The following is a 264,557-nucleotide window of genomic DNA, read 5'->3' on the forward strand; positions in this document are numbered from 1 at the left end:
CCCCAGAGGTCTGGGTCCCCCCCACCCACACATTCACTTGAAACAGTAAGGAGCCCCTCCCCCACCCCTTCTGCTAGGCTGACCCTAAAAGGGGAGTCAGGAATTGGGGACCTCTCCTGCCCAGGACTTGCTCTCTCACAGACACACACCCTCGTTTCACTGCTGCTGGACCCTGCAGGACGCTCTCACCATCCCCACCGAGGATGGGAACCTGAGTCCCCAGGTCAGGCCACATGCCCGGGTCACGCCACCCCTGCCACAGAGCTGGGGGCCCGTGGGGTCGGATCCTGCCCCCCACAGCCGCCTTGGCCCAAAAGATCAGGTAGTCATGGAAAACCATAGGCTTGGGAGCTCCTGAGGGTAAAGACGCAGCCCTCTCGGCCCACAGACCAGGCCAGAGTGGGCTCAGCTCCTCAGGCAAACTCACCGCAAACACCAGCAGCTCTCCCACCCCACTCCTAAGCCCCGGGCTCCAGAATCCAGACGGAAGTAACTCCTGACACCCTCACAACCACTGCTGAAGAATCCCCCACAAATCACCGGGAGAGAGGAAGGGGTCCCGGACGAGATTTACCTGCCTGAAAGCAAGCCAAGGCCTTGGAAAGACTGAAATGGGTGGCCACTGGAGAACGGGGTCCTGGCTTCTCCCTGCCCCTCCCAGTCCTGGGAGTGAGTCTTCTGAAAGGATGATGTGCAGGCGCCGTGAAGCCTTCTTTCTGGTTGGAGAAGTTTCTATACGAGGTTGTTTATGTTTTTCCCTTCCTGACTCCACATTAATCAGAGGCCTTCTCCACCTGAGGGTCCCCAGGGTTCTCAGTGGTGCTTTGGGCAGTGGAAGGTGTAAAGCAAAATGTTCCTGAGTCTTTTCTCCCAAATCTCTCTTTGAACAGCTGAAAGCCAGTGCACAAGCCTGTGGTTTAAAAGGGGCAGGGGGCAGCTGCTCCATGGGGCAGTGTCAGGGCAGGCAGGAGTGAAGCTGAGCGAATGTCCTTCTTTCCTGGCCTCGCAGTCAGGGGACCTCCTAGGGGTTCACTGTGTGATCCCAGAGTCCCGGGTTCTAGAGCCTGGCAGCTCAGGACTTGGCCCCGAATCCCTCTCTCTGGGGTAGCAAATTTCATCTCCACTCTCAGGGTCTCGGCTATGTTTGACTCGAGCCAGTCTTTTCCAGCCAAGGCCACCTCACCACCTTCCCCCAGTCACCAGGATCCCAAGTTTGCCCCCAAGGTACTGTCTTGCTCCAGGCACCCCAAGTAGGGTAAAGGTAAAGGGTTGGCCTGCTAAAGCCACTAACCTCCGAGGAGGCAGGAGCACCTGGGACCCAGGTGACCTCAGATGAGCCCTCAGCCCCCCTAACCTTCCTGTCTCCTTGATGGAGAGACACCCAGCTCGTGGCCTCCCTCCCAGATGCTGGGAGGTTCAAATGAGCTGAGTGCTAGAGCAAAGTGATACACTGATAGCAAAACAAGAATGGGCCCACATTCCCACAAATCTTCCCTCCCAGCGTTCCTTTGGGGACGGCACTTGGTGATTATTTTTCTCATTTAAAGATGAAGCAACAGGGGCCCGGCGAGATTGCAGAAGCTGGTTGCACAGTCTATGACAATGAGAACTAGGCTCAGAGCGACGGCAGCCCTGGCTCAGTCCCTGGGAGTGGGGAGGAAGCAAGGAAAGTTGAAACCTGCATTTATTAAGCACCTCCAGTGTGCCTGGCACTGTGCTGGGCCCCGTTGCCTCCAGGGCTTTCTAAATGCCACAATGACCTCAAGATTCGAATACTGCAGCCCCTCTGCTTTCCTCCCGCTGCAGGGAGGGGTCCACCCCCACCGGCTCGGCCTCGCCTGGACCCAGATGGGGATGGGAATCTGGTTCACTCCCATACGGACATCCACAACATTATTTAAAAGTCACTACTGTGCATTAATTAAAGGCACTTACCCCCTCAAATCCCTCCTTCTCTTCAGATCAGTTTTATAGCCAGTAATAACTCTCGTAAATTCCTCAACAGATGGAAATTTTATTTGACTAATCATGGCCGTTTGACTTGCTGGGGTGCAGCGGCTCGGGGCTCAGACTGGCGGGGTGCCAGTCGAGAGGACCGTTGGGGGCTGGGCAAAGAGCCCAGAACCCAAGGCCACCTTGAAAGTCCACTCCTCAGAGGGAAGCCCCAGAAAGTGTCAGAAAGCACCTGGCCTTGGTGGCACTGGGCAGCTGCACCCCTCTTCTGGGTCGGGGGTTGCCTCTGGGGAGGGCCCCAAAATCCTTTTCCACCCCTATGGCCTCTCGGTCTCTGGACACATAATGGCTGTGCCAGGGAGAAACCGGGATACTCTGGCTTCAACACCCGCTGTGCCCCACACCGTGCCAGGCCCGTGCCAGCCCCCCACGCTCACCATCCCATTCAGTCCTGGCAACAATCCTATGGATGCACGTGAACATGCCCATTTCACAGACTAGGAAACAGGTGATGGAGAAGTCACAAGGCTGAGAGGCTGTCCACATCCGAGCAACTCAAAGTTGATGTCTCCCCTTTCTACTCACCCAAGGGCCTGTGAACCTTCTAAGACCCCATCTAATTCCATCACAACTATAAAATGTAGACCCACAAAACTTCCAGAAACTCTTCAGCATTCTCAAGAAAAAGTTAAAGTCCTTTAGCCTGGCCTTCACAGAGTGGCCACATCCGAGACATTTATCCAAGAGATGTTAAACACACTACACAAAAGGCTTGTCCATTCAAGAACGTTCATAGTAGATTATTCACAATAGCCCAAAACTGAAAACATCAATATGAAAATGGAGTAAAAAAAACTTTGGTACACAAACACACAATGTGTATCAGCTTGCATCTAAACAGGAGAGAGAAACTACACAGCAATTTTAATAGGGAAAGTTTCATATATTTCTATAATATGAGATTTAATTAACAAGGGATTGATAGGAAAGAAGAGAACACTAAAGAATATAAGTATAGCAGATAAAGAAGTCACTACACCCAGGGCAGAGACAGAACTTCAAGAAGAGCTCCCTACCTCTGGTGCTAAGAGAGGAGCCCCCCAGAAAGACCCCCAGACTGAAACAGAGACCCCAAGGAGGAGCCCCCCAAAGCTCCTAAGGAACAGCCCTTCATAGAACCCTAAGAAAGAGGCCCCGAGGACGAGCCCACACACATGACCCACACCCTGTTGAAGGTCTGCCTGTGGCTCAGGGCATGGCAGGAACAGCCAGTCTGGTGCCACACCGGTGGAACTTGCTAGAAATCCACCCTGTGGAACTTACCAGAAATCTTCCCTGGTGGATGCCAGAAAAGCTGCTCACAGGAGGTGTCTCAGTAGAGATGCTCCACTCCAGAGCTGCCTGAAAAGGGGTGCCAGGGGAGCTGCTGGCCGCGGGGTGCCACCGAGCCCCGTGCACTGCAGGAGCTGGGCATGGAGAAGCTGCCCGTGCAGCAGGAGCCTGCTTGGAGAGCAGGAACCAGGAAGCTGAGCCCTTTCCTGCTGCCAGGTCTCTCCAGCGCCCCTACTGGCAAAGCCTAGCATTGCTGGCTGGCCAAGGGAAAAAATTTAAAGGGCCCAGATCCATTTTCACTCAGCAGGCAAAAAGGGTATATTTGGAGCCAAGAAGCAATAAATTGATAATCAGCAAAGCCCACCCCTTTGACTACTCAGCTTCCATGTGAACTTTCTGCACATATGTAAACTGCTGAACTTCAACACAACTATAACTTTCTACCTAAGAAGATACTGCTATCCTTCCTACAAATGAAGATGTTCCATGCTTCCCCAAAATGAGAAGACACCCAGTCCCAAGAGTCATTCTTCCATCATTGACTATATTTATTTACTCCTTCAGTTCAGTCATGGTCCCAAGGAATATTCTGTTATCTAAAGTCTAAATCATAAAGTTAATTTCCAAAATCTTGCACATAAAATTAAAATGGGAAGAAGAAAATGGTTAGTTGCTAAGTATGTCTATTCCAGTCATTCATTCAGTAACTGGGAAAATAACCTCAGGACAGGTGCATGGACCAGTTGGATCCACTGTGAGTCAAACTAGAACTAAGCCTCCATCTATCTTGACCATCATTAGCCTCTACTTTGACTGATGGCCAGAGTGGCATTTTAGGTCCCCAGGAATTAGTGCCAATTCAGAGCCAGTGTCTAGTGACCGTTGAACTGCCTGGGTATTTCCTTTTCCCTAATGTAGTCACTCTAATAAATGTCTGCAGGTCCCTTTGGTGGAAGATTGACAGTACATACTTGCAGCAATGATGTAGGGTCCTTCCCCTAGGGTACCCAGCCTCCCCTACAATCAGGGACCACTGGCTGTGAATTGACCTAGGTCTGAAAACTGGATGAGATGCCAAGACTTTCTATCTTGGCAACTCAAGTCAGGTCTAGCGACCAGATTAGAGCTTTTTATATTGTATATATTGAGCAATACTCTAGTAGGCTGCCCATTTTTTTTATTCTCAGGGACACTGGGACCAGTTGGCCATTGCTAAAGATCTCTACAGGCCAAGGTATTCTGCTTGCCTGTATATCCCTGGCTTCCTTGACATGGATGTGAACACCCTGTCTTTGGCAGCAACGTGCTGCCCCTTGGCCTCTGCTGCTCTGGGATCCCATTATCCCTGCTGAAATCAGAGAGCCCTTCTCAAGGGAGGCAGCTCCTACAGTCATACCCAGCCTCCAACAGAGAGCAGCCAGAGAGCATTTCAAGGATGAAGGTGATCCCCTCACTACTGTGTTTCCCAGTGCCTTATACAGGGATTGTCTTCTGATCCTTCTCATGGAACATAGCAGGGGGTTGGGGAAGTTGCACACGATACATCCATGTAGCCAACATCGCTGTCTCCCTAACCTTTCAATTCCCTCCTACACATCACGGCTTCTCAACCTTGTTAACTCCAGTGTTGAATCCAAGTTTCATCCAACCAAGCAAGTAAGCTGTTAGAGTCACCTCTACCTGCACAAGCTAGTGATGAAATCCAGAATCTCTAGCAAGTGCACCCATATCAGTGAATTCAGCCCTATTTAGTGTTGTTACATTCTGCCCTCCTATCTAAAGCCCTGAAATCAACTTCTCCAGTTTCTGCTGATATACCTTAGCAAAGCTTGCAATTCTTTGGGGGTTTGCTCCTAGGTCTTGGCGTGTACCAATCATGCTGACATTTGACCCTAGTTAGGGGCTAGTGACAGCATGGGGTGGTTGTTGTGGATCTCAAGAGGATGGGTCATCCCCTTTCAAGGCATCTGCCCCAGCTGAGGTTATCACAGAGTTTGCAAGCAGAGGAAGACTAGTCTCCTCCGACACTGGAGGACAAGCTACTTCCACTGATAAGGGAGGCTCAGAGAGACTTGGGTTTAAGATGGTTGGTTTCCTCTGGACCCAACATACGTCCTCATTCCACATTTCAGGACCCCATTCATTCTCGATTAATACACTAATTTCCACATGAGAAACTTGTTACGATGTTAATTCAATTCTCATTGTAATTCAGCAACCCGCCCAATTAATTTTGTTTGATTTTCAGCAGTATCAGCACTACGGCTGCTAGACATAAGAGCTTCTTTAAGGCTGTCGTGGAGGCTCCCTGATTCTCAGACTGTGACTTGAGGTGAGAGTTAATGGACCTGAGCTTGTCATTTTCTTTCTGTAAGTGCTCAGGAGCCCTCAAAAGAATCCATCCCACACCACAGTCCTTATAATCATCCTTATTGCCATAAAGGTCAGGTACGGCATCACTCTGGCTCCCGGATGAGCCTCGGTTGGCACATCAGGAATCAACCACAGGTGGTAGCTTGCTTAATCGTAATGCCATGGTAGGTGACAGGTTACCAGCATCCCAGAGGATGCTCCCATCGGAAAGGAGCTCAGCACCAATCTCAGGCCCAAAGGCAGGGGGAAACCAATCCCCAAGTCCCACCTCTGTGAGTCTACTTCCTGCTATCACCCCTGGCACCCATTCTGTATCAGTTTGGGTCCAATCAAGAAGTAGAAACCGCACAGTGATTTTAACAAAGTTTCCTATGAAGAATTCTTAACTATAATGGGGGTGTTGAATTAACAAGGTGTTGGCTAACTAGAAGTGAAGAGAACTCTAAAAAATATAGGAATAGCAATCCAAGGAGCAGCCACTGCCACTGGGGCTGAGACAGAGACCCAAGGATCTCCTACTTCAAGGCTGATAGTGCCCCCAAGGATGAGACCACCCAGGCTGAGCGAGACCCCTCCACAAAACTGAGGTATGGCCCCCAAGAAAGAGACACCTCCAGAGCTGACACAGAGCCCCCAAGGAACAGAACCCCATGGCTGAGACAGAACCCCACTTAGTGCTGAGATGGAGCCCCTAAAGAAGAGTCCCCAACCCAAGGCTGATGTGGAGCCCCCAAGTAGGAGCCCACCTCCTCTCCAGGACTGAGACAGTCCCCTCCAAAAGAAACCCTTGCCTTAGGCTGAGATGTATGGCCCCCAAGAAAGAGACACCTCCAGAGCTGACACAGAGCCCCCAAGGAAGAGAACCCCATCACAGGCAGAGGTAGAGCCTGTGAGAGCACTTCCAGGGATGACCACCACCCTCCCCCACCCCAGAGCTAAGGCAGAGCCACCGAAGAAAAGCCCCCACCCCTAGCCAAGATACAGCCCCCAAGGAAAAGCCCCTTTGAAGGCTGAGGTAGAGACCACAAGGAAGAGCCCTACCCCCAAGGCTGAGGTAGAAACCCCAAGAAAAAAACCCCAACCGCAGGGCTGAGTTTGAACCCCCAACCCCAGGGCTCAGGTAGAACCCCTGAGAAAGAACCCCCCACCCCAGCGCTCAGACAGAACCCCCAAGAAAGGGCCTCCCTGCCCAAAACTGCGGAAGAGCCCCACCCCCACCGTGAGCTGAAACAGAGCCCCCGAGGACGAGCCCACACACACCCCTCAGGCCTGAGACGCACACCCTGTTGAAGGTCTGCCTGTGGCTCAGGGCATGGCAGGAACAGCCAGTCTGGTGCCACACCGGTGGAACTTGCTAGAAATACACCGTGTGGAACTTACCAGAAATCTTCCCTGGTGGATGCCAGAAAAGCGGCTCACAGGAGGTGTCTCAGCAGAGACGCGCCACTCCAGAGCTGCCTGAAAAGGGGTGCCAGGGGAGCTGCTGGCTGCTGGGTGCCACTGAGCCCCGTGCACTGCAGGAGCTGGGCGCCGAGAAGCTGCCCGTGCAGAAGGAGCCTGCCTGGAGAGCAGGAACCAGGAAGCTGAGCCCTTTCCTGCTGCCAGATCTCTCCAGCGCCCCTACTGGCAAAGCCTAGCATTGCCGGCTGGCCAAGGGAAAAAATTTAAAGGGCCCAGATCCATTTTTGCCCAGCAGGCAAAAAGGATAAATTTGAAGCCGAAACGCAATAAATTGACAACCAGCTCTATGGAATACTACTCAGCAATGAAAAAGGTGTTACTGATATATGCAACGACGTGGAATAATCTTACAGCTATCATGTTGAGAGAAAGAAGCCAGACATAAAACAACACATACTGTAGGTTTCCATTTACACAAAGTTCAAGAACAGACAAACTAATCTACAGTGACAGAATAAAAAAACAGGCTTCCTGGGGTGAAGGGCGGGTTTTACCTGGAAGGGAGTGCAAGGAAACTTCCTGGAGTAATGGAAATATTCTCTCTCACCATTAAGGTAGTGGTAATATGAAAGCTAAAGTTGATGAAAATTCTTTAAACTGAATACTTAAAATCTGTGCATTTTATTGCAGGTAAATTGTACCTCAATTTTTTTAATTAGCCCCCAAATTTTGGTTTCAAATCCAGTCACCGCATACTGCCAGTACACAACAAGTAAGCAACAAATATGTTTTACTAAATATTTGCACGCCTGAGTCACAGACGCTTTTCACTCCCCTCACATCAACCTCTGACAGCTCACCAAATGAACTGACCCATTCTTCTAGGTTCCTAGAGCCTCCATGATTAGTTCTGTCAAGATTTTAATACAGTGATGTAAACTTCAGAAAGCCAAAAATAGAAGGAATCAATGAGAACTGCAGTAACCAACGTGATATTGAGAGCTGTGTCCCTGGCACTGTTTGCAGTACTCAAATATTCACAACAACCTACTGCAATCCTCTCCATTTTACAGACAAGGAAACTGAGGTATAGTTTGTTTCAGCATCCATGCTCTTAATCAGTTTTTCTCTGGAGTCAGACTGTCCTAGGTTCAAATCCCAGCCTTCCCACTTACCAACGGGGGGTTTTGGGCAAGGCAATCGATAACTCTGAGACTTGCTCAACTCATCTTTGAAATGGGGATATTAAACATTTCCTCTTGGATTCTTGAGGGACAAAGAAGTTTATCCACATAGAAAGTTGAGCTCAGTGTCCAGCCCAGAGCGGACACTCATCAAGGGTGAACAACAGATGTCATCGATTCTAAGGCATAGTTGTTTCCACATTTGGCATTTCTGAAATCTGAATGTGCCTTATAATCGATGGCATCTCACAGTCTCCTCGGACATGGCACTCCTGATGCAGATGTCACTGCCTGCACGAGAGCAGCTGCTCAAGACTGCTCGTATCATTGTACTCCATGGCTGAGTATAAAGTAGCTCTTTCAAGAAGAATAAAATAAACATGGGATGGGATAGAAAGCATCATGTCATTTAGTTGGCAGCTGCTTTTCTTTCTTAGTGGGATGTAAATTAACAGCATGGCTTACAGTTAATGGTTTCTTAGATTTGATGAAATGCAGTATAATAGTATTATCACGAGTTGGTCTCTCTTAATACGGAAGATTGGATTCTTGTCCTCTATTTTTCTGCCTCTATGTTAGAGAGTTAGACCTTCATGCCTTTGCCATGTGACTGTGCAGTGCCTCCTACCAGAGTAGGCAAAATAATTCCCTATGTGGGGCTTGGCTGTGTAACTGGACTTGCATTGTGGCAGCAGGGACAGTGTGCCAGTTCAGAGATGAGGCCTTAAGAGACAGCATGTGTTTCTGCACAGCTGAGTAGCCACTGGCATGAGGAGAATGAGAGACATGTGAAGCTGACTTGAACCTAACCTGCCACCTGCAGCAGAGCAACCCCGGCCAACCCAACCACCTGTGAGCAAAAGGAGTCTGTGCTTGAGGCTGTAAGCCACTGAGATTTATGGGCTATTTGTTATGCAGCATTAACATTGTCCTGATAGCTAACACACTCACTAAATTAGGTGTGCTTTGAGAGCAAGAACCATAGCTTATTTCCCTCTATATTCTCAGTGTCTACACTGATACCAGGACATAACGGATATAGGGAGCACTCAGGGAGGAACAATGGAAAATCATAGGCTTTGGAGCAACACAAACCTGAGTTTAAATCTCAGCTCTGTCACTTAAAAAGCTGGTGACCCTGGGCAAGTTGTCTAGATTTCCTAAGCCTCAGTTTCCTCATCTGTAAAATGGGACTCTCATACCATAAGAGAGTTGAGAAGAGAAGCAAAGGGTGTTCGGGGTCCAGGCTCAGGGCCTTGCAGCAGCAGGCACCCCAGACACACACTTCGTCCCCTTTCCTCGGTAGGGGTTTGTGATCAAATACATGTCTGAGTCCCCTGCAACTCATTTTTGCACCACAGAACCTGCCAGAAAACTCTCTTCCAGATGTTCCTGGCACTTAGCAGGCAGGATTTAGTGGGGAGGGGGCATCCCTGGGTTAGAAGGCCTGGCAGGAGCCAGCAGAGGCTGTCGCCAAGCTGTTTCCAGCAGCCCACCTCCCCGGGGGCTACCTTTGCCAGGCCCTGCCATTGGTTCTATTTCCTACTCTCCTGGCATCCAGGAAGGAGCCCAGGTTTGAACCAGTCTCAAATTTGGTAGCTGTGCCTTATAGTTGAGACCTTGTATTCCCCCAGAATTTTTCACCCCAGTTATCCCTGTGAAAAGGCAGTGGTGGAGAAGACAGGGGAATGAGTGGACGCCCATCTGGACCAGGCAGGGGCAGCAGTGGGCCAGCTGTCCTGGCAGGGGATCTACCAGTCAGGGGCCTATATGCACAGGACATGCCAGTATGTCCCGGCACACCCGCCCTGGGCCCCACCCTGGGACAGAGTGTCCCACAAGGAGGCCTGGAGTCCAGCGCTGACTCTGCCTGCTGTGCAAGCTGGGGCAGGTCCCTTAACCTCTCTGAACCTCCCCTTCCTTGTCCCTCCAATGAGTACGATCTAGGAAGACCCTGTGGTTTGGAGTCACAGATCCACTTGAGAATCTGGTGGAAGCCACGGGCAGCCTCCGGAGAGAAACACATCTACGGGACCCTGGAGCAGATGCCCCCAGAGGGGCCGTCTGGTGACCCTGAGAACCCGGTGTTTTCTGGAATATGGCTTATCTCTCACTCAGTCCTTCTCCAATATCTCTCAAACAAGGAAGCCCCAGATGGCCAGAGAGACAACCCCAGCAGACAGCCTTCATGAGCTTCTCTCTCTGTGGCCTCATAGTCACCTGGTCCTGGCTTCCTCCATCCCTGCTCATTAATTAGCCCTTTGTTGCCATGGTTTTTCAAGCTCTCCACAAAGAGCAGGCCCAGAAACCAGCAGTGAATCAGATAATTAGCCAACCCTGGGCTGGCAGGGTCCTCAGAGGTAACCTACACACACACACACACACACACACACACACACACACACACACACAGCACACACTGTGGCTGCACCCTCCACCCTCCACCCTCCACCCTCTGCCCTTACTGTTCCCTTTCTGGCAAGGCCTTCAGTGCCCACCAAGACCAGTAAGTCTTCAGGGAAACAAGTGGTTAAATCTGGGCAGCTGGAGAGCACAGGGGCAATGACCCTGTCACACCCTCACTGTGTCCCCGGGGGCTACTGCTGGGGGTATTACTGACGACACCGGGATTGCTGCTGGGGTATTACTGATGACCCGTCTCCGCTTTGTTACACTTCACGCAGCCACCCACATGTGCCATTCACCACGCAGCGGCCTCGCGTGAATTTAGTCCTCCAGCAAACCCACAAGGGAGATGTTATTATCCCTGTCTGTTATTTATCCACGACTGTGTAAGAAATTACCCCCAAAATTTAGTAGCTTAAGCCAACAAGCCTTTCTTATCTTCTGCAGTTTCTGAGGGTCGGGAATCCGGGAATGGTTTAGCCTGGCAGAGTCTCCTGGGGGTTGTAGCCAAGCCGGCAGCCGGCACTGTGGTCATCTTGGGGCTCACTGGGGCTGCAGGATCACCTCCAAGCTCACTCGCGGGGTGCTGGAGGCCTCGGCTCCTCACTGGCTGTTGGCAGACACTGCAGTTCCTTGGCACCTGGTTTGCCTCAGAGGCTCCCTGAGTGGTCTCGGGACGTGACAGCCGGCTTCCCCCAGAGCAGGCAATCAGGGAGAGAAAGAGAAAGAGCTAGAGAGTCCAAGCTGGAAGGCACAGTGTCTCTTAAAACCTAGCTCAGAAGGGAAGCCCATCACTTCTGCCATATTCTATTGGTCACACAGCCCACCCTGGTATAGTGAGGGAGGGGATTGGCCAAGGGTGTAAATACCAGGCGGTGGGGGTCATTCGGGGCCATCCTGGAGGCTGGCTCCCACCCCACCCCCCTTCTACAGAAGAAGAAACCGACTCAGACAGCTGGAGTGACTTGTCCAAGGTCATACGACCAGCACGTGATGGAGCAGAGGTTTGAATTCAGGACTGTCCAACTCCAATGTCTGTACCCTTAACCAAACATCCTCTTCCCTCTCTGGCCTCAGTTTCACCAAATGTTAGAAGAGGGAGTTAGACTGGATAATCTTTAGGGGCTCTTCCATTTGGAAAGTTCAATCGCTTAAAAAGTCAGGTCCAGCCCTGGGACCTGAATCTAGGTCTCCTGACATCCAGCCGCCAGGCTCGTACCCACTGCACCGGAGAAGTGCTCAACCTCTGGTAGCTTTTCTTCTAGCTAAAGTTGGCTGGTGCAAGTCTCAAAGATCTATGGGTCTCAGTTACCTCTTCCGGAGAATGGGAAGAAGGCAGGGCATGAACAAGACCTGATGATGCCAAACACAATGAAGATGGTGATGAAGATGACGATAATGAGGCCAATGATGATGAAGATGATGATGATGGTAAATGAAGATGATGATGGTTGTAGAGTTGATGGTGGTGGTGATGGTGGTGATGATGATGATAAGTAACACACTTTAAGCACTTCCTGTGTGCCAGGCACCCCCATGCATCATTATATTTCATCTTCACAACATTTACCACTCAAAATGTGGTCCATGGAGGGCATCACCTGGGCACCTGTCATACAGACAGAGTCTCACCTGCCCACCAAGGTGACTAGTGGGCCCAGCTGGGTTTGAGAGGCGCCATCCACAGCTGGAAGGGGAAGTACTAGCATTGTCCCAACTTTGCAGAAGAGGAACTTGAGACTTAGAGAAGTTTCCCTGCTAAGAAGTGGTGGAGTCAGAATCAAGGTCTTGATCCTCACCCCAGATTCCTCCCTCCGCTGCCCCCCTGAGGCTGGAGCATCTGACTGGGGCCTTGGGGAGGTTGCAGCCAGCCGAGGCCCGGCCCTGGGAAAGCCTCCGGCCAGCCGGGGATGCCCACGCCACCACGCAGCCTCCTGCGGCCACAGCAGCTCAGCCTCATAGGGCCGAGGAGAAGAGAAGCAGCCCTCCTGGTGAACGGTGACCTTGTTCCAAATTACTCCAGGGGAAGGACACTCCGAATCAAGAGATAGCTCTTGGAGCAACAGCACACGAATGTTTCTGAAAGAGGGGGAAAAAATTAAGTCTTTGAAACAACATTAATCATGATAATGTTTTTCCACCATTTCCTCCCTTGGTGCTTGCTGGATGTTCTTTCTCAAGGTAGTTTAACCCTCAGTTGCCCAGGCTCTTGCAGAGTCCCCAGTGCCACGTGCTCTCCCTCCCTTGGCCATGTCACTAGGCAACACATCTTTTCTCATCTCCCACCAGCCCTTCTGGGTCCAAAGCAGAGTCGGAACTCGGGAGCCAAGCAGGTGAAATAAATGAAGGGATGAGCCAGGCTTAGGACCAAGTGACCAACTCACTCCTGATGTTTCACCCAATTTTAAAATTGGAAGTCTCACACTCTAGGGACCCTCTCAGCCCCAGGCAAACCAGGAAGGTTGGTCACCCCAGTGGGGACTGTGTGAACAGAAGAAAACACACTCCATCCTGAGGGAGCAGCTGCTACTCGGGCTCAGGCTGGTTGCTGGCACATGGGAAGAAAATAATGTCCCAGAAGCTTCAAACACACACACACACACACACACACAACCCTCACTATAGTCCAAGTGCTATCCCAGATGCTCTACAAGGGTGAAGTTATCTAATCCTTACAATGACAGGTTCTATTATCATCTCCATTTTACAGGTGGGAACATTGAGGCACGCAGCACTTCCTCAGACTCTCAGAAAGTGGCAGAGCTGGGATGTGAACCCCTTTAGGCTGGCTGCTTGGAGTAGGATGCAATGTTGACCCACCTTCCAGTTTTTCAAGAGAAGTTGAAAAATCAGCGGTTTTTCAATGTTGGCTGCTGATTAAGAAAAAATAATATTTATGAGCATAAACAAAAGATACCTGTTTGTTAACTCTCAACTGCCAGCTTGTAATTACTGCTCTTAGAGAATTTCAGCAGGTCAGAAATCCGGCCGTGTCCTCTGCCACCCATGCCACCACTCTGCTTTCTGGGAGGAATACAGATCTTGCATTTGTGGTGTTTAGAGACTTAGAAAATCAGACAGCATCAGAGCCCAGAGGGAAGTTAGGGACAGTGGCACCCAGGCCCTCATTTCATAGATGCACCACGGATGTTCAGAGAGGTTAGGCAGCTCACCTGAGGTCACACAGCAAGCTAGTATCAGGGCCAGGATGGGAACACAGAGCTGCTCACTGGTCACCCTTCAAAATGAGGACAAAGGGGTCAACTTTGTCTCTCTCCATTGACTGTTTTTCTCTATGCCTCCAAATATGTCTATCTTTCTGTCCAGCCAGCCAGCCAGCTTGACTCAAGGTTTACCTGAAGAAGTATATCAGCTCTGAATATGAACTCTGTGAGGTCAGGAGCCTTCTCTTACCTGCGTTTGTATTCCTGGTATACACAGCATGGCTATCTAGCCTATCTCATCCAACTTAGCCCCTTCCTAGCAATTAGCCTTCACCTCTCCGAGACTTAGTCTCTTCATCTAAAAATGGGGGCACAGTGGTACCTGCTTCACAGGGTCATGAGGAAAGTCAGATCATGTGGGTAAAGGAAGGGCTCAGCCTGGGCCTCGCCCACGGTAGGTGCCCAGGAGCAATTAGCAGTCGTGAGGGGCTGCAGCCCACACACTTTAAGATTCCTTCTGAGTCAGCTCTCTTAGCGCTGTGCTCTCCGAGGGATGAGACAGGGCAGGTGTGAAGCTTCTCTGCCAGAGAGGGGTTGGGGGTAAGGGGCTGCCATGGGTCCCAGAGAGAGAAGCACAGGGCAAGGCTGCAGAAAGGTGACCAGAGATTCGACATTGCAGCAGAAGACGGCCTGAGCAGAGGGACAAAGAGGTCAGCCTGGCTGCAAAGAAAGCCCAGGGAGGGGGCTGCAGGCGGGACACACCCATGCCCAGCCTCAGTTTCCCTCCTGAGACTGCAAAAGCTCTGGGAGGCAAGACCCACCCCGCCTGCTCCCTGCCTGGCGCAGCTTCCGGAATCACGCGGGGCTGCACTAGTTTCCCCATCAGCAGCTTCCGTGAAAAATCAGCAGTGATAGCTAACCTTCTGTTCCATTGCTGCTATTGTTTTTTAATTACACTTCCTTTTTTTTTTTTTAAATCTGGGAACCAGACTGGATCAGGCCGACCTGGAATTAATTTGCAGCATAACATGGCAGTGTGAAACTGGGCCATTCGGGCTCCGGCTGCCTAGAAAGGAGAGAAAGAGTCTGGGCTCAGCCCAGAGGCCAGAGGGGAGGCAGAGGGGGGAGGGTGATGGGGGCTCACTGCATAGCTTTTCTGCCCCTCACACTTCCCACAGGAGAAAGCCCTCCTCTGGGGACCCTCTGACATAGTCGTTCTTCCCACAACTGCTTAGAGCACCTACAGGGCTCCAGACTCTGCTGGGGGTTGGGTCCATGCGCCAGGCCTCACATCCAAAGAGCTTGTGGCCCACTGACTCATTGAGAATCTTTAGTTCCGGGGGGAAAAGAAATCTGGGACCATTTACAGCTCAGAGTTTGCTCCAGAGGCTCCCATCAGCCTGAGACTTGGTACAAGATTATGCCACTATCCCTAATTACATTTTCTCAAAGTACTGCAGGAAGGAGTCGAAAATGACTCCCACAGCTTTCAGTGGGGCAGACGGTTTTCACAAATCATCTCATTTATTCCTTAGGGTGCTAAGATTATGCCCATTTTACAGGGGAGAAAACCAAGGCTCAAAGGAGCAAAGGAACTTGCCTAAGGTGAGGAAGTAACAAAGCTGAGACTCGAATCAGGCTGTCCCGCCCCTCCCAGAAGGCCACCGAGCACTGAGCTCCCCATGGGCCTGGTGGCTGAGGGTCAGACCTGCGCTGTGGCCTGGAAAGCCACAGGGTGGAGACAGTGAGGGGAAGGCAAAGGCGTGTGCGGACGGACGGCAGGAGGGAAGGGGACCATGAGCTTGGCCCGGGCAGGGGGCCATGCTCCCTGCTCCTCCCCTCCGCCTGCTGCTCCTCAAGCAGCCACTGGCCTCTTTGTCCTCCTTTCTTCTTGATCCTGTCGCTGCCGGGAAAGGAAATTTTCTCCTCCGTGGAACTGAGCCTGAAGAAGCCAGCACTTTTGGATTTCGGCTTCTGCTGCAGGGTCCGGATGGGGTTGGGACCCGGCAGGAAAGCCAGGCTCCCTGCTTCACCCCAGAGAGCATGGGAGCCTTAGGGAGCCTTGGAAGTCCCTTCTCAGAAAAGTACAATTCTTTTTTCTCATCATTTAATAAGTCTTTTTGTACAAGGTGAAGCAGGGCAAGAAATGCCTCCCCACCACACACCCAGAACTGTGCAGGGTGCTCTCTGAGGGTTGTTCTGGGAAGGCCTTCCCTCTCCTCCAGAAGTGGTCAGCTCAGCCGATGTCCCAGTACCTCAAGCCAGGAGAGCCCCTCGGAGCAGCCAAAGATCCTGGCTCAGGATTCCTCTTCCCTCTGCCAAGAAGGACACATCCAGGGTGGCTGTAGGGTCCCTTTCCCACTGCCAGGGTCAGCAAGTTCTCCCCAGCGACTGCTGACCTGCCACTGGCCAGTAGGAGCAGCCGGGACCACCGTGTCTCCTTCTCCCCCAGCTCGGCACACGGCTCTGCCCTGGTGCGATGTCGATGTCGGCACAGCTCCAGGGACCTCCCATGGAGAGGAACATTCCCAGGAAAGAAAAGTCCACCGAGTCTATTTCCTATCAGCCTGGGCTTGATTTTCCCGTGGGCAGCTCCAGTTTTCCTTTAAACCCAAGTCAACTTGAGGCTCGAAATATAAGAGCCTCAGTAAATGCAGTCTGTCCAAGACAACCTTTAAAAAGAACACAGTATTGGGACAAAAGTATATACAGACATTAAACTGACAGTGGTTGTCGATAAGAAGAGGGTGGGTGGCCAACAACTCTCACCATCCAGCCCTCTGTAATGTTTTAACTTTTCACTATAAGCAAACATTACTTTTGTAATCAGGAAAACAAAAAATAGAGCTGTTCAAAAACAGAAAACAGCCAAAAGAACTGATTCCTCTAAGGAAACCCCAAAGAGTTTTCAGTCTTGGTTTGACAACCACAGGTCTAGAATAGTCCGCAAACTATGGCCCATGGGCCAAATTTGTAAATAAAGTTTTATTGGAACACAGCCACACCCACTTGTTTATGTCTTGTCTACGGCAGCTTCTGCACCACAAGGGTAGAGCTGAGTAGTTGTTACAGAGATCTTATGGCCTGCCAAACTGAAAAGTTTACTAATTGGCCCTTCACAGAAAAAGTTTGCCAAGCCTTTTCTAGACAAACATAACTTTTCAAAGAAAAATTGGGCAGTGCCCAGTACCAAGACAGGAGCCTCTTCCTTTATATGCTGGTAGTCTGGGCATCAGAGAATCCCGGGTCATTCAAGATTCAGAGGCCATCAGTCTGTCCCCTGCTTCCATTCCCCGTAGATGACAGTCTCCTCTGCTCTGACCGATCACCTAGGTAGAGCAATACACAACCACCCTCTGACAAGGGAAGTCCTTCCTTAAGTCTAATTTTAATCCAGCATGCCTAACCCTCCTGCCATGGCTCAGATCCTTGGCTCACTTTGTTGGGCCCCCATTGATATTGGCTGAGGTTTGGATTTCATTCATTGCCCCTTCAAGTCAGCAAGACTCAACCATCAGGATGATGGTGCTATGGACAGCGAACCCCACTCCTCCCCTTTCTGGGCCCCCTGCCCCAGGGAGCACCCAGGCAGGGCTGACCAACGGGGGCCCATCTTGCCAGCATTAAGAGGGAGCTAATGGCTTCAGAAGCAATTGCTACTACTTCTGGAAGAAGGATTACTTTAGCGCAGCATAAACACCCATCCAGACCCATTCCGCAGGGGTAAATGAAAGTACAGGAACATCTAGGCTGATTTATCTTGGCCAGAGGAAGCCAGAGAAATTCATTTCCCCCCCTAAATGATCTGCTCCAGGTCCTAAAGATTCAATAATTTTCTAGCTAGTAAATGGATTTCCTCCCCTTCCCTGTGGCAGATGGTTTGCATTCTTATGCATGCCATCTTCAAGGTATTAAGGGGTACACTTTATAGCAGGCTCTGGGCTGCACCCCCAACCCTTTCCCAGCTCAGAGAGGCAGAGCTGAGCTTTTCACGTGCCAGGACCACAGACCCCTTCCAGGCTGGGTCTGGTTAGTCCTGGCCCATCCCAGAGCCAGGACTGGGACCAGGACTGGAGTGACCGGCTGGTGGGCTCCAGAAAAGGTTTGGTTGTCCAGACCCAGAATCTGTTGAGAGCACTGAACTCAGAGCCACCTAATTGTCCATTTGCTAGTCTGTCTTTCCCACTAGGGGGTGACTTTGAGGGCAGGTTCTGTTCCAGATTTATCCTCATATCCCCAAGGCTTGGCTCTTTTTCGGTGACATGGTAGGTTCTCACTCTTTATTGAATGAATGAATGGATAGATGGATGAATTAATGAATAAATTAATGATGAATGGATAGAAGAATGGATGGATGGCAACTTAGCCATTATTTACTTGACTATGAGCTCCTTTAGGGTAAGGACTACAATTTATTTATCTCTGCAACCAGTATCTGAGATGCCATAGGCAGCCAATACATGTTTGTTGAATTAATATCTCATGGAAAGAACCAAAGTCACTGCCCCAGCCAGTCTTGAGGTTGGGGCTTCCTGACTGAATCAAGACCAGACAGGACTAACAGGGGCTCTGACCCCCAAGCCCCATCCACACCAGGCCCAGGAAAGGAGGCAGGATGCCACGGTCTACTTTGCAGACCCTTCCCAAGGGGACCTGGAGAATTCTGCATCCACTGGCAGAAGAAGATATACAAATGGCCAGAATGCACATGAAAAGATGTTCAACATCATTGGCCATTAGGGAAATGCAAATCAAAACCACAAGGAGACACCATTTTACACAGAGAGGAGAGAACCAATCTGAGAGATGCTTTCCCAGGAGGCAGAGCCAGAAGAAATGCAATGTCCTAAGTTAGCCAGGGTTCTGGTTGTGTACACAGAGGGATGGAGATGAGAAAAAGGAGAAATGGAGAGACAGAGAAGCAGAAAGAAGGGGTCAAAGGCAGGAGCCCAAGCCAGACAATTAATAAAAAAGAGAGAAACAAAACCAAAGAAGGAACAGAATAGGATGGAGTCACAAGAGAGAAGGGGCTACAAGACAGGCTACCATGGACGTGCCCCCTGTTGTCACCGGCTGGAGACAGGAGGTGGCTGGGAGACTTTGGGTGCTTGTTGCCTGGAAGCTGAACCACATTCTGCCAACAGGAGATCAAACCCAGAAAACGCTGGACTGCCTTCTTGGCCACGTTTTGGAGAATACACCCAGTGAGGGTGATGGGGGTCTCCCCACTGTCCCAACAAGAGCCCCATGCCCAGCTTGAGCTCACTGCTTGCCCCAGTCCCCAGGTTTCCATCCCACTGACGGTCTTGAGGCTGAATAGGGAAACCCTCTGGCCCAACGGCAGAACTTTCTCTTTGGACCACAATCTTCAACGTGCTAGGATCTAGAACATGAACTTCAAGAAGGGAAGGACCTGTGTTTTACTCACTGCTGCGTCCCCCAGTGTACACAGTTGGTGCCAAACTCATGTCTATTGAGCGGATGGGTGGATGGCTGGACCCCCAGCACAACCAGGCTCCAGGAGAAGCCACCTCAGTAGCTCTAAGCAGAGGGTCCTTTGCTGCCTGGGCCCTGAGTCTGTGGGTGGCCCTTGCTGGGAGCCAAGCCCACGGGTCTTGCCAAAGACCCTTGGGTGTGTCTTTGCCCCTGCCATTGGAGAACCTGTAGAAGGATACAGCTGCTGCTTCCTTACCCCGACAGCCTTTGTATGTCTGAGTCCGGTGGTTCTCAGCTCTTTACCACACACTACAATCACCTGAGAATTTTTTAAATTACCTGATGCCTGCCCCATCTTAGACCATTAAATCACCTCCTGGGGGTGGGGCCCTGGGTATCAGTGGAGGTTTAAAGGCTCCACAGGTGATCCCAATGTGCAGCAGGAGCTGAGAACCTGCCGTCTAGATTCTAGAACAGTGGTTTCTGCAGTGGCATTCCTGGTCCAGCAGCGTCAGCATCCATGTCACCTGTGGACATGCTAGAAAGGCACATTCCTGCCCCCAACCGAGACACGATGAATCAGAAACTCTGGGAGTGGGGCCAAGCAGTCTACGTTTTAAGAAGCCCTCTAGGCTGTGGGGCAGCACAAGTGTGAGAGCCTCTGCTCTAGGACTGTGTCTCCCAAATCCCTCCAGGGAGGTCAGTATTCACAGGGGTCCGTCAGCCAGAAAGGGCCTTGTGGGAAAGCCGGGTTGCTGTGGGCCTGGGGACCCCAGAGTAAGGCTCCTGGGGTGTCAATAACACAGGGGAGTCAACACTCTGCAACCCCCAGATGGGGTCTCTATATACTTCCTGAATAACAGTATTCCTGAGTGATTAATCTTCCTGCAATCACAATTTCCAGAGACTGAGGTGCTGATAATCCTTAAATATCAGTATTCCTGGGGCATTCCCTTTCTGGGATGTCAATAATCCAATATCAACATTTGGGGGCCAGCAGGCTCGGGACACTAGTCTCCTGAGATGGGCCCACACCTCCTTCACCTCCTTCAACGCCAGACCTGGCAGGTACCGTTTATTTCCAGGACCATTCTCTCTGGTTCCTGTGGGATCCCTTCCCATCTTCCCCATTCCATTGGCTTTGGGGCTAGTTTCCAAGGGTTTTTCCTCGAGCCCCTGAGACTTAGGGGAGAGGGCAATGGGGGCTCTGCAGACCCACAAAGATGCTCCTTCCTTTGCCCCCCAAATTGTGGACAGGCTCCTAATGGGGCAGAAGAAGAGCGGGTTATGGCTTGGCGAGACCGCAAGTCCCTTCCCAGTCAATCCAACATTTTAAGATGATCCAATCAGAATGCTGGCTTTCTCGGGGTGTGTCCATCTCAGTGCTGGGTGGGGACAGAGAGGGTAAAGACACAAGGCTCTGGAGCCCCAGTCCCCTGTCCTGACAGAGGACACACCCTAGAAACTGGTTAGACCCATCAGATGAGACAGAAGAGGGAGAGAAACAAGGAGCAGGAGAGCCTACAGCAGGGAGATGGGTTACACCCACCAGCCAGGGAAAGATCCTGGGATCTCAGAGCAGGAGGGAGGGCCATCAGAGGGCCACCAGATCTCCCCTCTCCTCTGGGCTTCAGTGGCCTCATTTTTAAAAGGAGAGTGGAACTGGATGGTTCCTGAGGCCCTTTCCAGTCTAACCTATTCCATTTAACCCGACCCTCCCCCTTCATTCAGGAAAGGTATTGTGTCCATCCTAAAGATGGAACAACTAAGGCCCAAAGAGGTGAAATGACTTTCCTGATGTCAGGGACAGAGGGGAGAGCCAGAGCCCTGGGCACCTGCCCTCTAAATAGAGACAGCATGGGATAGGGTGATAGGACTTGGAGGGTTCAAATCCCAGCTCTCTCCTTACAGCTGTGTGACCCTGGACAAGTTACCTTCCCTCTCTGGTCCTCAGTCTCCTTCTCTGTAAGATGGCCACTCAGGGAATTCTCACACAGACAGGGACCGTGTCGGGCACTCTTCTGGGTCCTTCACGTGCTGACTTGTTTGGTTCCTCGCAATCTGCTCACCCCCAGTTCCCAGTGGAAACCAGGTCTTAGCAAAATAAGATGCCCCGTCCAAAGGCACACAGCTTTCAAGTGGCAGAACCCAGGCCCCACAGAGCAGGGTCCATCTGATTCTGGAATCTGCCACATTGAGCCACCAAAAAAGGCAGATGGGCTTTGGGCCTGCGTTACAGGGTTTGGCTTTCCCTGTTCCTCCAGCATCACGATCAAATTTGGTTCCCTTTGCAATGAACGGGTTTCCTCCGCAGCAAGTGCATCAGCCAAAGTCGGCCGAGGAGGCAGCAACTTTACATGGGTGTTCCAGTTTGCTAATGCTGCCTTCATGCAAAACATCAGAAATGGATTGGCTTTTATAGAGGGGGTTTATTTGGTTACAAAGTTACAATCTTAGGACCATAAAGTGTCAAAGGTAAGGCATCAACAACAGGGTACCTTCACTGGAAAAAGGCCATTGGGATCCGGAAAACTTCTGTTAGCTGGGAAGGCACGTGGCTGGTGTCTGCTTGCTCCCAGGTTGCATTTCAAAATGGCGTCAGCCTTCAATGGCCATCTTCAAAATGTCTCTCAGCTGCAGCTCCTCTCCAAAATGTCACTCTCAGTTGCTCTGAGGTCCCTTTGTTTGTGAGCTCTTCTTATAGGACTCCAGCAAACCAACCAAGACCCACCCTGAACGGGCGGGGTAACACCTCCACGGAAATTATCCAGTCAAAGGTCCTGCCCACAGTTCATTGAGTCACATCTCCATGGAAACTACCCAATCCAAAGGTTCCAACCTAATCAAGACTAAATACATCTGCCCCCACAAGACTGCATTAAAGAGTACGGCTTTTTCTGAGGGGCATAATATATACAATCCAACACAATGGGCAAAATCGACATCCCTCCCCTATAACCTAGGACACAAGAGCCCTCAGGCTCCCCTTAGTGAAAGAGAACCTCCTTCTCCCACATGAGTAGCAGGAAAATGAACCAACCCCCAAAGAGGATACAAGGTGGCTCCGCGCTGAGTCCCTTCTCTGTGCAGGTGCCGCGCCAGCCCCACACCGTCCCCAGAGCCCCCACCCCACCCCGAAGTCCAAGTACAGTCACATCCAGGGAACATGGTCCCTGGTCCCCTCCTTGCATGGACAGATGGACCTGATGGACCCCAGAGCCAGTCCAGCCCTGAGATTTCAGGCAAGCAACTCAGGGTACATTTCAGACGAGAAGCCAGGGCTTTGGGGAAATTGCAGGCGGTGGCTGGGCCCTAGTGCGGCAGTAGCAGCAGTAGCTGGGGGCGGAAAGGGAAGAAGCCAGCAGGCGAGATAATTGTTTCATCTTGTCCAAGAAGGAAAATCGGAGTGCTGCCTGCAGCATGATAAAAAAGGCCTTCCCTGCCCAGGCCGGAGGCGTGCAGCAGCCCGGAGTTGGCTGGGGTGAGATAAGGTTATTAATTCACCAGTCAAGCCCTACTCAGTGGTTCAGAGCTGTAATTGCCATCAAAGGGGCAGGGAGCTGAGCTGGGGGGTGGGAGGAGAGGGGCCCACTCAAGGACTGGGCTCTGGGGCTGAGGCAGCCAAATGCAGCAGGTACCTGGGGACTGGGGCCTTCGGGGATGTCCTTTAGTGGAGGAGCGGAGGGGCTGGGGAGTCCGGGTTACACCCAAGATGGGCAACCCCTGGCACTGGCCCCATAGCCCCCGTGCTTCTCTCTGCCCCTCCCATGCAGTCAGGATTATGCATATGGACCCCAGCATCAAATAAACAGAGTTCGAATCCTAGCCCTGCCCCTTGGTGGCTGTGCAGCCTTGGGCAAGTTAACACACCAACCTGAGCTTGGTGTCTTCATCTGAAAAGGGATCATGGAAACTCCATCACCAATGGTTATTCAGAGATGAAATGAAATCACCAAGCCCAGTGCCTGCCCATGCCCAACCTTGAATGGGCACTCTCAGTATTTGTGAAATAAGACCAAACCAAAAGGTGTTTAAAAAAAACAAAAAGCCACCACCACAAAATACCTATTTGATGACTCTGAAGAGAGGCCTGTGTCTTTAAGATAGGAATCGATCCAACCCTCGGCCTGGCCAAGGAAGAATATGAATCCTTGGGAGCTGGGATTGATCGGGAATGCAGAAAGTATGATGGACAGAGGCACTGCCCCTGGCTTGGCCCCCAAGGGCTGCTCCCTGCAAGGGCCTCATACAAGTCTGGGACCCCCAAATCTGCCTGGACCTTTTCCCAAAGATGTAGCTGAGACCTAAGGGCCTTCCCCAAACACACCCTCACACACTCACTTTCGCCATGCCATGCCCAGGTCGGCCCCAGCCCCAAATTAGAGGCAGGCAGCTCACAAACTCAACCCACTTAAACCAATGTTTGCAAAGCACCTGCTATGTACCATGTGCCTGTCCCCAGAGCCACTGAGATGAATGGGACCCAGTTGCTGCCCCCAAGGGACTCACGGTCCAGTCAGGGAACCATACTTGAAATAGGGAATTACTGCCTGGGGGGTGGGGAGTGAGGCAAACCCAAGGCTGTGGGTATCCAGGGGAGGGACACAAGCTGAGGCTGAAGGCCAGGGAAGGCTTCCTGGAGGAGGCAGCCACTCTACTGAGCCCTAAAGGGGAGGCTGGAGTTAATGAGCAGGGGAGGGAGAGGGAAAAGCATTCCACTGGGGGTGGGGGGGGAGGCGATAGCATGAGAAAGGGCCACAGGCACAAAAGAGCACGGGGGCATGGTGGGGGTCAGCAGCCAGATGGTGGAGAGTTGAGGGCCATCCAGGGATGCCAGTTTTATCCTGTGAGCAATGAGGAATCATTAAAGTGTTTAGAGAGTCAGTTCTAGACAGTGTCTCTGGAAAGAGGAAGGGTGGTGGGGAGGTGAGAAGGAGGCAGGGGGGTGGAGGAAAAGGGCTCCAGGGAGGCCCCCATTCAACCCCAGATTCTCTCCCAGTTCTCCCCCTAGATTCTCCCCAGGGCTCATCCATCTGGAAGCTGCACTCCTTCTTCTGGACCTACCCACAGAACTGCCGCCCCCAGCTGACCCTCCAACAAGGGCCTTGCCGTGAGAGCAAGGGGATGGCGTGCATGGAGGAGAGACTCATCCCAACCCCATTCCCACCCAGACCCGCTGTGTGGCCCAGGGCCACTCACTCGACCTCGCTGGGTGTCAGCTGCCATCACCATAATTCCGTCTTTCCTTTGGCCTTGGCTGAAAAAAGGAGGAAGAGGGAGGGAGGGAGGGAGACTTACTTAAACCTACTAAGTGCCAACTCTGAGTTGCTGTGCACTTTGTTTCTCTGACGATCATTAGAAAATTCCTCTCTGAGGAATCTGCTGTGTGACCTTGGGCCAGCCACATCTCCCCTCTGAGCCTCAGTTTCCCTACCCTAAAATGCCCTGGTTGGCACTGGTTGTTTTTAAGGGTCCTTCCAGGGCTCACATTCTGGGTAGTGCAGAAGAATGGTGCTTCAGAGTCAAATTCCTGGCTCCCCACGCATTAAACCCGGATCTCAGCTAGTCTCCCCAACCCTCCCGGCTGCACACTCTTCTGCAGCTCGTGGACACAAGGCCCCCCTGGCTGCACCTGGTGAGAATGCAGAGAGGCAGCCTGCACCCAGCACCTGGCATGGCCCTGGGCACGCGGGGGCCCCTCAGCGCCCCCGGGCTCTGCTTCCAGGCCCCGCCGGGAGCCCAGGGCCTGATCCGGCCCACCCAGTCCTGCGGGGCCCGGGGAAGCGGCTAAGGACCCGGGCTGCAGAAAGGCGCCCCGCGGCAGGCTGCTGGCTCAGGCATTTTACCCCAGCGAGTGCAGCCCCCGCGCTGGGCCGCCCCATTTATCACGCGGCGTTTGCTGGAATATTCCTCCTCGAGGACTTGCGCTCCCGGACGTGCCTCGGCGCTGCGCGGGTCTTTGAAACTCCACGGCGGGCTCGGTCGAGGGGCAGCGGAGGCGCGCTGCATCCCCATGCGCGGCTTTTGAACACGCCGACGTCAATAGAGGTCTTCGGTCCGGGGACGCGGGGCCTTCCCAGAAATAAATCAACAGCTGGCGCCACGGGCCCACCGATCCGTTTGCTGCAGTTTCCTCCTCGATCACCTCCTGGGGCTGGGGGAGGTGGAGGAGGGGTGGGGGAGGAGGCTCTCTCTGCACGCGCGTTCCTGGCTCTGGGAGGTGGGGGAGGAGCCTGTCTGGAAGAGACCTGGAGCCGTCGTTTGTCCTCCTGTCCCCGTAAACCATTGCCACTAAAACTTGGCAGGATGCCGGTGAGGATTCACACGGCTTCACTGGGTGCCAGGCACCGTGTAAGGGAGCTAAATGTGCATCCTCTCATGTCATCCTCACAGTTATCTGGGGACACTGAGGCCCACACAGTCAGTAAGGGACTTAGCTGGGCCTTAAACTCCAATCCACCCCAGTCCAAAGTCAGACCCCACCCCACAGACTGCTTGGGATTTCTTGACCGTAGACTTACTAGGTACAATCCTTTCCAGCCCTCTCCCCTTCCTCCAGAGAGGGGGGCATCAGAGGGGAGGCAGGGACTGGAGCCCATCCCCACGGCCTATCTGGGGGGAAGAGAGAAGGCAGTGGTGGGGATGGGGGAGGGAAGACAGGACCCTCTGCCCTGACCCAGCCTCCTGGATGCTTTCTAAAGACTGAAGGTTTGTGGCCTGAAAAATACACCCTGGCATTGGCAACCAGACAGGCCTGCTTGGAATTCCTGCTCTGCCTGGTCCTAGCTGTGTGGCCTTGGGCAAGTGACTTGACTACTCTGAGCCTCAGTTTGAAAATATACCCTCACCCTTAGTTTGAAAACACAGCCCCTCCAGCAGGGCCTCCACCCTGTCATGCGAAAGAGGGCAGGGCCTATGGGGCAGTCCCTCTCCCACTGCCCCAGAAAAACCTAGAACAGAAAAACGTTCCCATCGACACATGGAATCAAGAGAAATCCCATAAACAGTTGTGTGAAGCCTCTGAGTTTTGGGGAGTTTTGTTACATGGCAACAGCTAACTAGAACAAGTCCCTAATATGTGCCAACCACTGGACTAGGCCCTTGAAATCAGAATTTTTCATCTGCACAGCAGTCCTGTGAGATGGTTTTATTAGCCAACAAGTGAAGAAAATGAGGCTGAGACAGGTCAAGTGACAGTTTAAGTCCAAGCAACAAGGAAGTGGCGGAGCTAGGCTTCAAACCTCACTCTAACTCACCACAAAAGCCACAGATGTTATTGGTAACATTTGACAAATAGGAATCCACCACTCAGTAAGGCCATATAGCGAGTTAGTACACAGGGCTACCTCTGTTGTTCCCAGTTGAATACTAAAACAGCTGTATCCGTTATCTAGTGCCATAATAATGCTGCATAACAAATCATCCCAAAACTCATCAGCCTAAAACAACAAGCATTTATTGTGCTCATGAGTTGATGGCTCAATTGGGCAGCTCTGTTTTTGGCTGGGCTTGCTCACGCGTCTGGAGGGCAGCTGGCTGAGCTAGGCTGGCTGGGACAGCTCAGCTCTTCTCCATGTGTCTCCTACCCTCCATCAGGCTAGCTTGGGCATATTTCCCTGGCAAAGGCAGAAACACGGGAGCAAGCAAGTGGAAATGTACGAGACCAGACCAGATGTAAGGCATGGGGAGAAGGACTGCCTATTGAGGGCAAGGAAATGCAAGATCTAGGTACAGGAAAGGCTAGAAAACTGGGGTTCATAAGCTATTGTTTGTGGGGTCTTCACCAGGTGCAAGGAGGTATGCGGATATTTTACTCTTATTATCACATTTACTTTCTGAACCGTTCCTATACCGTAATTACATACTATGATTAGCCTCTATTTCCCGGTTAAGGAAACTGAGGCTCATGGTGATTTAGCAACTTACCCAAGGCCACACAGTGAGTAAGTGGCAGAGCCAGAATCCAAGGCCAGGTCAGCTTTACTCCAAAGCACATGCTCTTAACCACTGAGCTAGTCTCCGCCCAGCTTGCTGGGGGAGGAGAGAGTGAGTAAGACAGGCCCTGCGGCCAGTTCCAACCGCGACGTTCCAGAGGCCAGGCTCTCTGAGACTCCCGCTGGAGTCGGGGGCTGGTTTCTTCGCCAGCCGGTTTCTGCTGATGAGACAGGCAGCCCAGCTCACGGAGATGAAAGCCCCTTTGCCGAGCGTGGCAGCTCTGCTGACAAAGGACAGGCTTCCTTTAGAGTCAGTCCTTCAGGAGGGGAGGCGGTAGGAGCCGGGCAGTGGAGTGAAGGCTGCAGGGCAGAGCTGGTCCCTGAGCATGCAGAGCAGGGGTGGGGTGGGGAAACCATGAGCTTCATTTGCCAGGCCCGAGGCAGCCGTGGGGGGGGTGCTCCCTGATCTGGGGTTTAGGGGGCAAAGACCGCCTGAGCTACTAAAGCACTAGAGATTATCCAGGCCAATGGCTTACGGTATAGATGGGGAAACTGAGGTCCAGAGAGGGGCAGAGACTTAACCACAGTCACACAGCCAGATGAGGGCCAACTAGACCCCGGATACACCTGCCCAGTGGTGATCCAAGCTCATCTTGGGCCCCTGTTGGATCTCCCCAAAGGGCTCCCACTGAGAAAGGGGCCCAGTAAAGGCAGGGGTCTGCCACGGTCTCACATTGCCTGGTTCTGGCATCTCCAGGAATGTCTCCTGGGGCATTTGGGACCACTAAGCTATTTCTGTGTCTTTACTTCAAGGAGATTCAGCTGAACATGGTGCTGATCAACAAACACCATTTATTATGTCTGCCGCTCCTGGAGCTCCGCTCCCTGAGACAGATAATGCCCCTTATCTCAACCTGGAGCGCAGGATGGGGGAAGGCCTGGAATTGTGAGCCCCCCCTTTCGTGATGAGGGCTTGAAAGCACCAGCCTCCGCAGCTGTCAGCAAACAGCGCCAGGGGCAGGCGTGGCATTTGCATAAGAAATTTTTCAAAGTGCTGCTCTGGGAGGCTCTGTGGAGGCCCTCATCAGTGTAGAGGTCTCTGGGGACACAGGCCAGGGTCTCCATGCGGTCCCAGCCTTGTTTCTGCCCCTGACTCATAGGTGACCTTGAGCAAGTCAGGTGACCGCCCTGGGCCTCCATCTCCCCATCTGTTCATGGATGGTATGGACAAGATCAGGAATTTTCAGTGTGTTTCTTGGGGCCCCAAGAAGGGAAGGAAGAGAAAGTGGAGCTCTGTCCCCAACTTGCAGCCGCCACCAAACCAGACCCACTTTTATCTGTTTGATGAGATGACAGTCTATGTAAGATGTCGTTTCAACAAAGGGCTTCACTACTGTGAAAGAATCGGTTGAAAGCCCAGACCAGATGAGCCATGAAGGACCTTCTGGGAGTCAAAGGGAGGAGGATGAGGTGGTGCAGAGATGAGACTGGGGGCCACGTGATGAAGGGTGTGGTCAGGGGTGGAAGATGATGCAGCCCCCACCTGGGCAGTTTCCCACAGCCACCTATGTCTCTACTTCCTTCCAACTCAGTGCCTCCTTCATGGTTCCCTCCCTTGAAAAACCCTGGGTCCTCTGGGCCCCAGTGACAGGGAGGAGGGGGCCAGAGGGCAGAGAGTGAGGACTGGAAGTGGGGAGGGGGAAGGGGAGGGTCGGTGATCAGGTCCGGCTGCCAATCCTGACTCCACCCTTCCTGGCTGTGTGGCCTTGTTTCCCCTCTCTGTGTCTCCATTTCTCCTCTACAAAATGGGGAAGGTAATAGTACCTCCCTCATAGAATTCTGAGGATCAAGTAAGATAAAGTATGTTAAAGAGCTGACTTAGCACAGGGCCAGGAACAGAATAGATGCTCATTTAAAAAGACACAAAATAATAGAAGCCCAGCTATGGCCCTTCCACTCCAGAGGATAAGAGGGACCGCTCCCACTGCATTGCTTTATTTGTTCCTTTAATCATGCATTCAACAATGAATTTTTAAAGCGCCTAGCGTGGATGTAGTTGGCAGACCCTCGGTGGCGCAGGGGACCAACTGGACTCCTGGGCTTGGGGAGGGGAGAGGAACCAGGCTGGGCAGAGATGCTGGTATTGGACACCATTTCGTGCCTCTGCAAACCCTCTCACCCCCCTTCTTCTCCAGCCTCTGCCGCATCCGGGCACCGCCTGACAGCTCTCAGCACACGGACCTCTTGCTTCCTCCTCCCAGCCTTCTCTGTAGCTGCAGTGGGGCTCACACATGCACAGCCTAGAATGCTGGGGAGTCAACACCTCGGCCAGGGGCGCCCAGGAGCCAATGGGTAAATGCTTCTCCCTCTTCCCCAGGTGGACGGTCAGAGATGCATTTCCTAAGGCTTTTCAGAAGGTTCCAGGGAGCTGGAGAGCTAATTAACTGGGTCAAAGGCTGACTCAATAATGCTCCCTTCCTTCCCTGTTCTATTTCGCTGGTCCTTGTCTCCTGCCTCTTGGGATCTCTACCAAGCCTTGTCTCAGGGTCGGCTTTGGAGGTGGGGAGGGGTCCCAAGCTGAGACAGATATGCTCCAGAGAACGGGTCTGGGCAGTGGTGAGCCTGTTGATGCTGCCTGCTGGGCGGGCTTTCAGGGAGGCTTCTGGGGTTCCCCCCGGGACCCTCACCGTGAGCCCCAAGGTGGTCCATGGGGTGGCTGCATTTGGATCAGGCTGCAGGAGGCGGAGCCAGGCTGGGAGCACCTGCTGAACATCTCCCCGCCCTCAGGTCCTGGGCGAGCTCTGCAGAGTGTCATTGTCCCCGAAGGGAAGATTCTACAAGCTTGGGGCGGAGGCAGGTATGGAAGACAAGAAAGGTTTGAAGCAAGAGGTTATTTATATTATTCTCGGGGAGAACCAAGAGGCCCCTCACCTCACCCCCATTGCCCTACTCACCAGGGAAAAATGGAGGCTGGTGGAGAATCCCTACAACGCGCGGAGCTGGCTTCCCCCCAAGGGATCTCACAGGGTCAGAAGTTCCAGGGCAGCAGCACAAGCATGAAAAGGACAGAGCAAGGAAGGGCTTGCAGCAGCAGGGAGCCGGGAAGGAGGTAGATTCTGAACTTCTTAACCTGCTCTTGACCAGCCCTGAGGACTCAAACCTCCTCAAGCCCCCTCTCACCACCATCTACCCCTCCTGGGGTAGCTTGTGGGAGGAGGATTCTGGAAGTGGACTTCCTGGGTGCAAAGCCCTGTCCTGCCATTCCTGGCTGTGGAACCTTAGGTGGCTTACTTCCCCTCTCTGTGCCCCAATTTCCTCAACTATCAAAGAGGGATTTAAGACAACCAAAGAGGCACTAATACATGGAAATCAGTTAGATGAGGGCCTGGCACATAGTAAGTGCCCAAGAAATATTAGCTGTTCTTATCTGGGGTTCTAACCAAGGTTCCCCCCTGAATCCCCTTTCCCCTCTCCCCTCCCTCCCCAAGAAATCCAGGAAGCCAGGCATTCTGTGCTAACTGCCTTGGCTTCTGGCAGAAGGTGGAAGATACAGAAAAAAAAGGAAGAGGGTGAAAAAAAAGCAAGGATTCCCATCCCAGACCACCCAAGGAAGCCTCTGGGCTGAACATAAGGGCCTCAGAGAGGGCAAGAAGACACATATACTGGTGGGACGTCCACCTAAGCGGGGCCCTAAGACAGAGGGACCTGTGCTGCCCCTCTCAGGGAGGCAACAGACCCCAAGTTCCCTGCCATGACAGCGTGGGAGCAGAAGAAATGTCTGCCTGCAGGTTCCTTGCCCAGAGGGAGAACATTCTCCATGTAAGAGATCCCAGACGACCAGGAATGCGGGGACAGGAGAGGACTAAAAGGACCAAGGACTGACAACCACACAAGACTAGAACATCATAGAAGTCAGCACAAGACACAATCCTGGGGAGGGGGCGTGAGCCGACAGATCAGGTTTCTGCCTCTGGACAGAATGTGAACTTGAAATAAAAATCAAGCTCAGTTATAGAAAAACAAAGGTTGCCTTTTTTGCACATTGCAGTTAGCGGACTGAGATGAATATTTACAATCTTATATATAAAAATTGAGATCATGATATTTATAGAAGTTTTAGTTTCCCAACCACTTAAACAAATACCAAGTAATGGGTTGGTTGAACAACAGGAATTTACTGGCTCACGGTTTTGAGGCTAGAAGGCTGGCTTCCTCCCGGAGTCGGTACCCTCTGGATGGCCGGCAAACTTTGGGGTTCCTGGGCTTTTCCCCCACATGACAATGCACATGGCAGCATCTTCTCCTTTCTCCTCCAGGTTCCGTTGACTTCCAGCTTCTAGCTGCTCCCCATGGTTTCTCTTTCTGTGTCCAATTTTCTTTGCTTATAAGAGCTTCAGCCCTTTTGGTTTAAGGCCCACCCTCATTTGGTTTGGGCACAGCTTAACTAATAACGTCATCACAGCCCTATTTATAAATGGGTTCACCCCACAGGACCAGGGATTGGGACCTGAGTATGCCTTTTATGGGGGACATGGTTCAAACCCCAACAACAGGTTTTCCCTACTACAAGTAACAGCTGCAAACAACCTCATGTATCATTCAATATCTGCATCTCCCATCATTTGGGGATGGATTCCTGGAAGTAAAAATGCTGGTAGTCAAGAATACAAAATGTTCAAGGCTCTTAATACAATGTAGAAGCACTCTCTCCCAAGTCTGGTCAATCGCAGGACTGAGGTATTGGGTGAAGTAGACGCTCCTCTATTCACAGATGTGGAAGAGGAAGTGTTAGGTGCCATCTTGGTGGCAGGAGGGGTGGAACCCTGAGGAGGTGGCCCCAAGAAATGATCCTAGTCACAACAATCAGGGCGGAGGCTGGATCAACCCTTGCCTGAAGCAAGAAAGACCTATCTGTTTCTTCAGTTATGTAAGCCAGTGAATTCTCTTTATTGTTTAAGCCTATTTGAGTTGAGCTCTCCATCACTTGCAACCCAAATTGCAATTCTGAGGATGTTGGTGTTACTGCTGGGACTCTAGAGGGCTCTGGGGGACCAAGGGCCTCCATGTCAGACAGATCCGGGTTTGAATCTCAGCTCCATGTCCTCTGCACTCTGCTGGGTGACTCTGAGCAACTGGCTTCACCTCTCTGTGCCTCAGTTTGCTTTATCTGTGCCATGAGGATGATCATTTCTATCTTCTTGGGGTTTTGTGTTTATTAAAATATAATACACACACACACCCTTTACAGTTCCTAACCCAGAATAAATGCTCAGTAAATTTACACTATTATTTATGAACGGTTATTGTTGCTACAGCAAGTATCATTATTATTTCCTGTCACCCAGGCTTGACAGTGAGTTCCTTGGGAGTAGGGTGGAATTTGTGGCACCTTGTGTGTCTCTGACAATGATCTGAATTATCACTTAGTTGTCACGTGTGTGCTGTGTTCCGCCTCCTGGAACCTGGAGAAGAGCTCCTGAGAGAGGGGCTGGGACCCCCCCAGTGTGTCCTTCAGAGGGTGGAGAAGCCGCACCCCCCACCCCTCACTGATGCACAAATGAACCTAAGCCCTGCGCAGTCTAAGAACCACAGCGAGCCTATTGGGAACGTCACTCTTCCCTTTTGACAGATGAGAAAACTGAAGCCTGGCATGGTGACGGGAAGGCCCTGGGACCGCAGGGTTGGAACCAGTGTTCGGACCCAGATCTGCCTGACTCCAGGGCCCATCAGAGTTGGTGTACATGGCAGAAGGAGGCGTCAGAGAGCCTGTGATGCACCCGATCGTGAAGCGAAGGCTGCCAGAGCAGAGGGGCTGCGGGTTAGGGGCAAACGTCAACTTCCTTATTACTAGACCTCACTTCTGATTGCTGCAACTTGGAAAAAAAAGGATCATGGAGGCAGAGAAGAGCAAATGGCCAAGGGGATTCATGAGGAGCTCAGACAGATGGGAGAGAAGAGATTGAGGAGCCGAGGCCTCTTGGTCTGGGGCTCTGGGGCTTTCTCTGTCCCCCAGGAAGCTGGATAGGTGGGTGAGGAGCTTATGACACTGACCCGGTTGCCCTTTTAGAACCAGTAAGTGTCCTCCCTACTCCCCCATGCAGGCTGTGGGTGTGCAAAGGGGACAAAGGCTAAGGGTCTAAAAAACACATTCCAGAAGGGCCTGGAAAGTTCCAGAAGGACCTGGAAAGTTCCAGAAACAAATCATAAATAGGAGACTGGGGAGGTTCCCTAAACTCAGACACGAAAACACAGCACAACAGCTCCTGGTGATGGACGCTGGAGAGGGGTCGAGCAGCTTCCCCGAGGTCCCACGGTGAGGCCATGAAGTCTGTGCTCTTTGCCAGTACCAGGAGCCTCCCTGTCAGGGGCCCCAGTCAGGGTCAGAAGACACGGGTGCCCCCTCCTCCTTCCCTCTCCCTCACAGGCCCTGCCTTGAGGGCATTTTAGGGCTCCCACATGGGTCTCCGAGGCCTGAGGTGGGAAGACCTGCTCCTCCATCCCCCTGGCCAGACCTGAGAGGCTTGGGATACCCATTTCACAGATGAAGAAACTGAGGCTCAGAGAGGAGCAAGACTTGCCAGAGATCACGCAGCCGGCAAGAGGCGGCCTCGATGTTAGAACCTAGGTCTGATCCCACTCCGTGGACGACCCCCTGGCCTCGGCCCACAAAGACCTTCCACTGCAAAGCAGGAGGCGGCGGCACCTCCGCCTCAGGGCTGCGTCACTGGCAAGGTGGGGAGGGCGCAGAGTTCCGGCCGGCAGCTGCATTTCTCCGTGTGCGGGAACACCGAGGGGCGAGACCACACGCTCTCGCTCCTTCTCGGAGCCCATCGGAGGCAGAGGCAGCAATTTATAAGCACCAAGGGACCACGAGGAAACTATCTGTGCAGACACCCAGCACCTATAAAAGCAATTTAGCACCGTTTTCCTTCCTCTCCTCAGCCTTCCTCTTTCCCGCCACAGCGCATCGATCTGCCCGGGTCTCCTCTCTCCCCCCAGCAGCACACACAGCGGCGGGCTCGGCTACCAGCCAGCCGTGCCGCCCAGGCCAGCATCGTCACCTGTCCAAACAGCAGTCCCCTCACCCGAAACTGCGGATGGGAATAGAGACACCCAGAGGACCATCTGTAGGAAGCTCCTGGTGCTTCATAAGCACCCAGTAATGTCGGTTCTTTCCCAAGGAAGAGTGGACAAAGGCGTCCCCCGACAGACAGGCCTGTGGGCCCCTCCTTCCTGGTGGCACGGTTCCCGGGAGACCCTCACGGAGCCTTTGCCTCCAAGTCTTCCCCTCCCTGTTGTCCCAGAACCCAGGGTCAGCAATGTAGGTCCCAAATTTCCTCGGGGATCATTTTCTCCAAGCCTTATTCCCACTGTCCTCCCAGGGCCTCAAGCAGAGCCTGGCCTGTTCTCAGACCTCAGTGAAGAATTGTTCAGCAACTGACTAACCAACAGGTCTGCCAAGACCTCCTCCTCCGGGAAGACTTCCCTGACCCTCCAGCTAGGCTGGAGCTAGGGGTCCTCCTCTGAGCTCCCAGATGCCCAGAACTTTATAGTCGTTGTACAGTGCGGGTTCTGCAGTTCAAGGCTCAGCTCTGCACTCTGGCTGCCCAGGTGCCTTTGGACAAGTGACATCATCTCTCCATGCCGCCACGTCCTCATGTGTAAAATGAGGATAATTGTAATCATGGTTGCTTGTTTTGTGGCGAGGTGTCAGGAAACATGACCAGCCCATATCACAGGGCCAGGTGCACGCTGAGCATCTACAGACTCAGGGGGGTGCTGTTGTGGTCCTAGGTGACACGCGGTGCTGTCTCGTTCACTTGTCTGTCTTTGCTGACCTACCTGGAGCAAAGGTCAGGGGTTCGCCCAGGACCCCGCAGATCCCCTCTTTGTTTTAACTTCCTTCCTTTTATTATTCATGTACTTATTTATTTTTAATTGTGTAAAATATACATGATACTTTAACCATTTTAACATTAAGCACACTGACAATACTGTGTAACTTTCACCAATATCTATTTCTATACTATTTTCATCCTCCCAAATCAAAACTCCTACACATTTCACAGTAACTCCCCACCTCTCCCTCCCCCCAGCCCTGGTCATCTCTATTCTGCTTTCTTTCTCTGAATTTGCTCATTCTAAGTATTTCATGGGAGAGAAATCACACGCAAAATTTGCCCTTTTGTGCCTGGCTTATTTCACTCAACATGATGTCTTCAGAGTCCATCCACGCTGTAGCCTGTAGCAGCACCTCACTTCTTTTGTGAATAATAGTCCATTGTATGGATAGAACACATTCTGTTCATCCATTCATCCGTTGATGGATGCTTGGTTGGCTTCCATCTTTTGGCTGTTGTGATTAACGCTGCGATGAACGTTGGCGTGCGAATGTCTACCCAAGTCCCTGCTTTCAATTCTTTTGGGTATACACCTAGGAGTGGAGCTGCTGGGTCATGTGATAATTCTATGTTTAACCTTCTGGGGAATCGCCAAACTATTCTCAGTAGCTGCACCATTTTACATTTCCACCAACAATGAATGAGGGTTCTTATTCACCAATACTCACCAATCCTCACCAATACTTGATACTTTCATTTTTTTTTTAATAATTAGCCATCCTAGTGGGTGTGAAGTGGTATCTCATTAGTTTTAATTTGAATTTCTTTAGTGACTAATGATGTTGAGCAAGTTTTCATGTACTTACTGACCATTTGAATATCTTCTTTGAAGAAATATCTACACAAATCATTGGCCCATTTTTTTTTTATTAAATTCGGTTTTATTGAAATACATTCACACACCATACAATCATCCATGGTATACAATCCACTGACAACAGTATGATAACATAGTTATGCGTTCATCACCACAATCTATCTCTGAACATCTTCCTTACATCAGAAAGAACCAGAACAAGAATAAAAAATAAAAGTGAAAAAAGAACACCCAAATCATCCCCCCATCCCACCTCATTTGTCCTTTAGTTTTTATCCCCATTTTTCTACTCATCCATATGCTAGATAAAGGGGGTGTGATCCACAAGGTCTTCACAATCACACTGTCACCCCTTGTAATCTACATTATTATATAATTGTCTTCAGGAGTCCAGACTGCTGGGTTGGAGTTTGGTAGTTTCAGGTATTTACTTCTAGCTATTCCAATACATTAAAACCTAAGAGGTGTTATCTATATAGTGCATAAGAATGTCCACCAGAGTGACCTCTCGACTCCATTTGAAATCTCTCAGCCACTGAAACTATTTCGTCTCATATTGCATCCTCCTTTTGGTCAAGAAGATACTCTCAGTCCCACGATGCCGGGTCCAGATTCATCCCCGGGAGTCATACTCTGCATTGCCAGGGAGATTTACAACCCTGGGAGTCGGGTCCCACGTAGTGGGGAGGGCAGCGAGTTCACCTGTCGAGATGGCTCAGTTAGAGAGAGAGAGGGGGCCACATCTGAGCAACAAAGAGGTACTCAGGGGGAGACTCTTAGGCACCATTACATGCAAGTTTAGACTCTCCTTTGTGGTAATGAGCTTCATAAGGGCAAGTCCCATGCTCAAGGGCTCAGCACATCAAACCGCCTTGGCCCATTTTTTTAATTTGGTTGTCTTTTGTTGTTAAATTGTTGGAGTTGTTTATATATTCTGGATATTAAACCCTCATCACATATATGGTCTTAAACTCATAATGACCTCGTTCAACTAGTACCAACATATTTTCAATAGTGTACAAACCCTCTACTCTAAATATCTCTGTCCCTCCCCCCTTTATGTTATTATTGGCTCAGATTACATCTTTATACATTGTATACCCATTAACATAGATATAAAGTGTTGTCTTACACATTTGCTTTGATAAGTTTTATGGGGGGCAGCAGTTGCCAACCAAAAGTACAATGATATAGGATTTTGTATTTACCTATGTAGTTACCTTTACTAATGATCTTTACCTTTCTTATGGCTTCAAGTAACTATCTAGTGTCCTTTTACTTCAGCCTGAAGGACTCCTTTTAGCATTTCTTGCAGAGTAATGAACTCTTTCAGCTTTTGTTTATCTAAATGTCTTAATTTCTCCTTCACTTTTGAAAGATAATTTTGTCTGATATAGAAATCTTGGTTGACAGTTTTTAATCCTATTGGGTTTCCTTCATATGTGACAAGTCATTTTTTTCTTGTTGCTGTCAAAATTCTCTGTGTCTTGGGATTTTGACAACTTCTATATAATGGGTCTTGGTGTAGATCTCTTGGAGTCTAACCCACTTGGAGTCTACTGAGCTCTACGGGTGTATCTTTCATCAGATTTGGGACATTTGGGACCATTATTTCTTCAAATACTTTTTCTGCCCTTTCCTCTCTCTCTTGTCCTTCTGTGACTCCAGTGAGGCAAGTGTGGGTCCACTTGATGATGTCCCACAGATCCTTCAGGCTCTGTTCATTTTTTTCATTTGTTTTCTCTCTGTTCCTCACACTGGATAATTTTAATTATCTTTCCTTCAAGTTCACTGATCCTTTCTTCTGCCTGTTCAAATCTGCTGTTGAACCTGTCTAATGAGTTTTTCATTTCAATTACTTTGTAGCTCCAAAATTTCTGTTTGGTTCTTTTTTTAATTTCCATCTTTTTATTTTGTTCAGACAGTGTTTTTCTAATTTCCTTTAGTCCTTTGCACATGGATTCCTTTAGCTCATTGAACATATTTAAGACAGTTGATTTAAAGTCTTTGAGTAATAGTTCCAACATGTTTTTTAGCTTCCTTAGGGAAATTCTTTTTTTTTTTTTTTCTCTGCGAATGGGCCAAACTTTCCTGTCTCTTTGTGTGATTTGTAATTTTTTGTTGAGAACTGGGCATTCTGAGTGTTGCGTTGTTATAACTCTGGAAATCTAGGTCTCCCCTTCCTCTGAGATTGCAAGATGTTTGTTGTTGTTGAGGGCTGGAGACATCAGTCTATGATTTTCCAAAATTTTTTTGCTCCTAAATGAGGAATTGAAAGATAAGAGAAAAAAAGAAAAAAGGCACTGCCTCTTTAAGACTCCTCTGCCACTTTTGCCTGAAGGGGGTTAGAACAATGGCCCTGAGAGCTGGCCCCGAGCAATCTGAAGTAGCTGATCAAAAGCAGTGATTAGTGATCAGACCACACACTCCCAGATTTTGGAGGCCTAGGTCCTTATAGCCCACTGTAGCCCCAGCAAGCTGTGCCAGGAGCCCGGGCTGCAATCTCCACAGCTGCCTGCTGCGCGGCTGGGGGATGGGGGGTGGTAGCCACTGCAGGGAGGGTGAAATTCACTGATACTTACCGCAAGTTACCAACCTCTTCCTCCAGCTCTTCCTTAGATGCTGCACACTGTTCCACTAGACTACAGAGTTCCAAAAAAGTTGATTCAGACAGTTCCTGCCAGTTCAATAGCTGTTTTGGAGGAGGGACTGATTCCTGCAACTGCCTACTGTGCCATCTTCCCACAATCCTCCCTTCAGATCCCTTTCACGGTTACTGGGAGCCTTTCCCTTGACTTTGGCTCCCTCCTCCCAAAGCTGCACCAGCCACTCATCCTCAGAGCCTGCCCTCAGGCTGCAAGGCCATTTTGTCCACATCTGCAGAGAGCTGAAAGTGCATCAGAGTCTACCACCTCCAGCTGCCCTTGGCTGGTGACTGACATGTCCATGAGTCGGGACCAAATCTGAGGCTCGGCTTACATTCCAGGGTCCCCTGCAGGATCAGGCTGAGGCTGCTCTTCATCTGGCTTTGCCAAAACCACACCTGGCTTGGCTTCCCTTGCTCCTTCGCTGGGGTTTCTCTTGGGAGCATAAATTACAACCAAATCCTTGTCTCATGGTCTGCTGCTTGGTGACCACATCTAAGACAATGGCTGAGACCATGTTTTGTTCACTCTGTCCCCATGCTCAACCCAGAGCCCAGACATGGGACTGCTTGGTCAATGTGGGTCAAGCGTCAGATTAAGTGATGTCATCAAGAAGAGGATTTGGTGAGCCAGAGAAGGGAAGAATTCTGCAAGGGAGAAGCTGAATCTGGAGGCTGAGGGTCTCCCTGGACACATCCAACCCGGCCCCATCTGTGCACAGCCCCGTCCTGCACCCACACTGAGGAACCATTTGCAGCCATAGATGTTCACTGGGGCCTGCAGTCTCTCGTGCAGGGAGCTTGAGTTGCATAAACAAGGCTGTAAAATTCCAAGACAAACCAGACAGGGGTCCCAAAGGCAAACCTGTGACATCACAGCTGGGGCAGGGGGAGGCTTGTGACAGCACTGCAAAGTCTGCGATGGAAAAAAGGGGCGGCTTAGCCCCAACTGATGGTGCTTCTGTTTGTTTGTTTTGTGATCATTTGTTCTGAAATGAGTGGATGGGAGCAGGCCCTCCTCCGGACTGCAGCACAGTGCAAGGGGGTTGGATGGTTTGTCTCTTCCCAAGACAATCAATCCCCTTCTCCGCCACTGTGGCCAAAACTCTGTACTAGGTGTTGGGGCTTCAGAACATGCTAGGAGAAAAAAAACAAGAAAACAAGTAAATCTCGATAACTTCAGATAATGATCAGTGCTATAAAAACAGGATTGGGAAGCAGGCATACTTTAGAGTGGGGTCACCATGAGATGGCACGCCAGTAATGCCAGTATGAGCCGTCAGGAGGTGGTCACAGAGCCCTCGGTGCTGGCCACACGGCTGGCTCCTCCATCACAGGCCTCTCCACCCTCTTCCCGGCCTCTCCTCACTCGCCCTGGCCGGCAGCTGCTTGCAGTTCAGACCCGGTGGGATTTCTCTCCATGCGGCGGGCCCAGCTTCCCCACCTCCAGGCACTTTGGTTGAGAGCGTGAACTCTGGGGCAAGCTGCAGTCCAGGGTTCAAATCCCAGCTCCACTGTTTCCTGGCTGTGTTTCCCTCTGCAAGATTCAATTCCCTGAGCCTGGTTTCCTAATCTGTGAAGGGGAGATAATGACAAAACCCAGCCGGTGGAGCTCTTGGGAGGATTTGCTGAGGCAGGGTGCGGCACGTGGGAAGCCCAGGATGAGGACAGAGGATTATCGTTCTTATATTATTTCTCCTTACCATGGCTCAAGACTGCTCCATGGCCGGCAACAGGAGGGATCAGCTGGTTGGGGCACAGCTGAAGGGAAAAGTGAGGGGGCGGGGGGGTCCCAGGGCCCCTTCCTCCAAAGATCCAGCTGAGGCAGGAAGGGAGGGTGGGAGATGGACAAAAGAGACTTGGGCAGGAGAGGTGAGGCCTGGGGGCTCGAGGGGCAGGACCTTTGAAGTTGCCACGATCTGTAAGATGAGGGGGTCACCAAAGGAGTGGGGGGGTGTCTGATAGGCCTGGGTCAAATCCTGCCTTCAGCCACCTAGCAACCACGTGAACTTGGCCACAGTAACCTCCCCCTCTAAGCCTCAGTGGCATCATCTGTAAAATAGGGAGAGCCTTAGAATCCACCTGCCAGGGTAGTTGCAAGTATTAAATGAGATGCTACATTAAGTCGGCTCTCACTAAGTGGACATTAATAAACATACAGTGAAAATCCCTGATGTCAAGAGTCAGTGAACCTCAGACTCAAGATTTTAATATTCTAAATGTTTATGAGCTGAACCCTAAATTCTTACTAGAATGTCAGCTCTGTGAGGATAGGTTTTATCCCCAGTACCTGGTACCCAGGGCCTGGCATGTAGAAGGTGAGCAATATATGTGTACTGGATGAATGAGTGAATGAATGAATGAGCAAATGAATGAACTGGCAGGACTGACCACTCTCTGTCCAGTTGCCCAAATCAGAAACGAGGATGCCATCTGACTCTCCCTCACCCCACATCCACTCACTCCTCCTGAGAGCAGCTCTCCCACCCCACCCCCACCTCCTGCCTCCCTCTGCCCACTCCCCTCTCCTGCGACGACCCCCCGACCCCCCGAGCTCACCCGGATGACGCCCTGGCCTCCCAAAGGCTCCCCCAACTTCCAGTCTTGCCTGTCCTCTCCTCCCATCTTAAAAATTTCATTTGCAAAAAAAAGAGAAGTTCATTAACCAAATCAGGGAAGTTCTGCCACGGGGCTGAGCCTTTACCAAGCACAAAAGAAAGTTTTATCTCGGTCACTCACAAAATTAGCAACGAACAACATGGAGCTGAGGGATTGCTGTTAGACTGAACTTCCAGGCTCTACAGGCCACAGCACACGCTGCTCCCCAAGCGGTCCCAGAGTGCCAAACGGACAGCCACTGAAGCGGGGCCCCTGGCAGGGGGTGGGCGAAACGGCCGTGGTGGTCACTCGCAGCCCGGCCCATGGTGGAGTGGGCGGCCCCCAGCAGGCACGGCCACGCGCCGTCACCTCTGCTCCCCTCCTCACCCCGGGACACTCTGAACCTGAGCCCAGCCACTCCCGCCTCACTAAGCAGCTGGCACAGGGCCCTGGGAAATGTCTTAATAAGGTGGTCACTCTGGGTCACATAAATTAATTTGATAAAGATAATGGAGTTCGGCAGAGCAGAGCTGACCAGGTTTCCGAGGGCAGTGGCCTTGAGGACAGAGCTCCGGGAATCAGGAGGGGAGAGGGGTGAAGGGGGCGGGTGGGGTCTCCGGGATCGTGCTGTCCATCCCCCTGCCTCTGTGTATTTCATCCTCTGACCACCACAAGGCAGGGAGTGGCTGGAGGACAGGGGCTTCGTCTTGTTCTACTGTTTTCTGGAAACAAGCCAGGGGTCAATCCCAGCTCGGCATGTTCCATGGGAGTTAAGCCACCTGAACTAGGGGAACCTCAGTTTCCTCTGCTGTAAAATGGGTATGCCAATCCTGCCTCCCAGAGCCGTTTAAATGAGATAATAAATGCAGAGCATTTGGCACAGGTCCAGAGTAAATAGTGAGTCCTAAATGAATAGTGGCAGTTGTCTTTGTTATTAAAATAAAATAATGGAAGCCCCTGCACTGAACCTTGGGTGTCTATTTGGAAAGTGGATCTTTTATATAAACTACTAACTCCTGATCTTCAGATGAGCTTGCTCTCATTCGAGGCCTTCTGCTCTCCTTGGGGTTCAGAGGACTGAACAATTAGCCAAGGTCATGCATCTGGTAAGTGGCAGATGTAGGCTTTGAACCCATTCTTCTGACTGCAAAGCAAAGCTCTTTCCGCAGCACCATGTGCTAAAGAAGGGCAGCAGGGCAGACGTGTGAAACTGCAGATGAATGGATTGTATTGGCATCTGGAGACATTTGAGAATTCCATTTTCCTTCAAATCCAGATTTATTTGACAATCCAGTCGGTTACAGAGAAGACTTAAACGACTTGAGTTCACGCTGGCCACACACAGTGCAGGGAAAGGCCCACCAATTGGGGGTCAGGAGACCTGGGGTTCAGGCTCTGCTCTGCCACAACAGTCTGTGGCAACTTAGCCAAGTCATGCCCCTTCTCTGAGCCTCAGTTTCCCCATCTGTAAAGGAGAAGGAAGGGTTGTGAACTCTGAACACCCTTCCAGCCAAGTTCATTCCACAGATCTTGCTCTGAGCCACCCAGACCCTGGTTTGGAGTTACTGGAAATTTTTTCCCAAGCATCCTGCAGCCTAGCCTGGTATCTCCCACAGGGGCTGAGTGTGCAGTGTCAGTGGGGATGAAGGACAAGTGGTCTCCATCCTGAACACTGAAGCTCTCCTTGGGATGGAAATCCCTGGAGCCTGAGCCAAGGTATGTGACAACTGCTGATGAGCAAAGAATAATAATGGTGGTGCTGAGCATGTCCCCCCTTTCTGTAAACAAGAGAGATGCACAGGGTGTCTAATTAACAAAGTATTGGATAATTGGTGTAATCTAGTACTTGTCCCTTTTTGACAGCCTCCACCGCCTGTCCCATTTCAAGCTTGAGCTGCGGTAATATCAGGCTGATAATTGTAATAACGAAAATGAAAAATCAAATCAGAGTCACTGGGGAAATTAATGGGATTCCCTGGCCTCCCCCTTTCCCCCTCCTCCTTGACCCAGTCTCTGCCTTGCTCTGCCCCAGAGCTGAGTTGCCCCACGGAGCCCCCTGAGCCCACCGACCCCCCCTTCCCCTTCCTCTGTCCTGCTCCCACCCAGCCGAGCGGTCATGAGAGTTCGGCAAGAGAGCACCCCGAAGGCACCCGGCACGCAGGGCTCGGACCCAGCAGGGGCTCTGTTGGCATGTACTCTCTCTTCTTTCCATGAGACAGCACAGCCTGTGCAATTTCTAAGTTTGATAAGATGAATGGAGGCAGTATGAAGTGGATCCTATCAGTTCAAGTGACAGAAATCAAGTCAAAGTAACTTAAGGGGAAAAAACATTTACTGGTTCGTGAAACTGGGAAGTCCAGAGGAAGAGAACTCAATTGTGTCACGGCAGACTCTTCTCTCTCTCCTCGGCCTCCTTCCCTCCCTCGGCACCTGGGGTGGCTCCCCGCTGACATGGGGTGGGGCGGTTCTGGGCTTACGTCATCCTAGATCACCAATCCTGGGAGGAAACAGAGAGCTCAATGCTAAAGCCTCAGGGCAGTGCCCTGATTGGCTCATCTCAGGTCACATGCCCATCTCTGAACCAATCGTGGTTGCCAGGGGTGAGGTGTCTGCACAAGTCCAGGTCCCACCCCCACTCCCTGGCTGTGGGCTTCAGGTGTTACTGTCACTGGCAGCCCCACCAGGTAAGCAGGTGAGGGAGGACCCCAAAAGGAGGCATCCACCAGAAAAAGGGGAAGCATGTTGCTAAAGAAACAACCCCCACCTCGCCCTGAAACATAGTACCTTAGAACCACCCTTAAGATCACTCGTGAATCAGGGTCGACTGGGCTCAGGTAGGCGGTTCTTCTGCTCGACACGATGCCATCTGATCGCATCTCCCCAGGCTTGGCCACCAGCGCCCAAGATCCTCACTCAGTGGGTGGTGCCTGGGTGGGGGCACTGGGAGGGCCAGGCCTCACTCTCTGTCTCAGAGCCTCTCCCTTTCCACATCGTCTCTCCATCATGGTGGCCAGACTCCTTACATAGACAAGCAGGGCTCCCCAAAGCAGGACAGCAGGAGTTTCCAGGCCTTCTTTTGGTTGTAAAAGCAGTCACAGGGCCAGCTCGGACTCAACACAGCAGAAATAAACCCCACTTCTCAATGGGAGAAGAGACAAGAATCCATGGCCTCTTTAACCCCACAGCCCTCCGCCCTAAACAGGGCTGGGCAGACGAGACAGCAGGTGCACCAGCCGATGCCCATCATCAGTGAATCAAGGTGGGAAGCACTTAGGGGGCCTGCTCGGGGCGGGCCTTGTGCCTGGGGCTGGGGCAGAAATGCCTTTCTCAGTGGAGGGCAGACTCTGCCCTCACAGGGAGCACCACCCCCTCCCTGGGCGCTGCCTACTGCCTGGGCGTACATCTGTTGCCATGGGAACCAGGCCATTCTGGAGGCTCGGGGGATGGCTCCTTCCCCATACCTGGGGGAATTCAGTGCATCATAGGAAAAGGAACAGGCCCTCATTGGGGGAGAGGAGATGCGGGGGGCGCTCCCAGGGGGTGCAAAGGCCACTGCTCCAGTGGTTCCTTGGGCTGCCGAAGGCTGAGTTTCTCATTGCCCCTCATCAGGGAGGCGAGGTTCTGGAACCAAACTGACCTGTGTCTGAGTCCAGGGCCTCCCAAGACCAGTCGTGTGGCATTGTGCAGGTTGCTTCAGCTCTTTGTGCCTCAGTTTCCTCATCCCTAAAATGAGCTCTGTGCTGGTTTGTGTATATATTATGTCCTCCAGAAAAAGCCATATTCTTTAATCCAATCTTATGGGATATTTGGATTAGGTTGTTTCTGTGGAGATGTGATTCACCCAACTGTAGGTGATAATTTTGATTAGATTATTTCCATGGAGGTGTGGCCCCACCCATTCAGCGTGGATCTTGATTAGTTTACTGGAGTCCTTTAAAAAGAGCCACACTGGCCCAGATGTTTGCTGAAGTGGACACTTAGAACAGCTTGGAGATGCAGACAGAAGGACATTTAGCTAGGAGATGAAGCCCAGAATTTGCCCCAGGATATGCTAAGACAGGACCCCCAGGTGCTTAAAGAGAAATGCCCTGGGAGAAAGACATTTTGAAACCAGAAACCTGGAGCAGCCTTCCCAGCTGACAGAGGTTTTCCAGACTCATTGGTGTTCTTCAGTGAAGATACCCTACTGTTGATGCCTTGGTTTGGACACTTTTATGGCCTTGGAACTGTGACTTTGTGACCAGATAGACCCCCTTTGTAAAAGCCAATCCATTTCTGGTGTTTTGCAAAACGGCAGCTTTAGCAAACTGGAACAGGCTCCAAGGAGAAAATGGACTAGCACATGTGGAGAGTCTGATGCAGTACCAGGAGCATAGCAGGTGCTGAGTAGTCAGGACTCTTAGAGCAGGTCCACCCTCCGCATGGCCTGTGCCTCTTCCAAGGCCTGTGCTGGGCCATCAAGGACACCGTCTCGTGGCTCCATCCCAACTTCTTGAACATCTTTGCACTAGGTGCCCCACGCCCTCCTTCCCCTTTCAGTCCCTGGCTGCACTGGGAGGGCTGGTCCCCGAGTCCTTCCCTGGGCTAACCTTGGAGCCCGCCAGCCCCTCCGAGCATCTTCATTCCCACCTATGGGGCTCAGGCTGGCTCAGAGGGGGTGGACTTGACACACTTATTTCATTTTACACACATTGAGTTTGAGCCTCTTGAACCTCACACCCAGAGAAACATGCAAATGAATGTAAATGAGGCCCTGATTTATGCAAAATAGCATGCAAATATGTGTCCCTGGATTTGCCAAGGAAAAAGGCCTGGTCACCTAATTTAACAGAAATAGCCCTGGGGAGACATTGTGTCTGTCCCTCAGTTAGGTTCAGGTCAGAGAGAACTCACAGAACCTTCTGGAATAGAGCCTGGAGAAGGCCCACCTTGGACTCCCTCCCCCTATCCCCTGGACCCAAGAGCCGCCCACCCTGGACTTGCCCACAGATCGCAGCCTTGGGAGGTGCCCAGTGCACCTGCAGCTGAGCGGGACCCCTCCCTCCAGACAGGGCCCTGGAACAGGCCGCCCCCAGCCCCAAGGCCCTGCCCCACCACACTGGCCCCACCCCCATCGAACCCCATGTCTGTTATTATTGTTATCACTACTCAAAATATGGCCCGGGGAATCGCGGTGTGATCTGGCAACCCCACTTCTAAGCATATGCCGGGAGCGTTGACAACGGGGACTTGAGCAGAGGCTTGTGCGCTGGTATCACAGCCAGGGCATGCATGTTGCTGGAGGACAGGAGGCCCAGGGGTCCACCCATGAGTGGAAAGCAGTGTGCGGGAGGCATAGATGGTGGGGTACTACTCAACCATCAAAAGGAGTGACGTGCTGGTACAGCTACAACATAGGTAAACCTTGAAGACTTCACATTGGGTGGTTGGGTGATAGCATATGCCATCTGTTCTAGTTTGCTAATGCTGCCAGAATGCAAAACACCAGAGACGGATCAGCTTTTATAAAAGGGGGTTTATTTGGTTACACAGTTACAGTCTTAAGGCCATAAAGTGTCCAAGGTAACACATCAGCAATCGGGTACCTTCACTGGAGGATGGCCAATGGTGTCCGGAAAACCTCCATTGGCTGGGAAGGCACATGGCTATGGTCTGCTCGAAAGTTCTGGTTTCAAAATGGCTTTCTCCCAGGACGTTTGTCTCTAGGCTGCAGTTCCTCAAAAATGTCCCTCTTAGTTGCACTTGGGGTATTTGTCCTCTCAGCTTCTCTGGGGCAAGAGTCTGCTTTCAACGGCTGTCTTCAAAATGTCTCTCATCTGAAGCTCCTGTGCTTTCTTCAAAGTGTCCCTCTTGGCTGTAGCTCTTCAAAATGTCACTCTCAGCTGCACTGAGTTCCCTCTGCCCGTCAGCTCATTTATATGGCTCCACTGATCAAGGCCCACCCTGAATGGGTGGGGCCACGCCTCCACGGAAATATCTCGTCAGAGTCATCACCCACAGTTGGGTGGGGCGCATTTCCATGCAAACAACCTAATCCAAACGTTCCAACTTAATCCCCACTAATATGTCTGCCCCACAAGACTGCATCAAAGAATATGGCTTTTTCTGGGGGACATAATACATTCAAACCAGCACACTCTCACTAATGTGAAATCACCAGAACAGGCAGATTCCTGGGGTCAGGAACTAGAGGGCAGGTTGCTGGGCACGGGTTGGGGCAGGGGGCAGGGAGCACAGAGTTAGGGCTTGGGTGGTGTGGGGTTTCCGTTTGGGGTGATGGAAGGGCTCAAGTGGCGTGTGGTGGTGGGTGTGAGTGGGGTTGACACTGCTGAACTGTATATTTGAGTGTTCTGGGGTGAGGAGGGTGTGATTGGGAGATGTATAAATGTTACTAGAATAAAAATTTTCCATGGCCTATACAGCACTGACTGGACCCTGATGTAAACTACGGACTGCGGTTGATAGCTTAAGGGTGATAACAGTGTTTCATCGATTGTCACAAACGTGGCCCACAAATGCAGTGTTAGTAGTGAGGAGGGCTGAGTGTGAGGGGGTGTGTGGGAGCTCTGTATTTTCTGCGTGATTTCTCTGTGGCCCTTCATCTTCTCTAATTAAAAAAAAAAAAAAAATAGCTCACACTGATGGAGCAGCCTCCCTGCTCCGGGCCCAGCGCCGAGGACACACATTGTCTCCTTCCATTCTTGCAGCACCCCGGATACGGGACTAGCATCACCATCTTAGAGGAGGATGCGAAGGCTGGCAAGGGGGGCACCAGGAATGGAGCCAAGTCAGAGGTGGCACATCCCATGACCCCTGAGCGTTCCCTTCCTTATGCCAATGGCCCCTGAGAACCAAACCCCTGTCTCCCAGAAGGCTGCCAGGCTCAGCTCCAGGAGGACAGGGACCATCTCTTCTCATTCGCCACCCTGGCCCCAGAGCCTTGCCCTGTGCCTGGCAGGCAGCAGCATTTGGTGGACACTTGCAGATGAATGAATGAATGAGCCCGGTACTCTGGGACTTTGCTTCCTCAAACACAACTACGTTTTCTGCCAACTTATGTCGACTATTCTCTGGATCCATTAAATGGCCTGCAGGTGGGATGTCTGTCTGACAGCACAGAGTTGACTGCACTTTGCACTGATTTTCCAAATGTGCTTGGTGAGGAGCTCTGGGGTTTGTACAATAAGCCGGCAGAACAGAGAGCAGTTTCTGCACAAGCGGCTGGGTGCTCCTGCTGAAGGGAGAGAAGGTGCCAAGCAAAGGCTTGGGGGTGGGTCGCTCTGAAGAGGAGCATGAGGGAACACAAACCCCTGGGTGAGAGTACTCGAGGACGTGAGTGGGGGCTCCCCCGGGCCGGAGCGGCTCTGAGCCCTTCCCATGACTTCACTCGCTTCACCCTCGAAACAGCCCTTACCCTGAACATCCCTGCTCTCTAGAAGGGTGAGTGATGCTAGGTGCTGACACAGCCCCCGCAGCTCGTCCGGGCCAGGCGCCTCATTTTTTGATTGAGGATGGGGAGGCTATGGGCACTGAGTTCCCTGCTGTGGTACAGGACCCCAGGTAGGTGACTTACCTCCCAGAGCCTCAGTTTCCGTGTTGGTAAAGCAGGGATAATAATGGCATCTCCCTCGGGGTGTGATGCACCTAACACAGTGCCTGGAGCCTGATGCAAATTGGGCACATCTGCACTGGAGTTGGGGGACCAGGGCTCAGGGAGGTGCGGGGCCTGCCTCGTGGGGGCACACAGCTCAGGGCCGGGAGTGCGCTCTGCTCAGGGCCCCAGCCACGCTGTCGGGGACTCTGGAACCCACCCACGGGGGATGCCTAAGAGCCTGGGGAGAAGGGGGCTTAATGACCAGGCTCCTCACCAGGGGAGGCTTTATGGCTTCTGTTGATAGGAAAAGATGACAAGAAATAGCCGGGGTAATTCTATTAATTTTCCTCCATTTACACTTTCTCGCCACTTGCCACTTCCCCGGGAAGGTGTAAATGAGGAGCTCGGAGTAGCTGTAATTAGGTCTGCATTGTTAGAAAGTGTCTGTTGTGTGTCTTAAGATTAGGTCTCTTTCATGGTGGAGGAGCCTGGCTCCCCTTGGACTGGAGCTCGCCAGGGTGAGGGGTTTATCTCCTACTTCAGTCCAGAGGATCTATCTCCTCCATCAGACTAGGGTCTCCTCCAGGCAGAAACCATATCTTCCTCCATCAAACTGGTGGGTTCCTGGGAGCTGAGATGGGACTCCCCCATCAGATATGGGGTGCTTAGGGGCCGAGCCATGGCTCCCCCATCAGACTACAGCCGTCCCCCATCAACCCAAGGGATAAGGGCTGTGACTCTTCCATCAGCCTGGGAGCACCCTGAGAGCAGGGAACTCCTCAGGTGAGTGGCCCTATCTCCCCCGTTAGGCTGCCAGTCTGCGTGCTCTGAGGACCCCAGTCTGTTGGCAGAAGCTCAGATCCTTTCCACCCCCCCGCCCTCCACCCCCCTCGAGAGCCCACGTGCCCACGCTTTGGAGTCTAAGAGAAAGCAGGCATCAGGCCCACCAGAAGGCAAACTTCAGGGGCTCCACTACACCCACGGAATGACAGGGCAGTTCCTTGGTTTGTGCGTGTCTCGGATAGTGCCTGGGGCCAGCTGGGGGTCCCACAAAACATGGCTGTGGCAGGGGGCTGGTTCCCTCTTACAGATAAGAGACCTGTGTCCAGGGGCCTGGCAGGTCCAAGGGACAGCTGGGTCTCATTCTGAGCCCTGGGTCATGGGATCAGGGGCATCTGGGGCCAGAGCACAGCCCCCACCCCACCCCTGGCCACAGTCCCTTCCAGGACCCAGACTTCCTCAGGTCCCCCCTCCCCTTCACAGGCTGTGTGCTCTGACCCTCCGTCTCCTCATCTGCCTTCCTGTTTGATTCATTTTGAGGATTGACTGAAATAATGCTTGTAGGAGTAGCAGCTACCCTAGAAGATGTAGCAGTAACAAAAATAGCTTCCACATACCTGTTGAGTGCTCACAGCCCCCCTGTGGGGAAGGCATTTTGAGAGGGCACAGACACACAGAAGGTTGTCACTTGTCTAGGGCCACACAGCAAGTATGCAGTGGAGCCAGGATTCAACCCAAAATCTGTGTGACTCCGAAGCCCACGTCTGCTCTGCACCACCTCGCTGCCTCCATGAAGCCTTCCTTGGTTGAATCTCCTTGGCTCCAGCATCCCCCCTGCTGTTCCATGTGATCAGGGATGCTCTTATATCCCCAACCAACATCAGGCACAGCGGAGCACAGTTGTGTATAGGGATGATTAGTTTGCAATGTAAACCCGAGGTTTATTTTCATCCCCTGTACATCTTGATGAGCTGATAACCCCAACCCCAGCCCCACTGAAACAATGCATTTGGTGTGGAGCATGTGTGTGTTGCAGATAGGGTGATACAATCTAGAACGAAGGTGTCCCTGCTCAACTTCAAGTTCCAAATTGGACATCTTTGCATCTGTAGCAAGACTATCCTCTTGAAAGTCTGGTTTTGTTGGGGGAAGAAAAGGTATTTTAGAATTAAAACAGCCACCCCAGTTCACCTGTACACCCAGTAGGGTGGTGCATGGCAAATACGTCTTCTGCCAGCACTGGGGATTGTCCACCTAAGGCCCACCCTGCAGACAAGGACGGGGATGGCTGGTGGGGTTGCCCAGGGGTGGGGGGTGAGCCACCAGCTGGAGACTCAGTCACAGCTACACAGGCCAGTGCCAGGTGCCACAGGCACACAGATTAGGAACTCTGGGCTGTGTGAGTCGTGGCCTGCATGCCCCTAGTGCATGTTCTGTCCTCGTGCTCTATCCACGCCCACCATGGAGGCCCCTCCAGCCTCCAGGCCTCTCTCTCTCAACTCCTGCTGCTTGATGTTCTTCACTTGACAGCCCAATTCTCCTCTCATCCTTCCTGGGCCTACTGCCATCAGGCTTTCCTCCCACGGCCCCACCAGAATTCCACTCGCCTAGGTCACCAATGGCCTCCACGTGGCTCAGTCCAAGGTCGGCTCTCAGGCCTCATTTCCTCTCTCCACGGCGCTCACCCAGCTGTTGGCATTCTCTCCACGTGGCATCCAGGGTGCCAGGCCCATCTGCTTCTCTGCTTCTTCACTGGCCACTCTGCAGGCTCCTTTGTGTTTCCACGTCACCTCCCAGACCCCAAACACCGGCCTTCCTCCATGCTCGGTTCTCTACGTCTTCTCCCTCCACTCCTACCACTGGTGGTTTCTTCCAGGCTCATGGCTTTAGCTCCCCCAGGCATATGTTTCCAGCCAGGACCCCTCCCTTAAGTCCCTTCTACTTCTCTGCTTGGCTATTCAGTGGCAACTCAAACGACACATGCCCCAAACCCAATTCCCAATCTTCCCCTAGAAAACCTGCCCCTCCCACAGTCAACCCACAGTAAATGGGTTGCCAACCCCCTGGGGTCACCCTGGACCCTCCTCTCTCTCTGCTGATCCACCGGCTTTCCGGTGGCCTCCGCCATCAGGACATGTCCAGGATCCAACCGTCTCCTCACCTCCACCACGTCCACGTCCACCCTGCCCGAGCCACCAGCATCTCCCACCAGGCTCTCTGCTCCCCACCCCATCCCTGTCTCCTCTATTATTCTCACTAACAGTCAAAAGCGATTGCTTTATAACATAACACAGATGGGGTTGCTCTTCTGCTCAAAACTCTCCAGCGGCTTCCACCGTCACTGGGAAGAAGGCAGAGCCCCTGGGACTCGGGACCTCACCTCCTCCTCCAACTCCTCATGACCTCTGCTCCAGCCACGTTGCACTTGCTGTCTCCCGGGCCTGGAATGTTCTCCCACCAACTGTCTGCTCCTCCTGCAGGTCTCTGCTCAGGGAGGCCTCCCGGACCCTCACATTTAACACTGCAAGCCCCCTCCTCTGGCACACCTCATTGATACGTTTCTGCCCATGTTGTGGACGGTGCGGGTGTGTGTGTTTTTCTCCTTCACCACTGCCCACCTGGTGCCTACGGGGCACACAAGTGGCTTTCAACAAATATTGAATGAATGATGGTCAGTTTCTTCTCCCAACAGCCTCCATGGCAGGAATTGTCATTATCCTAAGACACAGAGAGGTTGAGGCGTTTGCCTGAGGTCACACAGCTAGTAAGCAGGGAGAGCACAGTTGGAACTCAGGTCTGTCTGTCTCTGAAGTTTGGCTCCTGGAGGCAGCTTAGTCTTTAGACCATTGCACTTTCCAACAAGTTATTTAGTATCTGGGAGCCTCGGATCCCCGCTCACAACATGAGATCAACAAAAGCAGCTACTTAGAGAGAACTAAATGGGTGAACTGACGCCAAGTGCCTTTGGTTATTATTACCGTATCAGTATCTCAGCTGAGGGCCCCTCGGTATTCAAGGCACATCCTCTGCAGCCTCAGCGGCCATTTCCCACCCCTCCTCCCCAGCCCTCCCCTTGCTCTGCTGTCTGCGATGCGGGAGATGAGCTGTTGATTGATATGATAATTTTACTTTCATAGCAAAGTCAGTCATGTTCAATGATGGGATTTCACCGGCCCGTTAGATCTCCCGGGTCCCCTTCAGCTGAGCGATCCTCAAATACCAACTGCTGCACAAAAGGGGAGTCTTCTAATAAGAATTGTCTGCCTCAAATCATCTGGAACAAGGCAGAGGCTACGATGATACAAGGGACAACACAGAGCTACCGAGTGCCGGGGACTCTTCCAGGAGCTTCCCAAGACTTGACACAGCTCCTCCTGGGCAGCCCCGCAAAGCGCAGCTCCCACACACTGGGGATGGGGAAACCGAGGCACGGGGGGACAGGAGGGGCTGGGAATCACCCAGGCTCACTCCTTGTCCGGGCAGCTGCTGCTCACTGGTCACTGTCCCTGGACACGTCCTGAGCATTTGATTAATGAGATAAACACACCCCCTGGGCGTCCCATCCATCTGAACAGTGAAAACGAAAACACCACACTTCATCCCATTTGTACTTAGAAAGGATTCTCCCGTTCTAGGAGGGGTGGGCAGGGCAGTGACAATTCTTCCTCTGATAGCAAATGGGAAACTGAGGCCTGGAGAAGATGGGACACATCTGGGACAGCGCACAGTGGGTCAGCATGGGAGCCAGTCCTGCTGGCTCCCTTCCTCCCCACCCACCCCCCACCCTGGGGACCCACACTGGGCCACTCGCCCAGGGGAAAAGCCAACCTTGGCTCACCGTCCTTCTCTGCACAGGCTGCCTCCGTGAACCCCCTCTTTGCAGCCCTCACCCCTGCCCCCCTCCGCGGGTATTTATGCCTGCCTCCCCCCTAGACCGTGCACTTCCTAGGGGCAGGGATGGCCTCTGACTTGTTCACCGCTGTGGCCCCAGCACCTAACAGGGTGCCTGGCAGGTAGCAGGAGCTCAAGGGGTTTGTGAAATGAGCAAATAAATGGATTATGTCTCCAGTGGACAAAATCCTACCAGGCTGGCTGGACCCAGCTGAAATACCCTTCCTTTGGACATTTGTCTCCCTGGACATCCCACTTGGTTCCCGGAGCTCCCTATCGAAGCTCTCATCAAGCTGTGCAGTCGGGTCGGATTAAACCTACAGATCTGCCTCCCCCTCACTGCTGATCTCTGCCTGGCTCATCCCTGCATCCCTGGCAAAGACAGTTCTTAAATGTGGAAGGAAGGACAGATGGGAGGGAAAGTGGGTAGACAGACAAACAGATGACAGAAAGGTGGGTGGGTGGGAAGATGGAGGAAACTCTACCCTTTTGGGTGATGTTTTTTGGTATCATTTCTCTTTCCCTGCAGGCAGCTCCAGAAATCTAGGGACAGAATGCGCTGGAAGAGGGAAGCCAGGACCAAAGGCAGCCCCACCCACCAATCCCACCCTGCAGCCTGGGATCTGCTCCCAGTGCCCCAGGGTCCCACCTGGAATCCATCCAGTCCTCCTGCAGGCCCAGGGGCAGCAGCCCCCTCCCCACCACCTTCTCTTGCCTCCAACAGTGGCTCCAGCCCCCACCCCCATCCTCTACCCCCATCCAGCCTCCCGAGAAGCCTTCAGCCTCCCTGCCCTCTGGTTTGCACCGTTGGACGCCGAGGCCTCCTGCCTCCGTACTGTTGCAGAGCTGGGGTGACCCAGTCTCTGCTCTTAAAAATTATTCAGTTAAGAAGCTCCCGCGGGCCCCTTCTCGAGCAGAAGAGAATTTTCTACGACAAGGAAAACAATCATATCTGCGTTGTCTAATTGGTGTCCACTAGCCCCAGGGGGCTATTCAAGGCACCCCTGAAATGTAGCAGATGCTACTGAGGAATGGAATTGTAAATGTTATTTCATCTTAATTAGCTTGAAATTAAATAGCCACGTGTGGCTAATCGTGACGGTACGGGGCAGCACAGGTCTAGAGCCCTTCGGTGCAGCACGGTTCCTCCTTGCGTCTAGCCTGAACCCTCCCTGCTGGGAGCGGGCGTCGCTCCTGGTTCCCGGCCCCCGTCTCGCGACAGCTGCTCTCTGCCTTGTTCCCTGAGCTCCATCACATTCCAAAAAGCTTTGATCCAAGTACAGACGTTACTCTTGCCTTTTATTCCAGCATCTCCCAGGACTCCAATATGTACAGACTTTATTTATACACACATAATATACACCATATATATACGTATTTATATATATCCACACGCCAGCCCACAGGCTCTCACACACGCACACGCACGCACCCTCCTCGGAGCCCCCGCAGGCCCGGAAGGGGGTGCCGGGCTTGGCAGGCAGTCGTGAGGTTTTGTGTTTTTTGCTTTTAAAAAGAAGGTCATTTCCTCCAGAGGGGTCCTCCCTCTCCCCAAACCCAAAACCCCTCCCCTGAAACACTTGGAAAAAAAAATTTTTTTTAAAGATGAGGTTTCTCTCCGCTCTGCCAAGGTGGTTGCTCAGGAACCCAGGCTCTCTGCACAGCTCTGCACGGGTCTCTGGAGAGTAACTCCACCCCGTCCTCCCAGGGGACCCCGCCAGGAGAGGCCCCAACAGCAGCTGAGAGCCTGGCCATTCCAGCCCACCCGGTCTGGGGGACCCCGGCCGCAGGGGCCCCCAAAGCAGCCGAGAGGCAGCGTCATGGCCGTGGCTGTGCCCCAGGTGGGGTGGGGGCTACAGAGTCAAGGGCACCTGCCAGATGAGGAGGGTGCTGTCCGTCTCCCCGCACGGGGCCGGCCTCCCGCTGCCGCTCGGGGCGCTGCTGAAGTTGCGGTAGCCCTGCCCGCCCGACACGATGGCCATGGAACAGATCTCCTTGCGGTTGGCGTCGCGGGCGCAGGGCCGGCTGCGCACCCAGACGTCGGGGTCGTCGGCCATCTCGTAGATGGAGCCGTCCTCCTCGCTGTGCTCCAGCGCCGAGCCCTCAGCAGGCGCCGGCTCCCGCACGGAGAGCAGCGGGCCGGGCAGGTGGGCGGTGGAGCGCAGGCGGTACTGCAGCAGGGTGCCCTTCTTGCGGGGCAGCTCGCGGCCCACGTGGCTCTTGGGCACGGGCACCGGCTCCGCAGTCTGCCCATCCTGCTTGTCCTCCTCGGCCTCTTCCTGCTCGCTCTGCAGGATGTCGGGGGCCAGGACGCTGGTGGCCACAGTCAGGAAGGCCACAGGCCCGCAGTGACCGTTGAGGGAGACCATGCCTTTCCCTGCAGGAGAGGGGGCGCGGGAGAGGGGGCTGGAGGAAGGCAGCCACGCATCTCTCTCAGAGAACTTCCTACGAGTTTTGTTCTGGGCGTGTGCCCACTGCCATCTACGCTGGATCCTTCCCAGGAGGCCTGGGGTGAGGTCTGGGGTGAGGGTGACCCCTGCTTGGGGCTACTTTCCTTGGGGGAGTGAGACAGGAGTGACCCAATAAACCACTTGGGGGACCCCGGTGTGAACGTCCCTGTGATTCTCACGTCTCCACAGCTGTGCCCAGGTGTGGCCTCCACCCAGTTCCCATCTGTCTACACTGCATTCTTCAAAAGCTCAGGCTCCTGCACAACGAATCCTTCTTGAACTCCCCCCTGAGGAGCTGGCCCTCCCGCCCTGCAGCCCTGTGTCCCTGGAACACCCCCCGCCTGGTGGCACATGCCGCCCTGGTTGTCACTGCCCCCACGAGACTGGCAGCCCCTGGAGGACAGGCTTTTGCCCAATGCATTCCCACATCATGGGGATAAGCCCCCAATAAACATCCCTTGGCTGAACAAAATGCCCATCTGATTACATCATGATAACCAGAAATCTCTGGATTTAGGAGGGGAGCCTCCCTTGGTAGAGGCCTGGTCCCTCCTCCGGGCTTCTCGACCTCGGGCCCACTGCCCACTGCCCGTGGGCCGGCTCGCTCTTTGTTGGGGTGGGGGTGGGGTAGGGTGGTCCTGGGCACTGTGGGAGGTCCAGCAGCCTCCCGGCTCCACCCATTGGATGCCAGTGGCACCCCCCACCCCTCAGTTGTGACAACCAGCACCATCTCCAGATATCGCCAAATGTCCCTTGGGGGGCAAAACCACCCTCACTGAGAACCACTGCTCTATCCTCAGAGGTTCTGACCCTTAGGTGCTTCCTGGGTGGGAGATGCAAACCCTTTCAAATTATAAGGAAAATTTTGCAGGCACATGATTTTCCTCAGGTCCTCAAAGGGGGCATCATCTCCCCACACCCAAGAAAGTCAGTCCTGTTTGTTTTTCTAGAGCCCTGGCCCAGGCAGTCTCTGAGATTCGCAGGGAGCAGAGTCGCCACAGGATCCCTTTCCAGGGGCAGTGGGCACACCTGGCCTCCAGGAGGGGCCCTCGACTACCTGAGTTAGCCAGGAGAGGCCCAGAGGCTCCCCCCCATTTCTACTCCCACCCGGAGTGACCGTTGTGTCATTATTCTCGGGGCAAAGGCCTCGAGGAGCTCAGGCCTCCGGGTAGCCATGTGCCACGGGTCCTCCCTGACCCTGCCTTGCTCTCCAGGGCCCCAGTGGCCCAGGTCGGGGCAGACCTTCCTCCCATCCACGCAAACACATTTGCACGTGGACCCTGTGAAGAGCCCAGGCCCCCATCCCCAGGAGCCCTGCAATTTCTATCCCTGGATCCCCGACATTTTGAAACTGCTGTGGGGAGGAGCAGAAGGGACCCAGCGGAGCCATGACCATCTGTCAGGTTCTTTCCCAATCCTCAAACAACCTGCCCAGGGTGCACTGTTGCACCCATTTGCCAGATTAGAGCTGAGACTCCAGGAGAAGGTGGGGGGCTGTGGGAATCACAGGATCATTTCATTCCATGTTGTTGTTGTGCCACCCACAATGCCAGAGGACACTGCAGCCTGGACCCCTGCCCCAAATCAGACCAGAATGTGAACACCGGCCCCTCCCCCACAGCCGCCTGGCCCCGACCCCGTGCCCCCTAAACAGGCCTCGGTGAGCCTCACCTGTGATCTTGGGGATGCCTTCCAGCCGGGGCACAGGCAGCAGGACGATGATGCCCTGGTCGGTGCCCACCCAGAGCAGTCCCTGGCAGATCAGGAGGCTGGTGACACACAAGTGTTTCTGGCCTGCAGAAAGAGAGGCCAGCATGAACAGCGATGCCCTCAGGGAGAAGCAGCGGGCTCTAGGGGCCCCTGCCAGGTGAGGAGATGGCACAGCATTGGCTCTCCCAAGAGGCAAGTGAGAAGTTGAGCAAGTGAGAAGGTGGGCACTTTGGGCCTGGGAGGCTGGCCTGGCTGGATTCTGGACCCCTAGGGCTGAGCCTTGGGCTCCTCCCTCCACCCAGCCTCAGTTTCCTTGTTGCCCTGAGGATGCAACAAGGTAATGACATAGAGCCCAGGACCTGATCCACACACAGCCCCTGCCAGGGACACAACCAGCCAGCTGGGGAGTGGAGCCAGGGAGGACTGGGAAGGTGCAGCCTTCAGACAGCGAGGGCAAAGTGGATGCCAATGCAGATGGGGTACACGCGGAGGGGGCCAGGGTGGAGGCAGGGACATGGCATGAGTTGGCAGCGTGTCAGCAGCCCCTTTGTGAAACACTACTTCCAGCTTGGGCCTGACATTCTGTACACCCGCCGTTCCTGGGCCCAACAACAAAACGGACCACTCACTGCTAGAAACCAGCATGTTTTCAATGTCAGGCCACATTAGTTCTTTTTCCACTATCCCCTCAGCTCTGTCTCTTCGTTTTAGCAAGACTGTCAATGGCAGGGAGGGCAGTGGGCTGCGCTCCAGAAGTGAGTCCCTCTACACCTTACCATGCGGGCTGCAGGTGTGGCTGAGACAGAGGCTGGGTTCCAACCTGGCTCTGCGACTTACTAGCTACGTGACCTGGGGCAAACCTCTCTGTGCCCTGGCTTCCTCACTTGTAAAAAGGGACGATGACAATAATATCTCCTTGTAGTCGACAGCTGTGAAACACCTCACCCCGTGCCTGGTGCACAAAGCAGCCCAATGTGCTGAGACCTCACCGCTGCCCCCGTCACTAACAACACCAATGCTGGCACTGGAGGTTGGAGGGGGCCGGGTGCAGCCGCAGGCCGGGGACAGCCGGCTGTGCCCCCACAGGCTGCGCGGAGCTCCTGCCTCTGCAAAGGGCCATCTTGCTTCTCGCCCGAATCCTTCTGCTCCTCTGAGTGGGGTTTATTCTCCCCTCAGGTGGAATCCGAATTCACGCCATGCACCATGGCAGTGATGATGCCAAGTTGTATTTGAAATGACGCTTAGAGCAGTGGTTGCCAAGCCTGGGTGACCGTCAGCACCACCAGGAGGGCCTACAGCTCAGATCACCAGTTCACTCCCAGAGAGAGGCCCCAGCCCTCGCACTTCCAGCAAGTTCCCAGGCGAGGCTGGTGCCGCTGTTTTGGGGACCACACTTGGAGAAAGGCTGTTCAGCTGTTTCTGATGCCCTCACGCCCTTGCTCTGATCTGACATGAGCCTTTGGGTCCTCGATGCCTTATCGCTCTTGAGAAAACAACATACATTCCATTTGTGTAGGTCTATGTGGGGAGCATCCTCAGAGGAAAACGGCTACATATTCACCCCAAAGAAGGGTCACCATCTTGGGATACACACAGCGGGGGCAGCGCAATGTGCCAGATCATCCCTGTCCATTCGCTTGGCCTCAGGACTGTCCCCAAGCACCTACTGTGAGGCAGACTCGTGCTCAGTGTGAAGGCACAGCGGGAACCACGCACAAATGCCCCTGCTCATGAGGAGTAACCATTCCAGAATTTTCTATGATAACGGAAATATTCTCCACCAAGCTGTCTAATTTAGCAGCCATTAGCCACGTGTGGCCACTGAGCACCTGAAATGTGGCTAGTGAAACCTAGGGACTGATTTTTAATTTTACTTGAATTTAATTAACTTAAATTTAAATAGCAGCTACTGTATTGGACAGTGCCGTCCTAAAGAGGGAGGCAGAAAATAAAAACGGGATGAAAATGGGGCGACGCAGCAGAGTGCGCATGGGCTGGAGGATTCCTGGCAGTTCATGTCTGTTCTGCTTCCTAAGGGTGGGGGGCAGGAGTGGGGTGGGGACCACGATCCAGGCGACAGCGAGGAGCAGCCAGGCCAAGGCCTGAGGGAGGGCCCCGCGACAAGCACGCGTGTCCACACTGAAGCCAGGGTGGCTCAGGCCGTGGACAGTCGCAGGATGTCCGGGGGGAGGTGAGAAGGCGTGGGCTTTGTGAGTCAGGGTCGGGGGGACTTTTCATTCCAAGTGCAATGAGAAGCTACTGGAAGCTCCTAGCAGGACAGCAACGGGGCCGACGTTACAATCTAGCCGCAGTGTGGGGAGGAACTGGGAGACACGGCGAGGCAGCAGGATGATGGGAAGCCAACACGTCCGAGAGATGTTCTGAAGCAGAACCAACAGGCCGGTTGACAGATAGAGAGAGAGGGGAGAGGAGGAGGGGAACCCAGGACAGCTCCTCGGTTTGTCTTGAGCAGCTGGGCAGATGGCAGTGCCACCAATGGAGATGGAGAAGGGGCGGGTTTGGGGGCTGAGGTCAAGAGCTCTCTTTTAGATGTGTTGTTTGAGATGCGTATTAGACATCCGAGTGGGCTGGGTGGGATACACCAGCCTGGAGACATGATGCAAGCTCAGAAAGTCACACTCGTTCCGTTGATTCGATGTGGAAATGCAACCACACTGAAAAATGCTAGTGACTTGATGACAGGGGCTATTTCACAGGCAGCATCTGTGTGTTCTGTGGAGCTGGTACTGTTTTCCACACCTGCACCAACTCAGGAAGCGTAGGCTCAGAATGACAGTGACAGCCCACAGTCGAGGGATGGGCCTGCCAGCAGCTGGGGCTTCAGGTGTGACCGGCGGGCATGAGAGGCCTCGGCTGCGGGCTGGCTCTCATCACCACCTCCCCTGTCTCCTCAGCACAGGCCATGGTCTGGAGTTACCTTATTTTTCTCTGCGCTTATTTATTGTTTGCCTCCACAAACTAAAATGCAAGCTTTATGTGGACAGGACCTTATTTCTTTACTCAGGATTGATTCCCCAGCTCCTCACACACAGTAGACACTCAAAAAATATCTGTGAGTGAATGAACGAGTGAGTGAATGAATGAAGAGATGTGAGAATGGACACAGGAGTTGATGTCACTTACTAGCTGAGTATATTTGAACAAGTCACTTTCTTTTTCTCACTGATCAATGAGTATTACAAATCTACCTTGCTCAGTTTTATGATTAGAAACATTATATATAGGATACACATGCATGCACACACACAGCTGAGCACAGCTCTTAGCCTACAGTAAACAATCAATAAATGGAGGCTATTAGGATAATGTTCGGGGTTATTAGAAGGATCTAGACTCTAATGTTTTCAGATCAGCTCCATCAGAGCCATAAACTCACAAAAACAATAAAGCCAAGATGGGGAAGAGTGGTGAATTTTCCGTCCCACGTGCCTCCCCTCCTTTTCCGAGTCCCCTGGGGCCTGGAGACCAGCAGGAGACGGTTCCGGACGCCCCTGCATCCTCTCAGTCCCCCCAGGACGGCCAAACCTTGACAAATGGAAGGAAGGCAAGTAAGAAACCGAAAGAGATGCCGGAATGGAGAAATGACTTCATCTGCAGACCTCGTTCTGGGGCCCTCCCTCCTCCCTGCTCTGCCCTGAGGAAAAGAGTGAGACGCTTTTCACAAACAGTCCAGAAGAAAAAAAAATTCTAATGGTGGATAAATATTTTATCACAGAGACTTAATGCAGCAGTGCTCAACTCACCCAAGCCATCTATCTGGAGATATACAACTTTAAAAAGCTCGGGCTCTCAGAGAACATTTTATTAATGACCCGTCTAGTTAAAAGGAGGAGGGAGTTCAGGTTAAAAAATGCATTAATGCCAGTCGGGTCCTCGAGCGGAAGAAAGGGGTCCAGGGAAGGAAGCGTGATAAATTTTTAACACACCCTAAAAAAGAATCCACACTAAGAGGAGGAACAAATTCATTACTAATTATGCAATTATTTCATTTGGTGGTACGGGGAAGAAAAATACTTAAAAGCCTTTTAAAAATATCTCTAATAAAGAATTTAAGCATCCCGCTCTATTGTTTCTCCACGAGGGCGCGACACGGGTGAGCTTGGGGCCGTCCTCCATGCTCTGTCCCCGCCACGCTGGCTGGGGCTGGTCAGCCCCTCAAGGTTTGGGGCACCCAGGGTGGACCTGGCCTGGCTGGGCCGCAGGCTCCCCAGTGTTGCTGACTGGCAAAGGCCAAGGCCTGGGGGTAGGAGGCCCAAGGCAGTAACTCCTGGGGATCTTCTGGAAAGCCTGCACCCAGGAGCTTCTGGGCCCCAGATGTGTCCAGAGTCCAGGGCCAAGGGGTCTGACAAGCAGAGGGAGGGGTGGCTGTGTCTGATGCAGCGGGGCGAGCTAGGACCTCGTAGGAGAGGCAGGGTGACAGGATGGGCAAGGAGGGCCGGCGACGCTGTGAACCTGACGATGAAGGAGACAACAACAGCCGACGGCACCATCACAGACCGTGGCTTAGGCTGCCCCGGTGCTGCCTCGCGGGACACCCACAGTCCTGAGAGGCCAGGACTGAGGGGGGACACGGCTCTCCCCTTGCTCCCAGCCAGCGGGCGGGAAGGTGGCCATGCTGGGATTCTGGCAGGGCCCGTCGAACTCCTGGTCTACCCTACACAGCAGGGCCAGGTTCCACTCAGATCTCGGTCCCGCGGTGTATGGATGGAGAAACTGAGGCCCAGGAAAGGGGAGTGACTGCCCCAGGCTGGGTCACGAGCCTGTGAGGGGGCTACGATTACAAGCTTGGATTCAAAGCCTGGCTCGTGCCTTACCAGCAGTGTGACCTAGGGCCAGTCACTTAACCTCCTGAGCCTGGTTTACCTGGTTTTTAAATAACTACAATATGTTTAAAAAAAAAACCATTATAAGGAATGCTCTTCCTTTTTCAGAGGCTAACTGCAAAGAATAAATAAGTTAATGATGTGAAAATGAATTTTACTGAGGTGCTGGCTCCTCCGTACAGTCGATGCCCTATGGTGTGAGCTGTTGTTTTTCTCCCTACAGCTGGGGGTCTGCCCACAAAGCCCACCTTGACCACTCAAAAAACTTGATTCTTTCTCTCACTCTCCTCGATCCCCATAAGAAGAGATTCAGAAGATTAAAAAGGCCCATAAGATTATCCATTTATTGTTGGTGATCTACTAATTTGAAATAATTTGATTATCAGCATAAATGTGGAAATATTTCCGTGATAGAGAGGTTTTTATTGTAGGTGGGATTTAGCTTGGATAATGGCTAAACACAACGAAATACAATGAAACTGAGGCTGAAAAGCCAGGGAGGGGAAGGGGAAAGGAAGGGAGGCCCCCAGGACCGTTCCCGCCAGGCCTGCCCCACACCCCTGGAGAACATCAGAAGTGCCAACCCCACTGTGCGCCTCCTGCCCCCCAGGACTGGGCCCCATGGGGAGGGGCCACGCTGCACCTCAGAGGGACACGGGGCCGTGCAGGGGACCACACGGCTGACATGCAGCCGAGCCAGGACTCCAGCCCTCGCCTGACCCACCCTGAGGCTGATATTGTCCCCGTTACCCAGAGCGGGACTCCAAAACGAGTCTGGCCTGGTGTCACCCACGGGCCTGCCCTTGGCCTGGGCCCAGCCGCTTCACCCTGCTGAACAAACCTCAGCTTTTGCATCTGTAAGCTGGGGACAATCCCCACCTCACAGGGTCAAAGTGAGCAGGAAGCAAGACCCTGGGCATCCCCATGGGACCCTACCGGGGGCAGGTGTCCCAGGCTGCCCTGGCGAGCAGCCACCCTCTATGGGCACCAGTGCAGATGCAGGGACATTTGTGCCCAGCCAGGAGAGTGCAGGGGCCGGGGTGACACCTGGGTCCCACAGCCGGGCTTAGGGAACAAACCTCCCAGGGAGAAGGAGGCCCCGAGGCCCCAAAGATGCCAGACCCTCAGGCAGGAGGACCCGTCCCTGGCTTGGCAAATGGCTGCTTCCGGCCTCGGCCACAGCCTGTCTGCCGGGTCCTCGTAACAAGTAGCTCCAGCCCCCAGCCTGCCACACGGGCTGCTTCCCGGGGCCCGGGGCCCTCTGCCTCCCCAGATGCTGAACTCAGCCCTGCCTGCAGGGTCTGGCCAGGACGGCAGCCACACGGTCCTCCAGACGCCCTGGCCCTGGTCAGCTGTCTGGGCCCAGTGGGCAGGCGAGGTAAGTGGAGGCTGCTGAGCCCAGGGGCTGTGACAAAGCCACAAAGCCGGCAGGTGTCTGCCCCGGCCCCTCCCCGCACCGTCCACGGGACCCAGGAAGGGTCTTGGTAGGGACAGGATGAGGGGGCTCCAGGTTGATCCCTCGCCATCTCCCCTTCCCACCTCGTCTCACCAGCGGCCCTGTAGGGGCGTGCGGGCCCACAGGGGTGCAGGCCCTGCCCACAAACCAAGGGGGCATTCGCCATTCTTAAAAAACTTCTAAGGGCGGAGCCCCCTGGCTGGCCTTACCTCTTTTGCTTCAGCCCATTCTGAAGGGAATTTGAAGCAGAATGAGAGTTTTCATCAATCTGAGGAGTGGGACCGTGTAGACTAGCAGCCTGGCCTCCGAGCAGCTGCTCAGCTGGGGAGAGGGATTGGGCCTGGAGCCTCACTCCCTGGAAGCCCACAGCCTGAGGGTGTGCTAAGGGCCCTGAGACCATCGGAAAAGGGACTTCGGGGGTACACACTGGCTGGCTTCCCACCCACCACAAGAGAAAGTCCAGTTCCTTCACTCGGTGGTCCTGGCCCCCGTCCACCCCAATCCCATCTCTTGTTGCAGGTTCCCGCCCTGGCCCTGCTGCCCCTGAGTGGTCTCCATCTCGGAGCGCCTGTTTCGAGGCTGATGGAGGCTGCCATGGGGGTCCCTGAGCCAGCCCACCCATGTCGCACCCCCACCTGCCCATGGACACACACCAGGCACGTCCGGCCTCACCTGGCAGGAGGAAGGTGGTCCTGGTGGCGATGTTGATCTCCTGCAGGTGCTCCAGGGTCTCGGTGTGGAAGAGGCGGATGGAGGAGCCGGAGGAGAAGGCCATCCAGACGCCGCTGCCCGCTTTCACCATGTGCGTCACACTCACTGCCTCGTCCTGGTGCGCCTCGAAGCTTTGCTGCGGCACAGAGGGGGGTATCAGTGCTGGGCTGGGGTCTGTGGGCTGAGCCTCTAGAGGCCAAGCCTGGGCCCCTGAAGCCCTGGCAGGCCCCTGCTTCCCCGCAATGGGGCAGCTGCTTTTGTGTTTCTCACAAGTGCACGCTAACCCGGCCTTGGCCTGAGTCAGAAGCAGGGCCACAAGGAAACCTTAGACGACAGGCTCTGGAGTGCTATAAATGCTTAACAGGCTCTCGGAGTGAAGCGGAGGGGCCGGGGGTCCCTGCTTCAGGGGATTGACCAGTTCTCAGTGTGTAATTACTCCCACCCTGGCCAATTTCAAGCTACTAACAAGACATAACTGAATGAGGAGTGGGAAAGAGGAGTGCACAACTGGCCCTGAGAGATGGAGGACCAGGCTCTAGCACACACCTGCGACCCCTTCCACAGCCTCATCCCATATCGTGTTACCCAGGGAAAGACAAAGCCAAGGTCAGCTGAAGGGGAAGCCGCGGGTGCTGCATAGCTGAAGGGGAAGCCGCGGGTGCTGCATATCGTGTAAAGTTACAGAGGCAACCAGCAGACCCCCTGGGGAAGGGGGTGGGGACAGGGCCCGACCTTCATCTGTCACAGCAGGGAGCTAACAGACAGTGTCCAAAGTTGTCCAATCAGGAAACAGCAGAGTGGATGAATTAGGGTCAGGGGGAAAGTACGGTGAGTTACAAAGAAAAGTGGCAAAAGTATTTCCTTCCAGAAAGCAGGACTGGGGATGTGGAGGGGTAAGGGCCTTTGGGGGCTTCCCATCCACTGCAAGAGAAAAAGCCCAGTGTCCCTCCCTTGGTGGTCCTGGCCCCAGCCCACCCTCACCCCACCTTTCCCTGAGGGCTCCCCATGATCCAGGCCAGCCCAAGCGTGGGCCTGAGTTGATGTTCAAGCCACCCCATGTGGCCGCATCTCTGCCCTCCCACGACCTCTGTCTGCAGGTGCATCACCCAGTGTGCACCTGGGAACAACTTTTCAATCTCTGAAGACTCCACTTCAGGGTGAGGTCCCTCTTCCGTGAGGCCTGGGCTGGCCGCCCCTCCTGCAGGCCACCCCGGCCCACAGCAGCACAGGCTCACTTTACTGCGTGGCTCTGCCCAGCTGCCTCCTGCACTCGATTGAGAACTCCCAGGACAAAGACTCCGGAACCCTCTGCCCGGCACAGGCCAGCACACAGTAAATTCCATCAAGAATGAATGGACGGTCACTGGAATCCCTTCTACAAAATGTGATTGTTACTCAGATACAGATAAGTCAAGCACTCAAAACTCAGAACAATCCCAACACCCAGCCACTGGGGGCAGTCAGCAACTCGGGTGTGTCCACCTGTTTACAAAGACTGTGTGGTGAACATGGAAAAATGTGGATGCTGTAGCGATAATTGCAAGAAGGAAAAAAAAAAGATGCACCCAAACTTGGAGGCGGGGAAGGGTGGGAGGAGGGCCCCGCAGGCTGCAGGTGGCATCAGGTGGCGTCAGGTGGCAGACGTGGTGATTCTCCTTCCTGTGAGTGCTCTGGTTTTCCTCCTTTTTCTACAAACAGGATGTGCCACGACACCCAAGACAGCAGACAGATGCTGGACAGAACATGTACTTGGACTCAGACTTGCTGTTAAGTCTCATTTCCTCAATAATGTCAGAGGCCTGGGCCTCAGTTACCCCATTTGCAAAAGGAGGCTGTCGTGAGGATCCTAGGGCCCACGGTGAGGGAGAGCCCACCAGACCCGGGGCCAATGTGGTCTCATTGAACAGGTGCCCTTGAGTCCCTACTATGTGCCTGGTGTGGTTCTGGGTGCTGGGGATACACTGATGAGCCAGACAACAAAGGGCTCACTCTTGGGCAGCATCCGTTCCTGGAGCAGGAGATGACGGAAACAAATAAACACTTAGGCTGCTCCACATGTGATAACCACTGCACAGAAAAGAACGCTGGGAGCCACTGAGACTCGGTGGTCAGAGAAGTCCCTCTAGGAGGTGGCATTTGTCAGAGCCTGAACAATGTGAAGGAATCACCCCCAGGATGATTGGGGGAGTGGGGGGTGGTATTTCAGGCAGAGGATACAGCAATGCAAAGGCCTGAAAACCAGAAAGGCCAGTGTCGGGGAGCAGGACGGTAAGGGCAGAGGTGGGAGGGGTGGGCAGGGGCCTGACTGCCTTGACGTTCGAGGTAAAGACTTCGGATTTTATTGATGTGCCGGAGGGGGTCGAGCTCTTCAGTGACAGGATTGGAGTCTGGCTGCCGTGTGGCGGGAGATGGGTCTCCTGGTCTGGCCCAGGAGGCCTAGTGTGGGTTTAGCAGGTGAGACCCTCTCGCCCTGGACAGCCGCTAAGGCCCTGGCCTCGGCTCCCCTCCTTCCTGGTTCAAATCACCAAAGGCTTTCCACTGAGGAAGGAGCCAGCAGAGGAAGCTTGGGGGTGGGGAGGCCTCCCTGGGGAGCCAAGCCAAAGAACTTGGTGTTCATCCCCAATCAGAATCAGGCCCAAGAGGACAAGATTGGGACATGTCCAGGGAAGCTGCTTTTGCTGAGCAGCCCCTGATGGCTGAGCTATGAACCTGCAAGGGAGGGATGGCCGACGGGCTTGAGGGGAACTGGAAAGGAAGGGAGGGGAGGGAGGACAGGCTCCTCAGGGCTGATGAGGGGTCTCCTCCTTCAGACTGGGAGCTCCAACAAGAAGCTCCTGAGTTGGGGAGGGATCATGCTTTGCTTGGCAGCCCCCATCCCACACAGGTGACGGCTCAGCCGCCAAGTCTCTGGGATCCACGGGGAAGCTGAGCCCCCTCAAGGCCTCCACAAAGCTGAGTGTGGCCGGCCGGTGCACGCAGAGGGCCAGCAGCTCCACCTCTCCGGCCTTTTCCCCATCTCCGCTGCCCACAGCCCTTGTGGCACTGGCCTGCCATCCTCCAAGGAAACCTGTGAGCGGTCTGAGTTACTTTCCTAAACCAGCCTGCACTTCAGACAAGTTCACTGAGGCCCAGACCTGAGCCGTCCTCCCTGGTTCCACCAGGAAAACTGCCCGAGAGGCCTTGCTGGGGTTGCCAGCGAGGAGTTACGGACCCAATTACAGATGGCAACGCTGAGACCCAAACAGACTTCCCACATCAACAAACATCCAACCGACCAACAGAAGGATGAATGGACGGCACAGCAGGACAGCCAGGGAGATGCCAAGAAGCTGTGTCTGCAGGCTTTTCCTTAAAGCAGCACACACTCAAATAAACACTTGCACACGATGGCACAAACACACACCAACAGAGCCTCCTGCCCGACTCCCGTGGAAATCAAAGGTATTTCCTGCCTCTGAAAAAGCCAAACCACTCACAGGCCTGAGACCATGGGAAGCTGTGCCCGAATGTGCAGCCAGCCGGCCTTGCATGCTGCTGTCAGAACCTAATTAAAAGAGAAGTCGGCAGCGGAAACCCAGGCTCATTTCTCCAGAGAAATAACAAGTTTGTCTCCAGGCCCAGAGGGGTTTGCAAAACGCCTGTGCAAACCTGCTAAGCCCAAAGGGGTAAGGCGGGTGGGAGAAACGGCTGCAGTAAATCTGAAGAATGGCGGAGCATTTGCAGCTCAGCCCCAGCTCCTCACGTCCCATGCCTCAGGTAGCTCTGGGCTGCCAGTCAGCTGGGCCTGCCCTCAGGGACCCCCCCGAAGCCAGGAGCCCAAATCGGGGGAGCCAGGTCTTGGAGTCCTGGCTGGGCCTCTTGCCACTGGACCCAGGTCAAGGCCAGCAACGAAAGACAGGCTGGCCTCAGTGGGCCCAGAGGGAGCTGAGCACAGCATCTGCAGGTGAGGGCAGGTGGTGGGAGCACAACACATCCAGGTGGGGGAAGGTGGTGTGAGCACAACTCCCCCAGGTGGGGGCAGGTGATGGGAGCACAGCTCCTCTAGGAGGGGCACGTGATGGGAGCACAACACCCCCAGGTGGGGGCAGGCAGCAGGAGCACAGCTCCTCTAGGAGGGGCAGGTGGTGGGAGAACAACATCCCCAGGTGGGGGCAGGTGATGGGAGCCTAGCTCCTCTAGGAGGGGCACGTGATGGGAGCACAGCACCCCCAGGTGGGGGCAGGCAGCAGGAGCACAGCTCCTCTAGGAGGGGCAGGTGGTGGGAGCACAACCTCCCCAGGTGGGGGCAGGTGGAGGGAGCACAGCACCCCCGTGTGGAGGCAGCCCTCACTGCCCACTGTGCTTGGACAACCCATGTTGTTTGTTTTGGTTCTCCAAACACAGTGTCTGCTTATCCAGAGAGGAGCTCAGGTTTGTTTGATCCGAATCAATTGCTAGAGAAGGCTGTCAGCTCAAGCTCCTCTCTCCTCCCAGCCAGGGTGAGCAAAACATTGCCCATCTGGCACCCCAGCCCCAGATCATGGCTTCCTGTCTCACCTCAGGTGTGGCTGGTCTGGGGGGCCCGGGAGGTGGGGCTGCCTTACTCTCTAAGAGGACTCTATACCTCTCTGCCCTAAAGAAGGCCCCCTACCCACCTGCCAGCAGCACAATAGTGCCCTCCTCTGGGCTTCCGGAAGGCCTGGTGCTTCTGCTCACTCGGCCCCATGCTCCAGGCTTGGCTCCTTACTGGGTGCCACCCTGTGCCAGGGGGACTGCTCTGTTTGGATTCTATACGAGACCAGCAGTCTGCAAACAGCAGTCCTTGGGCCAAATCCAGCCTGCTGCCCATTTCAGTACACCAAGTTTTATTGGAACACAGTGGTGCCCCCACAGAAAAGAATCCCTTCAAGTGGCTTGGGAGCCCAGCACTCTGACTGTGCGCTCTTGTCTTGTTTAAAGACAAAAAGTCTGCAAAGGACTTTACAGAACTATATGGAACTTTCCTTAGTAGGCTTGGTGGGGCGTTGGACTGCATTCTGAAACTATTTTCTGTGACCGAAGGACACTGGTGTTATTGGGTGCCAGGGTTCCAGTGGAGAGAAGACAGAATCAAATGAGGGGTGAGAGAAGGGTAGGGTAGGGCTCTACAGCCTCGGATTTGAACTTGGGGTATCAGGGTGAACGTCACATTTTTTTTTCCAGGCTGTGTCCGCTGATAAGGCCTAGAAACAATGAAACCCAGCAGCCTTGAGCGTCTCCAGATCTTGATTTCTAAATACCACTCCCCACTGAAAGAACCCAACCCCTGGGGAAATGGCCGGCTGGGGCAGTGAACATGGGGTGAGCCTGGGCCACGCGATGCCAAAAGCAAGCAGGTGCTCGAGGAACGGGGGCAGCACCCAAAGGGCCCCGCGGCCGGCACAGAGGGGCACCCGTTGACCCTGCCTTGATGGTCCTGGATTATAGCACCCCAAATTTAAAAAGAAGATATGAATTTAAAGTGATAGTAAAACAAAACTCAGGGGTGGGGAGAGGGAAAACTCCTCTCTAAAGAAGAATCAAATAGAGAATAACAACCAATAGATGTAGAAGGAACGACAGAATGAGACAGTCCTGATTTTGCCACCACCGACGGGTCACCAAAGGGTGCTGAAACCACGGTGGAAGTTTGCCGAGGAGCAGGACGCCCACAGTCCCCTTACTAATTACAAAGGGAGAGCAGTACCTTCCCACGGGGAGACCCCCCCCCCCCCCCCCCCCCCCGCAATCGACGATGGGCTGCACCTGCGCTCCCGCCTCCCGTGGGGTGTGACAGGAGGTCGTGGCGCCACCGAGGCAGAATCTGGCCAAACACTTGAATCCAATCAGATTGAAACAACTGGCAACTCCAAATTGTGGGGTCTTAAATAACACACAGGCTTGGGCCTTTCAAAAAGTCAGTATCGTGGAGACAAAAAAGAAAAAAAGCACAGGGATAATTCTAGGTTAAAAGGAGCCTAAGGAGACATGATGACCAAATGTAGCACGTGGTCCTAGGCTGGATGGGGTTGGGGGGAGCAGTTATAAAGATTCTGGGGGGCAACTGGGAAAATGTGCACAGGCCAGTACCTAGATAATATCAGGGTATTGATGTTTAACTCCTGGGTGTGTTCATGGTGGTGTTGTTAAGGAGAAAGATGTGCTGAAGAATTTAGGAGTGTGGTGGACTGAACCGTGCACCCCAGTTTGGACATGTTCTTGGTCTTGGTCTGCATTCTGGGGGGTGGGGGCCCACCGTGCATAGGATCTCTTCAAGGTGTCACCCCACTGCATCAGGCTGGGCTGTGATCCAGATTATTCTTGTCCCTTATAAGCAGAGTAAAGAAGAGAGAAGCCACAAGAGCAGCCAGTAGCTGGAAGTCAACGGAACCCAGAAGAGAAAGGAGAAGATGCCATGCATATTGCCATATGATGGAAAAGCCAAGGACCACGGATCGCCAGCAGCCAGCCCCAGAACGCCACAGGCTTCTGGGAGAGAGCACTCACTGCCTCGCTGATGCTTCAGTCGTGGCCTTCTCCTGGCCTCAACACAGTAAGCCAATAAATTCCCATTGTTTAAGCTAACCCAATGTATGGTATTTGTTTTAGGAGTAAAGGGTAATGGATGATGTTTGCAACTGACTTTTAAATGTTCTAGGAAAATCAAAAGTGTGTCTGTGTTTGTATGTGTGCAATATTAATGTTTAGTTAACTAGGTGGAGAATATATGTGTTTATTATAGTATTTACGGTTTGTTATAGTATTATTTCAACTTTCTTGTTGTTTGAAAATTTTCAAACTAAAAAGTTGGCAGCAGGGTAGTGGGTGGGTAGGCAAAGTTAAAAAACAAAAACAAAAACAAAAAAAAACAAAAATAAAACCCAGAAAGGCTGGCAGGCCGGAGCCAAGGGTTAGTTCCGACTCCGGCTCCACCCCTTCCCCACCGTGTGACTCGGGCCAGTGGCTGGGTCTCCTCCCTGGCCTGTAAATGGGGACAGAAGAGGGCCTCCCCTATGGAGTGCCGTGAGGACTCGGCAGACACTGCGGCACACAGCGGGTACAGTTTGCAGGCGTGGTTGGGAGCTGACCCGGTGGGGCTGGGGTGGAACCCAGGTGTCCTGGCCCTGCCCGAGGCTCCCTGTCCCCTTTGTCCTTGGCCTGCAGTCCCACAACAGTCCCTGCAGGCGCCTGCCACAGAGTTCCTGATGGGTGAGACTGCCCCAAAGAGTGCTGACACAGCCCAACCTCCAATCGTGCAATATTTATGTGCCTCCAGGTGATGCTGCCGTGCACAGTTTCCATAAATTCCCACGGTGAACAGCTCAGTACTCAAAGTCGTTAGAGCTGAGATGATGCCAAGGAGCCGGGAAGGAACGCTGGGCTCCGGGGCTCTCGGGGGCTGGAGCTGCTGGGAAGGTGGCAACGAGGCTGGCAGAGCTGTGCTCCCTGGGTGTCTCCCATGCGCCGGGCCTCTCCGAAGCCAGGCCAGGCACCTCACAGACACCCCTTATGAAAAAAGAGGAAAGGAGCCCAGGAAGGGGGAGCACCAGCCTGGGTGATCCTGCTGGGTGGGGGCAGAGCTGGACGTGAGCCTTGCCTGCTGGCTCTGGGCTTGTATCTCCACTCGAGAGGCTCACGGGACATGCTCAGGCCGTCCCCATACACAGGACATGACCACGAAGGGGCTCTTGCCCCCACTCTCTGCTCAGTCACCCCCGCAGACCACCCGCTGAGGCTTGCCAGTCCCCCACCAACACCACCTCCATTGAATCCCCCTCCAACCTGGGAGGGGGCACCATCACGCTGAGGGCTTTGAGAAATCACCAGCATGGGGTTACTCTGCCAGCAGGGGACGGAGGCCTGAGGTCACGGGGACTGCTGCCCAGCACGTGGGGAGGCCCTGTGTTCACAGCCGTGAGCCCAACTCCCTCTGTCCCCTGAGGAACAGACTGAAGCCAAGTGACGCTTGCAAAGTCGCAGTGCTTAGGAAACGGGAAAGCCAGGGTTCGAACCTCAGGGACCACCTTATCCCAGTCGTGCAGGGCTGTCCCTGTTTTAGCACTGAAAGGCCCACATCCTGGGAACCCCCGAGTCCTGGGCAAACCAGGACAGCTGGTCACCATAAAAGGACTCAGAGCCCACACTCTATCTCCAAGCCACAGATGGACACCTTTCTGTGGGCTCCGTCCAACACCTGAACACTCCAGCTTTAGGAGGTTGACAAGCAGAGGCCAAGGACCATTTGCCGGAAGCAGACCTGCCCTTCCTGACTCATTTCCAAGGAGGCTTAAGATCCGGCGTCCACCTCCACCCCTTACCAGGAAGTCAGTTGGCATCTCTGGGACTCAGTTTTCTTACCTGTAAAGTGGGAATCAGGTCTCTCCTCTCTAGCAAGAGACTTCAGCAGATGCCCTAGCTCTGGAGAGTCCAGGAGAGACGGTGGGACAGCTGTCCCTGCCAGCTCCAAGACTGATGGCCAGGCCCAAATTTTTCTTTAACAATCCACTTTGTAATTCACTGTGCAAAACCTGGTGTCTTTGGTGCATTCTTCAATGGTTTTTGCCAATGTCTCAAAATGGCCTGTAAACCACCCTCACCACCCCCCACAAGTTAAGGATTCCTGTACAAAAGCTTCCTCATCACGAAGCACCTAAGGAACATGAAGGTGGGAACAGATATGAGGTTCAGCCCTCACCACCCAACCACAGCCCAGACCAAGACACACGGGACGTGCCACGGCGGAGAGGCACCCTGACATGGCCACGCAACGTTTCCCTTTGAAACCAAAACTAAACCAAAATCCATCAGTGCATTGGGCCATTCTGGAGAATGGACAATAGAAAGCATCTCACAATGTGAGGCACTGATATTCTCCTCATTAACTGCACTTAATTTCCTTCTGTTTCTTCAATTATGAGGCCAGTGCAGTGTTTCTTCCCCGGCATTGACCCTTGAGACCACCTGGAGCCCCAAACACCTTTCCCAGGGGTCTTCCTTCACCAGCTGCTCCAGCCTTGCCCTGGACAAGCAAGTGTCAGGGCGGAGCTGGGGGGCAGCTGCCTGGTGCCCCCTGCCCTGGGCACCATGGGACTTTGCACTGAGCGGGCACAGACGGAGGAGTGGGGCGGCACCTCTGGCTCCTGGGCATGCCCAGGCTGCACTCCCCTCGTCTCCCCTCACGGCACCCCTGCAACCCCTACGAGGAAGGGACAACACTGTGTCTCCATCCCGACAGGGAAACTGAGGGTCAGATGGGGTGGGAGGCCGGGGGAAACAACAGCCAGGGCAGAGCGGAGCTGAGGTCTGCATGCTCACCTTCTTCGCAGCCCTTCCGTTGCCACAAGTTACCCCGTTGTCTGTTTATGCTTGAGAGAGGCAGTGAGGCTACAGGGTCGGGCCAGGCTGCCAGGGCTCAGGCCCCAACTTCACCAGTACTGCCTCAGTTTCCTCGACTTTAAAATGGGGGTCATAATAGTGGCTCCAGCATAGGATCATTGGGAAGACCACACGAGTCTCCACTTGGCAAAGAGCTGGGAGCAACCTCTGGGACAAGCGGGTCTCAGCATTCACTCAGTGGTGGCAGAGGTCTCCGCCCCCCAGGACCCTCCACCCCCCACCCCCACCCCCACCCTGGAGAGGCAGGTCCATGAGGGCGGGGACAGCTGTGGGAGCCCAGCACAGGGAAGGAAGCCCTGGCCAGTGCTCTCTTCTGGGCAGGGGGCTGGAGGAGCTGGGGAGAGACCGGGGGTGGGGGGAGAAATGGACAGAGATAAGAGCAAGAGAAGAGCTGAGTCCTTGTGAGTGAGACAACATAAGAGAGTGATTGAGATTGTTTCTCTGACCACATTTCCCATGTGGTCAGAGGCTCTTGGCTGGACCCCTGGCACACAGTAGGGGTTGAATGAAGTTTAGCTCGTTGCCGGGCAGAGTCTCATTTCCCATTCCCCGTGGACCAACCTCATGGCCCACCTTTACCCCTTTCTTGTTCTCAGTTGCTCGTTCAGCAGACCTTCGCAGGGGCCTGTGCCCAGGCCTGAGCCATGGTAGGGGGACCTCAGCCTCCTGTGTACGCCCCGCCGGGGTGAGGGTGATCGCGCTGGAAGCTGAGGAAAGAGGGAGCACAGAGGAGGAAGCAAACAAAGAACTGGCAGGGGCAGGGGGCAGTCAGGCTTCAGGGAGAAAGGGACTGAGCCTGAGTGAGCGAGCAATAAGATTCTGCAGACCCAGGAGACTGGCAAGGGCATCCTCGGCAAGGGGGATGGCAGGGGCAAAGGTACAGGGGCATGAACGGGCCTGGACAGAGCCTGCAGGGAATGGGGGCCTGTCGGGGGAGTGGCAGCTAGAGAAGGGGGGCCTTGCAGGAAGAGAGAGCGACTCAGCCCAGGAGGGCCTTGACTTGGTTCTGAAGCAGGTGTGATGGGGGATCTGTTCTGGAAAGATCCTCTGGCGGCCAAGCCTCCACGTGAGCCCAGAAAATGTCCCACGTGCTGCTCGAAGGGTGGAAACGTGGCCCGGCCCTCCACCGACCCCCACACCTCCTAGCCTGGGCTTGACCAGAGGGGGAGTGACGGGCTGTGCTGTGGCAGCCGAGACCCTGGGTTCCCAAGCTTCTGTAGCAGGGGCGAGCTGGCTTGGCCAAGGCCACCATCCTGCCCTCCGGTGTGGGGCGTTAGGTGAGGGGTACAGGAGGGTCCATCCCCAGTGTCCAGGCACAAGCCCACTCCTGAGACTTTGGAGGAGACAGCAGCAGCCGCTTGAAAGGCCAGAGTCTCCGAGAGCAATGGAGGGAGAAGAGAAGCCCAGTCCAGTCCAGAGGGGCCCGGAGACGCACAGGGGCTTGGGGCCCCCGGCTTGATTCAGACTCCCAGGCCCCAAATGGACAGTCTCAAAAAGACTCAAACCGGCAGTCAAGGGCCTATATGATATCAACACAATCAACCAATCTCCCCCTCTCTCACATGAATACACATGTGCACACACACACACACACGCCATTCTTGCACCCCCTTGTCTGCTCACACCGCTCGGCAACTGCTGAGGCGCTGCTCCAGTCCACCCACCTCCCTGAGCCTGCTCCCGGAGGCTGGGCCCAGCACCCAGGCCATGCTGCCCACTGCTCCCCTGGGCTCAGTGGTAGGCTGGGTCTGCACCCCACAACCAGGCTCGTGCACAGGGGCCGACCGGCCTTACTTCCACGGGGCAAGGCCCCCTTGTCCAGGGCACCTCCCCTGAGCCAGGCTGGACTTGTCTGGCCATGGGTGTCATCTTGCCACCCATCCTACAAAGCTCCCTTCTCTCCCCAGGTATTTGGGTCTCTTGACTCTGGTTGTCACCCCACCCCCCACCCCCAATAGAGCCCAGAGAGCCCTGGCAGAGACCACGTGCCATGTTCCAGGATGGGGCAGCTGCTCCCCTGGGGTCTGTCCTGCCCACCCCTGCTCAGGGCTCAGAGGAGAAGCGAGTGCCAGAAGAGGTGGGGCTGCGGAGAGGGGTGTGGGAGAGCTCTGTGAAGGGGGGACAGAGCTCTGAGAAGAGGGGGGGCAGAAGGACACGGACTGGCCCCTCCTGCTGTCGTCCACCCCTTCACCACCTGTGCCCCGTCTGGTCTCTCCACCGTGGTCCCTTGTCCAACTTCCCTTTCCAGCCCCCTTTTACTCCTCCAGTTTCAGTCACAGCTCCAGGAAGCCTGTTCCCTGAGCCAATGGCTTCAATCTTTTTTTTAAGCCATGAACCTTTCATCAACCTAAGCCATTGGGGGAGATCAAATATTCAACAGAGGTAAGATCTGAGCTCATCCAGGTGAGGAGAGAGGGGCCTAGGGACCCGCCCCTAAGCCAGCCCCTGACCCACAAGACGGACCCTGAGATGTTCCTTCCAAGCCCCCAGACCCCTCGGAGCAGAGTCTGCATCCCCGGCCCCAGCCCCTCCATTTCCTGACCCTAAAACGCTCCCAGGGAAGGGGACTTCCCCACCTTCTGCCTTCCCCAAGCTTCCTAAAGGGGAGTTCTTCTGGATGTCTAACCTCGCCCCTTCCCGATGCTTGGAGAATGCTCACCCTCCTTTTGAACTTGTTACTGTTGCGCCTTCTTGTGGAAAGTCTCCACAACTTTAGTAAACCAGTTTCTCAACTTTCACTGGCCTTTTAATTTAAAGAAAATAACAGAATGACAACAATAACAATGATACACACATTTAAAAAAATTTAAAACGAAAGTGCTGAGCAGAGACGCCCAGTGGAGGGAGTGACCCCTGACCCCGTGCACACTAGCGGTTCAAGCGTGGGCACTTCTGCCGGGCAGCTCCAGGGGACCGTGGGAACCCGGCGAGTTTTCTGGCCTCCACACTAATCTGCATCCCCTTACCCAGGGAGCTCTGCGCGTCTGGATTTTGCTTTTGCAAATTCCCACCCGTTTCGTGTCATAAATAAGACAGAAGACAGAAAACTAATACAGCCCAGTGATGCATTATTCATGGCGCGTCACACTGTTATGATAGATTTACAACATCTAATACATGCAAACGAAGTTTGGGCACTAAACGTGAAAATTAGGGGTGGGGAAGAGGGGGTGCATGGGGAGGCAATCTGGGGACCGCTGGTGTCCAGGAACCCAGAGTTGTTTCCTCTCTGTTGGGCTGGGACAGAAAATGTTAGTGTGGGTCCCTGAGGCCCACGCGGCTAGGGCGGGAGGTGAGGGCACCAGGCTCCTCACACAGTGCACTTGGTAAGTGCCTGTCACCTGCTCAACTCAAGCCCCCGGCCAACGGCTCTGTACGCCCCCCTGCCCCATCGCCCTCCACCATTAAGCAGAAACAACCCAGATAGAGCCATTTCCCTCACGGTGCCCTCAGGGTGTCCTTCGGTGCCTCACCCCTTTACTGAGCACCTACTACGTGACAGGCCTGGTGTCGGCCCCAGAGCTCCAGCCGGGCCACAGCGGCCAACAGGATGTCGTTCGCCCCGCCCTAAGAGGTCCAGTCTGGGGAATCCAACAATCTTCCCCAAAGCGTCAGCATGCAGCCATGAAGGATGGCAAGGGGCCACATCAGTGGGTCGCAGGGGGTGTGACCCAGTGTGTGTGGGAAGCCTGGGGGGTCCAGACAGGCCTCTCCCAGGAAGGGTGGAGGAGGCAGATCTATGGGAGAGGGGTTCCCCAACTAACTTTCCCAAATGCCCTGTGCAGCAAGAGCCAGGACAGGTGTCCAAACACAGCCCCGACTCCCCTGTGCTCCGGCACTTTCCAGGCAGCGCTGGGAGCATCCCCCAGACTTGTGCTTCTGCAACTCCACCAAGGAGGTCCAGAATCTGCTTAGCGGGGCTCTGTGGGGGAGGGGGCGTTGCCATGGAAACACCCAAGGCTGGCACAAGGGGCACGGTCAGAGGCGGGGGTCCCCGGTCCTGAGGTGACAGCTGTCCCAACCACCTCCCATGGCTTTGGAAGAACAGTCCTTCCCTGGAGTCAAGTGGAAACCCCCACTGTACCCTGCAGCACTGGCCGCCGTCTAGGCAGGGCCCACCCACTGGCCTCAGACCCTCTGACGGTCCCTTCACCCAATTTCCTCCCCACCTCCTCTGGGCACGGCCTCTCCCCTCAATTTCCTCAAAGGCATGACGAGTCCTTCCCCCTGGGAGACTTCCCCACCTGGCCCCAGAGGCCCCAGCCTTGGTCAGCCCAGATTTCCAACTTTCCACCCAGAACTCACAGCACAGCCTCGCACGCTCCTTGCAACCAGCTTGTGTTTCCAGAGGTTGCACCACCACATGGGAAAAAAGGCATCCACACGGCCACTCCACGTGCACTTGCTGGGGCTGCTCTGTGCCTGGCCCCGTTTTCACAGAGCTCACATCCTAGTGGGTGCAGATGACAACCAACGAGGTAATTTCTGAAAGCGACATGCACTGTGACGATGACAAAGCCGGGGTGAGACAAGAGTGTGACAGTGGGGACTCAGAGGGAGCGGTCGGGGAAGGCCCCGTGGAGGCAGCAGTTGAGCCAGGACCTGAATGGCAAGAAGGAGCTGCCCAAGGGAAACAGGTGGAGACGCTGTTCCAGGCAGAGGGAACAGCAGAGGCAAAAGGCCGGGGGATGGGAAGGAGCGTGGCTTGTCCCTAGACCGGCCCGCCCGGCTGGTGGGTGGTGGGTGCCAGCCTACAAGTCAAAGGGCCTGGCGCCAGCACCTCACTCCAACAGTAAAACGGGTGCAGCTGTGCTCTCCCGGGGCGCTGCAAGGATCCAACAGCATCTTGCACATTCACAGCCCGGCCGGGCCCGCAGCCCCCCCACCCCTCTGCACCCTCACATGGGCTGGGGGATAGAGACGTCAGCCCATGCACTCTCAGGGAGCAGCGCTGCCCAGCAGCACACACCCAGCAACCTGCAGGCCGTCAGCCTGTCCCCAGTAAGGTTTTTTTTTTTTAAATTAAGATGCAACAATCATCCCACAGCCGGCTTCCCCCTCCAGCAATCGGTGAAAATGAACTCCAGACAACTGGATTAGACTTTGAAGGTGGCGATCTAGATAATGAACACGGAGGATGCGGTGTTGACACAGGCCCTGGTGAGCTACATTACTATTTAACAGGCCTTGCTGCTGCCTCCGCTGGGATCAAGGAGCTGAACAAGCAGCCGGTGGGTGAGCGTAAAATCCAGTCAGGCCACGGGCATGTGCTCCACAGGGGAGACGATGAGCGAGGTTAGGGACCTGCGGGGCAAGAGGCATGAGCCAGGCCAAGTGCATCCTGATGGAGACAGCCCAGGGGTGGGTCCAACTCAGAGCTCCCTGCCTTTCACTCAGAAGCGTCCAGGCCACTCAGCACCCTGCACACCACCGGCTGCTTCCAGCCTGATTTCCGGCTCACTTGCCTTCTCTGCTTGGAGCACCCTCCCCTGCTTCCCCTCTTCCTTCAACCATCACATCCCACTCACCTGCCCAGCCTCAGCTCAGGGGTCCTGTCCTCCAGGACACCTTCCCAGATGGGTCCTGCCCCTGTCCCATCCTTCAGCTGGGTCTGGCACCTGTTCTCCCTCCCCTGGGCCTTCAGACCTAGGCTTGCCCCATCCCACAGGTCTCATCCCGCTGGGCCAATTGACAGTCCTGGGTCTGTCTCCCTGCACGAGACCCTGAGCTCCTGGAGAGCCAAGACCAGTCTTATTCATTTCCCTCCCTCTGCACCTTACACGAGGCCCTAGAAAATCAGAGACACTGAAAACATCCATCGTTCATCCACCATGACCACTTACTAACAAGCCCTTGCTGTGTGCCAACCACACGAAACAAAGATGCACAGTCCCGGTCCAGGCCTGGGGGAGGTGCTGGCGGGACGCACAAGCACATAAACAAATGTGAGCTCCCCGAGTTACACGCAACAGGACAGAAAACTGGGTGGCACAATGCAGCCACAGGAGACTGCACTAAAGGCACAGACCCTGCAGCTAGATGCCCGCGTTCAAATCCCGACTCTGCCACTTTCTAGCTGTGTGACCTTGGGAAAGTTAATTACCCTCTCTGTACCTCTGTTTCCTCATGTAACATGGAAATAGTAACATTCATCTCTTAGGATTATTTGAGGATGAAATGGATTAAAATGTATAAAGTACATAAACCCATGCCTGGTCCACACTAGGCACTCAATAAATGTTATTATTACTTCCTAGGTGGGAGAAATCAAAAAAAGGAGCTAATGCAATCCCTAGATTAACCCCTTCTTTCCTTACCTTTGAGCCACAGCCACCCTAGCCAGGCCCTCAGACAACAATATCCTTGAGTATCTCAACTCCCTACAGGGGGCTCTCTCCAGCCTGGGAGTGGGGGGACCCATCCCTGCTGGTAGGGGAGTAGGGGACACCCTCTCCTTAGCCCTTGCTCAGGGTGAGCCATCCTGCCGCAGACCACTGCACCTTTCCCGGCCAGGCAATGTCTGCAGGTGCCCAAGCCCCGGGTGCACCCAGCCTCAGGCCGTTGCTTTCCCACCTGCCTGGTAGAGTGGCAGAGGCGGGCACGGGCACCGAGGTGAGCTGGAGCGGGAGCAGGCAGCACTCATTAGCTGCAGCCCGGCTGAGCCTTCCCAGCCCGGTGGGCGCCGCGCAGGGCGGTTTCCTCCTGGTTCTGAGCAGCGTGAGCCACAGCGTCGTTAACTCTGCACCGCGAGCACCTTGCTACCCCGCCGGGCGATTGTGTGTACCGGAGGCGAGCTGTGCGCTGCAACTTTTCCGCTTCCCGGGCTGTGGCAGGGGCACCCCCTCCCACCCCACCGGCGCCCTCCACGGATGCAGGGCAGGGGGAAGGCCATATCGACCTCTTCAGAGCGGCCGGTCCAGACTAACCTGGAGGCATCGCAGCCTCCGGCCGGAGCCTAGTGGCAGCCCGGCCTCAGGACAGCCCGGCAGGAACTAAGCTAAGCGCCAGGGGCTGGGCAGGACCACAGGGCGGCGGGTGAGGGGCAAGGACGAGTGTGAGCTGCGCAGGGCCCCGCCCGGCAGCCCCGTCCTTCCCTTCGTCCCTCTGTCTCTCCTGCTCCAAGAGCAGCCATCAGCAAGAGGAGGCCTTCCTTCCAGGGAGCGGGAGGCTGGGCCGGCCCACCCCATTGGCTGAGCCCCCTCGACACGAGGAGCTCCATTTTCCAAATAAGCCGCGTGTAGAGGAACAAGGATTTCCATCAGCCCATAACCACGATCCCGAGTGCTCACGGCCCTGCCTGCCGCCTGCGGGGCCCTGGGTGCAGCCGCCCTTTCCCACAAACGCCCTCGTGCAGCCGCACAGTCACGCTGCAAGGCGCACACATCATCCCATTGTACAGATGAACTGGCTGAGGCCCAGGGGGCAAGGGGGTTTGTCCGCAGTTACACAGCCGGGCAGGGGCAGGGCGGGGTCCCATCTGTGGCAGCCCAGGGGGACTGCAGCCCTTGATGACTTCTCCCCTCCAGAAGGTCTGCCAGGAGAGCCTGGGGCACATGGGGCCCTGCCCTCACCAACTCCGGGCCCTGCTGCCCAAGCCTCCTCCCTCCCGCAACCCCCACAATCCCCAGGCAGACGCTGCTTCTGGGCTCCCAAGGCCCCTGCCTGTGGTTCTGGAGTCCTGTGGCCTCCTGACCGTGGCAGACCATCCCTCCTCGGCAGCACCTCTCAGTTCCCAGCCTGCCTCCTCTCTCTCCCTCCTGTTTCCCCTGCTGGCCGCACTGAGTCCCTCTGGTCAACAGGGAACCTGAGGGCCCCACCTTCCTTTCCCATCCTCTCTCTGCCTCCTGGCTTCTTCGTGTCTCTGTACTGACTTTCCCTGTACCGAGGGGGGGCTGTGTCTCACCCATCAGACTGGAGACCCCCCAAGGGCAGCGGCTGAGTCTCCATTCCCCCCTGCCTAACTCGGGCGCCCAGTGCATGGGGCCCCTGGCTGGGTGCATCTGTTCACCCCATTCTCCTCTAGGGGCGGGGTCAGACCTGTGTCTGGGTGTTAGCAGTGGAGAAGCTTAGAGGGGACAATGCTAGGCTGCTCAGGGACGGGGACCCCAGGGACAGCAGGCCAAGGGGTCAGAGATGAAGCACCGTCCCTCCTTTTGCTAAACAGCCCGAGACCCAGGTCTGTCAGGGGCCCAGGCAAAGCCTGCTTGCTTGGCTTCCTCTCAGAGGGCAAGGAGGTGAAAAGCCCTCGGAGGGGAGTTCCAAGGTGAGGGGGTAGCAGGGCAGCTTCCAAAGGGATCAGAAGCTGGAGAAGGAGTCTGTATAATTGCTCAGGGGCCCCTGCACATGCAGCTCCACCCAGGAGAGAGAGGGCCAAGAAATCAGCCACCCTGGGGAAGCAGTTTCCGTCCCTTGTGACACTTTGCCGACCCCACCCCAGAGCTAATCCCCCGTGGCCCAGCAAGGACAAAGCTCCAAGAAGCCTCGGTGCCATCTCCCAGGCATGGGGTGGGTACTGCTCAAGCAGGCCCTGCAGGGAGGCATCCCAGGGACAGCCCAGGAGACACAATGAGCCCCCAGCCCTATTCTCCACAAAGGACAATGAGGGCTCAAAACCCAAACCCAGTTTTACACCCGGCACTGCCTCTTGACCCACTGGCTGAGGTCACCAGTGCCAGGTTCTAGTGACCCCCACCTCCCCTTCCCCACAGCCACCGTGGCCCTCAGATATCCCCAGCAATGGCCCAGGTCAGGCGCTGTGACTTTATCTTACTCAGTGAACGAGAGGACACTGGGGAGGGTCAAGGGCAAACCAACGCTCACGAAAGGGAGCCAGCACCCAGCTGGCGAGTGGCAGATCGAACACCAGAGCCAGGTTTGCTCAGCCCCAAAGACAGCAGCACCGGCCTCCACAAACCAGAAAGCAGGCAGGGCAGAGTAGGGGCCATGACCCTCGGTTCTGGATCTCACCCACCCAGCTCAGACCCAGCTCAGGCCCCCTGAGATTTCCCGGCTCCCAAACACCAGTGGGGGGCCTGCCTCGCTGGTAAGTGTCCACTTGTAGCTGAGCAGCAGCTAACCAAGGAGGCAGACCAAGAGCTCCCCCTTGAGTGGGCACACTGGGGCCTGCCTGCTCCAACCAAGATCTAGACCCAAAGCCCCGCTCTGGACCTGGCGGCGGCTCGTTCTAAATTATGAATCCAAACAAATCAGCTGGCCATAAACATCACGAAAATTCCACCCGGGGAGTTGCTCCCAACTCACATACCAGCCCCCAGAACGGACCCTGGGGCATGAGAGGCCAGAGGTGGTGGTCCGTGGCAGATGTGGGCCCAGGCTGGGCCAGAAATGAGCCCCCAGGGCCAGTCCCCATCAGAGGCAGGGGCAGCACTCCCCATGGAGCAGGGCAGGACACAGTGCCTGACGCGCCAGCCTCCAGGACGGCTATGTCCACACTGGCCGCACCCTCAGCACAGCCGGGCTCCGTGGGTAAAGTCCAAGAACAGGGAGCCCCGTCCCCAGTCCCACTCCCACAGGCAGCAATGGACACACGTCAGGACCCGGATCGCAGCCCATTGCAGGCCCAGGGAGGTGGGGCAGTGGGCAGGGCCCAGCAGACTCCGTCTGGCTCAATCCCTGAGACCCAGCTGGGTGCTGAGAAGGGTCCACAAGGGTGTGCAGGGCAGATGGCCCCATGGGCCGGGGCCACGAGCCACAAAGCCCACCAGTACCTGAGTCTGCAGAGTGGTGGCATCCAGGACGGTGACCCAGGACCCACAGCTGGCCCACACAGCATCCTCCAGGCTCAGCAGTGTGCGGACTGGCCCTGGCCCCACGGTCAGGCACACAGGAGGGCACTCTAGGTCCCACGGGACTCCTCCTGGAGGGAGAAGGGGGAAGCGGGTCAAGATGGCAGGGGGCACACGGGGCAGGGGCCAGGGCTCCTCTTGCCCTTGGAACTGGCAGGGTCCAGCCTGGCTCAGCAGCACCCTCCTGCCCCTTCCCAAGGCCCTTCCCCCTCCTTCCAGCTAGATTAGGGGCTGTTTCATCTGCCTCTAACTCCCACCATTTATGTTCCACCCCCTTGGAGACCAGGCCCCCAGTTCATTCATTCTTCCTTCCTTCCCCTTCCTCTCCCCTCCCTCCCTCCCTCCATCTCCCCCTCTCTTTCTCCCTCTCCCTCATTCATTACACACACACTTAGCAAGCACCTCCTCTATCCCAGGCCATGCCCTGGACGCTGTGAAGACAGAGGAATCTAACATGGCTCTAGCCCCCAAGGAAATCCCCAAAGGTAGGAGAAACCAACGGGTAACAAGAGTCACCCTACAAGGCAACACGTGCAAATGGCCAGGTGTACAAATGGGGCCTTGAGCACTGCTGTGGCAGAAGGGACTAAGTGCTGCACAGCGGAAATCCAGGGAGGCTTCTCAGAAGAGGCAACTTCCACGCAAGGCCAGGCCACGAAGGCAGCACGGTACATGCGAAGTGTCCTGGACTAAGAGTCAGGAGACTTGGGTCTGGCCCTGGTTCTGCTACCAACTCACTAAGGACTTTGAGTACCTTTCTCTCCTTCCCAAGGCCTCAGTTTCCCCATCTGTAAAATGGGTGCAGGGTGGTGGTAACGAGACTGTCTCTGAGGACTTTTCTGACACCATGGCTTACGTATCTAGACTGAATCTTGCCTTCCCATCCACTCCAAGGTCTCTGAGAACCTTCCTCCTCCAGCGGTGCCACCGCCCCTAGGACAGGAGGGATCAGGTTGTAGGAGCCATTCAGTCCCTGTGGGTGGGCAGGCCAAGGGACCTGGATGGGCACTGAGTAAGGTCTCCCCTCCCCACACCCCAGGGATGCTCAGCTCCTCCAAGAACCACTTCCCCTGCCTTCCGAATGGTAGTTATCGAAGTTGATTTTTCTCTGAAGTCACACCCGATGCCACACAAAACCCCAGTGGTTGCCCTGCCTTGCTAGTGTGCCAGGTGGGAAACAGGGTTGAAGAGGAAGCCGGGGCCTATCCCAGGACAGCCTAGGACATGCAACACCCTGGAGGTGTAGGAGAAGTGGCTGGGACCTGGGAGGCAAAATGGGGGGGGGGGGCAGCTGCCAGTTTGTCATCACCCTGCCACCCCCACCCCACCCTCCACTGGTTCTGCAGTTTCATCACAGACCCTCCCTCCCTGAGCCAGCTGCTGGGGCTCGGTGCATGGGGCGGTGTGACGACACATGAGGAGCCACCAGGATACACGACCAAAGTTGCTGCCTGGGCTGGGGGTGGGGGAGCCCACAGGGACAGACCACATCGGCCCCCATCCCCAGGCCAGGCCTGGCCCCAGCCTTCCCTCTCTTTACCCTCCTCCACCCATAACCCTCTCACCCTTCTACCTTGCTCAAAATCAGCAGGTTCCCAGCTCAGCTAAGAGCTGGAGAATAAGGAACCCCCTTCCCCAAACCCCCAGCCAGCTCTTCCCAGCCCATGAGCACGTGGGAAGCAGGCTGGGCCAGGGTAGTGGCTGGGGCTCCTGAACTTGTGCCTGAACTTGGGCAGGTGACTGCACCTCTCTGAGCCTCGGTTTCCTCATCCGTAAAATGGGCGTGCTGACCGTGCCTGCGCCTCACTGGATGTTGCAGGATGAAAGCTGATACTGCAGAACACTCAGAACAGCGCTGGCGCAGGTGGTGAGAACCGACAGCTGCTGCTACATGGTGTGAGACCGGTGCCGAGCACCCTTTCCTGGATTATTTCCTTGACTCCCAACCAGCCCGTGTGGTCACTACTATCATCCTCACTTACAGCTGAGAAAACCGAGACAGAGAAGTTGGATAATTCACCCACAACACACGGCTGGACGTATCTGGTGCTCGCTAGTTCTTGTTTGGATCATCTGCCATGACCTGTGGAAGCAGGCAGGCGTGAACTCCACTTGACGGCTGTGACAATGGAGACCCAGGGAGCCGAAAACTTGCACAAAGCCACCCAAGGTGGGACCAACCAAGGGGGACTCAAACCCAGCTCCGCCTCAGGTCCAAGCCTCTGTCCCCATCCCCTGCCTGCTGCCCTCTCAGCTTCCAAGAGGAAGGGGCTCTGGGGCCGGGAGGGATGAGGCCTCCACAGGGGACGCCAGCGCCCACCAGTCACGGGAATGCCAGGCTTTGAGCGCCCTCCAGTGGCCACGGCTGAGTAGTGCTTTGTGGCCAGAAGCTGGAGCTCCTGCAGCCAGAGCTAAGGTGGGGCCGGGACCCTCCCAGGGTAGAAGCAGCTAAGGGATGATGGGACCACGCCCTAAAAACTGGGAAATGGGGGCTCTGCATGGGGGCACAGGAGTGATGGCCGCTGGAGCCCTTGCACCAAGTACTCTGCCCCTTTCTGGCACTGAGTGTCACTTTGGCTGCCCGGGGCGGGGGCTTGGTCAGCTGCCTCTAAGGATCCCACATACACTAACCACCCTCCTCCATTGCCGGGAGTCGCGCAAAATCCTTGGAGAAGCCCTGACTCCAGAAGGGAAGGATAAACTGGGATAAACTTTATTTATAAGAATGCGGTTGTATCAAGAGGTGCACTGGATTGAGTCGGGAATCCCCGAGTGGGGGGCCCGCTGTGCCCTGGGGACCCTGAACAAGAGGCCTCCCCTTCCTCATCTGCACCAGGAGGGACAGAACCTTGTCCTTTTGGGTTCTTCCCAGCCCTCCCATGCCCCGATCCTTCAATTTTCAGATGCAGTCATGGCGTGCTCCGGGCAGGGCCCCGCCCCTTCCACCCCCGCCTGCCCTCCAGTGGCTTGGGTAGGCGCACACGTGTTCCGGAGCACACACCTGCGCTCACATGCCCGCACCCCTTGTGACAGCCCGTTTGGGGCACCGGCAGCTGCACTCATCCCAGACAAGGGAGATGAAGGCCCTGTCTTGGCAAAGGCACCTGCAGAAGGCGAGGGTCCCTCTCCCCCGCCTGCAGGGCCTGGAGTGAAAGTCATCAAGCTGAGAGGGGCCCTGAGGCCAGCCCCTGCCTGGGGAGTAATCACTATGGCAGGAAAGGTGGTGACGGTGGCTCGGGAACAAGCACGAGTCCCTCTCGCCCAGCTCTGCTGAAGCGCTTGTGCGGATTAGCACATCTAACCTTGCCACCACTCTGTGAGCTGGGCTGGCTTCACCCCCTTTTTATGGGTGAGGAAACTGAGGCTCACAGAAGTGGAGCCACAGGCCTGAGCTCTAAGTCTGCAGATCCTGTATCTGCTCCATCACCTGCCTCTTAGAGGGGATGGCCCAGCCCACATGCCTGGCATCAAATTAAACCCCCACCCCCAAGCCTGGTAATGATCTTCTGCCACTCAGAGACGGGGGACAGAGGACGGGATCCCAGGTAGCTCTGTTCAGACATGGGGCTCAGCACACAGGGCAGGGACTGTGCCTGCCCAGCCCACCTCTAGCCCCCAGCAACCTGCTCTGTGCCTGACACTGCATGGGCATAGCATACACATTGAGTGAATGAATGAATGAATGAATGCAGGTAAGCGGAGGCTTCTGGGAGCAGCAGACTGACTGCCATGACCATATACTCTTGGCCTCAGTTTCCCTGTCTGTAAGCTGGGGGTTGGACTCCCAGGCCCCTCCAGATCTGACTCCAGGACTAAGCTAAGTCTCCAGATTAGTTTCTGCCTGTTTTACTTAATATTTCTGATGTCTCCTCTTTGTACTAGCTAAAGTGTGGCCAGGAACGCCAATTTTATCTGGTGTTGGCCTCAGCCAAACCCAGGCAGGATGGTGAGCCTATCACTAAGAACATTCGCAAATACTTCATCTAATACTCTCTCTGAGCTGAGGATAAGGGGTTCTGGATTGTTTGCTTTCTCCAGGAGCTCTGGGCCATCAGGGCAACACCAGAGACAGATCCTGCAAGATTTGCCCAAGAGCAGCTCCCAGTTCTGGCTCTGCCTGCTGGGGTGGGGTGGAGTATCTGAGGGGTATACAAGGCCCCGGTGAGTCCAGAGGAGGGAGGCTGAAGCTAGCCCTGCAGCTGGGCCATGGGCCAGGCTGATGATTTCAGAACCCGGAGAGAGGTGATAGGGAGGAAACCCACACCCTCACACTGTGGGGCAGTTCCTGGGAACCCCCTTTTCTGCACAGGCAGCCTCTGGAGGGTGCCAGGTGAGGCAAGACCTCCCCACAGGCCTCCTGGGCCAGAGTGAGCTGAAGGCTCAGAGTCAGCTATGCAGCTGCCACAGCCTCCACCCCCGTCTCCCTGCCCCACTGGGTCCACCAGCCAGAGGGGGCTCAGTGCTCAGCCAGCCCCCTTCCTAACACTTTCCTCTGCTTCCCATCGCACCTAGACAAGTCCATGGCCCACACACCCACCCGTCTGCTCCCCCCCACTCCCCCTGGCTATTGCCCAGCACAACAGCCTCCTCTCTTGTTTCCCCAACAGGCTAACCTCCCTCCTGCCTCCTGGCCTTTGCACATTCTGTTCCCTCTGCCAAGAACACCATTCCCCCAACTCTTCACTTGCCTGGACACTTCTCCTTCTCCAGGTCTCAGCTTAAGGATCCTGCTCCTTGGAGAGGCCTTCCATGACCATCCACCCCAAGTCCAGGGGGTCAGACCATCACCTGACACCCTGTCCTTCCTTAGTAACCCTCAGTCTAGCCTTAGGCTTGCCTGCTTGTCAACCTAATTCTGTCTCCTTCCATAGACTGTAATGTCCATGAGAACAGGGCCCCCATTATGTTGGCCGCCACTGTATCCATGGTGCATGGTAGGTTTTCAGTAAACATGTGGTGGGCATGTTTGTGAGGTGAGAAAGCTGATGGAGCATCTCAACCTTCTCCTGCAGCCACTCGGCCTCCAGCTCTGCTCAGAGAAGCCAAAGCCCCTCACATCTGGGAAGGGCTCCAGCCTGGAAGGCAGGACACTCGGGCTGTCCCTTAACATCTGGAAAATGGGGCGTGATGTTCAAAAGTCCCCCGTGGCTCTTCTGGTTGTGACAGCTACCAACACCCACCCCAGGCCAAATGCCAGCAGTGAGACCCCAAACCCCTCGCCTCCCAGCCCTGGGGGCCCAAAGACAGGAACCAAGAGGGAAGGGGACAAAGCAACCCAAACTGGGGACTGGGAGGGCTGGGGGTGGGGGCAGGCATGGCTAGCAGAATTTGGTGGGAGCCAGAGGTGGGTGTCCCTTTGAGCAGCCCTTATCCAACGCTCCACAGATTTGAACCATATTTACATTCACATGCACGCTTTCGCTGACGGTGAGAGAATTTTTTTCCCTCCCTCTTCCCCCTTTAATTAAAAACTATAAATGCCTTATCAAAAGCTAATTAAAAATACCAACACAGTGCCAAGTGGCAAAAAAAAATAGCTCAGTACAAATATCCGTTTATAACCCTGCAACGGCTGTGATGACACAGCAATTAGAGCCGCAGTGGAGGGGAAAGGGAGGAAAAATCCACAACCACCGGCCACAGGATGACAGATTCACCAGCCCTTTCTGTGGAGACTGCGTGGCTGCTCCACTCGGCTCAGCCACGAAGCCACTTCACAAAGGCCGGGGACCCCAGCATGCCGTGAGGCTGGGTACCGCCCAGTCACCCCCTCAGCCTCAGCTCCATCGTTGGGCAAGTGGAGGCAATTCTCAAGGGTGTGGCACGGATTAAACAAGATAATGCACACACACCAAGCACTCACCCCAGGCCTGGAGCACAGGAGCTCAAACCCTGCTGCCCTTGCCCTGTAGACGCCATCATTTGTGCCATCGATAGCTCAGTAAAACTAGAGATTGAAATGCTCCCCGCGGCGGAGACTCAGCCTCCCAGGCACCATGCTTCCCTGCCTTCGCTGGGTGGTTTAATCCACTGGCACCCAGAAGCGGTGGGTACTGCCCTGAGCCCATTTCACAGACAAGGGGACCAACACCCAGAGAGGAGAACCCTCAGGCACGGCTGTCATGGTGGCAAAGCCCGAGCTTGCAGCCAGGCCTCTGGGACCCGAGAGCCCTGCTCTTTCCCATTAGGCTCTCCTGCCAGTGGAGCTGCCTATCCTTGCGGAGATCCTCATACAGGGGAACTGAATGGGGCTCGGGGGGCTCCGAGCCCCTCCTGAGCAGAGATTCCCTGACTTGTTTCCGAGCCGCCTCCGTGACCTGCCTCCCACGCTGTGCTGGGTGCACCATCCAGCCCCCGTCGGTGCCCGGGGCTGCCCCACTCCCGCACCCGGCCCCGTCCTCACCGCTGGTCCGAGGGTAGGCGGCGAGGGTCCCATCTTGCAGGCCGGCAAGCAGGTGGGAGGGGCTGTGCCGCAGGCAGAGGACGGGCTGTGGGCCAGGGCTCCTGCAGGCCGCCAGGCACTGGGTGCCCGTGTCCACGCTGCCGTAAACCAGGATGCTGCGGGGAGAGGCCAGGCTGGCGTGACTCACTCGGCCCCCCACCCTGCCCCCCATGCCTTCCTGGGAGAGGGGCCCAGGGATTCCCCAGCTTGGCCAGGCCCCTCCTGTGTGACCCTAGGGAGCTCAGACTTTTACGTCAGTGGCCCTTAGAGGGCAGTGCCACCAGGCATCTGTTACATGGAAGAGGAAGGAGGCAGATCAATGTAGTTGGGAGAATGCTCTTAAAGTCACACAGTCACAAGTTCAAATCCAGATGTGCCACCTTCCAGCCAATGGACCTTGGGCTGCTGAGCCCCAGTTCCCTCTGTAAAGTGGGGCAACGCTGCCTATGTAATGTGGTTGTTGTGCAAAGGAAAGGAGACATGGCAGGATGGCCCTGGCAGAGCACCTCGCACCCCTGCCAGCGGAGCTGGGCACACAAATGTTCCCAGCAGCAGGGGCCACCTTCGCCAACGGTGGGGGGGGGTTGGGCAAAATGGCCCAACTGCCCATCAGTGGGTGAGTGGACAGTAAACAAACTGCAGGATATCCACACAATGGGATAGTATTTGCTGTTGAGAAGGAATGAAGTTCTGATACATGCTATAGGGGAAGGACAAACCTCAGGCAAATTCTGCTGAGTGAAAGAGGCCAGTCACACAAGGTCACACAAGGTCACACACAGTGTGACTCTGCTGATAGGAAACGTCCAGAATAGGTAAATCCATAGGGACGGAAAGCAGACCCGTGGTTGCCAGGGTGGGGGGAGGGAGCAGGGGGTGGTGGCTGCCAATGGGTCCAGGGTTTCCTTTTGGGGTGACAGAAATGTTCTGTAATTAGACAGTGGTGATGGTCTCACAACATTGAGTGTACTAAATGCCACAGAATTGTGTACTTTAAAAATGAATAAAATGGTAGATCTTATGTTACATGAATTTTACCTCAGTTTTTAAAAAAAAGCACCCCCCCAACTCCTCCTAGCTCTAGGCCCCGACCCCAGGTTGGTTGTGCAGAGTGACAGCTTCCTGCTCCTCCCTTTCCATGTGTGGAAATGGGGGGCTACAGCCTCCCCCCACAGTGGGAGCACACAGTAGGTGCTCAGGAAACACATCCTCCCTCCAGGGCTGGAGATGCCGGGAGGGCATGCAGCTCCGGCCCCCACACTCTCCACACGCTCTCCGGGGGCCTGTCCCATCCCAAGGTCTCCATGTATCACCCCCTTCCAATTACCTGGGATGGAAACTCACTCCCACATACACTAGTGGACACCTAAGAATCCAGGCAGGCTAAAGCTCTGGCCGTGGTCCCGCTTACTGCGAGTATTTTGCAGACTTGCCAGCTCCTGGCATATTAAAGACGGAAATCCCCCACCCCCCCATCTCATCCCCAGAGAGGGGAACTGAGGCTGCAGGTAAAAGAACACTGTGGACTGGAGGCCTTACATGCACAAAGTCTCAGGGGGCTCTCGCAGCTGCCCTGCAGGGTGAGACTGGAATTCCCACTTTACAGAGGATAAACTGAGGCTCAGGGTGGTTCAAGGGTGTGGCTGAGGACCCACAGGGAGGAAGTGGTGAGCCGAGATTCAAGCCCAGAGCCTCTGATGCCAAAGCCAGCATTGTCCCTGGTGTGCCACAGTGCCTGGGGAGGGGGCCACATTTGCTCCAAGCAGCCCCTGAAGGGTCTGGGTAAAAGGGCAAGCACCCTGACCTGTGGCAGCTCTGGTCCCCACCCTCCTGGTGATGCTCAACCAGGGCCAGAGAATGCTGGTGGGAGGCAGGCAGGGAGGGCAAGCAAGAGGACCCCCCACCTCTCAGCCCCTCCTCCTCAGACCCCTCACCTGCCATCCTGGAGCCCGAGGCAGATGGTTGGACGCACTGCAGCCAAGGGGTCAGCCGCTGTCCGGCTCTCGTCTCCACCTTCCTCCTCCTCCTCTGGCTCTGGAATGTACTCCATGCAGAGCACAGGGGCCGCCAGCGGGAAGGACTTGACGGTGCGGGGTGAGGGCCGGTTCAGGGAGAAGATCTCCACCTGGCCCCCTGAGCCCTCCTGCCCGCCCCCGACCTGGGTGCAGAGACCCGGAGAGGCCATCAGGTGGGAACCCATGGGAGCAGAAGGGGGCTTAGCCTCTGCCTTCCCAGGGACCCCAACCCAAGCTTCTCCTTGCCACTGGGGCTGGATGTCGGCGGGGGGAGTGGCCCTCGCTTGCCTACCCACAGCCTGTAGTCTCTGAAGGTCACTCATCTCCAGCTGCCATGGCCACAAATGAGCCTCAAGGCCCAAAGGAAATCAGGTAAGGAGGTAAGATGGACTAGATCCTCAATAGGCTTTCTATTTCCTTGTCTTTAGGGTGACGACCAATAAATAGTGAGCATCTCCTCTATTTCTTTAAAACGTCCTTGTCTGTCTTGTTTGCTGTTTTATTCCTGTGTCTAGCACATGGTAGGCACTCAGTATATACTTGCTGGATGGATGGACAGAAGGAAGGAAGGCTAGATAGAAGGGTGAGTGATGGATGGATGGATGGATAGAAAGATGGACAAAGAGTGGGTGGGTGAGTGGATGGATAGATGAGTGGGAGGAAGGAAGGAAGGAAAGAAGGAAAGAAGGAAGGAAGGAAGGAAGGAAGGAAGGAAGGAAGGAAGGAAGGAAAGAGAGTGGTAGATGGAAAGAAGCTTGGATAGATAGAGGGGAGGGTAATGGATGAGTAGATGGAAGGGGGTGGATGGATGGATGGACGGATGATACACCATGTACTAGATACTGGGAAATAGTGAAGAACAGATCACCATCAAAAGGGACATTTGGGCTGGACTTTGAAGAGTAAGCCAAAGTTTTCCTGCCTGAGCACCTAGAGGAGAGAATAAGCAGGGAGAGTTAAAGGACGGCTAGAGGGTGGTGAGACCGGAGTCTTACCAAAGGCACCTCTTTGGACCAAGAGAGGCTTTGCCAGGAACCCAGAGGGTCGAGAGGTCAGCCGTCACAAGCCCTGCTTCCTGACCCGGAGAGCAGACCCTGCCAGCCAGGCTCTCTCCACAGCTCCCCCGTCATTCCCTTCACATGTCCTCTGGTGTTCTGTTTGTCCCTCCCTCCTCCCCCGACGGTGAGCTCTGTGGGACAGGGCCTCGTCTGCCTTGTCCCCGTTGCACCTCCCGACTGCGAGCACAGTGCCTGGCACCAGAGTCCAGGATGCCCTTGCTGGATGCAGGTGGAGGCAGGGCCTGCAGGCAAGTGGCTTTCTCCAGCAGCAGCCCCCCAAGAGCACCCTCCCTGCTTCTGTCCTGAAGCCCTGGTGGGCATGGAGGTACTCACCCAGAGGTAGCCTTGTGGAAGAGAGGTGCTGACCGCTGAAAAGCCCAGAAGGGGACAGTTGACGGGGCTGTGGACGAGGGCTCCAAGCTGCAGAGACAACCGCACACATGGGGTTAAGTGTCAAGGTGCCTGAGATGCCAAAATTGGGCAGCAGGACCTTTGTCTGACATCCTGGAGCAGTCACTGACCATCTGCAGCAGAACCACTTGGCGTGGGGGTGGGCGGTGGGGATAAATCTGCAAACCCCTGGGCCCCCATCCAGACCATGAATGAGATTCCCTGAGGGCAGGGGCTGGAAAGTGACGTTTCACAGGGTCCAGGCAGTTCTTGTATGCTGGTGTTTGACCATCACTCTCCTGGTACTTCTGGCTAGAAGGTACCTGAACGATGCTCTGTGCCAGCCCGGGGTTTTCCATGCTGGATGGCTTCCAGATAAGATTTGTTGACAACTGCTAATCCCACCTCTCTGTGCGGTCCACCAAGGGCCCTGGACCGGCCTGAGGCCACGGGGAAGGTGAGTGACAGCCTGGCTGGAACCCCTAATCCCACCTCTCTGTGCGGTCCACCAAGGGCCCTGGACCGGCCTGAGGCCACAGGGAAGGTGAGTGACAGCCTAGCTGGAACCCAGCCTCCTTCCTATCTTTCTGCATTCCTCCAAAGGTACACATGGATGAGGGAAAAGGACGCTAAAGGTCCCGTTCCTCCCCACCCCAATGCAAGAACTGCTCTGAAGACAAGCCCAGCAAGACCAGGGTGGATGGGTCATGGGCCTCTGTCTAATCAGCTCAGCTGAAGACAGATCCTGCTGTCACTGAGAGCCCCGGCTGCTTTGCCCCCTGCACCTGCTGCCCCAACCCCATGCTCGGTGGCCTCTCTGAGGCCTGTTTCCTGAGCTAGCCCCACTGGTCTCTCCCAGCCAGCACAGTAGTGCAAGGAGACGGACCGGCCTGGCAGTGCTTGCGTCCCAGACAGACCAAAGGGGAAGGCACTGCATGGGGAAAGCTGGAGGGCGGCTGAAGGGGGAGGGATGCAGCCCACCCCCAGACCCTCTGCCAGGCAGGCGCTGCCCTCTGCTTGTGCAGATGGCAAGACCAGGCAGGCCCTGGCCCTGATGGGATATTCTAGTAAAATTTCTAATGGCCACAGGGGAGGTAGCCCAAAGAGTTCTTCTCCATGCCCCTCATTGAATAGTCAGCAATTTTGAAGCTCAGAGAGGGGATGTGACTGGCTTAAGGACACATAGCAAGTTAGTGGCAAAGTTTTGACTCCTGATCCTGTGTTCTTTCTCCTTCTGGTGAATCCTACCCAGAAGCCAGGCTGGAGGCATCCACACGCTGGGGCCCACTTCTGCCTGGCTGGGAACGTGGGTCTAGACATCCAGGGGCCAGGGGCTTCCCTACACCTGGCCTCCTGGGCACCCTCAGGGCCCTGCTCCTGTCCTTTTTTGCTTCTTGGTGGGCTGTGTCCAGCTGCTGGTGCTTAACCCTTTCTGCCAGGCTCCTGCTCCTTCCCTCACTCACAGAAGGAGGAGGGGGCAACTGTAGCCCTGGCTCACATGTTTCCATGGCAACTCCAGTGAGCCCTGATGTCAGTGGAGTCTACAAAGCTTGAGTCCAAGACAATGACAAAAACTCAAACCGCTCCTTCAACAGGCAAAGCCCTGGACCCAGAAGTCCTGCGCATGGCGGGAAGCCGGCCCCACAGAAACCAAGGTGCTCCATGGGCAGAGGAGAGCAGGGGATGTTGGTGAGGGTGGGTGATCCCAAGCAACGTGGTTCCTTGTCTGTAAAGTGGGACACTGACAGTCCTCGTCAGGATGGTCCTGGGTGCTGAAGGGACAGGCAGGGTGAGGCACCCAGCAGCAGCTACCCTTAGCAAGGACTTCTGGGGGCTGCTCCAGCACTTCACAAGCATTAACTCATTTAACCGTCACAAAAACCTTATGAGGGAGGGATGGTTACAGAGGAGGTAACTGTGGCCCAGAGTCGGGAGATAAGGTACCCCACAAAGAGCAGTTCCGACTAACGGAGGTCAGCGGAGGTCTCAAGCAAGGCTGCCTGGTGAGAGCACCAAGCCCAAGCTAGCCTGGCCTGAGCCTCTGCAGGTCTGGGCTACAGCGCCCCAGCCCCTCAAGATGTTCCCATTTGGAGGCACGTCAGAGAGCAGCAGCCCACCCCCTTCCCCAGCTGGGTCCCTAAGCTGGACCTCAGTCCATCCAGGACCGCGGGTTTGCGCTGAGCTCTCCCTTTGCCACCTACTGCCCCCACCAGGGATAGACCTCCACTTTGGATGGAGTCAGAGGTCCAAGAAGAATCTTCTGACACCTTAGCAGTCAAGCCTCAAAACCCTCCCAAACAGACCCCAGAGGCCTCCATTTCCTTAGGACCGAAACGCACTCAGACATTTGCTTCCGTCATTGGTCTGTGAGTCCACCTCACATGAACCCCATCACTGAGGGCTCACAACTCGGCCAGGAGGCACCATGGCTGCCCCATTTTAACACTGAAGACACAGCTGGGACACGGAGGTGAAACTGCATTCCTGACGTCACATGGCTGGGATGTGGCAGGGCTGGGATTCAAACCCATAGCAGGGTGATGTTCCTTCCACTGTCCCAAGCAGCTCCCCTATGGGTCAGAGGCCTAGTGGGGTCCAGCATGAGCGAGGGCCAGGGACAAGACCAGTCATCGTCAACACCGAGGAGGGAGATGTACCTTCCTTCAGCCCCTGGCGCCCTTGTTCCCATCGAGGGAAAGAACCAACACACCCTCACCCAAAGCACTGACATTGTCTATACTGGGAAAGTGTGCTGGAGCCAGCCAGTCCCGTGGCTTCCTGGAGAAACAGACTCTGCCCCTGGCCCTCATGAAGCCAACCTTGGAGCCCCAAAGTCACCTGCAAATGGAATGGCCCAGGCCCAGGCAGCCACCAACGTGCTTGCATCTGTCCCCTAAGACATTTGCTGCCAGGGCAGAGCTGATGGGCACATGTGCCTGGGTGGGCAGCAGACACTGGCAGAGGGGTCGTGGGGTCTTGGAGCCTAGCAAATGGGGAAGGGCAGGCTCTGGGAGGTCCCTCAGGGGCTCTGCAGGCCCATTTCCCATGGAGACTCCTCACAGCCCCCTCTGCCAGCCCAGGGGCTCCTCTGGAGCCAACAGGAGGGGCCTGGGAGTGGCTGAGGGATGCTTCTGGCCTACAAGTCTCTGGCCCTTGACCCCCATGTGCGAGGTGGCAGAGGACGCAGCCTGGGTGGTGGCTTCTCCCAGGGAGGACATGGAGGCGGCGGGTCTGACCTGTCAGGGCTCAGTCTGGGTCCAAATTCCCAAGAGGCCCAAGGCCCTGGGAGAAGACAAGAGATCTATTCCCCACCACCCAAGTCACCCCAGAGGTCAGCCTTCTCCACCTTGGCCAGGTGAACCCCCAGCAGGGTGGACCCCAAACAATCACAACTCCAAGGGCTCTGGCCTCCTCCCCAGGGCCCATAGGCCATGCTGGGAAGGAGCGTGCAAGACTCAGCAGGCCTCCCCATCAATCAGCAACCAAGGACTGACCCCCGACAAAGATCAGCCTCCCCAGAGCCTTCCAGAAGTGAGCGGGCTCCTGGCCTCCCCTCTGCAGTGTGTGATGGGAGACCCGACAACGTGGACACACAAGGGCCAAGCCCACGGCGAGAGGAAGGAGTGGGTGCTTCCCGGCTGACAGTGGACTAGTGCCTGCTCCTGCTTCGGCCTCACCCTCCTCGACTACGAGTGTGGCTGGGAGGATTCGAGCTAACAGCCGGAGCCACCCCCAGACGCCTGGTGGAAGGGTTTGCCACCATAGTGTCAGCATCAAACACTGTCAAGTCATATCCCTTCTATTATCTTGTTATCCTTGCAACTGTTAACTGAGCACTGGTCACGGACGAGTCAGGCTCGGTGTTCCGCGTGGCCGTGGCCTGTCTCTCTCACTGAATCCCTGGCTCAGCCTGTGGCCCGGGAACCACCACACTCCCCACCGATATCAGCCTCCCGGCGTCCAGCCAAAAACCTGGGACACCCTTCCTCTCCTTTGCCTTCAGCCTTCACCTCCCCTATTACCTACCCAGCCCGTCCTACACCAGGACACAACCCAAATACGCCCCATCTGCCCTGCCCCACTGCCTCCACCAGGGCCTGGACGAGGGTGAATTTAAGGGCTCGCCAGAAAACTCAGGAGCCAAGAGAGATAATATTTTAATGCATTTTTTAAAAATCAAAATTAATGCAAAAAAATCTATGAGGAACAAATATTAAATTGTTAAATAAAGACAGGACCCAACTCTGCACTTACACTACCCTGCCTCACCTGCCTCACCCTAATCCCGGTCCTTTAGTTACAAAAAAAAAACAGCTGAACCTCAGGCCATAGTTGGCCAATTTCATTTTTATTTAAATATTGCATTAAAATAGAATTCATCCTGATGATTGAGATTTTTGGTGCTTGGGGAGAGTGCCTTGCTCGCCTCGCCCTGGCCCCAGCCTTAGCCTCTAGTGGCGCCACGTCCTGCCACGTCCCAGCAGGACACCGTGCTGAGCTCTGAACTGGTCTCTCGGGCCTCGTTCTTGCCCCCCTTGGCCCACAGTTCCCTCTCCCATGGCAGCCAGAATGGCCCAACGACGCTTCTGAAATATAAATCAGGCCACGCCAGTCTCAGGCTAAAAACCACGAAGGCTTTTCACTGGTCTGAGACTGAATCCCAACCCGACCCTGCTCATGAGGCCAGCGTGGTCCAGCCCACCCCACTCCTGACCACGCCGCCCGCCCTCCTCCCGGCACTGCCTCCCCTGCTTGTCCTAAAACAGGCACGCCGGCTGCTCCCATCTGCGCCTGATGTCAGTTTATCTACTTGGAATACTCTTCCCCCCGGCTGGATCACAGGGCTGGATCCTCCTTGCCGTTCAGATATCAGTTTAAATGCCACCTCCTCTGAACCCCCAAACCATGTGGCCCCATCTACATATCTATTACAGCACTGATTTATTTTCTTTATAACGCGTAGCCTCTTTCATGTTATCTTTTGCTTGCTGGCTTACTGCCCGCCTCTACACTAGACTGAAAGTTATGTGAGAATGGGGACCTGGTCTGTTTTGTCACCACTGTACCCCCAGTGGCTGGCACGGGGCCTGGCATACACTGGGTGCTCAACAATTACTGTGGAACAGACAAACGAATGAATGAACTTCATGTGATGGGTATGTTCTTTTGAATGTTAGGAGCCCCGATCTACAGCCCAAACCACATGCCTCTTGGGGCTTACTTCCCCAGGCCTAGGTCCCGTCCTTGCTCACCCCTCTGCAGAGCTGAGATGACCCCATCTCAGGGGGGCACAGAGGGGCGCACTCGGTCAGGACATCAGCAGCAGCCAGTGGAGGCGGCACACCCAACTGCTAGAGACCACAGACACTGGAATCAGACAGAGCAGTGTGCCAATACCTGGGCCCATCCTCACTAGCCGTGTCGTTCCTGGAAAACCGTATCTCACCTGTCCGAGCCTGGGCTTCCTTAGCTGTGAAACAGACATACAGACAGCTTCATATAGAGCTGTTGTTTTTTCTCATAGAGTTTTTATAAATATTAAAACAAGAGAATGTTGCAGAGCACCAGGGAAGGACAGTAAGCATTTAGCAGAAGGGAAGGTCTACGGCTGTGAAGAGTCCTGTGATAAGGGCCCCCTCCCTGCGCCCCAAGCCGAAGTGGCTCCCGCCCGGCAGCAGTGAAAAGGGGCCGCCTCAGTGTACTCCAGCCCGTCCTCTGAGCTGGAGCTGCGCCATCAACTGATGAGATCACTGGTATTTATTATCTCAAAAAAATGGAATTTTCCATTCTCTTGACCCCCAGAAGTCATTTACTACCTCTTGGTGAGAAAGCTGACTCCTGGGGAACCAAAAAGGCACCACCAGGTCCATCAGTTAGAAGTTACGAAGCTGAAACGGGAACCTAGAAGCTCTGGCCCTCCTGGGCGAGGGGTGGGGGGACCACAGCCAGCTCCGCAGTCGGCTCGGCAAGATCCGCACACTCACCTGCAGGCTGAGGGCCCGGGAGGAGAAGGCAGGAACGCAGCAGGCCAGGATGGGGCACCAGAATGGGGCTTTGTTCTTCTTGTCCTCATCTGGACACAGCCAGCCCGGCTGGTTCTCCTCCCCTGTGGCAAGAGGAAGGAGGTGTACAAGGCTGGTTGGAGGCCAAGGAGCAACTGGGCAGTGAGCGTCCCCCCAAGCCCAGGAAGCCACCGCAGAGCCAAGGCCTGGCCTAAATGGTGGCCTTGACAGTCCCAGCTAGCCGCTCCCCCGTCCCCACTCCTCCTGTCCAAGATGAAACCCAGCCTCTTGGCTGAGACCTGGCCAAGGGGACAGAGAGTACGGAAACCCAGGATCTGGGTCCAGTTTGCCCACCCTCTATCTGAGCAACCTTGTGCAAACACTGCCCCCCCCCCCCAACTCTTCTGAGCCCCGACTTTTTCACCTAGAGAACAGGGATGGTAAAAATGCCTTCTTCCTGCAGTTGTTGGACTGAATGAAGTAACAGATGCCAAAGGGTTTCAAGAAATGTTAGAACACTGAGCAGAACACATATAAATTGAAGGTGCTTTCATATTAGATGGTGACAAGGAAAAATCTCTCTCCTACTTCCTTTGAAGCTACCCGGAAACCTAGGAAGGTGTCTGACCTCCATCTGTGCATCAAAGCCCCAGGGGACCTGGGTGAAAGTCCAGAAGCCCAAGTCTGAGCCCAAACCTGCAAACTCCAGTTTGGAGGCCACAGCTCTAAAGAGCGTCTGCTAAACCACGTTCTCTGAGATCTTCCCACAGGGGCTCCTTCCATGGGTCAGAGCTCCGCCCAGGTGCCACCTCCTCCAGGAGGTATTCCCTGACCACCTGGCTACACCCTCCCTCAGGAATCACCCCAAAGGCCCTGCTTTGTTTTCCTCATAGCATTCATCATGGTCTAAGACCAACTTGTCCATTCCTTGCTGGTGGTCTGCCTCCCACCTCCAGAATCAAGCTCAAAGCAGCTGCATCTGAACTATTGATCACTGTCTCTCTGGCACCCAGCACACGCCTGGCACAGGGTGAGTGCTCATTAGACACGGGTTGAAAGAATGAACGAAAGAAATGAGTGAGCGAGTAAACCACCATCTGTCTCAAAGATTCTCCTGCTACAGAGCCCTTCCTTCTTTAGACACCATGTGAGATTTACTTCCAGGAATCCCCACAGCAGGGAGCATGGCACACCCAAGACATTGCCTCCTACATGCCTGGCGCCAGGCACCGCACTGAGTGCTCTAGATCTAGTACCTGGCTTCATTTTTACAACGATTGAGCACAGTCAGAATAATTCTTTCCCCTTTACAGATGATGAACCTGACGCACAGTGATTCTACAACTTGACAAGGTCACATCCAGGGCTGGGGCCAGAGTCCAAATTTGGATGTGGGGCCGTCTGACTCCAAGGACTCCAAGGACTGCAGGATTCTTTGCATTCAACCGGGCTGTTTTCTAGCAACCGGTCCCCATTGATGCTGCTCTGTCTCCAAAGCCCCTGGGCAAGATCACGGCAACCCGAGGATCAGAGCCCCTGGATGAGGGCCACTGGATAAGAAGGTCCTTCCTGCAGTGACATGAAGCTGGGGGTGCCAGAGCTTGGGAGATGGGAGGAGAGCTTGTCCACTAAACTGTTGGGACATCAGGCACCCAATCCCCCAGGCAGCATCTTGAAGGCCAGGAGGAAGCACGGACCCTGGCCACTCTGGCCCTGCCTGAGGAAGGGTCAGCTCAGGGCCTCCTGGCCCGTCCTCCCATGCTAACTCCTGCCCTGCTCTCTGTCCTCCCCACAGTGACCACATATTGGACCATATCACTGTCTGGCTGAAAAGTATCAACTGAGTCCCAGTCCACTCACAAAAAAATCCAAACTACTCTAGAACACCTGCAAGGGCCCTCCTGACCTCCCCAGCCTCGTCTCTCATGCACCAGGCTCCACACACACCAGACTTTCCTCGGCAACTTCAACAGGACAAGGCCCAGATGTTTCCTCTGCCTGGAGTGCAGGTGCCTCAACTCTCCAGAGGCTTAGGTGAAATGTCTACCATCTCAGAAACTGCCCATCAGTCTGCCCACCCTTCCTGTACCTCCACTTCTTCCTATCTCAGCCCCAGCAATGTGGCACAGCCCTTACCACAATTTGCAGCTGGCTTGTCTCTTTTTGCTTTGAGCGTGTGTGTGCATCATGCAAGGGTGCACATACATGCATGTGCCTGCAATCTGCAATCTGAATGCATGTGCAGGCAGATGTACACGTGTGCACACATGCACCCACATACTCCCAAAACTACGCCAGTGTTCCGTGGAGGCAGAAACCTCCCACGCTCTTTCCTTCTATAACATATTCCACCCCTGACATGGTGCCGGACACACAACAGGCATCATTTTCTTTTAATTCATTTTTTTTCATTAGAGAAGTGGTGGGTTTATAGCACAATCAGCATAAAATACAGGATTCTCGTACCCCACCCTATTATTAACAGCTTGCACTGGTGTGGTACCTTTGTTACAATTGATAAAAGCACTATTTTATAACTGTACTATTACTTATAATCCATGGTTTAACTTAGGGTTCACTATTTGTGTTGTGCAGTTCCATAGATTTTTAAAAAATTTTTATTCTGGTAAAATACACAATCTAAAATTTCCCCTTTTAATTACTTTCAAATATATAATCCAGTGCTGTTAATTATGTTCACAATGTTGGGCTGCCATCACCACCATCCAATACCAAAACTTTTCCATCATCCCAAATAGAACTTCTGTACATGTTAAGCCTTAATCCCCTATTCCCTATCCCCACCCTATCCCCTGGTAACCTGTATTCTAGATTGACTCCATGAGTCTGCTTATTCAAATTATTTCATATCAGTGAGATCATACAATATTCGTCCTTTTGTGTCTGGTGTATTTCACTCAACATGGGATCTTCAAGGTTCATCCATATTGTCGTATAAAATACGACTGTTCTTTTTCCAATTGAGTGGTCTTTGCTCCTTTGTCAAAAATCAGTCGGCCATAAAGGGTAAAGGACAATACTAACTTCATTCCTTTTTACGGTTCAATAATATGCCATTGTGTGAATATATACCACTTTTTTTTTTATCCATTCATCAGCTGATGGGACACTTGGGTTGCTTCCATCTTTTGGCAATTGCGAATAATGCCGCCATGAGCATTGGTGTGAAAATCTGTGTCTATGTCCCTGCTTTCATTTCCTTGGGGTATACACTTGGTAGTGGGATTGCTGGGTCATACGGCAATTCTTTGCTTAACTTTCTGAGGAAGTACCAAACTGTCTTCCATAGTGGCTGCACCATTTTACTTTCCCACCAGTAATGAATGAGTGTTCCTATTTTGCCACATCCTCTCCAACATTTGTAATTTTCCATTTTTTAATAGCAGTTATTTTAGTGGGTAAGAAATGGTATCTCATTATGGTTTTGATTTGCATTTACCTAGTGGCTAATGAAAACATCTTATGTGCTTTTTGGTCATTTGTTTATCTTCTTTGATTCAGGTTTTTTGTCCTATTTTAATTGGGCTGTTTGGCTTTGCTGTTGAGTTGAAAGATTTCTTTACATGTTTTGGATGTTAAACCCTTATTGGACATGTCCTTCCCCATATTTTCTCCCATTGTGTAGCTTGTTGTTTTACTATCATCATAAAGTCTTTTGAGGCCCAAAAGTCTGTAATTTTGATGAGGTCCATTTTATCTATTTTTTTCCTTTTTCTGTTTGTGCTTTGGGTATAAAGTCTAAGAAACCACTGCCTAACAAAGTCCTGAAGATGCTTTCCTACATTTTCTTCTAGGAGCTTGATAGTTCTGGCTCTTATATTTAGGCCTTTGATCCATTTTGAGTTGATTTTTGTTTACGGTATGAGGTATGGGGTCCACTTTCATTCTTCTGCAAATGATTCAGTTTTCCCAGCACCATTTGTTGAAGAGACTATTCTTTCTCCAATTGAGTGGTCTTTGCTCCCTTGTCAAAAATCAGTTGGCCATAAAGGGTAAAGGACAATACTGACTGCGTTTTAAAACTTCAAATTCCATGTGAGACCAAGGGAAGAGATGTTTAGTTAGTCCAAGATCTATATTTCCTAAACAATTTAACTCATACAGTTTGTTCAAATACCATAATTACATGGAACTTTTAATAGGAAGTGAGACTTGGTAGGTTTGCATAGGTTAGTGTGAAACAGCAACACAGCCCAAAGTAATTTGGACAGAAAATAAAAATACGTATGCAGTGTCCCCCTGAGGAGCTGGGAGAAAATGCGGAAGTGTTGGGTTTCCTCACCTGGATTGTTGCTGATGTTCTCACAAACATTAAGGGCTGGCAGTTTGATGTGCCGAGCCCTCTGTCTTGGGGCTGGCCCCTACGAAGCTTGTTGCTGAAAGGAGAGGCTAAACCTGCTTATAACTGTACCTAAGAATCTCCCCGAGTCCCTCTTTGTTGCTCAGATGTGGCCTCTCTCTCTAGCTAAGCCACCTTGGCAGGTGAACTCACTGCCCTCCCCCCTACGTGGGATCTGATATCCAGGGGTGTAAATCTCCCTGGCAAAGCAGAATGTGATTCCGGGGATGGATCTGGACCTGGCATCATGGGATTGAGAGCATCTTCTTGACCAAAAGGAGAAAGCAAAATGAAACAAAATAAAGCTTCAGTGGCTGAGAGATTTCAAATGGAGTCAAGAGGTCACTCTGGTGGACACTCTTATGCACTATATAGATAACCTTTTTTAGGTTTTAACATATTGGAATAGCTAGAAGTAAATACCTGAAACTGTTGAACTGCAACCCAGTGGCCTTGACTCTTGAAGACGATTGTATAATAATGTAGCTTACAAGGCGTGACAGTGTGATTGTGAAAGCCTTGTGGATCACACTCCCTTTATCCAGTGTATGGATGGATGAGTAGAAAAATGGGGACAAAAACTAAATGAAAAATAGGGTAGGATGGGGGAGTGATTTGGGTGTTCTTTTTTACTTTTCTTATTCTGATTCTGATTCTTTCTGGTATAGGAAAATGTTCAAAAATACATTGGGGTGATGAATGCACAACTATATGATGGCACTGTAAACAACTGATTGTACACTTTGGATGACTGTATGGTATGTGAATACATCTCAATAAAATTGAATTTAAAAAAAAATCAGTTGGCCATAAATGTAAGGGTTGATTTCTGTGCTCTCGATTCAATTCCATTGGTCTATATGTCTGCCCTCGTGCCAGTACCATGCTGCTTTGATTACTGTGACTTTGTAATAAGTTTTGAGATTGGGAAGTATGAGTCCTCCAACTTTGTTCTACTTTTTCAAGGTGGCTTTTAATATTCAAGGCCCCTTACCCTTCCATATAAATTTGATGATTGGCTTTTACATTTCTTTAAAGAAGGTTGTTGGAATTTTGATTGGTATTGCAATGAATCTGTGAATCACTTTGAGTAGAAATGACATCTTAACAATATTTAGTCTTCCAATCCATGAACATGGAGTGTCTTTCCATTTATTTAGGTCTTCTTTGACTTCTTTTAGCAATGTTTGTAGTTTTCTGTGCACAAGTCCTTTACATTCTTGGTGTTAGCTATGGGTCTTTCACAGAGGCCCTTTATCATGTTGAGGAAGTTTCCTTCTATTTCTAGTTTTTTAAGTGTTTTTGTGAAGAAGGGATGCTGGATTTTGTCAAATGCCTTTTCTATATCAATTGAGATGATCGTGTGGTTTTCCCCCTCCTCTTTCTGTTAATGTGGTGTATTACATTTATTGATTCTCTTACGATGACCACCCTTGCACACCTGGGCTAAATCCCACTTGATCATGCGCATAATTCTTTTAATATGCTGTTGGATTCGGTTTGCTAATATTTTGTTGAGGATTTCTGTGTCTATAGTCATAAGAGATATTGGACAACAATTTTCTTTTCTTGTGGTATCTTTATGTGGCTATGGGATGAGGGTGATGTTGGCCTCATATAATGAATTAGGGAGGGTTCTCTCTTCTTCAATTTTTAGAAAGAGTTTGAGCAGGGTTGGTGTTAATTCTTCTTGGAATGTTTGGTAAAATTCCCCTATGAAGCCATCTGGTTCTGGACTTTTCTTTTTTGGGAGGTTTTTGACTACTAATTCAATTTCTTTAGCAGTTATTGGACTGTTGAGATCTTCTATTTCTTCTTGAGTCAGTATAGTAGTTTTTATGACTCTAGGAATTTGTCAATTGCATCTAGGTTATCTAATCTGTTGGCACACGGTTGTTCATAACATTCTCTTCTATTTCAGTGGGGTTGGTGATAATATCCCCCCAGTCATTTCTGATTTTAGTTTTTGGGACTTCTGTTTATTTGTTTGTCAGTCTAACTAAGCCTTGCCAATTTTACTGATCTTTTCAAAAAACCAACTTTTGGTTTTGTTGATTCTATTTTTTTTTATTCTCTATTTCACTTAACTGTACTCTAATCTTTGTTTCTTTCCTTCTGCTCACTTTGGACTTAGTTTGCTCTTCTTTTTATAGTTCTTCCAGTTTTGAAGCTAGGTCTCTTGATTTGAAACCTTTCTTCTTTTTTAATGTAAGTTTTAGAGCTATAAATTTCCCTCTCAGCACTGCCTTTGCTTCATCCCATACGTTTTGTATGTTGCATTTTCATTTTCATCTGCCTCAAGATATTTCCTCATTTACTTTGCAATTTACTCTTTAACTCATTTGTTGTTTAACAGTACGTTGTTTAATTTCCACATATTTGTGAATTTTCCATTTCTCTTTCTCCTATTGATTCCTGCTTTCTTTCCATTGTGGTTGGAGAAGATACATCGTATGATTTCAATATTTTTTAATTTATTAAGACTGGTTTTGTGACCTAAGATATGGTCTATCCTGGAAAATGGTCCATGTACACCCTAAAAGAATACATATTCTGTTGTTATTGGGTGATGTGTTCTATACACATCTGTTACGTCTCAATGGTTTAGAGTACCATTCAAGTCTTGTATTTGCTTATTGATCTCCTGTCTAGACGTGATATCCATTATTGAAAGTGGTGTATATTAAAGTCTCCTACTATTAATGCAGAACTCTCAATTTCTGCCTTCAACTCTGTCATTATTTGCTTCATTAATTTTGGGGCTTTGCTGCTAGGCACATATACAATTGTTACATCTTCTTGTTGAATTGACCCATTTATCAGTATATAATTACCTTCTTTGCCTTGTAACAAATTTTGATTTACAGTCTATTTTATCTGATATTAGCATAACTACCCCAGATCTCTTTTAGTTACTACTTGTATGGTATTTTTTTTTTTTTTCCTTTCACTTTCAACCTACTTATATCTTGGAATTTAAGGAGAGTCTCTTGTAGACAGCATATACTTGGGTCATGCTTTTTTATCCATTCTGTCAATATCTCCTTTTGACTGAAGAGTTTAATCCATTTACATTTAAAGTCATGATTGATAACGTAGCACTTTCTTCTGCCATTTGTAAGTCTTATACCTTTTTTGCTCCTCAATTCTTCCATTAATGCCTACATTCATATTTGTTTAATTTTTTGTATGATGCCATATTCAGTTCCTTCTCACTTTTATCTGGATATATTTTTCATATATTTTCCTTGTGGCTGCCATGGGGTTAACATTTAACATCCTAAATATATCAGTCAAGTTTGATTTGATACCAACTTGACCTCAATAGCATATACAATCACTACATTTTTGTGAGGATTAAAGTCTCTTTTGTCAGAGCCTCGTTCTCTGGATTTGTGAAATGGGTACGTTAATCTCTGACTTGCCTTCATCAGGGAGAGACTGTCAGGTCAAGCACTGGAACGAGCTGTGCACAGAAGGACTGGATACATGTGAGGAAGGATCGCTACAAAAACATGCAGCAGGCACTCGATAAATACCATCACCACCAAAGAAAGGTGATGCCTACGGTCTGTCACAGAGTGAGGAGATGAAATGTGGTGGCAGATGTGGGTGCTCTTTGAACAGTTAAAGACGCTCACAAATGTCAGATGCTGTGATGTGAACGACCTGCTGCGGGCAGAGGCTCCGCTGTCTCCCGTGCACATGGTGCATGCTTGTCCTCTGAGCCACAGAGGGGCTGAGCATCAAACTCGCTCCCTAAGCCTGCACAGAGGCATCCTGCGTGTCAGGCACCCCACCCACCAGGTCCTGCAGACAGAGTCACATAAAATCTGGTCCCTACCACCGAGGAGGCAAAGCCGACATCGGGGGACCACTGGGGAAAGGTCAGCCGCAGCACATGATGGGCATCACCACAACAGAGTGACTCCATGCGCACAGCGCTTCACAGTTTGCAACACTGTCCCACATGCTCTCATTTCATCCCCACTGCCACCACGGGAGGTAGGTGTTCCCATCTCCACTGCACAGCTGGGGAAACAGAGGCTCTGGAGAGCTTGGGAACGGCCCAGGAGCTAACAGCGGCTGCAACTCAGAGCCATAACAGAGTGGTGCCATCTGGGGGCACGCACCGTCTCGCTGACAAGTGTCCGATGGAAGGAGTCTGCATCACAGCCCACCACGCTGCCTCTGGGACTAGCCCCTGGGCAGCAAATAAAGATGGACGGGACTCGGAAAACCTGCCCCTGCTCTCAAGGAGCTTACCACTGAGCAGACCCTTGCCTCGCCTCTGCTGGGGAAGAGCCCAGCTCACCAACTGCAATCCCACCCAGGAGGCTTCCTGGAGCCCGGTCAGGGCACATCCCCCTACCCCAGGCCTCTCCCTCACCACGGCACCTGAGCTCATCTCCCAGTACTTTTCCTCTCTTCCTCCACCCCCGCCCCCACTCACAGCCCATCAGGTCCTGGCAATTTATTTACTTATTTCTTTAATGATCTGACCTTCTCTTTCCAGATGGTGCCTTCCCTGCCCGCGACTGGGAACGTTAAAAGAAAATGGAGTTGTGGCTCCCCATCTGCCGCTGCCATTGCTGCCGTCACAAAACCAGAGCGCCTGAGACCGAATTAGAAGGCTGTTGCTGCTGAAAACTGAAAGCTCACTTGGGATAAGTGACATTAAGAACTGGCACGGATGGCAAAGATGTGATTTCCAATTGACATTAAGTGGGGACTTATTTAGCGCCTGACTGTTCACCGGCACCCTCTGCACACAAGCGCTCCCGAGGGGCAGGGGAGCAGCCCCAGGGGTGGGGTCACGTCCCCTTCGGCAACCCAAGCCCTCTGAACAACCCTCCAGCTGCAGGCGCCTGACGCTGCAGTCGGACAGACCTGGGGACAAATCCCAGCTCAGCCTCCAATTCACTCTGTGACCCAGAGCGGGTACGTCACCCCTTGGAGCCAGTGGCCTCGTCTGGAAAGTGATTCTGATCATTTAGTGGCATCGTGAGCACCGGAAGGAATCGATCCAATGTGGAGCCTTGGACAAGGCACTTGAGAGATGGTTCCCGTCATGATCACACTCTCTGCTCTCCACAATACACCTCTTCCTATAACTGAGGGCAGCCACCCTGCTTTTCCAGCCTGATCTGCTTCCCAAACCCCTGCTGAGCTGAGTCCCACCGCCATGCCCTTGCTGTTTTGCTGCACGGAGGGACAGCCCAGGTGGCTCTGTTGGTTTCCCCAAGTCAAACCTGCCCTCAGGGCCCCTCCACACCACCCAGCACCATGGAGATCCTGCTGGCCACAGCCACGGACACCAGCACCAGGCGGAACTCAGCAAGCATCTCCTCCAGTTTATCCCCTGCAGTGACAGACACTGGTGCCCAGAGAGGCCGGGTGAGTGGCCAGGGTCACCCTGCTGGGAAAAACTCCAGTCAGGCTCCAAGGCCAATGCCCATGGCCTCTCCCACGAGGGAGCAGGCCCTCCGCTGTCACCTGTGCAGCTTGGGCTCCAGGGCCACGGCATGCAAGGCCAGGGCTGTGGAGCTCTGAGAGCCGCAGGGGTGAGGAATAGCAGGGGGTGTCAGAAGCCCCTAAACTCACCTCTTCCTTCTGGAACCTTCCATCTGGAACCCTTTTCCTGACCCTTTAAGAAGCAGGAGACCATTGGTGACTCTGCTCTAAATTGTACGTGACCTTAAGACTCGTTGCTTCCCACCTGCCCCAGGAACTTCTCTCATGGCTCCTAAGTGCCAAGTGCCAGCTGCGCTGGGGGCTTCCAGGCACCATCTCCCCACACCCTCAAAACAGCCCGGGGAACGAGGCACCATCATTATCCTCATTTTTGGATGGAGAATCTGAGGCATCTAGAGGTTAAATAATTTGCCTGCAGTCACTGAGCTGGCAAGCGGCAGGGCTGGCACCTGAACCCAGCAGTCAGTGCTAAGCCCTTCCTACCTTGCAAACCTCCTATCTGCCCAAAGTCACAAAACATCACAGGGGAAAGGCCCTTGCAGATCTCGTCCATTCCGGTCATTTTCACATGGGAAAACCGGGGCCCAGGATAGAGGTCTGCCTTTCCCATGACCACGGCACGGTGGTGGCCGTGCTGGGCCTTGAACTGGGCTCCCACCCTTCCCAGGGGCAGGCCCGACCCCAGCCCCTTCCCCATCCTCCTCCTTTCTCACTCCTCCATGGATTACAATCTCCGCACACTGAGAGAAGTGAGGTAGTCAAGGAGAGAAGATACAGAGAAAAAAATTAAAGGAACAGCATCCTTTGTGAATAAATGTTTCTAACATATTCTATTTCTAATGGGCTCATAGTATACCCTCCCCCCTCCCCCACTGGAACTGCAGATAAAAAAAAAAAACTGGGAAAATAAAAGGAACAAATTATTCAGGCCCCAGGGGAACCCAGGCATTCAAATAAGATTTCAAATGACTCTCCTTCCATTAAAACTTTCGCTGCAGTGAAACTGCGCAGAGATAAGGAGGCTGCAGAAAACTGGGTCTGCCCGTGTCAGTCCGCTCCCCTCCCTCAATGCCAAGTCCAACTCAACAAAGCCTCTTGGCTTCAAACAGGCATTTTATCTGCCTTTATAGCAGGTGCACAAACAGCCCGTGGGATGTGCAGACCAGAATTCCTGCAGTCCTCGGCTTAAAATCCTCAGGGGTTCTGTCCACCCTCCGGTGGCATCCTGGTCACCCGGAAACATCCAAGCAAATGCTTGGGCAACCTCCAGAAGGTTCCAGTCGTGTAGAAGCCTCTGATCCTGGCCCTCCCCCACCCCACAGCTGCCCCTCCGAGGCCCTCTCTACACAGTGGCCAGGATGACCCACTAAAGGCAGATCGGACTATGTCACTGTCCAGCTCTCGATGCTCTAGGGAATAGCTCCCCATCACCCTCCTGACCCCTCCTGCTTTCCAGAAAACCTGCCCCTTACCACCACTGCCTAGGTCTCCCGCTCATTCTCCAGCTCCTCTTTGTCCTCACCCCAGGGCCTTTGCACGTGCTGTTCTCTTTGCTTGGATCACTCTGCCCCAGATCTTAGCATGGGGCCCTCTGTGACAGGAGGCCACCCCCATGCTCGGTGACAGCCCATCACCCGGCTTTACCCAATTTGCGACGCACCACCACTTCCTCCTGATTTGCTCCTTTAAGGCCTGCCTGCCCCTCACAAATGACAAGTTCCTTGAGAGCAGGAATCTTCCTGGTTTTATCATGGCTGTTTTTCCCATTACTGTAGAGACTTGGGATTTTTTTTTAATTAATGACAGCCAATGATGAAGGTCCTGATTTATCCCAAAAAGTGTTTAAAAACCTATTGGAAATATGTATTTACCTATGAAAAGAGCATAACAAAAACAAACAAAACAAAATTCCCTGCTTTTGGCTGGAATCAGCAGATGGGGGTGCTAGTTACATTATTTCTAGCTCTGATCAGGAAGGACATAGGCCTTCCATTAATTTTTAAAAGAAACAAATGAGGTAATTACGACTGAACCAATGTGATTTGGCAGACCCCACCTTGCCAACCTGAGGAAGCAGAATGGACAGGGATGGGGAGTGGGCTCTGAGTGCTGACAGCCCGGGGTCTAGATCTTGGTTCTGTCCCTTCCTGCTGCGTGACCTCAGGCAAGTCACTGCCCCCTCTGGGCCCCAGAAACCTCAACTATAAAAAGAGGTTTCACAACAGACTGACCTCTTAGAGTTATTGTAAATGTGAAATGAAACAGATGTGTGTAAAATGCTAAGGAAAGTGCTTGTCACACAAGAAGCACTCTGCAAATACAGATGTTCAGAGGGAAAATAAGAAAGAGGTCCCTGGATGAGAATCATTTTAGTCCAGCCCCTATCCTGTTTTTATTAACAGCACAATAATTATATTGAGATATAATTCTCCTATCATAAAATTCACTCTTTTGAACAGTATAATTCACTGGTTTTTAGTCTATTCACAAAGTTGGGCCACCATCACCACCGTCTAATCTTAGAACGTTTTCATCACTCCTGAAAAAAGTCTGTACCCACTAGCAGTCAATTCTTATTCCTTCCTCCCCCAGGCCCCCGGCAACCCCTAATTTACTTTCTGTCAGCCCCGATCATTTTACAGATGGAGAAACTGAGGCTCAGAGAGGGGAAGTGACTTGTCCAAGGTCACCAGGCAGAACAGAGAACTCTGGCTCCCGCGGTTTCTGTACCACCTCCCTCCAACTCGGAAGGCTCCCTGCCCCCCGCTGACCCTGGCCCTGACCCCCATGGATCACCACATGCACCCACATGCCCACCCAGACCTCACCCCTCTGTACCCCTGCCCCTGAGGCGCTTGCCCCAGGCTTCACTCACGGAGCCCGATTTTGGCCAAGTGCAACCTGTTGACCCAGGAGATCTTGCTCAGAGGGTTGGGGGTGATGAAGACCACCATGAAGCTGATGGGGCGGCCAGACCTGCAGCGAGAGGGGCGAGGGTGAGGAGCGGGAGGCTCGCACAAGGGCCCGGCTGTCCCTCGCAATTGCACAGCTCTTCCCTCAACCCACAGCCCTGGAGAGAGAATGAGGCCCGGTGAGAGCATCGCCCAAGCGTGGCCAAGAGGTGGGGGCCTGGCAAAGGCTCAATCCCAGGAGCGGCCTCAAGAGGGTGCAACCTCCCCAGGCCTGGCCGAGCCACAGGACCCAGCCTGGCCCCAGGCACCTCCAGCCTGGGCTCCCAGCAGAGCCGGATGGGATCCAGTCCTCTACAGTGGAGTCCTCTGAAGCCAGCCTCCTGCCATCTGAGTGCTTGCCACGAGGCCTTGTCAGACGCTGATTCGATGCCTGACTCCCTCCCCACCCCAGACCATTAGCCTCTGGAGGGAGAAACGGGTCTTCCTGGGATCTGTCCCTAGCCCCATCACAGGGCAGCTGCTTGGTAAACTTCTGCTGTGTAGTCGCATGAACGAACAAAGAAATGAAGGAATGGGGTTGAGCACAAGCTCAGGGCAGCCAGAGGTCACTGCTGCCACCTGCTGTCCCCTTTCCAAGGAGCAGAAGGCCCCTTCCAAGTTCTTTCGGGCCTGTTCTCCACAGTGGGCCATCCCAGGCCCCCGTGAGGAGGGAAGGCATGGCTACTGCTGGGACCCCCCAGTGCATGGGGAGAATGGGGTGCAGGGAGGGGCTGGGAGCTGTGCAAGGCCACCCAGCAGGAAAATGGCAAAGCTAGGCGAGAGCTCAAAGCTGCTGACCCCCACCCCCAGTCTGTGCCCTGCACCTTGGGCCCATGGCCCTGCCTCAAATAACCATGCTCCAACTGCCCCACCCCGCCAAGTGCAGCCACTGCACATCTGACACTGGCCCCTACTCTGAGGCTATAGTTTGGACTCTGGGTCCTTCACTGCACCAGCCCAGGCTTCAGAGACAAACCCACCAGAACCCAGCTCTACCCCTTAGGTGAAGCCGTGGGCCCGTCATGTAACTGAGTCTCACCCACCTGATCTGTAAAACGGGGGTTACCAGGAGCCTGACAGATCAGGAAGGAAGGAGGACCTGATGGCCCCCATGCATAAAGGACAGGACACATCAGCGCCTGGTCCAGGCTAGCCCACCCCAGAAGGCCTTCCCCTCTCGCCAGGCCGAGCAGCTCTACTTGTCAACTCCTCCAACAGAGCTGAGAGTTGCTGTGCACAAGCATCTGTGCTGGGCCTCTGGAGGTGGAGACAGTGCTGTGGGGAGGCTGGGTGCACGGAGAGGAGAGCCAGGCTGGCCTTGGGGACTTCACGGTCTGATGTGAGTGAGAAGGATGCAGCACAATGGGAACTGACCCATGCGGAGGGCCAGAGCACCCTGGCAGAGGGCTGGGCTTGCCCCGGGCATGAAGGGATCCTTCATTCATTCACTGCCCATCACGAGCACCTTCTCAGAGCCAGGCGCTGAGTGGGGCACGACCTGCGTGGTTTGCACACCCCCTCTCGCTCCCAGCACAGCAGTCTAGAGGAACAGGATGGCTCCAGGCGCCCCCTCTCCAAACCCACCACTTCCCTGGCAGCCCAGCCAAGGGAGCACACCCCACCCTGTCCAGGGCCCAGGTCCTCTCACTTGTCGGGCTTCCCAGGAAGCAGGAGCCTGAGGCGGCACTTGTTGGCCGAGTGGATCTCCTCCTCCTTTACTCGCATCAGCCTCTGCAGTGCCAGGCACCAGTCTTGAGCCACGGTCATGTTCAGGTTCTAGGGTTGAGGAGGCCAGTGAGGTCAAGACGGCCCGTTCAGCAATCATAGTGCCCCGGGGAGAAGAAGTGGGGAGAACTCCCGGAGCCCCAACCCAACCTGGGACTTTTCATTAGCCACAAGCAGGAGGCCAATTCCCATCCCCCAGGCTGAGGGTGGGCTCTCAGCCCTTGGTTCAGAGCCCACTGACACCCTTCCTTGAGGGGGCCGGACACCCCCTGCCAGCCTCCTCTCCAGCCTGGGGCAGAGAACAAAGAATGCCCCACAGCAACTGAACCCAAACCCAGACCCAGAAGCCAGGGGCACATCAGGGAATGGAACCAAAGAATAGAGCCCCCCACCCCCTGCCTTTTGAGCCCAGGCACTGCCCACAGGAGGGCCTCGGAGCCCATGGAGGCCAGGCCCAGCGCGCCCACCTGGTAGGTGCCATGGAGCGTGCTGACTAGAAGGGTTATCTGCTCCACCACGGCCAGGTCCTTCTGCAGGTCCTGCAGCTCCTGGAAGAGGCGCGGGGGCCCGAAGTACACCTTATCTGGGCAGAGAAGAGACCCAACTCAGCTCCGGGGCAGGGAAGGGGCAAAAAGAGACCAAGCACCAGCTCACCACAGTGCCTAACTACTGTCGCCCCAGGGAGATGGCCAGAGAGAGGAGGAAGGAGATGCCACCATTCCTGTCCCGGTGACCCCTCCCCGCCCCAAACCAGGCTGGGGACTGATGCGTCCACAGGTCAAGCCTAACAACTGTGATCTGGGCCACAGCCAGTCTGCACAAAGGGACACAGGAGGCCAGAAAACGAGAGCTGACCATGCCTGGGGGAGCAGAGGGACCTGTCCGGGGCCAGGAAGGGAAGGCACTGCCGAGGGGGATGGCGTGTGCAAAGGCACACGGCCTGGGAAGGAGCCCAAGCAGCAGATGCCAGCCCTATTCCCGGTGCTGGAGACACTGCAGTAAACAGGGAGGGGGCCTGCTCTTGTGTGGCTGATGATCCAGGGGGGAAGGAAGTGGCCAGTCAACAGCTTCAGGTGGTGGAAGGCACTGGGGAGAAAGAAAGACATCGGGGCGATGGGACAGCGATGGGGAAGGAGGGTGCCCAGATGCCTGGAGATGAGAAAGATGGAGCAGGGCAGCGAGAGAAAGAGCAGGAGGGCCAGCAGGACAGACAGGGCAGTCTCGGGATGCCAGCCAAGGAGTCTGGGCTGTATGCTAGCGGCCAGCGTTTCTCAAGCCAAGGCCTTATGGAAGCCCGGGGGCAGGGGGCCCTTTTTTTAGGTTTTCATTTGGATGATTACCTAGAAAACAGACACACATCTGAGTCACCTGGAAAAGGACCCTAAAGCCACGCTCTCAGGACTTCCACTGACTCTGAGCAGAGCTACCCTAACAGGCCCCAGGTCTGAGCAAAGAGCAAGATGGGCTAGGGGCAAACGATGTGCTTGCCCCAAAGGGAGTGCAAAAGGGCTCCGCGGTAACCCAATCGGGGTGAGCGGGTGGGGAGCACAAGGCCCCCACGGTGCAGGCCCACAGAGCTCAAGGGGCCAGCCCCATAAGGGAACCACATCCATATTGAGAACAATTTCGTCTCAGCAAAACAACATCATCCATCACCTTAAATTAATACTGCTAATCTGAATTTTATTGTTTTATAGTTTTATTTTTATTCAATTTGTGATTTTGCTTGGGTTTTATGGTTGTTCTGGGGCTCTAAGCATAAGGAGTTTATTAGGCCTAGTTTCTATATTTCTACATTTGAATAACAACATAATAAAAAATCATTTAAGGCCACCTGGAGTTCAGCAAGACTTCTTTTCCACCTTTGAAAGGAGTCTGGCAGTACGTTACTCAAGTTTGAAGAACTTGGGTACCAAGAAAACAGTCATTGAAGGAGGGGTCCCAGGGCACAGCCCACAGAGGTGGGGAGGGACAGTGGAGCTGCCCCTGAAGGTGCCTCCAAGTGGGGTGAGAAACCCCTCCCAGGGAGGCTCCTCTGCACAGTGAGTCAGGAGTGCAAGACGGCGCTTCCTGCCTCGTAGATCTGGAAGACAGACAAGCATTCTGGAAGTGGGCACAGCTGTGCCAAGAGTAGGTGGCGCAATCCCTCCCTCAGAAGTTCCAGAATTGCCGGCAGCCCCAGGAGGAAGCCTTCTGGTCAGGCCAAGCACAGAGCCTGGCTGGTGGGAAGGGGAAGTGAAACCCACGGGCATTCCCTGCCCAGGGACAGTGCTTCTGGGCACAGCTTTCCTTCCTGCCAGCCCTGCAGTTTAGCATCCTTCCACCATTCAACGCGCATCTAGGAACACCCACTCTGCACCAAGCCCCACGTGAGGACACAGTCAAGCTGAGGGGAAAGGCATCAGTCAGGGAACTGCCAGGAAAGGTGCCCTGAGGGCAAGGGGCAGGGGGGCCTGGGCTCGTCTGAACCAAGCTCTGAGGAGGTGGCCTTGGAGCTGAGCTAAGCATGAGCAAATTAGACTAAGACAAGATGGCAGCCAGCGCTCTGGAATCGGGGCTCCCACCAGGAACCGGGAGGCCAGGGTGGGCAAAGCACAAGGTGGAGGCGAGGGTGGGGAGACAGGAAGGGAGCCCCCAGGAAGGGCCCAGGACTTTCTGCTGAGAGCAATGGGAAGCCACTGGTGGGTTTGGGGGCAGGGGGTGGGGGTGGGCAGTGACCACACTGATCTGAGCTGCGTGTTGAGGCACTGATTCTGGGGACAGGGGGAGGATGGACAGGAAGGGGGCAAAGGCGGAGGGAAGGAGAGCAGCCAGAAGGTCCTGCAGCAGAACAGGGTGGCCGCTGTGGAGCTCGCAGAATGAGAGGTGCTGCTGGCAGCCCCCGAGTTACCATCCTCCTCACAGTCTAACAGAGTCTGGGGGTTACAGTCAGGACAGGGGAAGGAGGATGCAGACAGAGCCAGACGGCCCTGAGCCTGTTTCCCAGGGGGTTGGGGAACAGGCTAAGTGACACCAGGGCCCCTCACTGTATGATGGGGGGCCCTAGGGTACAGAGAGGAGGACATGCCTGCCCGAAGTCCTGCAGGGAGGCAGGCAATGGGCAGGCAGTTAGCGGAGGTCACATCTTTTCCTAAAAGCCACTGTGAATGCACAGGTGTGCACGTCTGCATGAGGGCACGGCAGGGGTGGGTGGGGTGGGGTCAGAGGCATGATTGTGTCCCCGCAGGGCAGGGGTTGGGGCTGCAACACCAGCTAGTCTCTTGGCCAATCTACCCAGGGGCCTGCGGGTCCCTGGCTGTGACAGGCAGGGGTGAGGGGCAGTGGGAGGGTGGTACTCACTCTGGGCCTGCACAGAAGCCGAGGCCTTCTTGGCACCTGCGTGCTGGATGAGCACGTTGTCCTTCTCGTAGGCACCGCCCTCCTGGCCCACCTCCACCACCTGCACCTGGGGCAGGGCCGTGTTCCACTTGACTACATACTTGGGCCCCAGGGGCACCAGGCTGCTGATCTCCAGCTGGCCCCTGCCAGGACAGAGAGGACAAGGCCCTGGAGAACCCGCCCTAGCCCCAACCCCAGCCCCAGCCCCAGGGCCAGCCCAGAGAGCCGCTCCTCAGCATGCCCGCTCAGCCAGGCACCACACAGCCCAAGCAGTAGAGCTCAGGCCAAACCCAAGCCGGGCAGAGCAGGGAGCCCTCACCGAGGCAGAAGCACCTGGGCACTAGGGTCCCGTCCCAGATCCAGGGTGCTCACATGCCCCGCAGCCCCCTGGACCACCTACCTGTGGTTGGCAGGCCTGAGGAAAGAGACAAGAAGGAAGGGAAGGTGGTTACTGTTACTGCATGATTTCTACTGGGCTGAGACTGGCTGCGGGCCGGCCACCAGGCTGGGCCTCAGCAGTGGAAGGACAGATGGATGGCCTCCTCGGGGGAGCCAGGGCAACACGGGCCAGGTGTGGACAGAGAGGACCACACAGAGGCCTTTTCCTAGCTGGGCACCAGCCTTCTATCAACTCACATTCTCCCAACAGCCCTGCTTGGAAGCTTGTGTTATTCCACACAAGGAAACAAGCTCCAAAGCTAAGCGACTCACCCCAAATCACCCAGCTGATCCCTCAGAACTGGGCCACTGGCATCCCCATCACACTTTCTCACTGTTTCACAGCTGAGCCATAGGAAGCAAAGAGGGTGTATCTACTGCACGGTGCCTGGTAGACACACAGGCTTAAAAGGTACAGTATTTGGATGAATGGGTGAGTGGATGAATGAATGAATGCGCTGGTCACTCAGTCAGAAGCACACTGGTCTGTGACAGAGGCTCCCTTGCCTGAGCCCCGACCAGGCCATGTGCCCCTAGAGGCAGGAGCCAGGTCTGGCTTACAGCTGTGTCCTGGCACACAGCAAGGGCTCAAAACTACTTGATGAATTAACAGACAGTGGTCAGGTGGGTAGTGAGTGTGCGAGTCCCCGAACAGCCCTTCCTGTCCCCCTTCCAGGACGTGTGATCCGTAACCACGGGTGAGTCCCAAGTCAGTTCCCGGGTCCTGCACAGGATGCCCCAGCTGACGAGGTACAGCCCTGCTCCATCCCCACGTGGCCAGGCTGGGACTGACACCCCACCACGCGGGACGGTTTGCCCGATTGGATCTCAGTTATTGTTGCCATGCTGTTGTTTACGTGATGTAACACTGAGAGCAGAGCTTTTCCTCCACTCGAGGGGACAGGAGCCCTGCTGGAAAGGTCACAGCTGGAGTTCTCGGGAAGTGTCTGGTAATAGATCATGATTCCCAAAGCCCAGCCGGCCAAGCCGGGTCACGGGGAGGGGACAGTGAGAACCTCAGAGCAAGAGCCCTGGCTAAGGGGCTGCGTGGGCCCGGACTGCTGGGTCCTCCAAATTTCCCAGAGAAGCCGAATGTCTCAACCTCTGTGTGAACTCTCTGTGTGAGGCTGACATCACAGTCCCGTGGGCCTCGTGCAACCCAAGGACCACCCAAAGAATCATGCCCCCCGCCCCCCAACCCCAGGGCTCTGAGTCTTTCAGGCTCAGCCTGCCCCTGGCTCCGGGCATTCCAGGGAACAGAACCAGGGGACAGGCTGCTGTGGGCAGAAGACCCTCTGGGCCATGGGGGGAGGCGAGAAGCACAGATCTTGGCCAGAGGAAAATGGAGTTGTATTGATGCACCGGGATTTTGGTTGGACACAAGCAAGAATCTCTTAAATTTCAAAGTGGTCACAACCCAGGAGGCCATTCAGTTACCACTGCGGAGCTTCAGAACAGACCACTATTTGCACAGTGGGCGGCTGTTTGCCCAAAGGCTGGGGGCTGCCCCCAATGACCTGGAGGTATTGCCAGCCCTAGCACCCAGGGACAGAGCAGGCCAAGAGGGGCAGGGGACGAAGTCCGGGTAGCAGAGGTCCAAACCGGGCTCACGCGGGACCCACACAGAGGGGCCAGTCGAGGGACTGGGATATGAGGCTGGGGTCCCCCAGGAGGGGCGACTGCCCACAGCTGACCTGCCCCCAGTCCAGGCTCACTTACTTGAAGTTGATGTTGGCGCAGACCAGCATGTCATTGAGCAGGAAGACCCTGCGCTCCTTGGACTTGATCAGCTGCCCGCGGTCGCCGTACACGGTCTCCGTCAGCGTCTCACACAGGAGCAGCTGCCGCTGGCCCGAGGTCAACAGCTGAGGGGAGGGGGGCAAGGTCACCTCCAGCCCCGCAGCCCAGGCTGCTACACAGACCTCACCCGTGCAAGACTGGGGTTCTCCCACCGTGAAGAGGGAGGCTGAGGCTGGGAGAGGCAGGGCCTGCTCCCTGCACCCCTCAAGCGGCAAGATGCACTGGGGGAAGCCAGAGAACTGCATGGTGAGTTCTCTGCCCTGGGGAGGCCTCAAGGAACCCACCTACCACCCTTCCCACCCCAGCAGCCAGCACCCCCTTCCCAGGAGAGCGGCCGCCACCAGCCTCCTGCCTCTGGCAACGCCGTGTGAGCACCACTGCCAAGGACACTGCTCTGGAGTCAGAGGTGGGCTCGGGTGCTAGTTCCTCTACCCGCCAGCCCTGAAGCCCTCAGGTGGGTCCCACCAGCCCTCCAAGCCTCAGTTTCCTCAAATGTCAAGTGGGGACAATAACCCCTATAGTTCCACTCATGCAAGACAATGTGTGACCAGCTCTGGCTGCTACTTTAGGGGACCCAGTGCAAAATGAAAAGGCAGGGTCCCTTGTTCAAAAGTTATTAAGAATTTCAAGATGGTGACAGCAGAGCATTAAGCCAAGTGTGGGGCCTTCTGGGCAGGGGGCCCTGTGAGACACGACGCCAGCCCTTATGTATGACACATGGTGGACACTCCAGAGGCAGGGCTGTCCTGCTGTTGCTCTTCAAACGGTTTTCACGCCCGCAGAGGCACAGCACACGCGGGAGGCACCTGGCTGAGAGCAGGCCCCACCCTGCTGCCTGACTTGTTGCACAGCCTCAGCCCGCCTTGCCTCTTGGGGGCTTGTGATGGGGCTGGAACAGATCAGCTGGTCAAAAAGGCAACCCCCAAGGGGGCCAAAGACCTCCCAACCTACGGCATCCAAGCAGGCATCGGTCAATCTTAGGCTGGATACCAAGGACCCTCCCCAGCACTGGGACCCCCAACCCAACCAGGGGCCCACAGGAAAACATCTCTTTTCCTGATGGGACTTTTTTGGGGGGAGGGGTGGGTATCCAGCAAAATTATTTCCCAAAACCTGTTACTCTGATGACAGCAATTATCCTCCCCTTCCCTCTCCATCCTTGCTGGGAAAAGGACAGGTGAACCCAAAAGTTCTCCTAGAGAGAATGCCCTGATGTTCTCCAAAGTCCGAGTGGTATGGGATACCCGCTGTGCACCAGGCGCTATGCTTGGCACTAAGTGTTCCACATCTCATTTAATCAGCTTGATGGTCCCACGAGGCTCTCCCCTTTGCCCAGGTGAGGAAATCAAACCACGGAGGGAAAGCAATTTGCCGAGGCCACAGCCAGTTGAGCGGCCGTGCAGGGTGGAAGCCAGCCACGCAGGCCTTCCCAGTGCACTCTCACGCTCCCTGGCTGGGGGCAATGGGCACCCTCACACAAGGGGACTCGGGAGGGATGCTCACAACAGCCAAGGCAGCCCTCCTCCAAGCTACTCCTACAAACAAGCCGAACACCAGCTCCTGACAACACTGCTGGGACTCTGAGGACAGCAGGGACCCCACTGGAAGCTGCCAAATGTGTCACAACCCAAATTTAGAAGAAAGTCCTCTAGGCTGCTGACAATCATCCCCCCTGCTCCGCAGGCAAAAAGACAGAGAGAGAGAGAGAAAGAGAGGAGAGGGAGAGGGAGACAGGGAAGGAGGAAGAGAGGGAAAAAGAGAGAGGGAAGGAGGGAGAGTGGGAGAGAGAGAGAGGGAAGGAGGGAGAGTGGGAGGGAGAGAGAGAGAAACAGGATATTCCACAAACGCCCCCTGGACGGTCCTGAACAGGCACATTTTGAAACAGCCAGCATGGTTCCGTTTCTGGTTACACCCAGTTTCGCTTCTGCTTCTCCGTGGGTGAAGGCGAGAGGGAAATCACTGAACTGGTCTCAAAACTGGCTGAGACTGTGGGGACGGTGGGAGGGGGGGTGCAGGGAGGGGTAGGGCTCCCGCTTCATAACAACATCTGAACACTACAGTACTACAGTAACAACTACTGAACACCCCCCTCGTTCAACAGATGGAGAAAATTGCCCAACTCCAAACACCTAACACCTGCACTCAGGTGTGGCCGATATCGAGCCGGGGACCGCTGAGCTCCACTGCCTGGTCCTCACGAGGGACAGAAGAGGAGAGAACACAACGGCTCGGCCCAGAGCCACCGCTGCACAGTACCCTTCTCCTGAGCAATCTCTTCCCACTGGGCAGGCAGGCTGCACAGAAAGGGATGGAGCCAGAGAAACCCACTAAAGGGGAAACAGAGGAAGAAACTTCCCGAGGGCAAAGACCACTGAACACTGGCACAGGTGACTGAGATTGGGCTGATGTCTTTTTCTGGGGAGACATTCCACACCAGAAGGCTTGTGTGGGGCTGCTTGAGGAAATGACCCCCACCCCCTCGCATCCACCCCGAGGGACCTTGGATGGAGCACCCCCCACCCAGGGGGGTGCCGTGTCCCTTTTCTTCCCAAGCTCTGTCCTCCTGGAGTAGGTGAAGCAAATCCAGATGCCTGTGGGGCTGGCAGGTAACAAGGGTGGGGAAGGCATGGAAGGGGACAGGTGCCAAGGAGGAAGGCGAGCTATGTTACCAGCTCTTCCGATCCTTCAAGATGATCCAGAAATCCAAATTTTATGAGACATCTCCCATTTTGTGAATGTCAGCAACTAATTCCATTTTCTTAAGAACATCACTTGGGCCCCAAAACACATCTGTGGCCTGAAGTTGGCCTGAGCGAGGAGGGTCCCAAGATATGGGACTCCTGAAGCTGAAAACTGCAGGGACCCCAAAGGTTACTTCATCCCACCCTTTAGTGAGGATTGAAGACAGAAGCGCAAAGCAGAGCATATCGTATGCTCTGGAAAGTACAGTATGTGGGAAAGGGCTGCCATCCGCCCTGGCAGCTCCTCCCTGTGCTATTAGAAAGTTCTCCCCTGCTCAGCTAACATCATCCTCCCAAGAAGAGCCAGTCACTAGCCTTAGGTCTGCTTTCTGGGCCACACAGAACCAGGTGGTCACTTTTTTGTCCCCCAGAAGATTTAGACACATCCCTATAATCCCCCCACCCACATATCCTCTTCCCCCACCCCTCACCCCCCACACACACACACTGTCCCTTCTCCAATGTGGTCTCCCCACCCTGAACCATCCCTGGCAACCTCCGCACTCTTGGAGGGGGGCTAAAAGGAGGTGGAGCCTGGGTGCAGGGCCTCCCAGATCTGGGTGCAGCCAGACCGTGCTGTGTGCTGGAAGGGACACAGTGCAGGGCTTCAAACGCTGTCGTGTTACCACTAGGTGACTCTATGGGCAGGGTTTTTTTGGTTTGTTTATTTGTTTTTGTTTTCGCATTGGCCTTGTTTTTAAAAACAAGAGTTCTCCACAGACTCAATTGCCAGTTTTTCAAGTTTGTTTTTTCCTTTGCTAGAATGTTCCTAGGTTGCAATCGCAAAACACAGCATGGAATTTTCGTCTTTCTTCTTTAAAAATAACAATAATAATAACTTGTGCCACCAAGTACTAAGGACTCAGAGCCCCGCACTGCTGACCACCTCATTGCCTCACAGCAGCCTGGGTGCGGGTGCTGTTGAGTTTTCCTTGCTTTAGAGGAAGCAGGGACGGTCCGGGGACTCGGGTGGCTTCCCTGAGGCTGCATGCTGAGAACAAGAGGCCACTCTGGATTCAAACCCAGACTCTGACTCAGAGCCCTCTCATTTAATCACAATACCAGGCCATCATTTCCGGCATCTTTACCACAATTATACTGGCAAACAAGATCACCTTTTATCCTAAAATGACATGACTAGTACTGAATGTGGGGTCCAGCCTAGAATCTAATTCTCAGGTAAGGTCTGTGGGCTCAGAGCAAAGCAGGGCCTCCCCTCCCTTGGGAGCAGTGCCATCTAGTGGGCAGCGGCAGGGCGGCAGGCAAGAGTGACAGGTGAGGAAGGCCCCGGGCAGGTGAGGGCAGGCAGGTGGTAGATGCAGGGGCTCACCTTGTTGAGGCTGCTGCGGTCGCTGACACTCTTGGTCAGCTGCTGGATCTCGGCCACCTGGTCGGCCAGCCGCTTCTGCTCATTGAGCTTTTCAGCCAGTGTCTCCAGCTCCGTGAGGGCCAGCTGCAGCGAGATCCTGTCGGGGTGGCCCCTGGGCGTGTTTTTCAGCATGTCCTGGCAGGGCCCAGAGAGCCACGATTCGGGACCCCCCAGCAGACTCTCCCCTGGCCTGGGGGTGAGGGCAAGGCCACCACGCCTCCTGCACAGACCAAGTCTAAAAGGGGCCAGGCTTGCAGCCAAGCACACGGAGCCTGCCATGGAGCAAGGCCTCAAGAAACGGCTAATGCATCAGAAAAGTAAAATGAATGCATAGGCCAACCCCTGGCTGGACAATAAACCGTGTGGTTAGAATGGAGCCCACTCCTGCAGCCTGGCAACTCTGAGGACAGAGAGGAAGATGCCGCTGTGCCCCTAGGCCTGGCAGCCACCATTTCAGGCCCCGTGGTGGGAGACCACCCCTTGCCTAAGGACGCATGGCAACCTGGAGGTGTCCCCAATGCTCAGTACCCTGCGAGAGCCTGTCCTGAGGCTGGAGCTGGAACTGGGCGAGGTGAGCACACGCTCTGCCTGTTTTCTCCAAGCTAGGACCCCCAGCCCTGCTCCCACAGCTCCCAAGATTCCACAAGCTTCCAAATCCCTTCCACAGCCTGTGCTCAGGCCACCACCAGTCACTGGGCATTTCGCCCAGAGGGAGGTGCAAAATAAGCTGTAGGAGACGACTGGCTCTGCTCTGGGCATGGCCTCCAGTACTACGGCAGATGGGGGGCTCATGGCTCATAGAGGAGAACCCCGGCCTCCCGCCTCCTGCCCCATGAGTTTGCCCATTGCACCGGGGGTCGGGGGCTGCTGGGAGCCCATGCGGTACCTGAAGCAGGAGGATGAACTGCGGGAACCTCTGGATGGGCTTCACCATCAGCCCGTAGAGTGTGACGCGGTCGGGGCTGCTCACCTGCCGCCTCTACCAGAGACAAGGCCTTGTCACCCTCTGCAGCAAGGACCCGGAGCCCTGGCACCTCTCAGCACCAGCTCCCAGGACCCTGCTCAGCCTCAGACCTGAGAGAAGAGCTGAGGGCGGCCCCTGGGCCCCTCCCACCACTGGTGCCTCCCCCACCCCCCATCATGGGCCTAACCAGGAAGCTCAGCAATCTGTTCAAGAGGTCAGAATTCTACAAAGAATCAAGACAACCATTCCCTCCACTTCCACTGAGAGCAGAAGGGTCGGGCCAGGACGAGAGACAGGGCACAGAAGATCCCTGTTGTCCTGACTGCATCTGGACCCACCACACTGTCCCCCACCTGCCGCTGTGATCCCAGCCCCCAGCCCCTGCAGCTTCTCCACTGGCCTCCACGTCCACCTGCCCCAGCTCAACACTCTTCAATGGCTCTCCACTGTCTGAAACAGTTGCATCCTAGACCCTGAGCCCCGAGACCCAGAGCCGCCCAAGCTGAGCTCAGCCACCTGTCAGCCTTCTCCCCAGGACTCCCCCAAGGCACCCAGGGTTCCCAGAACCCAAACAGACCTTGCCGCCCCATCCTCCTGACTCTGACCTTTGCGTACGGTCTTTGCACCTGCAAACCCTCTCCTCGTCTTCACCTGTTACAATCCCACCCCCAGGACCCATGTCAGACGGCCCCCCTTCAGAAATCCCCTCCCAACCCCACGTCCTCCCCGATCGGAGGCAGCAGCTCCCACCATGAGGCCACTTTCTGCCTGAGCTGCTCAGGCACCCAGCCCACCCTGCACCCTCTTCCAGCTGGCATGCTCCTGAGGGGAGGCTCTCTGGGACTCTCCCAGGGAAATCAGGAAGAGCCTGGGCAGGGCCACACGAAGCAACACCACCTCTTGCCTGTAGAGGACGCTGAAGTCTTTCAAAGCCCTTTACTCTCCAGTCTCCCACATGCTCCCCAGGACACCCTTTGAGGCGTTTTTCTCACCCTTTTACTGATGAGAAAAAGGAGCCAACCCCGCACGCTCTGAGCCACACCTGGAGACCCACCAAGCCCGGCCCACCAGGCCCCAGGCCCCAACTCTGCTGGGTTCAGCTGCAAGAGCGCACAAGTGTCCCCTCTTCCATCAAGGCTGGAGGATCCCAAGCCGCTTTAACTCTTTATTCCCCTCCTCTGGGGGAACAGGAAGGAACAATTTTCTTCCAATGAGACTGGGGAGTACTCCAAAGGAAAGAGGGGGCATCTGGGCCAAAGCGATGAGGGGAGGTCCTACAGCCGGAGCTAAAATGCTCCCCTGTCCTGAGAAGCCTCCCCCGTCCGACCCCCACCCCAGACAACGCCCTGGGGGCCTGGGCCACACTCAGGGCTCACCTTCAGGAACTCGAGGAATGCCGGCTTGGTGAGACAGGCCTTCTTGATGATGGACATGGCGTTGGTGAAGTTGTTCACGTAGTCACTGTACACGTCTAGCACCATGGACTTGGAGAACTGAAATGAGGCTCAGGCAGGGCCCAGAGACTCCATCAGTGTCAGGGGAGGAGGGAGGGCAGCCAGCACTTACCCAATACTCACCAGGAGCCAGAATCAGGCTCCTGAGAGCCTGGCCTGGGCAAGCTCGGCAAGGCTCTGAGGTCATGAAACCATCACCCCCATGGGAGGTGAGGAAACGGACTTGGAGGTGCAGAGACTTGCCTGGGGACACAGGTAGGAAGCAGTGGCCCCCCTGTGCCCAGGTCTGCTTCCCCAGCACAGCATCATGGGCCCCAGGTCAAGAGAAGAGCGTGACGAGGGAGGGGCCTCCCTTTGGCTACACCCCACTTCCAGGAAATGAAACGCCCCTCACCCTCCACCCTCAAGAGCAGCATTCCTGACCCCTGGCCAGCGCCGTGTGCCCTGAGTTGAATCACCAAAGGTGAAGCTGCTTGACCTGGAGGCAAACACTCTCTCTTGCCCGAGCCCTTTGGACACACTGACCTGGGACATCAGATCTATTTAGTGGATCTATTCAATGCTATGGATTTCAAAAAAATTTTTTTTTTCCTTTAAGCAGCAGAAAACCCCTAGGACCTAAAACAGATCAAAGTGAACTTGAACCCACTCAACCCTCCTTCACTCATGAATCTCTGGGGCTCGGGGACTTCGGTTTGAAAACCACAGGTCCAGGGCCTCCCCTCATTTCACAGATGGGAAACCACAGGCCCTGCCTCTGCCCAATGTTTCGCATCAGAGCTGGCATCGGAACCAGGCCCCTGAGTCAGGATGGTGTGCTCTTGCCCCACCCCACTAGGCCTCCTCCTGGGGCCAAGGGCAGCAAGCCTGTCACATGGTGGTTCACTCGGCAACTGCTTGGTAAGTGAGTTCAGAACAGCCAGGCAGCTGCCCCGTGGGAACTGGGAGACCCACGATCTCCTGCAGTGCTGTCTGCTGGGCAGAGCCACAGAAGACCTGGCTTCACTGGCACAGGGCCTGGCAACCATTGCCAAGGACATGCTGAGTGTCTCAGAGTGTCACACCCACCCCCAGCTTAGGCCAGAGGACTCAGAGGTCCTGCCCTCCTCTTACCCCAATGGCTCGGGCAAAGTGACCAGGCAGAGGCAGGGGGCTGGGCCAGATGACCTCCAGAGGTCAGGCTGGCTGTGGTTTTACTTTAGTGGGCCGGGGAGAGTTGGGTGGGGGGTGTCCCTGCCTAGCCACACCTACCGAAGCCACGAAGAGGTCCCCGATCTTCTCTGTGGAGTCCCACTCAGCCACGCGGGAGGACAGAGCAATCTGGAACATGGAGTGGCAGTGCAGGATCTCCCTCACGCGGAAAAACACCACCTGGCACTTGCGGACACTCAGCACCTTGGGCTCCATCTCCATCAAGGGGTTGCGGTAATCCTGGGGGCAGGCAGCGGTGAGCACCAACAGCCAGGCCCCAGCCCCTCCCACCCACCTGCCCTCGTGGCAACCTGGGCAGTGCCAGTCAGAATGCAACGGAACAAGGGTGGACCTCCCCTCCACCTGTCACTCCTCACATTCCTGCTGGAAGGTTCTCCACAAACGGGACACTCCTGACCACTCTTTGCCCACCCCACCCCACATGCTATAAGTGTTCAGCTGAGTTGGGAAGAAGGGGGCCTCTTACGGACCCCCTGCCTTCAAGGAGCCATGGATGCAGGGCCCAGGGGTGAGGCGGGCCTGTGTTTGGTTCTGCCTACGACTGAGCCAGGCTGTCTGGCCAAGCTGGGTGCTCCCAGTGCCCAGGCCTGACCCCACACTCTGCAATTACTTTATCTGGAACAAGGTGGCATTTTGATTGCTCCCTGCCTGATGCCTGACCTCTCTCTGCAGATCCAAACTCAGGTGGGGAAGAGAAGGGGGTTATTAGCAGTCCCCACCCCACAATCCCCTTCCCAGGTGGTCTCACTCTGGATGCCCACAACCCAGAAGATTTGCCATGTCAAGAATTCAAATAAGCCAGGCTGGCACACCTGAGTCAAGTCACAGGCGCATCTACTTAGCCGCCCCTGGGTGCACTGCTGCTGAGAAAGAGGGTGTGACTGTATGCCCCACCTTGGGGACCTCCAGGATGATGGGGAGACATGGTCCCCACCTCAGGGAGCTCCCAAGTGCTGAGGATGGCACGGCCCCTTCCAGTCACAAATACGATCACAGGCCCTCAATTCTCTAGGACAGCCCTCACATCAAAGACTCCCAGTTTTGTTCAGAAAATAGTCATTCCCTTGAATACTGAGGCATCAGGGATCAATTAGAGGTTCTGCTGTTGCCCCAGGACAGTGCTGGCTTTTAGCCCCTACCTCTTAAATCTCCCCACAGCCCCCCACACCCCTTGTAAAGTGCTCCTCTGGAATTCGCCCAAGACCCAGAAGCCCCTGCAGTCAGACCTGGAGTATCCGCTTCAAAGACTCCACGTAGCTGCCTTCACTCTGCACAATTGATCCCAGGATGTGCCTCCGGACCACCTGCTCGGGCCAAAAAGCATGGTCAGAGCCCCCGTCAACCTCCAGCCCTAAGCAAACACCTGCTGGGTGGGAGGAAGATGGGGCAGCCACAGTGCCCCAGGAGCTGACCGGTCTGCACTTCCTTCCAGAACCCCCATCCACTCCAGAGAAATGCCCGCACCCCTCAGATGGCAGAGCCGGCTCCAAATGGGGGAGAGAGGGGGCTGGGACATCTCTCCAAGCCGCAACCCAACGCGAGTCCCCTGCCCAGCCTCTGCTCGCCCACACCCAGGGGTGGACGTGACGGCAGCAGGCCAGGAGGATCGCTGAGAACTGGGAGCAAGGAGGGGGGTGCTGCCCCAGCTCCTCAGATGGCTGCCAGCAGGGAACCGGGGCCAGTGGCCATATTATCCTGATTTTCAAGAGGCCAAATATCAGGTTCTTCTGACAACTGAAAATCAGCAGTTCCCTTCCACTGAGCACACTGCCCCTGACATGTCTTGCTCATTGTCCTCACAACCAGAGGAAAGCAGGAATCTCTCACCCTGGTTCATGCCTGGAAAAGCCTGGATTGGTGGGGGGGACAGGGAGTGACTCAGCCAAGGTCACTGAGCAAAGCCCATCCAGATCTCAGTGCGACACTTTGGGAGAAGGAAGAGATCACTACTGCCAGGGGAGGCTCAGTTCTGCGAAGGGGTATGGTGGGGGGGGTGGGGCATGGCAACTCCAAGGCCCTACACGACAACAGGTGGACAGAGGTGGGGGCTGTCACTTGCGCTCACCTACAGAGTCCCTGTGGGGCAGATTCGCTCAATGCTTTCAACCATTTTTTTTTAACTGCAGCCCCTTTCTTCAAGCAACATCTTAGTTTCAAAACAGTTACATAGGAGCTGCTCTGGTTGCCGTGGGGTAGAAGGCAGAAGATCCAAATGCCGGGGCCCCACCATCCTCAGGCAAAGAGCATGGCCCCCCATGGCTCCTGTTGGAAAGTCGGTGCAGCAGCACAGTCTGGTAGAGAAAAGAACCCAGCAGGCCCCTGCCTAGTGGGGGCCAACAGCCCCGATTGTCACTTCCCCTTCAAGACTCAGCCCAGTTGGCCCCCCAGCTATCCCTTCCCCTGCAGCCCCCCAGCCCTCCCTTCCCCCACAGACCTGCTGAGGGCTCAGGCCATCCGGCATGGGGCCCAGCTCCGGGGCCAGGGGCTTGATGTCCGTAACGCTGACCTCCAGGAGCCCCATGTCCTCCTCCTCGGAGTCACCTGCAAGTCAGACGGGCTGGTCATGCGGCCAGCGCAGGGACAACACACCCCCGCTCAGGCCCCAGGGGCTGAGAACCACCTGGACCGGCCCTGGGGCACATCCTGGGGGGTGGGCAGTTCCTGCCCCACATGGGGTTCAAGCCGACATGCCGGCTGGTTCGCATGTGTTCACTGCTGCACCCCCAGAGCCTAGAACATCCCTCGATGAACATATGGGAGGCAGTGGACGGGGAGGGAATACAAAGCGGCATCTGCACCAGCCGGCCGTCGCTCCGAATCGGCTCTGTCCCGAGTCACTGTCCCTGCTCAGACCCGCCCACTCCTGGCTTGGCGAAGGCCAGCCCGCCCATGTCCCATCACCCGGCACTAAAAATAGTTTTCTTCTGAATGCTAAAAGGAGGAAGAAAATAAGCCCAGAGAAGAACGGGCTGTTCGGTTCTGTGCTTTCATGTTTTAAAAAATATGCAGAGAACCAATAGGGAAAAATCTCAACTGGTGGCTGACAAGGAAAGGGGCCTGAGGGAGGTAGGCCTGGGAAGGAAGATGGCACACGAGGGACAGAGGCTCAGGCAGAGGAGACGTGTCATGGAAAGGGGAGGGAGGTCAGGCCAAGTGCAGAGACTAGTCCTCGGAGAGGCCAAGGCCCCCACAAGAGAGCGGTGCAGGCCCTGTGAGAAGCGGCGCAGGCCCTGGGCAGAAGTGGGTGCTGCGGGGAAACCGGGCAGAAGTGACAGTGGCCCCGGGGGCGGAGGGGGCGGGGACACCGGCGGGCGGGCCCTTACCTGAGCAGGAGACAGAAGAAGAGGAGGAGGAGGGACAGCGGATGACCACGTGGGGGTGGTGAAGGCCCTCCTGCCTGGCCCACATGGTGGCCCAGACATCACTCCGCACCCACCCCGGCCGCCGGCCCCGCAGCTTCCTCTTCCCCCACGCGCCGCTGGGTAACATTCTTGGCTGGTGATTCGAGCCCTGCGCGGCTATTAATAACATCTCTGGTGGGAGGGTCACTTTAGGGAAGGCTCTGGGTGAATGGGCGGGGAGAGGGTGGCCCAGGGACAGCTCCCAGCCAGCCGGCCTGTCCCCTCTGCCTTCTCCAGGCCCTCCACTAAGTCTGCAATGGCCACCCAGCCTGGGCTCTCTCGTCGGGGACAGAGGGTGAATGTGTGCTGAGCACCCACACGTGACAGGCAACCCCAGGTTAGTGCTGCATCGAGCGCCTGGAGGGTGGGGTTAAACCCATTTTACAGATGAGGCCCCTGCAGCCCTGAGAGGGGAGGATTTGGGCAAGGTCACACAGCCAGGAAGCCGTAGGGCCGGGATTTGAGCCCAGGCCAGCCTGCCCACCCTGCACTAAACGCCTCCATTTCCTGAATGCCCACCAAGACTAACGGCTGCCAGATATGGAACAAGGGTCTCTTCCAGGCTCTCTGCACAGCCCCAGCTCATCCTAACCATGAGACAGATGCCACTATTAGCCCCATTATACAGATGAGGAAACCGAGGCACGGAGAGACTGGAATACAGAATTTCCCAAGAGGGCACAGGTCTCAAAGTTCTCCCGTGTTCCTTCCGCTGCATATGGAGGATGAGCAGCAGGCAGGCCCCAAACAAGGATCCCTCCATTCCAAGGAGAACTGTGGAGCCAAGGAAAGTTTCCTGGCTGGATAACTTATACAGGGAGGCCGCTCCCAAGCTCCAGATGCCTGAAGGCAGGCGCCAAGCTGGGAAAAGGCCAAAAGCTTTGCATGTCTGAAGGCAGGCAGCGATTTAGATAAGGGAATAGTCGATTTAGATAAGGGCATAGTTGCTGGGCTCCTTCCGTGCTCCTGTCTCCTGCCCCTGCTGTTTCCTGTCTAGCCCCAAAGAAATTGTCCCTTGAGATTAAAGACATGTAAACACACCTTATGGCTTTAGAAAAAATGGACCCTCCCTGAAATACCTGAAAACAGTCACGTAGGAAACTACCTTGTATGCTATAAAAACCTGTAGAAATGAGAAGAATAAAACTTTCTTTTGCAGGAACACAGAGGACGGACTGGGCTCCCTTCTTTCACAGAGAACCAGCACCCCCAGAATTTTGTCCACCCAAAGATCACTGGCTATTAGCCCACTGTTTGACATTTCTCATCAACTTGTCTGCTGCCCCCAAAAGACAAGCAGGGGCTGGGTGTTGTTTGACTCTGTACCCCCGGTGCCTGGGACACACCAAGGGCCCAGCCCTGGGCACTCTCTCAGGGAGACAGACCTGGAGTGAGGAGTGGGCACCTTAGGGGGGCTTCAGGGGAAGGGTGCAGGGCCCTGGTGAGTGGCCAAAGCAGGGAGGAAGATGGAGAAGGGTGGGGAGAGCAGGGGGGCCTGTGGGCAGGAAGGAGGGAACCTGACAGAGGACCCCGGGCCACACTGGGGCAAAGGGCTTGGAGATGGCCTCCTGGCCCTTCCTGGGGCAGGGAGGAGCAGGCGGGATTGTGGTCTCCCTTCTCTCAGCATCAGGACGGTGTCTGATGACGCCCTGGGGCTCTGCAGCTATACTTCTGGATCCTCCAGGCCAGTGGCTCCCAGGCTCAGGAAAGCCTGTGCTTGGGGGTCCCTCAGCCTGGGGTCCCCCTTCCCACTGACCTGCATGGCTCACTCCTCACTTGCTTGACTCAGGGGTCTGCTCACATGCCACCTCCTCACAGGGGTCTCAGATACGGGACACCCCACTGACTGTCACTCTACTTCCTTCTGCTGTATGTTATTCAGAGTCCTTTTCACTATGTTGCATTATATTGTATGTCTATTTATTTATGCTTTTAGTTTCCATCTCCTCCGAATAGAACATTAGGTACTCAAGGGTCGGATTCTCACCTGCCTTCTTCACAGCTGGGTCCCAAGAGTTTAGGACAGTTTCCAGCACAGAGCAGTTGCTTAATAAAACTTGTTGAATGAATGAATGAATGATCAACCAACCAAGTCTTACCACAGGATGCCTCAATCTAAAACCCTCCAAGGACCCCCTCTCCCCCACTGTCCTTAAGATCAAGGAAAAAGGGCCACGGAGACTGCCAGAGCCTGTGACGACCCCACCTCTGGCTCCAGACAGACGACTGTGTCCTCAGACAAGTCCCTGAGCCTGTTTCCTCATCTGCAGAGTGGGGGGCATGAGAGCCCTCCAGGCCTTGTTTGGCATCTGTAAGGATTAAATGTGTGACTGTAAAGCTCCTAGGAGGGTGCCTGGCACGCCGCAAACACTCAGTACATTCTGACCATCACAAGAATCGTTTCTTGCACCGACTTCCCCACCCCCAGCCTCTGCACACTCCAGCCCTCTGCCCAGAGCCCCCAGTCACTGCCCTGGTCCCCTCTGCCTGATGGGCCTCGGTCTCCTTTTCTTTCCAGTTGCAGCTTCAGTGCCCTTCTGTGACCTCCCTCCACCGTGTCAGATCCCATTCACCCCCTTCACGCATGCTGCCTCCATGCTCCCTGCACATGACCCCACCTACAGCTTGTCTTTCTCTTCAGAGCTCCCTGGGGGGATGCTGTTTCATCCCTCCTGGTGTCCCTGCGTCGTGAACTGCGTCATGAACAATAACTACCAGCTAGCTGGAGACATGGGGGTGGATGGAGAAGAGAGCAGGAGCACCTGAAGTTGAGGCCAGGTGAGCAGACAGCACGGGCAGGAGGCCGGGATGGCCAGGATGAAGAGTGCGGGCAGGGAAGCTGGAGGGAGGGCCCCACCTGTCCCTGAAGAGACGGCCTCGCCTGCCAGGGGAACGGGCAGCAGGCTGCAGCCGGAGCACATGGGGCTCAGGCCCCACACCCACAGCAGGGCAGCCCGGACACCTGACTGAAGCCCTCGTCCCACAAGGCTGCCAGGGCATGGAGCAGAGATGCACCCCCTCCCTCCCCTCTCATCCCATCCCCCACTGTCACAGAGCTGAGCACCAGAACCTCCCCAGCCCAGGCAGCGGCCTTACCAAGGACATCTTTCCTGTGCAGAAAAGACACTTTTCGCATGACGGCGATCCTCGTCTTCTCCAGCCCGTCCTTGGTCCCACTCTTGGCGGCCTTCATGAGCTGGGTCATCTGAGCAGAGACAGAGGGTCTCATCAGAGAAGCTGAGGGGGGCCCAGGCTGCAGGCGCAGGCACCACCTGGCCCGTTCCTGCCCCAGGAGGTGGACGGCAAAGGCCAAGAGGGGTGGGGGACAGTGCCACCCAAGGGACCTCCTGGGAGGGGGTAGAAGGCACCTTCATTCCCCTTGGGGTCCTCTGGGGGAACTCTCTTTATGGGCCAGGGGAGGTCCTAACCCAATAATTCCCCTTCGGGACAAAGTATGTGGGTAGGGGTCAAATTAAGGAGATGGTGTGGCACTGGGGAAAGCTGGGGGCGCACCCGGGCTCCAATCCCAGCTCCACCACCTGGGCAAGTCTCTTGACCTCATGAGCCTCCATTTCCTCAGGCAAAGCCAAGGATGGCAGCAGTAGCCGTCCCTTGCCAAGGTGCATGAGGCCCCAACAAGCAAGGTCTGTGAAAGCTCTTGGATAGTAAAAAGTGCTGCACAGATGGTGGTGACCACTTTAGGGTGACTGGGAGGAGCTGAGCACGCACCCCCATCCCATCCACTGAACCCAAGTGAGGAACCCCATCCCTGGCCCCCCAACTGCTGGGTGTCTGACTGAGCCACCGGTCCGTGGACACTGTGGGGCAGCAAGTCAAGCAGAGCATGAGGCAGGAGAGCAGTGAGCCAGGAGGGGAGCAAGCACCTAGACGGGGGAGCCCTGGATCATCCTTCTGTCTCCCCAACCCTCACCCCCAGCCCTGACACGCAGCCAGTGCCGTCCACTAGAACTTTCCACAATTACAGAAATGTTCAACGTCTGTTCTGTACACCACGGCAGCCACCAGCCACAGGTGGCCGTGGCGCTGGTGCCACTGAGGAACCAAATTCCCAACTCCACTTCCTTTTCATTAATTTAAATGTGAAGGGCCACACGGCTACCATAATGGACAGCGCAGTTCAGGAACCCTCTCCTTCCCGAAATGCTCTGCTGAGGGTGGGGAGCCCTGGGTGGGGAAGTCTCCAGTTTCCTCTGGTGCCTCCAACAACCCCTTGGTCCCCAGCTTAAGGGGCCAAGGACTTCTTGGGGGCTGAGCAAGGAAGGCCTCCTGGGAACCACTCCGGTACCCTGGCTGGGGAAGAGGGCAGGTAGCTTTTCAGGAACAAGGCTAGCTTTCTGGAAACAAGCAGCTGGCGGGAAAGGGAAGTCCCCAGCCCCTCCCTGCATCTATATGTAGAAGTCAAGAGCAGCAAGGCTTGGCCTTTTGGGGGAGGGGCAGGGGTCACAGATGCCTTGAAGGAGCTAATAGAAGGGATGGATGGTGACCCCAGAAGGTGGAACGTGCATAACAGATGCCCATTCTCTTCTGGGGTACCCTCTCTGCTGGGCAGTTTCTGACCCCCAGACTGTAAACCTGTTACAGAGCCCCTGTTCCTGTCCTGGCAGAAAGCCATCAATGCGGCTGTCCTATGGTTCCCCCAAAGGTGGTCTTTGGGGGATCAATGGAGGCCCTTCTCTTGGCACCTTCCTCTGCAAATCAGAACAGGCCAACGCCCAGGAAGGCGTCTCTGGGCCCACACGCCACGTCCAGCTGTTCTCACGGTGCAGAGGCAGGGCTGGGAGCTGGGGAAAGCACCCTGCTCTTAGACTCCGCCCTTAACCTGCTCAGAGTTCCTCTCCAAGCCTCGGCCTCCCAAGACATTAAACCTGCCCCACCTCTGGAGACGGAGCCTCTCAGGAGAGCTCTGTAAACTGCCAAGTGCATCTCCTCCCCCTCCTGATGAAATGGCAGTACTGCAGGATGGGTGCACTCGGGCTTTGGCAACGGCAGACCCGTGTTTGAGCCCCAGCTCTGCCGGTTACTTCATTCCTGGCCTCGCTTGCCTCCCAGGGGACAGTGGGGACTAGCGGTGGGGGAGGAAATAGCAACAGCCACCAGCTTCTGAGCTCCAAGGAGCTCCTTACAGGCCTGACCTCACAGTCACCCTGGAGGCCCCCACTTCACAGATGAGGAAACCAAGGCTCAGGGAGGCCAGGAACCTGCCTAGGATCTCACAGCAAGGAAGTGGCGGGCCTGGGGTGCGAAGCCAGGCCCACAGGCCTCCAAAGGCCCTGCACTTCACCAAGGCATGGAAAGCACTCAACAAATGTTACTATCCTGAAGACCGAGTTGCATGTTAGAGGAAGGTGCTGTTTTCTCTCAAGACTTCCTCATCCTGGATCACTCTAACAGCTGGTGCGGGGGGAGGGGGTAGCCTCCAATATCATCAGCACTTGGTGTATCCCAAACCCACCGGCCGTGGGTAGACATACAGATGCGTGGGCCTCATCTCAGACCTAGCAAATCAGCATCTCTGGGGTAAGGCATAGGATCTGCATTTTTGCAAAGCACCCAGATAATTCTGAGGGCACTGAAGTTTGAAACCTACATGGGAAGACTTGTGGATGGTTAGGATTTTACTTGAGGGTAGAGAAGAAAGATAGGGCAAGGTGGAGGAAAAGAACGAGCTGACCTAAGGCATCCACCAATCCGAGCAAAATGCAAAATGCAGCCAGGTTCAAGGTCTCAGGGGCAGCATGGGGAGTCAGGGCTGGTGCTGGAGGCTGAGGTCCACCTTCTTGTGGCCCCAGGAGCAGCAGGAAAGCCCCCCTGAAGGCAGGTGCAGCTGGGAAATGACCCCATCAAGGACTTGGGAGGGACAGACAGACAATACCTTACAATCGTACTTGTGCTTCAGCTCCTGCATGTCTCTCCCCCCAACTCTTAAAGCCAAGATGTCTCTCTTAGTCCTGGCGTATCTCTCCTTTAGCCTAGTCAGGTCTGGAGAAAGCTGGAGCCCCCAAGCAGCCAGGCAGAAGGAGAGCAGGTGAGAGGAGCACGTGGGACAGGAAGGAGACAAAACAAAGACAACAGGGGAAAAAGGAGACTTAGGTAAAGTGGTGGATAGACAACTCGGGGCAGGCGGGGTTGGGAGCCTGGGGTTGACCAGGGCCCAAGCAGCAGTCCAGCCAGGCTCCTGCCTGGGATCTGCCCCACTAGTCCAACTGGGGTTTGGTTTCTATGGCAAAGAGTCCCAGCCACCGGGGAGGAGAGGGAAGAGGGGAACAAACCCAGGCCTCCCAACCTCAGGGAAGAGGAACATTGCTCAGAGGACAAGGACTATCTTCTCCCCATTCCTGGGGCCCAGCTTTGGGCCTGCAACATGGGAGGTTCTCAGTAAGTTTGGGGCATGAATAGATGGCAAGAGGATGGGTGAGTGGAATTGGTGGACAAGTGGACACATGGATGAGTGGGCAAATGCAGAGGAAGATGGATAGGTGACTGGCTAGCTGGGCAGACAGATGGTTGAACAGGTGGGTGGATGGATAAACAGAAGGATGAGTGGCTGGATAGGCAGATGGATGGATGGATGGATGGATGGATGGACGGACGGACAGGCAGATAAATGGATATGTGAGCAAACGGAAAAATACGGTTGGGTGACTATTTAGTTGGGCAAATGGACAGATGGATGGATGAATAGACAGGCAGATGAATAAATAAAAGGATGAATGGATAGGTGGATGGATGGAAGCAGTGTTGAGCTAGTAAATATTTAACCAGCTCTTTAAGAAAAAGAGCCCTGCTTTGTAGCAATTCCATGATGTGAATACTCTCACCATGGCCAGTTTCAAGCTACCGACATGACATCACTGCACAAAGAGTTAAGTGATGGAAAGAGATGTGCACAACAGATTCTCATTAATAGCACAAATGGGCTTCAGCACACCAATGGAGGCAGGGGAGGATGAATGGAGCAGTGGATGGAATGGAGGGAGGGAGGGAGAGAAGAAGGGTAAATGGTTTTCAGACTATCTGGGAGGATGGATGGATGGATGGACTAATGGATAGATATTCAAATACATGAATTGACTAACAGTGATATGAAGTACACACAAGACCAAACCAGGCACAACTTCTAGAGAAGTAGACAAGTAGAGGGATCAAGAGTATGAACTCTGGGGGCAGGCCTACATTCCAATCATGGCTCCCCACTTAGTAGATAGAAAAGTCTCTTCACCTCTCTGAGTTTCAGCTTCCTTACTAGTAAAGTGGCCATAATAATACCTATATCACAGGGTTGTTGAGAAGATTAAGTGGATGATAAATGTAAAGCCCAGAGCTTAGTAAGTGCTCAAAAACTGGAAGCCATTATTATCATATCTTTCAAACTATAAGTGCTCAATATTTGTTGAATGGATGGATAGTTGAATGGTTGAATGTATCATTGGATGGATGGATGGATGGATGGATGGATGGATGGATAAGTGAGTGGGTAGATGAGTAGGTGGGTGGATAGATGGATGGATGGATGGATAAGTGAGTGGGTGGATGGGTACGTGGGTGGGTGGGTGGATGGATGGAAGGAAGGAAGGAAGGAAGGATGGATGCGTGAGTGGGTGGATGGATGGATGGACGGACAGACAGATGGACAGATAGATGAGGTATTTTCTTTCATCTCATACGTGATATTGAGTACCAACCAGATCGACCACTTACTGGCCATGAGACCTTAAGTAGGTCATTTAACCACTCCAACCTTCAGTCACACAGATCCTCTCATCAAGAAAATGAGAATATTAATGCCAATAAGACCAACTGCTCTAGGGTATTGAGAAAATTAAATGAAACCACTTTGTAAACTGTACTGCATAAGATAAATGTTCACTCTTGTTACACAAAGAAATATGTCAGGACAGGAATCCTTCTAAGAGTTACCCAGCCTGCTGAAAAACTGGGGAGTTCAGTATTTGAACTGAGTCTTATTTAATGTATAAATAAACAAGATCTCCCTCCACCTCTCTAAGGAACAGGAGAGCCCAGGAAATATTAGGTTCAGAGGTTGATTGCTGAGTTGGCCACATCAGAGCAGGGGACTGAACAAGGCTGAGGTCAGAGTTGGCATTTAAATACAAACCCACAGGTTCTGCCCAGTCCCCCAGCCAACAGGATAACAGCGGCCTTGATTAGGAGGAAGAGGTCATGATCAGAAAGTGGAAGAGGTCAACGCAGCCCAACCCCCACGAAAGGAAAAACAAACCACTGACCATGGGTGGCAACCCAGTGGGATACTTGTTAACCAACAGGATGAGGTTGCTGCTTTCACCTGGGTTAGGTGCTTCTAAGGCGGTCCTTCCACAGACCCCTTGGTCACTCTCTTGGGCAAGAATCTGCTAGCCTACAGCCGGCCCCTTGAGACATCTGAAGAAGGGCCTCCACCAGTTCTCTTGCAGCTGGGCAGTGTGCCAGGCCCATGGTCAGATTCCAAGGACAGGACAAAACACTCCCACTGTCATCTAACTGCCCTGCAGCACACACAACACATAGGCCCAAAGCCATGCAGCCGCCATGATGCCAGACAGGAAGCAGGCACACCCAAGCAGCTCAGGAGGGCCAAAGACCACAGAGAGGGCTAAGCCAGGGTTCCCATGCAGAAGTGGGTGCCCCTCTCCCTTCCTGAGAGTCTGCTGTTCAGGGACAGGCAGGCCTTGGACCATCGCCAGAGAAAAAGTCCTCATGCTTAGAAATTCCAAGACCTTTGCCACATTGTTTGTCTGCTGGGGAAGAGTCCAAAGCCCCCAGCTTGAGGGTCTGAGGCACATCACTTCATAGGCTGCCCTCAGAGACCCCACTCCTGTGGCCAGGCCATGGGTGAGCTCCAGCCCAGCATTTCTCAGAGTGCTTGGTAGGCCCCCTGCATCTCCAGGGGGCAGAACACTGGCACTGGGCCCCACCCAAACTGAACCAGAACCCCTTGGAATAAGGTCCTGGCACCTGTGATTTCAACCAGCTCCCCAAGTGCTTCTGAGGCACATGCAAGTACGAGGACCACTGCTCACTCCCAAATTCAGCACGTCATCCCTCTCTGCCTCTGAGAGATACCTCTGGTTCCCTCCCAGGCCCCAGCAAGAAGAGGGGGAATGGGAAAGGGACCATGGGAGAGCCAGAGGGATGGCCAGAGGCTGAGAATAAGGGGCTGGCCCAGGGCTGAAGGGTCCCCTCTGGTCCCACCACCCAGAGTGGCCTGAGATGCAGAGTCCTGCCCACATAGGGAGAGGCTACCCAAGGGGCTTGGTAGTTTCTTAAAGAGCCCCTCCCCACCTAAAGACATGCATGCTGCCCCTTCCAAAGTACATGATACAGAAAGTGGCCCAGCCCTGGGCTTTACCTGGGCCATTCCTCCCCTCTAGGAATACCTGTCCCAGCTCCAGACTCACCTTTCTCAGAAGCCTTCTCCAATTGGTCCCATCAGATCCCCACCCCTACCAGGCATGGGGCCAGCCAGTCAGTGCCCGGGCTGGTGTTGACATAAAGGCATTTCTGTCTTGACTTCTGATAACTGTTTCATATTCACTGTCTCCTCCCAGACCATAAAGGTTCGCCAAGCCCAGGTCGGATCTTCCTGTTCCCATGTATCCCCACAATCCTCAGATATGAACTCAACACACAGTAGGTGACATAAAGGCTTAAATTTTTGCCCATGGAGGTCCAATCCTGAGGACACTGGGGTTTGAGAGAGACATCGTCAGTCCCCAGGCTCCCCACGGACTTGGGGAGCCCGTATTGGTTTGAGGAAAGGCCACCTAAAGACTCAGGCATGGGTGCTGCCCTGGTCCGCCTCCCCCAGCCTCAGAAGAGGATGGGGGGCCCTGCTCTTTTCCCTGCAATGCCAGGGCCTGGCCAGCAGGAGGGCGCTACCTGCCTGTATGGTCGTTTGAGAAGGCGCCTGAGAGGGGCCAGGGCACCTCTGGTTGGGCGGGGCCCAGAAGAAACTTCTCCCATGAAACCCCAAATCTCAGCATGGACAGAATCTGCCTCCTGATGGCTTCGATAGAACATTATGGGAGGGGCGAGGGTGTCAGAGAAAAGGAGGAACCAGACAATTTATCCTCCTTTCAGCTTCAGTGACTCCCTCCATGAAACAGGCAGAATGACCCCTGTCCTAGGCAGAAACACTGGGGAAAACAAATGCATGGACAGCACTTTGAAAGGGTTGGAGAAGAAGCCTGGGCCACAGCAGACTCCACTTGCTCCCTTCCCCAGGGCAGAGAGGACCGTGTGGGACTGAGGCTTGGTCTGAGAGCACATTCTTTAGGGAAGGGAGACCAAGTTGATTTGCTCCAAGTGCCAACTTCAAACAACTGGTTGGGCTGCCTGGAGCACTGTGTTGAGAAGGATTCTGAAGCCAGATCTGAACCCAGCAGGAATGAGCACCATGATCACCTGACGGGGTCTGCCACAGGAATGGGGTCCAGGTGGAGGTGGGATGGTACCTGTGCCAGGTATTAACCATGCCCATTCCAGGTGCAGGGCCTTCCACAACCAAACAACAATGCCCATGGATCAGCTCCTGCTGGGGGGTTACTGGGGCCTCTTTTCCCTCTCTCACTACAGGACAACTGGGAATTATTGATGTCCAGATATAAGACTCAGGCCTGACCCTCATCACGCCCCTCCCTGCAGTGGTCTCAGGGCCCTGACGGGGGTAAGTGGCATCCCCGTGCCCCTCACCTTGGGCTGGAAGGACACTCGGTGCTTGGCAGGCTCTACCTCCGGCTTGACCTCCTCCCCAGAGTCCTCGCTGTAGCTCTCAAACTCGCTGGAGCTCCAGCCTAGGTCCTCCGCCTCCCGAGGTGCCCCGTCCCGGTGCACATCGTCATACAGCAGGGTCTTCTCGGTTCCTGCCGGCCAAGAAGCAGGGCAGGTGAGCAGGAGGCCCTGAGGCCCAAACCAACCCAAATGCAGGCCGCAAACCCGATTTCTGAACTTGGGCGGGAGTGGGAGGCGGGATTGGAGGCAGGGATGGTGGGGGGAGTGGGGGGCCAAGAATGAGGCAATGACAATACAACGTGCACCTCATAGGGGGTGGGTGACATGAGAAAATGTGAAAAGGCACCAGAAACGTGTCTGGCACACAAGAAGTTTGGTCATTTCTTTTTAAGTGCAGCACTGCTTTTCTGTGATCTGAGAGCTCATTCTGGGCCTTCTTGGCAATTTTTGGTGGAAAAGAAAGCCCTAGGATAAAGTCTGGGCTCTGGCCTCATTCTCGGGGATAAAATGGAGATGGTGGAGAGGATTAAATGAGGCGCACAGGGAGGGGCCACCACGGAGCCCGGCACCGGGCAGACCCCTCCACCCACGGGAACTTCACTCCAAAGCTGAGATTCCCGCGAGGGTCCAGAATGGCCCAGCAGGGGGCGCACCTGGCCCGGAATCCGGGGGCGTTCCCTCTTCCAGAACCCCACCAGAAATGTCTTGGACTGAAACTCGGGGGTGAAGAGATGAGAGTCCACAGGTCTGGAGGGGCAGGTCCCACCAGGATCAAGGGGACACTTGGAGTCATTGCCAAGCTGGGTGGGAAACACTGTTTTCAGGCCGAGGTGGGAAAACCACTGTCCTGGGGCCAGAACACCTGGTCCCATCTGGAGATGGTCAGGAGATCTTGGGAAAGTCCCTTTGCCCCTTTGAGCTTCTATTCCTTGCCTATTTTACCTAGAGATGAACTACCAACCTCCAAAAGTGGGGCTGGACTCCAAAAAATACATATAGATGAAAATGCTTTATCAACCCAGAAGACAGATGGCATTGGGAAGTGTTAAAAAAATAATAATAATAACCTGCCATAAAGGAGCCTAATGCACGTAACCCACTCTCAAATGTTTAGACAGAGAAGGAGAGGATGATACAACAAATGTGACACAAAGTTAGAAGTTGGTAAATCTGGGTGTCTGGGAAAAGAGTATATGTTGGAGTTCTCTGTATTATTTTTATATTATTTTTGCAACTTTCCTGTCAATTTGAAATTATTTCAAAAGAAAAATTAAAAGAAAGAAAAGAAAAAATGACCCACCCAGAAATGATATGTATCAAACACCAGGGCACTTTGGCCATCAGAGACCTCTCTGCAAAATGGGGCTAATAGGAAGCTGACAGGTTGAAGAAATAAAACATGCTCACAAAGCCCTTCACCAAGAACCTGGCACATGGTAAGCGTCCAGTGGGACAACCAAGCAGCTTTGGGTGGGCTCGGGTGCCAGCTCACTCACCCAGAGCCCCCCACCTCAACCTCAGGAAAGCCGGGGCGGAGGAGCATCGAGCAGATTGTCAGCCAAAGAACAAACAGATCCACTGAGGCTTAGCTGGAGAGTCAGGTCCCAGGATGAGGAGGCAGCACAAGGTTATTTTTTGTAAAAGGTAATAGTGACTAATGTCTCCAGGGAGAGGAGCAGCTGGCAAACGGCTGTGACCTTTAAAAGGCTGGGCTAGTCCCAGTGTGGCAGGGGAGGTTCCACGCCCCATGACCAAGGGGCAGAGTCCAGTTCTTGGAAGAACTGCGGCAGCATCTCTACCCACCCCCACCCCACCCCACCCACCTCCATCTCAAGAGGGCGTTTCTCACTGGCCTCTCCCAGCAGCCCTGTGTGGTTGGCAGGGTACAATCATCACCCCCTTCTATCAGACAGATGCAGAAAGGAGGCCCCAAGAGAGGTGTGACTGGCCCAAGATCACACAGCGAATCGGGGACAGGGCTGCAGACTCCCGGGCCTGTGCTCATCCATTCACCACACTGCCTTCCACCGAGGACCCCACCATCCTGACAATCACCCTGGGGTGCCAGAAGGCCTGGGGCTCCTTTAGAAATATCCTCTCCAGATTCCTGAGTTTGGGTGGAGCTGTGGCTACCAAATCCTCAGCTTTCAGGGCCTCAAAGTGACCCCCAAACCCTGCCTCTTCACGCCTCCAGCAGAGCGCACACCCATGCTCAGCTCCACCCATCACTCAGGGAACCTGCCCAACAACTCAGGACCTACAGATGTACCAACTGAGGCCCAGAGGGATTAAGCAGAAGTTCTCTGGTGTGAACCTCCAGCTCCCCAAAGTCCTGTGAGGGAGGGATGACACCCCCACTTTAGATGAAGATACCGAGGCCCAAAGACACAGAGCCCTGGATTTGAACTCAGGGCCAGGTGCATCCCCTGGCTGACAGCCTCTTCTCCAAGCTCAGGAACAGCTCCACCTGTGGAGAGCAACTTTGGAGGGCCTGGCCCCGAGCTGCTGACAGCCTCGTCTCCTTCCATATTCCCACAGCCCCGGTGGTAGGTGTCATCATCCTTGGTTTGCAGGCTCAGAGCCAGGATGCAAACGCAGGTGATCTGACTCAGGGCCACCTACTCTTCACCACCTCACGGTACAACTCCAGCACGGCAGGGCCAGGCCAGAGCCTCCCAAGCCCACGCCGGACCCAGCATGGCCTAGGGACACAGCATGTGCCCAGGGAACACCCGAGACCAAGGAATTAGTCACTTGATTTGATTTTAGGTGGGAAAACGGCCCGACAAGGTTAAACAACCACTGAGGCCACTCAGCCACTCAGACCTCCCAGCTCTGGAACCTTCCTATGCATTCCCACTGCTCCCCAGCACAGTGTGCCCTTTTCCCACCTCTCCCTGGATTCAAATGAGCTAGGAGCCGGGGAGGCAGGAATGTGGCCTGGGGCTCGGGCCTAGGCCTGTTGTCTGCGTGCCCCTCCCCACGGACTGTGCTTTGCCCAGTGATGGTTCCGACTGCCTCCACCAGACTAGGGGCTCCTCAAGAGCAGGGACTGTGTCTCCCCCATTAGATGGGGAGTCCCTGAAAGTAGGCAGCATAGCGTAGCAGGAAAAGCAAAGTTAGGCAGATGTCGATTCAAATCATGGCTGTGTGATCTGGAGCCAGTGGCTTAACGTCTCTGATGCAACTGTCAACTGCAAGCATGTGCACCCCTTGCCGATCTGATGGGGCTGATGGAACAGTGGGAGCAAATGTGCTCCATGTGTCATAAAATACCACTGAACCTCTCCTGGCTTAGGGGACAGCTCCCTGGGTTTACACCCCAGCCCAGCCTCTACAGAGTGTCCTTGTCTGTAACATGAGGACACAAGAACCCCCAAATCAAAGTTTTAGAGCAGATTACATGAGACAAAATATGAACAGAATGTGCCTAACCAAAGATGGCTCTTACTGTCCCCTGTTACTAAACAGGCCTCCTCCCAGGGCAGTCCCCTCTCCTGCTAGGCAAGGAAGTCGGGCCCAGCTACAGCAGGACTTGCCCACCTCCCCACTCCTTCCCCTTACTCTAAGTGAGGAAGCAGGGGGTGACGTGGAGGGGGGCTGGTTTAGAGAGATGGGGTTAATGAGAGCCCCCCAAAACTCAGCCAGCAGGGTGAAAAGTTAAGTTGATGAGGAGGTCCTCACTCCCCATTCCCATTCTTTCCCTGCTGCAGCCTCATATCTCCCCTGCTGACCCGTCCCTCTCAGCCAAGAGCAGGGTGATTTTTCTGCTTTATCTGCTTTACTCGTCTGGTTTAACCAATTGCCCACCTTCCGGTCCCTGTGCAGTCTGGACCATGACCCCAGGTGCTGAGGGGGAACAGAGGTTTGGAGAGATGACATGGCTTGCCCGGGAACCACAGCCGGGAGGGACCTCTGCCCACTGAGCCCAGACCCGGCCCCACTCCTGTCCCAGCCCCGGCCCGGCCGCCCGCAGCCATCTCCTGAGTCTCCCCATGCCTGCAGGGTCTGGAAAGCACAGGGGGGCACTGGGCTAAATGGAAGAGACCCTCCCCGATCCCGGCCCCCTTCCCTGTCCCTAGAGAAGTGGGGAAAAGGCCGTACCGGGCTGATGGGCATCCAGGTTCTCACAAGGGACATCGTCGTAAATCACATCTTCTTCCAGGGCGGGGAAAGTGAACCGGTCGACTGGGAGGGAAGGAAGAGAAACAGCACAACAGAGATGGGGCTGGGAGCGGCCAGGCGAGCAGCAGCCCGGCTGACATCAGAGCTGCACCAGCCTGCGGCTCCCGACTGCTCCAGCATCCGGCCGGCAGCCTCACCACCAGGGCTGGCCCAGAGCCACCAGAGCCGCCACCGCCACCGGAGCTCCCACCGGCTGCTCCACGGGGCGCTGGTGCCCCTGCTGTTCCCCGCCCCCAACTCCCACAGGGCATCCTCCAGTGACCGTGCAGACCTCCAGCTCCTCCCTGCCACCCACAGGCCCCCCATTTGGCTGACAGGCAGCTGCTCACGGCACCTGCTGGAAGAGGACACAGCCCGGCCCCTGGGCCAGGGCCCAGGAAGCATCTTGAGACGCCCAGGCCCCCAGGGCCAGCCCCACCCCCATGGAGCAGGGACACAAGGGAACCACTTCCCAGAGGCTGGTCAGGGCAAAGCAGCTCTAGTGAGTAAGCAGAGAATGTCAGGGAGCTGGGGCAGATTCGGGGTTCAGAAAAGCCCCCCCAGAAGCTCAGTCAACACAGTTCTGATCAGTGAAAGGTTCAACAGGTGAGCACATCCCTCACCCAACATATCCCTGGGCAGACTGAGCAGGGCAGAGAGCAGTTGCCCAGATGAAAAACTCAAGGAGTGAGCCCAATCCCTGCCCTCTGTAGGGAGGGGATGGCCCCTGCTGAGCTAGGTTTGGACGACCAGTCCCCGTCTGTGGCTCCCAGGCCTTGCCGGAAGATAGTGGTACAGGACGTGGGGACGGATGGACTGGAAAGACCCCGCTGGCCCTGACAGCTCTGATGCTTCCTGCAATCAGCCCCCAGCCCCGAGCCCTGAAGGGTGTCTCCTTGGTGCCTCTCCCTTCCTCACTCCACCCCACCCCCATCTGCCTCCTAAAAAGCTCAGACTGGTCCACCTCTCTCCACTTTCCTAGTTCTGGACGGCAGCCTCTCTCTCCTGGCTGGGCAAGACAGCCCCCCATCCCTGGGCTCCAGTGCCCTCCAACCTTGTGTTCTACCCTCACTCGCACCCCAGAGTGATGAGACTAAAACGCAGACGTGGCCACATCACTCTCATTCCGTGGCTCCCTGTAGCCTTCGGAATAAAACTCAAGCTCTAAGCATGGCCTCTGTGGCTCTGCAATTGCTAGTGAGATTCACAGCCTCCTCTTCCCGTTCACCCTTAGACGCTGCCTTCCATCACTGCCCCTCACCCCCAGGCACAAGCCCGAGCTGGTTCTCTACTTGGAACCCTCTTTCCCAACCCCTGTTCCCTCCCTCTTTGCCCTCGGGACCTCATCCCAGCTCTTCTCTGGTCCATCTCCCACCCTGACCCCACTACTGGCTGCACGTCTGGTTCCCAGGGGACCTCATCCTGGAATCCAGGCTGCCCCCACCTCCCGGCCTGGCCTGGCCTATCGACGGGGCTCCGTAGGTGCACAATAAACAGATGAGCATGGCCAACTCCTGGACCGTGGTTCTCATCAGGGTCTCAAAGGAAGGGCAGTGGCCCATCCACCCCAGAGCAGCCGCCAAGCCAACAGCAGCCCTCCAGGAAGGATGACCCCTGCCTCTCCTGAGCCCACCTTAGCTCCCTCAGCCCCCAGACCTGGGGTGGGCAGCGGGGAGGTGGGGAGGGAGCACTTACTGCGACGGGAGCTCTTCCGTTTCCAGGTGGAGCGCCGGACCCGGGAGACAGCTGTGTCCCCAGCATCCCCATTGCTCACCACAGCCAGCACCCTGCGGGTCAGGAAACAGGGTTGGGGGCAGTCAAGGGGGAGGCCGGCTCCCGAGGCCTCCGCAGCTCCTTGCAGGTCAGCAGGGCACACAAGGCTCAGGTGGGGGCTGGGCCGCCACTCGCCCCCGGGGTCATTGGCCAGGAGGGCTGGGGAGGCTCACAGCTCTAGGAATCGCATGTGGGTTGCCCTGGGACAAGCCCCTTCCCCTCTTGTTTGCTGATCTTTGGAAGGCACCATAAGGCCTGACCTGCTACTCTACAAGAGCAGAAGGATCCACCGCGTCCACAGCGATGAGCAGCAAGCACCGTCGACACCCGAGCACGGGTTTCCTCCCTCCTGTGCAGGCTCCATGGGCGGTGGGCGGTGGGCGGTGGGCGGTGGGCAGTGGGCGGTGGACATGGGCGGTGGGCGGTGGACAGTGGACATGGGCGGTGGACATGGGCGGTGGGCAGTGGGCAGTGGACATGGGCGGTGGGCGGTGGGCAGTGGGCGGTGGGCGGTGGACAGTGGGTGGTGGGCAGTGAGCAGTGGGCGGTGGACAGTGGACATGGGCGGTGGGCAGTGGGCAGTGGGCGGTGGACATGGGCAGTGGGCGGTGGGCAGTGGACATGGGTGGTGGGCAGTGGACATGGGCGGTGGGCGGTGGGCAGTGGGCGGTGGACAGTGGACATGGGCAGTGGGCAGTGGGCGGTGGACATGGGCGGTGGGCAGTGGGCAGTGGGCGGTGGACAGTGGACATGGGCGGTGGGCAGTGGGCGGTGGACAGTGGACATGGGCGGTGGGCAGTGGGCGGTGGGCGGTGGACAGTGGACATGGGCGGTGGGCAGTGGGCAGTGGACATGGGCGGTGGACAGTGGGCAGTGGGCGGTGGGCAGTGGACATGGGCGGTGGGCAATGGGCAGTGGGCGGTGGACAGTGGACATGGGCGGTGGGCAGTGGGCAGTGGACATGGGCGGTGGGCAGTGGGCGGTGGGCGGTGGACAGTGGGCGGTGGGAAGTGAGCAGTGGGCGGTGGACAGTGGGCGGTGGGCGGTGGACAGTGGACATGGGCGGTGGGCAGTGGGCGGTGGACAGTGGACATGGGCAGTGGGCAGTGGGCAGTGGGCGGTGGACAGTGGGCGGTGGGCGGTGGACAGTGGGCGGTGGGCAGTGGGCGGTGGATAGTGGACGTGGGCGGTGGGCGGTGGACAGTGGACATGGGCGGTGGGCGGTGGGCAGTGGGCAGTGGACAGTGGACATGGGCAGTGGGCGGTGGGCGGTGGACAGTGGGCGGTGGGCAGTGAGCAGTGGGCAGTGGGCAGTGGGCGGTGGGCGGTGGATAGTGGACATGGGCGGTGGGCAGTGGGCGGTGGGCGGTGGACAGTGGACATGGGCGGTGGGCAGTGGGCAGTGGGCGGTGGACAGTGGACATGAGCGGTGAGCAATGGGCATGAGCGGTGGGGTGGTGGGCAGTAGGCAGTGGATGGTGGGAGGTGGACGGTGGACAGTGCCCTCAGCTCCCTTCTGCATGAAGCTGACAGCTGGGGATCCCAGCATGGCCCTGGGCTCTTGTGAGATACGAGGACTGGCAAAGCCTCAAAAGACCACATTCAGGGGGCGGAGCCTAACCCCCTCACTCCCCCGTCCCCTGTCCCCTGCTCCCCATTGCGGTGGGCTGGACTCAGTGACTCACTTCCAAGGAACAGACAACGGAAAGGGGGAGACACCTGGCAGACCCCTCCCTCAACCAAGTGACGCAGGTTAACATCCCCAGTGCTGTCGGGGGGGCCCCACGTGCCCCCTGACAGGATGAGGCGCCTCGCCTCTCCCTGTCTAGTGATGAGAAAAGCGGAAGACAAGCCCAGGTCAGGGGCATTCTACAGGGTACCAGCCAGTCCTGCTCCAGACGCTCAAGGTCAGGAAAACCAAGGACAGACAGAGAAACTGTCACAGAGGAGACTACAGTGACATATGACTAAATACAATAGGGGAGCCCGGGCTGGATCCTGAGGCAGAAAAAGGATAGAAAAACTGGTGAAACCTAAATAAAATCAGGAGTGTGGCCAATAGTGATGTACCAGTGGTGGTCTCTAAGTTTTGACAATGTACCAGGATCAAGTAAGAAACTGGGCGAGGGGTATATGGAACTCTCTGTTACCATCTGCACTATCTTTACAACGTTTCTGTAGTTCTATAATTATTCCAAAATGAAATATTTTTAAAAGTCTAAGCTATAACGTGGACATAATTACTGTAATAGTCCCTAGATTGTAAGCTCTTACAGCAGTTAACTCTATCCCTGAATTGTAATGCCTATCTCTAAACTTTGAGATGCTGATCCCTTAGTGTATAACCTGATTGGTCTCTGGAACAATGCGTATCTCTGAGACACCTGAAACTCAGAGCTAGAGCTCGGCAGATATGAATCTCAATATTAGTGCATTCAGCCACTGTTAAAAGAAAATAAAAATAAAAAATAAAAATAAATAAAAAATAAAAAGCTGAAAAAGAGCCCAGACTTCAATTAGTGATATGAATGAAGCAGGTCTGGTTAAGACCAGGGCAAGCCGGGCCAAAGGGTAAAGGTCGAAACTGACTGTGTTTTAAAACTTCAACTTCCATATGAGACCAAGGGAAGAGATGTCTATCTGGTACAGGATCTAAATTTTCTAAACGGTACAACTCTACAGTCAGTTTGTTCAAACACCACAACTGCATGGAACTTTGAATAGGAAGTGAGATACAGTAGGTTAGTATAGGCTGGAGAGAAATAGTGACACATCCCAGAGTAATATGAGCAGATAATAAAAAATATATTTACAGCCTCCCCACCCCCCCACCCCCGCCCCGAGGATCTGGGGGAAGGTGCAGAGGTGTTGGACTTCCTCACCTGGACTGGTGTTGATGTTGTCACAAACACTGGGACTGGTGGTTTGATGTGCTGAGCCCTTGATCATGGGACTTGCCCTTATGAAGCTCATTACTGCAAAGGAGAGGCTAAACATGCATATAATTGTGCCTAAGAGTCTCCCCCTGAGTACCTCTTTGTTGCTCAGATGTGGCCCTCTCTCTCTCTAACTGAGCCACCCCGACAGGTGAACTCGCTGCCCTCCCCCTTACGTGGGACCCAACTCCCAGGGGTGTAAATCTCCCTAGCAACGCAAGATATGACTCCCGGGGATGAATCTGGACCCAGCATTGTGGGACTGAGAGTATCTTCTTGACCAAAAGGGGGATACAAAATGAGACGAAATAGTTTCAGTGGCTGAGAGATTTCAAATGGAGTCGAGAGGTCACTCTGGTGGACATTCTTATGCACTACATAGATAACACCTCTTAGGTTTTAATGTATTGGAATAGCTAGAAGTAAATACCTGAAACTACCAAACTCCAACCCAGCAATCTGGACTCCTGAAGACGATTATATAATAATGTAGATTACAAGGGGTGACAGTGTGATTGTGAAGACCTTTGTGGATCACACCCCCTTTATCTAGTGTATGGATGAGTGGAGGAATGGGGATAAAAACTAAAGGACAAATGGGGTGGGATGGGGGGATGGTTTGGGTGTTCTTTTTTCACTTTTATTTTTTATTCTTGTTCTGGTTCTTTCTGATGTAAGGAAAATGTTCAGAGATAGACTGTGGTGATGAACGCATAACTATGTGATCATACTGTGGACAGTTGATTGTATACCATGGATGATTGTATGGTGTGCGAATGTATTTCAATAAAACTGATTTAAAAAAAAAAAAAAAGTGAATGGCACAAGAAAAAAAAAATCTAGGCTAAAAAAACAAAATAAAAACGTTTTAAATGACCACCTATGCCAATCCAGAGGGTAGAAGCCTTAAATTGTCCAGGACAGCGGCCACTGTTGCCAATGAATTGGTTTGAATCTCCTGGGGTGTGGGGTGGGGGTGAAGACCAGAATAGTGCAGGGGAGGGGGAGGGCATGCGCGAAGGGAATGGACGCAGTTGAGCCTCTCCCATGAGCACAGCCCGGTGCCTCACCTTCCCGAAAAGGCAGCATCCTCCTCACGGCAGGCAAGAGGAAGCTGCCCAAGATCACACTGCCAGAAGGTGGCAAAGCCTGACTGCAAACCCAGCTCCCCTGGCTCCGAAGCTGTGCTCTGACCACACCCCCTGCCTGGCAGGTAATGGAGCAGGTATCCGGGGAGGCAGAAATGTTCTCTCTGTGCTGTCCGATGCAGTGGCCACTAGTCACATGTGGCAAATGAGCACGTGAAAGGTGGCAAGTGCAATGAAGGAACCAAGTTTTAAATTTTATTTAATTTTAACTAATTTAATTTTAAATAGCCAAACACAGGTAAGCTAGTCATCGCTGCATAGGACAGCACAGGTCTAAGCCACCTGCATGGTTTGGAGAAGCAAGTCTCAGCTCCTATTTTACTGCCAGAAATCAGCAGGGTCACCCTGGGGTGGAGAAGACAGCACATTGCAGTACTGGGGTAACTAACACTTCCCACCGATGGGAAATAAAGGCCAAGAGGAGACAGGGCTGTTCAGCTGCAGGAAGCGGGAGGAAGGGAGCTGCCTGCACCCCAGCCCCTAACAGCTGCTTCCCCGAGCCACCACCTCCCCAAAGCAGCAACATCTTGAAGATGCTGAATTCAGCTGCTCAGAAAAGTTCAGATGGAACCAAACTGTCCCGCCAGTCACCGTGAGCTTGGAAGAGTCTGGACTGCAAGTCTCCCTGACACAGACCTTCCTTACTTTGATACATAACCATGGCAATCAGTGACCATTTTCAAAGCACCTGCTATGGGCTGCTTGCTTTGCTTTCCCTGAATTTAAAGATTTTATTTCACCAGAGCCCATATGAGTTAGGCATCTTTACCCTCATTCTACAGATGGGGAAACTGAGGCTCGGAAAGACTCAATCACCCAGGCATTCAGCTACTTAGAGGGAGCTGGGCTTAAACGCTCAGTCCTTCAACCAGGCCACCTGGAGGTAGAGAACCTGCATTTAAAATTCACCTCTGCCACAGATTCGCTGTGTCATGAGATTACGTACCCTCCCATGCTTATTCGGTCACCATGTTTTTAAAAAGATGGAGAGGAACAGCTCAGCACAGAGTGAGAGACACAAGTTCACAGATTTCAAGCCTCCAGCCAAGAAATACCGTTGACACCCAGCTCCAAGGCTGCAGCGTGGTTTAACCAAGAGAACACACGGAAAGGTCCTTTGTCAGCTCTAAAGGTGACACTGGGATGTGGGGAAGCCCACAGGGTGAGGTAGAACAACTACAGAAGGGTTCTGGAAACACTTTATGAGCATGCTAAAAACCGGGGGTGTGGTGAACTGTCTTAGTTTCCCAGAGCTGCTGTTACAAAGTGCCACAGCCAGTTGGCCTAAACAACAGGAAATTATTTTCTCCCAGTTTTGGAGACTCAAGATCCAAAATGTCAGCAGGATCATGCTTTCCCTGAAGTCTTGCCGGCAATCCATAACTCAGTCTCTCCTCCGTCCCATGACCATCTGTCTCCTTCTGTCTCCTTCTCCTCTGGGTCCAAACTTCCTCTGTTGTTGAGATCTCCAGTCCCATTGGATTGGCCTCACCTTAATTAATAATATCTTCAAAGATCCTTTTTACACATGGGTTCACATCCACAGAACACTCCTGGTTGCACATTATCAATGCACGGTCAGCAGCCAGCCCCCTTACTGGCCCTGGCATCCAGGGCTGGGTAGCTGATGGTCACACAGCCTAGGGAAGTTGCCGCCCCTTCACCCACCCCACCATCTCCATGGCTGAGGCAAGCAGAGAGACTGGGAGCCCTGAGGGCGGGAAGAGGACAGTGCCCCATGGGCAGGCCGGTGCTTCGGAAGCCTGGGCTGGAGTCCCCCCACCCCACCCCTCACCCCATACTTTGCTGAGCATCTACTCTATATCCAGACTGCTGAATTCCTGAGGAATTCCTCTCAAGTGCAAAACACGTCAAGTCATATTATTACAGCCATTTTACAGATGGGGAAACTGAGGTCAGAATAGTCAAGGACCTTGCCCCAAGTCACCTGGCTGGCAAGTGGCAGAGCTGTGGATTGAACTGAGCCCGTTTGCCTGCAAAGCCTGGCTCTCGACACCAGCTCTGCTGTCCCCCAGACTGAAGCAGGTGTTCCCCAGGCAGACAAGAGGGGGAGAGGGCCTTCCAGGCAAGGGAAGAATGAGCAAAGCCACAGGGTGTCACAAGCAAAGGAGCAGGGTAGAGTTCAAGTTAACGGTGCAAGAAGGTCATGGCAAGAAATGAGGCTGGGGGGGCACCCCCTCCCTCCTTGCCCTGCCGCCTGCCAAGGCCCTGGACTCACCCTGCACCCACTCAGGGTTGGCCTCTCCCTGCTGTTGCCCGAGGAAGCCACACCAGACCCTTCCCGTCAGGAAAGTCTAATTCTCCTTGTGAGCAAACACTCCTTCTGAGCAAAGGCTCCAGATAATAAGCGTCATAAAATCCCCTAACAGGCCAATTATCTCACTCTTATCTGAACTTGCTGCACTTCTAATGCCTCTCAGCTTGCACAGCAGAGTAAGGCCAGCAACTGAGATTACAACTGCTCCTACAAAGTGCAGCCGCACCGCCTGCATGAATGCAAAGGAAAGAAGCCGAACCCGTGGAGAGCAGAAGATGAGCAGCCCATCTAAGAAGCAGAAGACACGCGCAGGTCTGCTTCTCTCTGCGTACCACAGGTAACTAAGTGAAAAAGTGAGCCAGGACCTCTCTGTCCCACCCCCCTAGCCAATTTTCACTGTAAACCAGACTTAGTTCAAATGCACCAGAACACTGCCAGGCGTCTCTGGTCTGTGGAGCTGGAAGCCCCTTCAGTGTCCCACCTCCTCTCCCCGGAGCAAGTCCCAGGCCAGGGAGGAGCGAGGCCTGGTGGGAGCTGGGACTGGCCGGTCACGGCCACTCTGTCCTTAGCCCCTGGCACACAGCACTCAAGGACGACTGACGACCACGCGCCCTGCAGCTGCCGGTACAGGCCCGTTTCTCAGTGACTCTCTGTGGACAACGGACTTTACAGGGTCCCTCCCCAGAAGCTGCACAGTGGGGCTGGCCAGCAAGAAGACCCCAAAACCTGAATGGTTCTGCAGATTTCTGGGCTGGCCAGACCCACTTGTTCAGAGCATTCCTGGGGCTTTTTCCAGCACAAGGTATGAAAAATATGAAAGAGGAAAAAATGCCACCACCCTTGGGGATTTGAAAGGAACAGAAGAGCGCTTGCCTTAGGAGCCCGGGCAAAACCCATCTGCGGCACAGGGCGGGAGGGTGGCAGCAGGTTCGCCCAGGACGGCCCTGCTCAGAGTGTCACTCCCCGCTGGGAACACCACCCCTACACCGTTTCCACACCCCCAATCCCAAGAGACACAAAAGAAAGGCAAAAACATTAAGCCCAGATTAAGCCTGCTGCCAGATTTTCTTTCTACCCGACCACTCTCTCATTTGTGCAGCACGTTAAACCTGGAAGGGACACTGTTGATCATCGAGTCCAGTGATTCAAGACTGGCTGCCCACCGGTGGCACCTAGAATCTCCTAAAGATGGCAATGCCCTGGCCCCTCCCCACTGGCCTGCGGTGAGGCTGGAATCAGTGTTTTTAAAAGCTCCCCGCTGGCTCTGAAGCGCAGCCAGGGTTGAGGACCGGGGACCACAGGTTTGGGGGTTGAGGAAGCGTGTACTCCAGAGCCAGAGGCACCTGCAGTGACAAAACTGCAGCTCTGCCGCTTGGCTGCACACTAAGGTCACTTAATGTCTCAGAAATGTGGCTTCCTCTACTGCAGAGGGGGCGAATAATCACTTCTACTCCAGCAATGAGGATGCAGAGTTAAAGCACTTAGCATTTCTCTAGGCCTCAGTTTCCAGATCTATGAAATGGGGCCATCACACCTCCTTCTTAGGGTTCTGATCAGGAGGAAATCAAGAAAGCATGTAAGATACTTAGCACAGGGCCTGGCACATGGCAAACACCCCAGGTGTCCTGCTGTCCTTTCCCCTGCTTCTCTGCAATACCCCCCACCCCATCAGGGCCCCCGATGCCCCAACACAGCAGTGTGTCTGGCCTGCATGTGCTCGCCTCTTCGGGCTAGGGCTTGGCTATCCCTTACACACAAAGTGACCAGTCTGTGTCCTGCCCTGCCCTGCCACCTAGTCCCAAATCTGCTTACTGGATGAGGTACAGGGGTCTTGGGGCAGAGCTAATGAGTAGGTGGAGCAGGGTCCAAACCAGACCTCTGTGGGCCAGGGCAGAGAGGAGGGGTTGGCCCTGGAGAGGGAGTGTCCAGGTACCCAGTGAACTGCCTCAATGCACCACCCACCCCTACCCCACAGATGCAGATTCAGAGCCCGGCCTCTGGCCTCCTGTATGCGGTGACTGTCCCCTCCCTGACTTCTCAGGGACACAGGCTCTGCAGTCAGACTGTGGACAGGCGCTGCACCCCCAGCAGTAACTTATCAAGAGCCACGTGGGGTGTTGGAGGAGGGTACAGGTTCCCGTGGGAAAATGCTCATGCTATGTAATTAAGTAAATAAAAGTGAGCCATGAAGCAGCATGTATACTCAAACCCAGGGCTATAAAAATGATGTATGCAGGTACTTGGGCCTCAGAGAGAGGCTGGACGGAACACTGCAGAAGCAAGGGTGGTTTTCAGTCTATAGTTTTCTGTACTTCCTAATTTTTTGACAGTAAACATGTATGACTTTAATGGAAAGAAGGAGAGAGAGAGTGACAGAGAAAGGAAGGGAGGAAGGGAGGGAGGGAGGAAGAGGAAGGAAGATGGATGAAGGAAAGAGAGAGAAAGCACATTCCAGGTAATCCTAAGCAATGAACTGGCCAGTGTGGGGTCCCGTGTGCCCTGCAAGCTCCCTTTGAGGCAGTAATAAGGAGCGGCTTGCTGACCCGACAGCTAACACTTTACGTCTGACAGCTCCAAACACCAGCTCCACCCGCGGGTCTTACCTCACATTGCAAAGAGGAAATTGAGGGTTAGGGCACAAGGTCCTGGGTCAGAGCTAATGAGTAGGTGGGGCAGGGTCCAAACCAGCCCTATGTGGGTGAGGGCAGAGCGGAGGGGTTGGAACACAGGTTCTGGAGGCAGATGCCTGGGTTTAAAACCTGGCTCAGCCTCGTCTTAGCTCTGTGACTTTGGCCAATGACACATCCTCTCTCTGTGCCTTTTTTGTATCTTTAAAATGGGGTTCTAATAGTGCCTGCCCCATTAGCCGTGAAGATTAAACAAGACAAGGCAGATAGAGCTCTTAGGACCCAGCCTGGCACAGGCTATTGCCAAACACTAACAGGACACTAGTATCTGGCTACAGAGCCCACACACACACACCCCAGCACAGAGGAGTAACAATCTGGCACAGAACAGGGCCTGTCCAGGTCACTGGGGGGCTGTCCTGTTGGGGGAGCTTGGTGAAGACGTGTTGGATGAAGGATGGAAGGATGGAGGATGCAGAGAGAATCCTGGCCAGCCGGCAGAGTTCTGGCCTAGGGCTGCCCCAGAGAGGGTCCCAGGCACACAGTGGGTGGGGCTGGCAGGAAGAGCAGACACCCACACCTGCCAGCCACGGCCCTGCACAAGTGGCTCCGTCTCTCTGGGTCTATAAAATGGGGCCGATAAGAATTCCCTCTTTACAGAGTGATGGTATTAGTTTCCTAAGGCTGCTGTAACAAATTGCCACAAACTTAGTGATTCAGAACAACACAAATACATTATTTTACGGTTCTGGAGGTCGAAAGCCTGAAATGGGTGTCACTGGCTAAAATCAAGGTGTCAGCTTTGACCCGGGACCTTGTGCACTAACCCTCAGTTTCCTCTCTAGCCTTCTGGGGGCTTCCGTTGCCTTGCCTTTTACAGGCTCTAAAGGTTGTCTGCCTTCCTCGGCTCCGGCCCCTTCCTCCCTCCGCGAAGCCAGCAGTGCGGCATCATCTGATCTCTGACTCTGCTCCTCCTGCCTTCCTCTTCTAGGGACCCCTGTGATTACACTGAGTGCACCCAGATAATCTAGGATCATCTCCCAACCTCAAGAGCCTTAACTCAACCACAGCTGCAAAGTCCCTTTTTCCACGTAAGCCAACATTCATAGGTCCTAGGATTAGGCTGTAAAGGGGGTGGGTGGCATTATTCTATGTCCCACAGTCATTGTGAGGCTGAAAATGAGATGTGTGTGTATAGGACCACATAAACTGTAAAGTCCCGTGTACACATAGGCCATTAGCATTGTGCCTTCTTTGTGCCAGGCAGTAGGGATACAAAGATCAATAAGGCAGAGTTCTTATCCCTGCAGAAGGGAGGGACGTCATGAGAGACCTTAAAGGGGCATTCCATACAGCGAACAGGTGCATGTGGACATTTTTCAGGAGTGCATGGCCTTTATACTGGGGACGCAAAGAGTCTGTGATCCAATGGCCAGGGCTCTGATGTGGAAACAAGAAGCCTTGCAAGCAGGGGTGGAAAAGGAGCAAAGAGGGAAAAACCAAAGCTTTGCCAATGAATGGGCTGGCAGGGGGCCAGAGAGATTTTTCATGGAAAAAGGAGCTCTGGCCCCCATAACCCACCCATGAGAACCTCAGGCAGGAGCCCCACCATGGGGAGAGCTGATATCTGCCAGGTCTCAGGTCCCACACTGACAAGACAAGACATAACAGGCTACAAATGCTCGGAATTGTAAGCAAGGGGTGTGAGGACAAGCCCCTGCAGACTAGGGGTCTACAGCAATCTGGAAAACCATGAGGGATAACTCGATTACTGACCTCCCCAAAAGGCATTTTCTCTGGAGGATAGGAGGGATACTGCAACAGGCCTTATTGACCTGCCCATCCCAAGAGCCCCCTTGCCCCCCGCTCACCAGCCTCAGAAGCCACAAGGCCACGGCCAGGCGTCAGGCCCACCAGGGCTCCATGCCCATGCTGTCCGAGCACTGCCTCCCTGTCCCAGCCTCCCCCGGCCTGATCCTGTCTGAACCTCATGTGTCCAGGGAGAGCCTTGGCTGCCCCTTTATCCCTCAGGCTCCAGGCCCAGGTGAGAGACTGGCCAGGGGGATGCAGAATCCATCGCGTCCAGATAAGGCCAGGAAGGGGCAGGACAGGTAACTCCAGGAGGCCAATGAGAGTCTGTGGGGCTGAGGCCAGGAGCCAAAGCCCTGGAAATGCTTACCAGAATGCAAGAAAAGCAAACAACTCCAGGGAAGCCGGAGTCCACCAGGCGGGTGCGCTCAGAGGTGAGAGGTGTGGGCCCGAGTCCAGGAAAAACACAGGAAGCCAGAGATCCCTGGAGCACGTTTCCCAGTGGCCACTGGGTACTCAGGCTGCTCCTCTGCCTGTGCCTCCCAGAGCCGGGAAGTGCACAGGCTTCCAGTCCATCAGGAAAGGCAAGTGCGAGTCTTCAGCAGGTGGCTTTGGGGTAAGACCAACCTAGTCTCAGCCCTGCCTTTTACCAGCTCTCTGAGATCCTGGGTAAATTCAACTCTCTAAGCCTCAGTTCCCATCTGCAAAACGGGCAGGATCAATAATCCATGTCTCACTGGGCTGTGGGTGATAAACAAGATTGTGGACACAAAACACTGAGCACAGTGCGTGACTCGGTGATGGCAGCCGACACCGTCAGCAGCCTCAGGGACGGGGGACTCTACCGTGTGTTCTCGGGCCACGTGACCATCCGGGCCTCCCTTCCCGCTGGCCTCTGTTCTGCACCCGTTAGCTGCCAGAGTCAGAATCCAGGTTCAGTGGTTCTATTTCCACACCACTAGTTTTCTCCTCCTTTTCATCAAGACACTGAAAGTCACAGCCTTTTGGACCCCACTCGTCCTTCTAACTATCATCCCTTCAACAAGGATGTCTTCAGCACTCAACCTGGGCCCGGCAATGTTCTGAGCCCTGAGGATACAGCAGGCAACAAAATAAAAAATAAAAACCCTGTCCCCGTGGAGCTGGCAGGTAGGTGGGGGAGACGCCCTCTCCATCCACCCACCCTCACAAAACCTCTGTGTGGGGCGAGAGGCAGCCCCTGAATCACACACCAGGCAGTGCCACAGCCTTGGCAGCGCCACCTCAGCCGCTCTGCTTGGCTCCCAGGTGAGATCCATGGACCACTCCACCAGCAGCTTGGAGCTCAGAGATCATCTCTCAGCAGACAAAACTCCTGCCCCAATAAACACCCCCACCCCACCCCCACGTACACACTCAGATCATTCACGTGGAGCCGCTCACACGCTCCACCAGGAACCAAAGGATCTGCTCCTGGCCTTGGCACTGGAGTCCTCAGCCCATCCCTGAAGGCAGCACGGTGGGTGAGCAACTGGCCTCCGGGTCCCAGGGAGCTCAGTTCTAGTCTCTGTTCTGAGTTCTACTATCTACGTGTGACCTTGGCAAACCTCTAACTTCCCCGAGTCTCTACATCCCCATCCATAAAATGGGTAATGACAGCTGTAGCCTCCTAGAGATGTGAGGAGTAAGCCAGGTTCTGTGCCTGGTACTTGGTAAACACCACCACCACCACCATCACCCTTTTCTTCTCCTTCAACATCATCATCATCATCCTCATCTGCAACCATCATCATCATCATCATCATCATCTGCTGTCATCATCATCATCATCATCATCATCGTCTGCTATCATTATCATCACCATCATCATCATCATCATCATAGTCACCTCCTGTGCTAACCACAGTGTCCCACCAAGGAGAGAGCATGCACCACCAGTTGGCCAAGCACTGGGAAGGCTGCTTTTCCCCAGCAGCAGGAGGGAGGTGCTCCCAGCCATCCTCACTCCTTGATGTTCCTGAGCAAGGTGCCCAACCCTAAAACTGCGCTGTGGGCCTGGGCCACAGCCCACATCCAGTCACACCAGCAGGTCTGGAGTAAACACCCATAGCAGCCTGGCCGTCTCCTCTTAGCGACACAGCCAAGCAGGTCTGGCCCTGGGCCTGCAGCTGAAGGGACAGGCAGTCCACAGGCCTCAAAGTCAGAGACTGCCCCGAGACTCCAACCCTTCATCAGTACAGCTTCCAGATTGTCTGCCAAGGTCACCTGAACTTCTGATCAGCCTCAGTTGTCGTCGCAACCACCCACCTGTCAGGTGTGATTATGTTTGTTGTGCAATAGAGGGAAACAGGGTGGGGACACTGACCCATGGTCACACAGCTAGTTGGTGACTGCCAGATCAAACCCACATCTGTCTGACTCCCAGGTACACACCCCGGCCAGTTCCCTCCAAAACCAAATAGGATTCAGAATAACCACAGTGAATACACACGCCTGTCACCAGACTAAGGCCTTCATGTATGTTAACTTCACAGAGCCCTGCAAGATGAGGACATTGTTCCCATTTTAGTGATGAAGAAAGTAAGGCTCAGGGACAGGGAGCGACTTGCCCAATGACCCACAGCTCATGAGCAGCAGAGCCAAGACTGGAACCTAGCTCCGCGTGGCTCAGAGTCCGAGCTCCCTGCTCCTCGAGGACCCAGCCTCCAGCCCTCACCTCAGCTATACTCCTCCCTGACCGCTCACTGCTCACTTCCTCTGCAGCTCCCGTCCACCACCTGTGAGCGGGGCCTTGGGCCCAGCCTGCCTCCTTCCCTCCCCAGCTGCAGGTGGGATGGGCATGAGGTCACTTCAAGGCCAAAGTTCTGCCCGGCTCCAGGCAGTTTTTCCACGCTATCAGGAGCCTCGGGAGTCTAGCAGCTCCTGCTTCAGAAGCAGCCAGTTGGGCAGCCAGGCAAAGCCAGAGGCCATTTCCAAACCTCCAGGCAGTGGCCGAGGAGGGTGTGCAGTGAGAGGCAGCAAAACGTCCTCTGCTTCGAGGTTTGTTTTCTTGAAGCAGTGTTTGTTTAGTGACTACCTTTGGGGAATTTTTTTTTCTTTAATAAAGATTTTTTCCCTCCTTTCTCTTGGATAACAAGGAGGAAGAAAGTGATCTGCATTGAATATTCTCCCAGAGGACTCCAGAATGGAAAATCACCACTCAGGGAAGCAGAAGCAGCCAGAACTGAAGTAAACAGACCCCCAAAAGGGAGGGAATGGAGTTGGGAAGGATGTAGAGAGCACTGGAGAAGGAGCCGGGAGGCTTGGGTTCTGGTGGGACCATGGGCAAATCATAGCCCTTCAATCTCTGCATTTTGTGAGACTGGAGGGCTGGAACGGGGCCTCTTAGGATGCCTCTCCCAGCACTGTCCTGCAGGGGGGTGCAGGTCCAGTGACCATCTGTCTGATGAGTAAAAGGCAGTTATTCTCCTCTGCGGGTGGTGAGATGCACCCCCACACCAGCAATCCAAACCCAGAGTCCTGATTACTGCGGCCTCATCTCGAGGCGAAGCATCCTAACTGGACGGGAGGCAGGAGCAGAGGCAGACATCATGCGTGTCCTCAGGGACAGGCGGGGAGCTCCTCAGACCAGCCTCAGGGCTTCCTCATGAGGCTTCAAGGCGGATATTGTTATCTCCATCTTCCAGGTGGGGAAACTGAGGTTCAGAGAGGCTGAGGGGCAGCTAGGGAGGGGCTGAGTGGGATTTGAATCTCCAGAGTTCCCCTGCATCCCCTGTGCCTCTGGATGGGATGTGACTCCAGGGCGAGGTGCAGAGCAGGCAAGTGGGGGGCTAAATGCATTGGCCATTCTCCCCAACCTGCACGCCCAGCCCACCTGGCGATCCTAACCCACCAGCCGATATAAAACAACAAAGCAATGCACACTGGGTCTGGGGACCGCTGGTGGCTCAGCCGCAGCTCCTGGTGCCAACCTGGCACACGATCTGGCTGCCACGTCACCAGGGCCCAGCTCCGGAGCCGGGTCTGCCTGCACAGTCAGGGAGAAGCACGGAGGCACTGGCAGAGAGGGCACCAGGCTCAGCGCTCCTGACCCCGAGGTCTGGGGACCAGGGTGTCCAGGAAGGTGGCTTGAGAGAACCAAGAGGACCAGGCCGTGGGCCGGGGAGGGTGCGCTTGCTGGTGGCCCACACTGGCCCACCCCTGTGCTCTGCTGAGAGGCTCCCACAGGGGAACTGGCTCCGCCGGGACCTTGTCCAGAGTCTCCCAAGCCCCCATCTGCAGTCAGTGTCCCAGCTCCCCGGGCACCCATCGCTGTCGCACTTTGACTCGGAGGAACCTCCCCTCCCCCGAGGGACTGAGTTTCTGTGTAGCTTCATCTGCTCCTCCTCTGTGCCCAGCCACAGACCTGGCACTCCCTGGAGGGCCTTAATCCCTGGGAGGGGGCACAGCAGCCTTCACGGACGGCCCCCTCACCTCCCCATAAGGTGCAGAGTCAATGGCTTTCCTGCTTCACTTCAGGCCCCAAATCAGGGAGGAGAGGCTGGCCCCTAATTCTGACCTTAATTATGCAGTGGCAAGCCCAAGGGAAACCCTCAGAGGGCCCACCCATTCAAGACCACGAAGGAACACAGGTAAGGACGCCTGGGCCTTCTCTCCAGGTTTCCAGGGGCCACAATCTGCATCCCTGAGACCTCCAGCCAGGTGACACCTGCCAGAGGATCGGCCCCTGCACTTTTTCTCACAGAGGGAGGGTCGAACGCTCCTCTGCACAGCCGGGCAGCCGCCAGGATGAAGTAAACCTCAGGGCCCAGACGCACCACTCCATGCCTCGCACAGAAGAGACCTGCTCAGCACCCACGATCCCAACGGGGCATTGCCAGGCAGTGAGCAAAGCACCGAGAGGCCCCCGCTTCTGCTGCCCCCAGGCCCTAAGGCATAATCCAAGCAGAGGGGAGAGCAGACTGGCTGAGACCACAGAGGGAACTGAGGCCAGAACCACGGCCTGGACTGGGTGGTGGTCACAGTGCCAGGCACCTCACCCATCGGTTCTGCCAGGGAGGAATCACGAACCCCCTTTACAGGTGATAAAACCAAAGCTGGGGGGACTCTGACCTACACAAGGACCAGGGGCCAGTGCCGGGGCAGGAGTGAGACCCCGGCAGCCACCCCAGAATCCAGGCTCCAGACCCTTGGGACGTCCTGCCTCCGACAGGCTCCTGATGATTAGGACATCCTGCCTCCGACAGGCTCCCAGGCAGAGAAGGGCAGAGCCCATAGCAACACCAGTCACAGCAGTGGCGATGGCGATGGTGAGAGTAATTGCCATGGTGATGACGGGCAGGGAAGGGTGCTGGACACTCCACAGCCATTAGCTCTTCAGGACAACCCAATGGAGTGGGGACTTTATTGTCAATCTTAGTTCATGTGACACATGACAACTCTGGCACTTAGAGAGTTCATGTGACTTGTCCAAGGTCACACTGCTAGCAAGGGGCAGAGACGGGATTTGGAGCCAGGCCTGCTTTCCTGCTCTTGCACAGGCTGTGGGGCCAAATACAGGAAGAACTAACACAGGTTTTAGGGAGCAGACCTCTGCCTCCAGGAAAGGGAACTTGACAAAATGCCTTCCTCCTGAGCCAAGGACCCACTGGGAGCCTTCTTAGCCCCAGCTCCACCCTTTTCCCACACCCCCTGCCAGGTCTCTTTCTTCCAACCACCAAAGCAAAGGAACAAGGTTCACTTACTCTGTCTGGGTCAGTGCGGCCGCTGGGTCTGGGTCTGTGGGAGAAGAGCAGAGAGAAAGCCCGGTCAGGCGGGAGGCCGGCCAGAGGGCTCAGCCCACTCCCGCCCCCTTTCCCAGCCTCCCTGGGGGCACCGGAGACAGGGCCTGGCCAGCCGGGGTTCCTGCTGGGTTCCAGCCTCCCCTCCCCGGGCCTGGCAAGAACACCAGCCACTGCACCGTCATTAAGCTCCTCTACCTGTCCTACCTGTACCGCCCCCACCCCCATCGCCCACAACCCGACTCCAACCAGAACCAGCCCCCCGGCCCCCACCCACAGCCTCTCAAGGAGCCCGTTGTCCCCAGGCCTGTGGGAAGTTCCTGCTAATCCGGTCCCCAGAGTCTCTTCCAGATGACAGGCTCTAAGACCTCAGAAGCTGCCATTTAATAGCAGCCTTATCACAGCCCTCCTGCCCCACACCCCCCGGGGGCGGCAGCTCCCCTTGGCAGCCTGGGGAGGGCACCTCGGGAGTCTGGTCTTCTGGCTGGTGGGGATTCTCCAGGAGAAGCTGCTGGGAAGGCTCCAAAGACATAGCCCTGGGCTGCAACTATCTCCAAAGCAAAACCCAGGCCAACCACTTCCATTTACAAGGTGTCAAAGTGGGCCAGATGTTGCAAGAATGCTAGGAATCTCAAATTCCCAAGGAGAGCTATGGAATGCAGCTTCTTCCCGATGGTTTTTTCCCTTCCTGCTTTCTGGGGACAGCAGAGGAGCCACCACACCTCACTGGGAGCTGGGAGCCTGGAGAATGGCTCCACCCAGCTCTCTGAGCTCTCTCCAGCCCCAGAGGGGGGAAATCGGAAACTTCACCGGTGATGGGGGCAGAGTCAAAGAGGATCAGCGGGGGGTCTGCATCCTCCCGCGCAGCAACGCTGGGGGCGCCCGGGCCCGCTCTCGTGTCCTCTTCGTCATCACTGTCGTCGAACTCAAAGGCCTCTCCGGGGTCGTCCTCCGCCTGTAGGGAGGGGTCTGGGGCTCCGGGAACCAGCTGATCTCCTGGGGAAGGTGCGGGTAGGAAACAGGAGTTAGCAGGCTACAGGGTTTGGTCAAGCCTAGAGGTGCTTCAGGAATCTTGGCCAAGGTCAAGGACGGCAAGAGCTAGAGCCTGGAACCAGGTGAGCAGCTGGGGTCTGAGGAAGGGAAGAGGCGTTCTCAGAGACCACTAAAGTCCTGCAAAGGCCATCCGGCCCTACTAGGCTCCTACTAGGCTCTGTGGTTGGGTTCGCTGGCTAAGCAGGTGGGCAGTGGAGGGAGGGGGTGAGCAAACTTCCATGCGAGTGTGTGTGCAGCTGTGCCTGAATGTCTGTCTTTCATTTTCCAATTTAATTTTCTGAGCAAGGGGGCTGTTTAAACACATCTGCACATGTGCATGTGGGCACACCCATTTGTGTGTATTTGTGTTTTGTGTCAGTGCAGATGAGCATACAGCAGAACTTTCTGCATGACGTGCTTTACTTTGGTGGGTGTGTCAGAATAAAACACAGCTGCTTGAAGATGTGTGGAGCCTGAAGCACACCAGCTTCCAGGTGCCAGGGCACAGGCTGGTGGGGGCAGGGATAGGGCCCAAGCCCCCAGCATGAGGTCTTCCCCACCAGGCCTCCATCCCTGCCTCTCCCCTCCTGGCTGCATCCTCCTGTCAACCTTCAAGGCTTGACTCGAGCAGCAGGGTCCTCCCTGGCCTCTTAGGCCTTCGAGTGCTTCCTTCATCCATCCCACGGACCCATCAAGCAGTCACCCCCATTCCCTGTCCTTCCAGACCCTGGCAACATCGGTTATCTGCCTCTGAATTTGCCTACTCTGGCTTTTCACACAAACGGAAATCATGCAATATGTGGCCTTTTGTGTCTGGCTTTTTCCACTTAGCATAATGCTTTTTAGGTTGATCCGTGTTTGTACCAGATATCAGCACTTCAATCCTTCTTACAGCTGAACAATATTCCATTGTATGGTTAGACCACATTTTGTTGATCCATTCATCAGGTGATGGACATTTGGGCTGTTTCTACCTTTTGGCTATTGTGTGACGCTGCTATTAACATGTATGTATAAGTTTTTGTTTGCACACCTACTTTCAATTGTTTGGGGTATGTACCTAGCAGTGGGACTGCTGGGTCACATGTAGTCATTTACTTTGCACTTGCTTTTTCTGACTCCCCTACTGATCCAGGATCCCTAAGAGCAGAGAAGCCATCTGTCCTCCCTACTGCCCAGAGTAGGAGCTCAAAAACTTTTGTTAAACGTGGAAAGGACTGAACTCTCTACCCTAGAGAGCATTCTGTTAGCCCTCACCCTTCTGCCCATTTCACCAAGCTGAGGTTCTCCAGGCTTCTTCCCTGTCTCCCTCATGCATCCTAGAATCTGGGGCTGGAAAGAACCTAAGAAATCACCAAGTTCATCCCCCTACCTCATACAAACCCACTCTAAAACAAAAGGACAGTTTCATCTGGTTTTAAATGTCTGCAAAGTCAACCAGACCCTCGTTGAGCTGCCGTGAGAAGTCCTGTTGTAGCACATGCCACATGTTTTAGACTGTGAGCCTGGACTCCTACTAGCTGTGTGGTTCTGAGCAAGTTACTTCACCTCTCTGAGCCTTGATTTCCTCATCTGCAAATTGGAGAACAGCAACAGCACCTGCCCTGTAAGGCTGGTATGAACATTGAGATGTAGAGCAGGGTTTTTAATAGCAGCACTACTGACACCTGGGGCTGGAAAATCCCTGGCTGTGGGGGCTGTCCCGGGCATGGTGGGATGTTTAGCAGCATCCCTGGCCTCCCCCCAGTGGATGCCAGCAGCACCTCTCCCCAATTGTGACATCTATAAATGTCTCCAGCCATTGCCAAACATCCCCTGGTGGGCAAAACTGTCACTGGTAGAGAGTTCCTGGCGTAGCTGTAACACTCAGCAGTGAGTACACATAACACCACTTGTTCAAACGACTGAGCCTCTCGCAGTCTGAGATCCTTGAGGATCATCTATTCTGTCTCTGTGCATCCTGACCCTCTCCTGGGGCTGCCTTATATCACGTGCTCAATAAACGGTAAGTGGACTGATGAGTGGATGGATGGGGATGGAGCAGAGAGCCAGAGGAAGGGACCAACGGGTGGACAGATGGACGTATCTGATTCTAGCAGTCTCTCTGATTAGAAAAATCTAACCCTGGGTCCCTCCCCTCCTTCAGGTCTCTACATCTTCCAGTGAGGCTGCCAAGACCTTCCATTCCACAGCTGCACACGGACACACCCAGAACCCCCTATCAGCCTTGCCACTTTATTTTTCTCACTGGCATTTATCAGCATGTGACATGCTGTATGTTTTACTTATTTTATCATGTGTGTCCCCCTACTAAAAGAAAGCTCCATGAGGCCAGGTATTCTCATCTGTTTTGTTCAGTGTTATATCCCCAGCATCTAGAACAGTGCTCAGCACACAGTAGGCACACAATGAGCATGAGGTGAAAACACACATGCACACTCCCCTGTGGTCATGTAAAACGTGTATCTTACTATAGGCTATGATTTTTTTTTAAGTTTGAAAAATACTGGAATAAATGGTCAAAAATCCCTGTTCATTATTTTTGGGGGGGTACCAGATACAGACCCATCCTGTTTTGGGGGCTTACTTAGCCCTTCAGACCCTTGGCTCTTGACCAGTTGAATCTGCTGGGTGGGCAGGGTGAGGGTGGGGAAGTTCCCTTCACAGCTGGGTGGCTGCAGGTGTCACATCAGCCCAACTAGGTCGAGACTCCAGCTCTCCCATACACTAGCTGTGAGAGTGTGGAGTTATTTCATCCCTGGAAGCTTCTGTTTCCTCATCTGTAAAATGAGGATAATAATGGTAATGACCTCACAGGGTCACTGATGGAATGAATTAAAATACCTGGTGTGAGGTACGTGCTCACTAAATGTAGGCTCTTCTGATGATGATGATTCTATTTATCATCATCATCACAGCCTTGAGGCATAACACAGGCCTGGGCCCCAAGTGAGATGGGCGGTCCTTCCCGACTCACAGGCCAGGCCCAGCCCCAGGCGACCGTCCCCCCACCCCAGGTGTGTCCAGGGACTCGGGTCACTTTGCACCTTCTCCCTTTGAAAGTACAAACAGCTTAAGTTATCTATCAAGACTGGCACTCAGACACCAACCAGCAGTTCCTGGCCACCCCGTGCCTGGAAGTGCAAGGAGGATTCAGATGCAGCATCAGTGTCAGGGAGCTCACTGCCAGGCGGCAGAGGTCAACATACGGCCAAAGGCACAGAACTGCAGCGACTGCACGGAGGTGCAAGAGAGGAGGGGGCTTCGGGCTCACTGGGACTCCAGGGAGGATTCGGCAGAAGGCTCAGAGCCTTGAAAGCTGAGTGAAGGTTGGACAGGCTCAGATGGAGGGAAGGTATTCCAGACGGAGGCCACGGTAAGTGGGGCTGAAGACGTGAGCAGGCACCAAGGTGGTCATGAGAGGTTTGAAAGGGTGTTTGGAGGAATCCCCTACTTGGGAATTTGAATTTTATTAGGTAAGGCAAAGGAATGCACTCAGAGAATTGGAAAATGGCAAATAGCCAGATGATACTAGCCAGGAATATTAGATATAGCTTGGAGAATCAACATTCATGAAATGTTTGTTGAGCCGAGTTGAATGGAATTGAATTGATTTGACTATAAAATAACCTCTGTTCTCCCTTTCCAGGTTTGGCCACTTGGTGGGTAGGAGAAAGGGAGCAGAGACCAGAGCTGGGGCATCCTTGTCCCCAGGACCCCCCTCCCACAGGCTGACCCCTCCACTCCCAGGATCCTGAGACCCAGGCAGTAAGACGCTGCTTCTTATCAAAAGGCAAAATCAGGAGGCCCATCCTGGTAATTGAGAGCTGAGCTGAGCCCTTCCCAACCACCTGCACGGGTGGCATGACCGGAGCAGGCCACTCACGCCTCTGATGTCCCTGGACATGCCTGGTCCTGGGGAGACCCAACCAAGAGAGCCCGGGAGGCAGGGGGCCCCGGGAAGCCACCATCACCATCCACTGACACGGAGAAGGCAGGTCCACTGCACGGATCCCACCCTTCGGAGAAGACAGTGGAGGCTCAGGGAGGAGGCGGCTCACGTCAGTTCTACCAGGGGCTCAGAGAGCAGCAAGCTGGTCTGCCCCGCCAAGCCCTACAGTGACGATATTGCCCATTCAGGGATCGATGGCCACACACCAGGGCCTTATATGTATTTAAGCCTTGCAACAGCACGGGACAGGGTGCTATTATTACCCCACTTTTGTGGATGATGAAACCGAGCCACCAAGATATCAAGTCATTGAAGATCACAGTATGAGTGGCAGGATGGGGACACTGACGCCAGGTGGGTGAAGCCTGGATTTTCCACCTGCATTCTCTCTGAGGCCCCACTGCCAGGGTTGCCAGATAAAAACACAGGCCACTGAGTTAAATTTGAATTTCAGATAAACCACAAATAATTTTTTAGTATAAGAATGTCTTTTTCTTTTTTTTCTTTTTTTGCTAAGTCTGCAACCCTACACTGCTAGACAATCCAACCTTAGTAGAAGGAGATTGGTGACCCTAAACCCCTATCTTCAGTTCCCCATCCTCAATTCACAAGCTTCAGTCCCCAAGCTGACTCTGCCCAACTCTCTAGCAGCACTTAGGGGAGAAAGGTAAAGAGTCAACCTTGTCCAGAACCTACTCTCTGTAGAAATTACCATTTTCATTTTGGAGGCAGAGAAACTGAGGCAGAGGGGAGAAGTCTGTTCCCCAAAGACCTGCAGAGCTGGGATTCACACCCAGGGCAGCTCAGCCTGGCTCCAAAGTTAGTGCCCCCCAGCTGCAGTAGCCACTGCGGCCCCTTCTGAGGAGAGACAAGCAGGAGCAGGAAGCACCCAGGGGTACGGTACCGTTGGCAGGCTGTGGAGGGTTGGAGGAAGCCATCAGACAAGGTCCAGCTCAGACCAGCACCGTCCCAGCCGCTCTCCTGTGAAAACAAGGCCAGAAATCCAATAAGCCGGGGTGCAAGGCTGACGTTTCAGCCACAGAGAGGGGCTGCTGGCTGACAACCTGGGCTCTCCGGCCCACCAGCTCTCGCACTCCCCTCCCCGGCACCTTCCGGAGCACCGGACAGCCCCAGAAGGACCCAGCCTCCGCCCCACATAAATCATTAACCCGTAGAAAAACCAGCAGCTGCAGAGCTGGAACTCCCATCTTCCCAGAAAGCCCCTGCTGCCGCCACGCCTTTCTCTTGCCCAATGCCACAGGGCTCCCAGCACCCAGCAGACCATGCCCCCTTCTCCCCTCAGGTTTACAGGTGACACTCCAGCCCCAGAGACCAGGGTCGTGCTCACACCTGGGATCCCGCAGCTGTACCCCACCTGAACCATCGTGGACATGGCCGGACACTTCCTCCTCCTGCCACACAGCGGCCACAGGCTCCCTGGGGCCCGGCCCCTCCCAGCGGCCCCCTCCTTTGACCCCACCAAAGGCCACTCTCTCTTTGTCTCTCCCTGTCCTGCGCCACAGGATTAGGCAGCTGGCACAGGGCAGAGGGGAAGTAAGGAGCTGCAGGGAGGCCCGTGGCATGAGCTGGGAGCACCCATTCTCCACGCTGGAGGCAGTCACCACCCTCACCTTGCGCTGGGGTATCACGCAACCAAGGGGCAGTGTCTCAGTGGGCTTCCTGGGCCCTGCAGCCAACCTTGCCAGGGGTCCCCTGCCAAGCAGTCAGAGAAAGAGCTCTCCCCACTCCCTACTGCTACCCCTACCCCAATTCCAAGTGAGGGGCTGTCCCCCTGGACTTCCCTCAAGTCTAATCTTCCCTGCCACACACCGGCTGCTTGTCTTGTTTCTTTTCCCTTCCTAAGGCCTTTATGTTTATTTACTGGCTTATTAAATTAAAACATAATCTATGTAAATGGAAATACTAATAACAGCAAACATTCATATAGCACGTACTGTCTCTCAGATGTTGTTGTAAGCACTTTACAAATATCATCATGTACTAATTCAAATCATAGATGAGAAAACAAGACCCAGAGAGGGTAAGTAACTTGCTCAAGATCACACAGCTAATGAGTGGCAGAGCTGGGACTCAAACCCAGGCCCTGAGGCTCCAGAGCCCTGCTCATTAGGTAACTGCCATGCTTTAGCGCCTCTCAAAATTCAAACAAGACAACAGTGCACAAATGAAAACCAAGTCTCCCTCCTCCCCAGCCACCCTAATCCCCCAGAAGCACCCTATTACTATTTTCTTATGAATTCTTCCAGTACTATCCCATGTATGTAGTTGCTTGCATGTCTGTATATAGGCCTTGTTTCATGCAGAAGGAAGCAAACTGTACCCACTACACTGCAACCACTTATTTTCCTTAATGAGATCTCAGGGATTGTTTCATAACAGTACACAGAAATCAGCCATTTTTAATGGCTGCACGGTACCTTCTGGATGTACCACACTTTACTTAACCGGTCCCCTATCAATGGACCTTGGTCGTTTCTGGTATCTTGTTTCCATATAACCTTGAGCATATGGTCCAGTGAACCTGTAGGGCCAATTCTTGGAAATGGGCCTGCTGAATCAAAGCAGAGAGTGGCCGGTTTCATTTTGAGTGATGTTGTAGATGTTCCCACCGAGTGGGTGACTGTGCCTTTAGCCCCACACCATAAATTCTCAGGACTAAAATTTTATCTTCAGCATAGGGTTTGGGAACACAACCTAGAAGGTCTGCAAACCCATTGCAAGCTCCTGCCAGTCTCTCCCACCTGTGGGCTCTGTGACACCCGCGTGGGACTGCTCAGCCTTTCTCTGAGGGCACCGGCACCCAGCAGGAGGAGAGAGGCAGCACAGAGACCTAAGCCCATTTTACCGCAAGGAAAGGGGAGGTGCTTTGTCAACCTTGTGTGCAAACTGCTCCTTAAATACAATTTGATGATGATGATGTCAAAAGAGGCTGCTACTTCCTGCTGGAGCCAAAACCTACCATCCTTCCTTCCCAAGCCACAGTCTAGCGTCCTCCCCTTTTTTCTCATCCGCCAGAAACTGATTCCTGCCCTCCAAGCCGAGCCCAAGGCTTCCCTGGAAAGATTCCATTTATGGAGCCTAAGTTTTATATGCTTTGTTCCATCTAATTCTCCTAACACCCATTTGACAGATGAAGAAATGAAGATGTAGAGAAGTTACAAATTTGTCCAAGGTCATGGAAGCAAGGAAACAAGGTAACAACGCGAAGATTCAAGCCAGGGGCTCTGACCCCAAAGCCTAGTCTCTCCCTTAACCGTACTGTGTCCCTGGGTTTCAGAACTGGAATCCGGGAGGCCTCTGATACAGGCTAACCTGGGGCCATGAGGGACTGTTGAGGGAGCAGGGACACAGGCCAGCAAGTCCCGCCCTCACCCACAGAACCAGTGGCCCTCGAGGGGCACCATTTTGCAAGCACGTGCCAGTACACCCAGAAGAATGAGGGAAAGGAAGTGGGAACGCTGGCTCAGAGCAGCCCGTGGCCACCACTGCAGATCCCCATGGTACAGAGGTTAAGAAAAAGTTCAGGCTCTTGAACGATACTGCCTGGGTTTCATCACTTGGTACCGTAACCTCACTCCGGGGCCTTAGTTTGGTCGTCTGCAAAATGGGGATTAAAAAGCACCTACCTCATAGGGTATTAAAAGTTAATACATGCAACATTCTTAGAAGGGTCCTGGGCACACAGTGACCATCACTGTCATGAATGTGTCCTTGTGCCTGAGCCCCAGCCTTCAGCTCTGCAAAGTGGGCACAGCAGCACCTGCCCAGGCTAACTCACAGGTGCTACAGTCAAGGAGCCGGCAAGGCGGCAGGTGTGGAGGTGCTAGGCAAACAGAGGAACTGCTTGGCTATTCCCTTTTCTTTTTAAAAGTCTGCCTTGAACTACACATGGTCAGGAAGCTTTCAAGGTGTGAGTTTGAGACAAAAAGAAATGTGTTGTGTCTCCCCTGAAATAGAGCCTCTCTCTGAAAAGAGACCCTGAAGCTGCCAGCCCCGAGGGTCTCTGGTGGTCAGGCTGGTGAGGGAGGGTCAGACTGAAGAGTAGCAGTGGCCCAGAAGAGTACAGACATATGCAGGACAATTCAGAACAGTTTCTAAAAGTGTGCAGAGGAAAAGGCCTGGAAGGAAAGTCACTAAAACACTGACAGTGCTATGCTCAGGCAGTAGGTTATAGATTTTCTTTTGACCATCTATTGGGGCAGAATCATGGTCCCCACAGAAGGCAGGTTCAGGACCCAGCCCCTGGCCCTGTGGTGGGAACCCATTTGTGAACAGGGCCTTTGAAGATATCAGTTAAGCTGGGCCCAAACCGAATGAGGGGGTCCTTAATCCAACACGGCTGAAGTCCTCCTAAGCAAAGGAAATTGGACCTGGAAAAAGAGGCCACTGGGAGCAGTGAGCAGCTGGAAGTCAACAGAATCCAGCGGATAAAGATGACACCACCATGTACACTGCCATGTGATGGACACATCAAGGAACCCCAAGACTGCCAGCCAGCCAGAAGTGACCAAGCCTTCTAGCCTCTGAAATTGTGAGCCCATAAATTCCCACCTTTGAGTCAACCCGATAGATGGTATTTGTTTTCACGGCTAGGAAATGAATACACCATCTTTCTACTTTTCTGAATTTTCTAGCTCTTCTACAGTCAGAATAATGAGGAAAACCAAAAATAGCCATTCTCATTTTAAAAAGATGATTACTACAGAACCATCATAGCATCTCAGAAACAGAACGTGCCTACAAGACGGTGGCGTCAGCCTCGATTTACAGATGTGGAAACTGAGGCTGAAGGAGGGGAAGGGGCTCCCCATCTGCACAGTTGCACTCAAGAGGCTGTAATGGCACAGGGGTTAAAAGGGTGGGATTGTCACCAGGAAGGTCTGAGTTCAAGCCCAGCCCTGCCATTTGCCAGCGGTAAGGGGCAACATGCTGGAGCCTCACAAGGGCCCCGTGCTGGGAAGTGAGGATTAGATGGAGCGCACAAAGCATTTCACGCGGTGCCCGGCACAAAGCAAGCCCTCAGTAAACAGTGGCCACCAGTGACAAAACTGTGCTTGGATGGGAGGTTATAGGAGTTTTCTGTCTTGGGGATCATCTTTTTAAAAGCAGCTGCCCAGCTGGATGGGCAGGCAGATTCCCAGAACAGTGCTCGGTGCAGAACGGCTAGTAGGAGGCTGCTCTTTTCGACTGTGCACAGCCAGAGTGAGGAGCAAGGGAGCAAGGAAGGAAGCTCCAGCTCCCGGAAGCTGGGTGTGCCCCCCAGAGACCCCAGGCAGGTTGAGCTCAGTGACCCCAGGACCCCCAAGAGCAGTCCAGCACATATACCTTCCCCCACCCTCAGCAGCCCTGCTCAGCGGGGCAGGTGACTTCCTGGCTCTCGGCCCCTTTAATCAATGCTTATCAGCCCCACTTCCCAGAGGCCCCATTAGGAAAGCCTCCTCCTGTCTACACCTGCACACTCCCTGCCCTGCCTCACTGTTCTGTGCAGCTCACCCAGTCCTGGGCCATCTCCCCCGCTCCATCAACCAAATGGCCCCGAGTCCACCTGCGTGAGGTCTGGAGAACTACACCTGGAGGGCTCCTGAAAGTCAGGCAGGCTGCAGAGGACCCAGGAGTCTGAGGAGATGGAAGGCTAGCCTCTTGGGCAAGGGGAGGGAGGCAGGAGTCCAGGCAAGTAGGAAGTCCTGGGTAGTGCTGGCTGCAGTTCCAGAAACTGAGCAAGAAGCAGATAACAGAGCATCCAAGTAGGTGGCTGTGGTGGAGGAAGGGTGGCTGACACCCTTGCACAGAGGGAAACAAGAAAAGGTTTCTGGCCTCAGAGGCACATGTGTCTGTCTGCTGGAAGCCAGAAAAGAAGTGGGGTCCAGGGGAGTGAGACCAGGTATTTGGGCTGACCAGACACCAGAGCTCCTCCATGCAACTGCATCTGCCCAGAGGCTTCTGGCTTTCAGCTTTTGTGGGACACAGAGTGTGCACTTGACCAACCCATGTCCACAAAATAGACCTGACCCCATTGCCTCCTTGTTTTAAACAGCTCCTCATCCCCTTCAAAGTGGAGCTCAGGTCCTAGGCCAGGCCCTCCAAGAATCACTCCCCATGACCTCTCCAGCCTTAGCAACTCCCAGCCTGGCCTGCTCCAGCCCCACAACAGTATCAACTTGTTTTATATCTTTGGGTCTTTGCTCAGGTTATTTGTTCCCTCCAGACAGAAAGCTTTTTCTCTCTCACAACCAGCAAGCAAACTTCTACTCATCCTTCAAAACCCAGATCCAGTTTCTCCTCAGTGATGCCTCCCAGGCCTATCTCATGGAGTGATTCCCAATCCCAGCTGTAGAGCTTGTAAAAAATACACATCCCAGGCCCACCTCCAGAGATTCTGTTTCCGGATCTTAGGGTGAAGCTGGGGAAAGTCTATTTCCAAAGAGCACAGGTGATTCTGGGGCACATACAAGGCTGAGGACACACTCCTGATTGTGGTCCTCATTGCGCTGAATTTTAACTGTCTCCCTAGTAGACAGTGACCTCTCCGAGGGCACTGGGCTTCTTTTAATCTTAGTGTCTGCAGCACTGGCCCAGGCACTGGATGCACACTGGAGAACAGCTGCTGAACTGCACTGAACCCACAGGATGAGAACAGAGGAGCCCTGGAACATCCCCCTGCTCAAGATAGACTCGCCATGCACAGAGCAGGAACTGGTGAGGCGGGGGCATCGCGGGACCCGGGGCAGCTGCAGGTGTGGGGCTCTGGCCCAGAGGAAGGGAGACAGCATACTGCCCCCATGCAAGGAGGGGGCCTCCCAGGTGTCCTCTGCCCCATCCAGAAAGACCAGGGCCCAGGAGGAAGAGGAGGAAATGCAATCTGGATGGAGAGGCTGCAGAGCAGGAAGTGAGGAGGGACCAGAGGGAGTGAGGAGGGAGCCCCCACAGCTCTGCCCTGGGGGTCCCTCAGCACAAGGGGCCACCTGGAGGAGGCTCGTGTATGGGAATGGCTCCCAGGGGTGCTGGAGAGACAGGGTGCCTTGCCCCAAAAGTGCAGGGGAGCTATAGTTAGAGGAGCATGGGGAGCGCTTGGAGCACCTGAAACACAGACATGACATCAGCAGAAGAGGCCTCAGGCTGGGGTCAGAGACACCCAGCTTCAGGCGCTGAATACGCTGCTCTCAGGCTGCACGACCTCGGGAAGCTCACCCTCCATGCCTGCTTGCTCGACTGTCAAATGGGATGTAAAGGAAATGACATTCAACAATACTGAAAGGTAGTAAATGCCAGTTCCCTTCCAAGAGCTCTTACAGCTCTGAGGACAGACAGCACCGTTCCATTCTGCAGACTGCTAAACTGAGTCCAGGCTGAACGTCCACCAGAACACCTGCTTTGCAGTGTTTTCAAAATGAGAAGTGCTGACCTCGAGGCACCGCCCTGCCCAGGCCCCATGCTGAGCATTTTACAATTTTTCTCTTATTTTATCCCTAAAGCAGAGGAAGGAAAGGGGACCTAGAGAGACCAAGTAACTTCCCACGCGGGCACCGAGAGGCGGGGCCCCCGGGTGGTTCTCCCCACTCCCACTGTGCCGTGGTCTCTGCAGGGCGGACGGGAAACTCGGGCTGATCCTCACCTGTCTGCTCTACACAATGAAAGTACAAACTAAATGAAAACAGAAAAAAGTAATTAAAGCATTAAATTACACACATTACAAGTCTGTTCCAAAACATACTTCCATTAAATAAAATAAGCATTTCGGTGAGAGATACAGTCAATGGTTCTATGCATGCTGGCAAGCTTTGGGACATCTAGGTAAGGCCAACATTTCTGGAAGAAGCTAAGAGAATTTGCATCCAATCCCCATGTGTAGCAAGCTCCGAGCAGGTGCTTAGTGAGCACGTGGGGTCGAGTGGTGGGTGAGGGAGTGGGGAGGCCCCAGGAGCTGCCAAGCTGCAGAATCCAGTCTCCAAACACCTGCAGACCACAGGGCCCAGCTCCTCCCCACCCACCAGGCGCCTGGCCCCTCCACAGACTGCCCGAGGTGGGGGCCGCTCTGACCTCCTTTCCCCCTTGCAGGGGAGGGGGCTCTGAAAGGAGGCCCTGCCAGGCTGTGGGCAGGGGTGAGGCGTGGTCACTGGCTGGAGCCCTGGACAATGGAGGTTCTGTCCCATGCCCGGAGCAGGCGTCCAAACACCCACTTGCTGCTGCCACCCCATTCACCTCCTCAGTGTGCCCCCTCCTCCCTCCCCCCCATTAACAATCCCCAAGCGGGACGAGTGAGGCACAAAGGCGCTGGGGGCTGCTGCCTGCGAAACCAGAGCCTGCCTGGAGAAGCTGCCGGGCCATGGGGTGGGGGGTGCCACCTGACTGTCCCAGCCCCCCTCCTCCTTTGTCTCCAGCAATCCAGCCCAGTGCGGTAAGGAAGCTGCAAGGCTGTGCCCAGTGAACCGTCCCGCCCTCATCTCTGGAGGGTCCCAGACCCTTGGCCACAGCCTGGAGGCCGGAAGGGGACACCAACTACACAATACATTGACTTTGCCTCAGCTTCCCATCTAGGAAGGGGGAGATGAAGCCCACCTCTCGGGGAAGTTGCTGCCAGTACTGCCCTACCCTAGTGCACTCATCTTCTTGCCTCAGTGCATTTGCATCCTGGATCCAGCCCTGAGAGGAGGCTCTTGTGACCTCCCTTTTACCAACAGGGAAACTGAGGCTCAGGTGGGGAACTGACTGCCCACAGTTACCCCAGGAGGATGCGCTGGAACCCGAATTTGAACTCAGGTCTGTCCGACTCCATACGACCCTAAGCGAGCTCCATGTAGGTGGAAAATGGACTGTTCCAGGTGGCAGAAGTAGCCCGGGCAAACGCAGAAAGGCAGGAAAGAGCTGGGGTTTTCAGGGGCAGCTGGGTTGTACAGGGCCAGGAGCAGGACAATGGGGCCAGTAAGCCTGGAGGTGATGAAGGAAGGGGAAGGCAGGCATTTCTCACCTCCAGCCCCACCCCAAGCCTCGGTGTGAGGGCTGTGACCCCACCACATTCAGAGCGGAGGCCAGGGACCCCACCTTGGCTGGCGAGACCCTGCATGACGTGGCTGCCACTCCCTCCCTGACTTCAGAGCCCACCCTTCTCCCCCAGCTTACTCTGCTCTAGGTACAGCAACTGCCTTGCAGTTCCCCAGACACCCCAAGCATGCTCTTGCTTCAGGGACTTTGCACTTGCTGTTCTCTCTGGAGGCCTGGAACACTCTTCCCCCGGATACCCACTCAGCTGGTTCCCTGGCCTTCAGGGCTCTGCTCCAATGCCACCTTACCAGGGAGCTCCCCTCCAACCAACCCCTTTAAAACAGCACACACCCACCCCCATCACACGCTCCCCCCAACCCTGCTTTCCTTGGCTTCCTAGCATTTATTGCCCGACAGCTGTATATTTTACTTATTTGTTTATGGTCAGTCTCCTCCTTCTAGAAGGTGGACTCCACAAAAGCAGGGACATTATCGTTTTTGTTCATTGCTCTATCCACAGCCCTGGAACGGTGCCTGGAACCCACAGGCGACCTCAAGAAACACTTGCTGAACGAACGGAGGGGTCCCTGGTCCCAGGTCAGTCCCTGCGTCAGTACCGCCATCTCCGCAGAGGAGGAGGGAAGGCGGCCAAGGTCCATGGGCACCCCCCACGCCAGGACTGGGCGCTCTCCCATCTAAAGTCAGTCTGCAGCCAGGCCAGCTCCTCCCAGAACTTCACAAACAGATTAGCGACCAAGCTGCACAAGAGGAGGCTCCCCAAAACCAGTGTGGGAAGGTTTGGGGCCAATGCCAGGGAGTGATCAGAAGAAGAGGGGTGGGGTGGGGCGGGAGGAAGGAGTTGGACTATTTTTAAAAACATGCTCCCAAAAGGACCACAGCTTCCTCCACTGAGTCAGAGGCACGTGACCGGAGGAGAGGGGGCAGGATCCAAAGGCCCCACCATCAGGAGCTCCTGGCAGGCAGGTGCACACGCCCCGGGCAGGTGTGGGGACACTGGCACAGATGTGGGCTTTCCAGGGAAGGGTTGGGCAGCTTCAAGCTGTGGCAGTAGAGGGGGAAGCTGGCGCTGGTGCCCCAGGCTGGCAGGCCACAAAGGGCAGACGAGGCCTCTCCACCAAATCCCACAACCTCTGTTCTTCAGGCCCCCACGCTGCCTCTGTCACAGGAGGTGGCCATCCACTCTGTCCCACAGGGAAGCTCTGGGCAGGAAAGCAATAACATTTGCAAAACTGAGAGCTAAAAACAGCTCAGTCCAGCCAACCAAGGCAGGCGAGGCGAGCCGGCCAGGCAGCATCTGAGGTCCCCTGAAATGCAGCCCTGCACCCAGTCCTAGGGGACGGGGAGGGCCCTCTGCCCACAGCGCAGCAGGATGGCTCTGGCTGAACTCTCAACTGCAAAGGCAGCCAGCACTTAAGATTCAAACCACTCCTCTCAAAAATGTGGTGTCCCTCCCCGAGGAAGATGCTATGTTTGCTTCCAGCTGTCCTAGGCACCCAGTGAGGGAGACGCTGAGCCCTGCTCCAGGCAGGGGCCACATCTGGGGGCTCCTCTAAGCCTCGCACCAGCCAGGTGAAAGGGCAGGACCACCCCGCGAGGGGGCAGTTTCAGCCCCGTTTTACAGAGAAGAAACTGAGGCTCAAAGAAATAGAAGGACTTGTCCAAAGTCAAGGACCCCTGGTCTGTCTGATGCCAAAGACCACAGTCTCTCCCCTCTCCTAGGCCAATGGACCAACCCAAACTCTCTTGCCTGAATCCCTTGTAGTTAATTTCACTCATCAGAGAAGATGCTGCCTGGGGCTGGGGGCTGGGGGAAGGGGGTAGGGGACACGGGGCAGGAGTGGGGGAGGAAATGGGAAAGGACGGCTTCCACCATGCAATGGACTTGCCCTGTATCCTTCTGTCCTGGGATGGAGTCAAACCCAGGACCGGGACCCCAACAGGGAGCTGTTCCAACCACTCATCCTCTTTTACTACCAAATTTAACAAGAACCAAACTATTGCTCGCTGATCTTCTGGTGGGACTCAGGAGGAACCAGATAACTGAGGTGGGCGCAACCCCTGGTCCTACAAGGAATTCCTAAGCTCCCTCCCAGTGTCCCTTCTGCCCTTGGCCTTGAGGCCACATCAGGTGCTGTGGGCTGTGAGCTCACCTCTGCCGACGTCCTGCCCATTTCACTCAGGGCTGCCTCTGGGTCTGAAGCAGCCACTGGTCCCGCAGGGGCTCCCCATGGGTGTCCCTTTTGCCACCATAATGCCCTGGTTATGATTTCCAAGACAATGAGTTTTACAGTCAAACCTGCCTGGGTCCTGGTTCTTCCATTTACTCACTGGGACACTAATACATTATTTCACTGCTCTGATCCCTGGTGTCTTCTCCAGTAAAACAAGAATAAGATAGCCTCCCCATTGCATGGCCTATTACAAGGATTCAGTGAAATCATAATTCACTTGGGAATGCCTAGGCTGAGAGCCTGCAACACAACAGGTGCTCATTAAGCATTTGTTGAATGAATAAATGACCACTTCCTCCTCTCTGGACAGCAGCAGTAGCATATGTACAAAAAGGGGTGATATCTCAGGCTAGGGCCGACATCCTAGAGCCCTCCGCAACACTGCCCTCCAGAGCCTTCTCGGGACAGAGAAAGCAAGGTTAAAGGGGGACAGCCTCTCCTGCAGTGTTTGACCATGCAGTCCCCCCAGGGTGGTACAGGGGCAGCTACCAAAGGGCTCAGAGACAGCCACCGGCTTGGCCTGGGCACGATGGCTGGCGATTAGTTCCTGAGGTTAACACTCAGTGGTGTACACTCACCAGAGCCTCCACCAGGCTCCTGCCCCTTTCAAGGTCAACATTCCAGGAAAGGGGGTCACAGTCAGACAGGGGGAGGATCCCATAATGAACAGCAATGCTGAGTTCCTTAGTTGGTGTGAAACTCATGATGACCTGTCTGTGGCGCCAAGGAGACATTCCAGTTCCCTGTATTTGGGAGGTCAAGCCGAGGGCCGTGCCTCAGAGCGGTCTGCAGAGCCAGCCCCCTTAAGTAAAGCATTCAGGCTGGGAAAGCAGCCCCTGGAGAGTTGCAAATAACAGTTTCCATTTCCCTGCTCTAACTCAAACATATTCTGCCAAATCCAGGAACAGCATGGCCCCTCCAGGCAGCAAATTTACAATGACCCACCAGATGCACAACTGTCACCCACGCTGTGTCAGAGCATCCACAAGCAGCCTGCGGAAAGCGGGATCTAGGGTTCCCTTCCCTGCACACTGCGGGCACACATAAAGGTACCCAAAATGCCAGATGGGGGAGAGGCTTGGAAGGACACCAGCTCGTTCCAAATTAGGATGCAAGGCAGGAAGTGAGTTTGGGAGGTCACAGCTTCCACACATGTACCATCTGTGTTAAAATCGAGGTCTCGTGGCCCACTCCGACTCCAGGAACTTTTAACCTCGGCAGCATTCAAAGAGCAAGACAGGAAAGCTAGTCTTCATCCCTCTGAATCCCTCTGCCAGGCAACGACCCCCCTTAATCATTCAACAAACATCTATAGCAGTCTGTGCACCAGGCACCACGTGAGGCCTGGGGGATTTACCGATGAGCCGATGGCCCTGGTTCCTTCCCCCCTGCAGGTCACCGTCCTGCAGGGAGGCAGATCCCAAACAGTTACAGAAATCCACACATCCTTTCGAAGCAGGCAGGAGCTTTGCGGTGAGGGAGAACACCAGGACTGGACTCGGATGTAGACAAGCAGGAGAACATGCTGGCTCAACCCTCCCAGGTCCAATGCACAGCACGTGGCTGTTTGATGACCCGTCTTAAAGGACACTGCAGACAGCAAGGGGACGTGAGGACCTGATGGGCCTTGGGCAAGTCACACAGCAGCTCTGGACTCCAAGGCTTTTCCCCCTCCAAACAGATGTTTGGATTTGATGCCAAACCAGATCATTTATGTGCCCAGGGAATGTGGGAGTCATGAGATCTTTATTCCTCTTTTTTGGGGGTACGGATAGAAGAAGTCTTGGATTCCAAAATCTCCGCCCCATCTTGATTTACACAGTTACAGCCTTTCTGCTCCATCTAAGGCAGTAGTTCCCAAGAGGGAACCCCTGGCAGATATTTGGCAATGTCCGGAGATGTTTTTGTCATGACGGGGGCAGGGCGTGTTACCTGCATCTAGTGGGTAGAAGCCAGGGGTGCTGCTAAACATCCTATGCTGCACAGGACAACTGCCCACAACAAAGAATCATTTGGCCCAAATGTCAGTGGTGCCAAGGGCAGGGAAGCACGACCTGAGGGCATCTGGCCAGGTTCTTTGAAGATCTCAAGCAGATACAGGCCTATTAATGCAGGGTGGTGTTTCGGTTATCAGTCCCAGGGATACGAAGACTAAAGTCACTGCCACTGGTTTCCAAACAGACAAATGCTGAGATACAAGTCTCTAAAGAAACTGCAATGTGCTATGGTTACTTCTTGCTTTTGTGAGATCTCCCTACCAGACTGTGGGAGCTGAGGAGACCATGTCCCAGCTCCCTCTGCATCTCTACCATCTGGCCAAGCAGCTGGGGGGAGAAGGAGGGGAGGGGAGTGAGGTGTCAGACTGCAACCTCTTTAAAGTGGAGGGGAGGCACATGGGAGGCCAGGGCCTGTGTCTTACTTGCCCTGAGTCCAGCCTCCTGCTCGCTCCACCTCCGTACACAGTCACCAAGCATCCAAGCATCCGCTGCAACAGTGGTGAGCAAGACCGACACCGTCCCTGCCGAGTGCAGCCCGGCAGCGGGGAAGTACTAACAATAAACAGTGGCCAGAGCTTTTGTAGGGGAAGTGGGGGGACCCCTGGGGGAGACCCTGAACCTAGATGGGGACAATGGGAGGTTTATCCATCAGTTAATGCTACTTGAAACAACGAACACTAGCATGAATAGCTCATCTCTACGTCCCCCAGAATGCACAACATCTGGCACACGGAAGCAATTAGAAAACGCGAGCAGGAGGGAAGGAACAAGGTGGAAAAGGGGACCTTCGCCAGGAGTCACATGCTCATGGGCTGCCCTGCTCCTCTTCTCGTTCATTCATCCGACAAGCACTGCTGACTGAACGGAATCCATGTCCCAGGTGCTGGACACACTAAAAAGGCAACAGCTCCTTGGGTGCCCAGTGCCACTGTGAAGTGAATGCCAAGATCAACAGAAGAGCTAACGTCTGTTAGCTGCTCGCTAAGTGCCACGCACTAGCCTAAGCCCTTTACTCCTATAATTACTTTAATCCTTACCTCAACCCTCTAAGGGAGGGACTATTATCTCTACTTCACAGATTATCATAACAAGGCACAGAGAGGTTAAGAAAACTGCTCAAAGTCTCGTGGTCAGTAAGTGAAGGAATGGATGCAGAGCCCGTGCCTTGAGCCCGTACGGAGTTTGCGTCTTAAAGCCCTGGCCACTGGCCACCCACTAGCAACTGCTGGTCTGGTCTGGGAAACTCTCGGGTGAGCACATGGACCACAAAGATCCCACTCGTGGGGAGCTGGTGGGAAGGGTGCCTGTGGCGAAGTTTGGGGCCAAGCAGACAAACTGCTCCCACCCAGCGGAACCCCAGGAAGTGTTGTAACTTCAGCACCCCTATCGGAGCCTCGACCAGCAGCCCCAGTGGGTGCCAGTGGGAAGCAAACAGGTTAACTCCACCCGGGCATTGTAATTGGGAACCACCTGGAGGCTGAGGGTGGCACGTTTTCCTGTAGCACCCAGGCTTCACCAAGGCTAATCCAGCCACCCCCCTGGGGAATGCACTCGGGCAGAGACAGCCTGAGATTCAAGCCCCATGGTGCCAACCAGCAACCAAGCCAGTGCCCCAGCCCCTTCTGTGGACAAGGGTGAGGATGGTGTCACCCCAAGCCTAAATGACCCCTGAGGGCAGGCAGCGAAGATTCCCCTCCCAACCAGGCTCCTGGAAAGAGCTCAGGTTGATCCGAATGGGAGCTAACAGCTGCGCTAGCAGCTGTAATTAGCAGCCTTGACCTGGCCAGTGCTTCCTTCTCAAGCATTCTGCACTTTCCCACAATCAGAGACCTTCAGAAGAGGGAGGATCTTTGAGATGCTGAAATCTAAAGGGTCAGTCAGAGCAGGAATTCCTCCTTGATGGAAGGCTGGATGGGTGGGTCAGAGCACAGGGTTCGGACTCAGGCCACCCTGACTCCAAGTCCCCTCTCCAAGTCGGAGCAGATGTGCAACTTGAGCCCAGTGACTTCCCTCCCTAAGCCTCCACTGTTCATCTTCCAGTTGGGTGGAACGGCATCCTGTGACCCAATTAAACAGTACACATTCCTTCCTTCCTTCACTCACTCAACCAGTATTTACTAAGTACCCCATCTGCCAGGTGCTGTTCTAAGTGCTGGAGACACCTCAGTGGACAAGGAGAAAGGCTCTCTGCCCTGGTGGCGCTTAGTGAGCCTCGCCCCAGGCCTGGCACAGAGTGGGTGTTCTGTAAATGTCCCCCTCCTGTCCCGAGTCTGAGTCACTGTCCCACATCACACTCATACTTTGGCAGAAGACTCACTGCCCCACATTAGGAAGGTCCGTAACAGCCTCCTGCCCCCCTCACCCCCACCCAGTCCTCGGTGCACCGAGCAGGGCTCCTCTCCCCTGCACAGCACCCACTCAGCTGCCTGTCCCAGCCCAGATCTGCTCCTCCCTGGCTGGACAGTCCCAGTCCCCTCACCTGCCCGCCACATGCCACGGCTTCCACACCCCTCCCCGTGTCCATCTTAGCCTCCTAAGGTATTCCAGGCTGCCACTGTGCTCTTACTGGTTCAGCAAACACCCTTGGGTGCCCGCTACATGCCGGAGGTGAACTAGCCCAGGACGGGCACCCCCTGGGTTGTATTTCCTCCCTGCAAAGGTCAGGGCCCACGTGGGTATGCAGCAGCCTCGACTCACAATCGGGGCACTAATTCACACGCTCGTTTACACAGAAAATCAGCACTGTCTCCCCAGAAGCAGCCTCGGCACCTTCCTGCTAATACGTGTGAAATCAAAGTGACAATAATTCATGTGAGATTCCAGCTACAGCTCTCACTGGCTGGGAATAAAATAGCGCTATCCTTTTTGCATTTCTATTACACACCAGGTGCCATGTGTGGCGCTTTTCCCGTTATTTCACGTGATTCTCCCACACGAGGTAGAGATTCAGGGCCTCATTAGACTCCCCACTCAAGCTACAGGCTCCTGGAGGACAGCGGCTGAGTGTGTCTGTCTGCCACGCCACCCCTGACATCTAGCACCACACCTGGCATTTCACAGGTCTTCAGTAAATGTCGGTCGAACTGAATGAGAAAACCGAAGTTCAGAGAGGTGAAGTGACTTGCCCCATGTCACACAGCTAGGGAACGGACTGGCTGAGATATGGACCCAGGGCTGTCCTGCTCGGATGCCTTCACTCCGCCTCTCTTCAATCCTTCCCGCATCCTTCTGTGGTCCAGAAGCTGCGAACAGGAGCTCTCCCAAGTCAGGCTTCACAGGGCAAAAGGCACCATGCCCCTCCAGGCCCCAAGAAAGGAGAGGTGAGAGTCACAAGGGGCCTTATTAGGGAAAGGAACGGAAAGGAAAAATAAAAATGCCTGGCAGAGGAAGGGCCAGCATTGTGAGTCATGTGCCCCAAAATATTCCGTTCATAGCTGGTTCCAGGGCAGGCTGGGGAGCCAGACAACCCGCAGGACCTACCCTAGGAGGCTACAGGTGCCACAGGGGGTCGGGTGGGACTTGGGTTGGGGTCCGCCTGGCTCTGCCACCAACGACCTAGGTACCTTGGGCAAGTCACTTCCCCAGTCGGGGGTTCTGCCTTTCCACATTTGTGACAAAGGAGACAGGAAGGCAAAGGGCCATGTCAGGGCTGCCTCTGACTGCAGGGCCGTGGGGGAGCAGGACCAAGTAAAGGACAAAGTCCCCCCTCTCAGCAAAGCTCAGCCCATATCCCGTCCCACCCAACACTGAGCTGATGCCCCATCTGCCCCATCTCCAGCTGCCCACAGAGCCACCCCAGGCCACTCCCGGGCCACCAGCATCACCAGGGGAAGCAGCCCTCACTCGCCCTTCAGACCCACTGGTCGCTTTCAGCCTTATAAGTCTTTTGGCCATGGGTCTTCTGGGGAAAGGAAGTCGACTTTACCGAACTATGTGCTAGGAGCTTTGCAAATTCCATCTCACTTCATCCTCATGACGGCCCTGTGATGTAAGTTATTATTCCATCTTTCAGAGGGCGGGGCAAGCTGAAGGCACCTGCCCAAGATCACACAACCAGTAAGTACAAGAGTTAAAATTCGAACCCAGGTCCTGAAGTCCCTAACCGTGTTCCTATCTTGCTTGTGCGTCAGCTCCCAGGGGACAGGAACAGTGGCTCCGCCCTAGTCCCCCACCCCACCCCCCACCCAGTGCCCCATATACAGTCTTCAAGAGAATGCTTATTTGGTTGGCCGGTGGTCACTCCTGAACCCCAGCCCAGGCTGGGAGGGCCTTGCACACCACAGCCTCGCTGCACACAGGTTTCCTAGGCCAGTTCCCTGCTTCCTACAGATCCCAAACCAGCCTGTCTCCACTTTGCAAAAGCAGAGCCAGAAAGCAAACCTCAGCCTCTCTGACACATGCAGCATCCTGGTGTGCTGCAAACCTCTGGAAGCCAGGTGCAGCTGGGAAGGAGCAGGTGGGAAAAGCATGAACTTTGCAAGGAAATACCCCGGGGTTGGTTCCAAGCCCAGGTCCACCACTCAGCTGTGCAAACCTGAGCAGGCCTCCTGCCCTCCCTATGCTTCCGTTTCCTCCTCTGCTGTAAAACAGACACAGCAGCCCCTGGCCTCTGGACTGGGCTGGAAATTAAATGTGATCAGAGCAGCATGCCCAGCACAGAGCAGGTGCCCTTTCTTCCCCTGGAGGGCGCCTGGAGATCTAGGCCATCAACCCAGTGGCCCCTCGGGCAGACAGCCCAAACAGGTTTGCTGGATTTGTGGGTTTAATATTTACCTTTGCAATCCAAATCTTGTAGGACATCAGGCATGCCCTGGTCACCCAGCCTTGAGAATCCAAACCAAGCAGGAACAAGGGTGAGGGAGGGGAGGGGCACTGAGTCCAGGGCAGGTGTCAGAAACCTAGTCTCTCTGGAACACCCAGATGCAGCCTGGAAGGGGGAGGACTGTCCCCTCCCCTACTGACCCTGCAGACTAAATGTCACCAGGCAATCCTTCACCTCTGTAGCACCCTGCTCTGAAGACTGACAAGCCCCAGTCACATGACAATCCATTTCCATGGGATCCTGGAAAACAGGGAGGGCATGTGAGGGAGAACAAAAGGCAGAGCTGAGCTTCAGGAGGGGAGGAGGCTCCCCCACCTGCCCCAGCCACGATGACCTGCCTTGCCGAGGGCAAGACCTCCCTTGGCCTGGAAGCCATTCCCACCTCATCTGCCTGGGAAACTCCCACCTGTGTTTTGAGCTTTAGCACAAGCGACTTCTGGGGAATCTTCCATGATGCCCAATGGGAGAGCCGGCCACTCACCCCTCGGAGCACCTATCACTCTGGATTGGACATCATTTGCTTAGTTTGCTGACTCCCTCAGTCAGCTGTGAGCTCCCTGAGGGCAGGGACAATGCCTCTCATCTCTGCCTCACCAATGGATGGAAGGATGGATGGAAGGAAGGAAGGAAGGAAGGAAGGGTCAATGGATGGATGGATGGATGGATGCATGAATGGATGGAAGGATGGAAGGAAGGAAGGAAGGAAGACTCAATTGTTGGATGGATGGATGGATGGATGGATGGAAGGATGGATGGATAACTAACTAAATGAATGAACAAATGACAGAAGTCAATAAATAGTGGCCAGAGGCTGCTGGGCTCAGGGCTCCATTTCAATCTGGAATTTACTGGAGCACAGCCACCCAGGAATCCCAACTTTGCCCCAGGTATTTAGTCTGACCCAACCATTTTCGAGATGTGCATTTCCCTGACCTGGCCACCCAGCCTTATGCAATCACCATCTACCTGCCTCACCAGGCCGTGGGATAGGTGACATCACATCTGAGACTACATCCCACCTCACAATCACGTTCTCAATGCCTTCCCTGGGGCCCAGGCCATTGCAGGCCTCAATATTTGTTGAATGAATGGCAAACAAATGAATAAAAGATCTGGGGAGATGTTTAAACAGGGAGATGGCTGGGTCCCAGCAGAGATGTGTTGATTCAGAATCTCTAGGAGTGAGGCTCAAGAATTCCTATTTTGTTCAAAAGCTTCCTGGCAATTCTGGTAAGCAGCCAGGTTTGAGATGCCCGAGCTTGTGGGGAAGGGGAGTCGGCCAGCCTGAAGCCGGTGACCACGACGCGGGCTGGGCATCTCGGAGCAGGGCAGAGTTCACCCACCAACCCTCCCTGCTCCTCGCCTGGTCAGTTGCACATTTTTCAGCTCAGAGTCCAACAGCCTTTTTCAAAATGTCGTCCTTGAACTACTGACTTCAGAACCACCTGATGGGGGGAGGTTTTTTTAAAATGCAGAGATCCCAACATACAGAATTAGAGTTTCTTGGTGTAAAGCCCGAGAATCTGACTTTTTCGCAGTTTGGGAAGCTCTGGCTCGTGGGTTCCCCAGAGAGCTAAGACCACCAATGTGTGACCGGCCACTGCACGCACACCTGCCCTTCTGGGAAATTCAAGTTCCTGACAGGGAAAGTCTCGGAAGATTCTAAGATACCCAGAAAACATGGGTTGTGAGGCTAAAGCAGACCAAATGTGCTTGCTCATTCCTCCTTCACTTAGTTGACAGAGTATCAGCCCTGAAGTGATATTCTGGGCTGACATCCCTTAGTGACCGATCACTAAGCCCAACTCCTCATCTTACAGATGAGGAAACCGAGGCCGGGGAGGGCTGTGCCTTACCCAAGGTCATAAAGTGAGTCCGTGCTGGGGCCAGACTAGAAGCCAGGTGCCTGGGCCCCCGGCCCTCCTCCCTCTCCATCCTTCCTGTCTCCAAATCTGCTCCCAGGTGAGCCAGGGCTCCGAATAACCTTCAGCAGGAACAGCTGCCGCCCCAGGATGGATCAGGCACCTGGCTTCTAGTCTGGGGGGCACCAAGGCCCCAATTACACAAGCTTCACCTTCCTCCCGGGAAGGCTCCTGCTGCCTCCACGGATAGGGATAAAGGAACTCGTGCTGGGGGTGGAGGGTGGGGGGCACTGGAGAATGAAAAGAGCATAAACAGAGTGGGGGAGTTGATCCTGCTGACCCCCAGCTGTGTGGACTGTCATGACTGAGTGGGGGTGTCTCCCCAAACCACCACGATCAGGCCACAGTGTCCAAGTTTAAATTACCCTGAGAAAGCACAGACACCAGTGTTTCTCAATCTGTGTATCTGAGGGAACACTTGTGACCTGAAGTATCCTGATAGGTGCTCACTGAAAAAAAAAAAATGAAGCATTTAGTGGACAAAAAACTATAGAAACCACAGTAGAACATATTCCCCTCCTGGAGATTAGCAGTACTCAGCTCAATAAAGGCACTGGGAAGTCCTGCAATCTCAAACTCTGCTCAAATCACGACACCCATGAAGGAACTCAGAGGCTGAGAAGAGGTGCATGTCTTGCCCCAAGTCCGGCCAGAGAGTGGTGGGGGCAGGACTTGGACAGACGGCAGTGGTGCCTCCACGCCCGGCACCCACAGCCAACAAGCTTAGTAGTTGGAGAGATGGTTCCCTTTGAGCACAGCTGCCACGTTTATTATTATTGCTATTTATCATGCCCTTCTGACAGGGTGGGGGTTCGGGGCGGGGGGCCCAGGCAGGGAGTCACGCCCCCCACAAGTGGCCAGTGGTTGAGGCCGAGGATCCGGCTCCCTGCGTCTCCTCTGTTCCTGGGTTCCTGGGTCTGCCACCATCGGCCATGCGACCCACAGCAAGTCACAGCCACTCCCTGGGACTGGGACGTCCCACATGTAAAATTAGGAGCCCGGATGAGATGATCCAAATGAGCCCCTGGCTGCCTCGTCCTCCCCTGGGCTGCGCGGCCTCCCTCCCTGCCAGTGCCTCGGCTCCCAGGGTCCTGAGCCCCCTACTCTGTGAACTGCAGGGGCCTCCTGGGCAAAGGTGGACTAAGCGCTGCTTTTGCGACCTGCCCCCCACTTTGCTGCCCTCACTGCGACTCACCCATTTGAGGTCTCCAGACTCGACCCTTATCACCATTCTTAGGGGTGGAGGGACTGGGTGGGTCCACCTGGCACCCAGAGAACCGGTTTTGCCAGGAGCTGGGTGTGATGGGCTGTGCGGTGAGAGGCCTTCCACCCTGGGGGCCGTGCTGGGGGGCAGCCCCCAACATACACATCCCCCGAACCATCTCTGCTCTTGGAAGTCCAGGGCTCACATAGGGGTAACTGTTAGTGCTGACCCGTGGGAAGTTAGGTAGCCTCTCATGCCTCAGCCAGGCATCTAAAACGGAACTAATAATACCCCTCTGGTGAGTGCACAATCCAATAAAATATACGGGGCAGCCTGCACAGCACCCAGCACATGGCGGGGCCCAAGGCCTTGGGGTGGGCAGAACGCAGGAGCCCCACGAGGAGCTCTCGGCAATTTGCCAAGGAAGGGACTCGTGCTCAGCTGAACCAGAGGGTCTTCAGGGAGAGGTGGGCTCCAGGTCAGAGGGATCAGGGCTCAAGTCCTGGTTCTGCCGGTGAATGGCTGGTGACCTGGGGAACTCACCTACCCTCTATGCCCCCATTGCCTCATCTGTAAAATGAAGATAGTAACCATACACCCCTCAAAGATGGTCACAAAGAACAGCAACGAGATAATGTGTGGTTCCTGGTTCACTCTAGGTCCTCAGTAAACACTGGTTATTATTTTCAGTCCAATAGGGATCACGTTTAATATCATCCCTACTTTTTAGCCAAGGTAACCAAGACTCGAAGGCGAGAAACCTGCCCAAAATGATGGGTGCTCGGAAGGGGCAGGGCTCCAGAAACTGCTCCCCATCTCTCATGGACCCCGAGCAGGCCTCTGCCTGGCATCTGTGAAAATACAGCCGTCTTCCCCTGCAGGGACCACCTCCCTCGCTGGCCTCACGTGACCTGTGTTCATCGAATTCTGGCCCATCTGGAAGCAGATGCCCGGGAGCCTGTTTGAACAACCCAAGTTGCTCCAGAGAGGGCCCCACTCCCCACTCCTAGCAGCAGCCCAGCTCTGCCGGCCCAGAAGCACCAACTATTCTCTGAAACTGCAAAAAGGCAACTTTAAGGTCACAGGGGATCTGCAGATGGTGATGTGTGACAGCAGCTGCTGGTGAGTTCTCCCTGGGGCTACTCTCCACCTGCTCTCCATCCTTTAGACCCTGGTTGTTTCATTTGAGGGACCTGTCCCAGCCTGGAAGCCCCGCTGGGCTGTGTGACCCCAAGAAAGTTGCTTAACCTCTCTGGGTCTCAGGTACCTTTGAAAAGAGAAATGAGCCGAGTTTGTCAAGCCTTGGGGAAGCAACAGGGTCCACACAATGACGGGAGAATCAGAGAGCCAATAAGAGTCTCCCATCCATCCCAACCCATTCTCCACCCAGGACAAAAAGTTCCAATCCTATCCCTCCCTGCCTCAAAACACTTGACTAGCTCTGCTCGGCCCTCCAGATCAAGTGCAAGCTCCTTGCACGGCATACAGAGCTCTTCGCCCTGGTCCCCCACTGCTCCCTCCCTGACACGGTGAGGTCCTACTATGCGCCCCACCCCACCCCCACACACACACACACAAATATGCCTGGAACACGTCCCTCTCCTTGGGGGGACAATAAACAAACTTTATTACTTTGTTTGATAACTCTGCCTCTTCCACTCTCTTGGCCTAGACGCACCCCTCTGGGAAGCCTTCTCTGAGCCCCTTTGCCAGGATTAGGCACCCTCCCAGCCTGATCACAATACTCGGCTCCTTACTCGGTTACGGGTCTGCTTGCCCCAGCAGACTGAGGGTTACCAAATCTTACTCATCTCAGAATCTCTAGCCCCTAGTCCAGGGCCCAGCGCACAGTGGGTGCTCAAAAAATATGTGCTGGAAGGAGACGAATGCAAGGACGGGCAAGTGTAAATGTAGACGTTCCCACACCTCAACTCCACACTTTCTCTCACCCGTCCCATCTATAAGCTAATGACCCCCAAGTTTGAATCTCCAGCCCAGACCTCTCCTGCTACCTTGGGCTTCTGACCAGCCTCTCAATGTGAACCTGTCCCAAACTGAATTCTTGGCTTCCATAAAAACCACACTCCCTGCCCCATTTTATCCATCTCACTTTGTGACACCACCACCCACCCAGCTACTCAAAAGAAGAATCTAGAGTCATACTTGGTTCCTCTTTCTCTCACCTCCTGAGTAGGATCCATTGGCAATTCCAGTCAATTCTAGCTCCAAAATGTATCCTGAATCCAACCATTTCTCTCCAACTCCACTGCCTGCCACAACCCTAATCCAACCACCCTCATCTCTCTTGTAGCAACCAGCTCCACCCCTGCCCCTACAGCCAGTTCTCCTTCCAGCAGTGATTCAGTGAGATGGGATGCCTGGGACACACTCAGCAGGGAAGCCAGGCACCCGCCAAGCACGGTCTAAACATGTGCTAGCAATTCCCATTTTTCCAGACTCACATTGCAGTCTTCTCCCCGGGACTGGGGGTTATTTGAGGATAAGGGCTCATCTCACTCATCGTTGAGCAGGGTCCCTCTTCCCATGGCCCCTAGTCAAGTGCTTATTCATTACAGGCAAGCAGTGAATTATGTTTTTACTAAATCATCCGGAGAAAGATAAATTTCTTAACAGACACTATTATTAATAGCTGGAATGTGGAGATTATATTTCATTAATAAAAGAATTTATGTGAAATGTCATTGGGGTCTCGGCTTTATAGCCCCTTTTCAAAAAGGCCTCCCTGACCACCCTCAGCTAACAAATTCTGAACCACCACCACGTCCCACCACCACCAGTCCCGCTCCCCTCCCCTGCCCCCATCCCCATCACATCCCATCACATTAGGCTGTTTCCTTCACAGGACTTACTGCCTAACATGTAGCTGCTTTATTAATTTGTTTGATTCATCGTCGGCCTCCACTGGCATCATACAAGATCCATGAGACCAAGGCTGCGGTTGCCTGCTTGACAGCATGCAGCCACATGGCTGAGCTCTCACAAGGGCCAGGGGCCGTCCTGACCGTCCCACTTGCCCTACAACAGAGCGACTGCTATTTTCCCCATTTTACACATGAGGAGACTGAGATATAACAGTCCAAGTGGGTGGCCCGAGGTTCTGAGTGGGAAGTGGGAGCAGGCTGGAGCTCTACCCGAGTCCAGCATGGGCCTGGCTCTCCGTGGGCCCCACGTGAGCACTTGCTGAATGAACGAACGAATGAGAGAATGAATGCTACGACCACAGCACTGAGAGAGGTTGTCTTTAGGTGGTGGAACAACGGGTGATTTTCATTTTCTTCTCTCTGTATTTCCCACGTTTTCTTCAATGGTCATGCAATCCACATATAATTTAAAGTAAAATAAACCTTATTTTAGAAAAACTCAAAGGTTCTGAGTAACGTCTGGGTTCAGGAATATTTTTCTTCAATTTCCCGAGACTCTTGTTCCCCCCACTTCATTTAAACCATTGTTTTCCTAGGGAAATTGAATAAAAAGCCCGCATTTTTAAAGCTCACTCCAAGTCTGCCCATTTCAAACTACGAGGAGAGGGAAGCAGGGAGGGCTCGTGCCCGCCTTGGGTGCCCATGACCTGAATCCAGGGGTACACACCATTCAGGCTGCACCAGGAAGGGGGTGCAAAGGCACTCACAGGGCCAGGCCCCCAAGGGAAACACGCAGAAATGCCACCGCACAGGGCAGGGGCCAGCCCAAACCCCCTGCGCTCCCCCTCCACCCACAGGCCTATGGGGCAGGGAGCTCAGGGCCATGCCGCGGCCCAGCAGCCAGTCGTCCTTCCCTAAACCCCTCCCCTGTGGCCCTGCAGAGGGGCACCGCTGCCTGGGTCAGCGACACAGCCGGGCTTGCCCTGGGAGGGGTTAGCCTTGTTCTGGGGTGCAGGGTTGAGAGCTGGGGCTCCAGGCAAAGCATCTGAGGTTTCCATGTTGCTTTCACCCCTCCCAGTTGTATGACCCTGGGCCAGGGAAATAATGTGCCCGGGTCTGGGATCATTGTGGGCAAAACAGAGATAGATAATGATCCTACCCACCTCTCTGGTGGCTGAGGCCGAAACAAGCTCCTGTAAGCCACATGCATAGCAGAGTGCTAGCCGATCCCAGAATATGAGCCATTATTATTAGCTCTCTCCATGAATATGAGCCATTATTATTAGCTCTTTCCTGACTCCAGGCCTCAGGGGCCTCGGTGGACACTGGGGTTTTATTCTCAGCCTTGACGGAGAGCCACAGGGTGGGTGAACCCAGCTATGACTGGACTGGGGCTTGCCAACACTGAGAGGAAAACACACACAGTAACTTCAAGCTTAAAATGGAAGAGTGCGTTGAAATTCCAGATATGTGGTCAATCTTCTCTCCCGGGCCTCCTCATAGGCAAAAGGAAAATGGAATTATAAGAGGGGAGCATGGAGTTGCAGAAACGGCTCAGGGGTAGCAGAAAGAGCTCAGGGTCTGCCAGGGTCCGAATCCTGCAACTCAGAGGCTGTGTGATCTTGGGTAAGTCACTCAACCTTTCTGAGACTCAGTTTCCTCATCTATAAGAAGGGACCATAGTACCTACTGCAGGATAGCTATGGGAATTAAATAAAGTAACACATAAATGGTGGGTAGAGGTAGCAGGGTAACCAAAAACACATGATGATCTAAACCCCAGCTGTTTTTATTTTTGGCTTTCCTGGTAATATTGGGGAGGATGGGAGGGCAGCAGACTCACCTCCCCAATTGTGTTCTATTTGATCTGATAGCAAACGGAAATCTTTTCTGAGACTCCCCATATGTGTAGGGGCTGGAGGAACAGCAAGCTTGTGGGGAAGGGGGGGGCTGCCAAAAAATTTTAAAGATTTTCAGGAAGGAGGCTAATCCACACAGCATAGGCTCCACATTCCCACTGGCTTCCAAATGGCTGTGACAGCCGAGGTTTGGCAGAGTCCGTGGGTGGTACCCAGCAGACACTGTGCCCTCTGACTTGAGGACGCAGCAACACTTCCCCTGCTCTGACAGAGCCCTACAGACTTTCAATTTTCCTGACTCCTGAACCAATGTGAAGTCCCAACTGCTCAGGCCTCTGAGCCTTTGTACACACTGTTCCTTCTATCCAGACTTTCCCTTCCCCCTCCCCATTCTCCTCCTATACTCTGCCCACGCCTCCACTGTACATAACCATGCTCTAGTCCACTCCCCACAAGAGATTGCAGACACGTACCAGGGCCATGGTATGTCCGTCCAGCAGTCCGACTCTACTCTCTTACGCTGTCCCTGAATCCTTATGGAGGGATCCTGCCCACTGTTGGCTAAGCCACCCCCAGACAGCTCTTACCACCCATATCTGGACGTCACGCCTCCCGCCAGCCCTGAGCTACTTGACCTGTCCAAAGTTTGTCTTCAGACAAACTGCTGCTTCATCTCCAGGTGCCTGCATCGTCCTGACTTTGGTTATTCACTCAGCAGCAGAGCAGGTGCTCAATTAACTGAGTCTCTTCTCCTATTCCCTTTCTTCTTGGTGCATGGAACTAACTCGGTTTCTGGGTGGAGAGTTCATTCAAGAGCAAGATACAACTCCACCACCCCTGCAGGAGGTCCAACCCCGCAGCTGCCCTTCTCACTTTACACCCACAACCCCCAAACCCAGCACTGGAACAGGATCGCTTCAGCATGTCAATTCCCGCAGAGGGGCTCTGGCTGCGTGGCTCACTGCTGGGTGCCCAGGGCCAGTGGTGAGCTGGTAAGTGATGGCCAACAGCCAGTTCTCCAGGGAACACAAGCCCTGATTCACAGTGTTTGTCAGTTTCCATGGTGTAAATACCTTCACTGTGGCCATTTTCAAGCTACTAGCTTGACATCACTGAACACACAGTTCCTTATGTACATTATATACATACACAAAGGAGGCAAATATCCACAGGCACGTAGATAATAGCACAGTGCAGCAAAATAATTAGGAAGTACTACACTTTGAGTATTTATTACCTTTGTTTTTAATATAATTTATTTAGCTTTAAATCTACATACTAACCATTTTTTTATTATGGCTGAGTTTAACAACCACCTGGCAAAATCGGCTCTCATTGTTGGCACCCGCTGGCTCCAGCACAGACCCTGTAAGGATCCCTGGGAACTCTATCAGCCCAGGACCCAGAAGGAAGACGGCTCTGATGCCCTCCACTGAGGTGAAGAGAGACAAAGGCACTCTCCAGGGACACATGGCAAGGAAGGGGCTGAGCTGGGGCCAAGGCAGCAGGGTGGGGTGAACAGAGAACTCTGGCACACTCCCTAGTTTATGAGTCCAACTGCCCCCTCACCCTGGACTTGAGGCCCCCTGAGGGTAAGGACAGTGTCTCATTCACCACCGTTGATCTGGGTGACTGATGAGAAGAGAAAGGCACTGAAGACAAGTCTGCAGAAGAAAGCAAGGAATGTGCAGTCAGGGAGACCCAGGCCTGAGCCCTGGCTCCTTGGCTGACTAGCCGTGACCTTAGGTAGTCACTTAAATGCTGGGTGTTTCATTTCCCTCATCTGGGAAATGGGTATGAACCCATGGTCCCTGCCTGATTATGATGGTTGTTGTAGAAACAAAGATAATGGATGTGAAAGTACAACATAAATCCAAGTTACTATGACTTTATCATATATATCACCTACTTTATCTTTTCAAAATGTATCTCCCAAGAAGATTATATTTTTCCACTCTGCTCCTTCCTTCCCACTGCTTAAGAAAAGATGTCACACATATGAAGCACTAGCCCAGCACTGGGTACTCAGAAGATACTACAAATGTCTATTAATTTACTATTTATCTAATTAATAGTAGACCTTCCTCTTATCCTAACCTGGTACCTGGGCCCCAAGGCGTCTACCAGCTTTCTCCCCCTCCCCGGACTCTTACAAAGTTAAAACTTGAAATAGTAGAACTAAGGAACCATCAGCTGCTGGACATGCACTTATGCAGCCACTGTTTACAGAGCACCTACTATGTGCCAGGCTGGTGACCAAGGACAGCCCTGGTCCCTGCTCTCGAAGGCTCACAGTCCACTGGGAGATGTGAACCAGCCACCCCCACCAAGGTCAGGGCTCTGATAGGAAGTTCTGAGAGCATCAGGAACAAAGGCTCCTGAACCAGCCTGGTCGGCTGGAGAGGAAGCAACCCCCAAGGGAGAAATGAAAGAGGTGACGGGTGGGACCACCTTCCTGGACAGAGGGAATGGCGAGAGCAAAGCCTCGTGGTGGATGGGAGCAGTGGGGAGTGGGGGGCCCTCGGGAAGGCCAGTGTGGTGTGACAGAAGGGGAATCAAACAGGGGCACAGGGCGAGGCCTTACAAGCCACGAAGAGGGTTCTGAGTTTCACCCTAACGCTTGAGGAATTAGAAGAATAGCCCGACCCCACAGCCGCTGGAAGCTTGGAGATTCCCAGGCTATGCCCTCCTTTCCGTTCTGTGCGCCCTCCTGGAACACTGGACACTGCTGGGCCACAGTGTTGGGTAGATGGATGGACAGACAGGTGGAAGGACAGATGCTGCAGCTCACGGCCATTCAGGAGGGGCCTGCGAGGAAGGGCTGTGCATTTTAATGAGCCTGCACAATCTGCCCTCTCTCCCCAGCATCCGAGGAGCAGCAGATGGGGCTGCGGGCGGGTGGGGTTAGCGTCCCTACTTGAATCCCAAGGGAAGGTCAAGGACTTTGAGGCAGCCACTCAGCTCCCAGGCCAGTGGGAGGGGCAGCCCACTCCCCATTGCCCCAAGGACCCCACCCCCAGGAACTCGGGCTTTCTGTGTGACCTCCTTGGAGAGGGAGGAAGACATGACCCCACACTCTCCTACATCAGCCTGGCTCCCTCTCGACCACCCCAGAGGCCCTAGAGGCCAGTCTCCATCCTCGACAGGGCCCACCCCCAACACTCACATCCCAGCCTCAGGCAGCGCCGGGCCTGAGGGCTCTGCATGAGTGACCCGGACACCAGCTGCTCCCACACGGCTCTCTGTCCAGGGCAGGCCTCGTTCCACCTCTGGGCAGGGGTCCAGGGTGGGAGAGGCTGACCCAGAACAGAGGCTCCAGGAGCTTGTTCCTGACCACACGCAATCCAAGGTCAGGGCAGGGGGAGGGGGACCAAGGTGGGGGCGGGGGAGGCCTGGAGCCCTGGTGACTGCTGGGGAAAGTGAGGCACGGGGTGGGGGTAGGGATTTCCAATATGTCCTTACCCATGAGGTCACATACACACATAAACATACATACACATGCAAATACACACACTTGCATGTGCTGATACACAAAGGCCAGTCAGGAGACACGCGGAGGGACGCCCAAGGGACCCATCTGTGCAGGCCAGGGGTACACGCACTCACACCAGTGACACAAGGTGAGATGCACACAGAGGAAAGACCCGGACTCCCAGGGACACCAGCCTCTAGAGACACACACTCAACACAAGGACCCAGTGGCTCCCCGGGGTTCAGGGAAGACCCAGGACCCCCCTCACACTCAAAGACCCAGAAATACATACACAGACACACAACCGCTGACAGTGACCCACCAGAGACGACGCAGAGCTCGCGGGCTTCCAGAGACTGTCTCCCACAGAGACTCTGAGAGACGCACAAAGATCACGCAAGAGCACAGAGGCGCACAGAGGGACAAGCCATGGGGACACCGGGACTCACGGCCACTGGCACCGAGACGCCGGCGCCTGGGGAGACCCCGAGAGACACAGCGACACCCCCAGAGCCCGCGGAGACGCCGCCCGCGGCAGGCCGCGCCCGGGGACCCCGCGACCCCGCTCGGCCCGCGCCGGCCTGGGCCGCACTCACCGGCTTCGGCCGCCTGGGGCCCGCGCCTTTGTTGTCCGCGCCGCTCACAAAGGCGCCGGTCGGCGCGACGAGCTCTGCTGGCCGCCGCGGGCGCCCATGGCCGGGACGGCGCCCCAGCCCCGCGCCCCCAGCGGCCCGGCCTCGCCGCCGCCGCCCGAGCCAATGGCCGCGCCGCGCACGCCTCCCGCGAGGTCGCGGCCCGGCCGGGAGTGCGCCGCCGCCCGCCTCGGAGCGGCCTGGTCCAGCCGCCGCGCACGGCACGAGGCGGCGCCACCCCCGCCCGCCCGCCCGGCTCCGCGCCCCGCCGCCGCCCGGTCCCGGGTCGCCGCGGCTGAAGTCACCGCTTAACCCCTTGTGGCCGGGGCCGCAGCCGCCGCGTCCCTCCCGGCGCCGGGGGAGTGGGAGGGAGGAGGGCGTCCCCCAACCCCCCAACAATCGCCCGGTGCTTGGAGGCTGCGAGCCCTCGCGCTGGCCCTGCCGGTGTCTCACCGAAGGGGAGGGGGCCTGGCTCGCTTACCCAACCTCCCACAATATAGGAGGGGAAACTGAGGCCCGCGGGGAGGACGGGGCTTTGCGCCAGGTCACCCAGGGACCTCCTCACTCCCTCACTCCCAGTGTCCCTTCCCACCTTCCCGTTTCTCCCACCAGTGCCTGCAGGGCACTATCCTGTTTCCTCATTTCTCCTTTGGAGAGATCTCACACTCTGGCTGCTTGCTTCTCCTCTCTGGCTTCCAGCTGTTTGCTCTGATTCCCTAGAAGGGCGAGAGATTCCTGGGAGGCAGCAGCGGCTGATTCTGCACCAGGGGAAATCCCAGACCTGCCACCTGCCACAGCACCCAGTCTCCTCAGGGAAGAGCCCTCCAGCCCAGGAACCCCTCGGTAGCTTCCCAAAACACCCGACTAGGGCACTTTGCAGGCTTGCACCCTGACCTCCAGCAATAACCAGGTAGGGTCCTGGCAGCCACAGGCTTTGAGGGCTCTGACCTCTGTCCCACTGAATCCTGATGGCAACTCTGTGATGCAGCCCATTTTTCCAGATGGAAAACTGAAGCTCAGAGCTGTGAGTAATTTGCCAAAGCTCACCCAGCAAGGAAGTGGTGGAAGCAAGATCTGAGCAGCGGCCGCCCTCCCCTTCCCGCCTCCAAAGCAGCCAAACATAGTTAACTCCATCTCAGAACTCCAAAGAGAGCCTCCGGATATGATGCAATTAATTACGGTTATCAGGTCATTAATTAAGATTATCCCTGTTGTTATTAAACACTCCCTGCTACCTCTCTATTTGCAATGAAATTCACACTCTGGCTTATCAGCAATTATTCCCGGGTTGATAATAATGGGTTCTGCAGCCTCCAATGGGCATACAGGTGTGGGATGAACTTTTTGTCAGCCTGTGTTCATTCCTTCAATACAGCCAACAAAAACAGTTTTCTTTTTACTCCTCCCTATTTGTCAGGCACCAGACACAGTGGTAAGAAGGATCCTGACAGACCCTGGCCCTGCCCCCTCAGTTCTCATAGTCCAGCCACCTGAGTGCGGCCACACCCAGGTCTTCCTGTCTGGAATCATCTTATTCATTGACTGGTTTGATTGTTTACTGTCCATCTCCATGCAAAAACAGCAGCTCCATGAAGTTTGTATTTCCAGGTATAGGACAACACTAGGTTCATAGTCAGCAGCTGGTAAATATTTATTGAGCACTTACTATGTGCCAGACCTTGTTTCAAGCATGTGGGAGATATCAGGGAACAAAACTTCATGGCCCCTGCCCTGGTTGAGCTTCCATTCCAAGGGTGAATAAATGTTGGCCATGAGAGCAGAGAGGAAAGTTTCTGGACTGCCAGCAGAGCAGGAAAAAACATTATCTTCAGCTGTTGATCGAGTGACTCAGAGCTCATAGCACTGAGCCTTGGACCAGAATTGAAACATCTGAGTCCTTGCTCACATTGACAGAGCCAAGTGCATTCGCAGCTTTTCAAAATCTACCCCAACTCTCCTTGGCTGCCTTATTCCCTCCAAGGCCTAAACCTGGGATGCCCGCCCCTTCTTTGGGTTGGACTAAGTCTTACCAGTCCCAGAACTGAGACAGGGCCCCCAATCCCCAGGAAACCTCCCAACAGGGCTCAGTTCCCTGGCCATGGAATCCTCTGAGCTCCGCAGCACTTAGTGCTTTTGTTAGGCATTGGCTCTGCCTGTGTATTGATTTCAACTGTCCCAACTATGATCTAGGCTGGAAGACAGGGATGGTGCCCTGGAGCCCCACCGTGCCCCCAGGGCCCAGCACAGCCTAGGAGCACTTCACTCTTACAGGATCATAATGGATTCCAAGTGGACACCCTCAAACCTTGACCAAAAGAACGAACCTTCTGGGTCCAGGATTGCCAACCACCAACTTGAGAACAAATCAAGCCCACAGAAGCATTTTGTTTTGCTCACAGTGGTTTTTGTTGTTGTTAATTGGTGGCCAACGTTTAACAATTGGGAGGTTTCCCATAAATAGCCAGATTTTTGGCTTCTCTTGGCAATTCTGAAGATCCAGCAAAGCCAGGCCTGTATCCCCCACTGCCTGCCCCCCGCCACACTCTGCAGGCCCCAAGGAGCAGTGGCCCCTCAGAAACCGCTGTGTTATCCCCTTGCCACTATCCTTCCGCACAGGCCTGTGTCACCCAGCTGAGTTTGATTCACCCTTTGCTGTGAATTAGGGTTTTGATTTCATTTTCTGTCTACTCTACTTTTACAAGAATCACATCACAAAACATTCGAGAATAAATGAAACTGCAGCCCTCACCTTCCAGGCCAGGCCCCAGCCCAAGCCAGATTCCCTGCATTCTCGCTCTCTCCACCATCTGCTCTCTCAGCCCTTCGTCTCTCCTGCCTTCCTGGCTTCACATTCTGAGTGTCATGGCATAAATGTCTGCACAAGGTGTTTCGCGCCACTGGGCCTTGGCCCATGCTGTTCCTTCTGCCTGGAAGCCCTTCACTGCTCCATCCTCTAGATACTCTATAACTAATGGCTTTTTCATGCTCTTAACTTAGTAGCTTCTCAAGGAACTCTTCTCTGGTGCCCCTGGGCTGGACACCTGGACTCGCACAGCTTCCTGCACTTCCCCAGTCAGTGCACAAAACCTACCGTGTTGTAGGGGGTGTTTGCCCTGCATCTTTCCCTCTGACCGTGAGCCGCATAGAGGCTGGGCCTCTGCTGTCTCATCTGTGGTGGTATCCCCAGCACCTGGTACACTGCGTAGGCACGAGACAAATATTTGCTGAGTTGGTGAGTGAATGGGCTTCAATAACCACAAAAGGAACAAACAGGATTTCTGGGAACGTTTCCATGTCCCAGAACATTCAATTAACCAGAATTACCCACTCCCTGAGCATTCGGGCAAGTGCAGGATTTATTGTGTAAGCATAATAATTAATGATATGTTACATCTGGATGGGACTCAGGAATCTGTTTTCCCTTGCCTCCACCACTGACTTGGGAAGGAGGGACAGAGGGCGGGCAAGGATGGCATTTTCCATTTCCAGAGAGGCTAAGTGACTTGTCCAGATCCAGGGCTTGTCCAGAGCGGCACAGCAGGCTGGTGACAAAGCCTCCTCCTCCCAGCCTGCCCCCTCCTCCGGCCCAGCCCCATAGTATGTCAGAAAGGAAGTGCATAGATGGGAATGTGAACTTTCCCAGCCCAGAGACAATCCTTACCCAAGGCAGTATGAATGGAGACCTCACAGGAAGTAGTTAGTCCTTATTATTTGCCATATTATGAGAACCAATCCAAGAGAGGTCAGGTCACATGTTGGTTACAAATGAGGGTGACAGTCTGTCTTGCCCAGATGAGGCCCTCTGCCCATAGCACTCCTGCCCCTGGTCAGTTGGACTGGCATTTGGAGTGGGGTTTACAACCCAAGGCCTGCATTTGAAGGGAGGCAAGCTGAGGTCAGAGGCACGGTCCCGGGCAGAGGTGTCACAAGGGCTCAGGTTGGGGGGGAGCCTGGCTTCCCTAAGCTGCCACTCGGTGGGCTTCCTTAGCACCAGGAAGACACCAGTCTGAGCAGCTCATTCTCTTTGGGGATATAGCCTCAGAGTCCTACCAAAAAGCCATGGGGGGAGGAGTGGGCAGATCAAGTCCTGTGGGCTAGAAATGGACACAGTACAGGGGTCTGAGCCTGATTCCCATCTGAGCTCTCCATAGGACCCTGAGCAAAGCCCTCACCCCCTTGCACTTGGTTCCTCTGCTTATAAAGTGGGGAGAACAATCCTTTTGCCCTGTTCTAGCTCACAGGGTTTTTTTTTCAAGCTTTACTATTTTATTTTTAATGCAATTTTATTGAGATATATTCATATAACATATAATCTTCCAAAGTATACAGTTGTTCACAGTATAGTCATATAGTTATGCATTCATCACCATAATCAATCTATGAACATTTTTGTTACTCCAAAAAATAAAATAAAAATTAAAATAAAAAAGAACATCCAAAACATCCCATTCCCTTCCTCCCCCCAAATTGTTCATTTACTTTTTTTAATACGGTTTTATTGAGATATGTTCATAGATGCTATAGTCAGTCATCCACAGTGTATAATTAGTTATTCACAGCACCATCATCCATTTGTGTGTTCATCACCAGAATCAATTTCTGAACCTTTTCCTTACTCCAAAATAAAAATAAAAGAAAAAAAAAACCACCTAAATCTTTCCATCCCCTCCATCCCGCCCTATTCTTCCTCTAATTTTTGTCCCCATTTTTCTACTCATCTGTCCATACACTGGATAAAGGGAGTGTGAGCCACAAGGTTTTCACAATCACACAGTCACACTGTGCAAGCTACATAGTTATACAATCGTCTTCAAGAATCAAGGTCACTGGTTGCAGTTTGACAGCTTCAGATATTTCCCTCTAGTCATTCCAACACACCAAAAACTAAAAAATGATACCTATATAGTGCATAAGAATACCCTCCAGAGTGACCTCTTGACTCCATTTGAAATCTCTCAGCCACTGGAACTTTGTTTTGTTTCATCTCTCTTCCCCCTTTTGGTCAAGAAGATTTTCTCAATCCCACAGTGCTGGGTCCAGGCTCATCCCCAAAAGTCATTTCCCGCATTGCCAGGGGGATTCACACCCCTGGGAGTCATGTCCCACGTAGGGGGGAAGGTACTGAGTTTTATCTGCTGAGTGGACTTGGAGAGGGGGTGGGGCACATCTGAGCAACAAAGAGGCTTTCTGGGGGAGACTCTTAGGCACAGTTATAAGTAGGCTTAGCCTCTCCTTTGCAGCAAGAAGCCTCATAAGGGAAAGCCCCCAGATCGAGGGCTTGGCCCACCAAAATGGCAGTCCTCAATGTTTGTGAGAAAATCAGCAATAACCCAGGTGGGGCCCTACAAATACACTTTTACTGTCTGCCCATATCACTCTGGGATGTATTGGGATTTCACTCCAGCCTGTACAAACTCACCAAATCCCACTTCCCTTTCAAGCTCCATGCACCTAGGGTGTTCAAACGAACTGATCATACAAGTTAAATTATTTCGTGTGCTACAGAAAATATAGATCCTACACCAAGTAAATATCTCCTCCCTTGGTCTCACACAAAAGTTGTAGTTTTAAAACCCAGTCAGTTTTACCCTTTGGTCTGATTTGCCTTAGTCCTAACCAGATCCACTTCATTCATATCGCTAATTGAAGTCTCTCACAGGATTTTGAAGGACTGGGGTTGGAGATTTCTGTGTGAACTCATAGCTCTGTCCTCCAAGAGGGCCTGGAGCAAGGAAGCTCCAATAGCAATGAGTACAGCTAGCATCCAAATTTGGGTTTCTAAATACCATTCTCCACCAAAAGGAACCAGGGTTCCTTGGAGAAATGGATGATTCCAAGGAAAGAACAAGCTGAGCCTGAAACATTGTGCCAGAAAGCAATGAGTTATTCAAAGAATGATGGAGACATATCAAAAGAATGCAGAAACCAGCTCAAAGATGCTTCCACTAGCCAAACTGAGGACAATTGAGACTCCAAATAAATGACTATAACAGTTTATATTCCTTTAAATAAAATAGAAAACAAAAAATCCATACTGATATAAAATGAATGAATAAATTTGAAAGTTAGGAATGGCTGTTTATATAGTCTCAAAGTACTTCCGCCCAAAATATATACAGCAGAGAAACCTGGCAGACACCACCTTATCCAAGTGGTCAAATTTAACATGACTAGTAATGGGATATTTGGACATCAGGTGTCTCCTGATGTGATGCATTGAGAAGGACACACATCACTCATGATGTTCCTGCCAAAGATGCGTAAACCACATAATGACGAGCAAACATCGAACAAACCCAAATCAAGGGACATTCCTCTAAATGTCTTCAAAAGGACCAAAGTCAAGCAAGTCAAGAAAAAACTGAGGGAGTGTTCCAGATTGAAGGACACTTAAAGAGGCTTGATAGCTAAATACAACGTGTGATTCTCAACTACAGTCAGTTCTTGCTATTCACGGTAGTTATGTTCTATAAAGTCAACACGAACACTGAATTTGCAAATGCTGAACCATTGCTCATAGGGGAAATGCAAGGTTAGGCTCCTGAAACCTTCAGTCACAACAATCTCATCAACCTGCCAATACATAACTTCATTTTATGCGTTTCTGTCTAAAGACACTTTATTTAATAGACATTGCCAATTCATTTGCATTGAATTCATGGCCAAGAGCACTATAATTCATGCCTGAACAAAGCTTACCTAATGCACGTATTTTCTCTGTAAGGTGCAGCATAGCCTTCTTGCATTTAGGGACACTGGATAGCACTTCAGCTCTGTGCTTGGGGACCATTTTAAACAGCGAAATCCCCAACAAAAAGCACAAAAATGTGAAAAACATGGCACCGAATCTAGTGTGTAAAGGACACCTGCTTACAGTATGAGAGTTGAGACAAGAAGACAGAGAGTTGCCTTATTTGAGCATGCATGTCAGGCAACTCAAATTTTTCACCTCTCTGTACATGTCTGGAAATGGCCACGAAAGTGCCACGAGTATTGATTTGACAAATAGGCAAATTCACAAGTAAGGAATCCATGAAGAAGGATCAACTGTGAATCCTTTTGCTCTAAGGCATTATTATTGGGACAGTTGGTGAAACTTCAGTAAAGGCTGAAGATTAGATGTATAAACTTTCCTTGTGAATTTCCTGATTTTGATGGTTTGATTATGGTTCTGTAGGAGAATGTCCTGTTTTGCAGGAAATTTAGACAGGGAAAATGTGATTTGTATCTATTTGCAACTTTCTGTATGTTTGAAATTGTTTCTCGAGTTCGATGGACTGGGTTTGATCTAGGGCAAGTTATTTAACTCTGAGTGTCAGTTTCATCATCAGTAAAATGAGGGTGAAAATTATAATACTTTATGGGGATGTTCAGAAGATTAAATGAGATAATATTTGTGGGCTGTTTAGCACAGAACTGGGCTCGTATACATAGTCCAAAATTTTGAGGAGCTGTGTAATTTTTGTGTCCATGCAATTCCTGATCCCTGGGAAATTGTGGGATAAGGTGGCAAACTCCAGTGCCAAGGAGGCCCGGGAAGGGAATGTAAAGGGAGAAGCAGGTTGGGTGTACAGTGACAACCAATACTAGGTCTCAGGCTCCGGGTCAAGAGGGCATCCACCACCAGTTCAGGAGATGTATTACTATGCCCAATGTCTCCAGATCTTTCCATTTTTTCCCAAGAGAAACCAGAAATTCATATTTCTATGTAAAATCTCCTGATTTTTAATACTAACAACTAATTTCAAATTTTTAAATACTCTATTTTTAATTGTGATACTATATATAACATAAAAATCATTTTAACCACTTCAAGTGGGCGATTCTTTGATGTTAACTACATTGACAGTGCTGTGTAATGTCACCACGGTCTAGTTCCAGACTGTTCTCATCATCCCTAACAAAAACTCACACTCGCTTAGCGATAACTCCCCATTCCCCCTTTCCCTCAACCCCTGGTAGCCATTATTCTGCTTTCTCTCTCTGAATTTGCTTAGTCTAAGTATCTCATATTAGGAAATCATACAATATTTGTCCTTTTGTGTCTGGCTTACTTCACTCGATATGATGTCTTCAAGGTTCATCCATGTTGTCACATGCACCAGCACTTCGCTTCTTTTTACTGCCAAATAACATTCTGGATACACCACATTTTAATATGTCCATTCATCTGTCGATGGACACTTGGGTTGCTTCCACCTTTCAGCTATTGTGAATAATGCTGAGATGAACACTGGTGAAAAAATATCTCTCCAAGTCCCTGCTGTCAATTGTTTGGGGTATATACCTAGAGTAGAATTGCTGGGTCCTAATGGCAATCTATGTTTAACTTTCTGAGGAGCTGCTAAACTGTTTCCACAGTGGCTGCTTCATTTTAAACTCCCACCAACAATGTACTGGAGTTCCTATTTCTCCCCATCCTGGCCAAGACTTTCTAGTGGGTGTGAAGTGGTATCTCACTGTAGCTTTAATTTGCATTTCTCTAATGGCTAATGATGTTGAGCATCTTTTCACATACTTCTCTGACATTTGAATATCTTCCTGGAGAAATGTCTACTCAAATCCTTGGCCTGTTTTTTAATTGGGTTGTTTTTCTTTTGTTGTTGAGTCATGGAAGTTCTTTTTACATTCTGGATATTAAACTGTTATCAGATAAATGGCTCCCGAATCTTTTCTCCCATTCTGTAAGTTGTCTTTTCACTTTTTTGACAATGCTCTTTGATACACAAAAGTTTTTAATTTTAATAAAGTCCATTTTATCTCTTTTTCTTCTGTTGCTTGTGCTTTTACTGAAAAATCTAAAAATCCATTGCCTACTTAAAAGCCCTGAAGATATTTCCCTGTTTTCTTATAAGAATTTAATAGTATTAGCTCTTATATTTAGGTTATTGCTCCATTTTGGACTAATTTTTGTATATGGTGAGAGGTAGGGGAACACATTCATTCTTTTGCATGTGGATTTCCAGTTGTCCGAGCATCAATTGCTGAAGAAACTCTTCTTTCCCCATTGAATGGTCTTGGCATCCTTGATGAAAATCAACTGGCCGTGGATGTGTGGATTTATCTCTGGACTCTCAATTCTATTCCATTGGTCTGTATGTCTGTCTCTAGGCCAGTACAACAATGTTTTGATTACCAAGGCTTTTTAGTAAGTTTTGAAATTAGGAAGTTTGAGTCCTCCAACTATTTTCTTCTTTATCAAGGTTGCTTTGGCTATTTAGGACCTGTTGCATATAAATTTTAGTAACAGATTTTCCATTTCTGCAAAAAAGGCCACTGGAATTTTGATAGGGACTGCATTGAATTTGTAGATTGCTTTAGGTGGTATTGCCATCTTAACAATATTAGGTCTTCCAATCCATGAACACAGGGTGTTTTTCCATTTATTTAGCAATTCTTTCAGCAATGTTTTATAGTTTTTATAGTTTTCAGTATATGAGTGTGCCAGTTTGAATGTATTATGTCCCCCCAAACGCCATTATCTTTGATGTAATCTTGTGTGAGCAGACCTATCAGTGTTAATTAGATTGTAATTCTTTGAGTGTTTCCATGGAGATGTGCCCCACCCAACTGTGGGTGATGACTCTGATTGGATAATTTCCATGGAGGTATTAGCCCACCCATTCAGGGTGGGTCTGAATTAAATTACTGAAGCACTATATAAGATCAGACAGAAGGAGCAAGCTGCTACAGCCAAGAGGGACACTTTGAAGAATGCACAGAAGCTGAGAGAGTAGCTGCAGATGAGAGACAGTTTGAAGATGGCCATTAAAACCAGACTCTTGCTCCGGAGAAGCTAAGAGAGGACAAACACACCAAGAGCAACTAAGAGTGACATTTTTAAGGAACTACAGCCTAGAGAGGAACGTTCTGGGAGAAACCAGAACTTTGAAGCAGATGCCAGCCACATCTTCCCAGCTAACAGAGGTTTTCCGGACACCATTGGCCATCCTCCAGTGAAGGTACCTGATTGTTGATGACTTACCTTGGAACACTTTATGGCCTTAAGACTATAACTTTGTAACCAAATAAGACCCCTTTTTAAAAGCCGATCCATTTCTGGTGTTTTGCATTCCAGCAGCATTAGCAAACTAGAACAATGGGTCTATCACTTCCTTGGTTAAACTTATTCCCAGATATTTTATTCTTTTAGATGGAATTGTTTTCTTGATTTCCTTTTCAGATTGTTCATTACTGGTGTATAGAAACCCACTGGCTTCTGCATGTTTATCTTGTATCCTGCAACTCTGCTGAATTCATTTATTAGCTCTAGTAGCTTTCTTATGGATTCTTTAGAATCTATATAGAGGCTCATGTCCTCTGTGATTTGGGATAACTTGATTTCTTCCTTTCCAATTTGGATTCTTTTCATTTCTTTCTCTTGCCTGATTGCTCTGACTAGAACTTCCAGTACAATGTTGAATAACAGTGGTGACAGCAGGCATCCTTGTCTTGTTCCTGATCTTAGGGGGAAAGCTTTCAGTCTTTCATCACGGAGTATGCTATTTGTTGTGGGTTTTTCATAAATGCCTTTTATCATGTTAAATAAGTACCCTTCTATTCCTAGTTTTCTGAGTGTTTTTATCATGAAATGATGCAGGACTTTGTCAAATGCCTTTTCTGCATTGATTGAGATGATCATGTGGTTTTTGCCCTTCATTCTACTAATGTGATTGTGCTCGTTTGGATATATATGTCCCCCACAAAAGTCATGATCTTTTAACCCAATCTTGTTGGGTGGAAACTTTTGATTGAGTATTTCCATGGAGATGTGACTCACCCAACTGTGGGTGATACTTTTGATTAGAGTATTTCCATGGAGATGTGGCCCTGCCCATTAAGGGTGGGTCTTGATTAGTGCACTGGAGTATTTAAGAGAGAAGCTAAGAGCCAATACAGACCCAGAAGCTTGCTGACACTTAGAGATGGTTGACAATGTGGACAGAAGGATGTTTGGAGATGCTAAGCTAAGAGATGAAGACTGGAGTTTGCCCTGGAGACGCTAAGGCCATTTGGAAACACAACCTGGGAGCAAAGAAACAGCAGATGCCAGCCATGTGCCTTCCAGCTGACAGAGAGGTGTTCCAGATGCCATCGGCTGTTCTTCAGTGAAGGTATGAAGGTATCCTCTTGTTGATGTCTTATTATGGACACTTTTATGGACTTTGTACTGTAAATTTGCAGCCAAATAAACCCCCTTTATAGGAGCCGATCCATTTCTGGTATTTTGCAGAATGGCAGCATTAGCAAACAGGAACAGTGATATATTACATTAATCGATTTCCTTTTGTTAAACCATCCTTACCTTCCTGGAATAAACCCCACTTGGTCATGTTGTAAAATCCTTTTAATATAATGTTGGATTCAGTATGCTGGTATTTGTTGAGGTCTTTGGCATCCATATTCATAATGGATATTGGTCTGTAATTTTCTTTTGCTATTTTTGTTTCCTTTTGGTATCAGGGTAGTGCTGTCCTCATAAATGAATTAGGAAATATTCCCTTCTCTTCTGTTTTTGGGAAGAGTTTGAGAAAGATTGGTGTTAAATCTTTAAATGTTTGGTAGAATTCAGTAGTGAAACCATCCAGTCCTGGACCTTTCTTTGTTGGGAGTCTTTTAATTACTGATTCAATCTCTTTACTTGTTACAGGTCTGTTGATATTTTCTATTTCTTCCTGTATCAGATTAGGTCATTTGTATGTTTCAAGGAATTTGTCCATTACATCCAGGTTTTCTAATTTGTTGGCATATAATTGTTCATAGAATGCTCTTATAATTATTTTTATTTCTGTAAGGTTGGTAGTAATGTCCCCACTTTTATTCCTGATTTTAGTTATTTATGTCCTCTCTCTGTTTTTTGTTGTTGTTGTTGTTGTTGTTGTTGTTGGTTGGTTGGTCGGTCAGTCGGGCTAAAGATTTGTCAATTTTATTGATCTTTTCCAGAAACAAACTTTTGGTTTTGTTGATTTTCTCTATTTTTCTATTCTCTATTCCTTTGATCTCTGCTCTAATCTTTTTTTAATATATATTTTATTGAGATATATTCACATACCACACAGTCATACAAAACAAATCGTACATCAATTGTTCACAGTACCATTACATAGTTGTACATTCATCACCAAAATCAATCCCTGACACCTTCATTACCACACACACAAAAATAACAAGAATAATAATTAAAGTGAAAAAGAGCAATTAAAGTAAAAAAGAACTCTGGGTGCCTTTGTCTATTTGTTTGTTTGTTTCCTTCCCCCATTTTTCTACTCATCCATCCATAAACTAGACAAAGGGGAGTGTGGTCCTTATGACTTTCCCAACCCTATTGTCACCCCTCATAAACTACATTTTTATACAATCGTCCAAGATTCATGGGTTCTGGGTTGTAGTTTGATAGTTTCAGGTATCTACTGCCAGCTACCCCAATTCATTAGAACCTAAAAAGGGTTGTCTAACATGGAATATGACTCCCGGGGAGGAATGTAGACTGGCATCGTGGGACGGAGAGCATCTTCTTGACCAAAAGAGGGATGTGAAAGGAAATGAAATAAGCTTGAGTGGCAGAGAGATTCCAAAAGGAGCCGAGAGATCACTCTGGTGGGCACTCTTATGTACAATTTAGACAACCCTTTTTAGGTTCTAAAGAATTGGGGTAGCTGGTGGTGGATACCTGAAACTATCAAACTACAACCCAGAACCCATGAATCTCGAAGACAGTTGTATAAAAATGTAGCTTATGAGGGGTGACAATGGGATTGGGAAAGCCATAAGGACCACACTCCCCTTTGTCTAGTTTATGGATGGATGAGTAGAAAAATAGGGGAAGGAAACAAACAAACAAAGGTACCCAGTGTTCTTTTTCCTTTAATTGCTCTTTTTCACTTTAATTATTATTCTTGTTATTTTTGTGTGTGTGCTAATGAAGGTGTCAGGGATTGATTTAGGTGATGAATGTACAACTATGTAATGGTACTGTGAACAATCGAATGTACAATTTGTTTTGTATGAGTGCGTGGTATGTGAATGTATCTCAATAAAATGAAGATTAAAAAAAAAAAAAAAAAAAGGGTTGTCTATACTGTGCGTAAGAGTGCCCACCAGAATGACCTCTCAGCTCATTTTGGAATCTCTCTGCCACTGAAGCTTATTTCATTTCCTTTCTTTTCCCCCTTTTGGTCAAGAAGATGTTCTCCATCCCACGATGCCGGATCTACATTCCTCCCCGGGAGTCATATTCCACGTTGCCAGGGAGATTCACTCCCCTGGGTGTCTGATCCCACGTAGTGGGGAGGGCAGTGATTTCACCTCTCAAGTTGGCTTATCTGCTCTAATCTTTATGATTTCCTTCCTTCTACTACCTTTGGGTTTAGTTTGCTCTTCTTGTTCTATTTTCTTTAGGTGTGAAGTTAGGTTATTGATTTGTGATTGTTCTTCTTTTTATTGTAGGTATTTAGAGCTATAAATTTCCCTCTGAGCACTGCCTTCACCTCCTTCCATAAGCTTTAGTATGTTGTGTTTCCATTTTCATTTGTCTCAATCTATTTCCCAATTTCCCTTGTGATTCCTTCTTTGACCTATTGGTGGGAGGTGTGTTGTTTAATTTCCACATAATTGTAAATTTTCCAGTTTTCCTTCTGTTATTGACTTCTAGTCTTTTTCTATTGTGGTCCAAGATGATTCTTTGCATGATTTGAATATTCTTTAATTTATTAAATTTGATTTGTGGGCTATCATGCAGTCTATCCTGGAAAATGTTCTATTTACACTTGAGAAGAATGTGTATTCTGCTATTGTTGGGTGAAGTGTTCTATATATGCCCATTAGGTTTAATTGGTTAATAGTGTTGTTGAACTTTTGATCTTCTGTTAGGATATTCTACTGATTATTAAAACTGGTCTATCGAGGTCTCTGTCTATTATGGTAGAACCACTTAGTTCTCCCTTCAGTTTCTGCTTTGCATATTTGGGGGCTTTATTGTGAGGTTATTTCAAATCTTAAGTGGGCCAAATGTTTGTGAATCAACTGCAGCAGGAGGAGTTCTGAAAGCTTGTCTGGAACATCTAAAAACATTTGTGCACCCCTGCTGGTGGACAGAAGAAACAACAAACTACTGTCCACACCTCTTTCGGAGAGTCTGGGCTGGACACACCAGGACGTCACCCCCACACACCTCCATGTGCCTCTGCCAGTTGGACGAGAGGGTGAACACCTGACCAAGATGGGGCCAATCAGCTCCTTTATCCCAAGAATATGGAATTGGAGACCCAAGAGACTGATTTGGTCAAATGCCCATGGGCGCCGAGCCTGAAGATGGTGCAGAACCAGGACCAGCATTCAACAAAGCAAACCACAGTCACGTTCAAGCTGAGGTTCAAGGGGATCGGAAAGGCCATAGGAAAGCAAAAAAGGCAGGCGGGCAGAGAAACACGGGAGAAAAAGACAGAGTGAGGCAGGGGCTGTGTAGCCCTGGAAAAACTAGTTGAATGTTCACAATAAAAATAGTAGCAATAACACTAGTGACCTTTATCTAGCACTCTCTAGACCAGGCTCTGTTTAAAGACTTTACATGCATTATCTCATTTCGTCCTCACAGCAACTCTATAAAGTAGGCACTTTCATTATCCCCATTTTGCAGGTGAGGAAACTGAGGCACAAAGACTTTCCCTCCCAGCTTTGAATATCCAGGAGAGGGAAGCACAGAAGCCTATAACACAAGATAGAACTAATATTCAGTTGGCAGCTACCGTGCCTGCTTGCTGTTTCGGTGCAGGATGAGGCTGGATTCCCGGTGCCTTTGCAAGGAGGCCAACTAAGCCAGAAGGTAGCCTCAGCATCCTGCCTTAGCCTTCCTGTATCTCCTAAAAGGGAAAATGTGGAGGGGGGAATGGGGGAGAGGCATAGCATGGGGTAAATGTGGGCCAGGAGCCCAGACCCCACAGGCCCTGCTTCCAGCCGATCTGCACAGCACATGCCACAAACCCTCCTCAAAGGGCTCTGCAGTCTCCACTGGGGACAGGCGGGCTTGGAATTGTCTGCTGTGCCAAGGAGAGGTTGGATTTCTCTGACTGGGGCCTGGCCAAAGTGCCAGAAAGAACAAGAGGCCAAGGCCTTTGCTTTCTGGCTTCGGGTTACGGCTCCTACCCAGGGCTCAGAGCACCAGGCAAGGCTGCTGGGCATGGGGGGTGCTGGTCAGCTGACAGTGGACAGGGCCCAGGGTCTGTTCTAGAAGCTGCCATCCCATAAAGATGAAGGAGATGTGGCCCTGGCTGCTGGGGACTCAGTGGGTCTCCAGCCATGCCAAGCAGACCAGGCCACACTGGGGGCTGGACAGAAATTCTCCAGACGGGAAGGGCCTGGGCATGGGGACAAGAGACTGCAGTGATTCTCCGGGGAACCTCAGCCCCGGCCCGCCCAGGCTGTGGCAGGAGGGCCTGGCCGTGGCCGCAGCCTGGCACCGGCCCCAGAAGCCTTCAGCGTTCCCGGGTTTCACCGCCGAGGGCTGGGAGGCTCCATACGCTCCCTGGTCACCCAGATGAAAGGAGCTTTCTAAGAGTCATAAAACCATCCCCACTCAGAACAATGGGCCCTTCTCCAGCTGCGTCCTTCACATAAACTCCCATTAGCAACGCACCAGAAGCTGCAGGCAGGAGTTTTATAGACTGGCTTTTTGGACCAGTCCCAGTACTCATTAATACTCACTCCCTCCCCTGCTCGGAGGCTGCATAAAATCACTCCCATTGACAGAGGCCTACTGTGTGCTGGGCCCTATGGTGTCTTAATCCTGCAAAGAAGGAGGAAACTGAAGCCCAGAGAGGTTAAGTGATGTGCTCAAGGCCACACCATGGACAAGTGGAAGAGCTGGGGTCTAAATTCAGAGTGGATGCTCCTTCCCCCACACCACGCAACCTCAGGTTAGGATCATCCATGCCCTTGCTGGGAAACCAAGGAGGCTAGGCTGAATGCTTTATTATGCTTGCTCCTGGAAACAAGCATCTTCCAAGACCTCGAAGCCCTCACCAGGCTGGTCCTGCTGACCTACCCAACATGGCAGCTGAGGCACAGACGGGTGGGTCACTGCAGAAGGGAAAGCCAGCACATCAGGGACATAACATGAAGCCTGTCCCCTCAGATGCAGCCCAGAATCCCTTACCAGGCCTCCCACTCACCAAGCCCTTCCACCCCCACCCTCCTCTGAACGCCAAGATGAGAATGATGGGACCCTCATAGAACATTCTCTGTGATAGGCCCTGTGCTGCTCTTGCTTTCTCCCATTTACTCTTGCAAGGATGCTCTAGAGGGGCTGCTTTCAAAATCTCCTTCTACACATGAGGAACTGGGGGCACAGAGGGGTAAGTAGCTGCCTAAGTTGGCACAGCAAGTAAGCAACAAGGTCCAGGGCTATCTGACTCCACCCCACTTTGCTGACTCCAAACTACCTACTGTGGGGTTCAGGAGACCCTCCACTCCAACCCACTCAATCCCACAGTCCCGGCTCACAACTCTGGGTGTCACCGCAGGTGCATGGATAATGACAGTAGTATCCTCTCTTGGCTGGGTACCTTCTAGGTACACACCTCTTTACAATCTCCTGTCCACACAGCTCTCAATGTCAGTATGGCCATTCCTATTTTTGCAGAGGGGGAAACTGAGGCTCAGAAAGGGGAATAGTCTTACCTATGGCACCACAGACCCGGGACGTGGATGTGACAGGTTGTGAACCCACTCCTGACAGGTTCCAGAACTGAGGCACCTTCCAAGTAAGCCAGATGAGAGTTAAAACAGGCCGTTCCAACAGGGGCTGGGCACACATTGAACAAATACCCCTTAAGTGCCTTGGATGGATTTGGCACCGTTCCAGGAGCTGGAGGTACAGCAGTAAACAAGACCAGCTTGTCTTCGCCCTGATCATCCCCATGGGAACCACCAGGGACCCCCTGACCATATCTGCCACCTCTCTGAGTCCCACCTCTGCTGCCCTTGGCCACCCTACCTCCCCCCTGCTTCTGGGAGTTTTCCAAATAGCCTGCACAAGCCCTTGCCAATCTATGGCTCTTCATCTTGTGACTTATTGCTGCCCAAAGACTTTTCACAACCAGCTCCTAACTGGGCAAACCAGACAGATAGCTCAGGCTTCCCAGAGGAGCTGAGCCGCCAGGGGGCATGGCCAGCACCCTCACCCCTTTGTTGATGTGACTTGCTTATGAGCTGCCCCGCCCGGAGCAGCGAGCTGGCTTGGGGCCTGCCCTGTGCTGCCATGTCCTTGTTACTTTCTGTTGCTTCCAAGGGCAACCAGCCTGCCCAGAACAACTCATGGGCACAGACGGTCACTTATTTAGTGCTAGACACTGTGTTAGGTGATTTTAATCATCTTCATCATCATCATCACCACCACAACTAACATTTATTGAGCACTTATACATGCCAGGCTCTGGGCCAACACTTTACCCAAATTATCTCATTGAATCTTCACAATAGCCCCATGATGTAAGTACTGTAGTCCTCCCCATCCAGCAGATGAGGAAACTGATGAAAAGAGAAGTTAAGTCTGTAGCACAAGGTACTATGCTGTTTGTTAAATCATCTGTTGCTCCCAGGATACTATAATCTCTCTGAGGGCAGGTTCATGTCTGTTTTGTATAGAATTATATCTTCAGAATACAGTGCATGGCTCAGAATGGACCCTTAATAATAGTCTTTAAATGGATAGATGGACAGATGGATGGATGGACAGATGGTTAAATGGAAGGATGAATGGATGGATTGATGGATCACTGGATGAATGAATTGTTGATAGATGGATGGATGGATGAATGGATAGGTGGATGGACAGACGAACAGATGGACGGATGGTTACAAGGAAGGAAGAATGGATGGACTGACGGATCACTGGATGGATGAACGGTTGGATGGATGGTTAAATGAAAGGATGAATGGGTAGATCAGCGGATCACCGGATGGATGAATGGTTGGATGGATGGAAGGTTGGATGGTAGATGGATGATGGATATGAATGGGCACACAAATGGATGGATGGATGATGGTTCAACGAATGTTTGGATGGATGGTTGAGTGCAATTGAAAAAGAAGAGGAGAAGAACTGGAAGGCACTTCCTCCCCCACTCCCACTCACACACACCTTCAGCGAAGGCGGAAATAAGCTCAATGCAGTTTCTCTGCTAACTGGAAAATCCAGGCAATATTTCAGGGAGAGCAGAGAGAAGTTTGTTGGTTTTTAGGGGGCAGGGAAAAGGGAGTATCATGTGGGTGATGAACTTTGAGATAGCTGAATAAAAACAGCAGCATTTAGACTCTGATCAAGCACTTACCCTCTTCCCAGAAACCACCACATTGCCAGGGAATTTAATCTTTTGAATCCCAAACCACATTTCTCAGGGGCGGCCACAAAATGTGCCGGGGGCATGAAGTAGGAACAGCCATAAAATGTGCCCAGTGTAGTAAGTTCTCTGGCCCATGGCTCTGGGACGGGGACTGGGAACAGAGCTGAGCAGCCAACACCAAACAATTCCCTGGGTGATAGGAAAACCATGAGATTTTGGAGTCTGGAGCTTTAAGGGGTTTTTTCCTAGTTAATTTAAGAGGTCTCGCACTAACCAACAAACCCTCCTACCTGGTGCGTTGCTATCAGGGGTTGAGCCAGTCAGCTGGATTCTGGGCAAGATCAGTGAGAAGCAGGCTGCCCCCCACTCCTCAGCCAGAGCCTGTGGCTTCCAGTTTCCTGTGGGGTGTGGGGTCAGGACCCTGAGATGAGGATACCAGCAATCCCAGGAGAGTGGACACTGAGGCCTGTGGCCCAGTTTTGCAGTTTCCAGAACAACTTTTAAAAAGAGAGGAAAAGAAAAAACTAATCTACTTAGAGACATCTCTGTTCTGAACGGGGCATGTCATTAAGGACACGATGGAGCAGCCTGCCATCGCCATCCCAGAGCCTGGACTCTTTGCCGGAAATGGACTGACTGCAGGTGAGGGCTAGGGTGGGCATCAGTGCCAGGGACATGCCCTTCCTGTTACTGAGCACTTACTATGCAACAGGTTTCCTCCAAGTGCTCTGTCTGGGATAACTCATTTAAGCTCCATAACCTCTCAGCGGGTTCGGTATTATTAAGTCCCTTTACAGATGCATAAACCAAGACCAGTGACTTGCCCAAGTTGATCCCAGCAGGAAGGACAGAGCTGGGATTTGAACTCAGGTCTGACCCCAAAGTCCATTCTTTTTCCATTAACAGCAAGGCAGAAAGGGCCTCAGGAAGCCTCTCCCCCACCCAAGTTGGGCCAACGTTGGCATCCTGAATTTAGTGCAAAAATTGGCCACACAGAGTAGGAGCAGAGTGAGGTGCTCACTCCAGCCTTGCCAAACATGACCCTCCGCCACCTTCCTGAGCCCCCGGGGCCTGGTGATGATGCAGAAAGAGGAAGCCGTGAGCTGGCAGTCTCCCCGAGGGCACCAGGGGCACGTCCATTCGAGGATTCAGAGAGTTTCAGAGCTGGAAGATCTAAGCCAACACCCTTCTTTTCAGAGGGGGAAACTGAGGCCTGGAGAGGGCAGAGGACAAGAGCACACCAGGTGTGAAGAAGGCACGGGGAGCAGAGGCAGCCTCCCGGCTCCCAGACCCAGGCCCCTCCCCACCCCCCATCTCAAACAAGCCCTGACATTGGAGCCCCTTTTATCAGATGGAATGAATGCTTATCAGATTTAATTACAACATTGCCCAGGGGGAGAGACAGGGAGGGAGGGCGGGCAGGGCTGCTGCCTGACCCCGCCGGCTCCCTCTCTCTCCACTGGGGCATCGGTAGCTGGTTTGTTGTGCCCAGGCTGGGCTGGGCCAGGTGGGGGGCTCAGGATTACCTGTGGGGCAGGTCCCAGTGTGGCCTGGAGAGCTCTCTGTGCTCCTGGTCCCCTGGGAGCAAGGGCTGCCTGTGCCCCTGTGGGGGTGGGGGGGAGAAGGGTGTCTTTCCCACTCCCCTGGAGTGCAAAGTGGGAGGGGCCTAAGCAGGGGAGCTAGGGACCCACCTGCCTGGACCCACCTGCTCCCATGAGTCTCACCTCCTTGAATCCAAAGGGTCTGTGTCCCCAAACCCACCTCCATGCTCCAGGCCTGGTGCCCTGGCAGACCCCACCCGCAGGTAGGAGGTGGGAGGTACACACCTGTGATGTGATGTGCTCTTGAATCCCTACCCAACCCCCTTACTGGTCCTGTGAACTTGAGCAAGTTCCTGAACTTCCCTGAGTCTCAGCTTCCCCTCCGTAAAGCATGGCTTGTGTTCCCACATCACAAGGTGCTTGCGAGGATTAAATGTCAAGACTCTCCTGGTAACCAAGGGACCACAGACGCCACTTGGGTAATGACCTCTCTTCATGCTAGCTCTGCGTGCATATTATGCCCTGGTTTTTAAAGGCATTCCCAGCCATGTCTACAATTTGCAGCCCTCGGTGAAAACAGAAGGAAGAAATTATCATCCCCTGCAGCCAGATGGGGCCACCCAGGCCCCAAAAGTTTGTGCAGCTTCTCCAACATCCCATAATATTTGGAGGCAGAAACAAGAACAGAACCTGTGGCTCACACATCCCACCAAAGTGCAGCCCAGCCCAGAGGGGCTGAGTGGGAAGGGAACGAAATGAGGAGTCAACCAAGCTGGGCCATGACCTTGGACAGGCCGTGACCTTGGACAGTGACCTTGGGCGATATGAGCTTTCAACTTTCTGACTGATAATTTTAGTGCCCTTGACCAGCTGTGTTACCCTGGGCAACTGAGTTCACCTCTCTGTGCCTCGGTTTCCTCATCTGGCCAGTGTCCAATAAATGGAAATGTAGGCAATGTTACTGTCATTATTTATTATTAGCAGTGTTACTATTAAGAGAAGATGAGGACAGAACAGGCTCACTTTAGGTAACTCTTGCCCATACAAGTGTCCTAGAGAGGAAGCCCTGGGCTCAAGGAAAGAGATATCAGAGAGACTTCGCTCACCTCCGGGGTGGTGAAGCTAGGATGTGGACAGACAAGACCAGTCCCCACCCCGAATCCTCCAAAATCCCACCAGCTAACGACATCCTGCTGGAAGGACTGCCGGCATCACTCCCAGGAGGACCTCAGCCTTCAGTGGGGGCAGAAGAGAGCTGGTGGCCCCCAGCTAAGCCTCAGGAGACCCTGATTCAGGGCTGAAAGACCCTCCTCAGCAGCCTCTGACACTTCTGCTTCAGACTCTTGTTGGAAGGAGATGGATGAGGATTCTCTGGAGGAAAAACCACAAAGAGGAGCGGGCAGCCTCGGGGTGGTGCCTTCTCTGATAGGATCCAGGAAGGATGGTGTGACTCTGCCATCTCAGCTGTGTGTCCACAGGCAGGTTGCCGCACCTCTCTGAGCCTCCCACCCTTGGCTACGGGTATATTCACTGTGGGGATCGCAACTCCCAGGCTGTGTGTAGCAAGCCCCCCCTGGAGGACACACGTAGACATGCTTTGTAAACTGTCGTGGGCCTTAAGATGAGGCACTGCCTTTGTTAATCACAAAGGGACTCTTAATAGATGGGCAAGGTAGGGCTTAGATCACAGAGGCCACTCCAGAAGGTGATCATGGAAAGAAGACAAAAGACAGGGGGCCCAGGCTCTTCCTGCTTCCTCTGACACACCCACCCACCCTTTCAGCCTCCCTTTGTCCAAGTGGGCTCCTTGGAATTCCCTGATAGTGGCATTTGGGGTCAAAATCCTGGGCAAGCTGCTTTTTACCCTCCTGGGGCACCCCAGAGAGTCATCAGCCATTTGTCCTGCACTCTGGCAGCCAGGGGACTCTGTGAGGCATAGGGGGATCTGCCAAGGAGCTGAAGCAGGGAAAAGGAGAAAAGCTTCGACAGGGACATTTGTGGCCCCAGGTCCCTGGGAGGTCAGCAAGCAAAAGGGATCCACCACGGTCTAAACATCCTTACAACCTGCCAGGCAGGACCCATCCGAATACATCTTATCATCATTTCAAGGCAATAAAGTGACGGAGGTGAGAGCCTGGTCCAACTCTAGGACCAGACACTCCTGGGTTCCAATCTCGGCTCCCCCTCTTCAAGCTGAGAAATCTTGACTAAATTATTTAACCTCCCTGTGCCTCTTTCCTTGGCTATAAAATAAGAATGACAAAAATAATACTTCCCTCATAGGGTGTTGGGGAATTAAATGAGTGAACACGTGTAACGTGCTTAGTTAGCAGAGTGCCAGTAGTTGCGTATCATCCTTCTCCAGACATTTTGCCAGGCAAATGAAAGAGGCTGCTCCAAGAGCAGAGAGCTCTCCATTGCCAGAGAGACTCTAGCCATGGTTAAACAACTACCTGTCAGGGATTCGTGGCAAGGATTTGCCCGAGTGACCTTTAAAACGCCTCCCAATCGTGAGCCCATAAAATCATGCCCTGTGAAATTGCACTCGCTGCATTCCTCCCCCTAATGCAGCCAGGGTGGGCAGGGATGGGAGGAGGCGACCCGGGTGGGAAAATGACGGAGAAGGAGACAGGAGCAATGCTGAGGAGCTTGGTTCTGGCTTCCAGCCCCTGCCCTGTCCCTGATTCACTGTGTGAACTTGAGTCCCTCCCTCCCCGCCAAGCCTCAGTTGCCCCATCTGTAAAATGATGTGGTTGAGCTGAGTGCTCTTTGAGGCCATATTGAGCTACAACCATCCACCTCTAGGACCTACGAAGGGAGCAGGGAAAGTTTCCACCTGCTCCCTTGTGGTGCTCCCTCTGCCATCCTCACCCCCACTTTGCCCTGATCCCCACCCCCCACCCCCAACAACATGTCCACCAGGGTCAGGGTCCCCTCACCTGCCAAGGCTCCCAGTGGCGTTTTCCCCACCACGCCCATCACGGTGTCCCCAAGCCCTGCCGCCACCTGGAAGCGAGCAGGTGTCCCTGGGCCAGGAGCCCAAGGGTGTCGGCAGCAGACTGCCGTCACCCCCACCTTTAGTGACCCCCAAGGGATCTGCTCCCACTCAGCAAGGGACAGAGGTTTTTAAACAAGAAGCTGACCTGGATCCCGGGCAGTCGTCTTCCAGCCTTAGGGGAAGAGGGCAAGCGAGCAGGGCAGGCCCTGCCGGTGGGGAAGGGTCCCTGCTGTCCGTCACAGCAGCAGGCGGGTGGGCGGGAGCCCAGGGCTCTAGCACAATGGATCCCCGGGCTGGGCGTGCAGAGGACCCGGGCATGTGAGTCACTCACTCACCAGACCTGCCGGGCAGGCGGGCAGGACAGGGGGCGGCCCCTGGCAGCCCACAAGGAAGGACGAGACTAAGTCAGGCTGGGCCAGGCCAGGATGGGCTGGGCTGGGCTGGGCTGGGCTGGGCTGGGAGGACCAGGAAGTTGGCAGGGGTGAGAACGGGAGGAGGAGTACAAACGAGGGAGGTGTCCTAAAGGGGGTGACAGCAGAAGGGCTGTGCTTTGACAGCTGCCCACTGGGCCTGGGAAGGCGCATGAGTCTCAGGCACTGGGGAGGGCGGGAAGTTTCACCATGGGCCAGGACACTTTCAACCAGAGTAGGCCGAAAAGAACCTGGCTTTGAAGTCAGAAAGATCCAGGGCCAAATCCCTGCCCTTTCCAGGTGTGTGACCTCACGCCAGTGACCACACTTCTCTGTGTCTCCAATTCCTCCTAGATAAATAATATAATAGTAAATAATAACAACCCCGACCTCACAAGGTTCTCGGGACAATGAGGCCTTAGGGAAAGGACTTAGCACAAGTCCTGGCTCCTAAGGGATCATCAGTAAATGGAGGCTCTGACTTATGTCAACTCCTCTACCAGAGGAGCTCGCACACCCAGGAGGCCTTATTTGTGTTCTTATCACCAATGTGCATCACCTATAGGTTTTAGCCAAACATATTCCAAGTATCTGGACACCAGGAAACAGTCAGTTAGCCCTAATACATGCCATCACTGTGTGCTCTGGGAGCCCAGGCTGGCCTCCAGGTGAATCAGCCTCTGCTCGCAAGGCGCTCACAGGCCAGAGGTTTCCCAGGCACACCTGAAATTCAGGCAAAGCCTGGCCTGGGCCTTGATCCGCTTTCTGCTACAACACCAGCAATCGAGGCTCGAGAACTTGGATTGGGGTCAACTCGCTGTGGCCTCAGGGCCAAACCTGCCACCCCCCCCCCCCGCCTGCTTTTATAAATAAAGTTTTATTGGAATACAGCCACGCCCACTTGTTTACTCATTTTCCATGGCTGTGTCTGAGATACAAGGGCAGAATCGAGCACTGGCAAAGCCAAAAATATTGACTATCAGCTCCTTATGGAGAAAGTTTGCCGAACCCTGCTTTAGGTGATAATAGTAAAGACAATCTTGGTTATTGGCACTTACCTGCTATAAATAATCTCTCCATACATAATTTTGTATAAGGCTCACACCCAGGTTCTCCCCTTTTGGCAGCAAGAGAAACTGAAGCTCACTGAGAGATCAAGAAAACTGCCCAAGGCCGCACTGAGTGTGGTAGGTGGATGTTTTGAATTCAGGTCTGCGCAAAGCCTAAGCCTCTGACCCCACTCGTTCCCCAGGTGGCACCCAGGCAGGTGAGAGGGTTAGCAGGCCCTCGTGGGATTGAAAGCTTCTGCCCCACGGGAGAGCAAACATAAGCCCATTGGCTGGCTGCCCACTGGGACCCTTGGCAGGGGAGTCGGACTGCCTAGGTTCAAGTCGTGGCTCCACCATTAGCCGGCTGGAAAATGGGCACTCAAAGGGGGCTGGAGAGTTAGATGAGAGAGTGCACGGCAAGGACCTGGAACAACGCTGGGCAGGCAGGAGGCCCCCACCCCCACCAGTCAGTATTCTCAGAAGTCAGACGGAAATGCAACCCTCTGCCTGCAGGGATGACAGTCCCTGAAGGAGGACCTGCCTCGTGCCTGGCGGGTGGGAATGTAAAATGGTGCAGCCGTCGTGGGAAACAGTTTGGCTTACCTCAAGGAGTTAAACATGCAAGTACCATATGACCCGGCAATTCCTCTCCTAGGTGTACACCCCAAAAGAATTGAAGGCAGGGACTCAAAACAGATACTTGCACACCAATGTTCACAGCAGCATTATTCACAAGACGAAACGGTGGAAACAACCCAAGTGTCCATCCACAGATGAAAGATAAACAAAACGTGGTGTCTCCCTACAATGGAATATTACTCGGCCGTAAAAAGGAATGAGGTTCTGATCCACGCTATGACTGCAATCACATGGAAGACTCTCAAAAACATTACACAGGTGAAAGAAGCCAGATTCTACTCTAATGAAATATCCAAGAAAAACAAATTCTTAGAGAGAGAAATCGGATTAGAGGTTATCAGGGACAAGAGGAAGGGGGCGCTATGGTTTAATGAGTACAAAGTTTCTGTCTGGGGTGTTAAAATGTTTGGGTAATACATGGTGGTGATGATAGCCCAGCATTGTGAATGTAATTAACGCTATTGAGTTGTACACTTAAAAATGATTATGGGAATTTTTATGTTACCATAATGAAATTTTTAAAATAAATAAAAGTTCTTGGCACAAGTTGGGGGGTAGTTCCCGGGGCTTTGCAAGGAAGGATACTGTCCCTGCCACCTCCCTGGCCTTCACTGCTGCTCCTTCTCCTTTCCAGAGCCCCACCCCAGAGGACCAGCGCCTTTCCATCTCACCCACCAGAAGGTCTGAGACGGACCCTTCACTCCCAGAAGCTGCAGCGCCAAAAGTCGGGGTCAAGGAGAGGAGCACGGAAGGGCCAGAGTCGCCCACTGTGTTTTTCTTTGGAAAACTGGACCAGCCCCCCCCTCTTCTGAAGGGTGTGAACGCCTCTGGAATCTCCTCTCCTGGCCTCTCGGGGTCTTCTCTTCTCCTGCCACTCCTCTCCCCATCCCCAGCCCTCACTCCCACAAGGTCCAGGTGGCAGGGGAGGGGCTGAATCCAAGTTCAGGAAAAAAACGCAACAAATCTACGTCCACTTTTTTTTTCCCCCTAAACTGTCACGTCACTGCAAGAGGTCAGGGGAAGCTTGCTTTTCCACGCCCCATAAAATAAGTTGCTGCCCAAGCAACACCCTGCTAGGCAAGGTGGCAGGGCAGCAGAGTCACCCACCAGAGAAAGTAAATTGATTTCAAGCACTTTGGAAGCACCTGTTTACCAACAGTGACCAAGCTCACCACACAGCCACTTCGTTATTCATTAAGACAGTTTCCTGGAGGACCTCTGCTTGCCAGGACTTTGCCAGCCAGGTTTGCTTTGCCATCTGTGCAGGGCTTAAAAGCAGAAAAACATCAGACCCTACTAATGGAGTCTAACCTTTGATTTAGAAATAGTATCTAAGTTCCCACCATGCGCCCACACCCTCTGCCCCTCTCCATTCCACAGCACCCCTGGGTGACAGGGGCAGGGTCCTTTCTACCCTGTACCCCCACCTCTGCCATAGACATGCAGCACCCATAGATGCTCAGTGAACATTTGCTGAATGAATGAATCTTCCAAGCTGCTCTAGACCAGCCTTTCTCAACCTTGGCACCTGGCATGTTGGGCCGGATAATTCTTTGTGGTGGGGGCTGCCTTGTGCACTGAAGGATGTTTTGCAGCATCCCTGGCTTCTACACATTAGATGCCAGGAGCACCCCCACTCCAGCCCACCCCCCACCTCCACCCCAGTTGTGTGAACCAGAAATGTCTCCAGACGTTGCTAAATGACCCCTGGGGGGTGAAGTCACTCCAAGCAAGAGCCCCTGCTCTGCCATGGTCAGTTTCATGTTGACTTCTGCACCAACTTGCTGAAGAAAATGGAACGGGTGGTATTAGCCAGTTTATCAATAAGAAAATGTGGATTGATAGTATCAAGAGATGTGCCCACGTCAAACAGTTGGTCAGTGGCCAGTGCTCACAAAACGGAAGTTGGGAAAAGGCACACGTGGCTCTGCTGCGGACCTGAGGGATGAGAGCGGACGCTGGGGCAGAGGCGGGGCCCAGGCAAGAGGCCACCTGCTCAAAAGCCTCTCCCAGCTCCAGCCACAGGCTTGGAGGCATTTCCTAGAGCAGTTTCCAGAAGGTTGGGGCTAAGGCCCCATGACCCAGTGAAGTGGAGCCTCACAGGACAAGCTCTCAGGTGGTTAGAACCAAACCAGAGGAAGAAAGTTTGTGGGACACAACCCATTTTTCAGACTCTTCAGGTCAATTAGGGAAATGCTATTAGATGGGCATAATAATAAAGACTCCATAAAGTTATTATGAGATTTGAAGAAAACAATGTCAAGTAGCATACTTAGCACCATGCTTGGAACACAGTAAATGATCATGAAATACCTTGGTGTGTGTGTGGCATCAGAAGCAGGCAGCCACTGTTGGAATGTTAGGTATACATGTGGGCAAGTGGCAAAAACTCAGCAAGACCCAAAAGTGCCTTACAGGTCATTCTAAGGAGCTCTGACTTTCCACTCTAGGGCCTCCTCTTGGCAGATGTCCACGTGTGTCCGAATCCTTGGGGATCTTTGTTGAGAATACAGATGCTTGGGCCCCACCCTTGGGGATTTTTATCCTGAGCCAAGAACTTGGCATCGAGGACCATGGCTAGGGGCAATGGAGAACCCATTGGAGAGCTGGGAGCAGAGGACTGGCCTGGCCTGGGTGGCCTCTAGGGTTTGCCATCTGATATGGGAGCCATAGCATGTGTGGCTATTGAGCAGCGGAGTTGTGGCTGCTGCGACAAATGCACCAAGCGTTTAATTTTATTTTATTTGCATTAACTTACATTTCAATAGTCACATCTATCTAGCGGCTACCATATTGGACAGCACTGCTTTAGGGCAATCAACGTCCATGGCCCCAGGGAGAACGGGATTGGGACTGACAATGGCATGACAAGCAGGGAATCCAAATTCCAGGCTCGGGCTCTTCCGTGGTAGCTCCCAGCCTCCTAAGGCACCTGCCTAGAGCTTTGAAAGTGAGAACGGTTAAGACACAGGAGCCACGTGGAGCTTTTGGGAGCTGCAGGAAGAGAGAGTGGGGGCTCCCAAGCCCCCTATCCTGCACACCCATCCCCACCCCATCATCCTCATCCAGTCTTTGCAGACAAGAGTGTGGCCAGAGAACCTTTCTCAGACTGGTCTGCCAGTGCATCTAGAAGACAGACACCATTGTTCCCATTTGCTACTAGACAGGCAGCTGGGCTGGGCCTTGACTTTAGTGACAGCCCAGGTCTTATGGGACCCCCATCCCTCTTCCAGCTCAAGTGGGAAGGTCATCCCAGGTGAGATGTGCCGCTTGGGGTCAGTTCTCACCTAGCTGCTCTCTCCCAAGCCTCCACAGAGCTTTAAGATGCCCAGGATGGAGGCTTCAGAAGACAAGCGCTGTAGCCTGCGGCCCAGCCAGCACCGGGCAAGGTCTGTAATTACAGATCAAACAAACCCCAATCCAGCCTGCCCTTAGCAAGGCACGAGACCTCGGGCAAGTCACTTGACCCCCTGACCTCCAAACTGTCCTCTGCAAAATGGCGATAATGATGCTCAACTCTCAGGGCTGTTGTAAGGAGTAAATGAGCTCATTTAGCTAAAGCACTTAGCCTGTAGCTTTGGAGGCCAGTACACATGGGGACAGCGGGGGTTGTTATTATTGTTTTTATTATATTAGCCTAGAAGAACCTTCAGACTCCATGGCTAGCCTGAAACGTACCTGTCAAGTTTTAATAAGCAAATTAATTTGTTTCCTCCAAAGCATATGTCATAATTTGTAATTATGCTATATACCTGCATGTTTGCTTAGATTTTATCTGTGCCATGAAAGTAGGAGCTTGCCCGCTGATTCACCAGCCTCCTCAGCCCAGGGCCTGGCACGTAATGGGGGCTTAATAAGCATTTATGGAATGAATGAGTAAATTTAATGGTTCAAACCAGACTGGAGGGATGGAGAGATCCTTACTTAAAAAAGAGAAACTGAACACCATGGGAGGTCCATTTACATACTGATGATAGCCAGGCTAGTGGCAAATCATTCTTATCTGTCACTGAAACAGATCCACAAGGCCAAGTCAATTCAATAGAAATGTGTAGGAGATTAAACTGTCTCCTTGAAGACCAGGATTTCAATTGCCCCATCTACACTGGACTATCTGAATTGAGGAGAAGACGGAAGTAGAGTCTAAGTGGGACAGAGATAGGGAAACATGACTTTAGGGGTCAGAGCTCTAAGGCGAAGGGAACTCGGCAGCTGGCATTTGTTCCATCCCAGTCACGGGGCCACCAAAATTCAGCCCCCTAGATTATAGATTTATTATTAGCACCCCCAGTTTGCAGATGAGAAAACTGAGGTTCAGAGAGATTTGAGAGTCTTGCCTACGAGCACTCAGCGAGAAAGAGGCAGAGTCAGGATTTGAAGTTTCTACTTTTTGCAAGTTGGGACTTGAAAAAATTTGGGCAAATGTCAGCCCATCAGCGGTCCATCCCAGGCTGAGGTCTCATCAGCATAGTCCAGGTGCTGGCAAAACTCATTTGTCAGGGGGCTGGATGACATTGTGATTTGGGGTGCTCTGTCCAGCTCCTGGGTGTGAGAAGGAGGATCCAAGCCCTCCCTACTGCAAGAGATGGGCAGTAGAGCCCAGCCCAGGGAAACTGAGGCAGGTGATCAGGTGCTTAGGACAGGCAAGGCAAGGCATGGAGGCTCTGAGGGTCCCCAGGACCCGCTCTCTCCTCGTTGGTGGGCTGATGCTGCTGACCCCCATCCAGGACAGCACTGAGGTGGTCCACGCTGGCAGCCTCAGGCAGGGCTGCCTCTCCACACAATCGGAGGGGGTGCCACACATCACAGCCCAGGCAGATGGGGCTCCCCGAGTCCTGCAGGGCTCAGCCTGAGTTGTCAGAGGTGGTGGCCCTAGCCACGGGGACCCCAGCTGTGCTAAAACCAAGGCCACCCTCAAGTCCTGCAAAGAGTAAAGGCCGATTCCCTGATAAATACTCCCTTCCAGGCAATTCCCCCCCAGACCTCACTCTCCTGTCACTCCTGCCCTCTCCGGGGCCTGTGCGTCCAGACACCTGACAGCACACTGTGCTCTCAAGAGTTAAAAGTTGTTTCTTCTCCAGAGACTTCCTGTTTGGTATCATTGGGCCTCAGGATCACAGGTTGGATCTCGGAGGAAGGAAATTTTTTAAAATGTAAGTGATTTCTGTTGCCAAGAAACTTTGTCAGGTGGGGCCCCAATGGCACTCCACTCTCCCCTTCCCAGAGAAACATCAGCCAGCCCAGTGGCTCCCACAGCCACTGCTCCTTGGGGCTGGCCCCATCCATGACCCAGGGGGAGGGGGTGGAGAGCTGAGGGAGGGCAGGAGGGAGAGAGGGACTGGATGGCCCGGCTTGGTGCTGGGGGTGGTGGGGAGGAGGGATGTGATCAACGGCTCCAGGTAGAGGTGCCCCCCACACACACACATCTCAGAGCTCACGTCAGCAGAGCAGTCAGGAACATGGGGGTGTGGTGGGGACAGGAATGTCAGTGTAACCTCAGTGTCCTCATCCCCAAACGGGGAAGGCAGGACCCTTCCCACAGGGCCACTCTGAGGATTGATGAGGAATGGAGAGTGAGGTGCTTGGCACATGCCCCTGTAGGTCCCCAGTCCTACACCTTTTCCCTGGGTCACAGTGCTTCCCGTGGACCCTGGGCCCAATTCCCACTTGCCATCCAACATGGTGCCCGCACAGTGGGGCAGAGGCCTTGGGGATTGGTTCATTTTATAACGTCAGGGGACATTTTCAGAAACCTCACTCAGCTCCCTTTTGTAGCTGCAGAGAGGGCCGCCCCAGGAGGCCTGCTCCTAGAAGTCTGCTTTCAGTAGAAGTGATGAACTGCGTGCAATCATCCACACTCTCTCCCCAATGCCCCCAGGTGACCAAGGGGACAATGACTCGAGAACCCACCTCTGTGGGTTCGGCTAGTATCACAGCAAAGAAAGAGGGCAAAAAGTTGACCTCCTACTAAGCACCAGATGCTATTTCAAGTCTCTCTACCTCCCAACAGTCCCCTGGGGTCATCATCCCCATTTTCCAGTTGAGGAGCCTGAGGTCCAGAATGGGAACGTGTCCTGCCCAGAGTCAAGAAGGCATGGGCTGCTCAAAGGAGTTTGCCATCAGCTTTGGGAGGCAAAGCTTTCACCCATGAAGAAATTCAAGAGGAGCTGGTGCTCACTGGGATTCTGGAATTCTGGAAACTCTAAGATGGTATAGTCCAACCCCCCTTACTCGTGCATCTGGGAAATCTGAGGCCCAGATCAGGGAAGTGATTTTCCAGAGGTCACCATCTGCCTGGCTGCAGAGCCAGTGCCTGCTCCCATGGTGCCCCCTCAGGGGCCCCTTCCCATCTCCAGCTGCAGTAGCAGCCCCCACACCTGGAGAAAAGTGGGAAAAGCCATCAGCTACTTCTTGTGGTATTTGTGGGACACAACTGGAGTCCCCTCGAGGGCTCCCTTCTGGGCTGTGGAAGGCATCTGTGTGCAGAGGAGCTCCCAGTGTCCTGGTCCCTGCCTCTCCCGGCCTACAGGTCTGCGAGAGCTTGGGGCACACCTCAGAGTTAGAGGGTACGGTCCCCGCATAAGACTGCCCTCACTTGTGACACCAATTTCAAATCTGGGTGGTTCCCCAAGCCACTTCCAGCCTCAGTAATTTGCTAGGACTCCCAGAATTCACCAAGAGCTATCATACGGCTCTAGTTTGTTTTCGTCAAGGGCAGAGACGCATCAAGAAGGTCCAGGAGGGATCCAAATGCTGAGCCTCTGGTCATCTTCTCCTGGTGGCATTGAGGACGGCATTCACTCCTCCAGACATGATGCATGACAATATGCATGGAGCAGGGCCAACCTGGGAAGCTCAGCCAAGCCTTTGGTGTCCAGTTTTTACTGGGTCTTGATTACTTCTGCCCGTGTGACCAACCTTTAGTCTCCAGTCCCTCCAGAGGTCAGAATTGATATCACATGGCCAAAGCCTCCATCATAAATAACATTGCTAGACTGTCCAGGGGCCACAGCCCCCGGGGAAATGAGGACAGTTCTCAAGGCAGGACCTTCCAGGGGTCTATAGAGCCCCTTCCAGTAGCCAAGGGCAAAGGCCAGGCCTCCGTTTGAGTCAAGTTAACTCTTCACTGCAGCATTCCAAGGGGCACAGGACTCCCCTTGCAGGCACCAGGATGAGGCAGGAAGCTCCTAGAACTGGATACCTGAGACTCCCCAGGTTTCACCGAGAAGCAGTGGTGTGAGGCTGCAGGGCACTGCCACCCCCAGGCCTCTGGGCTACTCCCCTGGGACCCACACCCTGTTCCAGCTCTTTGTGGCCTGGGGAGCTGATCAGGTATTGATGGCACCTGCTGCAGTTTTAAAGTGTTTTTATTCTCCTCTCTGAGAGATATGGTCTAGGCCTGAATCTGGACAGGCTTGGAACTCATTTGTAACCGATAGAATGTGGCAGAAGTGATGCTATGCAACTTCCAAGGCGAGTCAGAAAAGGATGCACAATAGGCCGTGTGCTCTCCTGCTTCTCACGAAGCGTTAAACTCTTTCTGTCTTTGAATCTCCGGGTTTCACGGATTGGCTGTTCTGGGCATCCAGCTGAGAACCCACCGCTTTTGTTTAGTATCACTACAATGCTTGAAAAGGGTGAAGCCAAGAGCACGGCCCTCTCCCCAGTGCTTGGAGATGTTGGAGTCTGCAACCCAGTGTTTGGAGTGAGCAGGGCCTCTGTGTGAGCCCTTGGACAGGGTAGGGCTGACGTGCTATCAAACCCTGGGGAAAAAACATCTTTTCATAGATAACTCTCAGACCTTAAAATTGAATGAAGTATGCCCTGCAGGTTTTTGGAACAGTTTGGGACCCGTGGCCCCTGTTTGGTTTAATGTTTATCCTCTGACTGTCCCTCCTGTGTATACTGGAAGCAGATAAGTTGTTCTAAGTTTCATAGATCCACAGCTGGAGGGAAATTTTGCCTGATGACAGACCACACCTGTTACTGATTTTGATGAGACTTTGCACTTAAAATTGTTATTGAAATGATTTAAGCCTTTGTGATACTGTGATGGGGTGAATGTAGTTTGCATATGGAAAGAACATGTCTTTTGAGGGTCCAGAGGATGGAGTGGTAGTTAGAATTTATGGACCCCAGAAAAGGCCGTGTTCTTGTAATCCATTCCTGTGAATATAGATCTACTGTGGGTGGGACCTTTTGATTAGGTCATTGCAGTTGAGATGTGACCCACTTCATTCAAGGTGGGTTTTAATCCCCTCACTGATGTCCTTTATGAGAGGATAAAAGCCATGGAGAAACTAAGACATGAAATTCAGAGAAGCACACAGAAAGACACAGAAGCTGAGAAAGGAAGCCACAGACAGAGAAGCCAGAAGCTGAAAGCAATGAAAGCAGAGGCCACCATGTGCCCTCCCATGTGACAGAGGCGTCCCAGATGCCACAGCCTATCTTTGGAGTCCCGGTCTTGTCCTGTTGATGCCTCGAGTTGGACATTTTCATAGCCTAAGACGTGCAAATTGTAAGTTAATTAACCCCCCTTGTGAAAGCTGAAGAAGAAGGAGAAGGAGAAGAAGAAGCCACAAGTCTCTGTCTTGTTAGTTGGGACACTCACCTTTTGAATCTGAGACTGACTAGCCTAAAGCGCCATGACATGAGGAAGCCAAGCTACAAGAAGAGGTCCTGTGCAGGTGCTGTGTTCAGCAGCCCAGTTGGGTCCCAGCACCCCTGAGTCCTCACCCCAGATCCTCACCCTGGATCCATACCCCTAGATCCTCACCCCAAATCCTTGCCCTAGATCCTCACCCTAGATCTTCCAGATCCACACCCTGGATCCTCACCCTGGATCTCCTGGATCCACACTCCAGATCCTCACCCTGGATCCACATCCTGACTCTATATCCAGCCCAATGGCCCTAAGCAGATCCCTTCAGCACTCTGAGCCTCATTATCTGTCAAAAGGGAACAATGAGACTAACCCAACAAGATTCTGGTGCGGATTCAATGACACACATAAAAGATCTTTCACTGTGTCTGGCACATAGTAGGTCCTCAATTAATGGAGCTATTTTCATTATTATTTCTACTTGTATTGCTTCTGTCATTTTTGGTTGTTTTACTTCTCTCTTGGCTCGAGGGCTAACACAGAAAACAATAGCTAACAATGGTTCGGTGAATAGTGTTCATGTCTTCACACTGTATGAAGTGTTAGCGTGCAGTGTACAAAGTATACAGCGTAGGAAGGCAAGAACACCGCCCACCAAATGTGCCTGGCTCTCTCCTTCTGGGCCGTGGGAGGTGGGATGGCACTTCCTGACCCCTCGGTGGATGATGGGTGGAGGCTGGAGGGGCTGTGGTCCCTAAAGGGCCAAGAATTCAATTGCTAGCGCAAGACCATGCCAGCTCCGGCTTTTCTCTCTGGTTTGGTGGCCTGCAGAGCACCACTCAAGACGGGGACCCTCACCAGCCCAGGATGTGCTACGTGAACCAGAGGAGCCGTGTCCCCTGCCCACCTGCCCCGGGCAAGGAATAGACCTCTGTTGCTTCAAGCCACTAGGATCTGGGGGTTGATTCCTACCACAGCATAACCGGGCCTAGTCCATACCATAGCACAGTACCAAGTACTAACTACTTATGTGCATTTTATTTATTCCTCTTATCAGTCCTCTGGTGAACAAATTGTCACCATACCCACCTCACAGCTAAGGAAATTGAGGCTCTGAAAGGGGAAGCAATTTGGCCATGAACATGGATGCATAAGTGGCCGTATCAATTAATTATTGTTGTAGGATAAACCAACCCCCCAAAACTTAGAGGCTTAAAATGATAAACATCAATCAGAGTTCATGGATCTACAGGTCAGCTGTGTGGTTCTCCCGGCCTGGGCTGACCCAGGTTGATCTTGGCTGGACTTGACATGCCGTGAGTGTGCCGTCAGCAGGCTGCCAGTCCAACCGGCTGGTCTCGGGGGGCCCTGCTGGGGGGAGCTCCTCCACGTGGTCTCTCACCCCCCAGCCCTCTAGCCCAGGGCACCTCACCTTTGGGTGGCAGAGGTCCAAGAGACAGAATGTAGAAGTGGGCAAGGCCTCTCAAGGCCTGCTTGGAAGTCACACCACCTCACTCCCACCACATTCTGTTGAGCAAAACCAGTATGTAAGTTGCAAAACCTTTTGCAATGTCTGACACCAACTACAATTCAATTCAGTTCTGACTCTTACTACAGGGAGTTGGACCAGATCCCACAGGTTCAGGGCGATCCTCTCCAGGGCTGCCCTTCAGGGACCAGCCCCAATGTCTTAAGGCCCCCTGCACTTAACGATCAACTGCCTACAAATCTGGGGTTCCCACCACCCCCTTGTTTCAATAATTCACTAGAACAACTCATAACTCACCAAAAGCACTATACTTATGATTATAGTTTTATTATAGTAAAAGGATACAAAGAAGAAGCCAAAAGTGGGTGAGGCATGGTGGGGGTGGTGTCTCAAATGCAACTTCTGCTTCTTTCCACGTGGAGTCAGAACACGTCACTCTCCTGGCACTGCAACGTCACGGCCAATCACGGAAGCTCCCCAGAGGAGCGTCAAGGGACCAGGGTTTTTATGGGGTCTCATTCCCAAGGCATGATTGCTGGGTTGAACTCCTCTCCCCTCCCAGAGCTGGGGGAGGCCGGGCTGACATGGCACAAAGCCCACCCCCTCATCCCACAGTCAGTTTTCCAGGTGTGGCTGGCCAGACCCCATCCTAAGACTCCAGGTGAGGCTGGCCCTGCCCCACCCTCTCCTTAGCATTTGAACTATCAGGTGTGATCAGGGGCCACCGTGAATAACAAAGACCCTCCTAAGGGGGACATCCCAAGGATGGAGAGGTTACCCCCCAGAAATTGTGGACAGAGTCCAGCCAAGCTGGAAATGGAAAAACAGCCTCCACTTGATGGGGAAATGAAGCAAGGTGACCTTTTCTGGGGCCTACACAGGGGTGGGCCTGCCTCTTCATGGCTGTGCCATCCTGTCCCAGACCCCAGCCCAGATCGCCCCCATACCCCGTGTTTGGAGTGGGACGTGTGCCTATTCCCTTTCCGACTCAGGGAAAGTTTTTCAGGGGATGTAGAGAGATTCAGGGGCGCAACTCCTTTACATTCATCTGGCTGTCCACACAGCTACTGGACGCTCTTGTGCCTGTCCTCTGCCAAGCTCAGGGCCACCCTGGGAATTAAAGTCACACACTCAGAAATGGTAGGCAAGTAGGAGGGGACACTGGAGCCAACGGCTTGAAGGGCCCCAGCCCCCGAGAAGCCAGGGATGGGCAGAACTGCCGTTACCAGCTGCAGGGCTGTCCTCAGAGAATGATCTGCCCCAAATAGGCAGAGGAGCAGCCCTGGGGGTGGGGGCCTCCTGAGGAGGGCTCTGCAACCCATGTGGGTGCCCCAGAGCCGGGCACTGAGGGGTCCTACCTTCCCGAGGGCCGACGGTGCTCAAGGTCTCCTGGGCGCCCCCCTCCCCCCTCCCTGAGGTGGCCTCGGACCACCTGGTCTTGCAAGCCCACCAGATCCAGACACCTACAGGTCTCTTACCTGTGAACAGATAAAGACGCTGCCTCTGGCACTTGTTCTGGGAGTCGATGACATCCCATATGGAAAGTGCCCAGGGGATGCTCCGCAGAGCAACTGCCCAGCTGCCCCACAGCTGCAGCTCCACCTCTACTCAGAGGCTGCAGCACGTACAACACGAGACAGGAGGCCCAGTCTCTCCCCAGTCTGTCCCTGCCAAGCCTTGTGGCTTTAGCCTGGAGACTATAATCTTGTATTTTCGTTTAACTAAGGTTTGCATAGAAACCCATTTGGTTTCAAATGTTGATAACAGCAAGAGTTAAACACACATGCGTGCACGCACAACATGTATAAAACGTTTCCAATCCTGCCAGCATCCTCAAGGAAAGCCAGGCCCAGAGAGGTTAAGTCACAGCTCAATGTCACACAGCTGGTGAGAGGCAGAGTCAGGATTCAAAACCAGATTGGCTGGCTACAAAATGTGGGCTCTTCTCCTGCATCTAATTCCAGTGGATGGAGACATTGAGCCACCAGCTCACCCCAAAAGAGGGAGAGAAAAGACAGGTCTTATTGGCTCCATTATATGGTTGGAGAAGCTTTGACTGCACACAGTGAAAGCAGAGGTCCAAGCCCACCCCTCACCCCTCTCACTGACCAACACCCCACACCAAGTTTAGCTGTGGAGCTGGTCTGGCTACAGACACCCTGCCGCCTGCCTGCCACCCCACCCTCCCCTCTGCAGGTGAGACCCAGAGACCCAGGGCAGCCTTGGCTTCTGTGGGGTGGGGTGGGAGTGCCCCGGACTCCCACTCCTGCCCACCAGCTGTAACCAGCCTTTTATAATCAAGAGGCAGCCCCAGGCCCCACCTGGCACCCCAGGCCAAGGCCCTCAACCATCTCTTCCAAGGAAGAGTCAGATACTGACCCTGTCCCCACCCCCAGGAGCGGCCATAGCTCCAGGGGAGCAGGGGGAGCCCCAGAACTAAAAATGGAGCAGCCTTCGCTCTGGACTCAGAATCAGCGGGGACATGACAGGCAAAAATCTAAACTTCATCATTATCATTGCCATCAACTGAAAATAACAATAATAAAGGGAAATAACAGTACTGACTGATCACTGTTCTTAGTGTTTTATACATATTAACTCATTTAATTCCCACAACAGCCCTATCAGGGAGTTAAAATTATTCCCGTTTAACAGAGGAGAAAATGGAGGAACAGAGAGGTAAAGTCACCCAGGCTTGGGTTAAGCATTTCACACGATCATTTTATTAAATATTCACACATACGTGCATGCACACACAAGAGGTGTTATTACAGACAACGTAAAGAAGAGAAAATTGAGGGTCAGATGGGGAGGTCACAAAGCCCGAGGTTGCACAGCTGCGAATGTCTGGGCCCAAGTTCGGGCACTCAACCTCCAGTGGACACAGTCCTTGGAGATCCAGGGATCCTCACCCTGGGGCAGGGGCGGGAGCTGTGCACACCCAGCAGGCCAAGCCCAGTCCGGGAGAATCGTGGTGCTCCGGCACCCTCTGCTGGCCGCATTTAAAAGAAGGCCAAAGGGAGGTCCTTTTCTTTTTGCTTCTTTCTCATCTAGAGATGTTTCTGCACCTCTCCTCTGGGCCCCACCTGACATGGGGATGCTGAGATGTGGGAGGCACCGTGCCTGCCCTGATGGGCTCACAGTGCCCCCGAGGGAAATGGGCCATTTATGAGAGGGGTGAACACAGGGCTGAGGAGGAATCCCTGACCCAGCCTAGGAAGTCCAGGAAGGCTTCCTGGAGGGGGTGACCTCTGGGCTGCATCTTAAAGGATGAGAAGGCATTCATGAAACCAAAAGAGGAGAAGCTGTGGGGTTAACTGCGTATGTAAAGGTGCATACAGAGAAGAAGAGGAAATCGGGTAGGCTTGGAAATCTGGGCTGAGCAGGTGGAAACGAAGCCCTAAGTTCCCAGCAGAGTCAGGTAGAAAAGGTGGAGAAAGAGAACTAGTGCTGGAACCATACCTGATAGCATCCACCTCACCTGGGAACTAGTTAGAAATGCAGATTATTGAATAAGCCCCCCAGAAAGCAATCCCTGCAAGTCCTGCTCTCTTGATTCAGATTTGAGAAACCCAATTCCCTTGGCATGCTCTAATCCCCTTCAAAAAACAGGTGATGAAAAACAGTTTGGCAGTTCCTCAAAAAGTTAAACCTAGAATATGACCTGGCAATTGCATTCCTAGTTATATACCCCAAAGAACTGAAAACAGGTACTCAAACAGGAACTTGTACACCACCGTTCACTGCAGCATTATTCACAGTAGCCAAAAGGTGGAGGCCACACAGGTGCCCATCAACAGACGAATGGACAAACAAAATGTATGTCACCATACAACAGGTTATTCCACCTTAAGAAGGAACAAAGTTCTGATTCATGCTACAACAAGGACGATTCCTAAAACATTGTGCTAAGTGAAATGAGCCAGACACACAAAAAACGAATCTTTTATGATCCCATTTATATGAACTATCTAGAATAAGCAAATTCATAGTGACAGAAAGTAGATTAGAGAGTACCAGGGGCAGGGGGTGGGTGGAAGGGAGAATTATTAACGGGGACAGGGTTTCTGTTTGGGATGATGGATAAGTTTTGATAATGGAAGCTGGTGATGGTAGCACAATATTGTAAACGTAATTGATGCCACTGAATTGTAGGCTTAAAAATAGTTAAAATGGCAAATTTTGTTTTGTGTATGTGTGTATATTTCCACAATAAAATTCTAAAACACACACACACACACACACACAGACACACAAATGGTGAGCTCCAGAAAAGGAACACTGGCTGGACTGACTTTAAGAATCCACCTGGCTTTATTTCATGGAGTTGTGGGTGCCTAGTAACAGACATTAGTTTATTGTGCAGGGTCACTGTGCTGGGAAGTCCCTACCACCGGGCCTGTTATCCTCACACAAGCACCAGCACCAGCAGCAGCCCCGTCTAAAGATGAGGAGATGGAGGTTCAAGGAGGTGAAGAGACATGGTCTACTGTCACATGGCAAAAATTAACTGGAACAACAGGCTCGAGCACCCCAGCCCTTGCAGCACCACACGGCCTTGGCCCCGTGTGGGGCCCATTGGATGATCTGGAGTCTTCTCCCTTCCCTGCTCTTGGTTTTCTTATCCATAAAAGGATGGGGCAGCAAAAAGATCTCAAACCCACTTCCAACTCTAAAAATGATAGGATTCCTAGCACCTGGGCCTGGGAGCTCGAGTCTTTCATTCACCAAATGCTCAGTGGAGGGAGGTGGGATTACACAATTTACAAGGAACTGGGGAGAAGACCGGCTCTAGGTAAATGCTAGAGAGAAAAATAAAGCTGGGAAGGCAGCAGGGTGTGGGGTGGAGGGTATTTTGTTTGGGCCTCACTGATAAGGTGACATTAGAGCTGAGAAATGTTGGCAGTGAGATCTCGGGGAGTCAAGAGATCTCTGGGGAAAGGTTGTTTCTGGCAGAAGGAACAGCAAGGGCGTCCCATGAGCATGGAGGAGCCTGGGAAAGGAGCAGCATGGAGGCCAGTGTGGCTGCGAAGGAGGGAGCCAAGGGGGTGTAGGGAAAACTTGTAATCGACTGGGAAATTCAGTGGGTGTCCGGACCAGCTCACCCTTCTCCACCTTTCACTGCCTTTACGGCATTTCATAGCTCAGGAAACTGTAGACAACCGACAGTCATGCAAATAACTACATAGAAATTTACATAGAAATGTAAATTGTGTGATCCTATCTCCCCCCAATGATTAGGACCTGTAGATATCTATCAACCTGCAAGGCCAATTTTGCATGTACCTGTAAATTCATTTCAGCATACCTTATCTGACTATCAATGTGGGGTACTCTGAATTCTCCTTTGAAATGATTGTAGTGTTTTTCTGATTTCCCCATTATTAAATGAGTTAAACTCTTTGAAACAGTTCATTTTGTATGTATTCAAGAGTCATGATTTTATCCTTTAGTGAAATGCATCCTTGGGCAGGAGGCAGTGGTGAGCGGAGCAGGTCGTGTAGGGCCTTTCACTTGGACAGGACGGGGAGTGTCTGGAGGGTCCAGAGTGGCATGTTCTGATTTGGCTTTTAAAAAGCTCACTTGGCAAAGGTGGAGGTGTGGACACCAGGGAGAGTCTTGCAATAAATCCAGGAAAGAGGTGACAGTGGCTGGGGCCTGGATGGAAGGCAATAGAGGGGGGAGAAATGATTGGAATTTGAATATATTTTTTTGTTGTTGTTTTGTTTTGTTTTTTTAATACATTTTTATTGTGAACTTTAACATATATACATAACAATGACAACTTTCAAAGTATGATTTAACAAGTAGAGAGCAAATTTCAAAGAATGTTATGGGTGACAATTCCACAATTTCAGTTATTTCCATTATTGTAAAATATAACATATATATGGAAAGCTGTTAACTTTCAAAATACAGTTCAACAAGCAGTTATATAGGTAATTTCAAAAAATGTTATGGGTTACAGTTCCACAGTTTCAGTTCTTTCCTTATTGTGAAATATAGGATATATACAGAAAAGTGCTAACTTTCAAAGCACAAGTCAACAAATAGCTATACAGCAAATTTCAAAGAATGTCATAAATTACAATTCCACCATTTCAGTTATTTTCTTCTAGCTATTCTAATACCCTAGCATCTAAAATATATATAAAGTTTCAGTATTCATAATCCTTTATTAAATCCTATCTTGTCTGTTGCTACTCCTTCCTCTCATTTAATCACTTTCTCTATCTTTAGGTGTGTCTACGCAGTGAGCACCCTAACTTGTTTATATTGAAAGGGGGTGTCAGCAGTATGGGGAAGGGGGCTGCATCTGATTGTTGTTCTTAAGGAGGCTGTTGCCTCCGGGTCTTAGGACTTGTCTGGCAGAGGAAGACTCTGGTGGATTTAATTTTCTGAGAGATCAAACTTAGTGAGTGAATCTTTTGTAGAATCTCAGGTAAGGACCCAGGTATTTGGGGACTATTTTTGTTAAGGGCATGGCATACTGTGGCCATTTGGGATGTCTAGCTGGAGCATGCATAAGAGAAACCTCCAGGATAGCCTCTCGACTCTATTTGAGATCTCTTAGCCATGGTAACCTTATTTTGTTACCTTTCTTTTTCCCCCTTTCAGTCAAGTAGGCATTTTCAATCCCTCGATGCCAGGGCCAGGCTCATTCTTGGGAGTCGTGTCCCACATTGCCAGGGAGAGTCACTGAATGTATTTTGAAGGTGGAGTCAATGGAGAGTCACTGAATATATTTTGAAGGTGGAGTCAACGAGTTTGCACGAAGCTGGTGGGAAGAAGAGGGAGCAAAGGATGATTCCAAGGAACAGCTGGAAACTGGGCATTGACATGTTCTAAGATGTGGGTTTGGACGGGACAAATGTTTGTGATATCCGGTGGGCATTCGAGTGTAAATGTCGCATGGATGACTGCTTAAGAGTCTGGAGCTTAGGGCAGGGCAGGTGTCTGGATTGGGGACGTGATCTGGTGGTTCTTCTGCAAAGAGATGATAGTTAAAGCCAAGAGCTTGGGTAAGAGCAACTAAGGTTGCATTGGGTTTTACCAGTTGAGTACCACTTGACAGGTGGATGGATGGACGGATGGATGGACGAAATGAAAGGAAGGGAGGGAGGAAAGGATCAAATTCAGATCTGAGAAACAAAAGAAAAAAAACAGAAAAACAAAAAACCAACCAACCAAACAAACAAACAAAAAACAGGACTTTCCAAAATAAACCAAAACATTAGATCATCCAATCAAAACCCAAAGGAGAAAATATAAATACAGGTAAAAGTGCTGGAGAAAACATGGAGAGAGGGATGTACCCATTTACTGTTGATGAGAAGGCAGAATGGTGTAGCCTTTCTGGAGGTCAGTGTGGTGGTTCCTCAGGAAGCTACATATGTAGGGGCCATGGGGTCCTGCAACCTCATTATGGGGTGTGTACTTAGAAGAATTGAGAGCAGGGACATGGATGGACTTTTGCACACTGGTATTTATGGAGGCAGGTTCATGATTTGCAATGGGTGGAGGTGACCTAAGGATACATCGACTGATGAACAGAATGGTGAACTGTGGTGTATACATTCAATGGAATATTGAGCAACTGTGAGAATGAGTGAAGCTGTGAGACACGCCAAGAGGTGAATGGATTCTACAGACAGGAGTTTGAGTGAAATACTCCAGAAAACAAGGCAAACACTATAATGCCTCACCAATATGGACTAACTACAATGTGTAAACTCAGAAATGAATCTTAAAGCACAGCCTAACAGGGAAATGCTTATAATTGTGCCTAGGAGTCTCCCCCTGAGTGCCTCTTTGTTGCTCAGATGTGGCCCTCTCTCTCTCTAGCTAAGCCACCTCGGTGGGTGATCTTGCTGCCCTTCCCCCTACATGGGACCTGACTCCCAGGGGTATAAGTCTCTCTGGCAACGCAGGATATGACTCCCAGGGATGAATCTGACCCCGCATTGTGGGATTGAGAACATCCTCTTGACCAAAAGGGGAATGTGAAATGAAACAAGAAATTTCAAATGGAGTCGAGAGGTCACTATGGTGGACAGTCTTATGCACTATATAGACAACACTTTTTAGGTTTTAACGTATTAGAATAGCTAGAAGTGAATACCTGAAATCATCAGACTCCAACCCAGTAGCCTTGACTCTTGAAGACGATTGTGTAACAGTGTAGCTTACAAAGGGTAACAGTGCAATTGTGAAAACCTTATGCGATCCACAAGGTTGGATGAATAGAAGAATGGGGACAAAGACTGAATAAAAAATAGAGTGGGATGGGGGGGATGATTTGGGTGTTCTTTTTTACTTTTATTTCTTATTCTGATTCTGATTCTTTCTGGTGTAAGGAAAGGGGTCAAAAATAGATTGGGGTGATGCAGGCATAACTATATGATGGTAACTGTAAACAGTTGATTATACACCATAGATGATTGTATGGTATGTGAAGATATCTCAATAAAGCTGAATTTAAAAAAAAAAAAAAAAAAAAAAAGCCTATTAAACTCCAAAACAAAAATAAAAACAAAAAAAACCCAAAGGAGAAAAGAGCTTCTAGATCAGCTCTAGCTGGCCAATGATTCCTTGGGTGGCTCATCTTTCTCAGCCAATACTAGTCAAGCGTAAAGAGATCTAACTTCTTTTCTTTGTGTTACTTGTTCAAAGCAACTTTCACTTTTTTTTCCCATAGTTACTGTACCCTCTGCAAATCTGGGTGAGATCCCCCCAACTTCTTCCAACATTATTATGTAGATGTGTTTATAAAGGATTTGCAAGGGGCTGGGTGTGTGTGGCATGCTGGCACTGCAAATAAAAGACAAGGAATTTAGTAGTTAAGCCTCCCTTCTTTAAAAACCACTGTGTGTGGGTTTCTTTAGTCTTCCCCAGACATTTCTAAGAAAATATCAAACTTTTGAAGAAGGTTGGAGCCAGTTCAGAATGCAGCAAGAAGTCATTAAGTGACTGCTAAGGGTCCCTTCGATTTTTCTCCCTTCTAGAAATAGGCACCATCCTGCCTCTCCAAGCCGTCTGCACAGTAGAATTACCTGACATTAATTTGCCCTCACATCTGCCACTGGGTGGACCGTCGTCTCTTTTGATTCTGTTTTTTTTCAGATAGCTCAACATCATGCGGCAATTAGGAAACTTTCTGCAATCCTGCTCTGCACCCTTTTCCTGGGTGAAAATGGAGAATATGCATTTATTGGGCAGGCAAACTGCTGGCCAGACATTTCCTGGGGCCTCACAATCCAGAGAGGTTAAGTGGCTGGCCTGAGGTCACACAGACATCTAGAGCTAAGCCAGGATCAGATCTCAAGCTCACCCTCTCCCCTTCCTTGTGTAGAATCAGAATTGTCTTCATCATCCACGACATTATTTACATGCTTACCTTTCACCGTCCTGGGGTGGGCCTGATGATTCCCTCCCCAGAATCCTTCCCCACTCCCAGGACAGTTTGTGACAGTGAAATGGAAGTCTAAGTCTGCCTCTGAGGCCCCCTCTGGAAACACACAGCTGTAAAGCTGTAAAGTTGGCTTCAGTGTAATAATCACATCTATACATCTGGTTCTGGCCACTTCCCTCTTGCCCTTCTCTTCCCCCAGCCCTGAGACTTTGCTGCCACAGCTGAAAACAATTCTTTCCATTAACTCAATGGTTGTTAACTGGGTGGGGGAGAGGCAGGTGCTGGAGGTAGAGGACGTTGCCCCCAGGGGACATCTGACAATGTCTGGAGACAATTTTGGTTGTCCCGACTGCGGGGAAGTGCTCCTGGCATTTAATCGGTGGAGGCCAAGGATGCTGCTTAACATCCTTCAATGCCCAGAAAGGACAGCCCCCCACAGCACAAAAATTCTCCGGCCCCAAATGTCAGTAGCATCCAGAAAGAAACCTTGCATCTACCCCAACACATCTCTAAGGGCTGTTTGCACACTCAGGAAAGATGGTGATTTTCAGGAGCTAGGTGGGGAGGGAAATCCTAAAGCCAAGAGAAGAGGGGCAACCTGTCCTGCATGGAAGGCAGCTTGTGGGGTTTATCCACAGTCAGAGGAAAAAATCCCTATTCGCGAGCATAAACCCTAGCCTCCGGGGTGGGGAAGGCCACCGGCATTTATCCCCTGTTGATGTGTCATCTCAAAGGCATGAACGTGGTGCACACGATTGGACAGGGGGAGTGGAGCCAACCGTCCCTTTCCTGACAAATCTTCACTGGGTCACTTGTACCTGGCACTGGGCTAGGCCCGCTGCAGTTTACAGGCATGACAAAGCGCCAGGATTGCATTGGCTGCCTGGAGGAGGCAGCAGCTGGAGAGCTAATAGCGCCAGACCAGGTGGCCAAGTCCGAAGCCTGAAGAAATCACCAGCCTTGTGACTGGGGGACGTCTTCTCAGCTCTTTGTTTGGTGAGCTCATGAGCTGATCAAATGACAAAATGTTAGAGCACCGTGAGCTCTCTTCACCCTAAAAAATGTATTAATACACAGGGTGTGGGGCAGGGCAGTGCTCTGGCAGCCGGGAATCCAGATCTGTTCCTAACACTGCCGTCAGCTGGCTGTGCAGCCCTGGACCAGTCACCTCCCCTCTCTGGGCCTCAACTTTCTTTCCTGTGAATTGTGAGCCCTAGATTGGCAAACCTGCAAGGGGTTTTCCAGTACTATAGACCGAGGTTTTATTTCTTGGAGATCCCTCCCCATTTGAAGGCTTTAAATAGCATCTCTAAACTAGTGCTGATTCATATATTTATGCTCCAGGCCAAAACTCTCCCAGATTCTGAGAGCCAGCGACCCACTGGGTGTCTCCCCCTGGATGTCCCATGGCATCTCATATCACTGTGTCCAAAATGGAGATTCTGAGCAGCCCCCACCTTCCACCCCACTCCCCTCCCACTCCCATTCTGACTTCCTCCTTAGGCTACCAACTGCTGGCGCATCCTTTTGTCTTTCTCCTACACCCCATAACCAACTGGGAGGTGAATTCTGTCAGCTCCACCTTCAAAATGTATCCTGAGTACAACCATTTCTCTCCACCTTCTCTGCCAACATCCGTTTCCAAACCATGCTCCTTTCTCATGTGGAATTTTGGTTAGTCACCTCACTGCCTCGTCCCCTTTTCAACACAGCAGCCAAAGTGGCACCCTAAAAAAGTTAAGGCACCTCACGGCCCTCTGCTCAGGGCCCTCCAATGCCTGCCAAGTCACTCAAAGTAAAACCCAAAGCCCTACGTGACCCACGGCACCGGCCCTGACCTCTTCCACTTCATCCCCTCATCTCCCCTCCCTCACTCCACTCCAGCCACACCCACCTCCTTGTGGAGCTTTCTCCCCTCTCCCAGGGTCCTTTTCCCCCAGTTACCTGCCTGGCTCCCTGCACCACCCAGAATGCCTCCTTCCCAGTGAAGTCTTCCCTGCCCACCCTATTTGCAGTTGCAAACTGTTCCGGTTTGCTAATTCTGCTGTTTTGCAATACACCAGAAATGGATTAGCTCTTATAGAGCAGGTTTATTTGGTTACAAAGTTACAGTCTTAAGGCCATAAAGTGTCCAAGGTAAGGCATCAACATTAGGGTACCTTCACTGGAGAAAGGCCATTGGCATCCGGAAAACCTCTGTTAGCTGGGAAGGCACATGACTGGCATCTGCGTGCTCCCAGGTTGCGTTTCAAAATGGCTTTCTCCCAAGTGTCCGCCTTCAACGGCCATCTTCAAAGTGTATCTCTAAGCTGCAGCTGCTCCCTGATCCTTCTGTTTGGGAGCTTTTATAGGGCTCCAGTAAACTAATCAAGACCCATGCTGAACGGGCAGAGCCACACCTCCAAAGAAATAATCTAATCAAAGGTATTACCCACAATTGGGTGGGTCACATCTCAATAGAAACAGCCTAATCCAAAGATTCCAACCTAATCAACACTGATACATCAGCCCCCACAAGATTGCATTAAAGAACATGGCGTTTTGGGGGACGTAATACATCCAAACTGGCACAGAAGCCTTCCCCAACCTGGCACCCCCTCTCCCTACTTCCACCATTGCATCCTTCCCCTAACAGACCCCATTGTTTGCAGATTTATGTTTGTTTAATGTCTGTCTCCCCTCACTAGAGTGGAAGCTCTGGGAGGTCAGGATGTTTGTCTTTCTTGTTCGCCGTCTTATCTCCAGTGCCTGGAACAGTGTCTGGCACAGTCACTGCTCAGTGAATATTTTGAAGGAATAACTGTACATCCCAATGGTGGCTCTTTGGAGTAATAGTGTGCCAGGGCAGGTGTCTAAAGGAAAGCAAGGTCAAATTCTGAAGTGGTCACCTTAATTCTGAAGAAGTGCTTGTATTTTAGTCTTGTTCCTTCTCCACATTTCCCTCCCCAATCTCTACATCCGGCCCCCTCCCAAAAATAGGGCCACCTCTCCCCCATTTGTGAAAATGTGCTAAATCTATCTCAATCTGGGCCTTGGGCAAATACATACCATGAATAAATCAGGCAGGCCCTGGCCTCAATCGCCTGGCAGGGGCAAGCCTGGTATGGTTGGGACACACACACATACATACACACACGTTAGCTACACTCCAGCCCCGCCATAGTTGGGCAGGCCCCCCGCTGCAATGCTTCTGCATCTCACCACCATTATCTGTTCCCCCATCTACCCCTCCTGGAGCCAGGCAGCTCTGGGTGGACTAGAACTGGAAGTCTCTCAGCTCTGAAGCCCTGGAGCCCTCACTCCTCCCCCTGACCCCACACCTCCCTCACTCCCAACCCAGTCCAGGGCCAGGCACAGAACAGATATGGGCTTGAAAGAGCTGGCAGAGCAGTCCAGACTCGGCCTGGGATCCAGTGAGTCCCAGCCTAGGAGAGCAGGGGGAAGGAGCAGGAGGGAGAGAAGGGCTGAGGGAACTTTCTCAAGTAGCGGGAATATTCTGTGCAGTGATAGGGGTGTGGCTTACACCCTTGTATGCATTTGTGCTTTAAGACTGGTGCATCCTACTAGAGGTAAAATACACTTCAATGCAAAAATCAAGAGAAAAGGGAAGAAGCGAGAGATTTCATTTTTTTAAAGTGAGAGAAGTAAGAGCGCAAAGAGTTCACGTCACAGCTAGCCTGAAGGAAGTGGAAGGTAGGAAAAGCTATTTCCAAAAGGTGCTAAAACTTCCTTTAATGAGAGAGCAAACAAAAAATTCACATATGATTTTTCACCAATCCAGGGCCTGGATTTTTCACCAGTCCTTACAGAAACTGTTGCCAAACTCACAAGTACCTGAGAAGGTACACACACACACACACACACACACACGCACATACACACACACACACACAATCTTAAACTGCCAAATGATAACACCTCAACCACAGGGAGATGGGGAGAGGCAGCCCTGCACCCAGTTCCCTGGAATCACAGGTTCTGGGACCGCCACAGCCAGAACCTAAGCCCATGGTTCTTCTAAGGCATTTGCCACTTTCATGAATTTGGGAAGCCCCCAAGAGTCTCCCCCTCTCGGATAGAATCATTTCAAAACCCAGACCCCAAGTGTGCACCTAATGCAAGAGAGGGCTTTAGGGTCTGTCAAAGGTCAAGGGTCAGGCAAGCATAAAAGCTAACCTTGTTAACACATAGCATCCTTTGAAATTTGTTCTATAGCTACTTGTTAAACTGTGATTTGAAAGCTAAATCTTTTTGTATATATGTTATATTTCACAATAAGGAAATAACTGAAACCATGATAGTATAACTCATAATAACTTCAGAAATTTCCTATGTATCTACTTGTTAAATCATGCTTTGAAAGATATTACCTTTTTGTATATATGTTATATTTCATGATAGGAAAGTAACTGAAACTGTGGAAGTGTAACCTATAATATTCTTTGAAATTTGCACTCTAACTACTTGCTAAATTGCACTTAGAAAGTTATCACTTCTATGTATATATATTATATGCGACAATAAAAAAACTGATAAAAAAATTTAAAAAAAATAAAAAAGCTAACCTGTGTGGTAAGGAGGACCGGGGTTCAAATCCTAGCTCACCCAGGGACCTTCTGGGAAACAGATGCTTAAACTAAAGCTGTCTCCAGGTTTCATCATCTGTAAACTGGGAGTGATGAATATTATCTTCATCTTTGTCATTACTGTCATCTAGGCTTTACCATATACCTGGGATAAGAATTTTTTTAAAATTATGTAAGAGTGAGTGCAATGTTATAAAGCCATCTATTTTTTTAAAATTAAATTCAGTTTTATTGAGATTTATTCACATACCATACAATCATCCATGGTGTGCCCTCAACTGTTTATATTACCATCATATAGTTATGCATTCACCACCCCAATCTATGTTTGAACATTTCCCTTACACCAGAAAGAATCCGAATCAGAATAAAAAATAAAAATAAAAAAAGAACACCCAAATCACCCCCCCATTCCCCCGTATTTTTCATTTAGTTTTTGTCCCCATTTTTCTACTCATCCATCCATACACTGGATAAACAGAGTGCAATCCACAAGGTTTTCACAAACACACTGTCACCTCTTTTAAGCTACATTGTTATACAATCGTCTACAAGAGTCAAGGCTACTGGGTTGGAGTTCGGTAGTTTCAGGAATTTACTTCTAGCTATTCCAATACATTAAAACCTAAAAAGTGCTATCTATGTAGTGCATAAGAATGTCCACCAGAGTGACCTCTCGACTCCATTTGAAATCTCTCAGCCACTGAAGCTCCCGTTTTGTTTCATTTCACATCCCCCTCTTGGTCAAGAAGATGTTCTCAATCCCATGATGCTGGGTCCAGATTCATCTCCAGGAGCCATATCCTGCATTGCCAGGGAGATTTACACACCTGGGAGTCAGGTACCCCATAGGGGGAGGGCAGTGAGTTCACCTGCTGAGTTGGGTGAGCTAGAGAAAGAGAGGGCCACATCTGAGCAACAAAGAGGGACTCGGGGAGACTCTTGGGCACAATTATATATATATATATATATATATATAATTATAAAGAGGTTTAGCCTCTCCTTTGCAGTACAGAGCTCCATAAGGGCAAGTCCCCAGATAGAGGGCTCGGCACACCAACCCGTCAGTCCTCAATGTTTGTGAAAACACCAGCAACAGTCCAGGTGAGGAAGCCCAACACTCCCACATTTTCCCCCAGCTCCTCATGGGGACCCTGAACATATATTTTTATTCTCAGCCCAAATTACTTTGGGATGTGTTGCTGTTTCACTGTAACCTACACAAACCTACCAGTTCTCACCTCCTATTCAAAGTTCCATGTAATTATGGTGTTTGAACAACCTGACTGTAGAAATTATATTGTTTAGAAAATATAGATCCTACACTAAATAAACGTCTCTTCTCTTGGTCTCACATGGAAGTTGAAGTTTTAAAACACAGTCAGTTTCGACCTTTACCCTTTGGCCCGATTTGCCCTAGTCTTAACCAGATCTGCTTCATTCATTTCTCTAATTGAAGTCTGGGCTCTTTTTCAGCCTTTTTTTTTTTTTTTTTTTTTTTAATAGTTGCTGTCTGCATTAATGCTGACATTCATATCTGCCGAGCTCTAGCTCTGAGTTTCAGGTGTCACACAGATACCCAATGTTCCAGAGACCAGTCAGGTTATATACAAAGGGATCCACATCTCAGAGTTTGGAGACAGCCATTACAATTCAGGAATAGATTTCACTGCTGTAAGAGCTTACAGTCTAGAGACCATCACAATAATTGTTTCCCTGATAGGTTGTGCTCTAAGATTCGATTCTGAGTTTACACATTGTAGTTAGTCCATATTGGTGAGGCATTATAGTGTTTGCCTTTGTTTCTGGGGTTGTTCACTAAAAATGCTGTCTACAGGATCCACTCACCTCCTTGCGTGTCTCACAGCTTCACTCCTTCTTGCAGTTGTTCAATATTCCATTGTATGCACACACCATAGTACACCATTCTGTTCCTCAGTCGATGTACCCTTAGGCCACCTCCACCTGGGATAAGGATTTAAGCCAATCAGTTCACCTCTCCGAGCTTCCCTGGGCTGGAGGTAACAATACCCACCCCCAAGAAGGAATAAAATAATGTTAAGCACCCATCAGTCCCTAGAAAAAGCACAGGAATGGTAACCCTAATTAGGATAGTTTTTCAAAACAGGAGGCCTTTGTATGTGAGCCTTCCAGACCCAAAGTGGCTAGTCTTAGCATTTAGAGCCCTCGAGGGCAGGAACTGAATTTCACAAGAGCAAAGACCCAGTGCTGAGGCTTAGCTACTGCTCCTAAACATCACGGCCCTAAGCCAAAATGTTAAGCAGACCCGTGACCAGGCTTGGACCACCTGCTGGCCAGGCCAGGGGTGCAGGATGCTGGAGAAAGGCCCTCCCTGGCCCCTGAGGTGGAGCCCCAGCTTAAGGGGGTCACAGCGCTAGTGTGGATTCAGCACGGAAAACCAGCTCTCCGGAAAGGGCCAAATGCATCCATGGTCTGCCCCGCTGTCACTGGTCAGGAAAGGTCTTTATCTGGGTGCAGTGAGGGTCCGGGTCCTTTGCGGTGACACTCAGCAGTGGCTTTCGCCAGCTCCTACCAAGAACTGCAATAAGGGGGTTGATAATTTGCACTGAATGACCTGCTTTATTTTGTTTTTCTACTCCCTTCCTGTGTTTTTCTACATCTCCTCAGTAATCCTCTGTCATGTTTTTGTATTTTAAAAATGCTTTCATGAACTATCCTCATAGCAAGACCAGTGGCTTTAACTTCCAGCGATGGTGGAGCAACTGGTATCAAATGAGCCCTCCCAGCAGAAACGGACCATAAAGCTGGACAAATACGTGAAGCAACATTTTCAGGCATTGAACCACAGGCAGCACGGACCTGTGACCCCGGAAAGGAGAGAAATTTGCATGGTGACACCCCACTGTTGCCTGCCCCCCCTTCCTGAGGACAGTTTTCCCAAGTATAGTACAATGGGCCAGAGTCCAAGCAAGCACAGGGGTGGTGCTAAGCTGGGGCAGCAGAAAGGGCTGGAAACAGGGTGGAGGTGGGGGGTACCAGAGAAGGGGGAGCTGTACAGATGGGGGCCCCTGAGGCCTGTGGGGGGGGGATCCACTCCGAGTCCTTGGCTGGGGCTGGGCTGCACACTCACTCGGCTAGATGACCCAAAGCTGAGCAGGGAGTAACTTCTTGCAGGTTGAAGTGAAACAGACGGGGGTCCGGCAGAGGTGTTTCAAGTTCAGGCCCTGCCCAAATTCCTACAACACCTTGTTACCCCTGACCACCCAGCTAAGGCAATGGAAAGGCCCCACCTTAGCGATGGGGGCCACACCCTACGGCAAGGTCTACTCTAGATTTGCCCTGAGAAAGCCTAAAACCAAGTCCCAAAAAGGCCCCCAGGATCCTTGGGGGTGGGGGGCGGTTGAGTCCTTGCAGGTCAAACCCTGCTCTGTTAGAAGGACTTGGGAGACACCCTGCTTTCCCCAGATCTCCCCCCCCCCCCAAACATAAAACCAAGCAGATCAGCCAAATGCTTTGGGAATTAAATAACATATTTTGAAATAACCCATGAGTCAAGGAAGAAATCACAAGGGAAATTAGGAAATATTTCAAATTAAAGATAATGAAAACACTTCACATTAGAATTTGTGGGATCCAGCTAAAGCAGTGCTTATGGGAAAATTTATAGCTTTAAATGATTATAGTGGAAGAGAATCGTTATATTAGGAATGGTTTTGCTAAGAAGCCAGGAAAAAAGCAGCAAAATTATAGAAAGGTTATAATTTTTGAAGACTTAAAATATCAAGTGAGGGTATTGTATGAGAATGAGGAGGAAACAGAACTTTCATAATTTTCTGCTGGGAAAGTAAAACAGTAAAACCCCTTTGGAAAACAGTTTGCAAATTATTATAAATTATATTATAAAGTTAGACATATACTTATTGTAAGATCCAGCAATCCCCCTCCTAGATAGTAATCTGGGAGAAATAACATACGGCTACACAAAGACTTTTATGCAAATGTTGGTAGCAGCTTTGTTCATAATAGCACCAAACTAAAAAGAATTTTAATGCTCATCAAGGGAAAAGGTAAACATTGGTGGTCTATCCACACGCAGTGGAAAACTCAGAAATAGATCAAAAAGAATAAACCACTAATGTATACACAGTCTCATTTGTAGCTCAAAAACATTCTGCTGAGCAGAAGCCAGACACAAAGCAATACAAACTGCTTGATTCCATTTATATGAAGTTCTAGAGCAGGCAAAACTGAGTAGGTAAATGGGTTCTAGGAGCCACTTCCTGAGGTGTTAGACAGAAGCGTGTTCTATATTGATTGAGGTGGCGTTTACCTGGGAGGCAGGTTATGGAATTAATAAATGGGTGAATGAATGAGCACTTACGTGCTAGGCTGCATGTCAAATCCTTTACAGATATCTCATTTAGTCTTTACAGTTTACAGAAGACGGAAGAGAGACAGAGAAGTCAAAGTAGCTTGAAAAGGGGGAGCTGGCTCTGAACCCACAGGCTACTCCAGAATCAAACGCTTAAGCGCCATTCACGAGTGAACGGATGAAGCCTGCAGGTTGGAGCCAATGCTTTCCGTTTTGGACTTTCTGAGTTTTGAAATTTTACGGGGTAAAGATGAGTCCTAAAGTATCTGGGTGTATGGGGGGGGGGGGAGTAGGTAGTGATGGGCGGAGTAGCTATGGAGAGTCCAGAGGAAAATGTAAGGACTTGGTTCCAAAGAAGGGGTGGGTACCAGGTGATTTTCATCAGAGAATGTGGAGGAAGCCTCATAAACCAAAGAGGACAGGACCCCTCCACTGTGGAGGGCATTGTCTGGGAAGAACCTTCCAGCAAGGGAGCGAGAAGGGATCCTGGAGAAGACACATTCCCAGGTGGAAACTGAGCCCCTCCGCCCTTCCCACACCCCTCCCATCTGTTCTCCCAGTCTGGCTGAGAAGTTTCTCTGACGTCTCCTCGCTCCTCCCTCTTCCCACCCCAGGGTTCTGAGCTCTCATTAGTAATTAACCATCCCTGCCCCATGCTTGCTGTTATGCTCCTCCTGGCAAGCCTCTCAGCGGCTGTAAAGCAGGGATAACAAGAGTACCCAGTGTATGGGATTGCTGTGGGGCATAAATGAATTAAAATATACAAAGGCTTAGAACCTTCATACAGCACATGCTATGGGCCATATCTCTCCCCTTTGGCCTTCAGCGTGTTCAGCAAAGATGTATTGAGTGTAGTTATCTGCAGGGTGCTTGGTGTTGGGAATTAAAAGTGCATCCATGGACACTGCAGTGCCTTTGTGCACAGCTCACGCCAGACTCACGCCACCTCAACTCTTTTGGTGTGCAGTTTGCATCAAGAGCTTTGAAAATATGCATGCCCTTTACTCCAGTAATTCCACTTCTGGGAATCTAGCCTGAAAAAATATTCCTAAATACAGAAAAGCTCTGTAATTCGTTTAGTCATTGATTCAGAAATTGTTTTTCACGCATGCATGAAGTGGTTTGGAAAGAAGCCTTTCTCTAATGCAAGGCATGGTAGGGGTTCGTGACCAGGTTGAAGGAGGTCTGCGTTTCAAATTGAAGTTCCTAGCTGTGGGTCAGTGGGTCGCCAGCCAGAAGAAGAGCCCCGATGACCTCACCCACCCCCAGTGACACACCTTTCCACAAGCCACCAAGAAGGAGCCCAGGGAAACCAGGCTCTTGCATGCGAGGGGTTTGCCTGAAGCATCCTCCTTAGCCCCTGGCACAGCCAGGTTGGCAGCTGCAGAGCTGGGTCCGCCCTGCCGAGTGTCATGCCAGGGAAGGCAAGTTTGAACTTGGTGGATCTCCAAAGGCTCCTCCCCCTCACACCACCACCCACTCAGCCCTCCGGTGCCAGGACCTGTAGCATCCTGAGCTGAGCTGGGCAGGAGGAAGGAGGTGGATCAGGGAAAGCTGGTTGGGCTGCAGAGGAGCCTGGGGACAACCCCTGGAACCCCCAAACAGAGAGGGGAGGACATCCAAGGAGCACTTCACATGAAGAACTCTCTGATGTTTCCTGGGTCCTCAAGGAAAACCGTGATATAGCTGCAGAAAAGACTCAGGCTCTGGTATCCCGCAAGCCTGGAATGAATCTGGAATCTGGCTTTGCTACTTGCTGTGTGACTTCTGGCAACTTAGCTTACCTCTCTGAGCATCAGATAGCAATGGTAACAATAATAATACCTGTCCCTGAGGTTGTTGAGAAAATTAGTCAGGAGCTTAAAAAGTATTTGTTCATGGTGCATATAGAGCAGAGCAGCTCCCACAGGGAGGTAGCCTGGTATCCCGGGACATGTAATTTATGAACACACCTGGGAGGGATTCAATACTGTTGAATACAGTTGGGAGAAATGATTCATTCTTACTTCGGAAGCAGTAGAGTGTGTGGTTGAGGTTGCTGATTCTGACAACGGATAGACCTGTGATCCAATCCTGCATTACTAGTTGCTCAAACTTGAACGAATAACTTAATCTCTGCAGGCCTCAGTTTCCTTATCTGTAAACCAAAGTTAGTCCTGGGTCAGAAGATGGTCATGAACATTAAATGAAAAAAATGCAAGGAAAGGCCAGGGCCTGTCCAAAGAGTTGTCACTGCTACATCATCATCATCATCATTGTGACCATCATCATCATCAGCAGCAGCAGCAGCAGCAGCAAATCAGAGAAGGTTTCTGGGAAGATGTGACCTTGGAAGGGGCTTTGAAGGATGAACAGGAGTTTGATTGATGGAGAGGAGGATAGGTTCAAAGCACAAAGGCTTGCTGCCGGACAGTGTTTTGGGGTGCATTTGGTCTGGGGAAGCTTATCATTTGAGGGCGGGTGGATTGAGAGGTGGATGGTTGGTTGGCAGGAAGTGTGGTTGCACTGTGAAGGGTCTGAAAATAACAGAAGCTGCCCACTAGAACCTAAGTGCAACAAGGCCAGGAGCTTTATTATGTCTTTAACTTCTTATCAAAATATAACGTTGGCAGGTGAAATCACTGCCCTCCTCCCTACATGGGATCAGACACCCAGGGGAGTTAATCTCCCTGGCAACGTGGAATATGACTCCCAGGGAGGAATGTATACCTGGCATCGTGGGTTGGAGAACATCTTCTTGACCAAAAGGGGGAAGTGAAAGGAACTGAAATAAGCTTCAGTGGCAGAGAGATTCCAAAAGAGCCGAGAGGTCACTCTGGTGGGCACTTTTATGTATGTGGCCACCACAATATAGACAACCCTTTTTAGGTTCTAAAGAATTGGGGTAGCTGGCAGTAGATACCTGAAACTATCAAACTACAACCCAGAACCCATGAATCTTGAAGACAATTGTATAAAAATGTAGCTTATGAGGGGTGACAAATGGGATTGGGAAAGCCATATGGACCACACTCCCCTTTGTCTAGTTTATGGATGGATGAGCAGAAAAATGGGGGAAGGAAAACAAACAAACAAACAAATAAACAAAGGCACCCAGTGTTCTTTTTTACTTCAACTGCTCTTTTTCACTTTAATTATTATTGTTATTTTTGTGTGTGTGGTAATGAAGGTGTCAGGGATTGATTTTGGTGATGAATGCACAACTATGTAATGGTACTGTGAACAATCGAATGTACGATTTGTTTTGTATGACTGCATGGTAGGTGAATATATCTCAATAAAATGAATTTTAAAAGAAGAAAAAAAAAGATACAATGTACATATAGAAAAACACACATATACTAAGCGCACAGCTGGATGCATTTCCACAAACTAAATGCTTTCATGTAACCAGCACCCAGATCCATCATCCCAAACCACTAGCCCCTAGAACTCTACCCCAGGCTCCCTTCCAGTCACTATCCACTCCCCTCTATGAAAAGATGACTACTTCCTGACTTCTAGCAGCCTAGATTGGTTCAGGGCAGGGATTTGCAGCTTTGGGTTCTCTGATGGACCCTAAGTCCTTAGAATAGTGCCAGGCACGAGCCAGGAGCAGAAGAAATACTTGTTTTTGGGTGCCGCGCAGAGCGGCCTCCACAGGCTGGGGGCAGTGCGGCAGGGCAGCCCCACCTTCTAAAGACAGTCAGTGTCCCCGAGAAAGAGACCGGGCTTGGAGGCTGGTCAGTCCTGGGTTTGTCTCCTACCTCTGCCTCTCCCTGGGGCTAAGAGGAGAGCCAAGGCCCCTCCATGGAAGATGCAGGACCTGCCTCTCCCTGGCCGAGAGAACTTTCTCAGCCTCAGTTTCCTCATGGGAAAGAGAGGAAATACTTTGATTTCAGGTCAGGTTTCTGGCCTATAATGGGGACATGGCAAGCTCGTCCCCACACCTTGCCCTGCTTGCCTTCCCTCCTGCCACACCTTGCTCCTCTGCCCAGGGGCAATAAATCTGCCAGCTCCTTCCTGATCATTTTATCTGGATGCCTGCCTGTCACCCTGATGCCTGCATTAAGCTCAGCTTCCCCTCCCTTTAGAGCAGGGGTCAGCAAACTTTTTCTGCAGAGGGTACTTACAGGACACAAGACAAAACAAATGTTCACAAATGCTATCTTGTTTCATTGATAAATTTCAAAATAGTAATAATCATAATTGGGTAGAATTTTTTGTTACACAGGTCTACAAATGAGCAGAAAAAAATTCCTTTTGGGGGAAAAACATTTTGCTTCATTGGGATTCAAATGTAAAAACCACACTTAAACCATGCTTAACGTGTGGGCTGTCCAAAAACAGTGGTGGGCTGAATTTGACCTCTCTCGGGCGTCTCTTTTTTCTGAAGGTCTTAAAGTACTTTTCACAAACTCCTCCTGAATCTTGTTGAAAAATGCAAACTGCTGGGACTGTTCGTCCAAGCTGTGCTGCAGATTAGCCTTATTATCCTCAGCATTTCTTTACTTGTCCGTTGAGTATTTACTGAGCAGCTATTGTGTTCTGGTGCTAGGCTTAGGCCTGGGGTCAGCAGGAAACCAGGCAGACCTTGAGCCCTCCCTCTCAAAGCTACCAGTCTAGTGGAGGGAGTCAGAAAAAATAAAAAAGGCAAGCCACTTGGCCTCCCCGAGCCTCAGTTTCTCCTCCTGGAAATGGGCATAAAGACCTGTGACCCATCTCCACCCCAGGTGGCTGGAATACCCAAGTGAGAAGACAAACGTGCTTTTCAAATTCTGAAGCCTCATTCAGACATGAGCAGGGAATTTTCGCATGTATTATTTTTAGCCACCGTTTCTCCTCTAAAAGGAAGTTTTGACGCACGACCTTCAGGACTCCCTACAGTTGGCAGGGAGGGCAGGGAGTGGGACGGGACAGGTAATGGAGGAATCTGGGATTAATCCCACGTGTTTCTGCCGCCAGGGTCCAGCCTGGCCCTTTCTCCCTCTGCTACATCTCCCGCTTCAACTGGGGCCCTGCGGGGCTGGAATTCTCTCTTGGCATCAAAGAGCAGAGCAGCCAGTGGGCGGAGGCAGGTATTTACATTCGCATTTGAAGTCTTCTCCCAAGTCCTCAGGTCTCCCCTGGTTTCTTCCCCTTGATCTCTGCCCGCTCGCCCCAGGAGCCACTGCCTCAGCGATGCCTCTGGAGGCCTCGGCCCTGGCCCCAGGAGCCGCCCCGCCCCTAAGGAGCCTCCCGCCCCGGGGACCTGCTCCCTCTGGGAGAAAGGCCCCAGGGGGCTCGGGGAGAGGCCTGGCTGGGCTGAGGCTGCGACCCGGAGTCCCTTCTAGGGAGGCGCTGCCTGGGACGCTGAGGGGGGCTCTGCTTCAGGTGGCCCGGCCCCCCGCAGACCCCAGGCCTCTCCCGGGGGCTCAGAACTAATGAGCTTAGAGTCCGGAACGCTGCCTCCTCCAGTTCCATGGTTTTCAAACTGTTTTAGCAGTGGAACTTTTTCTTCAAACAAAATCCTAAAGGGAACGTGAATACCTAAAGCAGAGAGGTGGCAAAGGGCTCATGGCTAAAAGCTGGGGATGGGGGGGGGGCAGGTGGAGGGGGGGTAGATGGGAACTCTGTACTGTCTGCTCAACTTTTCTGTAAACCTAAAACTGCTCTAAAAAATAAAGTCTATTAATTATGAAAAAAAAAAAAAAAACCAGGCTCGATGGAAATCGGATAAGATAGTCTTTTTGACAGTCGGTGCTGGAGCAATTGGATAGCCATAGAGGAAAACTGGAGTCGATTGAAACCTTGCACCTTTTACTAAAACGAACTCAAAATGGATCATGGATTTAAATATAAAACATAAAGCTAGAAAACTTTTAGGTGAAAGCATAGGACCTAGGGCAAAAGTTCTTAGACATGTCAACAAAAGCACAATCCATAAAAGAAAAAAATTTGATGAGTTGGACTTCATCAAAATTTAAAATGTTTGTGCTAAACCAAAAAACTCTTTTAAGAGAATGAAAAGTTACAGACTGGGAGACGTATTTCTTCCACATATTTGACAAAGGACTCATATCTAGAACAACCAAAGAACTCTCAAAACTCAACAGTTTAACAAAAAAATACAATCAGAAAATGGGAAAAAGCTATGAAGAGAGATTTTACTAAAGAAGATATAAGGATGGCAAGTAAGGACATCAAAAGATATTCAACATCATGAGTTAATAGGGAAATGCGAGGCAAGACGCCCTGTGACATCACCACACCACACACCTGTTATAACCCTATTATATCAGCCAAAATAAAGCAATAGTGACAATACCCAGTGTTCACAAGGATGTGAAGAAGTTGGACTTCTCACACATTGCTGGTGGGAATGTAAAAGGGTATGTGCAACCACCCTGGAAAATATTTGGGGAGTTTCTTTAAAGAACTAATCATGCACATCCCACCCAGCTATCACATTCTTGGGCATTTATTCCAGAGGAACAAAAATTTATGTCTGTACAAAAACCTGTATATGAATGGTCATAGCAGTTTTGTTGGTAATAGACAAAAACTGAAAACAACCGAAACATCCTTCAAGGTATCGATACACACAACATTTAGATGCATCTCAAGGACATTGGTTGAGTGGGGGAAAAAAAAAGCCAACCTCAAAGGTACAATACTGTAGGATTCCATTTATATAACATTCTCATAATGACAAAACCACAGTAATGGAGAACAGATGAGTGGTTGCTGGGAGCAAGGAATTGGGGGTGGTGGTGCATGTGACTATAAAGGGGTAGCATGAGGGGCATCCTTGGGATGATAAGGGACAGCTCTGCACCCTTGACTGACTGTGGTGGGGTCACCAGTTACATGAATCCACATGTGTGATAGAATAGAACTACACGTGCACATTGGATTAATGTCAAATTCCTGGATTTGATGTTGTACAGTTTGTTCCATAAGATGTAACCGATGGGGGAAGCTGGGTGCAGGGGACACAGGACCTCTCTGTACTATCTTTGCAACCCTCTATGAACCTATAATGACTTCAAAATAAAAAGTTAAAAGACAACCAAATAAAAGCCCAGTTTGGAAGGCACCCATAATTGGGCTCAAATCCCGGCTCCACCACTAACTAGCTACATGACCTTAGGCAGATTATATCACATCTCTACTCATTTTCCCCTCTGTGACAGGTAACACATTTGTGAGCATAAATTGAGATAACACAGAAAAAGTCCCTGGCACGTTATAAGTGCTCAACAGGTGTTTATTCTTATTATTTTAAAAGGGAATATGCTATGATTGAAGGTGGGGTGAAGAGGGAGCTGAGGCCCCTCCATGGAAGACGACTAATGAGGTTCTGCTCTTCTTTGAGTCTTGGGGGCAGCCAAGGCCCTGGCAGCAGGAGGGACTTGCCCAGGGTCACCAGCTGCCCCTGGCTGATTGGGAGATTCAAAGCCAGTTCTCCCGGCTCCTTAGCCTGGGCCTTCTCTGCTTTACTGCTCTGTTGTCCCCTCCCCATGTGTGTGGTCAGAGGCATCCACACCAAAGGGTCCATCCTGAGTGATCCCCATGTGATGCCAAGAGTTCAGTGATACATAGAATACAGTCCCAGCAAATAGGAGTTTCTCTTTCTGAGGCTCCTTCTGCACCAGGCATTGGGCTCAAGTCCCTGACTTCATACAACAGTAAATACCATTATCGCCCTGATTTTACACATGGGATCACTGAGGTCCAGGGCGCCCAGGGAGTGGCCCGAGGTCACAGTGTGGGTAGGGCACAGCAGAGATTCTGGCTGGGGTCTGTGGAGCCGGGGCAGCCCACCAAAGGGCTGTAATAATAGCAGCCCCCTAGCACATGCTACATGCTGGGAACCATCCCAAGACTAGCTCACTTAGGTCTCAGAATGAGGCTGGCTGGAAGATGTCATTGTCATCATTCCCAAGGACATAGGATGTAAGTGAGGCCCAGAGAGGCTGTTTAACTTGCCCAAGATCACACAGCAAGTGGCAGAGCTGAGATTTCAGTGCAGGCAGGCCAGCCCCAGAGTCTATATCTCCATCACCCCTGCATGCCATCTCTCACGCGAGTCCACCTTTATCAGCATCCCCAGTAGGACCCTGCCCGCAGTGTGGGGGTCATCCACATTCACCCCTGCTCCATGAGTCAACTGGAAACCCCCTCTCTGTCAGACAAGTTGCCCAGACATCTTAAGCACCCTGTTTTGGACACAAAGCGTTAGGTAGTGATGATATGGGAGGAGAATGCTTCTGTGTCCAGCCAAATTCCTTCCTTCCCCCAAGGCAGAAAAGAGGAACAAGTCCAAGTCTCAAGCAGTTTAACGAGGTTTGGTAATAAGAGCACTCTTGAAAAAAATGTGTGCATAATAGTAGTTATTTAAACTACTCTGAAGATAAAAAATAATGAGTGGTTTAGTTGTCTGAGTGGCTTCTGGTAGAGCAGATGAGACCAAGGCACGTATTCGAAGGAGTCAACACAAGGTCCCCCTTCACTTCCCTCAGGCTGGGGGACAGCTGAGCTTCTCTGGGTCTCAGTTTTCTCATTTCTCAAAGGAGGGGATTGGATTTCAGCTAGAAAATGAAACTTTCCAATGGTGCAACCTATCAGACCTAGGAACGACTGTATTTCATACTTACACACTGGACAGGAGAGACCAAGATCAGTTTCCCACCGGTGAGCCTCATCCTCTTTCAGTGCCAACTTCCTGTTCTCAAAGCCCCATAATCACGCCAGTGTTTGATGATGGGTTGCACAACTGGTCACACACTCAAAGCCAAGTATTTTCCATGGATCGAGTCCAGACCTGCATGATTCAATGTATACAATTTAAACATGCTTGCTTTCTTGTCTGATTTCCCTTCACAGAGGATTTTTCTAGACAATCTAGACTTCCATCAGACAACAAAGGACATCCAAGCTGGAACAGTGCCAGAGAGCATCGCGTCCTGGCTTTTCAGGCCAACACTGTGAACTGCCTTCCCCATTTTTGTAAGATCTACTTAACACCTGAATTGTTACTAAATATCTTTATTTAAATTAACACTTATTTCAAACTTAAATGAATCACTTTAAAAGGAAACCCTGCTTCATTATTGAAAGCATGGATTTGATTGCTAGTTATACACCCACATACATACAGGTATTTCTAATAAGCACTAAAGTAAATAAAAATTGGAATTTTTAAAATGTTCTTCCATGTACCAGTCAAAGCCACCTCCATATACCACCTCCACAGAGCACATCCACAGAGTACACCCACAACGCATGCCCTCTGAGCACAATGGAGCACATCCATGGAACATATCCATGGTGCACGTCCATGATGCATGTCCACGGTGCATGTCTACCGTGCACATCCATGGAGAATGTCCACAGTGGTGTCAACAGTGCACGTCCATCCATGGAGCACACCCACGAGGCACATCATGCTGCATGTCCAAGTTGCATGTCCAAGGGCACATCCATGGAACTTGTCCATGGAGCACATCCACCATGCGCATTCACGGAGAACATCCATGGAGCACATCCATGATGTATGCCCATGGTGCTTGTCCACGGAGCATACCCACGGAGTGTGTCAATGATGTATGTGCACAGGGCATACCCATGGAGTGTGTTCATGGTGTGTGTCCACAGAACACACCCATGGACCATGTCAATGATGAGTATGCACAGAGCACAGCAGCAGTGCCTGTCCATTGGATGCATCCACAGGACACATCCACAGAACATGTCGATGAAGCAGGTACACAGAACACATCCACAGAGCATGTCATGGTGCACGTCCATGGGGCACGTCTGAGGTGCACATCCATGGAGCACAAACCCATCCCTTCATTTTGCAGTAAGGATGCCTGGGGTCCAAGAAGGTTGCCCACAGCCTAAGCCTAACATCATTGGTTCATATTCAGGGTTGAGAGACAGTGAGTAGCGGCATAAAGAGTATGGGTTTCAGAATCACAGAGCTCCAATCATTGTTTTGGAACTTTGAGCAATCATGAATCAATACTTATGCTCTATGAATCTGTTTCCTCAACTCAAAAAGAGGGAGAATAATACCTGCTCGGTATGCTTATTATGAAGAGTCCCTGATATATCTACACACCGCACATCACACAGGGCTGGCATATTCAGAGCACTCAGTGTAGATTCAGTCTCTTCCTGCTTTTCCACTTTGCCCAAAGGAACATAATACATTCATACCCCAGGGCCTTTGCACCTGCTGGTCCCACTGCCTGAACTGTTCTTCCCCCAGATCTTTTTTTTTTTTTTTAATTTATAAACTTTTCTTGTGGTAACATAAACACAATTCAAAACTTCTCATTTTAACCACTTTCAAGTATAAAATTCAGTGGTATTAACTACATTCACAATTTTGCGTTACCATCACCATCATCCATTACCAAAACTTTTTCATCGCCGAAAATGTAAACTTGGTACCCATTTGAGAATAACTTCCTATTCCTCCCTTCTCCAGCCCCTGGTAATTTATAATCTGCTTTCTGTCTCTACGAATGCTTACTCTAGGTATGTTATGTAGCTGAAATCATACAAAATGTGTCCTTTTGTGCCTGGCTTATTTCACTCAACATGATGTCTTCAAGGCTCATCCATGTTGTAGCACATATCAGAACTTCATGCCTTGTTACAGCTGGATACTCTTCCATTGCACATGTATACCAGGTTTGTTTACCCATTCGTCTGTTGATGGACATGTGGGTCACTTCCACCTTTTGGCTATTGTGAATAATGCTGCTATGAACATTGGTGTAAAAGAATCTGTTCAAGTCCCTGCTTTCAATTCTTTTGGGTATATATCTAGAAGTTTCCCCCAGATCTTCCCATGGCTTGCACCTTTCCTTATTCAGATCAGCATCTAGTACAGTGCCTGGCAGAGCAGGGGCTCCATAAATAGTGGAATGAATGGATGAACTTGTTAGTGGCACAGAAATGGGAACTCAGATCTCCTGTCCTCCATTCTATTGCTCTTTCTGCTGCTCAAAGCAAATACAAGTTATGATGCTCCTTCCCAATGCTATCACTGTTATTATAATGATAAATAAAAGGGACATAACTAGTAAAATCACTTTGAGCTTGTAGACATTTTACTGCACGGATAGACTTTGGAAGCTGATGTTTCCACAGTGAGTGTTCTGAAGCCACACACAACTCTGGCTAGGACCAATGAAAGTACCTATAGGTACAACAATATTTTTTTTTTTCTTTTTGCAAACCTAGAATAACAGTCATGTTGGATATAGAAGCCAGTGTCTTACCACTCTTCCACACAGAAAGCACCATGCCAAAGTAGCAGCTAGTGTATGTTCAAACTGGCACACAAATAAAGTTTGGAGCCATCCTTTCCCCTCACCAGTTGCTAGTAAAACCACAGGATGGGGGGAATGGACTTTTGTTTGGGGTACATCTTCAAACCTTCTTTATTTGGGCCATGCTCCCTGACATCCTGTGGCCACTTACAATAAAGTATCAGAAATCATGTTCCCTGCCAGAATTCCCTTATCACCTCTGTGCCTCTCCCCAGTTGGCTCCTTGTCTGGATGCTAATTCTATTTTTCCTTTGGCCTTCCTCTCCAAAACTTCTTACACTATAGTCTTGCCCAGCCTCTTGCCCCTACTTGCTCTTGAGAGACCTCTGGTGCCCTTCAAAGTTACCCTATGTATTCTGGGGGGTCCTTAGGGAGTGTCCCAGGTCCTCACGGACCAAGTCCCTGCCCCCCCCCCTGCCCTCTGCAGTTGTCTCCCTGTCCTGCTCTGAGCCCTCTGGGGATGTCCCAGGCAGGGCCCACTCCCCACCCCCTGTGCAGACTTCCAGGTCAGCGTTGGGGAGAGACTGGGTGCTGCTGGCGTGCAGGCAGCCTCTGTGCCCCATCCAGGGTTGTCGAAGCCCTGA

At 52.8% G+C, this 264,557-nt stretch overlaps 1 protein-coding gene across 12 annotated transcripts; it reads right to left on the reverse strand.

The window, feature by feature from the left end:
- Positions 1 to 54,690: 54,690 nt before the first annotated feature.
- ARHGEF10L (Rho guanine nucleotide exchange factor 10 like) lies at positions 54,691 to 222,431 on the reverse strand. 12 transcript variants are annotated; one of them, XM_037828364.1, is made up of 30 exons: positions 222,266 to 222,431; positions 170,106 to 170,182; positions 165,028 to 165,213; positions 164,182 to 164,215; positions 147,583 to 147,674; positions 145,828 to 145,911; positions 141,685 to 141,854; positions 136,847 to 136,963; positions 134,050 to 134,158; positions 129,987 to 130,093; positions 128,779 to 128,856; positions 127,592 to 127,771; positions 126,263 to 126,379; positions 124,809 to 124,901; positions 123,884 to 124,057; positions 119,732 to 119,877; positions 117,975 to 117,989; positions 117,536 to 117,717; positions 114,664 to 114,779; positions 114,120 to 114,247; positions 112,396 to 112,496; positions 99,668 to 99,789; positions 93,627 to 93,713; positions 92,155 to 92,378; positions 90,182 to 90,336; positions 84,655 to 84,711; positions 83,701 to 83,849; positions 64,541 to 64,715; positions 57,530 to 57,652; positions 54,691 to 55,785 (listed from the first exon to the last, which is right to left on the reverse strand). In XM_037828364.1, the coding sequence occupies exons 2-30, from the start codon at positions 170,137 to 170,139 to the stop codon at positions 55,262 to 55,264; spliced, it is 3,879 nt and encodes a 1,292-aa protein (XP_037684292.1). In that variant the 5' UTR covers positions 170,140 to 170,182; positions 222,266 to 222,431; the 3' UTR covers positions 54,691 to 55,261. The 12 variants fall into 12 exon arrangements, with proteins under 12 accessions (XP_037684292.1, XP_037684296.1, XP_037684290.1 ...); XM_037828368.1 differs by lacking the exon at positions 222,266 to 222,431 and adding an exon at positions 199,208 to 199,424 and having other exon boundaries at positions 92,155 to 92,300; XM_037828362.1 differs by lacking the exon at positions 222,266 to 222,431 and adding an exon at positions 199,208 to 199,423.
- Between the last annotated feature and the right edge of the window lie 42,126 nt (positions 222,432 to 264,557).

This window comes from Choloepus didactylus, chromosome 2, assembly GCF_015220235.1.
Source record: "Choloepus didactylus isolate mChoDid1 chromosome 2, mChoDid1.pri, whole genome shotgun sequence".
In the NCBI taxonomy this organism is placed as follows: domain Eukaryota; kingdom Metazoa; phylum Chordata; class Mammalia; order Pilosa; family Megalonychidae; genus Choloepus; species Choloepus didactylus.

Bases quoted from the DNA above. Each gene is read 5' to 3' on its own strand.
- ARHGEF10L (XM_037828364.1), bottom strand. From the start codon at position 170,139: ATGGCTTCCTCCAACCCTCCACAGCCTGCCAACG. The intron at 147,675-164,181 runs GTAAGTGAACCT...CCTGACCCGCAG, and splicing joins GCCGCACTGACCCAGACAGA to GGTGCTGGCTGTGGTGAGCA. The intron at 64,716-83,700 runs GTACTGGTGGGC...TCTGTGCCGCAG, and splicing joins CCACCACTCTGCAGACTCAG to CAAAGCTTCGAGGCGCACCA.